The sequence below is a fragment of the Cervus elaphus genome, chromosome 11, assembly GCF_910594005.1.
Source record: "Cervus elaphus chromosome 11, mCerEla1.1, whole genome shotgun sequence".
Lineage (NCBI taxonomy): Eukaryota > Metazoa > Chordata > Mammalia > Artiodactyla > Cervidae > Cervus > Cervus elaphus.
This window is the reverse complement of record NC_057825.1, coordinates 54,899,591-55,135,902: the sequence shown is the minus strand read 5'-3', so window position 1 is coordinate 55,135,902 and position 236,312 is coordinate 54,899,591. Positions and strand designations below refer to the sequence as shown.

Sequence of the window (236,312 nt, the reverse complement as noted above, 5' to 3'; positions counted from 1 at the left end):
CTGCTCTTTTGATCCCCACGGAAACGGTGTCAAAGATCTTTTCTAAAAAGTTCATCCGTTTTCTGATCGTGTCAATTACTCATTCACGCTAGAAAATTCACCGAATGAGTACAAGTAGAAAACAGAATCTCTGCCCCACGCTTCCAGAGTAGTGACTATCAACGTTTTAGTGTATTTCTGTCTTGCAAGCAATATTTTTGATTAGGTAATATGATCTAACGGTTGAAAAATCAAAATGGGATTTATTTTTTGAAAAGTTCACATTAGACCTGTAAGATTTTAAAAGTCACCTTTTGCCCTGGCCAGTTTTCTCTCACCCTTCATTCTTCAACTTTCAAAATTACTTGTTTACTGTCAGCTGCTGTATTACTTCCATTATACGTAATCTGATGACTTGGTTGAGTGGGTTTCTCTCTCAGGTGCTTTTGAATTTGGTTTTTGTAACTTTAAAGACCACTTACCATTCCAGTATTAAAAAGTAGTAAATCCTATTCATACCTGAGATTAACAAACATAGCTTACTGTATTAAAATGATTAGTAAAAATCTATTCTGCCTAGATGGAAAAGCTTTCTTATATCCAGCAACTAAATATCCAGCAACTAAAAGAGTAGCCCAAGAAATCTGCATTTTGTTTAACAAACACCTCAGATAATTCTGGGGCAGACTGTCCTAGGACCAAACTTTGAGAAACAGTTGTGAGACTACAGAGTCCCACAGAACTTACTCATTTACCGACAGTGTCTATTGAATAGAGGCTAGATGTTTTATTAAAGGAATAATTTACACTGCTTTAGGGTTTGGCACCCTGATAGTTTTTCCTTTCCTGTACTATTATTACTTAAGGCTTTGAATCTCTGTCATTATCTGGTATTTGGTTTCCTAGTGTTTTTATTTTTTCCTCCTTTCCATAAGGTTTGTCTTTTTTTTTTGTCCCCATGCAAATTATTTTTCATTGTATGTATCAGACTTACAATCTTTTATTGTTGGATCTCAGTCACATTAAAAAAGTTTTCCTGTTCCCAGGTTAAGAAAGACATTTACTCATGGTTTCATTTCGTTTGACGTTTAAATTTCTGATTCATGTGGATTTTGTTTTATGGTGAAATATGAACACAATTTTTTACCTTTTCCCAAAGGACTGCCCATTAATTAAAAAGTCCATGTTTTCCACTACTGATTTGAAGTGCCACATTTTTCAATGTTGTATTTCCATATACACTTAAACTTATTTCTCAATTTTCTGTTCCCTCTGCTAGTTTATGTCTTTTTATGCCCCTCTATCGTTGTCTTTATAGGGACTTTAAGGGAGTTTCAAAACTTCCCTCATGGAGGTTTTCCATATTTCTTGATGCCTTGACCTTCTTTTTTCCTGGTAATACATATAAATAGAATCTTTGCGTCTCTTTTCTAATCGATTATCACTTGTATATATGAAGATTATTGATTTCTGTATTTTAATTACTAAACTGTTGTTTATACTATCTTCCAGATATATATATTCCGAAAACCAGGCTATCTTTCCTCCTCCTTTCTCTCCAATTCTTAGGCCTCTCACTGCTTTCTCTTATGTAACTGCATGGCTGCTACCTTATATTTAGTGTAAAATAGCAATGAGAATGGTGGATATCATTGTCTTGTTCCTGATTTTCATAGGAATGCCTCTGGCTTTACCCCATTAAGTAAGATGCTATGGAATAAGCTCGTTGTGTATGTTTAAAATCACATTAAAGTATTACCTATCAAAAAAAAAAAAAAGAAAAGTTCACATTAGAAAGTTACTGAAGCAATTATCTTTAAATTAAAAACCCTAAAAAGTTATTGTGGGATTTCTCTTGTGGTTCTCAGGTGGTTAAGAATCCACCTGCGGATGAAGAGGACGTGAGTTCTATCCTTGGTCCCATGGGGCAGCTAAGCCAGTGGGCCACAACTACTGAACCCAGTGACACAGAACCCAGCGCAGCAAGAGAAGTCGTGGCAATGAGAAGCCCCTGTTCTCTGCAACAAGAGGAAGCCTGAGCAGCGAATAATAAATAAATAATAAAAGAATGTTTTTGCTCTCTATCCCTCCTCCACAAGTTCCAATTCAGTGATTTTTAAAAACAAATACAAGTAGGATAAATATAAATATACTCCCGCCCCCTGCTTCTTAAGTAGTGTTTTCAGTCTTTTATTCTATAATTATTTTCACCCAAATTGCAATTATTGGATATATCATTTTGTATCGTGCTGTTTAAAATTTCTGTTGTGTTCATACAGATGATGGGAAGAAAATAGTGTGTTTAGGAGTTAAACATTTAGGAAGCTGTTGCAGTAGTCCTAGGAGGACTAGCATAGGTACAGTGAGAATGGAGGGAAGTGGTTGGACTCAATATAAATTTGGGAGGAAATACCAACAGGCCGTGGAGATAGATTGGCTATGGGAGGGAGGTGTGATGTGAGGAAGATGTGGAAAGCCAGATTTAATACGATTGGGGGACTAAAACTGAATTTATTCTTGCCTGTGAGACAGTCAAGTAGAAATAACAGAGAGGTAGCTGGAAACGTGAGCATCAAACGTGAGTAAAACGGCACTCTCCCCTAATTAATTTAAATATTGTCAAACATGACTGTTAATGGTTTCATAAAAACTTATATTTATCATTGATTTTGTGACAGTTTCCTTATTATTGGAGTTCTGAATTATTTTCCGTTTTCTTCTGTTAGTGATTACTGTTGATAATCAGGTACTGATTAGGTGCCTGAGACAGAACCTCAGAAAACTTAAGCAGCTTGTTTAAGTCATGCTATTATCTTACCCATCCTTGGTTAGTGACTATGCTTAATCTGCTAATTTGATAGGAGAAAAATAGTCCCGGTTATCTTTTTAAAATTAATTTTTAAAAAATTTTATTTATTTTCGGCTGTGCTGGGTCTTCACTGCCGCGCAGGCTTTTCTCTAGCTGCGGTGAGTGGCGACTACTCTTCGTTGCAGTGCATTGGCTTCTCAAAGTGGCAGTTTCTCTTGTCGCGGAGCACAGGCTTCTCGGGCAAGCAGGATTCGGTAGTTGAGGCGTGTGGGCTCAGTATTTGTGGTTTCCAGGTTCTAGAGCACAGGCTTAATGGTTGTGGTGAAGCCTTAGTTGCTCCAAGGCTAGTGGGGTCTTCCTGGACCAAGGACTGAATCCATGTCTCCTGCATTGGTAGGCAGATTCTTTACCACCGAACCACCAAGGAAACCCGTTATTCTTTAATGTTTATTGCATAAATAATTCACCTGACTTTGGGCAATTAATTGTTTTAGGTATCAATTTCTTCATTATGAAATGGGAATAAGTGTTGAGGGTGAGATAATTCATACAGCATATTTAACAGTATCTAGCATATAATTGGAGAAGGCAATCGCACCCTGTTCGTGTACTCTTGCCTGGAAAATCCCGTGGATGGAGGAGCCTGGTGGGCTGCAGTCTGTGGGGTCGCTAACAGTCCGACACGACTGAGCGACTTCACTTTGACTTTTCACTTTCATGCATTGGAGGAGGAAATGGCAGCCCACTCCAGTATTCTTGCCTGGAGAATCCCAGGGACGGGGAAGCCTGGTGGGCTTCTGTCTGTGAGGTCGCACAGAGTTGGACACTACTGAAGTGACTCAGTAGCAGCAATGGCAGCAGCAGCATATATAATTAAGGCTCCCCCAAATTGTTATAATTAATATGTTCACTATAGAAAAATTAAAAAAAAAAAGATAAACCAAAGTAAGAAAATAAAAAGGTCCTGTTCAGTTCAGTCGCTCAGTCGTGTCCTACTCTTTGTGACCCCATGAATCGCAGCACACCAGGCCTCCCTGTCCATCACCAACTCCTGGAGTTTATTCAAACTCATGTCCATGGAGTCAGTGATGCCACCCAGCCATCTCATCCTCTGTCGTCCCCTTCTCCTCCTGCCCCCAACCCCTCCCAGCATCAGGGTCTTTTCCAATGAGCCAACTCTTCTCATGAGGTGGCCAAAGTATTGGAGTTTCAGCTTCAGCATCAGTCCTTCCAGTGAACACCCAGGACTGATCTCCTTTAGGATGGACTGGTTGGATCTCCTTGCAGTCCAAGGGACTCTCAAGAGTCTTCTCTAACACCACAGTTCAAAAGCATCAATTCTTCGGTGCTCAGCGTTTTTTATAGTCCAACTCTCACATCCATACATGACCACAGGAAAAACCATAGCCTTGACTAGATGGACCTTTGTTGACAAAGTAATGTCACTGCTTTTTAATATACTGTCTAGGTTGGTCATAACTATCCTTCCAAGGAGTAAGCGTCTTTTAATTTCATGGCTGCAATCACCATCTGTAGTGATTTTGGAGCCCAAAAAAACAGTCAGCCAGTGTTTCCCCATCTATTTGCCATGAAGTGATGGGACCAGATGCCATGATCTTAGTTTTCTGAATGTAGAGCTTTAAGCCAACTTTTTCACTCTCCTCTTTCACTTTCATCAAGAGGCCCTTTAGTTCTTCTTCACTTTCTGCCATAAGGGTGGTGTCATCTGCATATCTGAGGTTATTGATATTTCTCCCAGCAATCTTGATTGCAGCTTGTGCTTCCTCCAGCCCAGCGTTTCTCATGATGTACTCTGCATATAAGTTAAATAAGCAGGGTGACAATATACAGCCTTGATGTACTCCTTTTCCTATTTGGAACCAGTCTGTTGTTCCATGTCCAGTTCTAACTGTTGCTTCCTGACCTGCATACAGGATTCTCAAGAGGCAGGTCAGGTGGTCTGGTATTCCCATCTCTTTCAGAATTTTCCGAGTTTATTGTGATCCACACAGTCAAAGGCTTTGACATGGTCAATAAAGCAGAAATAGATGTTTTTCTGGAACTCTCCTGTTTTTTTGATGATCCAGCGGATGTTGGCAATTTGATCTCTGGTTCCTCTGTCTTTTCTAAAACCAGCTTGAGCATCTGGAATTTCATGGTTCACGTATTGCTGAAGCCTGGCTTGGAGAATTTTGAGCATTGCTTTACTAGCGTGTGAGATGAGTGCAATTGTGCAGTATTTTGAGCATTCTTTGGGATTGCCTTTCTTAGGGATTGGAATGAAAACTGACCTTTTCCAGTCCTGTGGCCACTGCTGAGTTTTCCAAATTTGCTGGCATATTGAGTGCAGCACTTTCACAACATCATCTTTCAGGATTTGAAATAGCTCAATTGGAATTCCATCACCTCCACTAGCTTTGTTCGTGAAGATCTTTTTTTGTACAGTTCTTATGTGTATTTTTCCCACCTCTTAATATCTTCTGCTTCTGTTAGGTCCATACCATTTCTGTCCTTTATTGAGCCCATCTTTGCATGAAGTGTTCCCTTGGTATCTCTAATTTTCTTGAAGAGATCTCTAGTCTTTCCCATTCTATTGTTTTCCTCTATTCAAATGGGTATATCTTTCCTTTTCTGCCTTGCTTTTCACTTCTCTTCTTTTCACAGCTATTTGTAAGGCCTCATCAGATAGCCATTTTGCTTTTTTGCATTTCTTTTTCTTGGGGATGATCTTGATTCCTGTCTCCTGTACAATGTCACGAACCTCTGTCCATAGTTCATCAGGCACTCTGTCTATCAGATCTAGTCCCTTAAATCTATTTCTCACTTCCACTGTATAGTCATAAGGGATTTGATTTAGGTCATACCTGAATGGTCTAGTGGTTTTCCCCACTTTCTTCAATTTAAGTCTGAATTTGGCAATAAGGAGTTCACGATCTGAGCCACAGTCAGCTCCCGGTCTTGTTTTTGCTGACTGTATAGAGCTTCTCCATCTTTGGCTGCAAAGAATATAATCAATCTGATTTTGGTGTTGACCATCTGGTGATGTCCATGTGTAGAGTCTTCTCTTGTGTTGTTGGAAGAGGGTGTTTGCTATGACCAGTGTCTTCTCTTGGCAGAACTGTATTAGTCTTTGCCCTGATTCATTCTGTACTGCAAGGCCAAATTTGCCTGTTGCTCCAGGTGTTTCTTGACTTCCTACTTTTGCATTCAAGTCCCCTATAATGAAAAGGACATCTTTTTTGGATGTTAGTTTTAGAAGGTCTTGTAGGTCTTCATAGAACCATTCAACTTCAGCTTCTTCAGCGTCACTGGTTGGGGCATAGACTTGGATTACCGTGATATTGAATGGTTTGCCTTGGAAACGAACAGAGATCATTCTGTCATTTTTGAGATTGCATCCAAGTACTGCATTTCAGACTCTTTTGTTGACCATGATGGCTACTCCATTTCTTCTAAGGGATTCTTGCCCACAGTAGTAGATATACTGGTCATCTGAGCTAAATTCACCCATTCCAGTCCATCTTGGTTCGCTGATTCCTAGAATGTCGGTGTTCACTCTTGCTATCTCCTGTTTGACCACTTCCAATTTGCCTTGATTCATGGACCTAACATTCCAGGTTCCTATACAATATTGCTCTTTACAGCATCGAACCTTGTTTCTATCACCAGTCCCATCCACAACTGGGTGTTGTTTTTGCTTTGGCTCCATCCCTTCAATCTTTCTGGAGTTATTTCTCCACTGATCTCCAGTAGCATATTGGGCACTTACCGACCTGGGGAGTTCATTTTTCAGTGTCCCATCTTTTTGCCTTTTCATACTGTTCATGGGGTTCTCAATGCAAGAATACTGAAGTGGTTTGCCATTCCCTTCTCCAGTGGACCCGGAGTTATTAATAATACTTTCTTGGTTCTCCCTTTGTATAGGCAACTATGGGCATATGATCAATTATTAACTGGAAACAAAGCAAGTCACAGAACCACACATGCAATTCTCATCTTGGTTGTCTCATTGTCACTTCAGTGACAACTAGTCATGTCACCTCTTTTGGGACACTAACATCTCCTTATTTCCCAGTTTCTTTACTCAGCATCTCTTGAGGGCTCTCAATTGTCATAGAACTGTTTTCAGAAGGATAATGAAATTGACAGCACAGAGTTGAAGTAAGATAAGGAGTTATTAGGTATTTCAGTAGAGGGAGTGAAACCTGGTTGCAGTGGGATAAGTAGTGGATGGAAGGTAAGTAGAAACTACATTTTCCTGAAAGTTTGAATGTGAAACAGAGGGATTCTAATACGGAAGAGGACTGAGTGTTTTTACCTGACTGAGAGGAATAATTTATTAGACAGACCAAGATTACAAGACAGAGAGATATGATGACTGCTGAAAGGCCTGAGATTCAGGCGACAGTTCACCCTGAGTCGACCTTGAGACCTGTGGAAAAGCAGAATGGCTGGAGGATGGGTGAATTTTTTTTTTTTTTTAACCTTTTTTGGCTGTGTGGGATCTTATTTCCCCAACCAGGGATTGAACCTGTGCCCCCTGAATTGGAATCTTGTTGGAATTTTAACCAGTGGACCACCAGGAAAGTCCCCAGAATAGAACATTTTAGCTGGCCTCAATTTTCTTGGTATTCTAAGGGGCAACATAGTCTTTGAGAGAGAAAAGGTGGGGATTAACCTGAAGGCTTGAGGATGGTGGAGAGAAGAGTTGTTGAGCGGATTAATACAGGAAACTGACAAAGGGTAAGTGTAGTAACTGACAGCGGGGCTGACGGCCTAGCTTATGTCAGGCACACGTCTACTGTGGCACCTACTGCAGGTGTGTGGTTTTGCTCCAGGAAATGCTGCTAAAATAGGACTAGAGAAGGTAGATTTTAGAACTAACTTCTTACACCAATACTGGTTTAAAGGAATGATAGGGTCATAACTTGAAGAAATCTTAAATTTCCTGGCACTTCTATATATAAAAATACTCAACAAACTTGGAAAAGAAGGGACCTTCCTCGACCTGAAGAGGGCATGTACAAAAACCTTACTACTAACATAATGGTAATGGTAAAAGACTAGATGCTCTCTCTGAGATAAAGAACCATGCATGACTGTTCTTACCACTTTCATTCAACTTTGTATTGGAAGTAGCCGAGATAATTCAGCACAAAAAGAAAATAAGAGGCAGCCAGATTGAAAGGAAGAAGTAAAACTGTATCTATTTGTAGATAACATGATCTTGCCTAGAGAGAATCTTGAGGATTTTCTAAAAATTTATTAGGACAGGTTAAGCAAGGATGTAAGAAGTGAGATCAATATATAAAAATCAACAGCATTCCTATACACTTTCAATAGACAATCTAAAAATGAAATTAAGAAACAATTCCATCTATAATAGTATCAAAAATAATAAATCCCTCAGGAATAAATTTATCAAAAGAAATGCAAAATTATACTCTGAAAACTACAAATATTATTAAAAGAAACTCAAGAAGCCCTACATAAATGGAAAGGTATCGCATATTCATGAATTAGAAGATGTAATTGTTAGAATGGCTGTACTTCTCAAATTGATCTACCAGTATAATCCCTATTAAAATTCCTGGTGGCTTCCCTGCAGAAATTAATAAATTGATCCTAAAATTCATACAAAAATGCAAGAGACCCAGAATAGCTAAAACAGGTTTGAAAAAGAATGAAATTAGAGGACTCTCATTTCCCAATTTTAAAACTAATTACAACATTGATTAGGACAGTGTAGCAGAGGCATAAAGACATATGGCTAATGGAACAGAATTGAGAGTATGGAAATAAACCTATATATTTATGGTCAAATGATTTTTAACCACCGTGCTGACTGTTCAACGGGGGAAAGAATAGTCTTTCAACAAATGGTGTTGGGATAACTCACTAATGTATGGATGTTCACCATCATTAGTATTAGTTAGATAAATGCAAATCAAAATTACAATGAGACACCACTCCACACCTACTAGGATGGATGTAATTAAAAAAAAAAAATAGGAAAATGCACCAGGGAAATGCAAATAAAAAAACCACGATATCATCTGACACCTGCCATAGTGGCTGTCATCAAAAAGAACACAAATAGGACTTCCCTGGTGGCCGTCCCTGTGCCACAGCTGCTGAAGCCCGTGCACCTAGAGCGCATACTCCACAGCAGGAGAGGGCACTGCACCAGCAGGCTGGCACACCACAGCTAGAGACTAGCCCACACACAGTAACGAAGACCCAGCTCAGCCAAAAATAAATTAGATAAATAATTGTTTAAAACACAAGAAATATCCAGAGCAGACAAACGCAGAGACAGAAAGTAGACTCATGGTTGTGCAGGGCTGGAGGTGGTGGTGTGAGAAGGAGGAAGTGGAAGGTAAGTTCCAAAGAGTATGGGGTTTCTTTATGAGGTAATGAAAATGTTCTAATGTGATGATGGGTACACAACTTTGAACACAAAACCACTGAATGGTACACCTAAAATGGGTGAATTGTATGAATTATATACCTTAGTAAAGCTGTACAACAAAAATGAATTCCAGTGCTCTGTGTGTGCAAAGAAACCCAAGGATACCCCTCCCATCTTGGCAATTACAAGGAGACAAATGAAAATAAAAAGATTCATCCCTTTGGATCTCAGTTATCTATACTGACTGGTCTGTGCACATTCAAGGCTGAAAACGGGATTAGATTTTTCTAGTTCTGTCGGGCATGACTTACATCCCCTTCCAATAGAGGCATTCCTCCTTTGCATTCTGTAAAAATCTTACACAGCCTTTGGTGTGAAGAAAGGGGCTTGAGTCAACAAAGGACTAAAATACTCAGCTAAGTCTTGCAACTGCAATTTTATTTTCTTTTGTGAAAATAAACAACTGGGAGTTTAAATTGCTCCAAAAAACCCCATAAAAATGAAAAGAAATACACACAGAAGAAGCATGTGAGGTGATTGGGGAGGGAGGAGGGTCTCAGAGCTTTGGCAGATTGTGCTAGCACATTCCCGGGTGACAGGAGCCAGACCTGTCTGCCACTCCAGGGCTGTGAGGGGACATCTTGACTGGTAAGGGGGTGGAACACAGGCTTCTTCGCTGAGGAAGTGGCAGGCACCTTGAGTCCCTTTAAATGCAGGGGAGAACCATTTTAGAGGACCTCTTCCTCCACAGAAAGCTGGAGGCTGGGGGGGTCGGGGTGGTTTAGGGCCACTGAGGGAAAGGTGCGCTGGTGGAGACAACGGAGGCCAAGGTGTCTTCTCACGTGGTGACAGCCTTACACTGGGCAGAGGACTAAGATGAAGGCATGAACCCACAGGAGAAAAACGTGGGCCAAGTAAAAGGGAATGTCAAGGAATGGGTTGTAGATGAAGAGGCTAGAAATGGCAACAAGGGCCAACGTGTAAGCTGGATTGAAGGGAGCCAGGAAGCAGGGGGTGGGAGGTTGGATGTGCAAGGACGATGGGAAGAGGAGGGAGGGCAGAGAGTCCAGGAGGTAGAGAGAGGGGTGCCTTCTGCCCAGGTCCATCCACCGCTGCACATACAGGAAGAATAACACACTACTTTTCAGTTCTCGTTTTCGTTTTTTTTTTGTTTTTTTTTTTTTTAAGATTTTTGTTTGTTTGTTTTTTTAAAAAAAGCCTTAAGATCAGCTACTGGTTACATCTACAAAACGTAAAGTGCTGCTGTTACCAGTCACTTTACAGAACAGTCCAGAGTGGTCAAATATTGACCAATAAAGTTTCCTTTTTTTTTTCCTTCTGCATCCTTACTACTCGATGAGTCACTTGACAGCCTGCATAGGTCAAGGGGGGTAGCTTAGTGGGCAGACTTGGTGACCAAGGACAGAGGCTGGGCCTGGAGCACCGGGAGGGCCTGGTGGGCGTGGAGCGTGGCGGGGAAGGATGGGGGGGACGTCAGCAGAGCTGTGGGCACGGACCCCAAAGGGAGGGGCCGGGACAGGAGCGGGGGCTGGCTGCCCATCTGGCCAGAAGAGGTGGCGGCAGCCTTTGATGACAGGAAGGCAGCCGAGTGGAGAGCCAGCTGGGCCCGGGTCTCTGGCTTGGTGGTGAGGGAGAGGGGCTGGGCTTGCTCCGAGTGGGTGGCGGCCGGGGCGGCCGGCGAGGCCAAGGCCGCGGAGGGGGTAGCTGGGGAGTCCAGCATGCTGCCGTGGGAGGAAGCAGGGCTGTCACAGGGCTTCTCGGGGGGCAGGTACTGGACACATGGCTTCTTGCTTTTGGAGGCCAGAGCACCTGCGGGCGGGGCACGGGGGTGGGGAAACAAACAAGAAAGAGTCAGCCGCTAGGAACGCTGGGAAAGGCGGAAGTAGTATGTATGACCCGGGAAACAAGCATGCGTACAGGAGGGACGTGAGGCCCTGAAATGACGTCTAAGGCTTTCACGACACCTAGAGCATGGAGAAGGAAATGGCAACCCACTCCAGTGTTCTTGCCTGGAGAATCCCAGGGACGGGGGAGCCTGGTGGGCTGCCGTCTATGGGGTTGCACAGAGTCGGACACGACTGAAGTGACTTAGCAGCAGCAGCAGCAGAGCACAGAAAAGGGCCAGTGCCAAAATGCCAAAGACCCCGTTCAGTATCTGCCTGGAGGGAAAATAGCTGAGCTTATCAAATTATCATGCTGTGCTGTGCTCAGTGATGTCCGCCTCCTTGTGCCGCTATGGACTGTAGCCCGTCTGGCTTCTCTGTCCCTGGAATTCTCCCGGCAAGAATAATGGAGTGGGTTGCCATTTCCTTCTCTAGCAAATTATCATCTTCCTGCCTAAGTCTTATCATCTGGGGGATGGATCTCCATTCAGTTTGCTTTAAAGCAAACTTTGGTTTATGATCCTCTTAGAGATAGTACAGCGCCTGCCAAGCACCAATTCAACAGATTTTGCGTCTATACATAGTTAACTTATGTGTACTCCTATGGAGATGAATACACAAATTATAGAGATATTAGAAAGCTAGGAAAGGAAGTGAAAGGAAAGGCGATAAAAAGCAACTTAGTGTGTGTGTGCTAGCTGCTCAGTCACATCTCACTGTTCACAACCCTATGGACTGTAACTCACCAGGCTCTTCTGTCCACGGAATTCTCCAGGCAAGAATACTGGAGTGGGTTGCCATTCCCTTCTCCAGGGATCTTCCCTACCCAGGGATCAAACCCAGGTCTCCTGTGTTGCAGGAGGATTCTTTACCAGCTAAGCCACCTGCAAAGCCCTTTAGATGGAACTAAACTAGTTCTACCCTTGTCCTGGAATGAGCCTGAGATGGGACGTGTGACTGAAATACTGGCCAAGGTATGGGCTAGTTTGTGCTGGGTGAGATTCTGATGTAAAAAGATATTTGTGGCACAAAGGGGCCTTCCTAATTCAAGCAAATGATTATTTCTGATATTTGGCCAACCAAACACTGAAGGAAAACCTGAATCTACTGGATTCACTGTAAGGTGGTATGCTAGTGTCTAAGGGGCTGGGTTCCTAAGGGAATTTCAAGGCTCGTTTCAACAACATTCAGGTTTTACTTTTACTGCATTGATTTTAGAACCTAACCCTCAAATAAGACGCAAATCAACTGAATTGAAGAGCACCTTTCGAGTGACAAAGTGCTGACCAAATCCTCCCTCCATTTACCAAGCAGCATGACCAGGAAAGTCCTTTCACTTCTCTGAGCCTCTGAACTGATCATCTCCAAAAGAGGGGTAATAATAACACCCACCTGAGTATACCCAGGTGGTGCTACTGGTAAAGAACCCGCCTGCCAATGTATGTAGACATAAGAGACGCAGGTTCGATCCCTGGGTCAGGAAGAGCCCTTAGTGGACGGTATGACAACCCATTCCAGTATTCTTGCCTGGAGAATCCCCATGGACAGACGAGCCTGGTGGGATGCAGTCCATGGGGTCGCAAAGAGTTGGACACAATGGAAGTGACTTAGCATGCACGCACAAGTGTACATGAGGCAGAGTCCTTGAAAATGGCAGCTATTAATATTAAAACACAGCGTTGACACGGTGTCCATCAGAGATCAAAGCATAGGGTGCCAGCAGGTGTAGCTGGCACAGCGGGTAAAAGAAGTAAAGGCGAAGTTCCCTCCTGAAGACTCACCGTCTGCCTCTTGGACTTGCTGCTGCTGGGACTGCGTCTGGGACAGCTGCTTTTCTCGCTTCCTCTTCTTTTTCTTACCCTGAAAGATATGGCCAAAGGAAAAGGTAATAACCAGGGACAGAATAACGGCTTTTCTGATGGATTCAGTTATGAAGTGGGGAGGCAGGATATTTTCTGTACCAGGCGCCCAGGTCACATTCTGTGCAGCAGCCTCATGAGGAGGCACGGTGAGCCTTTCTGGGGGGCCGCCTCCCTCCCCTCAGCTCAGATAGGTCCTGACTTTCTTGGAAGGTCTCATTCTTTCCCTGCCCTGCAGGCTTAGTTTTCTATTTCTCTCTCTGGAACAGTGTCAGGTTCCTGATCTTTTTTGAGGCATCCCTGGTCTCACTGAAAATCTCATCCAGCTGGAATTCCCTGGCAATTCAGTGGTTAGGACTATATGCTTTCACTGTTGAAGGTGTGGGCTCAGTTGGCACCAAAGGGGGAAAAAAAAACTAACTCAGCTATGAAGATTTTTAGCAGAAAAAGAGCAAGTGAGAACATACATACAGGGACTTCCCTGGCAGTCTGGGGTTAAGAATCCACCTGCCAATGGGGTTCGATTCCTGGTCTGGGAAGATCACACATGCTGTGGGGCAACTAAGCTCGTGTGCCACAACCACTGAGCCTTCATACTCTAGAGCCTGTGCTTCACAAGAGAATCCACTGCAATGAGAAACCTTCCCACTGCAACTAGAGAGGAACCCCCTGCACATCACAACTAGAGAAAGCTCGTGCAGCCCCACCAAAAAATTTTTTTAAAATAAAATTAAAAAACCTGTCCAGTTCCAGGGAGGTATCAGAAATGTAGGCAGTAGCTCATGGCATTGTGAGCCTCAGGCTGGGAACCCTTTGCTAGAGACACTGATCACCAGAACTAGCATACAGCTGACACCACACCCTGAATTATGGAATTAAAGGCTGAGTCCACTTCCAATTCCAATTGGCTTCCCAGGTGGCGCTAGTGGTTAAGAACCTGCCCTCCAATGCAGGAGACTTAAGAAACACAGGTTTGATCCCTGGGTCCGGAAGATCCCCTGGAGGAGGAAATGGCAACCCACTCCAGTATTCTTGCCTGGAGAATCCCATGGACGGAGGAGCCTGGCGGGCTACAGATCACAGAATTGCAGAGTCAGACACAACTGAAGTGACTTAGCATGCATGCATGCCCCACTTGCAATGGGACAGGCACAAATTTAAGTCTGTCCTCAGGACACCAAAACCATGTCCTTGTGGCCCTCCTGAGAAATAAAGTGTCTTCCTCATTTCTAGAGAAATACAGACTTCTCCCTGGCCTTAAGGGTCCTCTATCACTGGAGTCAGCTTCCTTCTCCCCCAAATCCTCACTTGGAGGCTGTCCCTGGTGTCTGAGTGGGCACGTACGTAGTTGTCCCGGGCTGACCAGGTTGGGTAGAGCTGCGAGTGAAGCTGCCGCTCCTTCCGGGCCAATTCGTAGTACTTGGCCTGTTCTTCTCGGGACAGGTTGTGCCACTGTGGAGAGGACCAGCAAGGACAGAGTGGTGAGCGTGGGGCACGTGGAGCTGCACAGCCTGGAACACAGGGGCGGCCCTTACCTTCCTCCCCAGGATCTGGTTGATGGCTGCACTCTCCTTCAGGGTGCACTCGGCCACCACCTTGGCCCTCATCTCCTTCATATATAACATGAAGGCATTAAGAGGCTTCTTCACGTGGGGCTTCTTTTCTTCCTCTTTCTTCACTGTGACTGGTGATTTCCTGGGAAGTCACAAGGTTGTAGGTTAGCATTTGTCAGCTGTCATCTCTCAAGGAGGCTAAGGGCTGGCTGCCTCTGGGGAGTGGGGATGAGCAACTTGGCAGCTAATGAAAGTTGCCCAGGGCCGCTTTCAGCACCTGGGCACCCAGTTCCTAGTCTCTGACTGACCTCCAGCCATATTCTAGGAGAGGACAACTTCCTGACAAAGGAGCAGAGGGTGGTGGGGGGAGCTGAGATGGACTGGCCCCAGGTGAGAAAGAGGAGGGGGCAGAGCACTGGAGGCAGAAACAGAGCTGGGGCGGGTCTCCTTGGCCATGAGACTTTGACTTTCAGTGGACAAAGCATGGGCCATGGTGCTGGACTCAGCTCTGACCCAAGTCAACCATGTTGACTTGAGAAAATTCCCCTTGCAATTTTCAAGTGTTTGGGGGGACAGGGAAGGAAGCTAAAAGCTCTCTCAATTTCTCTTTCACTTTCAAAATCCTGATTGTAGGGCTTCCCCTACTGTGAGAAAAGATGTATGGTGTCTTTGAGAGGATGGGAATTCCAGGGGTCAAAGGGAACAGTTCGCAAGGAGGGGAGGATGTGGCCTAGGGAGCCACCGGCTGAAGGTCCTCAGGAGAAGAATCAATGGCACTTGCTGCTCAGAGACTGGCCACCCGCCACCAGGCTGCCCATTACTCACGCGCTCACAGCCGGGCTCAGGCTGGGGGGCGCTGGTTCCTGCTTGACGATGGGGGAGACAATGGCGGGGTGGGGGATCCCTGAGGTGGGCAGACCAGGATGGGCCGGAGCCACCATGTGAGGGGAGAACCGACTGGAAACCAGGCTGCATACCAGGAGAAAACAAAAACAACAGAGGGATTCAGGCTAAATGCTTGTCACTTGCAGAGGACCTGGTGGAACCCAGCCTTGATGGCAGAGGCATGTGAACATCTCTGCCATGGCAGAGTTGGAGCCAGAGAAGGCTATTGACTGACCTCGAAAGAACTCATTTTGGGAAACACCCAACAAACCTCCCTTCCTTCACAAACACACAGGGTTCCTATATCCGGTGCTGAAAGCAGGTGGGATGAAAAACAGAAGATGCAGGAGGTCGGAGGCCAGGTACACAGGGGAAAGGAAAGAAAGGCTTATGCTCTGGGTTGTATTTTTTTTTTTTTGTCATTGGTGGTACCATTGTCAGGTAGGTTGGCCCCTGAGACGGGACATCCTCTTTCATAGTTCCCTTCTCCTGACATCATTTCAGGAACAATTAATCTCCCAGCCTCTGGCTCCAGTCTGACATATTCAAAATGCTTCAACGCCACCAAGCCCTGCCCAGCCCATAGGGGAACATGCAGGAGGACTGAGTGCAAGGGCTTTAAAATTCTCCTCTTAGAGAGAGAGATGGGGCAAGAGTGAGCAGAGCCTGTTGTCTCCACCCCACAACTAATCAGACAGGCGGGGAGGAAAGGTGAGCACCTGCCTCTTTGCTTACTGCCAAGAGAAAACTGTGCAGGGGAGCCAGGAGACAAGCATTCCCTGTGCTGCCGCTTCCCCGCCCACAGCCCCAGGACTCACCTGGACATCGAGGCATTCATGGCGAGGGCAGGGTAGGGGTGCCTGAAGCCACCGGGAGGAAGGGAGTACATGGGCTGTCCTTGCCTATAAGGGCCAGGAGTAAGGAAATCTGGTCAGGAAACTGGCTGAAATGGGAACGTTCATAGGGCCGGAGAAGGGGTTGGGAAGACAGGATGATAAGTAAAAGGCAATAAGTAGGAAGTGGGAGTTGGGAAGATGCTGCCTGGGTAACTTGTTCTGATGCCCTGGGGAAGTTCTGGGCTTGGTGAGAGGGCTCCACTGTGGGGATGGGGATTGGGGGGGGCGGGGCATCTGTATTTGGACCCCAAAGACAGGCTGGAGGTACAGGAGACAGAGCTCAGTGTAAGGAAGGAGGGATAAGAAAGGTTGTAAGTTTCCTTACTGTGGGACGAGCCAGCTGAGGGGATGTGGGATTTGCCCAACAGCTCCAGGAGACAGTGGGTAATATGGAGACAGCTCGGATGGATGAGGGGGCCGAGGGATTCCTGCTTCCAAGGAGAAATGTGTCAGAAAGTTCCTTGACCCTACACCTTAAAGTCACATCAAACAGGAGGCTACGCTTTGTTCCCAGATGCTTTGCAGCTTGCAGTGCCCTTTCTTTCACTGTTTCTGCCCTCAGTCACCAGTAACTTCCAACTGCTCATATTGGAGGTGTCCAAAACACAGGCAGGAAATCTTGGACTGAGAAACCCAAGCTTATCTCCGGAGTCATCAGCTGGAAAAGCTGTTTCATTTGTGGAAAAATAAACTTCAGATTTCCGTGTAACAGGGAAGAACAGTAGCTGATTCCACGTTGGATCTGTTTTTCTTTGACTTTAACCTTTGATCTCCATGCTCTTGTTACTATAATTGTTGAAAAGATGCTGTATATAAGCTGCAAGCATACATAATGGCCTGTCTCAGGGAACCTCTGTTGGAAAGTTAGACTGTTCTGACCTGGCCTACCTGTGACTGGCTGCAAGAAAAAATTAACACATCCTTGTCCTGATGCAGGCCAAGCCAGGAGATATTCTGCAAGACTTATGGCCTTTTTATTTTACTTCCTCCCCCTCTCTGTTCTATAAAAGAAACTGGCATCCAGACTCTGATAAGATGGTTCTCTAGGACATTAGTCCGATACCTTCTTGGATACCCAGCTTTCTGAGTAAAGTTGTTATTCCTTGCCTCCCAATTACAGGCCTGTCATGTGGTGAGCAGACTGAGCTTGGACTCGATGACATCCGTTCCACATTTATCCTCCCTATTATCTGTAACTTGTAATAGCTGTCTAAAGAGGGACTCCAGAAATGCGCTGAGCCACAGCAACTCTATGGGAATTTTATGAAAACGATGGCTCTCTCTTGGATGAACAGTGCGGGTGAGCAAGTTGAGAAAAAAGTCAACTCAGTCTCTTGCCTTGTATTTATACTTATAAGTGTGTTAGGGGAAACACACTGACTGAAACTGCCCACCCTGGCCAGGTACCATAGAAACCATTTGTGGGAGTTATTTTACGACAGGAGGTCCTGGCAAGGAACATGGAACTAATAAGCCACCACCAACCGGAAGAGTTTGCGAAAGGTCAAAATGAGATACCATGTATCCTACGACCTCCCAGGATCCTTTCAGCTGGCATCCATCTTGGCTGAGCAATGTGTGCGCCACCAGGAAGGACCCTGAGTCAGAACAACTGGCTAAAGACAACTCAGCAACTAACCCCATCACCGTAAAACCTGAGTCTGTGAGCCACATGTCAGAGCCGTCCTCCTGGGCTCCCTTATCATACTGTTCTCCACGGGGGTGCCCCTTCCCAATAAAGACTCTTGCTTTGTCAGCACGTGTGACTCCTCAGACAATTCTCTTCTGAGTCACCTGGGCCAGCCTGAGCGGCAGCCAACTCACCTGTCTTTGGATCGATCTCTGGGGAGAGGTGTGTGGGAGGGGAGCCGGGGGAGAAGTGGTCGTTGCTGTAGGTGATGAGGGGCGTCAACGGATGCATGTGGTGCGGGTGCTGAACAACAGGAACTTTATTAGACTGAAAGACAGAGAGAAAGAGACTAGGGCCAGTTGCCAAGGAGATGGAGTACAGACGGGCCTCAGAGATACTGCAGGTTTGCTTCCAGACTGCTGCAGAAAAGTGAAAGACACAACGATTTTGGTTTCCCAGTGCATATAAAAGTTACACTTATACTATTCTATAATGTTAAGTATGGGGAAGCCATGGTGGCTCAGCAGTAAAGAATCTGCCTGCAATGCAGGAGATGCGAGTTTGATCCCTGGGTTGGGAAGATCCCCTGGAGGAGGGCATGGCAACCCACTCCAGTATTCTTGCCTGGGGAATCCCATGGACAGAAGAGCCTGGTGTTCTGCAGTCGATTGGGTTGCAGAGTTGGACACGACTGAGCACATGCAGTGTTAGGTGTGCAATGGCATTATGTCTAAAAAAAAAATACATTTGTTGTTGTTGTTCAGTCCCTCAGTCGTGTCTGACTCTTTGCAACCCCATGGACTGCAGCACCCCAGGCTTCCCTGTCCTTCATCATCTCCCGGAGTTTGCTGAAACTCATGTCCATTGAGTCGGTGATGCCATCTAACCATTTCATCCTGTGTCGTTTTATATATATATAAAATCCCCATATATACTCTAATCAAAAACACTTTGTTAAAAGGTGCTAATCATCAACTGAGCCATTAGTGAGTTGTAATCTTTTTGCTACAGTGACATCAAAGATGACTGATCACAAGCCACCACAACAAATATAATAATAAGGAAAAAGTTGGAAATATTGCAAAAATCACCAAAACGTGACAGAGATACAAAGTGAGCAAAGGTTGTTGGAAAAATGATGCTGATAGACTTGCTGGATAAACCTCTAATTCATAAAAAAATTGTAGTATCTGTGAAGCACAGGAAAGTAAAGTACAATAAAACGAGGTATGCCTGTAAAATCTATGGTTATTTACTGAGTTGACTATGTGCCAGGTATTTTCCATGCAGTATCGAATTCAGCCCTTGTAGAGAACTTAAGAGAAAGTAGCAGTCTATTTGCCCCTTGGAAGAAAAGCTATGACAAACCTAGAAAGTATATTAAAAAACAGAGACATCACTTTGCTGACAAAGGTCCGTCTAGTCAAAGCTATGGTTTTTCCAGTAGTCATATATGGATGTGAGAGTTGGAAGAGGGCTAAGCACTGAAGAATTGATGCTTTCGAACTGTCGTGCTTGAGAAGACCCTTGAGAGTCCCTTGGACTGCAAAGAGATCAAACCAGTCAGTCCTAAATTAAATGAGCTCTGAATATTTATTGGAAGGACTGAAGCTCTAATACTTTGGCCACCTGATATGAAGAGCCAACTTGTTGGAAAAGACCTTGATGTTGGGAAAGACTGAGGGCAGGAGGAGAAGGTGATGACAGAGGATGAGATAGTTGGAAGGCATCACCGACTCAATGTACATGGATTAGAGCAAACTCAGGGAGATAGTGAAGGACAGGGAAACCTGGAGTGTTGCAGTCCGTGGGGTCACAAAGAGTTGGATAAGACTTTATGACTGAACAACAAATACAGCAGAAAAAGAAACAATAGAATTAGGAGAGGGATTACACCCAGCCTCCTACATACCCTCTTCAAAACAGCCCACCATCACTCACTTCATGTATACTGTGTGCTAAATGGTACAGACTGCTGAATTATGAATCATGCTCTGCGTAATCTCAGTGAATTTTGAAAGGTTCAACACATGCTTGCCAAATAAACTTCTTAGAAATAGTAGCTCATGGGCTCAAGTCTGAGACTGGGAACAGAGCAGTGAGAGAACTGTCACCACCAGGCCACATATAACCACTTGTCATGTTCAAGGTTTACATTTACAGACACTACCAAGGGCACTTAGAACTGTTCTCTCTAGAGCGTATCAAACACCCTGCTGATCTAATTATCACATTTCATTTTAAACATCAGCAAATGTAAGGAGCACATTTTATATAACTGTTAAGAAAGCAAAAACAGGGACATCCCTGGTGGTCCAGTGGTTAAGACTCCACATTCCAATGCAGGAGGCCTGGGTTCGATCCCTGGTCAGGAAACTAGATCCTACATACCAGAACTAAAAGATCCTGCATGCCACAAGTGAGACATGGTGCAGCTAAGTAAATAAAATAAATAAACACTAAATTTTTTAAAAAAGAAAGTAAAAACTCAGGCATGTCACCAACACATCATGATTTCAGAAATTTAAAAAAGGGGGGGAAACCTGTGTGCCCTGGAATCAGTAAACTAAATTTTTAATTGTTTTAACCTAATCTCACTTAACAGTAAGGATTTTTATTACAAAAATGGCTAGCGTCCTTATTATAACCTACTAAAGGAGCTATGATTATCTTGGTTTGAGGAATAAGGAAACAGAGTATGGAAAGATGAAGTGATGTAGCCTGAGTCACAGAGGTAGTAAGTTACAAAACTGGATTCATATTAGCCCTTTACATGCTAACAAACCAGGGTGTCTCCTCTTGCATCACCTGCCAACCCAACAGCCCAATCAAAACATCTGTCAGAGAAAGGACATATACTCATCTTTTTGGATAATAAGGTAAATTAGTTCCAAGTGGAAGAGAGATGTCTTTAAAAAAAGAGATCTGTAAAAAGGATGATAATTTGATGGTATCTCAGGGGCCAGAATTCCAAACTTCTGTCTTTCCGGTTGAATGTTTCATTTCGTAGATTCCATGAGCGCTTTTGCCTTTTAGTTGGTGCCCCTTTGGTGCTCATCATGCAAGCTACGATGTGTACATCTCCTACGTATTCATGCACTGACAGTAGCCTTGCTCTGTTTTCAGTAGTCTAAGCCGAGATGAGAGGCAGAGTCCTGGGCCAAGGCTTGGAACCCAGAGCCCCAGCTCCTAGACCTGCAGAACCGAGACGGAGATTTCAGACGTTCGCAACCACAACCACTAGGTGGCGCTGGTACACGGCTGGGCTGCCGGTACCTCCTCTTGGTATCTTCCTTGGTATCTTCCTATCGCCTCCTTCGGTGGGCTCTTTTTGGCGTTGCATGTAGTTGCAGGTATATTCTAAAATTATTTTCTTCTTACTGTTTTGATCTGCTCCCTTACTGTCTTTTGAAGAGGTCTCCACGTACAAGAACACGTAACACAAATAAGGATATTAAAAGATTATTTTAAGGTCAGATTTCTATTAACAGGATCCTGATGCAATCAATGATGTATTCAGGTTTCATGGAAGCAGCTTTGTCTGAAGGGCGATTTTAATTTTATTTACTTATTATTAACTTTTTAAAAAGGTGTTTTTTTCCTTCCCAAGGCATAATTTAGCTTTGGGAGGTTCTTTTTAAAAAATGTTTATTTATTTGACTGTGTCAGGTCTTAGCTGTGGCATGCATGATCTTCAGTTGCGACATTCAAACTCTTACTAGAGGCACATGGGAACTAGCTCCCTGACCAGGGATCGAACCGGGGCCTTCTGCATTGGCAGCACAGGGTCTTAGCCCCTGGACCACCAGGGAAGTCAAGAAAGGGAGATTTTTATATTATAAAAACCAATAGAATTATTACTAAGAGTGATAGTAAATGATAAAAGAAATACACAGAATGAATGTGCAATTTAAAAATTACAGTTTTTTTTTAAACATGTAAATTTTATGATAAAAAAATTAAAAAGACTAGCGGGTATTGCCTGGTGGTCCAGTGGTTAGGACTCGGCACTTCACTGCCATGGCCTGGGTTCAATCCCTGGTTGGGGAACTAAGATCCTGCAAGCTGCACATCATGGCCAAAAAGAGAAAAGAAAAATAGAAGCATACCAAAATGTAAACAGTAAGTATATTTGAATGGTGGGAGTACAAATGATTTTGTTTTTCTTGTGTTTTCCAACTTTATTATCTATTAAAAATATACATATGACGAATGCAAATTTCCTAAGAAAAAAAATACAGGCTATATTATAAAACATTTAGAAACCACAATCACACACACAATAAACCCCAACAACCCCACCATGCCCACAGTCACACTAGCATAACCCAGTACCTATTATCATTTTGACAAATCTCCATTCACTTGGACTTCTTGTGCATCTGTTATTTACATCATTTATAGCCATCTTTTTTAAATTAAAATTTTCAGCTTTATTTAGATATAATTGACAAACAAGATTGTAATATATTTAATGTGTATTATGTGATAACTGAATATAGGTACACAGAGTCATCCTAAAATACTTAATGGTATTATGAAAGTAGGACTGACCATGTGCTGTCTTCATCAGAAACTGGTAAACAGCACTGAATGGGTGTCAGAGTTAAGCACAAAGCAGGGAAGCATGAGTTTACATTGGAAAATGCAGTCTCCTCACTTAAAACACTCTGTGAGTTATTACTGGTTCCCATTAGGTGGCATCATTGTCCAGAAAATGGATGGGAAGATGGTGAGTTCCCAGAAAGAAAAAGGAAGGTAGACTTTTCCTTATCAGGCTGGGAATATGCAGCCTCTGGAGATGATTAGCAAAACTCGGTCTCTTGGGCTTCTCTAGTGGTTCAGTGGTAAAGAGTCCATCTGCCAGTGCAGGAGACATGGGTTCGATCCCTGGTCCAGGAAGATTCCACATGTCTCTAGCACCACAATCAACTGAGCCTGCTTTCTGCAGCCCGAGCTTTGCAACCAAAAAAGCCACTGCAGCCAAGAAGCCTCCGCTTGCCCCAACTAGAGAAAGTCCGCATCGCAGTGAAAACCCAGTACAGCCAGAAATAAACAAACATACAAAATTATTTTATAAAAGATCAACTCCTTTAGGGCTGACTCAGGGAAAGCTCTCCTTGGAGGCTATCATCACAAGAAAAGTTTCCCACTGATTCTTCTTCTTTGCTGTCCTCCAGGGACATGATGTTTGCAGCACAAAGCCAGGTCAAGGATAGGGATGTGGAGAACCAGCGGACAGTCCCTGCTGTACAGTGCAGAGAGCACACACAAGCCAGGACACAGGTGCTCCCTGGGCAAGGGAACTAGGCAAGGCTAGTTTTACCCAAAGCAAAGCATCTCAGCCTACCTTGTGCTCCAATCCTTCCGTCCCATCACACAGACTCAACCCTTTTCCAGCGCAGGTATTCGTCTATTCCCTGTTTCTAGGGTAGCTGTTGTTCAGTCACTCAGTCGTGTCCAGCTGTTTGCGACCTCATGGGCTGTAGCCCTCCAGGCTCCTCTGTCCATGGGGTTTCCCGGGCAAGAATACTGCAGTGGGTTGCCATTTACTTCTCCAGGGCATCTTCTCAACCCAGGGATCGACCCTGTGTCTCTTGCACTGGCAGGCTGATTCTTTACTGCTGAGCCACCAGGGAAGCCCCTTTCTAGGGTTGGTCCAAGCCGAAGTTCTGGAAACTCCTGGTCCCTAGGAAGCAGTGTATCCTCCCTTCTACTGTTCATGACTTTACTCCAAGCTGTAAGTAAAGCCAATGCTCCACCACAGACGAACCAGCCACCTCTTCAAAAGTTGCTTCTTTCAGTAACTGCTTTGCATTCAGGCGTGTTCAGTTGCTCAGCCGTATCTGACTCTTTGCGACCCCATGGACTGTAGCCCACCAGGCTCCTTTGTCCATGTCATTCTCCAAGGAAGAATACCAGAGTGGGTTGCCATTTCCTCCTCCAGGGGATCTTCCCGATCCAGGGAAGATCCCCTGGATCTTGCATTGCAAGCAGATTCTTTACCACTCTTGCATTGCAAGCAGATTCTTTACCACTAAACCACTGGGGAAGCCAGTGGTTTGAGGCCTTTACAAAGCCTCCTGCCTCCTAGGCTTCATTCACTATCTCCTTTTCTTCCTGATCTGAAGTTCAGAGATCAGAAAGATAAGGCTTTCAGGTCAGGCAACGGGGAGCCTTAATTGTGGTATCCATGTCTCGCAAAGCAGACATAGACCAGTCAACAGGCTGCTCAGCAAAGATCCCCAGAGTTGCGCTGGGTCACTAACTGTAACTGATATTATATATTTAAGAAATATGCTTTATCCACAATCAATTGTCTGTTGACTGCTTGAGGGAGTCTTCTCTTAAAATTATTCTCAGGAGACTGCTTAAATGCAAGACTTCAGGGGAAAAGGAAGTTGGTTTGTTCCTAAAGCACCAGTCCAGGATTCTCCCGTGGTCCAGTAGTTAAGACTCCCAGCTTCCACTGCAGGGGGCATGGTTTCAATCCCTGGTCAAGGAATAGGATCCCACAAGCCACACAGCACAGCCAAAAAAAAAGTACCTATACACTCATAGTGGTGGATTAACATATAATAGAAGCAAAGGCAAATAGGAACCTAATGAAAATTGAGGGGGAAAACTATAATTCTAAGTAAACATACCCACCACTCTCTAACAAATACTGCTTAAAAGGAAAAATGTAAGTTCTTTGCTAATTCTGTCATCGTATCCTATTAAAGAAAGGAAATTTGCATGTATGTCTTCTATACAGAATTTTCCTGGCAATTCACACATTGATTTATTGGGTGATTGTCTGTGAAGACTGTCTACACAGCAGGCACTGAGTTGGGTAGCCAAAGGGCTGAAGGCCAACAGCAGAAATGGAAAGAACCTGGGTCTCCGATGGCATGGTTTGCTTGTTTGAACTAACTGGCCTGGCAGAAAACATGACTCACAACAAGAATTCATGCTGTATCTACTACGTGCCAGGCACTGTTCTAGGTCTTGTGAATGCATTAGAGAATCCGTCTATCTAGACAATAATCCAAACAAATAAATAAGATGTCGCATGCTACAATGAAGATGGAAGATCCTGTGTGCTGCAACTAAGACATGGAACAGCCAAAATAAGTATTTAAAAAAAAAAAAAAAGGTGAGGCAGATGTAGGTTATAAGTTACACAGGCCAACCAGGGAAAGCCTCAATGAGAAAATGACTTCTGTTTGATTTTTATTTATTTGACAGCACAGGGTCTCAGATGTGGCACGTGGGATCTTTGGCTGCAGCATGTGTGATCTAGTTATCTGACCAAGGGTCAAACTCAGGCCCCCTACCTTGGGAGCGAAGAGTCTTAGCCACTGGACCACCAGGGAAGTCCTCAGAAAATGACTCTTGAATGAATATATGAGGGCAGCGGAAGTGAGATGTGTGGGCAGGGGGAGGGAAGGGCGTTTGGGCAGAAGGCGCCCAGAGTGTAGTGGCTCCCAGGTAGACAGGAAGATAGGTGTGTTTGAGCAACTCCACGGAAGACAGTGGACGGAGCGCTGGGAAGAAAACAACGGGATGAAAGTCTGTCTTAATGTACGAACACATACATTTTGAGCTTCTCAAGTAGGTGGCAAGCAGTGCGCTGCAGGCTGGGAAAGATGTGAACATAAATCCAGGATCTCTGGAGGGCAGCAGCATAGAGAAAATGCTTCGGGGAATTAGAATGTGCTTCAGGCTTCCCTAATGGCTTAGACAGTAAAGCGTCTGCCCACAATGCAGGTAGACCGGGGTTCGATCCCTGGGTTGGGAAGATCCCCTGGAGAAAGAAATGGCAACCCACTCCAGTACCCTTGCCTGGAAAATCCCATGGATGGGGAAGCCTGGTAGGCCTACAGTCCACGGGGTCGCAAAGAGTCGGACACGACTGAGCGACTTCACTTTTCAGGTCCTTCTTGGAAACAGTGGCACATTTCTGAGGACTTTGCAAATTGGACTGGGCACAAAATTCTTGGGTTAAAAACTTTCCTTATCAAAACTTATCTATGGCTTGCTGGCATTAAAGGCAGCATACGAGAACCCTGCGTTTACCTTTATTTTTCTTCTTTGATACTGGCCTTTCCCCTGCTGCATAGATGAAAGTGAAAGTGTTAGTTGCTCAGTCATGTCTGACTCTATGTGACCCCGTGAACTATCGTCCTCCAGTCTCTGCTCATGGAATTCTCCAGGCAACAATACTGGAGTGGGTTACCATTTCCTTCTCTAGGGGATCTGCCCAACCCATGGATCGAACTCGGCTCTCCTGCATTTCAGGCAGATTCTTTACCATCTGAGCCACCAGGGAAGCCCTGCATAGATGCTTATAAGGGAAAAAAAAAAAATTAAACCCTTACAATTCTGATTGTTGCCAGGATGTGTCTAAGTTTATGTGAATTTTCATTTACTTCGTCAAATTCAGATGAGCACTTTCAAGCTATACACTTGAGTTTTTATTTATTTATTCTTAGGCTGTGTTGTGCAGCATCTTAGTTCCCCAACCAGGAATCGAACCCAGCCCCTTGCAATGGAATTGAGGAGTCTTAACCACTGGACTGCCAGGGAAGTCCCTAGTCTTTCGTTTTAAAGCCCCACGTTGCTTTCTTCTCTTATTGCCTGTTGTTTCCACTGGTTGTGGTCTCCTCTTAAGGAACACTATTTGTAGACTGTTTTTCAGTTGTCTTCTCTATCTTTTTCTTTTGTGTCATCAATGTACAGACTTGACTTGCCACAGTGTCCACTTTGCTCTACACTAAGAATTACGAACTGGGAAATATGAGTTGTTGTTTAGTTGCTAACTCATATCTGACTCTGTGACCCCCATGGACTATAACCTGCCAGGCTCCTCTGTCCATGGGATCTCCCAGACAAGAATACTGCAGTGGTTTGTCCTTTTCTTCTCTAGGGGATCTTCCCGACCCAGGGACTGAACCCGCATCTCCTGCATTGGCAGGTGGATTCTTTACTACCGAGCCACCAGGGAAGCCTGGGAGATATGAATAAGGTTTCCCCCAAGCTAAATCTCAGTGGCAAAAACTAATAAAGGAATGATGGCGGTAGATAATTACCAAGGCATGCCATGAATCGTGGGTGGAAATTTAATAAGAAATAGGACATTTATGCAGCTTCTAAGCCTCTGCCTACAGAGTGACTTATTAAGTACAAAAGGAAAGAATAACCTCAAAGAGAAAACACATGTCAAACATCACCTTAATTAAATGATTCAAGCCAACATCACTGACATTGGGACAAACAGACATCACAGACCTGCCTCCCGATGTGAGGCCCTGAGAGGGACACCTGAATGTGGTCGTGTTCTTGCCAAAACATACAACCGGAATCTAACCACGACGACATCTCAGATACACCCAGATGGAGGGATGTTCCACAAAATAGCTAGTCTGTACTTCTCCAAAGAGTCAAAGTCAGGAAAAACAAAGGCTAAGGAACTCTGGGAGGTTCAGTTCAGTCAGTTCAGTTGCTGAGTAGTGTCTGACTCGTTGTGACCCCATGGACTGTAGCACGCCAGGCTTCCCTGTCTATCACCAATCTTCTTTGTATAGTTCTTCTGTGTATTTTTGCCACTTCTTCTTAATATCTTGTGCTTCTGCTAGGTCCATACTGTTTCTGTCCTTTACTGTGCCCATCTTTGCATGAAATGTTTCCTTGGTATCTGATTTTCTTGAAGAGATCTCTAGTTTTCTCATTCTATTGTTTTTCTCTGTTTCTTTGCATTGATCACTTAGGAAGGCTTTCTTATCTGGGACATTAAAAGAGACTAAAAGACATGGCAATGAGATGTAATTTGTGATCCTGGGTTGAACTCTGGACCAAGAAAAACACACATCTCAACAGACATTACTGCGACATTTATGAAAATTTGAATATATACTGTGAATTAGATAATAATCCACAAAATATATTGTGTGTGTTACTTGCTCAGTCATGTCTGACTCCTCTATCCATGGAATACTCTAGGCAAGAATACTACAGTGGGTTGCTGTGCCCTCCTCCAGGGCATTTTCCCAAGGCCAGGGATCGAACTCAGGTCTCCTGCATTGCAGACAGCTTCTTTACCACTAGTATCACCCGGGAAGCCCCCTTTATACACACACATACATTACTTTTCTGGTTTCAAAATAATTTAATTAGGGACGTCTGTGGCGTTCCAGTACTTAGAACTGATGCCATGCTTCCAAGGCAGGGGCCGTGGGTTCTATCCCTGGTTGGGGAACTAAGATTCCATATGTCTCATGGAAAAATTTTTTGGCAGGGCCAAAAAATAAAAAAGATTTTTAAAAAATATTTACTTAAAATTCCTGAATGCGAAGAGAAACTGCACCCAGGGGCAGAGAGGGGTTCAGAGGCGGGCATCTACCTGTACCCAGATCACTGATTCTCAAACCATTCATAAATGCGTCCTGAGAACCTATTCTGCCAGGCATTATGACAGTTGCTGTGTAAACAAATATGAACAAAACAGAGTGAATTTTACCTTGAGTTGGTTATACTCTGGAAGCCAATTTATCTGCCTTGTATGGTTGGGCACCATGTTCCATGGAGAGAGTGGAGGGCCTGAGAAGGGGCCGGGTATGTGGGGCCACAGTGAGGGGTCAGGATAACAGTCCACATGCAATAATCAGACATTACTACTTAGTTATTAGAGCTTGTTTTGAAGGCACACAAATTCAAGTGGTAATAACACTTAACTCCATCCCCAGCCTGGCCTCGTCATGGCTTGTTTATATGCATTTCCCTGACAGGCAGCTTCAACATGACTCACTCCATCTCTCCAAGTATGCAGGCTGTTTCCTTCACTTGCCCTTTCCCCAGGGCCAAACTCATCTTAAAATATTTTGCTCATGATTCCAAAAGAAATTTCATAATCAAGTCTTTTCATTTGTCTAAGAAAAAAAAAGTGTCCAAACCTTACTTCCGGTAACCTGGTTACCTGCTGACACTTCCATCCTAGAAAACCTGGCCGACAGCAGATCGGAATGTTTTCCGGTCTCTGCTTCCCTTTTGCCTCTGTTTGCAGTGAGGGCAGTGATTCTCAGTTCTGGCTGCCACTGGGAATCTTCCAGAGAATCTTCTGGCTTGTGTGTGATAAACTATGGTACTAGCCACCACCCCAGACCAGTTTAATCATATTCTTGGGAGCACTGATGCTAAATTCTGTAGGTTTATTATCTCTATTATCTGTGTAATGTGTCTGTTTGGTCTGGCATCTAATTTCAAAATTCATCACCTCCTAGTCTGCTAAATAAACTGTATTTTTATTTTTAATTTTTAAAATTCTTATTTATTTATTTGCCTGCATCAGGTCTTAGTTGAGGCACAAGGAATCTTCGCCGTGGCATGTGAGCTTAGTCATCCTGTATCTTTAGTTCCCTGACCAGGGATCAAACCTGCATCCCTTGCATTGGAAGGCGGATTCTAAATCACTGGACTGCCAGGGAAATCCCAACAATATTTTATTTAATTTCTTTCAGATTTTATTATTATTTTTAAAAAATATTTTTTAGTTATTTATTTGGCCGTGCCAGGTCTCAGCTGCTTCGTTGCAGCATGTGGGATCCAGTTCCCTGACCAGGGGTTGAACCCGGGCCCCCTGCATTGGGAACATGGAGTCTTAGCCATTGAACCACAGGGGAAGTCCTTATTTTATTATTATTTTTTTAAAATTGAAGTATAATTGCTTTATAATGTTGTGTTAGTTTCTGCTGGGCAACAAAGTGAATCAGCTATATGTATACATATAACCCGTCTCCCCAAACACTCCTCCCATCTCACCACTCTAGGTCTTCACAGAGCATTGCGATGAGCTCCCTGTGCTCCATATAGCAGCTTCCCATAACAGTATTTTAATTGTTCTTTCCCTCTCTTATTAATAGCAGTGCTCGAGGTGGTGGGCAATCCCAAAGAATGGCAATGCCAAAGAATGTTCAAACTACTGCACAATTGCATGCCTCTCACACACTAGCAAAGTAATGCTCAAAATTCTCCAAGCCAGGCTCCAACACTACATGAACTGTGAACTTCCAGATGTTCAAGCTGGATTTAGAAAAGGCAGAGGAACCAGAGATCAAATTGCAAACATTGGTTGGATCATAGAAAAAGCAAGAGAATTCCAGAAAAGCATCTACTTCTGCTTTATTGACTACGCCAAAGTCTTTGACAGTGTAGATCACAACAAACTATGGAAGATTCTTCAAGAGATGGGAATACCAGACCACTTTACCTGCCTCCTGAGAAATCTGTATGCAGGTCAAGAAGCAATAGTTAGAACTGGATATGCAACAACAGACTGGTTCCAAATTGGGAAAGGAGTAGGTCAAGGCTGTAGGCTGTCACTCTGCTTATTTAACTTATATGCAGAGTACATCATGCAAAATGCCAGGCTGGATGAAACACAAGCCAGAATCAAGATTGATGAAAAAAAGAAAAAAAAAGATTGATGGGAGAAATATCAATAACCTCAGATACATAGATGACACCACCCTTATGGCAGAAAGTGAAGAGGAACAGAAGAGCCTCTTGATGAAAGTGAAAAAGGAGAGTGAAAAAGCTGGCTTAAAACCCAGCATTAAAAAAAAAGGAAGATAATGACATCTGGTCCTATCACTTCATGGCAAATATAGATGGGGAAACAATGGAAACAGTGACAGACTTTATTTTCTGGGGCTCTAAAATCACCACAGATGGTGACTGTATCCATGAAAAAAACTGGATGCTTGCTCCTTGGAAGAAAAGCTATGAGCAACCTAGACAATATATTAAAAAGCAGAGACATTACTTTGCCAACAAAGGTCTGTCTAGACAAAGCTATAGTTTTTCAAGTAGTCATGTATGGATGTGAGAGTTGGAGTATAAAGAAAGCTGAGCACCAAAGAATTGATGCTTTTGAACTGTGGTGTTGGAGGAAACTCTGGAGAGTCCCTTGGACAACAACGAGATCCAACCAGTCCATCCTAAAGGAAATCAGTCCTGAATATTCATGGGAAGGATGTTGAAGCTGAAACTCCAATACTTTAGCCACCTGATGTGAAGAACTGACTCACTGGAAAAGACCCTGATGCTGGGAAAGGTTGAAGGCAGGAAGAGAAGGGGATGACAGAGGATGAGATGGTTGGATGGCATCACCAACTCAATGGTATGAGTTTGAGCAAGCTCCAGGAGTTGGTGATGGACAGGGAAGCCTGGCGTGTTGCAGTTCATGGGGGTCGCAAGGAGCTCAGTTCAGTCACGACTGAGTAACTGAACTGAACTGAGAGGTGATGGTGGTGGTAATAGTAGCAAGCTAGCAGTTATTGAGGCTTATTTTGTGCAAGGCACAATTCTAAACTCATTACGATGCATGGGCTCCTTTTCACACAACTCTGAGGTCAACTCCTTTCCTAATACCTATTTTATAGACGAGGAAAACCAAAGCGAAGAGAGATGAGGTAATTTCCTGAAGCTTCGCAAGTAGGAAGAGGCAGAGCTGGGACTCAAACCCACTTTATTACACAATCTCCAAGACACATCGTCCTCCCTGGGCATTTCAGGTTTGGCTCCCATTCACACACACGTGTATCTCAGATAACAGAATGAGAAGCTCTGACTTGAAAATGGAAGATGGTGGTCTCCTTTCACTTTCTAGAATATCAAGTTCAGGTTTTCTCCTATGAAGTTCTCTTTAAGCGTTTGAGGCCTGTTTTTCTGCTTTTCTGTATGAGAGTACAGAGTGTGATAATACACAACTTCCTAGAAAAGTATCTATTTTTCTATCTACAATGTAATGTACCCACTATTCATGGTTTTCCACTCTCAGACATAACATGAGCCCCGGCTCCACCAGCTGTGCTGAGATGTCTCGCAGTGGCTGCAGGTTTGTCTGGCAGTGGATGCTATGGGTAGAGAACCTTGTGGAGAGTTTAGGGATTTCATGTATTTTTATGTCACTTACACTGAGATAATAAGTGAGGATGAGTAGTTGATTTATTTGAGGAAAAGGGTCTAAAAAAAATGGAATCACAGACAAGGCAAAAAAATTTGGTAATGTATATTAATACAGCAATAGTCTTTCCAATACTTGTGAATGGATGAGAGAGTTGGACCATAAAGAAGACTGAGTGCCGAAGAATTGACGTTTTCAAGCTGTGGTGCTGGAGAAGACTCTTCAGAGTCCCCTGGACTGTGAGATTAAACCAGTCAATCCTAAAGGGAAATCAATCCTGAATATTCACTGGAAGGACTGATGCTGAAGCTGAAGCTTCTATATTTGGCCACCTGATGCAAAGAGCTGGCTCACTGGAAAAGACCCTGATATTGGAAAAGACTGAAGGCAAGAGGAGAAGGGAGTAACAGTGGATGAGATGGTTGGATGGCATCACTGATTTCAATGGACATGAATTTGAGCAAACTCAGGGAGATAGTGATGGACAGAGAAGCCTGGTGCACTGCAGTTCATGGGGTCGCAAAGGGTTGGACACGACGTAGTGACTGAACAACAACAATCCATACAGTCTCCTGGGGCCAACAAAAGAATTATAGGAAGCAGAGGACTGAGAAAAGGTGGGCAAATGAGTGCTGTTAGGTATTAGATGGCAAACAGATCAGGGATGGAAGTGGAAGGTCTAGCTCTTGTGTGAAGTTGGGTGGTGAATACTAGAAGGGAAATATAGGAGGAAGAGGAGGGCTGATGGCAGGCTTTTTGTTTTATTTTTCAGAGCTGGATCACTCTGTGCAGCAGGAGGGATGGCAAACTCAGAGTCTATGTGCTTGTTTTAAAAATAATTCACCTCCTCTGAAGGCAGATGGAGATTTTTGAAGATAAGCAAACAACAGGATGTGAAGGATGCTGGATGGGGATGTGGCACAGGATGGGTGGGGGGCATGAGAGCAAGGATTTGAAACAGTTAAAGAGGGCTTCCCTGGTGGCTTAGTGCTCAAGAATCCACCAGCTAGTGCAGGAGACTTCAGTTCCGTCCCAGGTCCGGGAAGATTCCACATGCCTCGGAGCAACTAAGTCCGTGAGCCACAACTCCTAAGCCTACGCTCTAGAGCTCAGAAGCTACAACTACTGAAGCCCGAATGCTCTGAGAGTCTGTGCTCTGCAACGAGAGAAGCTACCGCCATGAGCTGAACACCACAGCTAAAGAGTAGCCCCTGCTCGTTGCAACTAGAGAAAAGCCTGTGCAGCAATGAAGACCCAACACAGACAAATAAATCGAAAAAAAAAAATTTTTTTTTTCGTTGGGATGCCCAGTCCTTGACTGACCACTAGTGGGCACTTGCACCTCGCACTTGGCCACCAACAGTTGTCTTGGAATCTAGAGGGTCACAGGCAACTTCCAGGCCTGCCCACCCCTGCCATGGGGCGTGTTCTTTAGGCTGCCCAGATCTTGGTGACAGGCCATAGGACCTCTCAGGGGAGCCTGTTCCGGATGGCTGTGACAGTCACCTGAGAACTACACCGGACATTGGTCAAGGGCTCAGACCCGGGAAGCTGGTCTCACGATTACTGGAAATCATACAAGCTCGCCGTGCCATGACTTATCTCTCTAGAGATACCTTCTTTCTCCTCAACTAAATTCTAAATTCTTTTTTAAGCTTTTTAAAAAATATTAATTTTTATTGATGTATACTCCATGGGTGTGCTGTGTGCTCAGTCGTGTCTGACTCTTTGAAACCCCATGGACTGTAGCCTGCCAGATTCCTCTGACCAAGGGATTTCCCAGGCAAGAATACTGGAGTGGGTTTGCCATTTCCTCCTCCAGGGGATCTTCCTGACCCAGGGATCAAACCCACATCTCTTGCATCTCCTGCACTGGATTCTAAGCTTTTAATGAAAAAAGACTGTCAGGAGATCTTAAAATAAGAGGAGATGAAATATGAATGAGATGAAATTCTACATCTGGGATTTGCTTGCAAACAACCCAGCATGGTGGAAGGGGGAGCGTGAGTGAGGAAAACCATTGAAATTTTACAGAGTTAAGTTTTAGAAGCATCATATATTCCCAGGTCTCCCTTCTACCTGTCTGCTCTGTGTTTCTGAGACTCATTGCACTTGAACAACATTAGTCAGCTTGTGGGGCACGTGGGTTGCCCCAAGCTCCTAAGAAAGCCCAGGAAAGAGGGATACAGGGTTCTAGCTGGGTGCATCTCCTAGCCTATCAATTTCAGTCTGTCGCAAGCCCTCAGGTGAGGAGACTGATCCCATTGCGCCTCCTCCCAGGACCCTCCACACCTTGTGACCGTGTTGCCTCGGACATTGATAGAAAGACCTCGACTGCCCCTGGGGATTTTTGTTTGCATATATTTTAAATTAATTCTTTCCTATAACATCTGGTACAGAACAGCCTCTTCAACTGTTGCTATGCAGCTCCGAAGAGGAAGTGAGGATTGTGAACCGAGCTCTAGTGGGAGAGAGAGAACTGGGCTGCCACGGTGGAGGGGCGGCAGAGGAGGACCAGGGTCACTAGCCAGGGGCAGGGCTGGCATTTCTGATCACATGACATCCCGCGTGGTGTGTGCGTGTGCCAAGGTGGTAGCGGTGGGGACAGGCAAAGGCAATACTCCTGACCGTCTGGCTCACACACTTAGGGCAGCGCTGCTAGAGCTTGGGGAAGGTGGAGGCAGAGATATGGGACAAGCTCAGTGACAGTGTCCTTTCTGCGCTTTAAGAAGAAACAGACTTACCAAGTGTGCTGGTGATGGTGACCTGGCGTCCTTGACTGTGGCGCTGGCGGGGACATCGAGGAGCGGCCATTTCATCTGCAGGTACTACACAGGGGACAAAAAACAACGTGGCTGGTGAGAGGGGGCCTCGCAAGAGCTCCAAGTGAGCCAGGGCCAGGGGTGGGGGGGGCAGACATCAAACTTCATTGACCTGCATGCTCCTGACTGGGTCAACGTCCAGAGAGTGGAACAGAGCAGAGCATACACCGACACCACTGCCAACACCAGCCCCTCCATCATTTCGGGGTAAACGCATGACAGCATAACTAACCAAAGTATAATATTCAAAGACCCTACTGGTGAGAGTCATTAGGTGTGAGACAAGCAAGACTCATCAAGGGACCCAGGGCTCCAAGATGGTGATCCTGCCTGTTCAGTTCCATCTCTCACAGCATCACACACAACACTTCCCAGGAAACAGCCTCTCCAGAGTAGTCTGGGGAATGAAGGAATACGAACCATCTGCCTGACACCTCCAGGGTCATGGGGAATATCTGTCCTTATTCAAGGATGTGGATCTTTACTTCGCTGTAGTATTTCTTGATCTTGAAAAGATTTTCCAGTATCTTGCCCTCTCCCATGCATCACTGCAAAAATGCCAACCAAACCATCCCTAATACACACACACACACACACACACACACACATACTTACACATACACTTTAAGTGAAAAGTGATCTCCTCAATGCCAGCCTAGTAGTCTTGGGCAAGACTCTGGGAGAGAGTGGGTAGAGAGGCAGTGAGGGGCTCTGGAGTTGGGTGTTCATGGGCTCAGGTTCTCACTCTGCTAATTATGCTGTGTAACCCTGGATAAGTGTCTTGACAACTCTGAACTTCAGTTTCTTCATCCATAGAGCAAGGCGATTATCACTAACTTGACAGGTTGTTGGAAGGATTAGGGACAGTGTCAAGTCTTGAACACAGTCCTGTGCCCATGGATCGCGTTTGATAAATGGCAGCTATTATTTTCATAAGCAAACCATTAATCTTTGCCGGGAGCAAAACACACATGCTGGCTTAGTGTCAACACTGATACGGTGCTTCTGGGCAGCAGACCAGCCACGCAGGCTCTTTGCAGAATTCTTGAGGTTGCTTTGAAAATTTGAGCTCTCATGGGAAGTGATGGCTCCAGGAAGTGTTCCCCCAGGGAGAGAGAAAGAAGTCTTTGAATTACCCCCTTGCTTCAATTTCAGGACTGGGGAATAAAATCGTGTTTTGGCTTGAGCTCTGAGCACAGGTCAGGAAAGGAGGATGGACAGTATCCCTTTGCTCTCCATCAAGCACAAAAATATGACTGAGAGGGCAGGGGCTGGACTTGCCACAAGGTGTCCACAGGCAGGAATCACAACCCAAGGACACATTAGCCAAGGCCCAGGAAGTGGACAGACAGCAGCTGGGGTGGGCCAAGTGGGCCCGGCCATGGGAGGTAGAAATGAATGGGGACCCCGTGAATAAGGACAGGTCCACTCTGAGCCCTCTGGTACCCTGCCTCTCCCCCAACTGAGAGTCATCTCTGTCCCTACCTCCTGCCGATCTTATCTGCTTCCTTCCTTCACACCCCCAACTCATCTATTTCCCTTCTCAGAGCCTACATTTTGTAGATGCACTAACTGCGATTTAAATGCCTTTGGCAAGTCAACAGCACTGGACAAATGTATCATTAGTAAAAACTCATTTCCTCAGTGAATAACAACATTTGTGACACCCTGACAGTTTTCACAGCAGACTTACACATGTAAACCAGTTTAATCTCCATGGCAACTCTACCATGACATGCTGGGGTGGCTGTCCTAATCTGCAAGACCAGCTAATGGAAGTAAATTCAGGGTAGATGACTTGCCCCCGTTATGAAGAGCTGGAGCTGAGGTCTCTGGACTTCAAATCCCACACTCTTCACCACAACATGAGTCATAAAGCTTTTCTTAACACCATCTTCTGGAACATTCCATTGCCCCCCAGAGCCTTTTCTTTGCTCTGATGGGTTTTCCTCTCTCCTTTTATGTCTTGAACAGGGCTGGCCACCCAGAAGTTGAATGAATACATACACGGCAATGTATTACTGTAGGAACTATTGAGGTGGCCGAAGCTTGCATGTGAGTACTAATTATCACACTTGTTTCTCTACAACCACAAATACCTGGTGAAGTGTTCCAAATTTACCCACCTCCACATGAAAACACCAGTGTTCCTAAAATCCATCAACTCTTCCAGCATCTGATTCCCTAACGACAGGCACAAGGGTCAACACTGAACACTCTTTATTCTTGTTGCTTTCCAGGGATGTTCTTAGACACGCATGTTGGGGTGGTCCAGAGGAATTGATCTAAATCCTGATTTGGGACAGTGCTGGAGTTTGGGCTCTTTAAGAATACTATCTGCTGACCTTATGGGCTGGTAGATATAGCAAGCTCGTAGGATTCTTGCAGTTTCTCAACTGCTACACCATTGACATTTGGGGCTACAGAGGTCTTTGTTGTGGGGGCTGTCCTGTGCATTTGAAGATGTTTAGCAGCATCCCTGGCTTCTACCTACTGAATACCAGTAGCACTCACTCTTCTGCCTGGTTATAATAACCGAAAATGCCTCCAGACTTTGCCAAATTTCCAGACTTCACTAGTATCTCTGGGAGGGGCAAAACTGCCTATCTGTGTGTTTGTGTGTGTGTGTGTGTATACATTCTTTTTCATTATAGGTTATTGTACGATATTGAATACAATTCCCTGTGCTATACAGTAGGACTCTGTCTATTTTATACATGGCAGTCTGTATCAGCTACTCCCAAATTCCTAATTTAGCCCTCTCCTACCCCTTTTCACCTTTGGTGACCATAAGTTTATTTTCTAAGTCTGTGAGTCTGTTTAGTTTTGTAAGTAAGTTCATTTGTATCATATTTTAGATTTCCACAAAAGTGATATCATATAGTATTTGTCTTTGTCTGAGTTACTTCACTTACTATGATAATATCTAGGTCCATCTATATTGATGCAAATAGCATTATTTTACTATTTTTTATGGCTGAGTAATATTTCATCATGGGCTTCTTAGGTGGCTCAGGTAAAGAATCTGCCTGCCAAGAAGGAAGAGCATGTTTGACCCTGGGTTGGAAAGATCCCCCAGAGAAGGAAATGGCAACTCACTCCAGTATTCTTGCCTAGAAAATCCCATGGACAGAGGAGCCTGGTGGGCTACAGTCCATGGGGCCGAAAAGAGTCAGACACGACTTAGCAACTAAACAACAACAACAACATTCCACAGTGTATAGGTACCACATCCTCTTTATCCATTTATCTGTCAACGGATGTTGAGGTTGCTTCCGTGTCTTGGCTACTGTAAATAGTGCTACTATGTACGTGGGGGTGCAAGTATCTTTTCAAATTACAGTTTTCTCCAGATATATGCCTAGGAGTGGGATTGCTGGATCATAAGGTAACTCCGTTTTTAGTTATTCCAGAGTGGCTGCTCCAACTTACATTCCCACCAACAGTGTAGGAGGGATCCCTTTCCCGCACACAGGGTCCATTCTCACTAATTATAGCTGAAACCTGGAAGCTTGGAGGGTGGCTAAAAGATCTTTAGCCTGGTCCACTGCTGAAGTCTGGCTCCTCACAGATACAGCAGGCAGGCGTGGAGAGGGGGTTCAGGGGAGAGTATGCATCTTCCCAGGACCCTTCCAGCTCCAGCCGATCACGGAGGTTGAGGGTGTGGCACACGGTGGGCCTGGGTTCAGAAACAGTTCATTCCAAAAGGTAGGGAAATGGAGGGCTGTCATTTCCCTCCTTCTTCTCTTTGGCTGTTTTTCTTAGTTTTTTTTTTTTTTTTAAGATTTTGAAACCAGTGGTGGGGGTAAGGAGTGGGGAGAGACCTGTAAGGGTTGGAGCCCCTGCAGCTTGCTGTCATGGAATATCTCTACATCATAATTCCGAGGAAAGGAGCCTTCTAAAGGGACAGCTGAGCTTCCCAGCACCACAGGCTGGGACAGAAGGAGCCAGCAACACCCCCCTGTAAGCCTTCCCAACTGCATCCCCAGACCTTTGGAGGTGCCTGTGCACTCCTGAATTCCTAAGCCAGGCTCAGCCCGATGTTCAGCGGAAATAAATCTCTCTTGGCTGTAATTCTCATGTGCAAGCGGCCAGCCCCATGGGGCTCATCACTCATTGGTGGAGAACATGTTCTTGGGGATTAAGAGATGTGTGGCTGAGCCTAGATGCTCTGCATAGTGATGGCATGTGGGCAAAGGAAAACTGCTGGTTTCTCCAAGCCCAGCCTAGGCTCCATCCAACTGGCCACAGCTGGCTCCTGACCAGTGTATCATGGTCGGACTTCAGCACCTCCCTACTAGGGGATGCTCAGTGGGATGGAACACAAGGGACCTGGGGGGCCTCAATGCACCGATGGCCAAGCAATAACAAGAGTCACCGATTATGGGATAAGCACTCTCTTTTGACTCTCAAAAAAACAGAAAGAATGGTGAAGACCCAAATGGTGAGGACTGCTAACCCTCGACTTACAAATGCTACTTAACATGCTGTTGTGTGCAATGACTTTCTGAGACAGGCCGGGTAGGCAGCTTCCCAATCTTATTGAATCTGGGAAACTCTTCTCCGGGTGTGAGGGTTCCATGGAACACACTTGAGGTTTTTTAAGTGTTTTTTTAAAAAATCTTCTTTTCTTTTGGCCAGGTCGTGCAGCACGTAGGATCTTAGTTCCCTAACTAGGGATCAAACCAGTGCCCCCGGCATTGGAAACGTGGAGTCTTCGCCACTGGACCACCAGGGAAGTTTCCTGCCTCTACTTTTTTATAGTTGATTTACACTGTTGTGTCAGTTTCAGGCGTATAGCACAGTGATTCAGTTATATACATACATACATATACATACATACGTATATAGGAAGATCTGGTATTGTGGTTCAGTTAAGTAGAGTGAGGCTGTGGTTTAGAACATGTCTTTACCTTGTTAAGGAAGGATGATTCTATTCCTATTTTCAAATATCTTTCACTGGGACAATTGTTGACTTCTCTTAGGATCCACCGAAAAGGTGGTTTCTCTTATTTGACTCAGACCGGAGATTATACCTAGAAACAGATTTCCTTACATTGAAGCACCCTCGCATTCTCCAGGTAAATCCTATTCTATCACTGTGGCTTGTTTGTACTTGTATGTATTGTACAATGGTAAACATGAATATTTTCAGATTTTTACTTCTATATTCTTAAGTGAGACTGAACAGTTTTCCTTCCTTCCTCCCTTGCTTTCTTCCTTCCTTGCTGATGTCTTTATCCAATGTTGCTATCAGCAATGCCTGCCTGTGGGCTTGGTCACATCTGACTCTCTGCAACCCCATGGGCTGTAGCCTGCCTGGTTCCTCTGTCCATGGAATTCTCCAGGCAAGAGTACTGGAGTGGTTTACCATGCCCTTCTCCAGGGGGCCTTCCTGACCAGGGATTGAACCTGTGTCTCTTACATCATTGGCAGGCAGGTTCTTTACCACTAGTGCCAGCTGGGAAGCCCCACTATCAGTGTTATTTTGGCCTTATTATTTGTAAGGGGTGCTCCTGCTCTTTTTCTGAATGTTCTGGATCCTTTCAGCATCTTGGGCCCCTCCCCAGCCCCCTCTGTGGGGATAGCCCTTGGCCAGGTGGGAAGGGGCTTCCTTCGTGGCTCAGACAGTAAAGAATCCACCTGCAATGTAGGAGACCTGAGTTCAAACCCTGGGTTGGGAAGATTCCCTGGAGGAGGGCATGTCAACCCACTCCAATATTCTTTCCTAGGAAATCCTAGGGACAGAGGAGCCTGGCGGGCTACGGTCCATGAGGTCACAAAGAGTCAGTCACAACCGAGCGACTAAGAACAGCACAGGTGGGCAGTTTCCGCTCAGGTCCAGCCTGGGGAAGGGTCCCTGGGTAGGGTCTCTCACTGGAGAACCGGAGCCCTCCTCCTGGAGGGAGGTAGAGCGCTGGGCCCGTAGAACCGTGTTTCGCCTGGAGACTGTGCAGCAGATTAATTGCAGCTGTGCCCTGGAATTTCCCCAGCACACAAATCTTCATGATGTAAAACAGCTGGGAGGAAATCCCAGCATGCCCTGTCCAGAGGCAGAACTGCCAATGAGCTCTGGAGATTAACCCTCTGCCTCCCAGAAGGTAGGGACAGCCCCTTCCCTAGCCAGGCCCCCCAGTTCCAAACTTGCTGTGATGGAGACAGGACACTCCAGGACTCTTGGCAATGCCCACATTCTCCCCCATCTAAGTGTTCTCACAGAAAACCCTGTAAGCATGGCCAGGCAAGAGAGGAAGCAAAGCCTCATGGTAAAGATGCAACATCAGTGTTCCCAGTTAGGGGCTCCTTACAGCCGGAAGCCAGAAGGCAAGTCAGCTCCACTCCACAGAATCCCTCTTCTTCTCCTTGCGGGGAGGGGCAGACCTGGCATAGAAAGAAAGGGCCCCTGTCTCTACCTTTCCTGTCTCATGGTTTTCATGTGTTGGAGCAGCTCACCAGCTTAGGTGACCAGTCTTTCCTGCCTCTCTGGTCCCTCATGGTGAATGAAGATTCTGGGACACTAGAATTGGGCTCCTTTTAATACAGAAAAGACCTTCCCAAGCCTCCCTCCCAGATCATATGGTGGGCCAGCCACCCAGGAACACAGGCCAGAGACCCACCCCCAAAGGCAGATGACCATGCACCCTACAGCGACAAGGACACCATGCAAAACACTCTCCAATTCCTTTTAAAGGCGATTTTTAACATCAATAATTGTACCATAGGGATTTCCCTGGTGGTCCAGTGGCTAAGATGCTGCACTCCCAAAGCAGGATGCCTGGGTTTGATCTCTGGTCAGGGAACTAAATCCCACACACTACAACTAAGAGTTCGCATGCTGTAACAAAAAAAAAATACAAGCTGGATTTAGAGAAGGCAGAGGAATCAGAGATCAAATTGTCAACATCCGCTGGATCATAGAAAAAGCAAGAGAATGCCATAGAAACATCTACTTCTGCTTCAATGACTACGCTAAAGCCTTTGACTGTATGGATGACAGTGACTGTGTAAAAATCCTTAAAGAGAGGCGAATACCAGACCACCTTACCAGCCTTCTGAGAAACCTGTATGCAGGTCAAGAAGCAACAGTTAGAACAAGACACGGAACAATGGACTGGTTCCAAATTGGGAAAGGAGTACATTCAGGCTATAGTTGAACTTACATGAGGAGTACATCATGCGAAATGCTGGGCTGGATGAAGCACAAGCTGGAATCAAGATTGGAGGGGGAAATATCAATAACCTCAGATATGCAGATGACACCACCCTAATGGCAGAAAGCAGAGAAGAACTAAAGAGCCTCTTGATGAAGGTGAATGAGAAGAGTGAAAAAGCTGGCTTAAAACCCAACATTGAAAAAACAAAGATTATGGCATCCAGTCCCATCCTATTTTATGGCAAATAGATGGGGAAAAAAATGGAAACAGTGACAGACTTAATTTTCTTGGGTTCCAAAATCAGTGCGGATGGTGACTGCACCCAAAAGACATTTGCTCCTTGGAAGAAAAGCTATGACAAACCTAGACAGTGTATTAAAAAGTAGAGACATCACTTTGCCAACAAAAGCCCATTTATCAAACCTATGGTTTTTCCAGTAATCATGTATGGATGTGAGAGCTGGACCATAAAGAAGGCTGAGTGCTGAAGAATTGATGGTTTCAAATTGTGGCACTGCAAAAGACTTTTGAGAGTCCCTTGGACTGCAAGGAGATCAAACCAGTCAATTCTAAATGAAATCAACCCTGAATATTCACTGGAAGGACTGATGCTGAAGCTGAAGCTCCAGTATTCTGGCCACCTTATGAAGAGCCAATTCATTGGAAATGACCCTGATGCTGGGAAAGATTGAGGGCAGGAGGAGAAGTGGGTGACAGAGGATGATATGGTTGAGTGGCATCACTGACTCAATGGACATGAGTTTGAGCACACTCCAGGAGATAGTGAAGGGAAGCCTGGCATGCTGCAGTTCATAGGGTCGCAAGGAGTCAGACATGATTGAGAGACTGAACAACAACAAAACTAAGAAGATCCCACACGCCACAATGGAAGATAAAAGATCCCGAATACTGCAACTAAGACCTGGCACAGCTGAATTAAAAAAAAAAGTCGCTGAAAAAGATAAAATGAAAGTAGCCCAGGTTGGATGCATGAGACAAGTGCTCGGGGCTGGTGCACTGGGAAGAGCCAGAGGGATCGGGTGGAGACGGAAGTGGGACGGGGGATCGGGATGGGGAACACATGTAAATCCATGGCTGATTCATGTCAATGTATGGCAAAAACCACTACAATATTGTAAAGTGATTAGCCTCCAACTAATAAAAATAAATGGGGAAAAAAAAAAAGAAAGTAGTAGAAGAACTGGCTTCCCCAGTGGCTCAGTGGTAAAGAATATGCCTGCAATGGAGGAGACACCGGAGACCCAGGTTTGATTGTTGGGCTGTAAGATCCCCTGGAGGAGGAAATGGCAACCCACTCCAATATTCTTGCCTGGAATGTCCCATGGACAGAGGATCATACTCCATGGGGTTGCAAAGAGTCGGAGACGATTGAGTGACTGAGCATGCATTAGAAGAACTGGTTCCCAAACTTGATGGATTAGACACAGTTACAGGAGCAAAAGTATAAAAAACAAGGTTTACACTCTTATCCCTTATTTCCTTTATCTATAGATGAGTAGTTTTTGCATCTGCTTAATTTTCTGAATACCACTAAACCCCCAATACAATCACCTTTTTTGGTTTTGCTCAAGTGTAGATGGCCGTGTTCCTTCTTGAAGTTTTGTTGATAGGTGAGTTGTTACAAATAAATCCAATTAATAAACCTATAAAGCCCTATGATAAGCGACTTTTCAATTTAATACGACAGACCCAATTTTCCTTGGAAAAGTTATTCAGAACCACATTTGGCTAGTGTTTTAAGCCAGGGAAGGGAATTTTGTCTCTCCAGCACCTGTCACAGCAACTTAGTCAATAAATATTTTTGGAGCCCCTCTGTGCGCTGGCATCAGAGGGGCTCCAAGAACATTCCATGACTGTAGAGTAAACGCAAAAACAAGAGTGGGCTGGCTGGGTTTCACTTTCCCCATAAATACCCATTTCCTGCCCTTTCCCCCAGTAATTCCCCTTCTTTCCTGGATGGCCTCAAACTATTCTCTTCCCCTCCCAATTCAGAGAATCTGGCCATTTTGCCTACCAGATTGTTTTCCCCCTTTTTTTGACCACACCTTGTAGCTTGTGTGATCTTAGTTCCCCAACCAGGGATCAAACCAGTGCCTCCTATATTGGAAGCACAGATTCTTAACCACTGGACCGCCAGGGAACTCCAAAGTGACAGATTTTATTTTCTTAGGCTGAAAAACCACTGCGGACGGTGACTGTAGCCACAAAATAAAAAGATGCTTGCTTCTTGGAAGAAAGGCTTTGACAACCCTAGACAGCGTATTAAAAAGCAGAGACATCACTTTGCCAACAAAGCTTCATATAGTCAAAGCTATATTTTTTCCAGTAGTCATGTACAGATATGAGAGTTGGACCATAAAGAAGGCTGAGCGCTAAAGAATTGATGCTTTCGAACTGTGGTTCTAGAGAAGACTTTTGAGAGTCCCTTGGACAGCAAGGAGATCAAACCAGTCAGTACTAAAGGAAATCAACCCTGAATATTCATTGGAAGGACTGATGCTGAAGCTCTAATACTCTGGCTACTTGATTCGAAGAGCTGACTTACTGGAAAAGACTCTGATGCTGGGAAAGATTGAGGGCAGGAGGATAAGGGGGTGACAGAGGATGAGATGGTTAGATAGTATCACTGACTCAATGGACATTGAGCAAACTCCAGGTGATAGTGGAGGACAGAGGAGTCTGGCGTGTTGCAGTCCATGGGGTTGCAAAGAGGCGGACAGGACCTAGCAACTGAACAACACCAGAGCTGAAGAAAGAGTTGTTTTAAAAAATATCTCCACCAGAGGCCAATTTCTAGTGGTGAAAGGACAGACCACAAAAGGTGAGAGAGCTGGGTTCCAGGCTCTCTCTAACCTCTCTGAACTAGGTCATCTCACCTTTTAAAATGAGACTGTTTCACTTCATCAGCCTGAAGCTTGGGACCTGAACCAGATGGCCTTCAATGGAAGAGAAATCAAATGCTTGTCTAAAGTGCAGGGGCTGCCCGGGAGTAGAGCCTGAGTTGAGGGGCTCAATGGATGCAGAACTTGGGGAATCTGACCCCTCACTTCCGAGCTGTGCTCCTGAGGACATTTCTTGACCTTGAATAACCTCTGCTTTCTCTCCAGTAAAATGGGAATAAAGGGGTTTTATTTACAGGACTGGTCATCCAGGAGAGGACCAAGGTCGGGCACATGACAAGCTCTCAGGAAATATGTGTTTAGTCACTAAAACGTAGTAATTTTTGTGCAATGAGCCTCTTACCTGCACTTTTCCCAGGGGCAGGGAAGAGCTAATTAATAGGGTTCAGCCCCTCACTCATCTCCGGGTGCTCTGCGGAGAGAGATCCTGTACAGGTAAACATTTAACAACTGGCTGTCTAAGTGAAAACAGAAAGATGAAGCCTGCTTTGCAGCACTTGCTGGCATTCATGGTAAAAATCTTCCCACTGTGGCTGACTGTGAGCTCCCACGGTGAGTCGCCGACCGCAGTGTGGAGAAGAGATGCTTATGACTGGCTGGGGCAACACCAGGGCCTGCGGGCAGGAGAAGCTGAGGGAGTCTCAGGTCTGCCCCAACTGGCTGGGGCTGCTGGCTGTGTCCACAGGTGGTGGGAAGGCTGCCAGGCGTGGTCCTCAGCTGAAGTGGTCTTGAGGGAGAGCAGGACACCCGACCAGGCACGTCTTCCTGACTGCAGTGTCCTCCTCCTGGAGGGAGCAGGGGAACTCTGTCCCCGGAGCTGTGGGTGCTCCCACTCTGTGGTAAAAGGGCCTCTGGGACGGAGACCTGGGCTTTCCAGAAAAGTCAGAGTCAAACTGCTTTTGGGTCCTCATTTCCAAGTCTGGAGTTACGCGCCTCCTGTGTCCTATGTACCCTCTTGCAGTGGCTTTGACCTTGGGCCTGCTGGGCCCAGGAGCTTCCCCAGTGGCTCAGCAGCAAAGAATCCACCTGCAACGCAGGAGCCACAGGAGATGTGGGTTCAACCCCTGGGTCGGGAAGATACCCTGGAGGAGGGCATGACTACCCACTCCAGTATTCTTGCCTGGAGAATCCCATGGACAGAGGAGCCTGGCAGGCTACGGTCCATGGGGTCGCAAAGAGCCTGACACAACTGAAGCAACTTAGCATGCATGCACGCTGCTGGGCCCAGGCAGTTTCTGTGCTCACTGCCTGACAACGGACATATCACAGAGAAAGAAGCTTCTTCACAGGGACTTGTGTTGAAGACCTGGCCATCTGTTCCCTGGGCGGACCCCTGCCTGACCCCTTCTCCTCTCCCTTCTAGCTCTGGTCTTGCTGTGGCCACGTCTGGTATATACTGACAGCACACCCCCGCCTCCAGGTACAATCATCTGCCACGGCCCTGCTATGGCCTCGGCCCTTGTACCACCATCATGCGCACCTGGGGCTGATCACACATCGGCACACGCAGAGCTGCCTCATTCTGGTAACGGCCCATGTTGTCCACAGCATGAAGGTAACACAACCTTCTAACCAGCTGTATAGTCACAGACATACAGGTGCTTCCCAGTCTTTTGCCACCATGAATAACCTCATCACATTCCTCATGTCTGAGTACAGTTGTAGTACCTATTTCCAGTTGCGAGGGAACTGCTAGGTCAAAGGTATGCACCTTTGGCTTTTTAAAAAAATATTTATTTTATTTGGCTACTCCGTATCTTAGTTGCAGCACATAGGATCTCTTAATTGTGGCATGTGGGATCTAGTTCCTGGACCAGGGATCAAAAGCCGGTCCCCTGAATTGGCAGCACAGAGTCTTAGCCACTGGACCAGCAGGGAAGTCCCTGGACTCCTGGCTTTTGGAGAGTATTACCAAAGACCTCCCTGTCTACACCCTTACCAGCAATGCACAAGGGAGCTCATCTCCCCAAGCCCCTGCCCACAGAGTGTTATTCAATGCAATGATCTTTGCCAGGTGGGCAGGTGAAAAACAGGAGCTCACCATAGTTTTACATTTGCATTTCTCTTATAAGTGAGGCTGGGAATTGTCATATGGACAGGTACTGATTTGAAAGACAGAAAAAACATGTGCAGCCAAAAAGGGCTTTACAGTGGGGGTGGGGCAGGGGCAGAGAAAGGCTGAGAGCGAGAAACGAGCAGGTGTAGAGGCAGGTGGGAGGAAGCCTAGGAGAGGGGTCTCCGGGGTTCCTCGTAATTCCAGAGAACTGTGCAGTCTTTGTCGTATTCAACTTTCACTAGGAAGGGAGGCAGGCAGGTCTGATGGGAGCTCAGGACGCGTGGTCTATGGGGTGTGGACATGTGCAAAGGCAGCAGGCAGCCCAGAAGCCACTCCACTTCCACTTCCCACCCATCTCGTTACTACCAGGCCCCTGATGACCTGAGAAAGAAAATAAAGGCAACTGGCTTTTTATCTGCCAAATCCTATGGACATCTCTGGGGAAACACATTTCCTGCCCGTAAGCCCTCCCCCATTGTGGCTCCTGTGGCTCTCAGCTCTGTGTGCCCCCTCGTTGTTCTACGCTTACTGACCTATGTAAGTGTCTTGGGCAAACTGTTCAGAGAGAAAGGCCAGCTGTGGGACCCAGAAGGAGAGTCACCAAAAAGTTCTCACTGGGTTTTGGCATTTCGGGCAATTTTACTTTCTTTGTTGTGCCTTTCTTACTCATTTGACATTTCCACACAGCCTGGCAGGTGTGGTCCATGGGGTCGCAAAGAGTCAGACATGACTGAGCAACTAAGCATAGTGCAGCACGCAGCATAAAGTATACTATTAAAATCGTAAGCAAAGCTATGAAAATAATAGCAGCTCTTGATTATTTTCACCCCCCAAACTGCACCTTCAGTTTCCCCAACTAGAAACCCCCAAATCCACCACCTTAATGCCTTCAGCCACCCCGCCATCTCCTGTTGACCACCAAGTTCCATGGATCCTGAGCATCTTTTTAGATTCTAGGGTTCAGGTCCTCCCTATTTCACAGCTAGGCCACTGCAGGATCTGCATCTGGTCTCCTGGCTCCTGTTCAGTGTTTGCTCGACTATCCAGGAGGCGAGCCTTCTCAGGTGGCCTAGTGGTAAAAAACCCGGCTGCCGATGCAGAAGACCCAGGTTCGATCCCTGGGTCAGGAAGATTCACTGGAGGAAGAAATGGCAACCCTCTCCAATATTCTTGCCAGGATAATTGCATGGACAGAGAAAGGGGTGAGGTGTGGGCTGCAGGTCATTTGGCCCCAGACTGACAAAAATGTCTGTTGTCCACATCAAAGAACAGGTTGTTGGATGGAGATTATGGGGTCCCAGTCCTCTTCCACAATGCCACCAATGCATCTGTCTCTCTATCCATCTCTTCCAGCTCACCCTTCATTGGCCCTCCGGAAATATCTTTCTAAAACATTTTCAGTGCCCATAAATGCGTGCTTAGTTGTGTCCGACTCTTTGTGAACCCATGGGCTGTAGCCCACCAGCTTCCTCTATCTATGGGATTTCCCAGGCAAGAATACTGGAATGGGTTGCCATTCCCTCACTTCTCCAGGGGATCTTTCTGACCCAGGGATAGAACCCAGGTCTCCTGCACTGCAGGCAGTTTCTTTACTGTCTGAGCCACCAGGGAAACCTTCTAAAACATAAAACTATGCTATTTAAAACTACCAGGTGTCTTCTCATTCTCACAGAACTGCCTACTTGTACTTATAAAACTGACCAAAAGGCAGCAAAAGCTCTGTGCAAAACACTCCATAAATGTTTAATGGGTACCTCCTCTATCAGGTGGTGGTTTATGTGCATGATATGTCACAGGGGAGATTTTTTTTAAAGGCGTATAAACAACTGGAATATAAGCAGCAGATGACAGGTTCAGAGAAGAGGATTGCAGTGGGCAGGATCCTCATGGAAACACTGAAGACTTCACACAGGAGACGGCATCTGAGCTGGGGCATGCAGGCAGAATACACTTCGGCAGTCACTTACTTGTGAAAGCACTTTAGTTAACTCATTTGATCTTGCTGACCCCTGGATAAGGATAAAGCAGATACTATCATTCTCATTTTAAAGATGGAGAGGGACATTCCTGGCGATCCAGTGGTTAAGACTCTGAGCTCTCAATGCAGAGGGTGAGGGTTCAATCCCTCGTTGGGGAACTAAGATCTTGCATGCTATGTGGTACTGCCAAATTTTTTTTTTCTGCCACTTTATTTTTTAATTGAAGGATAATTACTTTCTAGAATTTTTCTGTTTTCTGTCAAACATCAAAAAGAATCAGCCATAGGTACACCCATGTCCTCCCCTCCCTGCAGAGCCTCCCTCCCCATCCCACCCCTCTAGATTTTCACAGAGCTCCTGTTTGAGTTCCCTGAGTCGTATAGCAAATTCCCGTTGGCTAGCTCTTTTACATATGGTATTGTAAACTTCCACGTTACTCTCTCCATACCTCTCACCCTTTCCCTCCTCCCCCCCGCTGTGTCCATAGGTCTGTTCTTTCCATTGCTGCCCTAAAAATAAATTCATCAGTGCCATCTTCCTAGATGCTGTATATATGTGTCAGCATACGGTATTTATATTTCTCCTTCTGACTTACTTCACTCTGTATAATAGGTTCTAGACTCAAATGTATTCCTTTTTTATGGCTGAGCAGTATTCCATTTTATATATGTACCACTGCTTCTTTATCCATTCATCTGTCGATGGACATCTAGGTTGCTTCCATGTTCTAGCTATTGTAAATAGTGCTGCAATGAACAATGGGATACATGTGTCTTTTTCAATTTTGGTTTCCTCAGGGTAGATGCCTAGGAGTGGGATTGCTGGGTCATATGGTGGTTTTATTCCTAGTTTGTTTTTTGTTGTTGTTTTTTTTTTAAAGGAATCTCCATACCATCTTCCATAAAGACTGTGCCAACTTACATTCCCACCAGCAATGCAAGAGGGTCCCTTTTCTCCACACCCTCTCCAGTATTTATTATTTGTAGACTTTTTGATGGCGGTCATTCTGACTGGTATGAGCTTGTATCTCACTGTAGTTTTTTTTTTTTTTTCCTGGGTGGGGGGTGGGGGGCAGAAAAAAAAAAATCTGCTTTTCAGATAAATAAACCAGTCATTGATTCCCCTCTTTTTCTTGTTTAGAAATTCTCATGATCCCTCAGACAGTTCCCTCTGGAACGAGCTTTCCTCTTCTCCCCCAGCCAGCCCCAGTGGGTTCACCTTTACAGGCTCTGGGACTAGGACAGGAAGTAAGACTTGTGAATATTTCTTCACTGGGACTCACTGTAGTTTTAATATGCATTTCTCTAATGATGATCGATGTTGAGCATGTTTTCATGTGTTTGTTAGTCATCTGGATGTTTTCTTTGGAGAAATGTCTGTTTAGGTCTTTTTCCCACTTAATGATTGGGTTGTTTGTTTTTCTGGTATTGAGTTGTACAAGCTGCTTGTATATTTTGAAAATTAATTCTTTGTCAGTTGTTTCATTTGCTATTATTTTCTCCCATTCTGTGGGTTGTCTTTTCATTTTTTTCTTTGTAGTTTCCTTTGCTCAGCAAAAGCTTTTTTTTTTTTTCCTGCAAAAGCTTTTAAGTTTAATTAGGTCCCACTTGTTTATTTTGCCTAAAAAAATTAAAAAAAAAAAAAAAAAAAAAAAAAAGAACCTTCCTTCCTAGGACTTCCCTGGTAATCCAGTGGTTAAGACTTAGCCTTCCATGGACTCTGTGTCAACCTAGAGGGGTGGGATGGGGAAGGAGGTTCAAGAGGGAGGGGATGTATGTATACCCATGGCTGATTCATTGTTGAGGTTTGACAAAAAACAACAAAATTCTGTAAAGCAATTATCCTTCAATTAAAAAATAAATTAAAAAACAAACAAACAAAAACCTACGCTTCCAGTGCAGGGGGTGCGAGTTTGATCTCTGATCTGGCAGTTAAGACCCCACATGTCTTCTGGCCAAAACATCTAAAGGTAAGACAGAAGTAACACTGTAATAAATTCAATAAAGACTTTAAAAATGGTCCACATTAAAAAAAAATATTAAAAAAATAAAGATGAGGACACTGAGCCTGCTGAACGCTCTTGGATTTACTCAAGGTCATAAACTAGTTGATGGTCCAGCTGGCATGGGAAATATGGGGCTTTGGACTTTTATGATATGACTCCGAGAGTACAGGGAATGCTCTCTGTCCTCTAGAGGCTTCCACTTCATCTTGGAATCTAGGGATTCCCAAGTGGCTCAATGGTAAAGAATCCACCTACCAATGCAGGAGACACAGGTTCCATCCCTGGGTTGGGAAGATTCCCTGGAGAAGGAAATAGCATTGTACTCCATTATTCTTGCCTGGGAAATCCCATGGATGGAGGAGCCTGGTGGGCTACAGTCCACAGGGTCTCAAAGAGTCTACACAACTTAGCGACTAAACAACAACAATCTTGGGATAGCAAATATGGACATGGGTACTGCCACACACCCCTCGTGGACCCACTGCAGACACTGTTAATAGATCATATCACTCTTCCCAAATAATGTTGGGTAAGACCCTCAGAATCTTCAACCCCGTACACCAGGCAGCCCCTAACTATGGTTAAAATCGATCTGTGAGGTACAGTCTCCTTATTCTGATCTAAGCCTGAAGGTAGATATGGACATTCTGGCTGGCAAGAGGGAGAGGTGGGATCAGGCCTCATGAACATTGCCCTCCTGGCCAGCACAATGAGAAACCAAGTTCCTAGACAGAGGGGAAGGAGCCACAGACAATATGACTGGACAGCAAGACCAGTAATGACTGCAAAGCCCATTGACCAAAAGCAGGCCTGGGAATTCTGAAGTTTATGGATTTTCCCTGTGGGAGGAGAAGCTGGAAGGCATCCCAGGTATTGAGGAGACAGGAAGCAGGATCTGCGGATAATCAATGGGGAACAGGAAGTGCTTATCTGGGGCCAATAAAGCACACAACACAAAGGAACAGCCAGGCGGGTCCGAGCTGCCTCCCAGAGCCCGAGCTCCAAGGGCCTCTCTCCAGAAGTCCTCTCCCTGGCTCCCGCAAGCCCAGCAGCTGGCCAAAATCAACAACTCCTGGGCACCAGGAACTGGGAAACGTCTGCGGAGGTCCCTAAATAGGTAGGCAGCTCTGGGAGAGACCTCAGACCCCACAAGCAAGAGAGGATGCTGAGAATAATAAGGCCACACCAGCCACCTCTACCCAGTGACTCCTGATAAAGGACCCAGGAGGCCGGCTCATGCATCTGACTCTGCTGTGTGTTCTCGAGTGGGTTAGTCACGTAGAGGGAACCAAAAATGATTTCATATTCATATGGAAGCAAAGGTGGAGGAAATTAGAACAGGATAGTGGGAGGGCTAAGAAAGTAATGTTTCTGGTGGGTATACTGTATTTTGATACTTTATATACATTATCACAGGGCTTCCCAGGTGGCTCGGTGGTAAAAAATTCACCAGCCAGTGCAGGAGAGATGCATTTGATCCCTGGATTCGGAAGATTCCCTGGAGGAAGAAATGGCAACCCACTCCAGTATTCTTGCCTGGAGAATCCACGGACAGACCAGCCTGCTGGGTCACAGTCCACGGGGCTGCACAGAGTCGGACTCGACTGAGCAACTAAGCAGGCACACGGTATCGCGATACCCACTCATGCCTCCTCCTCCTCACTTCATGAAAGACTATAGCACCTCATTCCCAATTCCCATCTCAATTCTATTAAAAAACGTCGCTAATTTTTTAAATTATTATTTTTTAAAACCTAGACAGTTTTAAAAAGCAAAGACATAACTTTGCCAACAAAGGTCTGTATAGTCAAAGCTATGGTAGTCATGTATGGATGTGAGAGTTGGACCATAAAGAAGGCTGAGCACTGAAGAATTAACGCTTTCAAACTGTGGTGTTGGAGAAGACTCTTGAGAGTCCCTTGAAAGGAAGATCAAACCAGTCAATCCTAAAGGAAATCAACCCTGAATATTCATTGGAAGGACTGTTGCTGAAGCTGAAACTCCCAATACTTTGGCCACCTTATGTGAAGAGCCAATTCATTGGAAAAGACCCTGATGCTCGGAAAGATTGAGGGCAGGAGGAGAAGGGGGAAACAGAGGATGAGATGGTTGGATGGCATCACTGACTCAATGGACATGAGTTTGAGGAAATCAGGGAGATAGTGATGGACAGAGAAGCCTGGTGTGCTGCAGTTCATGGGGTCGCAAAGAGTAAGACACGACTGAGCGACTGAACAACAACATTTTTTTTCCTATTTTTTGGCTCCATGCAGCATGTGGGATGTTAGTTCCTAAACCAGGGGTCTAGCACCCAACAGTGGAATCACAGTGTCTTAATCACTGGACCACCAGGGAAGTTCCAACCTCTCCTATTTTTATTATTAAAATGAATAGTTTAATAGACATTAAGATATTAGAATACATATATGTGTGTGTGTGTGTGTGTGTGTGTGTGTGTGTGTGTGTATTTGTTGGGTTGGCCAAAAAGTTCGTTTGGGTTTTTTTTGTTAAGATGTTATGGAAAAACCTGAATGGAACTTTTGGCCAGCCCAATATACAGATGTGGAAAACTGGTTTCTTGGACATGGTTGCTTTCAACAAAGTTCCATTTTAAAAAGTACAGATAAAGTGAGTCAGTTCAAAGAAAAATATTAAGTAAATGCCATAGGTGCTATGTGGTAATGATTATGCACATAAGGGACATTTGAGGAACACAGGGACATTCATGTGTTTATGGGCATCCAGAGGGTATACCAAGTTTCAAGCAGCCACCTTAGGAACTGGGAGAGGTCTGCACACAAACCCTGGAGTCAACATGGCCCAAGATACACCACTATTTTATTCCCAAATGCTTCTCACCCAGGCCCACCATCCTCTTGTGCTCTCCCGGGCCAAACCTCAGAAATCTTTCCCTCCACCCTTTTCCTCACTGTTTGCTGGCTAAGCCCTGTCCATGGGCCACCTCAGTATTTTTCCCATCTCTATCATCCCAGGCCTTGCAATGGCTTCCAAGCCCCTCTTGCAAGTCATGTGCATACCTTGTCACCCTCACTGACTTCCCTGCTCATAGCAAGGCTCCTGGATGCTCCCTCATCTCCCCTGAAGCTTCTAGGGCTCAGAAACTAAAACTTGTTTGTGCCCTGGGTGGCCACAGTCCTTGGCACAGCACGTCATTTGAGAGGTGCTTGATGGTTATTGCAGGGTGTTTCAGAGTTAACAGAATCAGACACATAAGTGCTTCTACCCTCTAAGTGTTGCTCCCCAAGTTCTAGGTGCAAACTGAAGACCCTACTCTTGCTGGCCTAGGACAAGAGCAAGGATAACCACAGCCTTTTGGGAAGACAGTGGATAGAGCCAGCGGGTCCATCTGCTGGCAGTGGGTGGTCCTGGGCTCAATCATGTCTGACTCTTTGTGACCCCATGGACTGTAGCCCACCAGGCTCCTCTGTCCATGGAATTTCCCAGACAAGAATATTGGAGCGGGTTGCCATTTCCTTCTCCAGGGGATCTTCCCAACTGAGGGGTCGAAGCTGAGTCTCCTGCCTCTCCTGCATTGGCAGGTGTATTCTTTACTACTGAGCCTCCTGGGTCTACCAGTTGATAAAGACTCCATTTTCTTAATACAATAAGAGTGATCAAATAAAAAAAACTCACTGATATCACATCTGCTTCCAAATATTTTAACACTTCCCTCTAGAGTTTATACACTGATCACCAAAAATAACCTGGTATATAGCTTAGTTCTTCTGTAGGGGAGGATGATGCAGGGTTTTCCTGCCCAGCGTTGCAGTGCAGTGCAGCATTTCTGGAATTCATATTCTCTCTGATACTACCATTCACATAAGCGGGCAAGTAGGTGCAAAAGCCTATGGGCAGCAGACTCCACGGAAGAGCAAAGAGTTGTCTTTAGACATAATATTACCTTGTACCAGGCACTGTAACAAGCTTTCTTCCACGTGTTATTTCATTTAACCCTTATAGCCTTATAAGTTGGTACTATTATTATCCCCACAGAACAAAGACTTTAAGTAACTTGCCTAAGTCCTAATTCTCAAAGGCCATATTCTTAACCCTTTCATTAAACTAATGTTGGAAGAGAAATAAAACACACTGCTTTAACATACTATCCTGGCATTTCTCAGATAAGTGCCCTGTAAGAGCTGGGATTAGAACCCCGGCATCCTGACCCCTAGATGCAGACGAGCTGATATGGATCAGGTTATTTTTTTTTTCAACCAACATATAACCCAATAGAGGAAAATGTAAAAATAATCAGAAGGGGATGAAGTATTATGCAGAAAAAATAAATATTATGAATGCCAATCAGCAGAAGTGATATAACACATAACAAAGGAATAATTGTATTATTCAAGATTGTGTTTTGGCCAATCCAGACATTCCTCGTGTGGCGGTAGCTCCCCACTGCCCCCTGGCGGTTCCCAGGCACTCCCTGGGAGCAGGCCAGGACAAGGAGGAGCCTGAAAAAAAGGCTCTGATGAGGACCTATGTTGTAAGCACTGAAAACTGCATCAGGAAAAAGCCTCGGAAATCCCAAAGGCAGTAAAGCTCCTTTGGGCTATGTACTTACCCAAACTAACCCAAAGTTAAAAGGAAATCTCTGGGTTCCACTTCCATTTGTATGCAGAATTTGAGATGAAGAAGTTATGAACTCAGTAATGAGTTAAATACTCTCTGTGAAATTGGCTAAGGCTCTTTCTCTCTTTAATTACCATGGGCACCTTTTCATACCCTGTTGATGGGAGAGTAAATTAGTAAAGCTTTCTTGTGCAATTTGGAGGTATGTACCCAGCTTTCCAAAGGCTTACCACCCTTTAGAAATGACTCCTAAGGAAATAATTAAGGATGTGAGCAAATATAGTTCAAGAATGTGCACCGAAGAGTTATTTATAATAGCTGAAAGATATTCAGTACTTTACGCTACAAATATGATATCCAAGCTTATGAAGTAGGTGAATATTTACAGACGTGGACAAGCGTATGTGCTGTTAAAATGAAAAAGCAGGCTCCAAAAAAAAAAAAAAAAGAAAGAAAGAAAAAGCAGGCTCCAAAACAGGTACAGCATCCTAGTTTTGAACAAAGTACATATGTGCTGAAGAGAGGTCTGGAAGGTTATCTATACAACAGGAGGTGAGCTGAGCTGAGCTCTGGATGACGAGATTATAGGTGTCGTAAGTTTATTCTTTTGGTTACACATACATTGCTTTTAAAATGTAAAAACAACTAGAGGCAAAGGGAATTGCTTTTTAATTAGAAATTTTAAATACAAATAAAATTGATGCCCCCCCCCCCCCCCCAAAAATCAGTAAAGTCTACATTCAAATCTCCAGTCTCTCATTTCCGAATTCCTAAAGGCTGTTTTTCCTTCAGCCGGATCCTGTCCCTGACAACTCTCCCCCACCATCCCCACTGGGGTATAAAAGCGGTGATCTCAGCCCCTTGAGAATCTCCACTTGTCTCTGAGCAAGATGTGCCGGGCCAGTGGTGACCGCCAGCTGCACACTCCGTCCCACTCCACAGGCCCTGCCCCTTGACACGTCCTCCAGCTGTTTTCCTTCCCCGACTGAACAGATGGGTGCCCCAGAGGGGTCAAGTTTAGGTTCTATTTCACCAGAGGGGCAGGGCTTTGGAGACACCCAAGTCTACTGGAAATCAGACCTCCTGGGACCTGCCTGGGGGAACTTGAAAACACTGATTTCTGTTCCCCTATCCCATCTATTCTAGGGTAGAGCTTCAGCACCCCCTTCCCTTTTTTTTAAGCTGCCCAGGTGCTGCTACACTTGATCTTAGCCAAAAGGCTGAGAAGCGATTCCAGGTGCTGCTAAAGTGAGCTCAAAGTAATCCTCAGATGCTAACGACCCCTTCCCCCTAAGAACTTCCTGCAGTTTCTACTCACTGAGCTTCTTGTTAAAAGATGACTTTCCTGGTGGTCCAGTGGCCAAGACTCCATACTCCCAATGCAGTGAGCCTGGGGTTTGATCCTTGGTCAGGGAACTAGATCCCACATGCTGCAGCTAAAGCGTCCTCATGCTGCAACTAAGACTGAACACAGCTAAAGAAATAAATAAGTAAATGAATCCTTATTTATTAAAAAAAAAAAAAAAAAGATGACCCCTGAGGATCTGATCCTGTTCGTTTGACACTCTTCTTACCCCCAGAGCCAGCATTCACCCACTCACCTTTTAAACACTTCTTTCATGCTTCTTACAAGATGATGCTGTGAAAGTACTGCATTCAATATGTCAGCAAATTTGGAAAACTGAGCAGTGGCCACAGGACTGGAAAAGGTCAGTTTTCATTCCAGTCCCAAAGAAAGGCAATGCTAAAGAATGCTCAAACTACTGCACAATTGCACTCATCTCACATGCTAGTAAAGTAATGCTCAAAATCCTCCAAGCCAGGCTTCAGCAATACATGAACCATGAACTTCCAGATGTTCAAGCTGGTTTTAGAAAAGGCAGAGGAACCAGAGATCAAATTGCCAATATCTGCTGGATCATTGAAAAAGCAAGAGAGTTCCAGAAAAACATCTATTTCTGCTTTCCTGACTATGTCAAAGCCCAACTGTGTGGATCACAATAAACTCGGAAAATTCTGAAGGAGAAAGGAATACCAGACCACCTGACCTGCCTCTTAAGAAACCTGTATGCAGGTCAGGAAGCAACAGTTAGAACTGGACATGGAACAACAGACTGGTTCCAAACAGGAAAAGGAGTATGTCAAGGCTGTATATTGTCACCTTGCTTATTTAACTTATATGCAGAGTACATAATGAGAAATGCTGGGCTGGAGGAAGCACAAGCTGGAATCAAGATTGCCGGGAGAAATATCAATAACCTCAGATATGCAGATGACACCACCCTTATGGCAGAAAGTGAAGAAGAACTAAAGAGCCTCTTGATGAAAGTGAAAGAGGAGAGTGAAAAAGTTGGCTTAAAGCTCAACATTCAGAAAACTAAGATCATGGCATCCGGTTCCATCAATTCATGGCAAATAGATGTGGAAACAGTGGCTGACTTTATTTTTCTGGGCTCCAAAATCACTGTAGATGGTCATTGAAGCCATGAAATTAAAAGACGCTTACTCCTTGGAAGGAAAGTTATGGCCAACCTAGACAGCATATTAAAAAGCAGAGACATTACTTTGCCAACAAAGGTCTGCCTAGTCAAGGCTATGGTTTTTCTAGTAGTCATGTATGGATGTGAGAGTTGGACTATAAAGAAAGCTGAGCACCGAAGATTTGATGCTTTTGAACTGTGGTGTTGGAAAAGACTCTCGAGAGTCCCTTGGACTGCAAGGAGATCCAACTAGTCCATCCTAGGGGAGATCAGTCCTGGGTGTTCATTGGAAGGACTGATGTTGAAGCTTAAACTCCAATACTTTGGCCACCTGATGTGAAAAACTGACTCATTGAAAAAGACCCTGATGCTGGGAAAGATCGAAGACAGGAGGAGAAGGGGATGACAGAGGATGACATGGTTGGTTGGCATCATCGACTCGATGGATATGAGACTGAGCAGGCTCTGGGAGTTGGTGATGGACAGGGAGGCCTGGTGTGCTGCGGTCCATGGGGTCACAAAGAGTCAAACATGTCTGAGAGGCTGAACTGAACAGAACTGTAGGCCAGGTACCATGTCTGGACTCTGCCTACATCCTTACCCAGAACATATCTTTACTACAGAGAAACCATTATATGGATAAAGCTTAAAGAGGAAGTTTCTGGAAAATATGGAGACTCCTTAACCTGAAAGCATCCACTACAGAGTCTAACAAATTAACCATCAGGAGTTTAGACAGGAGACACCCACACTGTGATTCCGGCTGATGTCACTGGGCAAATTCACTGTCACAGCCAGCATCCTTTAACATTCTTCCTGGCCTCAGCACTAGATGTGCCTTAGTGCTCTGATGGGAGAGCGGCTGCAGCACTTTCCCCGACCACTCCAACCAAATCGAGAACTTGGTCTTTATGGAATTTCAAGCATCTGGGCTAGGCGAGTTGGGTTGGGGCAGGGGGATACATTTCAGCACACAGAAGCCCTAAAAACATATCTCGAATCACACGTCATTTCCCAAGTGACCCGGTAGCACACCAGCTCTAGGCGTAGCCTGTGCGTGAGGCTGCTTACAGCTGTTTAGGGAGTGGGGCTGGGAGGCGATCAGGCTTCGTTCAGGGTCTGCATCTGATGACCCCAAGATTCCACATTTCTGCCACTTCCTTCCTGAGGCCCTGGTTCCCCTCCACGGACTCTGAAAGGCCATCACTCAACTGAGTGACAGCGCCATCTCCTTGTCCCAGGATCTGTGATGCACACAGAGCCAGACTGGCTAAATTCAGCTCTTCTGAACGATTTTGGCAAGTTGCTGGCCAAATTTTCTATTTGATCCACCTTTATTTTCTGTGTTACATTCCTAAATGCCCCACACTACTTATCAGTTCCTTGAGGTCTGGGTACTTAAACACCAGCTGAATGAAATTCCAAGAAATGGCTTAAATGGGTCATTAACTTCTTCTCCATTTCCATTTTTCTCCCCAAAGCAGCAAAATCAGTGCAGTTGGCCAGCGTCCCACAGTTGGGTAAGTCCCTGTGGGGCTACCATTCCTCCCTTATTGTCTTTTTTGGGGAACTTCTCTGGTGGTGCAGCGGTTGAGAATCTGCCTGCCAATGCAGAGGACACAGGTTCGACCCCTGGTCGTGGAACTAAGACCCCACATGCCTCAGGGCAACTAAGTCGGTGCCCTGCAACTACGAGCCACAGCTCTAGAGCCTGCGAGCCTCAAATACTGAAGCTGATGTGTCCTAGAGCCCACGCACAGCAACTAGAGAGTAGCCCCTGCTGCACCAGGCTCATCAGAGGCTCCAGGGACAGGGAGATCATCTCCCGAGAGAAAGCCCTGAGCTCACAGCATAGCTTTGAAAAAGCCGGCTTCAACTCACCCTGATCGCTCAGGCTGGCTTTGGTCACAACTAAACCATCTCGCCCTTTCCTTATAAATTCTGGCAAGACATTTGGGTGCTGGTGGAATCATATATGGCTCCGGCTTTTCAATATCCTCTCCACACTGTCAGGTGGATGGCCGTGGGCCCAACCTCAAATGCTTCATAATCTCAAACCCACTGAAAATGCCCCTTCCTTAAATGCCTGCATAGAGTGGCCACATGGAGAAGGGAATGGCAACCCACTCCAGTATTCTTGCCTGGAGAATTCCATGGACGGAGGAGCCTGGAGGGCTACAGTCTATGGGGTTTCAAAGAGTTTGCACACGACTGAGCTCCTAACACACACAAATACAGGGTGGCCACAGGAGTGGAAATCCAGAGGACTGGGCTTTGTGAAACATCTCAGTAGAAATCAAACCGCCTTCATATATAGGCATTATAGTTAATATCATGGTTAGGTATTATAGTTAACTTTTATGGTGGGTTTGAGGGGACAAAATAATTCTACTGATATTATTATAATTATTTAATTATTTATTTATTTTGTATGTTCTGGGTGTTTGTTGCTGTGAGGGCTTTTCTCTAGTTGCAGAGTGGGGGCTACTCTCTAGTTGCATTGCATGGACTTCTCTTGTTGTGGAACATAGGCTCTAGGGTTCTCGGGCTTCAGTAGTTGTGACTCCTGGGCTCTAGAGAAGAGGTCAATAGTTGTGGCCCATAGGCTTGGTTGCTTTGCAGAATGTGGGAATCTTCCCGGATCAGGGATCAAACCCAAGTCCCCTGCACTGGCAGGCGAATTCTTTACCACTGAGCCACCAGGCTCTTCTGTCCATGGGGATTTTCCAGGCAAGAATACTAGAGTGGGTTGCCATGCCCTCCTTCAGGGGATCTTCCTAAGCCAGGGATTGAACCCAGGCCTCCCACATTGCAGGTGGATTCTTTACCACTGAGCTATCAGGGAAGCCCATACTGATATTATTATCAGTACATATTATAGCTTTGGCTTTGGAATACACTCCCTCACATAAATACACACACACCAGCAGTAATTCCATAGGTAGTTAAGAACTCTAACGATGCTCTTGAGTATACATTCAAGTACTATACAGTAACTATAAACCACAAAGGTACTAATTAGAAATGGGAGAAAGGTTACGGGCAAGAAGGAGCTCAGAAGATGTGAACAGGGCCTGTCACGAGAAGACAGGATACCTGAGAGTGAGCAAATGCTTAGCGATTATAATGAAATCTCCAAATCCCAACAGAGCTACTTCTACATCCTGGAGTTGAGGACCGCTCTTTTGGGGTTTCACTACTTGGATGTACCTGTATCTGTGGTACAGGTCACAGCATGATATTCAACACATCTTTACCAAACAACGGCTGAAACATCTTTCAAACAGGTGCTGACAATGGCCACGCCCATCACACCATCTTTACATGATGAATCAGAAGCATGGACCTCTTTTCTTCAGTTTAAATTCCAGCCTCCCTACCTGTAAAACAAGGGTGGCAACACTGCCTACTGCACACGGTTATACTGAGGATTAAATGAGGAAAGGCACGTCAAGTGCTGGCTCCTTGTAAATGTTCGACAGCCATTAAACCAGCATCATCTTCTTTTTTATTAGTTAAAATTTTTTTTAATTTTTTCACCACCCGGAGAGGCATGTGCAACCCTAGTTCTCCAATCGGGGATTGAACCCTTCTTAACCATTGGACCTCCAGGGAACCACCAGGGAAGTCCCAGTATCATTTCTTCTTGTTGATGTTACTATAGCACTGTGGACAGAGCAGGGTTTGCCTTAATATATAATGGCTGAATCTGCAAGGCTTGTCCCAGGGGATTTTTTTTTCCCTGCCTTTTTGACCACATAGCATGAGGGATCTTAGTTCCCTGACCAGGGATTGAACCTGGGCCCTTGGCAGTGAGAGCTTGGAGTCCTAACCACTCACTGGCTGCTGCTGCTGCTAAGTCACTTCAGTCGTGTCCGACTGTGTGACCCCAGAGACGGCAGCCCACCAGGCTCCTCCGTCCCTGGGATTCTCCAGGCGAGAACACTGGAGTGGGTTGCCATTTCCTTCTCCAATGCATGAAAGTGAAAAGTGAAAGTGAAGTCGCTCAGTCGTGTCCAACTTTTAGCGACCCCATGGACTGCAGCCTACCAGGCTCCACCATTCTTGGGATTTTCCAGGCAAGAGTACTGCAGTGGGTTGCCATTGCATTCTCCGCCTAACCACTGTACAGCCAAGGAATTTCTGTGGACGACTTAGTTCCAGGTGCTTCAATGTATAGTCCAGGAAATGGAGAAACCAGATAATCCTGCAGTTTGGGGCAGGCACTGGGGGTCTGCTGGGGGTGCACTGTCCCTTCCTGAGGCCCCTCCCTCACACGTCTGGTGACCCAGTCTGTGCCCAGGAACACCCAGCCTCCTTTCTCTTCCCGGCATTTTACGCCTCTCCACCAGCATTTATTGTCCATTGTTCAGAAAAAAATGAATCAAGCCAGGACTTGAGGCTTGAGTTCAACTTAAAAAAATTGTGCGGTTCTAAAGATCTCCATCCAAGTTTTTCCCAAAAGATTATTCTCTAACAGGAAAAAAAAAAGAGAACAAAATGGATACATCTCAAAAATTTTCAGTCTGTATGATCCCACAGCTCTCTTTAACCCCCTTGAGACACAATTTTCAATAGTAAACTGGGCTGAAGTTGGAAGGCAAGGCCTAGAGAAGCCGTTTAATTCCTACCACTAAAGACTAACTTGGGCTCTTTCACAATTCTCCCTCAGGCTGGCCCTCCACTTTATAGGGCCAAACCACTGACAGAATAAATGAATGCAAAAAATTTGCCTCCCAGCAGCGAACGCTAAGATTTTTGACAGATACAAATTCCCAAGCAAACCCACCCCAAAGATAATAAAAACGAGGGTTGGGTTTGATTGGGCTTGTTAGAGGCTGGGTGCCTGATTTTCTTTAGGGTCTGAATATGTTGACAGGGGGCGGGGGGAGCTTACTGACACAGCAGTTTGAGAAAAATCAACACAGGCCCACAGAACACTAATTAGTCTGCAGGCAGCTCACCTCTCATTCCACAAATACTTGCAGTGCACCTACCGTGCTCACGCACTGCGTGTGGGGACATGGGGGCAGAAAGACAACGAGGCTTGGGATGGAGTCAGCCCAATAGAGAAGACAGGACTTGTGCCCCGAGTGCTAAATGTGACAGGGTAATGCGGGCAAAGAGGTGGGACTTGACCTAGACTTTGAACATGGAGAGCACACATTGCCACTTGGACAATTTACACAGAGCAGGACTCTATTCTAGACCTAGAGTCTTTAAAAATATGCAAACCTTCTGAATGGGAAGGATCTTGGACAAATGTCTTTTTCAAGACAGCTATGGAGGGGGTCTCAGAGGTCACTAGCTGTGACCGCAGAAGAGGGGGCACACAGGCAGGCCCAGCTCTAAGATCTTGGGGCTCATTACTAGAAAGCCCATGCAAAGGAAAACCCATGTGTAACATTTAAAACTGAAAATTCAGGCTAACAAACTGTTAAATATATTTCATCCTTCTGCCTTGACAAACATGCCTTCCTAATGTTATGAAAAGTATGGTGTTAGTCACTCAGTCATGTCCACCTCTTTGCGACCCCATGGGTTGTAGCCCGTCAGGCTCCTCTGTCCTTGAGATTTCTCAGGCAAGAATTCTGGAGCAGGGTGCCATTTCCTTCTCCAAATGTTATAAAAGGATGGGCTAAAATTTAGACCTCCTAGACTTCTGAGTTCTGGACCAGAATGTGGTGGAGGGGGGCCTAACCCAAGACCCCTCTTCTTTCTTCCATTTCCCAGTTCCAACCTGTAACATGAGACCTCAGTACCACACATGGCAACACCTCCAGACATCTCAGCCTCAGGCAAGTCAGGAAAACCCTGACCCCCTCAACCCAGGGGTGTACACACCATGTTCAGGGCACACGCAGGAGGAGGGACCTAAGCAAGAGACCGGAATTGGTCCTGGACTTGGAACTCCCCTGGCTCCTCGGGAGCCATGGCAGGGGTCCCTTCTGGCCAGCCTAACAGTGACAATGGGTACATGGAAGAATTCAGTTTGCTGGATGATGAGACATAGTGTCCTGTGGTTATGACAATGCTAGAGGTTAACCTTCATCCCTAGATAATGATTACAATATCGTGTGTGCGTGCCAAATCCCTTCAGTCATATCCAACTCTTTGCGACCCCATAGACTGTAGCCCGCCAGGCTCCTCTGTCCATAGGATTCTCCACACAAGAATACTGGAGCGTGTTGCCATGCCCTTCTCCTGATGATCTTCCCGACCCAGAGATCGAACCTATCCCAGGCAGGCAAGGCCTTGCAGGTCAGGAAGGAAGATTTTTCTCTTTTTTTTCAAAATTGATTTTTTAAAACTTTTAAAACTAAGGTATACATTTTATGGCTTCTCCAATGGCTCAGCAGGAAAGAAGCCACCTGCAATGCAGGAGACCCAGGAGATGCTGGTTCGAGCCCCTGGAGAGAAGGAAATGGCAACCCACTCCAGTATTCTTCCCTGGGAAATCCCATGGACAGAGGAGCTTGGAGGGCTTCAGTCTGGGTGGGGTTGCAAAGAGTCGGACAGGACTGAGCACGCATGTACACGCACACATACATCTTATATGGGGGATGTGCCCAAAACCTGTGTGTAGCTCAATGAATTTTTAATAGGTATAATATTATGTAACCACCACCCAGACCGAGATAATGTTTTAAAAATTGCTTGTAAATTGCAGAAGTAACACATGAACGAATTCTCCTTGTAAAGCATTCACACAGGACATGTAAGCTGACCCCCTTTGACCCCCCTCTCCCAGCATCCCCCTCCACACACAAGGCCCCACTGTTATAATTCAGTGTGTCCGGAAGCGGGGGGCTCCCCCCTCAGCCTTCCCAGGCCTTCAGGCTGCAAAGCAGCCTGACCAAACAGGTTTGGGGTCTTTCTGCTAGAACATTCTCTCCTGCGCACCCCACCCCCCATCCAATTCCTGCAAGGGACAGAGAGCCTGTGATTCCTCCATGGAGGACTCCCTGAGGAGTAGGGGGCTGAGAGGGCTGCGGGGACCTCTCCCCATCCTCAGGTCTTAAAGCAGCCTCACCCGGACCCCTCTGAAGCTTGGCTGCTGCAAACAAAGAGAGGCCCCTGGGTGCCCCTGGGTCTACACAAGGTGGAGGGAACGACTGCGCGCGGGAGAGGGGGGCGCCAGCCCTGAGGTGGGGGCACGCCTAAGCCAGAAACCGCCCGAACTGGTTACATTCCAGCCAGATTAGCACAAGGCCCAGGCCTGCTCCTGAGCCCACCCCTCCCTTCTCCCCGGACCGTGAATAGGAGATTTAACTATTTCCCTCCCACTTGCTGTCCAGCTTCACAAGCTGACAACGTTCCCTGCTGTTTGCACATTAACCTTCCATTTGCCAGGCAGCTTCTCAGGGACTGTGGATTAACACCCTCCACTAACCCAGACAATGGGCTCCAGGGAGGGAGGCAAGGGGCTCAGGCAAGGGCCCAGACAAAGGCTTGGGCCCCAGGCCCAGTCAATCACTGCCCAGTAACCACTGCCCACATAGGGTGGGGCTCCCAGACAGGCCCCACTCAGAGCTTGTGCCTCAGAAGCTGGAGCAAAGGCCTAAGAAGCTGGAGAAGACTCTTGAGAGTCCCTTCGACTGCAAGGAGATCAAACCAGTCAATCCTCAAGGAAATCAACCTTGACTATTCACTGGAACGATTGATGCTGAAGCTGAAGTTGAAGCTCTGATACTTTGGCCACCTGATGCTAACAGCAGACTCACTGGAAAAGACCCGGATCCTGGGAAAGATTGAGGGCAAAAGAAGAAGGGGATGACAGAGGATGAGATGGCTGGAGAGCATCACAGACTCAATGGACATGAGTTTGAGCAAACTCCGGGAGATGCTGAATGACAGGGAAGCCCATGGGGTCTCAAAGAGTCAGGCACAACTTAACGAGTAAACAACAAAGAAGCTGGGAAGTACCCTCATCCAATCCTATCAGGATGCGCTGGCCTTGTGATGACTGAGTTGAAGTCTGAAAGGAACCCCCTGCTTCTAGGAGAGGCCTGCAGCGACCAGGGATAGGGAGCCCTCTGGCAGGCCTGGCTCTCCAGCTCACGAGGTTTAGCTTTTCTCCTGGCAAAATTGGTTTCTCAGGAGATGCAGCAGCAGGAAGCAGACGACTTTGGCCCCTGCCCTAAGGCTCCCAAGGAAGGTTGCCTGTCCTCTCCTTAAGCCCTGACAGAGGCGACTAGTAGACACTGTCACGTCAAAGCCATCTTCCGATGGTCACGTGCAGACGCACCTGCATGAACACGGAAGAGAAGCAGAAGGGGAGGGAAGGGGTAGGGGAGAGAACAAGAGTATTAGGTGTGGAAAAGCGAAAACGTTATTCGCTCAGTCATGTCAGACTCTTTGCGGCCCCATGGACTGCAGCCCACAAGGCTCCCCTGTCCATGGATTTCTTCAGGCAGGAATACTGGAGTGAGTAGCCATTCCCTTCTCCAGGGGATCTTCCCAACCTAGAGAACGAACTTGGGTCTCCCTCTTTGCAGGCAGATTCTTAACCATCTGAGCCACCAGGGAATCCCCATTAGCTGTGGAAATGGTTCTTAAATTTGTTGCTCCTCAGCTCAGGCTACAAGATAAAGGCCTGGCCTCAGGATGCAAAAATTCTACTCCAGGTGATTCTAACGTGACTGTGTCCTGAAAAGCCGCGCTTCTGTTCATATGTGTCATCCTGGGATCTCATTAAATGCAGATTCTGGGTCAGTAGGTCGGGGGTGGGGCCTGAGACACTCCATTTCTAAGGAGCTCCTCGGAAATGCTTGTCCAAGGCACTAACACTGCCATATCCACCAGGAAGTTGATTCTTCTCCAAACCCTGAGCAGTTAGTTGCCTGGCTTTAGTTTAAGTGGGATCTTAGCTCCCCGACCAGGAATCAAACCCGTGGACCCTGCAATGGAAGTATGGAGTCCTCACCACTGGACCGTCAGGGAAGTCCCCAGTTTGAGCCATCCCAGTCCTTCCTTACATGGAGATGATACTGTGACAATCCAGTCCCTCTTCTCTTGACTTGGAAGTTTCTGGGCTTCTTGAGAAAACCGTTTGGCTTCCATTCCTATTTTCCCTGCAGGCCCTTGGCTCCTAGTCCTGGCCAGCAAGACCATTTTTCTGACCTTCATTCTGTTCATAGTACTAATACCAGACAGAGGGTGGGTGGGGGCGGGGTACAGATTGGTGAGACTTTTGGGGACTGGAGTGGGAACAGAGACCCCATCGGAAACAGAAACCAGAGTTCCAGCCCTGGGGCAGATCACACACAAGAAATTTAAGGACAATTAAAAAGCAACAGACACAATTAACAGGGTTTACACAGGCAAAAACTCATTAGTGTGGGTCAAGGTGTTGCAGTTTACCTTCACTGGGCAAACCCTTTCTTTACAGATAGTATAAATTAACTGCAAACAAGCCTGCAATGGGGGATATTTAAAAGGCTGTGAAACAACTTTTGTGCTCCCCAGATGCAGGCAGAAGAACCGCTGACCTGCAACAGACACACACAGATCCTTGCTTGGGGGAGCCTTTGCCAGCCTGGCTCAAATTCCTAGTGAAGTTCAGATGCAATAAACCTGTGCTCCATTGGAGAGGTTTTCTAATCACCGTGCTCAGTCACTCAGTTGTGTCTGACTCTTTGCAACCCCACGAACTGTAGCCCACCAGGCTCCTCTGTCCATGGGATTTTCCAGGCAAGAATACTGGAGTGGGTTGCTATTCCATTCTTCGGGGAATCTACCCGACCCAGAGATTGAACCCATGTCTCCTCTCACCACTGAGCCATCTTGGAAGAACTTTATAATTCAGGAAGACTCCCTAATTCACACCGACCTCCACCCTGAGACCGAACCAACTATGTTTCCAGGCAGTGCCACCCTGGCCCCTGGGTACTGCTAATCCCTTAGCAGTACCTTAGTCACCTCATGGCCATTGCTGCAGAGGAGATTTGAGCAGGGCTTATGATTTGCAGTGGCAGCAAGTCTACAAATGATTATCCCAAACAAGATGATGTTAAAAGCAACCTCAAATAAAGCGCTCATCCGGCCGCCCTTGTGCTCCACACCACTTTCTGCCCTTCCACCTGCTCCAACCCACGAGCCCTCTTCCAGGCTCCCAACAGCAAGAGGCTGTTCTAAAGGTTAAAATGTCCCAAAGACCCCAGGGCTCCTGCAGACACCCCCTGCCCCCTTAAAGGTCATAGACCACAGTATGGTCTGACTGCGATAAAAATGCATCCTGCTTGCATCCCTTATGAACTGTATTGTTGTTGTTATTTTAGTTGCTAAGTCGTGTCCGACTCTTTGTGACCCCATGGAATGTAGCCCACCAGGATCTTCTATCCATGGGATTTCCCAGGCAAGAATACTGTAGTGGGTTACTATTTCCTTCTCCAGGGGATCTTCCTGACCCAGGGATCGAACCCACATCTTCTGCACTCGCAGGCAGATTCTTTACTGTTGAGCCACCAGGGAAGCCATCAGCCTTGGTCTAAAATTACCCTTTCTGAGCTTTGGTTCCCACTTGTTAAAAAGATATCACTATAACTCAGTTCATGAGGTTGTGTTGAGGTTTTTTCGTTTTTTATTTATTTTTAATCGATGGATAATTGCTTTACACTATTGCACTGATTTCTACCAAACATCAACATGAATCAGTCATAGGTTTACCCACATCCCCTCCCACTTGAACATCCCTCCCACCTCTCTCCCCATTCCATCCCTCTAGGCTGTTATCGAGCCCTGGTTTTAGTTCCCTGAGTCATGTTTGTTTGTTTTTCATTATTTATTTGGCTGCACCAGGTGTTAGTAGCAGCATGTGGAATCTTTTTAGTTGTGGCACGAGAAGTCTTATTACTTGTGGCATGTGAGCTCTAGCTCCCTGGTCAGGGACTGAACCCCGGCTTCCTGAATCTCGCTCCCTGGGAGCGTGGAGTCTTGGCCACTGGACCCACCAGGGAAGTCTCTGTGTTGAAGTATAACTGAGTTAAAGTTTGGCAAGCATAGGCTCTGGCTCCTATAATGATATGAAAAAATGGTGGGAGTCTGGTCTCACACCCTTTCTTCTTTGAGACTCAAAAGACATCATTCTTCACTTGAGATACTGACCTTTCCCTGCCTTTAGGTCAGTTCAGCTACTAGTCTTGTTTCCCTGAGAGTTAGGCAGGTAGGAAGTTTAAGGTCACAGTCCTCCTCATCTTTGGACTCCCTGCGATGCTCCACCCAATGCTTGCAGGCAGTACGAAGCTGCTGGGTACTTGTGGCTGATTTTCCAGCAAGAGTGAGCCAACACAGGGCGAAGTATGGACCCCATAACCAGGTGGGCCTCGTGGCAGCGCAGATCAGACCTCCCTCCCACTGTAAGCAGGTGCTAGTTCTGTCCTTAAAAACACCTGTCAAAGAGGAATTGCATTTCTGATCTGGTGCCAAACTCTTCATGCATATGACCGCCAACACTGTATTTTAAAATCAAACACAAAAGAGCGACTTCCCTGGCAGTCCGGGGGCTAAGACTCCAAGCTCCCTATGCAGGGGGTCCAGGTTCAACTCCTGGTCAGGGAACAAGATCCCACATGCCATAACTAAAAAGATTCTGTATGTGGCAGCTAAGACATGGTGCAGCCATAAATAAATAAATAAACATATTTTTAAAAAATCAAACACTAAGTGATATGTCAGTCACACAATGAGTAATTTTAAATCTCTGTAGTTTCAGAGGCCTTCTGATTCTTCTTCAGAAGTATGAACCCTGAATGTTTATGTTTAATGTGACACAGAATGCAACATTTAATAGTCTTCTTGCACTGTCCCTGTATTACTTTGTTCTTACAGAAATGGGTCATAAGGTAAGGGGCCACCTTCTCCTAGGCTGTGACAGACTTTGACAGGATGATCTCTTCTGGGGTGGCGTTGGTCTAATTTTAGGCCTCCTGAGAAACTGGTGTGTTATCTTCCCCAGGCTTAACTTCCTTGAGTAGGCAACAAAGATGAAGTTTTTAGATTTTCTGAGGTTTTAAAATCAGTAAGCACTTCTGTCGGTTTGTGCTGCGTGCGTGCTCAGTCGTGTCCAACTATTTGCAATCCCATGGACTGTAGCCCGCCAGGCTCTGCTGTCCATGGGGTTTCCCAGGCAAGAATACTGGAGTGGGTTGCCATTTTCTCCTCCAGGGGATCTTCCTGACCCAGGGATCGAACCCATGTCTTCTGCGTTGGTTTGAGCTGTCATCTACTGGGCCCTGGAAGTTTCAGCCTGCCCTTCTGGGCACCAAGAGGGGCAGGACTAGCACTAGGAAAGCTTCCCATGGAGCTGGATACCAGTGGCTGAGCAGGTAGGGCAGGACTGGGCAGGCAGATGCCCACAGTTCTGGGGGAGCTTGTGGGGCAGGCGGCTCAGGAACCACATGCTCATTCAGGTGACACTGTGTGTAGACACTTCTGGAACTCTGGTCAGGGGGACCAGTAGCTCCATTACAACACTCTCTCATGGCCATTTTCCCTCCCCTCTTGTCTCCGATCCACCACTCCCTCCCTGGAGCCAGGGACTCCCCAGATCTGCAGGCAAGAGCAGTGCTGGGTGGAGACTTCTTTTGGAGGAGTCCTGCCAAGGGGTCCCCCTGAGGCTTGGTTTAGGTGACATAGCAAGGAGACGGGCAGTGCACACTTGCTTTGGGGGCCTGCCTGGAGAGCTGTCTGCATGTTATAACAAGGATGTGTCTGTGACCATGTCTGTGAATTCTCTAGAAGTCCTGCAACTGTACAGGGGTCAGATCCTGTGGCTGCCAATTCACACGCATGGCTATGGCTTCAGTAGAAGGGAGAGAATGTTTCTTAGCTGAGAACCACTGAATACCAGAGGCACAGGTGAACCGGTGTGTGTGTGTGTGTGTGTGTGTGTGTGTGTACACGAACCGGTGTGTGTGTGTGTGTGTGTACGAACCGGTGTGTGTGTGTGTGTGTGTGTGTGTGTGTGTGTGTGTACGAACCTGGGGCTTCCTGTTCCTGCAAATGTCAATCACTTTTATTCCTTTCTGTTATACTATCTCCTTCCTGCCGACACACACACACACACACACACACACAGAGCATCTCCAGTAGGGAAACTTCCAGAATTTCTCTTAATTGCAGTCTGAACTAGAATGGGAAACTGTCTGATAGCTTAAGGGGCCAGCAGACATAGATGCCAGTCACAGGGAACAATCTAGAAGCAGAGACCTGCCATAGTGATTCTAGAGATGGAGGGCAGGCATCCAATACGCAACTATTGTCTGGTCCTCTCCTCCACTGCCTCTTAGGTCCACCTGGTCCCTTATGAGGCACTGAGAGAAGTAAATAGCATCAGGCCGGGGCCAGAGACTCAGGTTTGGTCAACTCTGCCCCACTAGCAGTGTGACTTCAGGCGGGTCCCACCCCTCGCTGAGCACAGCTGTTAGAAAAAGCCTTAATTGAGACAAACATGTATTAAGCACCCACTGTTTACACTATATGCTGTGTGCACAATAAAAGGCGGAGCCTTTTTATTTCTTCCCGGTAAGCCTGCTCTTTGTGTGTGGTGAGAACGAAGGCTGGTCATCACTCCAGACAATAATCCCATCCAGATATGGGTCATTAAGCCGGGCCATGACCTACCCACTTGTTACACTAACCTATTCTTGGTTATTCCAAAACATTATTCAGACAGCAAGAAGAAATTGCTTCATTTTTCTTTCCACTCCTAGATTGTTCAATTAGACCCAAGCCCCCAAAACAAACAAACCGAGCAAAACTCCTAAATACAAAGTAGGACCTGGGTATTAACATCTGTTTCACTCCCACAAGGGGCAGGGAGGTGCAGTGCAGTGTGGGGAAAGTGGGGGCTGGTGGTCCCCCCTCCCTCCCTCCCCCTGTGGTGGCCTCAGGCCATGCTCTCCCGCCTTTGGCCCCTAACTCTCAGCTGCTATTTAGGAACGTGCTAATCACTCCTTTACCACCTTTTTGCTGCTCAGGCTGAACACTGTACCCTCCAGGGCCTCTTCTTTCTGCTTTCCCTTTTCTTTTTTTTTTTTTGTTTCTTTTTTTTTGCTTTCCCTTTTCTAAGTCGCTCAGAAAGGTCTCTCAAAGGTTACTTATCTGTCCCCTAGACTGCTGAATTCCGTGCGTGTAGGGCTTCCTTTGGGAGACCACGGCACAACCTGGGGGTTTTGGACTTAACACAGGGTAATATGAAGTTGCACAGGCTTATTAGAAATCCCACTTTAGGGCTCCCCTAGAGGCTTAGTAGTAAACAATCAGCCTGCCAATGCAGGAGACCTGAGTTCGATTCCTGGTCTGGGAAGACTCTACATGCTGCAGGGCAACTAAGCCTGTGCGTGACAACTACTGAGCCTGTGCTCTGGAGCCACACCACTGAAGCATGAACAACCTACAGCCCGTGCTCTGCAACAAGAGAAGCCCCTGAAGTGAGAAGCCTCTCACTGCATCTGGAGAGTAGCCCCTGCTCAGCACAACTAGAGAAAAGCCCCTTGCAGCAACAAAGACCCAGCACAGCTTCTCTGGTGGTTCAGCGGTTGAGAGTCCAATGCCAGTGCAGGAGATGCAGGTTGGATCCCTGAGTCAGGAAGATCCCCTGGAGGAGGAAATGGCAGCGCGCTCCAGTGTTGTGGCTGGGAAATCCCACGGACAAAGGAGCCTGGCAGGCTACAATCCATGGGGTCACAAAGAGATAGACATAACTGAGCATGAGCACAAATAAATAAAAAAATATTGTTTTTAAATCTCAATTTAAACTGTGGTTTTAAGATCTCATCACTGAGTACTTTCTAAAAAGGCCAAATTCCCATCTCCTGTATGTGGTAGAGAGAAGAGGCCAGGGGCCCCTGCAGCCTTGTGGTTTCTGTCTGTCACAGACAGCTCCCAGCAGTGCAGGACCATCAGCTGGTCCGGGGTTATTAGCATCTCTTCCGAACCCAGGGTTCACTGTTGCCACACGGGGAGCTTGCAATCAGTGGTGGTGGGAGTTTTAACACCATGGAAAATGACAGACACTACAAATCAGGGCTCCCTTCACTCCCAGGGCAGGTTGTTAACATCTACCAGCCCATCATGCTTGTAACCCACCCCTCCCATCATTAATTTCAATGAAGTATTTATTGAGCATTCAATCCACTACATTAGACTCTGGAACCCAGAGGAGTGGAATAAGCTCATAATACAGAAAAAAAAATAACACTGCTAATGCCACACAAAACCCACAGTGTGTGTTGTATGTGTGTGCTCAGTCGTGTCCTACTCTTACAACCCCATGGACCATAGCCCACCAGGCTCCTCTGTCCACGGGATTTCCCAAGCAAGAATACTGGAGCGGGTTGTCATTTCCTTCTTCAGCGTATCTTCCCAATCCAGGGATGGAACTGGAGTCTCTTAAATCTCGGGCATTGGCAGGTGGATTCTTTACCACTGAGCCACCTGGGAAGCCCTAAAACCCACAATAATAACAGTTAACTTATTGCATCCAGTGCTGCCCTAAGTCTTTGCATATGCAAACTCACTTAATCCTTAAGACAACAGTGTGAGTCAAGAACTACTATCTTCTTATCTTCTCCTTTTTCTCAGAGCAGGAAACTGAGCTCTCTTCCTTCCTCTACTGGAGCCCAGGGGTTTTCTATTGTCCCAGGAAAAGGCCTAAGTGTCCCTCAAGTGCAAAAAAAAAAAAAAAAAAAACACCTCAGAGAAAGGCTCCAGCAGAGTTCAGACTCAAAAGCAAATCATTTTATGGAGGCCTCTGTTTCAGGAAGGGTTCTTGGAAGTGACAAAAATTATGTAAGCTCTGAGGAAGGTTCCAGAGACCCCAGGGAAGTCAGTGGAGTGGCAGTTTGGGCCAGCTTGAGAAGAGGGGTGTCTGCAATACAACAGGCCCCTTGTCACAAAGCCCCCTTCTCCTGGCTCACTTTGTCAAGCCAGGGAAACCCCTTCCAAGTCTGGAAGAGAAAAAAGGAAGAGGGCACTGTGTGCGATTATGAGAGAACAAACACATCCTTAGATTCTCACAGCCGAACAGCCAGGGAAAAGTCCAAGCCTTAAAGCGTCCAGAACCTGGGAGGCGCCAGAGCAAACACACACCTTCAGGTCTCTGTTCATCCTCGCAGGGGTGACTGCAAGAAACAGGGCCCACATCATCACGGGACAGTAAGGGGCCCTATTTTCCAAGCAGTGGTGGTGATGGTGGCAGTGGGTTTTCCTGCTGGGTTCCCAGTTGAAAATTCTGGAGAGAACCACTTTCTGCCTTTAAGCATCCAAAGAAAGAAACTGCAATTGGTGAATAACAGAAATTACATTTCTTAACGCTATTTCAGAAGATGAAAATAGCCATATCCTGCAAACAATCAGACAGTGGGCTGGGCCTTTCCTTAGGATATTTAGGAAAGACAGAAAACCAAGTCCACTCCCCTTTTCTCGACTTCCTCCTGGCTTTTTTTTTTTTTTTTTTTTGCCCAGGGAATGAGTCAAGTCAGTCAACAACTATTTATGGAGCGACCACAGGATTGCAGGGTCTGGGAGGAGACTTGGGTTGCTGGAAGAAGCCCAGGATAGCTCTCACTTGAGACAGTAAAAGGAAATGTCAATCCTCAGGCCAGGTCTAAACAGAGCAATGAAGAACTGACTGCCACCCTGGGTGGGTTTATTCTGGACCAATCACTCCCTTCTGGCTGAGCGGCCTGTGTTATCATAAGGCCAAAATGGGTGGGTCCGCCCTGATCATGCACATTTTTGGAAGAATACAGGCACAATGCGCACAATCTTGATGACTTTGGGGAGGGGACTGGCGGCTGATTGGGATGCTCTCCTTTCCCTCAACTCCCAAAGGGCCCCACAACAATCAAAATTAAACAAATGTTGTCAGATGTTCACCATTTTATCCTCTGCAAAAGTCAATGTGTACGCGCCAGAGGGGAGAGGCTAGGAAAATCTAGGGCCGATGGAAACAGTCTTCTGGGGACCTGATCCTCTTGAGTTTGGAAACTGGGTTGCGTTTACTTGGCTCTTGCGGCTTTCTGGGTGGCTCAGACGGTAAAGAATCTGCCTGCAATGCAGGAGACCTGAGTTCGATTCCTGGGTTGGGAAGATCTCCTGGAGGAGGGCATGGCAACCCACTCCGGTATTCTTGCCTGGAGAATCCCATGGACAGTGGAGCATGGTGGGCTACAGTCTATAGGATTACAAAGAGGCTGAGACAAAGTGACTGAGCACGCTCGCACGCACAGAGCCCTGCTACTCAAAGTGAGCTCCACGGACTAGCAGCATCATCACCACCTGGAATTATGTTAGAGATTCAGAGTGTCAGGTACCACCCTAGACCCATAGAAGCAGAACCTGCATGAAATCAACAAGCTCCTCAGGAGATCCCCATGCGCATGCAAGTTTGAAAAGCACCAACCAGATAACCACACGCGCACAAGTGCTAAGTTGCCTCTGTCTTGTCTGACTCTGCAACCTTATGAACTGTAGCCCACCAGGCTCCTCTGTCCATGAAATTCTATAGGAAAGAAAACTGAAGTGGGTTGCCATGCCCTCCTGCAGGCAGTCTTCCAGACCCAGGAATCAAACCTGCGTCTCCTGCATTGGCAGGCAGCTTCTTTACCACAGCCCCACCTGGGAAGCCCATGCAGTTGTCATTAAACCCTGAAGACTCCCCCTAAACTCACATTTGGGGAACACTTGTCTTCCATACTGCAGGGGGCCAGTGAGCAGGCTCCTTAGATTTTTTTGTTCACAAAAAAGCAAGTATGAGGAAAGCCTAAAGATCTGTAAAGATATTATAACTCCTGACTTATAAATAAGTCACCTGGTGGACTTTCCTGGTTGGTCCAGTGGGTAAGACTGTGCTTCCAATGCAGGGGGTGCGGGTTCATTCCCTGGTTAAGGAACTAAGATCCTGCATGCCACTGGGTATGGCAAAAAAGAAAAAAGTCACCCGGGACAATCCAGGTCGATTACATATTTGTTTAATCAACATTGGAAGATACCTTCTTGGAGATAAGCGGAACTCATCAGAGCTCACAAGACACTCTCACTTCTGCATTACTCTCCTCTAAAAGCACATGCCAGCCTAGATTCTCTTTGGTTTTAAATAGCCAAGTATGTCTGAATAACCTGTATGGTTACAATTAGGGTCAGTACATCTGGGGAGGTCACCACAAACCCCCACACATAAATATGGTGATTTTAATAACAAATAACATGTTTGGAGACTGGAATATAAGAATGCAGGCAGAGGGAGCCACCGAAGAGTGTTAATTTGCATGTTCACAAAGGAATAGAATCCGGCTACAACATTTAATGCTGCATTCTACAGAGCCAAGTGAAGTGGAATGAAGTGAAGTCGCTCAGTCGTATCCGACTCTTTGCTACCCCATGGACTGTAGCCTACCAGGCTCCTCTGTTCATGGGATTTTCCAGGCAAGAGTACTGGAGTGGGTTGCCATTTCCTTCTCCAGGGGATCTTCCCAACCCAGGGATCGAACCTGGGTCTCCAGCATTGCAGGCAGACACCTTACTGTCTGAGCCACTAGGGAAGCCCAGGGACTTGCAAACAAGCTCACCATGGGCAAACTCTAAACTTAAGGTCAATTTTCAACCCCTCATGATTTTGTCTAAAACTCAAATTTAGCTGCTTGAGAAGGAGACTGGATTTTATTTGATTTACTGTGAATCCTGAAACACTGCCAATAGGGGGGAAAAAATCCATTTTTTCAAGTTCTGTAAGTTAAAAACAAAGATTGGAATAGATTTGATGCAGGGTCTCCAAATATTTGCCTTGTGTGTTAAGTCTCTTCAGTCATATCCGACTCTTTGCAATCCCATGGACTGTAGCCCTCCAGGTTCCTCTGCCCATGAGATTCTCCAGGCAAGAATACTGGAGTGGGTTGCTGTGCCCTCCTCCAGAGGATCTTCCTGACCCAGGGATCAAACCTGGGTATTCCACATTGCTACCAGGGAAGCCAAACCCTGTTTGGCAAACAGAATTGGTAACAGCAAATCAATTAATTGTCTCAGTTATGGGCACAGACATAGAATCTAGAAAAATGGTACTAGTGAACCTGTATGTAGGGCAGGAATAGACGTGCAGATGTAAAGACCAGACTTGTGGACACAGGGGTGGAGAGGAGGGGAGAGTGGGATGAACTGAGTGAGTAGCATGGACTACCACATGTAAAACAGCTAGCTGGGGGAAGCTGCTGTATACAGCACGGGGAGCTCAGCTTGGTGCTCTGTGATGACCTAGATGGTTTGGATGGGGGTAGGGGGTAGGAGGGAGGGGGCGTATTTATATTTGTATTTCAGTTAAGTTCAGTCGCTCAGTCGTGTCCGACTCTTTGTGACCCCATGGACGGGAGCACGCCAGGCCTCCCTGTCCATCACTGACTCCCAAAGCTTGCTCAAACTCATGTCAAACTCATGTCCATCGAGTCGGTGATGCCATCCAACCATCTCATCCTCTGTCGTCCCCTTCCCCTTCTGCCTTCAATCTTTCCCAGCATCAGGGTCTTTTCCAAAGAGTCAGTTTTTCGCATCAAGTGGCCAAAGTATTGGAGCTTCAGCTCCAGATTATATTTGTATTTATATGTATACAAACAGCAGATTCACTTCACTGTACAGCAGAAACTAACACTAGATTGTAAAGCAATGTCAGTTGAGTTTAAAAAACTGTCTCAGTTATGAAGGAAATAGCTAAGAAACCCTCCCACTCAAATGGCATATATCTCATTGAAAGCTACTGGCATTCACTCTTTACAGAGAATGGTGGGTGGTCAGGGTCTATGGTGACAACAGCCACAGGGCAACCATCCCCTCCTACACATGACCAAGAAGGAAGGAAGGTTGCTTTTCATCCCCATCCACCAAGTAGATATGGGTCAAATCCTATGTGCTTGGGGTGCATGTATCAGATTATGACTAGGATGGCATGATTTCATGAGTTAAAAAAAAAATCTTGAGACTTAAATGCTGAGGAGTCCTTAGCTTGCAACTCTGCTGAAGCCTTGCCCCATCTGTTCTTAATAAATGCCGGTGGCAATATCCGTGAATACACTTGTCAGAGGGGCTACTTCCTTTCCCCTTCCTCATCCGTCCTTTCCCACCAGATGTGGAAATCAGGAGACCCCGGGTGGAGGGCCCCTGCCAGGGGCAAATTCGTCAGCTGGATAAGCCTCAGCTCATGCCTATTCAACAGGAGTGATTATACCAGCTTTGATTAATTCTTAGAACTATTTGGAGAATCAAATGAGATAATGGATGTGAGTCCTTGGGTAAGTCAGTTAGCCAGGAACCCAAGCACCTTGGAGGTAATCTGGTACCTCCATGGGTGAGGCTGGGTGTGTTGCGGGTGTTTCCTTCTTCCATGTCAGAAAAGACTCCTCAAAGTACTTCCCCCTCCCAAGCCCCCAGACAGATTTGCCTTTACATTTAACATATTTAGGATCCATTAAGTAACTAAATCCAGTTTTGATCTAATTGAGTTTCCTCCGAGGGCAGCTTAAGGTTTCTCTAAGCCTGTGAAGCTTATGAGTAATTGGAAGCTGGAACTCCACCCCACTCACTTGTGTTGAGAAGCTCATCATCAATTTTCTTCCAAGCATGACTTAGGCTCTCTGCACAGCTTTGTTACATCTGGAGGCCAGAGCCAAGCCAGCCTCATTCACTAGCGGCAGCACGTGCTAAGTCGCTTCAGTTGTGTCCGACTCTTTGTGACCCGGTGGACTGTAGCCCTCCAGGCTCCTTTGCCCATGGGATCCTCCAGGGAAGAATATTGAAGTGGGTTGCCATGCCTTCCTCCAGGGGATCTTCCTGACCCAGGGATTGAACCTGCATCTCTTATGTTTCCTGCAGGTGAGTTCTTTACCACAAGCGCCACCTCAGATAATACTATTACATCGACTCAGCAGTATGGATGGTCCTGCCTAAGCCTCTGGTCAGAAAGAATGCCTGGCTATCTCTCAGATGGAGACGTTTCTAGGGGAAGGACAGCTGGGCTGGCTAGTCGCTCAAGAACCAAGGCCAGCACTGCTCTGCCCATGAGGGGCATGGCTGTCCTCCAACAGAATCCATCTGACAAATCCCTTTCAGTGTATTACAGTCGCTGGTTTGTTTTAAAGAGGCCACCTTGGGCCTGATCCTAGAGCTCAAAGATTTCTCACTGTGGTTCCTAGTTTCCTATCTGGGGCTCCTTGTTTGTGCTGTGTCCAGACAGGAGCCTCTTTAGCCATTCACTCCATCGAAGACTGCACGGGGAGTGATGACTGACCCTCCAAGCCGTCCGCCAGATCCGAGGCTCCTCAGTCAGTCCTGGACCACATGTAAGCATGCTAAGTCACCTCAGTCGTGTCTGACTCTTTTCAACCCTGTAGACTGTAGCCCGCCAGGCTCCTCTGTCCATGGGATTCTCCAGGCAAGAATACTGGAGTGGGTTGCCATGCCCTCCTCCAGGGGATCTTACTGACCCAGGGATGGAAGTCATGTCTATATAAGTCTCCTGCATTGGCAGGCGGGTTCTTCACCATTGCACCAGTTGGGACAAGAAGCTTCAGTCCTCTCCACTGTGGGAGTGCAACACTGACCCAATGATGACACCAATCTCCCCAGATCAGGGAGTCCAGTGCAGATTCCAGGGTCTCTCCTGAGGCTCCTCAGTGGCCAGTCAGGCTTGGGATTTGGGGGAAGAGCCTCTTTTGCCCAGTGTCTACCTGGATGTCCCACTCTAGAGTCTGTCTTGCTTTCCAGCAGGGTGCTACGTTCATCTTGTGAACTCCATGGCAACCAGGCTCCTGAGGACCTCCATCAGCTCAAGCTCTATCCTACTTGGCCTGTAAGTGGCACCTGAGTGATCCCTCCCTCTTTGTCCACACACTCTTCCCTTGGTTCAGGGACCCCAGACTCTCCAGGCTCTCCTCCTAGCTCTTTGGCTGCTCCCCTCAGTCTCCCTGGTTAATTCTTGCTCGTCTCTCCAATTTGTGACAGCTGAAGTGCCAGGGCTCAGTCCTTTGTCTGTCTTTTCCTCAGCCCTCACATCCCAGAGGCCTCCTGTCTGGGTACCACTGTTATGACTGTGAACGTCTCTCTCTCTTTAACCCAGGCCTCCTCCCTGAAGGGCTTCCCAGGTTCTATCGGTAAAGAACCCGCTTGCCAATGCAAGAGGCATGAGAGACACAGGTTGATTTCTAGGTGGGGAAGATCCCCTGGAGGAGGGCATGGCAACCCTCTCCAGTATTCTTGCCTGGAGAATCCCCTGGACAGAGGAGCCTGGTGGGCTACAAAGAGTCCATGGGGTCGCAAGGAATTGGACATGACCCAAGCGATTTAGTACACACGCAGGCACTCCACCCTGAAATCAGGTATGCTACTGCCCATCACTGTTCCACTAAGTCAAAGTTGCTCAGTTGTGTCTGACTCTTTGCAACCCCATTGACTGTACAGTCCATGGAATTCTCCAGGCCAGGATGTTGGAGTGGGTAGACTTTTCCTTCTCCAGGGGATCTTCCAAATCCAGGGATCGAACCCAGGTCTCCCGAATTGCGGGCAGATTCTTTACCAGCTGAGTCACAAGGGAAGCCCAAGAATACTGGAGTGGGTAGCCTGACCCTTCTCCAGTGGATCTTCCTGACCCAGGAATTGAACCAGGGTCTCCTGCACTGCAGGCAGATTCTTTACCAAATGAGCTAAGAGGGAAGCCCACTGGCTGTCCCCCCAAAGCAGTTCAAATACAACGTTTCCTAAACAGAGCTCCTGGTGATTTCCTCTCCATATCTGCTCATCCCACAGTCTTTTCCATTTTGGTTAATGGCATTTCCATCCTTCCTGTCACTCAGGAGATATCCCTGACTCTTTTCCTCTTCTCATACCCTACCAGCAAATTCGACATTTCCCCTTAAAAACAGATCCAGAATGCGACAGCTTGTCCCACCCCCATTTCTACCCCCATCATCCAAACCACACTGACCCCCTATCTTGTCTCCAGTTTTCCACCTTGTCCCTCTTCAGTTTTTTTTATCACAGCAGCTCTAGAGCTCTGCTGAAACCTAGATCAGATCATGTCACCCCTCTGCTCAAACCCTTCAGCACTCCTTATCTCAGAGTAAAAAGACCCCAGTCTTTGCCACTTTCTACAAAGCCTCCATGACTGGCTCCCCATGGGTTTTTATTTGTCTATTTTTGGTTGCGCTCAGTCTTCGTTGCTGTTTGCAGGCTTTCTCTAGCTGTGGAGAGCGGGGGCTACTCTCTAGATGTGGTGCATGGGCTTCTCAAGGCAGTGGCTTCTCTTGTTGGGGAGCACGGGCTTAGTTGCTCTGCAGCATGTGCGATCTTCCCAGACCAGGGATCGAACTCGGGTCCCCTGTGTTGGCAGATGCAATCACTGGACCACCAGAGAAGTCCCCCTGCTGCCTTTCTGACTGCACCCACTTGACCCTGTCCTCACTGCTCCAGTCACACTGGTTCCCTTGCGTCTTCAAACAAGTCATCCAGGTTCTGCCTGAGGACTTCTGCATTTGCTGTGCCCTCTGCCTGGAAGACCCTTCTCTCCATGTGGCTAGACACTTGGCTCCCTTCAGTCTTTACTGAAAAACCACCCCCCAGTATGGCTTCAAAGGAGAAACGGGTTGTCTTTCTATTCAAACACCTGGGTCCCCTGTGAAGAGCCTGTGAGCACAGCTTCCCAGCATAGAGGCCCTTCGCTCACCTCTATTGCCTTATCCTAAACATCCGCAGAGGTGGGTGCTCTGTCACAATTACCTCCTTGTGAGTAAGGTACAAACTGACACGTGACGATCTCAAAATGAAGCAGGGCAACCCCATCTGAGCTATTGAGAAGTTTCCACTTGGCAACACCATTCCTGGCAATAAGCTACAAACACTCAATCTTCTTTACTCACCTCTGGGTGACCTCTGGGCTCAATATCCCCTCCATCAAAACACGAAGAGACAGTAAGGGGATCTCTAGTACCTCATGACCCCAAGGAATAACCATTATGCTTTCCAGAATCAGGTCTTTTGCAATAATATGCCAAACGATTATGAATCAACTTTGAAAAAAGCTGAGGGTAGAAAACCTGGAACTGAATGCATAACAGTCTTGCCCTGTTAACCAAGACCCATGAAGTTCAGCTGCAGGCCAACTCAAGCTACATGCTTTTATGTGTGCTTGCCCAGTCTCTCAGCTGTGTCTGACTCTTTGTGACCCCATGGACTGTGGCCCCCACCAGGCTTCTCTGTCCGTGGGATTTTCCAGGCAAGAATACTGGAGTGGGTTGCCATTTCCTTCTCCAAGGCATCTTCCCAACTCAGGGATCGAACCCAAGTCTCCCGAGTCTCTGTCATTGGTAGGTGGATTTTTTACTGCTGTGTGACCTGGGAAGCCCCAGCTTACTGATGAATGACTACTGTGTGCTGATATCTGGCCACACTGAAGTCTGTATGGCTTCTAGGAGGCTTTACCTGGAGAAGTTCGTCATGTAAATGAAGAAAGAAAAACATGCACTTTCATTCAAGAGCTTTTAAAAAAATGCAACAGCAGACCAGGAAAGTCTGAGGCAAAATAGCCACTTCTAACAATAGGGAGGTTAAGAAAGAGGGAGAGAGAGGTGTTGGGGAAATTTCTTGCAGGAGACAGAGAACCAGAGATTTGCAAAGAGAAGAAATGGCAAGAAGTAAACATCCCACATGGAAGAGGGGCTGCAAGCAGGGGGCTCAAGGGGAATGTCTCCAAGAAACATGAGTCTAGGGACAAGGCTTCATGCTTGCCACCTACAAGCTACAACACAGAGCCCATTTAAGGAGAAGGACACAGAATCGAGTGCACCTTCTGAGGTCCTGAGACCTGGGGTTTGGGTTCTTTTTGGGGGGGGCGGTTGGGTTCTTATTGTTATAATGGCATGGTCGGGTTTGGAGAAGAAAGTTAAGCTGACAAATCTTCAAGGCAGTGTAGGACCGTTCTTTCTGTTCTTTGAGGCATTCCGCAGAAACAGAAGGGAAAGAAATTCTTATGTGCGTGTGTTCAGACACGGACTAGTGTGGATTTGGACAGTTGTTGGCATTGTACTGGGCTTGTGCTTTAGGTGACATGGGTTCTGTGTTTGCATTTGGCAGCCCAGGGGTAGAAGGAATGCTCTGGAGAAGCCAGTAGCCATAAGGTTGTCAAATCTTATGGTATCTGTGAGAGCCTAAGTGTCAGAGATGGAGAAGACCTACTGGGAGACATCTAAGTCTCCCTCCCTCTGGAGCCTGTAGGTAAATGTTTGCTTTGATTTGAAGCGATTCAAATAGTGAAGTGATTCAAATTAAAAGATGCTTACTCCTTGGAAGAAAAGCTATGACCAACCTAGATAATATATTAAAAAGCAGAGACATTACTTGGCCAACAAAGGTCTGTCTGGTCAAAGCTGTGGTTTTAGTCATGTATGGATGTGAGAGTTGTACCATAAAGAAAACTGAGTGCTGAAGACTTGATGTTTTTGAACTTTGGTGTTGGATTAGACTCTTGAGAGTCCCTTGAACTGCAATGAGATCAAACCAGTCAAGCCTAAAGGAAATCAGTCCTGAATATTCACTGGAAGGACTGATGCTAGAAGCTGAAGCTCCAATACTTTGGCCACTTGATACGAAGAAATGACTCACTGGGAAAGACCCTGATGCTGGGAAAGACTGAAGGCAGGAGGAGAAAACAGAGGATGAGATGGTTGGATGGGATCACTGACTCAATGGACATGAGTTTGAGCAAACTCCAGGAGTTGGTGATGGACAGGGAAGCCTAGCGTGCTGCAGTCCACGGGTTCTCAAAGAGTTGGACGCGACTGAGCGACTGAACTGAACTGAACTGAAATAGTGGAGGATTTCTCTTCATTTTCTTAAAAGATAAATGTTTTTAGACTCTGGGTGATTCAAAATCTTCCCTGGCCATAAAAAAGATACAAAGCAAAAAGAAACCTGAGAGGAATATTTATGGAGAAATAGAAGCAAACTATTCCTTGTGCTTGTGTGCTAAGTCACTTCAGCCATGTCTGATTCTTTGCAACCCCACGCCATGGCAGCACGCCAGTCTGCTCCCAGGCTCCTCTGTCCATGGGGATTCTCCTGGCAGGAATACTGGAGTGGGTTGCCATGCCCTCCTCCAGGGGATCTTCCCCACCCATGGATCGAACCCGCAGGCTCTTGTGTCTCCTGCATTGGCAGGAGGATTCTTTACTGCTAGTGCCATCCTGGGAAGCCCAAAACTATTCCTAGACTCATGTAGTTATCCAGCTCCTAAAGCTTAGGAGAGGTTAGTTAAAATACTAAAATATGAAATACTAAAATACTAAAAACAGTGACTGTATTTAACTTTTTAAAAAAAAAGTTTATAAAGGAACCAATAAAATAAAAATACACCTGGAACCTGAATTATCTCCTATGAACAGGGACTACTTATAAACACATCCAGTCCTCTGGGCCAAAGAAGGAGAAGCGCACCCTCCCCAGTGCTCCCGGCCCTTGAGGGCTGGTCTGTGAGTCTTTCAACACACTTCTGCTGAGAGTTACCAAGTAGGAGGCATGGTGGACAGGGCACTGGCAGTCAAGTGAGAAAACCCTAGGGTTCCAACTTCTGTTCCCACACTACCAAAGAAAGAATAATAACAACAAAAAAATGCTGAGCTCCAAAAGACACACTGTGAAAAATGTTGAAAAGGAAGACAAACCCTTTAGAGGGGTGACCTTGGGTGTGCCCTTCCCAATCAAGTTAAATGTCGCTGCCCTGAGAATTTGTACTTTCTGATTTCCTGATCCTGCAGAATGCAAAGCTAGCATAACGAATTTAAAGCTCCCAGCTTCCTTCCTTTCTCCATTTCCTTAAAAACAAAAACAAAAGCCACAGGTTTAATATTTCCATTAAAATACAACCTAACAAAAAGCGTCACACACACTGTTTGTTATCGTGGTGTAGGGGAAAAAAACACACCTTTTTTTCTTTGGCAGAAAGACTACTTTTTCAGATCTTAGTGAGAAGCTAAATTCTGTCTCCTGAGTAATTTTAGTCCTTAAGTATATGTGCTATTTTAGGCGATTTATGGTTTTAATCATCCGTGCATGTTTCTGTTATTTCTCACTACTAACACGGTGACTGTTAGAACCAGGAGGGAGAGTCCCACATTGGCCCTCTCACTCCTATTCTGGCTTTCCCATCCACACCTTTATAAGATCCTAAATCTCCATCGCAGTCCTCGGGCAGTCCGCAGTCCTCGGGCTTCCTCCGCTTTGTGTTCACAACAGCCTCCTGAGGGAGGGACTCATCTCCATTGTGTAGAAGAGGAAAGGGAGGCTTCCAGAGCCACGAGGCCACTCCCACATGTGGCTTCTGAGCACCTGAAATGATGGTGCTCATGGAAAACACATGTTAAAAACTCAGTGTGACGTACAGCTGAGTCGCTCTGCTATGCACCAGAACCTATCACAACATTGTTAATTGTCTATGTGTGTGTGACTGCGTGCAAAGTCGCTTCAGTCGTGTCTGACACTTTGCGATCCAATGGACTGCCTCCCGCCAGGCTCTGGCCATGGGATTCTCCAGGCAAGAACACTGGAGTGGGTTGCCATGCCCTCCCCTCCAGGGAATCTTCCCGACACAGGAATTGAATTCCAGTCTCCTGCGTCTCCTGCATTAGCAGGTAGGTTCTTTACCACTAGTGCTATTTGTGAAACCCTAATTGGCTACACCCTGACATAAAATAAAAAAACTTAAACACACACACACACACACAAACTCAATATGGAAGAAGAATATAAAGTACCTTGGGAATAACTTTTTATACTGAGTATGTGTTGAAATGATAATATGTGTGCTCAGTCATTAAGTCATTTCAGACTCTTTGTGACCCTGCCAACTGTAGCCCTCCAGGCTCCTGTGTCAGTGGAATTTCCCATGCAAGAATACTGGAGTGGATTGCTATTCACCTCTCCAGGGGATCTTCCCCACCCAGGGATCGAACCGGCATCTCCTGAATCACCTGCAGTGGCAGGTGAATTTTTTACCACTGAACCACAGTGGAAGCCCTTGAATGATAATATTGTTGATAAACTGGGTTAAATATAATACATGATTCAAGTTCATTTACTTGTTTCCTTTTAATTCTTGTTTAATGTGGTTACTGGAAAATTTTTAATTACCTCTAGAGCTCACTTGTATTTTTATTGGGCAGCTTTGCCTTAAGAGAGCTCCATGCAAAGTCATCCACTGGAACAACGGCAGGCCTCCTACTGCCTTTGGAAGGCCCAGAGTTTCCTAAGGCTTCAGGAATTGGGGAGAGCTTTGCACATAGATAGGCTTCCCTGGTGGCTCAGACGGTAAAGAATGTGCCTACAATGCAAGACACCGGAGTTCGATCCGTGGGCCAGGAAGAGCTCCCAGAGAAGGAAATGGCAACCCACTCCAGTATTCTTGCCTAGAGAATCCCATGCACAGAGGAGCCTGTTGGGCTACAGTCCATGGGGTCGCAAAGAGCAGGACACGACTGAGTGACTAACACGTGTTCCCACATAGATGGGAGATGGTCTGCACTGTGCCCAGGAAGGAAGGGAAGGATGCCCTTTGTCTGTGTGCATCGTAGGCACAGGGAGAAAACGATACAAGGGCCCTGGAGGGGCAGGGGCTGACTGCCTTCTTGGGTCGGAGCCTGCACAGGGGTGACAAGGGGACATCAGCCTGGATCCAATGAAGGAGATGGGGCACATGCACCTCCAAAATAGGCACCTCTAAAGGACCCAACTCCTGTTCCTTCCTTCTAGACCCTTTTGACTCAGTAGCTGCAGAACTGTTTTGAAATTTATATTGATGATGAAGTCACACCTTACTACTTCAAATCCTCCAACCCATTTCTCTGCACACAGAATAAAATCCAAACTCAACAGTTTGATCTGACATCCACCTTCCTCTCTGATTCTGCCTCCTACATCCCACTGCATGGCCTCCCATGGCCTTTTTAATTGTTCCCTCCACCAGAGACACTCTTACCTGGATGTCTGGGACAATCCATCATCTCATCATCTCAACTTTGGTGTCTCAACAACCTTCCTCCTTCCAATCTAGAGTCGTTCCTCAAACACGACGTGCTCCCCTGTTTTATTCTCTGCCCAGCACGTCATTACTGACGGGTGGTGCTTTATCTGCGTTGCCCCCCACCCTCATCCACTCCGAATGTGATGTCTCTAAGGGCACCCTGGGAGCTGCCATCATCTGCATTTCAGAGGACATGCAAGAGTTCAGATCGGACAGTGCCTAGTGAGACATGCATGCTAAGTCGCTTCAGCTGTGTCTGACTCTTTGTGAAACCATGGACTGTAGCTCACCAGGCTCCTCTGTCCATGGGATTCTCCAGGCAAGAATACTGGAGCCTGCTGCCATTTCCAGGGGCTCTTCCCAACAGAGGAGTCGAACCCGGGCCTCCTGTGGCTCCTGCACTGCAGGTGGATTCTTTACCACTGAGCCAGGTTTAAATCCAGACCTGACTCTAAACACCCTGTTCCTCCCAGCACGGCCACTGTTTCTTGCCTTTTTGCTCCAGCTCTTCCTCCCATACCTGGAAGAGAGGCCCCAGCAAGGCACTAAGCCTCCCCGCCCCTCCCCTCCAGCTCCCTGAAGCCTCTGCTCCCTCCTTCTCCCCGACACCCCCTCCCAGGACACAAAAGGCCAGGAGGGGAGTCATTTGTGTGCTGGCTTTTCTTCCCTACCAGCTAATGGACTCTCTGTGAATAGAGCCCAAGTCCTACAAAGGAGTCTCCACCCCCTGCCCGCTGCCACTGCACAGAACTGTCCTGAGAACTGTTCTCGGTATACAGCAGGAACCTAATAATCACTGGCTGCTGGAGCAAACAACCCGGTGGAGGAGAGCCCTTCCAGACGCTGACACCAGGGGCAGGGCCTGTCATCTGCCCCTCCCCCTCCCCATCACCATTCCCATTCACTTTCCTTTCCTTCCTTTTCCTTCAAGGAGGCCCAGACCACTTGGGCTTTTCATGACTTCTCATCACCCCTACTTGTGTCCTCCACATGAGAAAAAGCCCAGAGCTCACGTATACCCCACTACAGTCTTACCCGCCCCCTCCCCCACCTGGCTCAGAGTCCTCCCAGGGCCCCCAGGGAGGCCCCTCGATGGGGCACCCTCCCTCCTCCCCCGTTATCCTCGGCTCCCCCTCTCCCCCTGGACTGTTTACACAGCTGCGGAACGAAGGGACGCTCATTTCTCAGCTCCCCAAGCCCAGGGTTAATATATATAGATTTCCGGCTCCCCACAACCTGGGGCAATGGAACTGCTACCCCAACCCAGGCTCCTGTAAATAGTCAGTCTGCTGATGACGGCACCTTCGAGGGATTGGAAACAAACGAGGAACCGCTTACAGTGAATGAGCTCGCAGATGCCAGCCCACTCAGGTTGCTTTTCCACCGCCCGTCTCGACCGCAGCAGCTGTTCCGCACCACCTGAGCCCCGTGAAATAAGCGATGGAAAGGCAGGCACACCGTAGACCTCCAGGTGACCTGGGGTCCAGCCAGGGACAACTGCAATGGCATCCTTGTTTGAGTATCGTAGGACCCAAGGCTTGACCAAGCTGTGGGCAAGTTGAAGGGGAAAAAAAAAAAAAACAACCCACTAGACAAACTGTCCAAATATGTTAGAACTAAACTAACTAACTGGGCTTCCCTGGTGGCTCAGTGGTAAAGAACCCTCTTGCCAATGCAGGAGACACGAGGGTTCGATCCCTGGGTCAGGAAGATCCCCTGGAGATGGAAATGGCAACCTGGTCTAGTATTCTTGCCTGGGAAATCTCATGGACAGAGGAGTCCGGCGGGCTGCAGTCCATGAGGTGGCAAGAGTCAGATACAACTGAGCGACTAAACAACACAAACTAACCGAATAAATAAATGCCTGTAAAGTACTTTGGACCTCTCCAGTCCTAAGAGGTGCCTCCAAATGATTGCCTCCTTGACCATGCTCTAAGTCAGATGGGAAAATCAAATTAGAAACATCTTGAAAGCACCCCCCTCATTAGTCTCTGTAGTAATGGAGGTATTCCAGACCAGTGTGGATTACACAAGATCAAAGCACAAATAAAAGAGTTCAAGATAGTGACTTGAGGTCTGAAGAATACAATTCCTGTAATTCCTGGAAAGCCAGGAAACTTCTGTCTCTGACAAAGGATTATTACTTCGCATTCTGACTAACTTTCTCCAAGGAACTGGTCTGTAGCTCTTGTTACCTCCTGTGTTTCCACTCCTATCCAGGGTAACACATTCTCAGAGGGATAAACATACACAACCTCCCCCACCCCGAATTCACCTCATGCCGGATCTTAGTACTGCAGGAATCAAGGGTCGCTTTCCTTTTCCACTTATGGAATAAAAAGATTCTTTTTCAAGGGATGACCTAACTTGTCTGATGGGGGCAGCCCTAGCCAGGAACCTGATAAGTCAGCTTTTTCTTGAAATATTCACTTTTACACTCCGGTCTCCAGGGACAAAGTAGCATGTTTATACTGTCCCATTTTAGAAGCCTCCGCCACACACCTAGGAGAGGAGCTCTGGGGGTCTGATCCCATCCAGGGCACTCCCTATAGGGAAACCTGTGGATGCCAAGCCTGATTCTGTCTGTGATGTCTTCATGGGCAACTGTGGGCAACTATGACAACCCAAGTCAGCTCAGAGCAGAAGATGGAGGGTGAAAAACAAACCTGCTTGTACTCAGAATGCCACGGGAACTAAAGTGTTTACCATTACAGACAGAGCATGAGGCGAAGAATCACTGTAGTGCTGCGAAGTCCATCTTGGCCCATCTGCAGGGTTGGCATGTAGCCAAAAAGGTGCATGGTTTACCCTTGTGCTTGAGATCCTAATGCCTGAGCTTGTGGAGAGGCTATCTGAGCTTCACACAGTCCTGGGTGTGAGTTCTGTTGTACAGATGAGGGACTATGCCCATGGTCCCACCAAAGTGGCTCCCAGCACTGGGGCCTTTCCCTTAGGAACTGTACTCTGGGGCAACTCCCCAAGCAGGGATGACAAACCAATTCTACCAGTGGGGCTGTTTTACATCACAGGATAAGGAAAAGGCTAAGCGGAGGGCAAGGGAAGGACGGACAGAATCTGTCATTAAATCAATCTCCTAACATCCAAGAGTTCTGAGTTAATATTGGTGTGTTATGTCAACTTAGTGTGGACCCAGGACCCAAACCAAGGGAAAACGAAAACAACTTTGACAGCCATTTCCTTGCTTTCTTTCTCCACCCAAGAGGCACCAGTAGTTAACAGTATGGTGGCAACAAGTGGGTCAAAGGTCAGCCCCTCAGCCTGAGCCGGTTTCCATGGAGATGGGGCCTATTCATCCAGCACACAGAGCCTCTTCATAGCCACTTACACACAATTGAGCTATTACTGAGAGCCCAGGAGAGCTCTGTCTGGAGCACAGTGCACTAGACAGGGCAGGGTTTAATGGAGCTGATTAAATGGTATTGGGGAATTATCCCAGAGCAGGATTTGGGGATGCCCTTCAGAGGCAAGTTAAATCTCCAAGCCTCATCGCAATCCCCCCCACACCTCTCCCTTGTACTAGGATAATGCCAGCGTCCACACACTCCTGTTCACCTCACTTTTCTTCCTATGTGTCCAAAGCTGAGGACAAACCCTCAATCTGAGATTCCCAGAATTTGAGTATCTCTATCATTTGCTCAGCATTGCTACATTTTTGTGATTTAGAAACATATCAACCCAAAGGCAAAGAATGGATCACTTGGAGCATAAAATAAATTCCAGTGGATGGAGAATGTGGTTCAAAACCAGTACGTCCTAGAGGCGAGAAATTCTTCAGCATTTGTTTGGGAATTCTTGAAATCCTGTTGTGTTTTTTTCTTTTTTTTTCCTTTTCCCAAAAGAATGGGAGCACATTCCTTTACAAAATGTAGTGCCATCTGCAATTTATCAGACATACATTCTACCAAAACTCCCACAGTCTTTCAGTCAGAGTGGAACAATAGAACTGAAAAGTAAAATGACTAAATGACTAAAAAGTCCTATGAAAAGGGGTATTCTCTCACACAAACTTTAGGTGAATGTTTAATACATAACCACCCAAATCTGGAAATAATCAAAATATCCTTTGATAAGTACATGGATCAGCAAATACAGGCTCATCCATACAGTGGAATACTATGCAGTCATGAAAAGGAAATGGTGATACAGACAGTGACAAGAACAACTCCCAAATGCAATCTGCTAAGTGAACGAAGGAAACCACTTATACATCATTCTGGAAGAGGGAAAACTACAGGGATAGAGAACAGATCAATGGTTCCCACGATTTGCGACTGATTACAGGGCAGGGGTTGACTACAAGGGGATGCCCATGGGGAATCTGGTGGTGAATGAACTTGTTCTATTCTGTTACTTAGTGGTACAATTTGTCAAAACCCATAGAACTGTACTCCACAAAGAGTGAATTTTATAGTATGTTTAAAAGAAACAAACTCGGGGCTTCTCTGGTGGTTCGGTGGTAAAGAATCCACCTACCAATGCAGGAGACCCTGATTCAGGAAGATCCAACATTCTTCCAAGCAACTAAGCACAACTATTGAGCCTGTGTCCTAGAGCATGGGAGATGCAACTACTGAGCCCGTGTGCCGAAGCTACTAAAGCCCACACACCCGAGAGCGCGAGTTCTGAAGCCACGGCAATGAGACGCCCGCACACCACAATTAGAGAGTAGCCCCTGCTCATTGCAACTAGAGAGAAGTCCTTGCAGTGACAAAGATGCAGCACAGGCAAAAGTAAAATAAATGAATAAACAAAATTATACAAAAAAAATCTGAATTAAGTCTTTTAGAGAACAAGTAAGGAAACAGTATACTGACTCTCCAGGTCAGGATAAAACAATAAAGAATCTGCTCTGTTCTAAGTAAGACCTGCCAAGCTCTAAGTGCAGTCCACTCTTTATAATCCCAGTTGCTGTTATCGCTAACCGGGTGAAAGTAAAGAGGAATATATTCAGGAACTGAAGCATGTCTCGTTTTTTGTTGGTTTTTTGGCCATATCACATGGTATGTGGGATCTTTCCCGACCAGGGATCAAACCTGTGCTGACTGCATTGGGAGAGTGGATTCTTGTTTCTGTTTTTTGAGGCCTTCTCTTCCTGAGTATGATTTGGGAAGAAGAAAATAATAGCGGAAGAAACAGGGCTTAGTAAGTAGGAGAGAAAATAGTGGAAAGAGGATGAAAAGAAAATACTTATGGTCTCAAGTGGGTTAGTGTCTGTAAGCGGAACAAGGAAGAACAAATTCAAAGTCTTTGCACAGAGGGCCCCTGAGAGCTCACAGAAGTCGCTCAGCATTAGATCAGACATACAGATGTCTCTCCTGATCCCTGGAACGGCAGTGTCACCACCACGCAGAGCACCGTAGCGGCCCCGGTGGCCAGGACAAGATGGCGCCCACGTGCATATGACAGTATCACAGTCAGTACTGTTGAGTGATGAATACGTGTGAGGTAGGAACTCACAGGCTCCCCAGGCCAACCTGAAGGAACATAGTGAAGATCTCAAAGCATCTCAACAGGTCAAATATTTCCATTGTCTCACAACATCCAGGCACTGTTTACTATACCAAATTCACTTTATCTTCATGACAATCATCTGTGGTGGAAAGTGTTAGTCCCATTTTATAGGTGAGAAAACCGAGGCACCAGGAAGCTATCAACTAGCCGAGGGTGGGATCTGAAACCTATCCTGACCCAAAAGTCTGCATGCATAGCCCCTACACTATTGGAAAAAATGAGATAAACCCATGAAGACAAAGGTTCACAGAGATAAAGCCCTATTCTCATAGATATCCCAAGGCAAAAGGTAGGAAGAGCATGGAAGTGGGTCAATTCTTCCTCATGGTGCTCGAGAAAGGAAGCTGCTTCAGTGTTTGAGAGTCCTCTCCAGCGCCCAGAAAATTCAAAATTTTGTTGTCTGGAAAACGGTCGAGGTGAAGGGAAGACAACACAGGCAGGCTGTCTTCTGAAAGTGACAGGCTGTCGTGTGGACAAGCAGGAACTTCGTTTGCTCTGCACTGCCCTCATCGCTGCAGGTGTCCAGGCAGAAGCCGGACAAGTGGTCAGACCAGACCGCTTTCTGCTCTCAGCCGATGAGGAATTATTCTCAGATGTGAAATGATTCTTCAGTCTCTGAGAGCAAGTGGAGAATGGAAAAGCCCACTTCTACCTCAAAGAAGAAATGCAAACCAGACTGCTAGGAGGCGGTGGCAGACAGCTGGGGAGAGGTGTCCCGTGGGCCTGAGTCGGCAATGCAATTCCTCAGAGAACCCAGACAGACCCCACATTTCCCATGGGTGGGCAACTGGCAGGGGCTGTTCCATCTGGCTGCCTCAGTCATCTGGTCCATTGGAAAGATTTCTGCCAATGTTTCAAAGAATTTTCAGTATACCTTATAATGGGTCAGCATTAATCCCCAAGATTTCAAAAGTCAAACTAAGACTAAAGTTTGGAAAGTTTAAGACATTTGTTCCTTTATGACAAACTAACAGTGAAATAGGGCTTTCCACGTGGCGCTAGTGGTTAAGAACCCGCCTGCCAATGCAGGAGGCGAAAGGGACATGCATTTGATCCCTGGGTTGGGAAGCTCCCCTGGAGGAGGGCATGGCAATCCACTCCAGTATTCTTGCCTGGGAAATCCCATGGACACAGGAGCCTGGCGAGCTGCAGTCCATGGGGTCACAAAGAGTCAGACACAACTGAAGCGACTTAGCACGCATGCAACAGCAAATTAAAAGGTGATGTCCAGGGACTTTCCTGGTGGTCCAGTGGTTAAGAATCTGCCTGCCAATACAGAGGATATGGGTTTGATTCCTGGTCCTGGAAGATTACACATGTCTCGGAGCAACTAAGCCCATGAGCCGCAACTACTGAAGCCGGTGCTCTAGCATGTGCTCCACAACTAGAGAGGAGTCTTCGCTGGCCACAACTAGAGAAAGCCCTCTGGCAGCAACAAAGACTTAGTGCAGCCAAAAATAAATAACCGAAAACAATTTTAAAGAGTGGTATCCACCCACCTCTCAGGCTTTTCCTCGGGCAATACAATCAAGTTGACTGTATAGGGTGGATGGCCTGGGAAAACTAGTAAAAACAGACAACTTGAAGCTTTTTTTTTTTAAGACTTTGTAATCCTACTGATTCTGTTCCAAAGAACTGGCGTGCCATGCAAGGGTGAGGGAGAAATAAGGCAGCTCCAGGTATAAACTGGTTCAGTCCACTGTAAGAAACTTTGGCAACATGACGAAGAACTTTGAAATGTGTTCTAAACTTCTACTCCCTGATTCCACATCTGGGAATCTAGGGTAATAATCCTAAATTTATAAAAATCTTCACACACAAAAGACCTGCACTGGACTACGGTTTGTTTATAAAACACCAGAAAACCCTGAGTTTCTAAAAATGGGGGAATGCTTAAGTGTTATCAGCTGGAGACAAAGCCTATGACTAAATACTACGTGAAAAAAGCAAGACACCAAAATCTACCTCAGTATGGAGACACGGATGTTTGAAAAGAGAAGCAAGTACATAATTTACGCACCAGAAGAAAGGTCCAGCAGAAATTGGACCAATATATTTAAATGGTTATACTTGGGTGACAGGATTAAGGGGGCATTTAAAAAAAAATCTTTTCCCAAGTTCCGTATTTTCTTTCATAAACATGCTTCTCTCTTCCTTTCTCTTTTTTAGAGTAACACAACTAAAACAAGGAAATATTCTCTTTCTACATGCTTCCCCATCATCTGGTGTCAATCTTTTCCATCTCCTTTCAAGAATGTACAGTCAGGGACTTCCCACCTTCCAACGCAGGGGACGTGGGTTCGAAACCTGGTGGAGGAACTAAGATCCCACATGCTTTTGGGCAACTAAGCCCGAGAGCCACAGTGCTGAGTCCATACCACCACAACTAGAGAGAGGCCCCACTGCCACCACTAGGACATGAGGAAGCCAAATAAGTAAATAAATATTTTAAAAAGGATGCACAGCCATAAACAAACAAGCGCAAGTTCACATCTTTCTGACTCTTCCCTCCTCCTCTTCCCCTTCTTCCTTTTTTATTCCTTTTGGAAATATAAATTTTTATCTATTAACAAAGGTCTTTTCTAACAGCTTAGTTACATTCTAGCAAACGTTATTAATAGAATCAGTTGGCATGTGTAAATATAATTCAACTAAATGTAGTTAAAAGGGTTACTTTTGGCTTTAATTTTTTAAAAAAAAACATATAATTAACTTACTTTAGAAAAAAAGTCAAAGAGCCAACAAATACTAATTCAGTAAATCAAGTGTAAGTGTCCTTGTCCTGGGTCATGTGGGACACTCTTCATAGTTGACTGGTTTAGCTGTCTAATAAATATCTTTTTTTTTAACTTTATATTTTATATTGGAGTATAGTTCATTAACAATATTGTATCAGTTTCACATTATGTATACACATGTATCTATTCTTCTCCAAATTCTTTGACCACTTAGGTTGTTAAAGAATACGGAGCAGAGTTCCCTGTGTGCTACAGTAGGTCTTTGTTGGTTATCCATTTTAAATAAGGCAGTGTATACATGTCACTCATGACTCCTCCTTTTTCTTCTTCTTTTTAAAAATTTAAACAAACGTGGGATTATATCACATTTTCCCATTTGTCCCTCAGCTTCCTTTAAAATAAGGTCTTCATTTCCAAGATCTCTGTGACCTTGGCAGCCCATTTCAACCTCTCCTTCCTTACTTGCTCTCACTAAATTCAAACCATCCTGCAGTTCTCAGGAGCCTCAAGTCAAGATGTGAAGCTTGAAGGGGGTCCCGACCCACTTCCTCCCAACCTTCTTCCTTCAAGTTCCCCTAGAAGGCAGGAAGGATTCATTACTCACGTGGGCTGCCCTTCTCCAGCATGAAGTCCTTACATATAAATGGACACTGACACGGACCACTTGCTCCCTTGAAACGCAGTATTTCCAAGTCTGGGACACTATCTTTTTTTAGAAAATATCTCAGTCCCTAAGACATTGCTAGACTACAAGGAGCTGCTCAACGATTACCTATTGAATGAAAAACAAATGCCCAGATACCATCGAACTATTTATGACTGATTTTAAAGCCAATCAAGTATCAAATGTTGAATGAATAAGTTCTCAATAAAGACAGAGTCCAAGAACCCAAAGAGCTTGTAATGAAAATGGGAAATAAGACACATGTGCTTTCAAAGGCATGGCACACATCAGTGGTTCCTGTCAAAGTGGTAGGAAAAAAAGGACTGAGAGAAGTTAAATGTATACAATTTAAAGGACTGTCCTTTAGTCTGGGGTAAGTTTATTCTCTCTTTTGGTTATTGTTATTAAACTGTTCCTTTTGAAATGAGATTACAGAGATAGTAGGGGATAGCTCTTTCTTTTAATACCCTTACTTGGTAAAAATGCAAACTGATGTTGTTCTGCCAACGCCTTCCCCTAACCCAAGTTTTCTGGAATCTGACTGTTTTGCAAACCCAGGAGTGGGATCCAAGTGGTAAAGATTCTAATACTTTGTGGGAGGAACGAATCCCCCAGCCTGAGTGGGATGCTTTTTTAGTTGATCTCTGAGGATGAGTTTGATTTTTGAAAGCAGAGAGATCAAGCCAGTGATGAGAGCTGAAAGTTCTAAAGGATGCAGATAAGAGAAGTCCAAAGATATTCAGTAGGTAATTTTTTGTAGAGAGCTGTCATAAGATGGTGGCTCAGATGGTAAAGAATCCACCTGCAATGCAGGAGATGCAGGTTCATTCCCTGGGTAGAGAAGACCTCCTGGAGAAGGGAATGGCTACCCACTCCAGTATTCTTGCCTGGACAATTTCATGGACAGAGGAACCTGATGGGCTATGGTCCATGGGGTCGCAGAGTTGGACATGACTGAACAACTAACACTTTAAATCATAAGGTGCTGGAAAAACAGCAAAAGAGCTTAGGAGTGAAGACTTCAGTATTCATTCACTCTGGAGACCAAAAGCATATACTGTCCGAGGCACTTGATGTTTGTATTTTTTTGCAAGTTTGATCATCTCGAAGCCCCCATTTTGCAGAGAAGATACCACAGATAAGTTTCAGGGTAAAAAGTGCCAGAGATGCTATTCAAATCAAGGTCCACCTCCATCACCTTTGTACTCACTGTCCTGACAACAAGCCCCTACACTCAATGTATGGTCAATGAGGATGCTCTGAAGGTTTGTGAGCAGGACAATGATGTAAAGAATGTGGTACCCATCAGAGGTTTTTTAAAAATGGCAATAAACAGGAGGCAAGAGCTGAAGTCAGGACACCACTGCAGTGAGCCAGGCCTGATGTCCACACCATGTCCTCTGGGGGTATCTCTGGGGCTGGAGGATAGTTTCACTGAATCAACAGGACCTGGAGACTGAATAGTGTTTATGGAACTTGAGGGAAAGAGGATCCGAAGACAGACAGCTTGGGTGATGGGGAGAATGGGAACTATGGGAGAATAGAGAAGCTGGGACGGGAAACATTTACTGTCATAGATTTCGCCAAAACACTACAGTGGCACTGACCGAACAAGTGCAGCAGAGCACAACGGTTAAGAGCCCAGGTTCCAGGTTTTTCAGGCTCAATTCCTGCCTTGACAGGCACGGGTCACCTTAGGCAAGTAATTTATCTATGACTGTTTCATCAAGCTTAAAACAGGAATGAAGAATCAATTTCCCGGGACTTCCCAGGTGGTCCAGTGGTTAAGAATCTGCCTTCCAATGTAGGGGACGTGGGTTTGATCCCTGGTCAGGGAACTAAGATCCCACATGCTGCAGAGGAACTAAGCCTGCACGCCTCATTACCGAGCCCACGTGCCACAATAAAGACCCAGTGCAGCCAGAAAAAAAGAAAAAGAAAAAGAATCACTTTTCTGTACAGCAGAAATAAACACAACGTTGTAAACCAACCACATGTCAATAAAAAATAAATGAAATCTATCATTAAAAAAAAGAATATCATGCTCCTCACAAGGGGGTTGGCTTTAAGGATTAAAGGACTTATTACTTGCAGTGCTGTGTGAAATTGCACAGCCTCCCATATTTGGCAGTCTCTTGCGCACTTTCCCCCGAGCTTTTGCTTCCCTTTTTTCTTACCCCTCCTTCTCATTCTTGGCACACCCAAATCCAGTCCTCCTGGGGAAGTCCACCTCCTTGCATGGCTTCTTGGAGACGCTTCTCCTGCAGGTCTCCTTCTCTTCCCTCCCTCATTTTTACTGGTCCTGCTCAAGCATTCAACTGTCTGGCAAGCACTCCAACTCTTATCCTGGATTCTTCCAGGTGAATAAAAATAAACTATATAACGCTTTTTATTTTGAAAAATGTCAAACATATACAAAAGTAGAGAGAATAATACAATGAAGCTGGTCAAGTCCTCACTCATGTTCCATGACTAGCCCATGGTCCATCTTGGCTTGGCTCATCTATCCCCATCCACTCCAGGGCCAACCCAACTTGAGCCAAATTACTGTGAAGCAGAGCCCAAATAACACAACATTTCGTCCGTATTACACTGAGTATCTCAAGAAGACTGACATGATATGCAGATGATACCACTCTAACGGCAAAAAGTGAAGAGGAAGTAAAAAGCGTCTTGATGAGGGAGAAAGAGGAGAGTGAAAAGGCTAGCTTAAAACCTAATATTCAGAAAACTAAGATAAAGGCATCAAGTCCCATCACTTCTTGGCAAATAGATGGGGAAAAAGTGGAAACAGTAGCAGATTATATTTTCTTGGGCTCCAAAATCACTGTAGATGGTGATGCAGAAATGAAATTAAAAGATGCCTGCTCCTTGGAACAAACCTAGATAGCATGTTAAAAAGCACAGACAACATTTTGCTGACAAAGGTCCATACATCAAAGCTACAATTTTCTCAGTAGTCATGTATGGATGTGAGAGTCAAACCATAAAAAAAGCTGAGTGCTGAAGAATTGATGCTTTTGAATTGTGGTGCTGGAAAAGACTCTTGAGAGTCCCTTGGACAGCAAGGAGAACAAACCAGTCAATCCCAAAGAAAATCAACCCTGAAAATTCATTGGAAAGACCGATTCTAAAGCTGAAGTTCCAATACTTTGGCCACCTGGTGTGAAGAGCTGACTCACTGGAAAAGATTCTGACGCTGGGTAAGATTGAGGGCAGGAGGAGAAGGGAGTGACGGAGGATGAAATGGTTGGATGGCATCACCGACTCCATGCACAAGAGTCTGCACAAGCTCCAAGAGATGGTCATGGATAGGGAAGCCTGGTGTGCTGCAGTCCAGGGGGTCTCAGAGTCGCATATGACTGAGCGATTGAACAACAATCCTTAGGATGTCATTTACCACGTCCTCTGAACCATGTACTTCTTGTAAACTAATAATGAGATCTAGAGGCTTCATCAAATTGAGGTTTAATATTATTTTATCTTAGGGAGAGGAAACAAAATTACTTCTTCTTCCCTTAGTAGCTGGGATACCTCTATAAAGATAAATCTTCCTCACTACTATCGGGTGGGCCAGTGCCCACGGCACAGGTGGGACAAAAGTCCAATCTTTTCCTTTTATATATCGGGCTTGAAATATTGACTATGGCTCCTTTTTATCCTCCACAGGAGACCAGAGTTTTTTGTTTAGTTTCAAGTCATTAATTTAAAGCTTTAAATAAATATGTTATTGATGTTCACACTATTTCATCTTTTCTCTCTTGTTTAGAATGACTCCTGAGCCTTTTTGACCTAGTGGCCCTAGTACCCGAGTCTCTTGTAGGAGACTATTAGTATTTCAGTGGGAAATAGTATTAAGTGGTCACAGTCTGAGCACTAGCGAGTCATTGCTACTCAAATGATGATTATTTCTAGGACTTTTCAGTTAGGACTTTTCCTTTTCAGGTTAGGAAAGAAATTTTCTCTTAATCTAATGAAAATAGATGATGAGTTTATAACTAGTCCTTCCAGTTTGCATTCAGAACTATAATTTTTTTCTCAGCCTTCTTGATCTTCCATTTGTACCTCTTTTAAGCACACTGAAAATTCTTTTCTCAGTGACACCAACATGATTACTCATTTACTCCCTTCATAAGACATACACAACAGACTCGGAATAACAACACTAATACCACTGCATCAACCTGGTTAATGAAAACAGTTCAGGACTTTTTTCGGGGGGGTTGGAGTATATACCTTCTTCTTTAGCTCCTCAGGCTATATCCTTTCCCTGGTGGTTTAGTGGTTAGGATTTGGTGTTCTCAGGTTATATCCCACTATGGGAGACCTGGGTTCAATCCCTGGGTTGGTTAGATCCCCTGGAGAAGGGTATGGCTACCCACTCCTGTATTCTTGCCTGGAAAAATCCCATGGACAAAGGAGCCTGGCAGGATACAGTATATGGGATCGCCAAGAGTTGGACACGACTGAGCGACTAACACTTTCACACACAGGGATATATAAATAATTGTGTTTGCACCAATGGGTTCTGCCGAGATCTCCTGATTTCCAGTCTGGTTCTGTCCCTTGGACTTAAGCTTGTCCAGCCTTTAGCTGGAGGCATGACATCCTGTCTACTCTTGGGCAGTTCCAACCCTGAGTTGGACCAAAGCAAATCAGAAAGGTAGCATCATCCACAGCAGATACCTGACCTCAGACTTGGCTCGTCCAGAAATTCTGCGTGCTCAGACATGCTTAGGTCTGGGATGGGATGGAGACTGAGCGTGCCTTGCCCTTTGGGCAGTGATCTGGGTAGAGGACTATTCCCAAGGGGGCCAGGCCTAAAGCTGACTGGGCTTTTCCTGCGGTCATGTCCATGGCCCACCTTGCTCTGGCAACTTTTGAAATTCCTATGTGCCGTGAGGTGATGCCGAGGCAGATGCTCGACAGGCGTCTATCAGGGAGAAGGAGGTATTCCACAGTCCTTTAAGCAACAAAACACTTTCTTACAAAAATTTTTCATTAAAGATAAAACTATATCATTTACCTAGGTCTCTGCAAAAAAACATTACTATTTAGTAATGGAACTATCTATAGATGATATTTTTTTTAATCGAGAAAATAACTGGAAACATCAATGGACTCATTACCCATACTGAATAATTTAACAGTTTCTCATGATGATCTCAGAGTTCTCCTGACATTTTTTTCTAAAGAAATAGAGTGTCACTGATACCCAGCTAAAGTACCCAATCTCAACCATCCATTTCCCCACCTTCTCAGAAGTAATTATTGTCCCAATGTGTTATTTATCATGCCTCTTCATGTTTCTGTACTCATTACATATAAACTGTTATTATCCACAATTTATAGACTCAATTTGAGTGTTTTCTCCAACTTTTTATTATTTAGAAAAACTCCAAATTTACAAGAGAATAGTAGAAGAAGAATGAAAATCCATTCCTCCTTCAACCAGGTTAATCATCATTACCATGTTTTCAAATTTTGCTTTATGTTTACCTTCCTCTGAATATATGTGGGTGTGAGGATATCATGACACCTTATCCTCTGTTGGCAAAGTGATGTCTCTGTTTTATGGTTCTACAATACCATGAAAGCCAGTGAAAAATTCATTTTATGTTGGTCCTAGTCAAAACTAAGATTTGTAGAACTGATCCTGAGTCATCAGAAACAAAATGAAACAAAAAAGATTCTGTCTTCACTATTTAAGAAGTTAGAGGAGTGTAGGATGCCTTTTAGAAAATTGCCATCAAAAATTGGCTAAAGCTAATATTATTGTCTTGAAAAATAAGCATTTATTGTCTAGAAAACCAAATTCCTTAAGGAATAAAAGACATATATACGTGAATTTTTTTACCTCACAAATACACAGTGAACACCTCTCGGGTACACTTCTAGGCATGGGGAGAGAAGAACGCCATTTCTGATAGGAAGGCATTAATGATCTGATGAAGGAGACAAATAAGAAAACAATGATTTTAATATAAACTGACTGGTGCTATTTGATGCTAGTATAGGCAATGGTGGAGAGGGGTACAGAAGTCAATAACCATCAAGAATAGGAAATTCATTATGCTTGCCAGTGGAAGGGATGGGGCGGAGGGTGGGAAGGGATAGTTAGGGAGTTTGGGATGGACATGTACACTCTGCTATATTTAAAATGAATAACCAACAAAGACCAACTGTATAGCACAGGGAACTCTGTTCAATGTTATGTGGTGGCCTGGATGGGAGGCCAGTTTAGGGGAGAATGGATACATGTATATGTATGGCTGAGTCCCTTCGCTATTCATCTGAAACTATCCTAACATCACAACATTGTTCATCAGCTGTACCCAATACAAAATAAAAACTTAAAAAAAAAAAAAGAATAGGAAGTTCACTGGCTTAGCTGGCCCTGTCATTTATGAACATTTATTGCTGAGTGAATATGCCCCTAATGCATCAGCTTGTTCTAAGATAATGTCAAGTGTCTGGAAGTAGTTAGGGAAGAAGGTGTCTACATGAGTCACAAGATTCACCTTCTGAATGAAAACGGTTAGCCTCTGAAAACGGCTGGTGAATCCCCAGCATTCTCTAGGGACAACAGGGCCACTAAGAAGGCAGGTCTCTCCCCTCCCCTCCCCAGGGTGTTCCTGTCATTGGAATGGCAGCAAGCTCAGGGGACCTTGGTTATAACTAGAACTGATACTTAGTATTCTCCTGCAGGGCTCGGCTCACACACCTCCTTATCAGGGCCCCCTTCACCCCTCCAAGCCTGAGCCGCTCCTATTACACATATTCCAGGTGATGTTTCACTCTGCTTTATGGTAAGGACTAGTCTTCCTGTTTGTCCCCCCTGCCTTTCAAGGTCCCATGGGCTGGGACCCTATCAGATTCTACTTGGTAACCCCAGAAGGTGTTCTGTAATTGTTAGATGGATGCATGGATGCACGCACACCAGGCATTCTTCCAAGGCAGGCGGGGAGCAAGGGGGCTGATAATGTTGGCCTGATTAATTTCACCACATGTACACGTTCTAGAAGCAGAAGAAAGCATGGAAAATGTTTGTGGGCTGGTATGTTTGTTTTGATTTGTTTTATTCTCTGAGGCAGAGTGAAGAGGGTAAAAACGCAGAGTTAACATCACTAACCACTCACTGGAAGTCGTTTGGAATCCATCATTTCCGAAAACTCAAAGCACAGCAGGACGCGAGGTTCCCAGATGGCAAGTGGGCTGGCGGGTCTTCACGGGCAACGGAAACGGGCAAATTGCATTTTGCACAGTCACATACCTTCCCAACGGATCCCCACTAGGATTTCCGCACCAGTCAAGTAATCCAAGGGCGGGAGCAGGGTGGTGGCGGGTGGAGGGAGGGGTGAGAGGAGTTGGGGTGGATGCGGGTGGTGGCAGGAGATAAAGGTGCCTGGAGACCTGTGTGAGGGGAAGGCTGGGCAGAGAGGGCTCCAACTTGTCCATACTTTTTAGTTTCCTTTCATCCCTGTTTGAATAAAGTCTGCATTCCTTTTCTCCGAGGACAGCCCCACTCCCCATCCAGCACAGCCCTGAATATGATGGAGCCCCTCAGGCCAAGCCCGGCAAGGAAGCTGAACCCCGGCCAGCGTGAACACAAGAAAAAGAAAGGCAGATTGTCCCCCTGGCCTGGCTCAAGCGGTCCATTCTCTTCCTAGGCCTCCAAACCCTAATTTGACCACAAAAACCTGGCCTCTGGTGTTTCTGTTATGAGTATCGAATTCCTTCGGCTGAACTTGGCTGTTCACTGCCTGAACAAATTACATTAACAATACAGAGAAATGTATACAGGGCCTTAAAAACACTGCTGAGCAGGGACCAAAACAAAGACGGCGGTGTCCTAGCAACAAACTTCACCCCCCCCTGCCAGGGACTGTGGGCCCTGGAACTCCGCTCTTCTCTGCAAACAATTAGGGACAGAGAAGTCACAATTACAGATGGGATTTACAGCCAGGGGAGCAATCTATAAATCACCAGGCTCCCACCCCCAGCCATTCCCAGCCAGATAATCAGAGCCAGATGTTCGCCACAGCTGCTTCAACGTGGGTACAAGGCTGTCCAACTTGAGCACGCTCCTCCTCTGAGAACCGGCAGAGGCTCCAGCCAGAGAATCCAGCCAAGCCAGAGGGGGCCTTCGCGCCCTGGAGCCAGCCCAACTGTATGAAAAGCTGGGTCGTGTGGGAACTGTCTGTTAGGAGCCGCTGCAGAGGTGCCCGGTGCTCTCGCTGGTGAGCCTGTGGCTTCCTGAGTTCTCCAGAACTTTGCACAGTTTGGTGACAGTGGCGACGAAAACAATCATCACCAGCAGCATTAACATTCATTATCACTTGTGAAGTACTGAGCACCCGGTGGGTCCTTTATAGGTCCTCCCTCACTGAAGAACGCTCTTAGATCAGCAGAGACCAAGAAACTGAGCCTCAGAGAGGGGACAACGATTTTCTAGAAGGTTCCAGGGCTGGTAAGAGGCAAAATAGCAACTCCACAGCTGAGTCAGCTTGAAACCGACGCCCCAACCATCTCATTAAATTGTGCAGTGATGGAGACTCTGATTCAGGAGGAGGGGCTGGTAGTTTTCAAATTATTCTCTCGACTATCAACATAGAAGAGACTTGTCATGATTTTATTCCTCCAAAGTGGCTGGCGTTTTAAAATTTCTAGATTGAACCAAGTCAAACTATGAAGACTCGGGGCCATGGAACAACAAACTCCAAGTGTGGTAAAAGCTAGGCTATTCAAATGTTGCCAAGGTACTTTTCTCTATAGCCCTCCTTTTTAATGCATGTCTAAATTTTTTAAAACTTATTTATTGAGATAACATGCATGCAGTTATATGATATGCACACATCTTAAATGTACAGCTCAATTAATTTTTACATCTGTATAAACCCGTGTCACCGCCACCAGATCAAATTATGGAACATTCTAGAACCCATTCTGGAAGGTTCTCACATGTCCCCTCCCAGCCAATATTCCTCTGCCCCCAAGATAGCAAGTGTTCTAATCTTTATCACTATAGAGTTTTGCTTGATTTTGAGTATACGGATTCACATAGTATGTCTTTGATGTAAAGACATGTCTTCTGTGCAGTTTTAGTTATTCTCTGGGTCAAACCCAGGTTCCCAATTCAAAACTATCAATAGTCAAAATCTGAGGTTACATGATGAGTGCTCTCCACTATACCAGCTGTGCAAGCCAATTCCATGACACTTGAAATTCCTCTTTCTACTGCCCTGTTGGTGGTGTCTAAGATGCCCTGTCCTCAAGGGGTGGACCAGCCCCTGGCCATTTGTCTTCGGGCACTGCTGGTAACTGAATCTGGTAGTTAACAGGCTGTGTTTACTCCACTTGTCACCCTTCATCCTTCACCCGGTGACAGCCAACATCTTTCACCCCTCAGGAAATGCAGGAGGAAAGGGAGGATGTGGCTGGGGGCTCTCAAGGCGAGGAGCAGGATTACCCAGTCGGAATGTCTGGGCTCTGAGTGCCCTCCACTTTGAGCTGTTCCTCACTCTGTCACTAGTCCAGAAGGTCCTGGATTGGTGGAGGGAGGGGGAGGGACAGAGGGGGGCAGTTTCCCACCTGGGCAGGAGGAGGTGCCCATTCACCAACCATGCACATGGGCCCCATGCAGGTGTGGGCCTCCCACTTAGAACCTGGGCAGGAAAGCTAGGCAGGGTGAGCGTGGGGGTGGAGGTGATGCAACAAATGCCAGCGCAACCGGAAGGTGCCCTGAACACAGTGCTGAGGGGCAGGATTTTCTTCTGCTGGCATTCTCCCCAGAGTCTTGACCTTGGCCCAAAGCACAGGGGTCCTCACCTTAACTCCTTGGCACTGCTCCAATTTCACTTCCCAGGGTGCTTATTTTTAGCTACTCGGAGCACCTGTTTATTTCCATGACTGCTTTAAAACTCTAAATCTGTGGGCATATTATGACACAGGACACTTCCAAAGGAGCTCGTGCTACCAGCCGGAAGTGGCAGATCCTCAGGAATTCATACTCTCATCCGAGTGTTTATGGCTGACACATAAAGACAGTGGCCTAACTTCCAAATAGAACTGTGGAGCACAGAATGCCACGAAGGATATTTTGGGGTATGACTTCTACATGCAACAAATAATTGAAGAGATGGAAATAGCCAAATTATAGCACTCCTTTTTTTTTTTTTTTTGGTGGCACCAGGCAGTTTGTTGGGATCTTAGTTCCCCAACCAGGGATGGAACCTGGGCCCCTAACAGTGGAAACATGGACCCCTAAACAATGGACTGCCAGGGAATTCCCTTATAGTATATTCTTGACTTGTAGGCTTATATCTGATTATCTGTGATGAGGACTGCTAGGGAATGTCAGAATTTTAAACTGTCACAAACACAGGCCACTCCCAAGTTCAGCATTTTGAATGCAGTGGAAACAGCAACCCATTCCAGTACCCTTGCCTAGAAAAATCCCATGGACAGAGGAACCTGGTGCAGGCTACTGTCCATGGGGTCGCAAAGAGTCGGACACAACTTAGCGACTTCACCTTCTTTCTTCTGTGACAGCACTCTGGTCCTAAAAGGAGCAGGGGCCCATTGCCACACCCTGTCCTAAAAGCCCTCCCTGGCCCCTGGCACGTAGAAAAACTGGAAGTTTCCCATTTGAGGCATTTCCTGAGCTCCCCAGTCTCAGCCTATACAACTACATTCTGCCTCACCACCTACTCCACCCCACCAATTGCCAGAACTCCTCCTGGAATCAAACAGATTCTCAGGCTGGTAGATGAGATTTGTCCTGTTCTAGTTCTGGGGTTTCCTAAAGGTTTTCTATTTCCTAATCCGGTAACTGACACGGGTGTGAGACTTGGACCAGAAAGAAAGCTGAGCACCGAAAAATTGATGTTTTCAAACTGTGGTGCTGGAGAAGACTCTTGAGGGTCCCTTGGACTGCAAGGAGATCAAACCAGTCCATCCTAAAGGAAATCAGTCCTGAATATTCATTGGAAGGACTGATGCTGAAGCTTAAGCTCCCATACTTTGGCCACCTTATGAAAAGACCCTGATGCTGAGAAAGATTGAGGGCAGCAAGAGAACAGGGCAACAGGATGAAATGGTTGAATGGCATCATCAGCTCAATGGAGATGAGTTTGAGCAAACTCAGGGAGATAGTGAAGGACAGCGAAGCCTGCTGTACTGCAGCCCATGGGGTCGCAAAGTTAGACATGACCGAGCAACTGACAAAAACAACTGAAATGATTCTTCCCACACCTCTCTTGGGACCCCAACAGTAAACCCGAGCACAACCTGCTGAGGGTGGTGTTGTCGTCCAGAGGGGGAGTGTCTGTGGCCAACCTGTGACTGAGCATATCATTCTCCAGGACCTGAGGGTACAGAGGTGCATCTGGCCCCAAACCTTGAACAAGGCACATGGAAGAAGGTGAGAAAACTCAGCAGATGGAAGGAAGGCTGAATGGTGGCTAAGTGGTAGAGAATATGCCTGCTAAGCAGGAGATTCGGGTTAGATTCCTGGGTCGGGAAGATCTCCTGGAGGAGGGCATGGCAACCCACTCCATGATTCTTGCCTGGAGAATCTCATGGACAGAGGAGCTTGGCGGGCCACAGTCTATAGAATCAGATAGGACTTAGCGACTGAACAACAACAGCAAAGCAATATGCACCTTCCTACCTCCAAGCTTTTACCCTTGCTGTTCCCCTGTCTGCTATCCTCTCCTCACTCTCCAAGCTCAGACTTGACTCAAAAGACAACTCAAAAAAAAAAAAAAAAAAGAAATCAAAACCCCAGACTGTGATGAGCTTTCCTTCCTTGGAACCACGGGTCAAACACATCAATGATTCCTAAGACCAGGCACAGGGTAGTCCTGATAATAACAAAAGCCACAATAATCACAGTCTGGTGTTTCCTGTGAGGTGGGCCCTGAGCCCAGGCCTTTCACATGAACTAAGCATTGAAGCCCACAGCAATCCTAGGTGATGACATCCGACTGCCACTGCCCAGACATTGAGAGGTCAGGTAAGCTGCTCACGGTCATGCCAGTGCTAAGTGATGGTATTGTGCATGCTAAGTTGCCTCAGTCATGTCTGACTCTTTGCAACACCATGGACTGTAGCCCACCATGCTCCTCTGTCCATGGGACTCTCCAGGCAAGAATACTGTAGTGGGTTGCCGTGCCCTCCTCCAGGGGATCTTCCCGACCCAGGGATCAAACCCACGTCTTTTATGTCTTCTGCATTGGCAGGTGGGTTCTTTATCCCTAGTGCCACCTGGACAGCCCAAGCTAAGTGGTGGGGTCAGCGCTGAATCTGGCCTTGCTCTTGAAGCCCCAACACAACAAGGCTCTGCTGGAGGAGTAGGCATGGACCATTGGAGGGGGGCCGCCACCTGTTACCCTGCAGGAATCCGAGGCCAGCCCTGCTATGCCATGGATTTTTCAAAAAATTTTACATATTTTCAAACTTTGTAAAATCTCTGTTCTAGCCCCAAATTGTGTCTGAGATGGAATTGGGCCAGTGGGCAGAGGCCACGCCCACTGAGAACAACGCATCCTGCACCTGACCAGGCACAGCCCTGTGGCGTCTCGCCTTCTAGGCCTGAAATCCTCATTTCTGTGACTGTGGTTTCAGTTGGCACTTCCCTAATTTACAAGCTCAGTGAGGACAGAGAGCTGGGCTTAGAATTCATCATGTTTTGTGAAATCCTCCATAGCCTCTTGCCCTCTTGGGAAGAACAGGGGAGAGACTTGCCCTTACAGAAATCCTGCTAGGTGTCAAAGCTGTTCTAGAACTTTCCATGTAGCAGCTCATGTAGTCCTCACTTGTTGGGGTGGTACTATTGACCTAGCTTTTTTATTGTTTTTAAACAGAGGCAGATGGTGAATGGTTGAGGCGTTTGGTCTCTCACCTAAAGGCACAGGCATTAGAGACAGCCCCTTGCATGCTTCCCTCCAGCTCAGGGAACACTTGTAAATGACTGTTGATGTGTTCTATCTCCATGGTTCCGGCAAGGAAATCAATTCTTTTCTTTTTGACTGAGCTGTGCACAGCTGGTGGGATCCTAGTTCCCCAATCAGGGATGAAACCCACGCCCTTGGCAGTGAAAGCTCAGAGCCCTAACCACTGGACTGCCAAGGTTGTTGTCGTACAATCGCTAAGTTGTATCTGACTCTTTGTGACTCCATGGAATGCAGCACGCCAGGCTTCCCTGTCCTTCACTATCTCCCAGAGTTGGCTCAAACTTATGTCCATTGAGTCGGTGATGACATCCGACCATCTCATCCTCTATTGCCCTCTTCTCCTCTTGCCCTCAGTCTCTCCCAGAATCAGGGTCTTTTCCAATGAGTTGGCTCTTTAAGTCAGGTGACCAGGGTATTGGACTGCCAGGGAATTCCCATCAATTTTTTTTTTAATACTACAACTAATTTTTTTTTCCATTTATTTTTATTAGTTGGAGGCTAATTACTTTAAATATTGTAGTGGTTTTTGCCATACATTGACATGAATCAGCCATGGATTTACATGTGTTCCCCATCCCAATCCCCTCTCCCACCTCCCTCCCCACTCCATCCCTCTGGGTCTTCCCAGTGCACTTGTCTCATGCATCCAACCTGGGCTGGTGATCTGTTTCACCCTCGATAATATACATGTTTCGATGCTGTTTTCTCTAAACATCCCACCCTCGCCTTCTCCCACAGAGTCCAAAAAAAATATGGAACGCTTCACGAATTTGTGTGTCATCCTTGCACAGGGGCCATGCTAATCTTCTCTGTATCATTCCAATTTTAGTATATGTGCTGCCGAAGCGAGCATCCCATCAATTCTTAAATTAATTACTGAGGGGGCTGTTTATGTTCAAAAGGCTCGCAGTAAGAAATAAAGTACTCAGACTCCTGGATACCTAAATTCTCAGAGTTTGGGGGGCCATCCTGTCTGCCTTGAAGACTGAACACTGCTCTAGAGATAAAGGTTTATTCAGCAATATTACTCAGTAGTGTTTGCTAAACCCCTTGGTGGGTGGGGGTGAGGGGTCCCAAAGTGGAAAAGCAAGGTGTCTCAGGGGATAGACCCCTCACACTGTGTGGCCAGAGGCAGCCCAGAGCAGACAGAGCGTGGATCCTGGGTTCCATAGCTCATGCACCATGCAATCTGGGCCAGTCTCTGCCTCCTCCACGTTTCATTTTCCCACCTACAACAAAGGGATGATGAGGCTGGAATTAATAGTGCTCACTAACTCACGGCTGCTCTGAGGGTTAAATTAGTTGAAATCTGTGTTTATAGCCATAACTGACATGTGGCAAACCTCCAAAGTGGTGTTAGTATTTAGAATCCCACATGAAGACCACTGGTGGTCCAGTGGTCAAGAATCTGCTTTGCAACACAGGGGAATCGGGTTCAACACCTGGTCTCAGAAGATTCCACATGATGCAAGACAACTAAGCCCATGCGCCACAACTATTGAGCCCTAGAGCCCATAAGCTGCAACTACTGAGTCTGTGCTCTGCAACAAGAGACGCCACACCAATGAGAAGCCAGTGCACTGCAACTAGAGAGCAGTCTCTGCTCACTGCAACAAGAGAAAGCCTTCAGGCAACAGCAAAGACCAAGCATAGCCAAAAATAAATAAATACTTAAATATAAATGTATACAGAACCCTATCAAGGCACCTCTGCCATCCTCCATGGAAGGGACAGGTCCTAACAGACTCGGTCAGAGTCAGGAAGAGCCTGGGTCAACCCAGCCCTTCCGCACTGCCGTTAGATGCTCCCTTGGGCAGTCTAGAGAGAACTTTCTCCTCTGGATGGGTCTCAGCTGGGTCTCATTGTTTATAGCAGGTTTTGCTTCAATCTTCTTAGGTTTTCCAGGTAGATGATTTGCAAACAGGGATCGTTTTACCTACCATCTTTATTGTCATGGCTACTCTGTCAATGCAACCCCTCTCCATTCCTAGCTCTTCACATTTGTCATTTATTCAAAGGACAAAGCCCTACTTAGCAATGACCTGGAGTCACTGCTAGAGATGATTGCCAAGGGCAGAAATTGGAGGGCTCAGTAAGGGGCTGGCTGCAGCTGCGCTAGGTCGAAGGTTGCCCCAGCAGGGTGGGCAGCTCCTGAGAGAAGTAGGAATTCAACCCCTGAATGAGGACACTCAGGGCTTGTGGAGTAGGGGATAGGCAGGAAGGGAACCTCTCAGGGGGCAGAGGAGAGCCAGAGCTGCGGTCACCATAGGACCCAATAATGGTCCTGTGGCTGGGAGTGTCCCCTACCGGACCGGACAAAGGGCTAGGACCCAAAGCGCTGCTGAATCAGCACTGACCTGTGAAGGTTACACCCTGTCCCCACAGACATCACCTAGGAAAAGGTCTTCTAGATGATCTCTCCCTCCAGGATTTTAGGTATATGGAGATGGAAATGCCTTTAAAAAAAAAAGAAAGAGACACCCATGTCTCAAGTGGGAGATCTCATTAAAGAAGGTAAACAAAAAACCCGAAACAAACAAACAAAAAAAAGAAAGTAAACAGTTTCCTAACTCTCTAACAATCTTACTGGGACTGTCCAGGTGGTCCAGTGGTAAGACTTTGTGCTTCCACTGCAGGGGGCGTGGGTTCGATCCCTGGTTGGGGAACTAAGATCCTGCAAGCTGAATAATGTGACCAAAACAAAAACAAACACACATACACCCACACACACATACAAAACCCCCAAAACCAATCTCACTGATTTCCATGTCTAGGCCCACCCCAGGTTTACTAACCTTCCAGGACTGGACATATCGGTCATATATGTGACGGGAATCGTCTCATAATTTGGAAACGGAACAGTTGCAGCAGAAGGTTTCTGTGCAAAGGTGTTCTTCGCATCACTGAGACCCTGTGTCAGCCCTGGAGATGGCCCTTCCATCTCAGTGCTATATCTTCTACTTCTTGGGATGGCCCAGGAATCTGCATTTCAACAAACACCCAGGGTGCTTCTGGAGCAAAGGTCAGGACCACACTATGAGAATCACTGTTCTGGGAGTTCTGCAGGCTCAGAGCCCCTGACCAAGTACATCCCTACTCCCTCCTCTGACCCAGGGGGCCCTCCCAGACATTCAACTGTGAGCAGCTCCCTTTGGAGCTCCCAGTCAGTGGACACACCACAGGAAAAGAAGCAGGCTGACCAGTGACTCCAGACATTGCATCTCCCATCCCCAATTTTGGAGGATGGATAGGGCTACAGAACATCCAACGAAGCTCTCCCAGCTCATTCAAGTGCCAACTAGTTTCACGTGCACCTGTGGTCACGGCCTCAAGCAAAGGAAGGAGATGTCCCATGGGTTTCTGTGCCTTTGTGGGTCCTACACTGGGGTCCCCAAATCACCATGCTCCTCTGGGTTGCTGCCTGGGGACTGACTTCCTTATTCACCCTCAGGCCCTTCCCAGGGGCCTTGGATGTACATATTCCTCTGTCCCACTTGGAGAAAACTCTCCTAACCAGAGCACCCTCTTCACCTGTTCACCCTGTGGCACCTTTTAGATGAAGAGAAATATTTAACCCTGTTTTTCAATGACTCCTGTAAAACCTATGACAGATGTGGATGAAAAAGAAATCGATGACATACAAATGGGGTTGAACCTGCCAAGCTCAGAATATTTTGAAAAGAATAATCTTTAGCAATCTCTTATTAATTTCATATTGACTCCCACGGGGAAGAAAAAAATTCATTTTTTAAATAATCTATCACTTCCTCAAGATAATAAAAAATGAACTGAAGATAGCAAAAATGTAGCCTATAAACATTTTTTTTTCTTCCTGGAATTGTCCCTTACACACACAAAAAAGGGAGTTCCAAGCATTCCAGAATCTTTCCCTCTGTATTAGCAGGGGATTGGTTCATGATCCACATCCGTGGATGGTTGAGTCCTTTATAAGAAACAGCGTTGAATTTGCAGATAACCTAGGCACATCCTACTGTATCCTTTAGACCATGCCTAGATTACTTATAATACCCAATACAAGGTAAATGCTATATACAAAGCTGTCACTGTGTGATAAATTCAAGTTTTCCTTGTTAGGGCTTTCTGGAATTTTTTCCCTGAATATTTTAACCTGCAGTTGGTCAAACTGGTGATTTGAAAGCCGCAGATATGGAAGGCAAACTATTTGGCCCCAGATATGTGGGAAAACTAAGACTGCATGTGTGACAGATAAATGCATATCTAGAAATCACTCTGAAAACATGCTATGGTAAGAATTTAGCTTTTCAACCACTAAAGAGATATGGCTCACCCCCTCACTTCCTTCGGCCATCCCTGCTATCTCAAACAGTAAAGAATCTGCCTGCAATGCAGGAGATTTGGATTCAATCCCTGAGTCAGGAAGTCCCTGGAGAAGGGAATGGGTATGCATTCTAGTATTCTTGCCTGGAGAATTCCATGGACAGAGAAGCCTGGCAGGCTACAGTCCGTGGGGTGGCAAAGAATCAGACATGACTGAGCGAATAACACACTTTCACCTCCTCCAGGTCTCTGCTTAAAAGTCACGTCTGTGAGGCATTTCCTAGCATCATACAACAGCATCCCAACCTTTACTCTCAGTTTCTTGCTCTCTTCTCTTTTCCTCATCAATACCTAACACACTGTTTATTTATTCAGTCTCTCTTTCAACCAGAAGGTAAGCAACTTAAAAGCTGACAGTTTCTTCCCTGCTATATACCCAGTACCTTGAAAGTGCCTGACAGGTCAATGTACCCAGTGAAGGACCCCGTCCATCTGCCCATCCGTCCATATGAGTGTGTATATGCATGCAGATAAGTGACTTCAGTCGTGTTTGACTCTTTGCGACCCCAGGAACTGTAGCCTGCCAGGCTTATCTGTCCATGGGATTCTCCAGGCAAGAATACGGGAGTGGATTGCCATGCCCTCCTCCAGGGGATCTTCCCACCCCACGGATTGAACCGGAGTCTCTTATGTCTCCCACATAGCACCATCTGGGAAGCCCATAAATGAGTACTAAAATTCATTATCAAAATATGGGCTGAAATCCCCATTTGTTTCTATATCAGTGAAGGTGCTTCTGAAATGTTTGAGAAAAACTTGGAATGAGGAGTAATGTAGCTAAACTTTTTTTGGTGATAGATTACCACCCTTTACACCATCGTTCAGAATGATGTTTCTGGCTGGAGAGTCAAGTCCACATTCCGCTTTGAGGGACTGGATTTCAAGTGCTCAGACTTAAAGACTGGATTTTCTTTGTTACTAGGGCAAAATATCTTGTATTGTTGTTGTTTCCTGGGATTTATTTTCTCCTCCTAAAATTACAATACAATTTTCTGTTGCATAAGATGAACGAGAATCTCCTTATTAAACTATTAGCTCCTTGAAGGGAGGTATTAACTGTAGATTCACAGCACCAAGAAGAGCGGCTGGCCCAGAAAAGAGCCTTAAAGCAAGTTTAATGAGATCAAAGAACCTCAGTTTAAAGACTCTGCCTGGTCTGGTTTAGCACAAATCCTGTTCTCAATTCGGCGTCTGCCTCATGCTGTAGGATTTCAGGCTCTGGAACTGATTTTCCAGAAAATTAAATGAAATGATAACTTACAAACAGCATCCATTTTGAAGCCTGGGGTTAGCTTGGCAGTCAATCGGTAAGTGGCAGGGGTGACTGTTTTGTCCCTAAAATGCAGACAGAACCATGATTGTTCATGTAGCTTTTGCATTATCATTTTAAGTGTCCACCAGAATCTTGACTTGGCACACAACCCTAAACCCCACTAACACATTCTGTGGTCACATAGCCCCATAGGGTCAGGGAGGAATGCAGTCAGTCTGGTCAAAAACTAATGCAAAAGGTCTCAGTGATAAAAGGGCCACCAACAAGGCGAGTCAGTTTGGCGTGGGTGGGAGAAAGGGCACCAACGTTCCCACAAGCTGGAGGTAATCCCAACAGAGAGGTCACCCTCAGGCCATACACTCCCGTTTTACTACCATGGCCCTAGCCCCAGGACTCCCCGGCCAGAGTACCTGAGCCCAGCAGGAGGGATTTAATGCCCCTAGGGCTTTACCTTCAGTTGGAAATGTCCTTCTCTGTCAATGATAGAAGGTCAGTTGCAGACAGCATACTAAGAAAAGAAAGCCTCTAAGTAGGTGATTGGAAAAGGAAATGGCAACCCACTCCAGTACTCTTGCCTGGAAAATCCCATGGACAGAGGAGCCTGGTGGGCTATAATCCACAGGATCGCAGAGAGTCGGACATGACTTAGTGACTAAACAACAACATCAAAGTAGGTGATAGTCCTTATCGATGACTTATCAATCCCAGGATCCAACTAAAGTGCTAACATTTAATTTTTACATAATGTCCACTGTTTGATTCATGGATTGATTGACTGGGGCTTCCCAGGTGGTTCAGTGGTAAAGAATCCATGTGCCAATGCAGGAGACACGGGTTCTATCCCTGAGTCAGGAAGATCCCCGGGAGAAAGAAAAGGCAACCCACTCCAGTATTCTTGCTGGGAAATCCCATGGACAAGAAGCCTGGCAGGCCACAGTCCATGAGGTCACAAAAGAGTCAGACACAACATTTATTTATTGGCCGAACCACAAGGCGTTTGGGATCTTAGCTCCCCAACCAGTGATTGAACCTGTGCCCCCTGCCTTGGAAGCGGGGTCTTAACGCTGAATCATGAAGGAAGTGCCTCCACTGTTCTTAAAATCCGTTAGAGTTGGGAAGTCATTATACGAAAAATATCAAATAAAGGATGGGAGTTGACAAGCACTCCTGTCTGCTGCCCCCAAAGTCTTCTATCAATATATCCATCGCCCCTGAGTGCAGAGGCTCATGACAATTTATCTGGACAGGAATCTATCACTTCAAGACTAGAAATACTCAACCTTTGGTTGACAATCAGTTCTACAGATGTGTGGTATCTTTGCTGACAGAAAACAAAGACTGTCAATACACACCTTTCCCGCTGCCCTCAGCTCCAAGGCCAGCACTGTACTGAGAGGGAAATGGGCAGTAACCTTTCTGTAAGGGCCGGGGACCATTGTCAGATATTGTTTTTAAAAACATCTTTCTTGTTTTTTTCAATTTACAAAAGCAATATATATATTATTATTATTTTAAAACAACCTGAAACATGACTCAAATTTAGAAAATGAAAAGTTCTCCAAACCCCATGAATTTCCAGGTAGTTTTCTATGCACAGATTAAAGAAGAAACCTAAAACATACTTTTAACAAAGATATTTTTTCTTTGTTATAAAGAAAACCAAAAAATGAGGTACGAATTCTGCCCATTGACTTAGTTTAAATTTAAAAAGTTGTTGAGAGTATGGGAAGTCATTGCCATGCTGTGAACAGAAGTATAATTTCTATTCACATGTCTATTTACAGAAAGTCTTTTTAGATGTCATTTTGGCCAAATTTATTAAAATTTAAAATGCACACATACCATTAGACCCAGTAAATTTGCTATCAGGAATCTGTTCTAGAGAAAGACTAACTTATGGGCACAAAGAGACATGTACAAGAGGTTTTTTCTTTCTTTTTTTTTTTGAATGTTTATCAAAATGGGAATGGTTCCAAGGTAATCTTTACTGCGGAATGTAACACAGCAGCTAAGAAGAATGAGGTTGACCCATATGTACTGATCTGGAAAGGTCTCTGAGATACACTAAGTGGAACCACACACACACATGTTACTGAGTATGAATAATATGACTCTGTGTTAAAAAAAATTTATGAAATAATCATAGCAGCTACGTACAACTGGCCTTCCATATCCTCGAGTTTCATATCTCAGGAATTAGCCAATTGCAAAACAAAAATATCCCGAGGAAAAAATAAATTCCTGAAAGTTCCAGAAAGCAAACCTTGAATTTGCCATGCACCAGCCAATGTTATTTACACAGCATTAAAAAAAATTTTTTTTTTCTTCACCAAGCCACTCGGCATGCAGAATTTTAGTTCCCCGGTCAGGGACTGAACCCTTGCCCCCAGCAGTGGAAACATGGAGTTTCAACCACTGGCCAGGGAAGTCCCATACATAGTATTTACATTGTAGTAAGTATTATAAGTAATCTAGAAAGTATAAGTAATCTTTAAAGTATAAGGGAGGATGCACATGGGTTATACACAAATATTACAGGCATACCTTCAGAGATATTAAGGGTTCAGTTTGAGACCACTCAATAAATAAAGCAGATGATATAATAAAGCAAGTCACATGGATTTTTTGGTTTCCCAGTTCATAAAAGGTCCAGTTAAGTGTACAATAGCATTTTATCTATAAAAAAGTGTACATACCTAATTAAAAACCACTTTATTTGGCTTCCCTGGTGGTTCAGTGGTAAAGAATCCACCTGCCAATGCAGGAGACTCAGGTTCAATCCCTCGTCTAAAAAGATCCCATGGGCCTCAGAGCAACTAAGCCAGTGCATCACAACTATTGAGCCTGTGCCCCGGAGCCCAGGAGCTGCAACTACTGAGCCTACGCAGAGGCTGTGCTTTGCAAGAAGAGCAACAACTGGAGAGTGGCCCTGCTCTCTGCAACTAGAGAGAAGTCCGACAGCACCGAAGACCCAGCACAGCCGAAAAGACAACAACAACAAAATTTTATTGCTCATCATCTGAACCTCCAGGTTATAATCTTTTTGCAACAATAATATCAAAGAGCACTGATCACAGACCACCAAAACAAATATGCGAAAGTTCGAAATGCTGCTAGAATTACCAAAACATGACAGAGACATGAAGTGAACAAACGCTGTTGGAAAAAGGTCACCTGAAGACTTGCTTAATGCAGGGTTGCCACACACCTTCCATTTGCAAAAAACGAAATTTGTGAAAATTCTGCCAAGTGCAATAGATCAAAGCACAATAAAACAAGGTACGCCTGTATGCCATTTTATGTAAGGGACTCGTGCATCCTCCAAGTTTGTGATCCACAGTAGGAGATCCTGGAACAAACCTACCACAGATAACAGAGGAACAACTGTATGTATGTGTTCAAATCAGCCTGGAAGCCCAGAGTGTGGAGTAAAATGAAGCTAGAAAGAGAGAGAAAGGAAGAAGAGGTCAAGACATAATTTTATTTCCCTTGTATTGTTTGAATGTTTTACTACAATTAGCATGCACGACCCTCATGAGTGTAAAAACGAATGATGAGAACACTCCTGGTGGTCCAGTAGCTAAGACTCCATGCTCCCAAATGCAGAGGGCTCGGGTTTGATCCCAGGTCAGGGAACTAGATCCCACATGCTACAACTAAGATTCTGCATCCCAAAAATAAGACCTGGTACAGCCAAATAAATAAATAAATATTTTTACAAAAATCTATAAAAAATGATGAAACAAAATCTTTAATCCAGTTGATATACTTGATTTTAGCATGACGTAGGGATTTAGCTCCCCCTTCGAAGTCATCCTTTTCTATGTGCTTGAGCCTGTTTGAGTTCTTTAGTCCATTATCACATCATTATCACTTGCTGTGGTTTTACAGGACACTTCAACATCCTGTACAATACTTTAAAAAGTACCTTTTAATTTCTTTTAAATTTCTAACATTTTAATCCATTTGGAATTTTCTTTCATGAAATAATTTCCTATTTAGTCTTGAGTCTGATCTATCCGTAATATGCACTTGCATTTCAGTGACTCTGGGCTGTCTAGCTACTCAAGAATTAATATCTTCATTTCTTAAATGCTATTTATTTATTTTTATTTTTGGCTGCACTAGGTCCTCACTGCTTTGCTCAGGCTTTCTCTAGTTGCAGCGAGCAGGGGCTCTCTAGTTGCAATGAGCTGCTTTCTTATTGAAGTGGCTTCTCTTGTTGCAGGGCTTCCCTTGTGGCTCAACTAGTAAAGAATCCACCTGCAATTCGAGAGACCTGGGTTCGATCCCTGGGTTGGGAAGATCCCCTTAAGAAGGGAAAGGCTACCCATTCCAGTATTCTGGCCTGGAGAATTCCATGGACTGTATGGTCCATGGGGTCGCAAAGAGTCGGACATGGCTAAGAGACTTTCACTTACACTTTCTCTTGTTTCAGATCATGTGCTCTTAGGGTGTGTGGGCTCAGTAGTTCAGGTGCATGGGCTTAGCTGCTCCAAGGCATGTGGGATCTTCCTGGACCAGGGATCAAACCCATGTCCCCTGCAATGGCAGGTGTATTCTTAACCACTGAACCACCAGGGAAGTCCCAGAATCAGTATCTTTAAACACATGATACTGAGTTAGTATCTCATCTGTGGTAGAGTGACTTGTAGTATTCTGGTCATTTTAGTTAATCTGATGTTAAGATGGACACAGTACCTGAGGCAGAGTGCTAGGTTTCAAATGTGAGAAATGCTATTGAAACTCACAGATCTTGGAGAATACACACTAACCTTTCATAAGAGTAAGGAAGGATTTTAGCTTTCTATAATATCCTAGGGTCCGTATTTGCCTCTCCGTTAAAATAACTCAGTATCTCAAGTTTCTTGCCACTACAGTAGGAGGCTGGAGCCCTCATGTCCTTTAGCCTGCTCTACTGTTCTAAGATTATCAAACTGCCTTGCACAGAGGGAAGCTGGAGCCCTAACTTTTGGGGATGATAAAAAACCTGCCTGTCTGCCTGCTAAGTCGCTTCAGTCGTGTCCAACTGTTTTTGACCCCCACAGACAGTAGCCTGTCAGGCTTCTCTGTCCATGGGATTCTCCAGACAAGAATACTGGAGTGGGTTGCCATGCCCTTCTCCATGGGATAAAAATCTACCCCTTACATTAACCAAAGACCTCAAATGTAAGAGCTAAAACAGTAAAACTCTTAGAGCATAGACATAACTTTTCATGACAGGATTAAATGATGGTTGTTTAGATATTACATACAAAGCACAAATGACAAAAGAAAAAAATAAATTATTGATGTTTAAAACTTCTGTTCCTCAAAGAATACTATCGAGAAAATGAAAAGACAACGCACAGAATGGGAAAAAAATATTTTCAACTCACAAGTCTAATGAGGATCTATTGTTTACAGTACATGGGCTTCCCAGGTGGTGCTAGTGATAAAGAATCCGCATGCCAATGTAGGGTACACAGGAGACACAGGTTCGATCCCTGATTTGGGAAATGGCATCCACTTCAGTATACTTGCCAGGAGACTCCTAAGAACAGAGGAGCCTGGCAGGCTACAGATCATGGGGTGGCAAAAAGTCAGACACGACTGAGAATCTGAGCCCATTTAGAATACATAAGAACTCTTATAACTCAATAATAAAAAGACAAATAATCCAATTTTAAAAGATCAAAGATTTGAACAGATATTTTTCTAAAGAAGACATGCCAGTGGCCAAGCAGCACATAAAAAGATGCTGAACAGCACTGGCCACAAGGAAAATATAAATCAAAACTATAATGAGATATCCACCCACACCCACTAAGGTGGCCATAATCAAAGGGACAGGCAGCAACAAGTGTTGGTGAGAATGCAGAGTCCTGGGATTCTTATACACTGCTGATGGCAATGTAAAATGGTAGACCCACTCTGGAAAACAGACTGGCATTTCCTCAAATTTTAAACAGAGAGCTGTCGTATGGCCCAGCAATTCCACTCCTAGGCACTGATACATACCCAAGATAATTAAAAACACACAAAACTTTATACACAAATATAACCCCAATGGAGTGGGTTGCCATGTCTTCCTCCAGGGGATCTTCCCAACCCAGGGATTGAATTCGAGTCTCCTTTGTCTCCTGCATTGCAGGTGGATTCTTACCCACTGAGCCATCAGGGAAGCCCTGCACAAATATAAGTATTCATAATTGTTGCTGTTCAGTCGCTAAGTTGTATCCGACTCTTTGACACCATGGACTACAGCACACCAGGCTTCCCTATCCCTCATGTCTCCCAGAGTTTGTTCAGATTCATGTCCAATGAGTTGGTAATACTATCTAACCATCAAGTCCTTTGCTGCCCTCTTCTCCTTTTGCCTTCAATCCCTCCAAGCATCAGGGTCTTTTCCAATGAGTTGACTGTTCACATTAGGTAACCAAAGTATTGGAGCCTCAGCTTCAGCATCAGTCCTTCCAATGAATGTTCAAAGTATTCATAATACTATTCAAAGTACAAAAACGTGGAAATAATCTAAATGTTCACCAACTGATGAATGGATAAACAAAATGGGGTATATTCCTCCAAAGGAATATTATTCGGCCATAAAAAAGGGAATGTACACTGATTTACATTGTAATATGAATAAACCTTGAAAACATTATGCTAAGTGGAAGAAGTCAGTTACAAAAGGTCACATGTTGTATGATTCCATTTATGCAAAATGTCCAGAATAGGCAGCTCCATACAAAGCAGATGAGTGGTTGCCAGAGGTTTGAGGGAGGAGAAAAGGGAGTGTTCACCCAGTTGAGTCCGATTCTTTGCGACCCCACAGACTGTAGCCAACCAGGCTTCTCTGTCCAAAGAATTCTCCAGGCAAGAATACTGGAGTGGATTGCCATTTCCTTCTCCCTCTCTGCCTTTGAGGGAGGAGACAAGGGAGAGTGACTACTAACGGGTTAGGTTTCTTTTTGGAGGGATGAAGATGGTCTGGAATTAGATAGCGGTGATGGTTGCACAACTCTGTGAACATACTAAAACCACAAAATTTTTCACTTTAATAAAAGGGTGACTGGTATGGTATGTAAATTATATCTCAATAAAGTAAATAAATAGGATTTTCAAGTCATTAAAGGAATGAGAGAAAATATCTTGTACAATATTTCTGGAAATAAGCCTGAATCTTTACATCCAACTGTCATACCCCAAACAATGCTCCTCAATCTTGGCCACCCATGAGAATCACCCAGGGAACTTTTAAAAACACACCGATGCTTGGACCTTCTTCCCAGAGGTGGCGATTTAATTAGTCTGGGGTGGGGCCTAGGGACTGTTGGTTCTCAAAAGCTCCCCAGTTGATTCTAATGCGCAGACAGAACTCAGAACTGGCTGCCCTAGAATTTGAGCTTTCAAGAGTCCCTGGTGTTGGTTTAGATATCTGTTATTTAATCCTTTCTCATAAACATGAGACAAACAAAAAATTTAAATGGTTCACAGTTTCTGGCTTGTTAGAGCTGGGATTTTATTGTCTCTTCTACATTAAAAAAAAAAAAAAAAAAGATCAGTAGGTTGCCATTTTACAGCCAGAATCTGAAGTACAATATGGCTAAGACACACACCGACGTCACCACAGTGAGCTGGGGTGGAGACTGAATTACAGCCGAGTCCCTGGGAACCTAACTTACTTCTTTTAGTAACTTGGATGGAACATACACTCGGCACCGGTATTGCTGGCCCAGGAGGATGGAGGATGGATGGATCCTCAGTCTGAGAAAACTGCAAATGCTCAAGTCCACCAACCGGACCTTCGGATTTGGTTAAATGGAGCCACTCCTCTGCCTCCCCCGACAACAAAGCCTTTTTCTTAAAAGGCTGGGAAGATGAGGCTATTTCACTTCCTCATCTCAGGTAAGCCACCTCTCAAGTGCTCATCTACCTAGAACACTGCTTGTCTGATTTTCATTTTTTCCCTAAGCTGGTGAAACCCACGTCAGGTCTGCTTTAGGCTGTTTAGAAACCCCAAAGCTGTTTCCAATTGGCAACGTCACGGCCAGTGTGTGCTGTTCATTAGTCTATTTGTGTGAGGCTATCCGGGACCCTATCCAGCCCCCACCTGTGGGAAATTCTTCCCTGATTCGAGAACCCACCAGGCACCCCTGAGACCAGGAACGAGGCGGCCGCCTCCACCTCCCCTATGCTCTAAACCGACACACACACAGTGGCTGTCTGGGTTCTGATCTTGCTGAGGAAGCTCTCGATGATTCTCTGGGCCTTCTTTCTCTCTCACTGAGCTGTTTTATAAGTTGAATGCTAATCTGGGTTTCTTCACAATGTCGCCTTTGACGAAAAGCTAATAAAACCCCAAACGGGAAATCCAGGAGTCATGGAGATGCCACGTGACTGTAACCTAAGGTTGCTGGTCAACTTGATTGGGTTTTTGAGCTTGTACACCATCTGGGGGCCTCAGTTCCCCCATCCACCTTTGTTCAAATAAAGAAGATCTTTGTCTTTCCTTGCAGCAAATAAGGGGCCTGAACCTTTCTGAGGAGTCCTGCAGATCCAGGACCACTGCACGCCCCTCTCTAGACCTGTGACCCCGCCAGGGCTCTGGGCAGAGGTCCCCAGCTCTGCCCACCTGAGCAGCCGCGTCCACAAGAGCCAGAGGGACCCCCTGCCCCAAAGCTGGCCACTCCACACAACCATGAAGCTGCCAAACATGCAGGGAAGGAAACCTTTTGGTTAAGGAATGCAAATCCTCTACATGAAAACCAGATGAGTCAGTGAGAAGGATAAGTGTGTTTTTCTGTGTCCTGACATCCATGGTTATAAGGTTGGGCACTGTCTTCTATCAGTCACATCACCTAGTAATTTATTTCTTGTTTTTAATGGAAGAGTGTTGAGAAAAACCTTGATTTTCACAGATAAGTGGTAGCAAATGCTAATAGGCTTTTAGGAGACTGCTCTCGGACCTTAAAAAGGTCTTTACTTAAACCAGTGTTTCTCAGCCTTTCTTTCATTATTGCCCACCCCCCTAAGGAGCTGTGGTGGACATTTCTGTCTCACTGTGCCCTTCCCTCTTCCATGAAACACTGGGCATCTGTTTACATGCAGTGACCCTTTGGAGGGCCATGCGCCATTGCCATCGCTAAATTTTCTTCATCTCCTCGGGGATAATACCTTTCTGGTTGAGAAGGCATGAGTTCAATGGATCCAAGTCTCTTTTTAAAAAAAAAAAAACATATTTATTCATTCTTTCATTTATTTTATTATTTATTTGGCTGTGGCAGGTCCTAGTTGGGGCACATGGACTCTCTAGTTGTGGTGTGTGGTCTCCAGAGCACATGGGCAAGCGAGAGAGCTTAGCTCCTTCGCAGTCTGTGGGATCTTAGTTCCCTGACCCGGGATCGAACATGCATCCCCTGCATTGCAAGGCAGATTCTTGACTACAGAACTACCAGAGAAGTCCCTGGATCCAAATCTTGAAATAATGATAGAAAGTTTTTGTTCCAAAGAGTCATTAAAGCAATAATATTAGAAACAACAATGGAAAATTCTCATGTGGTATTTATTATTTGTCAGATGCTGTTCTAAGTGCATATATGTATATAAACTTGTTTAAAAGCCTTGTGATATCATTACTATCACCCTTATATTTTGGTGGTGCAGCTTATGGGACCTTATCTCCCTGACCAGGAGCCCGGGCAGCAAGAGCACTGACTCCCATCCACTGGCCCACCAGGGATGTCCCTCCTCATTTTAATTTTACTTATTTTTTTAGTTCTACCACTTTATTGCTACCAACCCATCTCCCTCCACCCTCATGCACACATGCTCAGTCATGTAATCCCATGGACTTCAGCCCGCCAGTCTCCTCTGTCCATGGACTTTTCCAGGCAAGAATACTGGAATAGGTTGCCATTTCCTTCTCCACCCTCCTCATTTTAAAAGATGAAGAAATTATGGCACAGAGAGGTTAGGTGACCTGCCCAAGACCACACAAGTGGTACACGGATTCATGCCCAGCCTCCACACCCTGAACCATTAGGCAATGCTGGCCTCCCGTGCTACTGCAACAACTGCTTATTTCCTCATCAGACATACAAAAGTCAAATAAGATGCACCCCAAACTTCCCACAAGCCTGAAACCATCCATCAGGGGACAATTACACAAGGCAACATACCACACTTAGCAGACTGGCCACTGAACCATGAAGATGCACAAGCCAACCTCACCAATGGCAGGTGTGAGCATCTAGATGACGGCCAGAGAGCAAACTGCGCATGCCTGAACGCTGAACGAAACTGGGGCTGGGCTACAAGCGTCCTAACCAACACCACATGTACAAGGAATTCCAATACTGACAGAAAGTGGCAGGGGCCTCCCCCACCCTGATGTGAGCCTCCCCGGCAGCTTCATCAGTGCACTGGTGGTCTCTAGTACGTTGAAATGTGGAATATTTAATCACACATGTTTTACTTTGATTACTTGGTAAAAAGAGAAAAAAAAAATCAAGTCCAATGTTTGAGCAACTCTCAAAACACCAGACCCACAGAGAAGAATCTGAACCATGAGATGACCCTGCAAGCTCTTGGTCTCAAAATCCAGCCTCGCACAAGGTCCCAGCCCCCAGGTCCTGATACGGATTCCCAACTCTGGCCCCTCTGATCTTCCAGTCATGTCTCTCAGCCTCATCTCCCACCAAAGACCTGATTCAATCTGAGTTGGGGGGCAGGGACCCACCATCACTGGCCCCTAAGCTCCCCATGCACGCATGCTTAGTTGCTCAGTCGTGTCTAACTCTTTGCGACCCCCTGGATTGTAGCCCACCAGGCTCCTCTGTCCATGAGATTCTCCAAGCAAGAGTACTGGAGTGGGTTGCCATTTCCTCCTCCAGGGAATCATACCCACCACTCATGCATTTCCTGCATTGGCAGGCAGATTCTTTACTACTGAGCCACCTGAGAAGCCCCCCTATGCTCCCCAGGTGATTCCAACGTGTGGTGGGCTTGAGACCCACAGTTCTAGTCCTGTTTGTCTCGTTTTCAGTAGTTAACCCAACTGTGAGCCGGATCACGCTCAGCTGGTCCAGTCCCTCAAGTATACCTGAAAATACACCACTCGAACGTCTGTTCTTACTCCTCACCACCGTCAGAGGAGCGGACGAGCTCTCTTGACTTTCCACCTGAGAGTGTGCTCCCACTCATCACTGCTTTCTCTCCATTCATCTATTAGTTATTGAATGTCTACTTAGTGTCAGCAGCTGGGAAATCAAAACATGTGCACATATTCATGTGTTGCTTCCAGTGTTACAAAGAAAAAAGACAGTAAGGAGATCAAACCAGTCAATCCTAGAGGAAATCAACTCTGAATATTCATTGGAAGGACTATGCTGAAGCCGAAGCTCCAATACTTTGGCCACCTGATGTGAAGATCTGACTCACTGGAAAAGACCCAGATGCTGGGAAAGTTTGAGGACAGAAGAAGAGGGTGACAGAGAATGAGATAGTTGGATGGCAGCACTGACTCAATGGACATGAGTTTGAGCAAACTTTGAGAGATAGTGAAGGACAGGGAAGCCTTGCGTGCTGCAGTCTATGGGGTCACAAAGAGGTGGACATGAATGAGAGACTGAACAACCAAAGAAAAAAGAACAGGGTGGGGGGCGGGTAAGTGGGGATTAGTTATCTAAGTGAGAAGTGAGGGTAATAACCTTTTAGGCAAAGCAAATCCCAAGCTTGAGTCCCAGGAACAGAGGGGTTTGGACAATCTGAAACCAGGCTAATGAGGCTGGGAGCATGAAGGGCTGAGGATGAGGCGGGGGTTCCTCTGTGGAGGGGCTTGCTCCCCACACCCCCCACCATGACCATCCAGGAAGGCAGCAGTGAAATCACTGCACTGGGGTATGTGCTGGGTGGTAAGAAGGCCTAACTCACTGTGGCTTGGCTTCCTGTCTGTCAGTTAAGAATAATCACAATGCCGATTCCAGGTGGGGGTGGTGATGAACTGCCATCTAGAAGCAGTAGTTCTTGACTTTGCCTACATGCTGGAATCACCTGGAGTCTTTTCAAGTCCTGGTGCTTGGGTCCCACCACCAGGTGACGGATTGTCAAAGCTCCCAGCTGATTCTAACCCACAGCTGGACTGAGAACCACTGCCTGCAGACCACTGGAAGAATGCCAGGCGCAAGGGATGTGCTCGAAAAATACAAGCTGTTACCAATGGTGTCTCTAGTCCTTCCTCCTACCTGCCTTTAAAAATGTTCAAGCTCCCAATCAGAAATATCTCTTAGCCTCCCTGTGCAGATGACTTCTGTGATAAAACTTTGAAAACTGTTTAGCAGCCAGATTCATAGAGACACAAGGTAGGTGGGGAGTTGCCTTGGGGAGTTATTATTTAATAGGTGTGGAATTTCAGTGCGGAAAGATAAAATCCTGGAGATGTATGGTGATGACGGTCAAATAACACTATGAATATACTTAACTGTACTAACTTATGTGCACTTAAGAATGGTTAAGATAAAAAAAAAAAAAAAGAATGGTTAAGATGGTAAATTTTATGCGATGGGTGTTTTACCATAATTTTTAAAAACCTGCTTAAAATATTGTTCATTGGAAGTCCCTAGCAGTCCAGTGGTTAAGAATCCGTCTGCCAATGCAAGGGATCCATGGGTTCGATCACTGCCTGGGAAGATTCCACGTGCCTCGGAGCAACTAAAGCCTGCGTGAGGCAATTACTGAGCCTGTGCATAGAGCCTGTGCTCCCCAACAAGAGAAGCCACAGCAACGAGAAGCCCATGCACCACAACTAGAAAAAGCTCATGTGCAGCAACGAAGACCCAGCACAGTAATAAAAAATTAATTAACTAAAAAATAAAATATTGTTTATTTATATTCACAATGTCTTTCAGTGCCCACAGGATATAAGAAATGTTAACTTGAAAAACAATGAGAAGAATACATTTATCCTTTTTAAGAATTTGTCTGACAGAAATGTCACATTTGTATCAAGACACAAATATGCTCAGCGAGGCATGTTGCAATAGGGCAAAAAAGCATAAACAACCTAGAAGTTTGTCACGAGGGGAATGGTCCAATGAATCAACGACCATCTTGGGAATATTATGCAACCATGAAAAAGAAAGAGATGAGCTGTCTCTGGGGGTGCTGACATGCATGAATAGTACTATTCAGGGAGAGATCTGGCCCCCTGGCATCTAAACTCCCTTCCCACGTTTAGGAATCCCTGCCGCCTTTATAAGTCCTGGTGGGAGGCAGGATCCACCTCTCACCCTGAAGGCTGCAAATAGCGGCAGTGTCCTCACCATTCCGGTTCTGTGGCATATTTGTGGCCACTGCCTGGGCTGCTGTCTAGTTTCCACAGTTTGAGTCCACAGCCTTCCTAGCAAGTCTGGGAACCACCCTGGGGTCCCTTAAAGAAATGCCTCTTCTGCTGATATCAGTCAGTTGATATCTACTGCTTGCAACTAAGAACCCTATAAAAATATTCAGAGTAAGACTCTGCTCCCTCCTATTTTGGTGGAAAGAGCCCATGTTCAATGACCATTTCTCTCTCAGTTTATTCACCCTCTTCTCCTCTCATTACTCAGATAGTCTTCATCTCCCCACTCCTAAAGGCCATGGTTCTGGGCCCTCTATCCATGCACATGCCTACCCTCACCCCCACCAAACACAGGGCAAAGGTTTCTAGAAACAGTGAGCCTATTCTGCAATAACTCTGACACCCAAGTGCTACTATTTCACATGAGCCCTAATCACATGAGGGTTATTTTTAACTTACAATTTTGAAATAATTTCAGACCTACAGAAAAGTTGCAAGAATAGTAAAATAAACTCCCTCCCCCTAAATACCCCAAATATTAACATTTCATTTATCCTCCTCTCTCTCTCCATAGAGCTTTTTTCCCTCGGAAACACTTTAGTCTAAGTTGCACAGAAGATACCCTTTTGCCTCCAAATACTTCAGCGTGCATTTCCTTAAAAAGACATTTTCTTATGTTACCAGGTTAATTATTTAGTCAGGAAATTAACACTGATACAATGCTATCATCCAATCTGCAGACTTCATTCAAATGTTGCCAATTGTCCCAATAATGTCCTTTAAAGCAAGAATAAAAGGGAGAGAGAGAAAGGAATAGAACAAACCCATGGTCCAGGATCCAATCCAAACTGAACAATGCTCAGACTGGACTTGCCAGCTTCTAGACATGTCCATCCAGATTGGATAAGCCCTTTCCTCTCTGGGCTCCACCCTTCCTCACCCATGAGAATAAAAGGTCAAAGAAGCCACGGGAACTTTAGTGACTTCTCTGTATGTTAAAGGCAATCAGCCAGTGAGGTCACCGCCTCCCCAGGCAAGGACATGATTCAACCAATTGAAAAAAGAGAAGCTAATTTTACTGAGTGAGTACTAGGTGTCAGTGCTGTATTCGTCAAGTGCATCATCTCACCTAAACCCCCTTCTGGCCCATTTCCACTGTTATCCCCTTTTGCAGATAAAGAAACTGAGTTGGTAAGCATTAATCTACTCAAGGTCTTTCAATACTTAAACTCAGAAATGAGGTGGGAAGAAAACACACCTTGTCATTCCCATTCTGACTAATCTACTCTAGACTGAAATAAGTGCCCTAGATTGCATGCTCAGTCACTTCAGTCCGAGTCTTTGCAACCCCACACACTGTAGTCCTCCAGGAGCCTCTGTCCATAAGATTCTCCAGGCAAGAATACTGGAGTGGGTTGCCATGCCCTCTTCCTCCAGGGGATCTTCCCAACCAGGGGATTGAACCTGCATCTCCTGTGTTGCAGACGGATTCTTTACCCACTGACCCACCAGGGAAACCTGCCCTAGATTATCAGGGAGCCAAATCTCCAAGGCTGCAGCAGCCTTGGATACAGCACAGAATCCCCTAGGAAGAGGGGACCTCAGTGGAAACAAAATTGTACCAAGGGGACTTCCCTGGTGGTTCCGTGGTTAAGGATCCGTCTTGCAACACAGGGGATGTGGGTTTGACCCCTGGTTGGGGAACTAAGGTCCCATATGCCATGGAGCAACTAAACCTTCACACCACAACTACAGAGTCCATGTGTTACAATGAAAGATCTTGAGTGCTGCAACTAAGACCCAACACAATCAAATACATTAATTAACTTTAAAAATATGTCAAAATATATACGTAAAAAATATATATATACCAAGTTCCATGCTGCAATATGATTTCTCTTGGTGGCCTGGGGCTGAATGTTTGTCCCCTTGTCAAGAAGAGCTTTTCCCTGTGGAGCTGAATGTAAAGTCTTGTCCCTTCCTGAGACACAGCTAATAAAGAAAGGACTTTCTAAGACACTAAATGCTTCCCAGGTGGTGCTAGTGGTAAAGAATCTGCCTGCCAGTGCAGGAGATATTAAGAAACATGACAGATGCAGTTTTGATTCCTAGGTTGGGAAGATCCCCTGGAGGAGGGCAGGGCAACCCACTCCAGTATTCTTGCCTGGAGAATTGCATGGACAGAGGAGCCTGGCAGGCTCCAATCCATGGGGTGGCAAAGAGTCGGACATGACTGAATGACTTAGCATGCACAAAAGGCACTAAATATTAGAGAATTGACCACAGACTCTGACTCCACTGCTGACCGTAGGAGGGATCCCATTTCACAGCCAGGTTCCACAGAACCCACCCCAGGCTGAGCTGATCTTGGACCCAGGTCTGGGAACCCTCACGGAGTGCCTGCACCTTCCAGAACAAGCTGTAGGAGCCAGATGTTCTGAAGCTGGCATCATGGTAAGCAGATAGTCATGGAGCAAATCTTCTTCCCCAGCAGGAAAAGACCATGCATTTGTCCTAGTGGGTTCTCGACCAGCTCCCAAGGTTATGTGACACGTGTCCCTTCATGTCCTTGGCACAGATGCAGCTGCCACCCAAGCTACTGGCAATTTGGAAAGTATTTCTGTTTGTGTATTGCATTTCTCCAACTAAATCTCAAGACTTCTTAGTGTTAGTCGCTCAGTCGTGTCCAACTCTTGGAGTAGCCTGCCAGACTCCTCTGTCCATGGGATTTTTTAAGGTGTCTACTTTTTGAATATCATGGTCCTAATCAAAGTACGTTCTTTTCTTTTCTTCCTTTTAGATTAACACTTAAAAGAGAGGTGAAAACTATGATGATAACTTGGTTCACTGCACCACAGTAACGCTTGCAGCAGCCATTCCCTTCACTATACTGAGCTCTTGTTTTCACTGAAGTTCTGCTGCTCACCTTGGGTAGTCAATATTTTTGAGCCTCACTTATTCCAGCTGTAAACGGGAATAATAACCTTAAAGTACTTAAAATGAACACAATGTATACATTTTACAAATGGGTGGGTCCATACACAACAGCATAACAGCTTAAGTCAAATGAAGTATTATATACAAAGTACTTAGCCCAGTGAATTCCCAGTACATAGAAGATTGTACCACTTTGCCTACTACTGCCACTGTCTGCAGTTTATACTGGACAGCTTTGTAAAGTTGGAGGGCACTAAGCCTCCTTGGCATTTTGGCTGGTCATTTTCATTCCCTGAATGTTTTCAGCATTGTCCTAGGATGCCTGAGCCTCAGCGAGGGCACAAGCCAGAACTCAGAGCAAGTCTCTGAAGGTATTGGCTCCCACATAGCACAAGCTGTTGCTTCAGTTGTGTCTGACTCTGTTCAACCCCATGGACTGTAGCCCACCAGGCTCCTCTGCCCATGGGATTCTCCAAGCAAGAATACGGGAGTGGGTTGCCATGCCCTCCTCCAGGGGATCTTTCCCACCTAGGAATCGAACCAAGGGCAGGTTCTTTACCACTAGCGCCACTCAAAAAGCCCAGTACAAGCAACAGAGAATCAATTAAGTCCAAGCTCACAAATTCACATCTACTCTATCTGGTTCCAAACCAGCCCAAGGAATGGCCCCTTCCTGCAAAGGGCCTGAGGCTGATGTCTGCAGGGGCCTCAGGCGCTCCTTACACAACCTTTCCAATTCCAGATGCAGGTATCTGGCAGCCACAGGGCCCTTTGCTGTGGCCATATCCCACCTTGAAAATGTCCTATGTCCTTTCAGGGTCTCATATCTACTGTCCTTCCAAACATGAGGTGAGCCCAGTTTTTCCAGTAGGCTGCCCGCACCCCAGGGCAGAAGACTCTGCAGCACTGCATGCCCTGCGCCAAAATGGAAGTTTAATCTTCAACAAGCATTTATTGTCTCGGGTATGTTGCGTCCCAGATGGCTCAGTGGTAAAGCATTTGCCTGGCCATGCAGGAGATGCAGGAGATGCGGGTTCAATCCTTGGATGGAGAAGATTCCCTGAGAAGGAAATGGTAACCCACTCCAGTATTCTTGCCTGGAAAATTCGATGGACAGAGGAGCCTGCAGGTCTACAGTCCACAGGGTCACAGAGTCAGATACAACTGATCACGCATGTACCTTAATACCCTCGGGTATGCAGGGCTATGATGGTTAAAAAGACAAGGTCTCCATTCTTAAGTAGGGGATCAGACAGGTGGTACACAGATAAAGGCCGTAGGTCAGAGCCAGAGATAAGCTCGAGCCAGCCTGAACTTGCACATTCCTCCTTCGTGGCAAGGTGTTCCTTCCCCTTGCTTCTCCAGCCCCCAACTGCACCAAATGAATGAGCCCCAAATGGCTGCCCAGCATCACCCCTCTGGGCTCACTCCTGGGCCCCGGGCTCGGGGAAACAATCGGGGGCTCCTGGAGGCAGGCTGAGCCGGCTCGTTCTCATGTGCGGGGCCCGCGGCGCCCTTCTCAGCTGATTGTGTCCAGGCGGCCGGGGTCTCCGAGGCGCATGAATGCCCTTGAATGGGCCCATTCAGGCTGATGGACAGGAGCTGAAAGCTGCACACACACAAAAGCCATTGGGCAGCCGGGAGGGCTCCAGCCCCGAGGGTTTGCCCACGGGAAGGGAGGCCGTCCCACCACAAAGAGCAGTGTGAAGACATCTCTGTGTTTTCAATGGCATCCTCTGGGTGTCAAGGGCCAAGCATCGCCCCCGCCCCCTCCAGCCAAGACCTTGAAGGCAGCAGAGGATGGCACTTGGTGGAGAAGGCTGTGAGGGGTACAGGCCGAAATGGAAATCCAACAAACAAATTAACAGAGTCTGTTTCTCTGGACAAGCAAGACGGGGCTCTGGGCCAAGGGTGCTGTAGAGGGTGCCTCCACGAGCCTGTCGTGTACATCGGTTAGCACTGCATTCCTGACACCCACGGTGACCTTCAAGAACTCTGGCTGACCTGAGATTGCTGAACATGTCACCAAGAAAAATTGCCTCCAAAGGACACGGACAACATTTAAACGAGGACTGGAGAAAACTGGTCCCCGTTCTTGTGTCACTTGGTTGGTGTTTTCCAGGAACGGGAAAAAAAAAAAAATCTCTGAAATGACACTGGATTTTTAAATAGGGCAGGAATGGGGAGCCACCCACCTGGAATTCTTTTAACTGCTTCAAGGGGAGGGCAGGCTCTGACAGCGGCGGAGGTGGGGGTGGGGGTGGGAGGCAGAGAAGTCTATTTACATTGTTGTGCACAAATATTTTAAGCCCATTGTCAGATGGCCACTTAGGAAAGGGTGATTCTCAGCTCCCCACATCAGCTTACTTGAGAAACAAGCACCCAAAAAGATAATTAAAGATAGTTTCCTCCTCATGATACAATTCTATAATGAGCAATTAAAATTAAATTAGCTTGTCATAATAAAAAAGATGAATTGCATTCTTAGGTTTTCTGACCCAGAGTTACTAATCCATGGGAAGAAGCGATATATCTGTGACTGAGTAGTTTTACTAAGGAAGTAGTAAATGTGAAGACCGATTCAGTGAAAAGATCAAGATAACATGGGCATAGATATGCACCCTTGGCATAATTACTAGTTTTGCTGGTGGCTCAGAGGGTAAAGAATCTGCCTGCCATGTAAGAGACTCGGTTCGATCCCTGAGTCAGGAAGAAGGTCAAGAGATGGAAATGGCAACCCACTCCAATGCTCTTGCCTGCGAAATCCCGTAGGCAGAGGATCCTGAGGGACTACAGTCCATGGGGTCACAAAAGGGTCAGACACAACTCAATGACAACAAGAAAACAACAACAACACAATCAGAACTAGGATACCAACATGGACACAACCCAGAGAATTCATTCAGATTTTACTAGTTTTACAAGCACTCGTGTGTGTGTGTTTGTGTGTGTGTGTGCACGTGCGCGCATGCAACTTTGTGTAACCAATCAAGATACTACACCATGTGCTCGCTTCGGCAGCACATATACTAAAATTGGAATGATACAGAGAAGATTAGCATGGCCCCTGCGCAAGGATGATACGCAAATTCGTGAAGCGTTCCGTATTTTTCAGTATTTTAATAAAGTAAAAAAAAAAAGATACTACACCATACCATCAGAAGACTCCCTCAGGCTATTTCTTATTAGGGACACCAATCACTCACTCCCATCATTAACCTCTGACAACCACTAAGCTGTTCTCTATGTCCAATTTTATTATTTCAAGACCTATATAAACAAACTATTATAGTATGCAGCCTTTGGAGACTGATTTTTTTTTTTTCACACAGCATAATTTCCTTGAGGTTCATCCACATTGTTGCATGTATTGATCATCTGTCCCTTTTTACAGCTGAATAGTAGTCCACATACATGTAGATATACCATGGTTTGTTCAACCACTGACGAATATCTGGGTAGCTTCCATTTTGTGCTTGTTTTGAATAATGGTACTATGATCTTTCATGTACAAATTTCTTTGTAAAAATAAGTGAAAAGCCCTAAAAGAGACCAAATAATTTTGAAAGTTATCCCTTTTTTCTCCAACTACAGTAATTGTGACAGCATGGTATTGGTTGAAGGCTAGACTCATAGATTAACAAAATAGAGAACTCACAGTTGGCCCCACACAAATACACCCAGGTGATATTTTATACTGTGCAATGAATTCAATGACAAAGATGGCTTTTTCAACAAATGATGCTAGAGCAACTGGACACCCATATGAAAATTCCATACCGATAGAAAAAGACACTCAAAGTGGATGATGGACTTAAAACATAAACTATTAAACTTTTAGAAAAAAGTAGGAAACGTGGAGATATCTGAGCTCAGCTATTCACACAACACCAGGAAGTACCTCTCACTACATCTTCTCCTCTGGTCTCTTCCAAATGACTGAAATTCCACTATTAGACAGTCATACCTTTGGCTTAGAGGCTCATCCACAAAATTCCTTTGGGAGATAAGACGTGAGCTTTAAATCTTGGGGTGAATCAGTATCTCCACTGAGAGCTGAGAGGGGGCTCTGAAAGGATGTAAAATGAAAAAACACTAAGCACCTGGGGAATAGAGGAGGGTGAAACAAAGTCAGAGGAAAAAAGACAGAATCCTGACAAGTTCCACCTGCTTGATAATGCCAAGGTCATTTCTTCCAAAATCTATCTGGTTTGACCTAACTAGCAACAGTGGTGGTGATCATGGGTTTTCGCCAAATTACACCTACCCAACATGAGCAGACACCCATCCAAGATATCAACCAACTTATATGCAAAGACAAGAAGAGTGTGTATATAGGTATCAGGGGATTGTGGGAGGGGGTTGATATTCCCTCATTAATATAAGCACAACTCTAAGGCAAAACAAAGAATTTATATTCCAATCAAGGTAACAGTAAGGAAGATGTATTTATTTCCTATCTAGTATTATCCTTCCTGAGTTTCTTATTTCTTTACGTAGCTATTTAATGGAACTACTTAGGCAAATGCCCTTTGAGGGACTTGTTCTTGGAGAACTCTCATTACAGATACAGTGGGTATTCCACCAACTTCGAAAGAATCAATCAAGTGCTTTTAACCCTAAAACTTTGTAGAAACAAAATTTTTACCTATGCTAATTCAGAAGGCACCATAAAAGCCATAGGGTCATGTAATCAAACCATAAATCTATCTCATATAACCTGAGTAACATTCATATAAAAACAACAGTTATGAAAAATCCAGGATGTTCGGTCCATGCGAGCTATAGCTGCCACTTGCTTGCCATCCCATGGACCTGGGAACAATGTTCAGACAGAAGGCAGCAGGTCTCGATGGTGCCCCCTGAAGGCAAGGAGGAGCCACAGTTGCTTAGAGCCAGGCTCCCCAACCCCTGGACCAAGGGCAGGTACTGGTCCATGGCCTGTTAGGAACCAGGCCGCACAGCAGGAGGTGAGAGGACATAAGCAACACACTTCAGGTGTCACTGTTTCCCATCACCCCCAAATAGGACCATGGAGTTGCAGGAAAACAAGTTCAGGGCTTCCATTGATTCTGCATTATGGTGAGTCGTATAATTATCTCATTGTATATCACAATGTAAGAATAATACAGGAGAAGGAGGGGACAACAGAGGATGAGATGGTTGGATGGCATCACTGAATCAATGGACAAGAGTTGGAGCCAACTCCGGGAGATGGTGAAGGATAGGGAAGCCTGGCATGCTGCAGTCCATGGGGTCACAGAGTCAGACACGACTTGGCGACTGAACAACAGCAAAGAATAATAAAGTACACAATAAAAGTAATGCACTTGAATCACCCCAAAACCATCCTCCCCACCCAAATCTGTAAAAAAAACTGTCTTCCCCAAAGCTGGTCCCTGGTGCCAAAAAGGTTGGGGACCACTGGCTTAGAGCAAGCCCTAGGTTTTAACCTGCCACTCTGAATGGACCCTGAAGCCATTTCCCCTGTGTTCTCTCCTGATTGGCAGGTAGATACTTATCTCCTCAGAAGATATGATCCTCAAGTTAAAATGAGCAAAGAGCGACTTCCCTGTGGTCCAAGGGCCAAGACTCTGTGCTCCCAAGGCAGGGGACCCCAGGTTGGATCCCTGGTCAAGGAACAAGATCCCACCTGCCACAACTGATATCCAAGGCAACCCAATAAGTAAATACAATAAATATATACATTTTTAAATGAAGCAATAGAACACAAAAACAAACAAGGAGTCAGGGCCCCCAACCAACGTGGGCCACAGGCACCATGAGGGCTCTCCCAGTCTGGTTCTCTTTCTTTCCACCAGCAAGTCACAAACACCTACCTTCCACCAGGTCATGAGCTGCCACACCTTAATGCAGGTGGCACCTCAGGCTGAGACACAGTCATTCTCTCCCTCAAGGCAGGCTCCAGAGAAAACTCACAAGCACAGACACGCCAACGCCCTCCAGAGCTGAGGCTGTCCTAAGCCCAGCAAGCTAACTGGTGAGGGCCCTGGATGGCCTGAGGTTAAGTGCAAGGCTCCTGCGGGTCTGGCTCCTGCTTGGGGCCAGGCAACCCACCCAGCCCTTCTGAACCTCAGCTGCCTCCTCTGTAAAATACTGTAATGCGAACTCACAAGTCAATATGCAGGCCTAGGCCCTTGTGTTGTTGCTGTTTAGTTGCTAGGTTGTGTCAGACTCTTTGTGACTCCACGGACTGCAGCACGCCAGGCTCCCCTGCCCTCTACCATCTCCCTGAGTTTGCTCAAACTCATGTCCATTGAGTCAGTGATGCCATCCAACCATCTCATCCTCTGTAGCAACCTTCTCCTCCTGCCCTCTTTCCCAGTATCAGGATCTTTTCCAATGAGTTGGCTCTTTGCACCAGGTGGCCAAAGTTTTGGAGCTCCAGCTTTACCATCAGTCCTTCCAATGAATATTCAGGGTTGATTTCCTTTATGATTGACTGGTTCCATCTCCTTGGAACCAGTTCCATCTCCAAAGGACTCTCAGGAGCCTTCTCCAGCACCACAGTTCGAAAGCATCAGTTCTTCAGTGCTCAGCATTCTTCATGGTCCAACTCTCACATCTGTACATGACTACTGGAAAAACCACAGCTTTGACTATAGGGATCTTTGTCGGCAAAATGATGGCCCTTGGTACAAGCCGGTGATAGTGACTTCACTTCCCACCTTCATGCATACTTGGCTAAAGCTGATTTCCCAGGCATCTCCTAGTCCCTGCTATGGCAGCTGCATTCTTAAGGAACGTGAAATTCTTCATCCAGGGCTGTGAAAGATGCTGAACCCTGGGATGAACTCCAGATGTGAGGTCAGAAAACCGAGACACAGGCAGACCTGTCATTCAACTGCACTGTGACACTTGGGGGCAGGCCCTTGACCTCTCTGAGATGCTGAGGGGATCAGAAGGAAGACTCACGTGACAGCCCTCACCCCTGGCCATAGCAGAGCTCCTGGGCTGAATCAGAGGGCAACAGCTCAGCTTCCTGACACAGGCAGGCTCACGTAGGAGAGCTCACATAGGAGAGCTGGGTGCTTACATAGCAGAACACAGCCTCTGAGAGCCCGTCTTGCCCTGCCCCACATCCCCTGGAACAGAAACATCAATGCGACCGCCCTCTCAGTCCAAGCCCAGAGAAAGAGTTCAAGTGTTGCAGGCTTGTCCTCACATGTGGCCAGGACAGGCCAAGAAAGGGATGTGCTGATGGGATCACTTATACCAGGCTCTCTAGGTAAGGGACCTCAGCCTTCACAGAACTGAAGACAGTTAGGGCCTTGATCTTGATAAGGCCTTGGCTTAAAGGAACATTGTGGCTGGTTTGATCTTCTTTGCAGACCACTAAAACTTTCCTCGTATCAGCTTTGAGGCTGCTTCACTCCCTTGTCATTCATATGTTGACTGGAGTAGCAGTTTTAATTTCCTTCAAGAACCTTTCCTTTGAGTCCACAACTTTGCTAACTGTTTGGACCAAGAGGCCTACTTTTAGCCTCCCTCAGCTTCGGACATGCCTTCTTCACTGAGCTTCGTCATTTCTAGCTTTTGATTTAACATGAGAGACTTGTAACTCCTTTTTTCATTTGAACACTTAAGGGCCAGTATAGGGTCATTAACTGGCCTAATTTCAGTATTGTTATGTCTCAGGGAACAGGAAGGTCCAAGCAGAGGGACAAAGATGAGGGAGCAACCAGGGAGTGGAGCAGTCAGAACACAGACATTTGTAGATTAACTTTGCCATCATATGAGCACAGTTCCTGGTACCCCCAGATGACTACAACAGCAGCATCAAAGATCACAGATCACAGAACACCATAACAATAATGAAAAAGTCTGAAATATTGTGAGAATGACCAAAATGTTTCACGGAGACCCAGAGTAAGCAAACGTCATTGGAAAAATGACACCCCAGACTTGCTTGACAAAGGGTGGCCACAAATTTTCCATGTGTAAAAAAAAACAAAACACAGTATCTGCAAAGTGCAATAAAATGAGGAATGCCTGTATTTGTATTGCTCTGGGCTCTACAAAGAGATAAGGCCATCGAGGATGGCCTGGAGCATGTTCTCTTGAATCCTCCAGCACAGACAGGTATGTAACACCTGCTGATTCACTCACTTTGATTTTATCCCAAATCGGGCCTGAACTACGTAACATGCCTATTCACCATGGCTAAATTCTAATTACAAAACACTTGCTGGGGCCTCCACGGTGGTTTGGTGGTAAAGAAACAACCTGCCAATTCAGGAGACATGGGTTCCATCCCTCTGCTGTGGAGCAACTATGCCCATGCGCCACAACTCTTGAGCCCAAGAGCCATAAAGCGAGCCTGTGCTCCACGAAGAAGTCACCACAATGAGAAGCCTGAGCACCGAAACTACTGGAGAGGAGCCCCCACTCGCTGCAACTAAAGTCCACGTGCAACAAGGAAGACCCAGCACAACCATTAAAAAAAAAAAACAAAACTAAGCATACATCTTTGTATACAAAAAACCCCAACACCTTCTGCCCTATACAAGCCAGCAGGGTTATCGGCTCTGAGACTCATGAGGCAATAAAAATGAAGCTAGACATTGAGCAGTAACTGGTAAGATGCAAAAAAAAGTCCACCATGTACAAGCTGGCTCCTGTTTGTAGCTTGCTTCCACAGGCCTAAGCTATAAAGGCTGGACTGGGGATGCCAAGGACCATCCAACACAGGAACCAGAGTCTTAAATGACTCACACGGTGGAACCAGTTAAGACATTCGATAATGAGCTCCTTGAAGGTTCGGCCTTTTTGAAAGGCCCTGGTGCCACGGAGGTGGTAGCTATTTAGTCACTCAGTCATGTCCGACTCTTGCGACCCCATGGACTGTAGCCCACCAGGCTCCTCTGTCCATGGGATTTTCCAGGCAAGAATACTGGAGTGGGTTGCTATTTCCTTCTCCAGCCTGGTGCCATGATTAACTGCAAATCTTAGTTGACCTTCTCCATGCATCTGAAAAGCATTTTGAAATCTACTGTTCTAAGCAGAGACCAATGAGGTCAGAATCTGTGTTGCCCTTTTAGATGGTGGCAGAGACAATGCCATCTTACCTTTCTCCTGGGCCCACGGGATGACTCTGTTTCTCGGGCTCTCTTGGAGTTCAGTGCAGCCACAGTGACTGAATTCTGCTCCCTCTCATCCATCCCTCAGCTCCTGGCTGGATGCAGAAGCTTCAGTGGAGAACTACGAAGCCCTAGAATGGTGGTTTGCAAAGTGTGGTCCATGGACCAACAGCAGTGGGAACTTGTTCGAAATGCAAATTCTCAGGCCCCCCACTGTGGTAGTGGGGCTCAGCAATCTGGCTTCCCAGGTGGCACGGTGGTAGAATCTGCCTGCCAATGCAGGAGACAGGACACAAGGTGATCCCAGATTCTGAAGATCCCCTGTAGAAGGAAATGGCAACCCACTCCAGTATTCTTGCCTGGGAAATCCCATGGATTGAGGAGCCTGGCAGGCCACAGTCCATGGAGCCGCAAAGAGTCAGACATGACTGAACACACACACATGGGACTTAGATATACACTCAAAGTGGGAAATAGTTCCAGAAGATGGCTGAGCTCTTAGATGGGAAGCCCTGGGCTTGTGCTGGAGATAGGAATAAACCTTAACACCAATGTTGTGTTAAGCAATTTGGGAAGTTATTTTGCAAAGTAGATTTTCTGTCCCAATTAAAACAATTATAATCCCCAGGCTGCGAGTCCATCCACTCCTTAGGGCCATGTCCCACCTGGGGTTTTCCAATCCCAAAGGCTGGCAGGCCAGCAGGCGGAGGCTATTTTACGTCGGCTGTGAGAGCCTGCACTGGAACCCTTTCCACCCACTCATTCATTCATTCACAGTCTGGCTGGTATGTTAACAATGGGGGAAGCGGAAGTCGCTGCTGCCGCTGCCACAACCGGTCCAGGATCAGATAGCAGCCATCCGCTGGAGTTAACACATTCCTGCTGCCCTGCAGTCCTCCTGACTGCCACAGGCTGCCTGGCAACCAGGCCAGCACCCACCTGCTCATCCGTTAAGGGGGGTTCAGACCCCACATCTGTGCCCAGGAGGCGTTAGTGGTATAGAACCCACCTAACACAGGAGACATGAGATGCGAGTTCAATCCCTGGGTCGGGAAGATCCCCTGGAGGAGGGTATGGCAATCCACTCCAGTATTCTTGCCTGGGGAATCTCATGGACAGAGGAGCCCAGCATCTCAAAGACAATCCACGGGGTCACAAAGAATTGAACATGACTGAAGCGATTTGGCACACACACACACTGACACTGTGCCTGTGGCCCCTGCAAGGCCAGCAGCTATGGCTGGAGAACAAATCGGGTCCCAGGCTGTCTTCAGAGGCTTGGATGGCCGTCTTTGCATCCAGGACACACGAGAGCTGGTCTCTCCTCGCCATCTTCCCCTTTCATCTCCAGGAGAACCCCACTTATTCTTCAAGGTCTCCCCCACATCCTGCTTTGTCCACAAATCAGCTGGCTTTCCCTCCTCCTGTGTCCTTAGACCCTCTATGTCTGACACTCATTGTGGCCCTTGATCTCACTGAGCCCACCCGTGTCGTTTTTACTGCTTTATACCAAGTTCTGTGTCTTCCCATTAAAACTCAGTTCTTGGAGAGGGGGATCACGTTTGCATGCCTCCCACGCACCCCTGGACTTGGCACTGGACACAGAGCTCTCGTCACACTTTCCTGACTGATGGGTAAGATTTGGGGAGAATGGCCATGCCAGGGGAACCCCATGATGATATATATATACCCGCAGGATCAATGAACCTAGATGTATGATACACAGACACAGACAGACGAGGCTTCTTTCCTGGGGGCACACACACTGTGGCTCTGGACTTTCTCTTCCAGTCGGCCTCTATGTTCCTCTACGATTATTCAATCCCATAAAAGAATGGGACCTGTTTGAGGTTTCCCTGCTGTACTGAAAACTCTCTCTGCCAAAGTCTTTTTCTACGAGCTATTAATTTCTCAGGCCCAGAGCAGAAGCACACATACCTCTGCGAGCCTCCTATCCATCCTCTACCTTCCAAAGCAGGGCCTTTCCCTGGGCAATTTGAAAGGATGTGGCTTCCTTCCTTACACTTGGGTTTTTGGCCACCCACCAAACTGGACAAGGAATGCGCTCCATCCAACCTCCCCCACCCGCATTTCTGCTGGCTGCTCCTGTTAGGCAGGTCTGCTCACCGGGTGATCCAGGTCTCTCTCAGGGGCCCCCCTGCTCACAGTACCTCTCTCTTTTGCAAGTCTCCTCCTCAACCCTCCCCACCCCCCGCCACCCCCCAAAGAAGCCCAGAGCCAAGCCCGTTGGCCTCAGGGCAGGCTGCTTGGAAATTTATGAAACTTGAAACCACCAGCCTCCTCTTCTCATTTTCCGTCAGGAGAAAACAGTTGACTGCCCCAGTTGAGCAGCCACATGCAGGCAGAAGTGGAAGGGTGGCGAGGCGCACTCAGCAAGCTGGGTGTGGGATACACTTGTTTCAGACTTGCAGGAGAACGGGCGGTCTAGCTGCTTTTTATCTGCTGGCTGCAAGCGTTGAACAAATCCCAAAGAATCCCTCAGTTTCCCAGCTGTAATACTAACCTCCTAGGGCTGCTCCAGAGATTACAAGAGGGAATTAACACAGACACCTGGACCAGCACCTGGTGCACAGAAAGTGCTCCCAGAGCATAGAAAGTGCTCCTCAGGGGCCACTCTTACTCTTATTATGGTTATTACTATTTCATCAAGCCTCACTTCAGGAGGTCACTAACCTCTAAAAATGCACAAGGCAAGGAGCAGAGACCACTGTGAGCTAGAAGATAAAGGCGAAGGGGGAGCTCACGACCACATAACCTTCTAGAACTCCTGACCTCCATGGAAGAGCATCTGGTGAACTCCACAAGAAAGATGCTGGGTGAAGCTCAATCCTTTTGATCCCACACCGAGGAGTTAAGTCAAGTAACAACTGACCAAGCTGGCAAGGATGATCTTACATTTGTTGTTGTTCAATTGCTAAGTTTTCTTCAGCTCTTTGCGACCCTGCAGGCTGTAGCATGCCAGGCTCCTCTATCTCCTGGATGCTCACACTTATGTCCATTAAGTTAGTAATGCTATCTAACAATTTCATCATCTGCTGTCCCCTCCTCCTGCCTTCAGTCTTTCCCAGCATCAGGGTCTTTTCCAATGAGCCGGCTCTTCACATCAGGTGACCAAAATATTGGAGCTTTAGCATCAGTCTTTCCAACGAATATTCAGGGTTGATTTCCTTTAGGATTGACTGGTTTGATCTCCCTGCAGTTCAAGGGACTCACAAGAGTCTTCTTTAGCACCATAATTTGAAAAGCATTAAGTCTTTGGCACTCAGCTTTCTTTATGATCCAACTCTCACATTCATACATGACTACTGGAAAAACCACAGCTCTGACTATACAGATCTTTGTCCACAAAGTGATGTCTCTGCTTTTTAATACGCTATCAAGGGTTGTCATAGCTTTCCTTCCAAGGAGCAAACGTCTTTTATTTCTTGGCTGCAGTCACTATCCACAGTGATTTTGGAGCCCCCCAAAATAAAATCTGTCACTGTTTCCACTTTTCCCCCTTCTATTTGCCCTGAAGTGATGAGACCAGATGCAATGATCTTATTTATTTAATGTTGAATTTCAAGCCAGCTTTTTCACTCTCCTCTTTCATCCTGATCAAGAGGCTCTTTAGTTTCTCTTCACTTTCTGCCATTAGACTGGTATCAACTGTATATCTGAGGTTGTTGATATTTCTCCAGGTAATCTTGGTTCCAGCTTGTGATTCATCTACCCTAGTAATCTGCATGATGCACTCTGAATAGACGTTAAATAAGCAAGGTGAAACTATACAGTCTTGTAGTACTTTTTTCCCAATTTGGAACCAGTCAGTTGTTCCACGTCCAGTTCTAACTGTTGCTTCTTGAGCAGCATACAGGTTTCTCAGGAGACAGGTAAAGTGGTCTGGTACTCCTGTCTCTTTAAGAATTTTCCACAGTTTGTTATGATCCACACAGTCAAAGGTTTTAACATAGTCAATGAAGACTTTACATTTAGAAGTAATTTAATTAAACATTAGATTTAATTCAACACATTTCAATTTTGCAGATTTCTTTATTTGGGAAAAAGTACACATGTGTATATAGTCATATAGATTTTTTTTTTAAGTTTGCAAATATTCTTCACATATAAGTATGAGGGAAGGCTCCTAGATGCTCAAGAATGTTACAGTCTAAGAGAAGCCCAATAGACCTCTCTCCTATAAGGGGACTCAGTTTTGCCAAGAGAATGCACTGGTCATAGCAAACACCCTCTTCCAACAACACAAGAGAAGACTCTGCACATGGACATCAACAGATGGTCAATACCGAAATCAAATTGATTATACTCTTTGCAGCCAAAGATGAAGAAGTTCTATACAGTCAGCAAAAACGAGACCGGGAGCTGACTGTGGTACAGACCATGAACTCCTTATCGCTAAATTCAGACTTAAATTGAAGAAAGTAGGGAAAACCACTAGACCATTCAGGTACGACCGAAATCAAATCCATTATGATTATACAGTGGAAGGCCTTACAAATAGCTGTGAATAAAAGAGAAACGAAAGGCCTTACAAATAGCTGTGAATAAAAAAGAAGCGAAAGGCAAAGGAGAAAAGGAAAGATATACCCATTTGAATGCAGAGTTCCAAAGAATAGCAAGGAAAGATAAGAAAGGCTTCCTAGTAAAAAAAAAAAAAAAAGAAAGGCTTCCTTTCTTATCTAAAGGAAAGACTAGAGATCTCTTCAAGAAAGATACCAAGGGAATATTTCAAGCAAAGATGGGCACAATAAAGGACAGAAATGGTATGGACCTAACAGAAGCAGAAGATATTAAGAGGTGGCAAGAATACACAGAAGAACGGTACAAAAAACATCTTCGTGACCCAGATAATCACAATGGTGTGATCACTCACCTAGAATGTGAAGACAAGTGGGCCTTAGAAAGCATCACTACGAACAAAGCTAGTGAAGGTGATGGAATTCCAGTTGAGCTATTTCAAATCCTGAAAGATGATGCTGTGAAAGTGCTGCACTCAATATGCCAGAAAATTTGGAAAACTCAGCAGTGGCCACAGGACTGGAAAAGGTCAGTTTTCATTCCAATCCCAAAGAAAGGCAATGCCAAAGAATGCTCCAATTACCACATAATTGCACTCATCCCACACGCTAGCAAAATAATGCTCAAAATTCTCCAAGCCAGGCTTCAACAGTACGTGAACTGTGAACTTCCAGATGTTCAAGCTGGATTTAGAAAAGGCAGAGGAACCAGAGATCAAATTGCCAACATCTGCTGGATCATCGAAAGAGCAAGAGAGTTCCAGAAAAACATCTACTTCTGCTTTATTGACTATGCCAAACCCTTTGACTGTGTGGACCACAAGAAACTGTGGAAAATTCTTAGAGTTGGGAATACCAGACCATCTGACCTGCCTCTTGAGAAATCTGTATGAAGATTAGGAAGCAACAGTTAGAACTGGACATGGAACAACAGACTAGCTTCAAATCAGGAAAGGAGTACATCAAGGCTATATACTGTCACCCTGCTTATTTAACTTATATTCAGAGTACATCATGAGAAACACTGGGCTGGATGAAGTACAAGCTAGAATCAAGACTGCCGGGAGAAATACCAATAACTTCAGATATGCAGATGACACCACCCTTATGGCAGAAAGTGAAGAGGAACAAAAAAGCCTCTTGATGAAAGTGAAAGAGGAGAGTGAAAAATTTGGCTTGAAACTCAACATTCAGAAAACTAACATCATGTCATCCGGTCCCATCACTTCATGGCAAATAGATGGGGAAACAGTGGAAACAGTGGCTGACTTTATTTTGGGGGGCTCCAAAATCACTGCAGATGATGACTGCAGCCATGAAATTAAAAGACGCTTGCTCCTTGGAAGAAAAGCCATGACAAACCTAGACAGCATATTAAAAAGCAGAGACGTTACTTTGCCAACAAAGGTCCATCTAGTCAAAGCCATGGTTTTTCCAGTAGTCATGTATAGATGAGAGATTTGGTCTATAAAGAAAGCTGAGCGCCTAAGAATTAATGCCTTTGAACTGTGGTGTTGGAGTAGACTCTTGAGAGTCTCTTGGACTTCAAGGAGATCCAACCAGTCCATCCTAAAGGAAATCAGTCCTGAATATTCATTGGAAGGACTGATGCTGAAGCGGAACCTGATGGGAAGAACTGACTCATTGGAAAAGACCCTGATGCTGGGAAAGACAGAAGGCAGGAGACAAAGGCGATCACAGAGGATGAGATGGTTGGATGGCACCACCGACTCACTGGACAAGAGTTTGAGTAAATTCTGGGAGTTGGTGATGGACAGGGAGGCCTGGCGTGCTGCAGTCCATGGGGTTGCAAAGAGTCTGACACAACTGAGCAACTCAACTGAACTGAACTGAAGGGAGGTTTCAAGGAAGACTCATGAAAGAGCAAGTACATGTGGTGGGCTGGCTAGAAGGCTTAGTGGCACCTAGGATAGCACATGGGGCTACCCTGTTTGCTTCAGATAGTTAAGAATCTGCCTGCAATATGCGAGACCCAGGTCAAGAAGATCCCATGGAGAAGGGAATGGCTACCCACTCCAGTATTCTTGCCTGGAGAATCCCATGGACAGAGGAGCCTGGTGGGCTATAGTCCATGGGATCACAGAGTCAGACATGACTGAGCAACCAAGACATACACACACCGCATAGCGCATGCACCAAAGACTTGCGGCTTCTGTAGCCAAATAAGCAGACGAGTGATCCAGACTGAGAACATAGGGTGAGCAAAGGCTGGGCAGAGTGGACGTGTGTGGTGTGTTTGTTCAAAGAGCAGAAAGGAGTCTGGGGCAGACACACTGTAGATGACATGGTGAAAAGGCAGTTGGAGAGATCAGGGCAATTACATCAACTAGTGTCAGCACATGGACTCAGCAAACATTTGTTTCGCTCCTGCTGTGGGGCAGGCACTGGGGACTCCGTGATGGACATGACAGGCAGGGGTCCCCGCCATGTGCAGTGGACATTCTCTGAGGAATGCCGGGCACACTGGCTGCCTGAGCCCAGTATAGATTCCTGGGTCCCTCCCTGAAAGATGCAGACCCAACAGGTCTGAGCGAGTCCCGGGATCCAGAATCTTTTCAAAGCATCCCACATAATTTTCTTCCTTTCTTGAGGTGTAGTCGCAGTACAATATTTTGCAAGTTTCAAGTATACAACATAGACATTCACAATTTTTTAAAGTTACACCTCATTTATAGTTATTACAAAATATTGACTATATTCCCTGTACTGTATAATATATCCTTGTAGCTTGTTTACTTCAGACATGATAGTTTGTATCTCTTAATCCCCCAGCCCTATCTGGCGCCTCCTCCTTCCCTCTCACCACTGGTAAACACTAGACTGTTCTCTGTATCTGTAAGCACCCCACATAGTTCTGATGCACATGTGGAAAACATCCATCTGGAGGCACCTAACTCTCAGAAGGGCCTGAATGTGCTCAACAACATCCCTTCCTGAACTTGAATCCTTCCAGAGAAGAAGGGCTTGCTGCCTCTCATGCAAACACTTTGCAACTGTAAAATATCCCACAAGAAACAAGGTGCTATTATTATTGATACTGGGCTATTAGTCTACCTTTGGACAGTCTGATCTTTGGATGATTGGTCATCCTTATAAAAAGCCAGATTTGCACATTGCAACATCCTTCAACCTCAACACTCAGTTGTGGTCCCCTCTCTCTCTTCCTTCCCTCCAGAACTCAGCAAAGCATCTTCTCCTCTGGTAAGGATTTAGACCCATGGCATCCTGACCACCCCTCCATAGGCAACCTCCAGTTGTCTAGGACCCTTTTAAAGTCTGAGTCATGACCTTGACTCAGTATTCTTCCAGGTGATTCAATGGGGCAAGTGCTTTGGGGGTCCCTCCAAAAGTCTTCCCAGACCCAGACCCGGACCCGGACCCTCTGTGTTGGTTTCAGGATTGTTATTTACAAAAGTGAAATAGACGGGGAGAAGCTCCTATGTTCTCTATCAAAGTGACATAATGGGACTTCCTTGGTGGTCCAGTGGTTAAGAATTTGCCTTCCAACACAGGGGACAACAGGTTCGATCCCTGGTCCAGGAAGATTCCATATGCCGCAGGGCTACTAAATCCATGCACCACAACTATTGAGCCCACCCTCTAGAGCCTGAACTCCACAACAAGGGAAGTGCACTGCAACTAGAGAGTAGCCCCCACTCGCCACAATTACAGAAATCCCGTGTTTGCACAGCAACAGAGACCCAGCACAGCCAAAAATAAAATAAAATAAATAAATAACATAATGGATCCCAAGCATAAGAAACATTGAGAGTCTACTTACTCAAAAGTGAAAGTGAAAGTCGCTCAGTCACGTCCGACTCTTTGTGACCCCATGGACTGTAGCCTGCCAGGCTCCTCTGTCCACAGAATTCTCCAGGCAAGAATACTGGAGAGGGTTGCCATTCCCTTCTCCAGGGAATCTTCCGACCCAGGGATGAAACCCAGGTCTCCTCCACTGCAGGAGGATTCTTTTACCATCTGAGCCAAAACAAAACTAAAAAGCCCATTTATTGTCTTCAGCAAAGCTTTTCAGGTCTCAACTCACTTGGGAACCTCAGCCAGTGGAGGTGGCCATCAGCAGTCTGGACCTGGCCTTATAAGGAGGACTAACAGAACCAGGTCTCTTCAGCAGTCTTGCCAATGCCCACGGTCTAGAATGGGGCCTTTCTTAGCCAGACTCAGGGAAATCTCTTCTTTGTGACTGGGCCCTTCTCCTTGGCTTTCTCTATCGCTCCGTAACACTGCCTCTCCCTCCCACTTCACCGGTATCCTCCTCCTCCTTCAAACTTAAGTCAGCAAATCTTCTTGCTGGTGGCTGTCCTCTGATAACCATCAACTTGGCAAACATACTCTTTTCAGCAGCTGGAATACCCAGAAGCAATCAGGACTGTCAAGACCCTCAGCAGCATCCACGCTGTTACTCTGGCCAGACAGGACGGACCCAGATAGGAAAGCTAAGATGCGAAGGCCATCAGAATTTTCTCGTGGGCCATGGGGAGCCATCAAAGGTTTTGCACTCCCCAGGGAAGTGGGGAGCAGCCTGAGCCCAGAAGGTGCTAGGATGGCAATACAGTGGTGGGAAGGGCAGGGAGGGAGGGAGAGAAACAGGAGACTGGCTGCAAACTACTATAATTATCCAGGCAAGACACAAGAGCAACCTAAGGAGGTGGCAGAGGCATGAATACAAACCTACCTGGGGTGTTCTAGGGAGACTGCTACTGCTAAGTCACTTCAGTCATGTCCAACTCTGTGCGACCCCATCTCTGGGATTCTCCAGGCAAGAACACTGGAGTGGGTTGCCATTTCCTTCTCCAATGCACAAAAGTGAAAAGTGAAAGTGAAGTCGCTCAGTCACGTCTGACTCTTCGCGACCCCATGGACTGCAGCCTGCCAGGCTCCTCTACCTACCAGGCCCGGACGGAGGTCTCCTGACCGTCTCCCCAGTGCATCCTGACCAGCGACGTCCTTCACAGGAGAGCGGGCCTCCCTCTACACACACACACATACACACACACACTCAAGGCCTTTAAAAATTAACTCACGAGATCTTCTGAGAGCAAAAGAAAGTCAGAGAAAATTGCTTAGAAGAACAGAGCGTTAACTGTCTTCTCTCATTCAGCATCTAACAATAGTTATGACTCAAAAGAAATGTCATATTTCTTTCTTTCCAAAAAGGATAAGAAATCTTTTTTATGCACTTACCATGGGAAACGCTTAGATCATCAGATTTCACGTGCTAAGGGAAGCTATGGTCACAGGGAGCTTTTCTGCACCGGCTCACTCAGCCCTCTTCTAACCTTTACTGGAGGGGCTCAGCGTCAGGGGAGGGACAGGCTGGGGTGCGGGCAACTCAGCCAGTCTCTTGGCTACTCTATGCTGCAAGAAAATAAATTCTTGTTTAGACCATGGCTCTCTACCACACTGACTGTGTTGGATTTTGGGTGTGAAGATGGGAGCAAGGGACTTACCCAATGGCTCAGCAGGTAAATAATCCACCTGCAATGCAGGAGACGCAGCTTCAATCCCTGGGTCGGGAAGATCCTCTGGAGCAGGAGGTGGCAACCCACTCCAGTATTTTTGCCTGGGAAATCCCATGAACAGAAAAGCCTGGCAGGCTACAGTCCATGACATCACAAAAAGTCGGACACGACTGAGCAGGCACAGAATCAACTTACTCCTCTTTTTGCTGTTACAGAGCAAAAGAAGACAACGTCTGCAGAACACGGATGGTTTTGGAGGGAAGGCAGCTCAACGTGTCTGACCAATAACAGTTCAGCCTGCCAGGATCCTTTTCTTCCCCAGGAGGGCCTCTGAAAGGCCTCATCCTATGGGTGGCCACTTTCTCTCATCTTGGGTTAACTGGCCCCTATCTATTCCTATCTGCTTTCTTCTGGTTTTTTTTTTTTTTTAAGCTTTTTCTTCTTCCTCTTCTCTTTTTTTTTTTTTGATGTGGACCATTTTTAAAGTCTTTGTTGAACTTATTACAATATTGTTTCTGTTTTATGTTTTAGTGTTTTGGCCAGAAGGCAGGTGGGATCTTATGTCCCACACCAGAGATTGAACCTGTGCCCCCTGCATTGGAAGGTGAAGTCTAACCAACAGACCACCAGGGAAGTCTCTCCACCCTCTTTTTGACTGTATCCTCTACCCAAGCCCAACTCACCCACAACAGACCCCAGCAGAGCTGGCTGAACCTCCACAGTGACCCCTTCCTCAGCCCACACCATCTGTCTCTGGGGCTTTCAGAGCTTGGACAGAAGGGCTGGCAGCCACAGCTGAGCCAAGGCTCTAGCGAGGCCATGCCAACCTCTGATTCTAGTGAGTAACTCGGTCTTGATTTCCCTATCTATAAAATGGAAAAAGTACTGTCTAGGAAGAGCTCATTATATGACAGCATTCAGGCCCTGGAGAGAGCAGCCCTCTGGGAGGGTGGGAGGAGCACCTAGGATTCCAGCACCCACTGCCCTCCTACAAGGCTGCCCCCTGTCCCTCAACACCCCCCATCACAGCCCCTTCTGGAACCTTAAGTGCACAGTGGGAATTCTATAAATTAAGGGGAGAGAGATGGAAGCAAACAGCCTTGTGATTATATATGACTCAGGCAAACAGAATTGATCAGGAACGGTACTTGAAGGGAAAAGAAATTGCTAACAAAACAGACAGTGCTTACTATCATGGAAAGAAGCCAAAACAGTAACCAGCTAACATGAAACACAGGAAATTCCAAAAAGTATGTAAAAAGGGCACTGGTTTTTTTTCCCCTCTTCTAAAAGGTTAAAATGATTCCCAAACATGCTCCTTTCCCTACATGTGGTGATGCTCCTGAGAGCCAGGAAAGTAGCCCTACCTCATACCGATTCTTCCTCTGCCTCCAAGGTCCCTATTTCCTCCCAGGTACGGGGACCCCAACTTCACTGTTCTCTAGGCAGTGTCACAATTCTGAGTCTGTTCCTCTGAATGAGGTGCACCCATCTCAATGCTCATTGCAGCTGCAAAACATTTGTTTCCTTAAGTCTTGGTCTTATGATGCCTAGAACTGTGGGGGAAATTATTATACAGTGAATGAAGAAATTGCCAAAGCTGGGTTACCAAACTGATTTGTTGTTGTTTTTCAGTTGCTCAGTTGTGTCCAGCTCTTTGCGAGCCCATTGACTGAAGCATGCTAGGCTTCCCTGTCTTTCGTTATCTCCCAGAGCTTGCTCAAACTCATGTCCATTGAGTTGGTGATGCCATCCAACTGTCTCATCCTTTGTTGTCTCCTTCTCCTTCTGCCTTCAATCTCTCCCAGCATCAGGGTCTTTTCAAATGAGTCAGTTCTTCGCATCAGGTGGCCAAAGAATTGGAGTTTCAGCTTCAGCATCAGTCCTTCCAATGAATATTCAGGATTGATTTCCTTTAGGATGGACTGGTTTGATCTTCTTGCAGCCCCAGGGACTCTCAAGAGTCTTCTCCAACACCACAGTTCAAAAGCATCAATTCTTTGGTGCTCAGTCTTTTTTATGGTCCAACTCTCACATCCATATATGACTACTGGAAAAACCATGACTTTGACTAGATGGACCTTTGTTGGCAAAGTAATATCTCTGTTTTTTAATATGCTGTCTAGGTTTGTCATGGCTTTTCTTCCAAGGAGCAAGCATCTTTAAATTTCATGGCTGCAGTCACCATCTGCAGAGATTTTTTGATTCATCAGACTAAAGACAAAGGAAATACTCAAATGAAAACTGGTTGGTTTAGCTGATAGAATTATCATCCTTTTTTTCTACAGTGTGATAGATATTGACCCCATGCTTAAAATATACAGATACGTGTGTGTGTGTGTGTGTGTGTGTGTGTGTGTGTGTTAGTTGCTCAGTCGTGTCCAACTCTTTGCGAGGCCATGGACTACAGCCCGCCAGGCTCCTCTGTCCATGGTGTTTCCCAGGCAAGAATACTGGAGTGGGTTGTCAAGCTCTTCTCCAAGGGATCATCCTGACCCAGGGATCGAACTTGGGTCTCCTCCATTGCAGGCAGATTCTTTACCATCTGGGCCACCAGGGAAGTCCATATATATACATATTTCTATTTTAATGTTCCTATATATGTTCCTATTTTAATTCTCTTCTTTCTCTGTTCACTACTATCTCAGTAGACAATGATATACCATATACATACATGACATATCAGGCTTCCAGGATCCACTGATCTTCCTTTGTTAACAGGTGACTTGCAGAAAACTGTATTTGACAGAATGGTGTGGGAATGAGAAGGGTACAGCCCACTCAAGTCACCCTGAGACACCACGGTCTGATATGTGGGGATAAGGAGGAAGGTGAGATCTACACTGGGGGGCTCCAGAGTGAGACGATAACAGCTAAACACAGGGAAGAAACTCCCCCAGAAATGGAGCCGTCCAACAGCGGAAGTTACCGCCAAACCCTAGTCTCCTGACCATGCAGATGTGTGGGGAGGAAGGCATTGAACAATCATCTCCCTGTGGGAACTGGTGGGCTCAGGTGCCTCCAGACCTCGGTTCTTACCACTGTCTGCTTCTAGGTAAACACGTGGTCAGAGGAGGATCAGAGCCCCAAACCAGATCTCACAAGGGCCTGGACCAACACACCAGAGCTTCCAGCCAGTTGGTGCCTGTTGGCCTCACAGTGGGCTAGGGTACACTTGAGGCAATTGAGCCTCTGGGGTTGGCTGGCTGCAGCCTTTTTGTTCACCCCAGTACACCCTACAGATATCATCATGTTATACCCTTCCCAAGAGAGGGAAAGGTTGAGAGTGCCTCTCACTAGAGGCAAAGAGGAAGAGATGGTTTCCTACAAAAGCTGGTCAATATTTCATAAGAATGAAATCTGTTTTCTTTGGAACTGCCTCATCTAGCTGTCCAGTCTCTAACTCTGATTTTAAGTGATCCATCTCATCTTCCCTTTTCTTCAAGAACAGCAGCTCCCCACCTCCCCCACCCTCTGCCCTCCAAAAGAGCTGACCTAAACAGGCCTGGTAACAGAGAGGAAAGAAGCCAACCAGAATGAAAGTGCAGGGGGCCTGTGCCCGGACAGTCAGAACAGAAGTGGCTTCTGTTACAGCCAACGTTTGTGTACCGGGCCTACAGATTCTCTTCCTGCTCTTCCCAGCTTCCTAATTTGATGTTGTTCTTATTCTGTTCACTATTATCTCAGCGGACAATGAAATCAGACAACAGAGGAACAGAGAGGCAGTGAAAAAACCAAGTTACCTGCTAATGTGGATTACCTGAGCCATGTGGAAAACAGAGAACGGGAATGGACAAAGAGCAGGCCGACCTCGTTGTTATGGCTGCAGTTATCTCAAGTCACCCACTGACCCCCAAGCCTAACCAAATGCTCACATCTGTGGCCAATAGGGAAGGGAACAGGAGTTATCAAAGGTCCCACTAAATGGTGCCCAGGTAGTGGCTGCAGTTTTGCAGAATTTATGCAGATGGGCAGGGTTACCAAGAAAAGTACTGACAAAAATCCAGGTTACTTTTTAGCGAGTTCAGCCACACATTTTCAGGAATCAACAATGGCAGGTTAAAGCAGGATTCGAAATTATTTAAACCTGATTCCCCCTCCTCCAAAGACCATTGTACAGCGGAGCAGGTGCCTCCATTCACCCTTCCAGCCTCTCCAGTTACATGGCAAAGGGCTTGAAACTCTCAGACACCCAAGCAGCCGGCATTCAGAGAACCCACTGTGAGCTGTGCCTAGAGGATGCTGGGGACAAGGCTGCTAGGAGACACTGTCTGGCCATGTAGCAGTTATGGTTTAGTGGAAGCCAGGATGCAAGACAACAACACCCATGGGGGAAAAAAAATACACAGTAACAAGAAAACACATTTAAACACAGGTAAGAGTTTGAGGTCGGTTTCTCTGGTGGTTCAGACAGAAAGAATCTGCCTGCAATATGGGAGACCTGGGTTTGATCCTTGGGTCAGGAAAATCCCCTGGACGAGGGAATGACTGCCCACTCCAGTATTCTTACCTGGGGAATTCCATGGACAGAGAAGCCTGGCAGGCTACAGTCCATGGTGTTGTAAAGAGTCGGACACAACTGACTGACTACTACTACTAATAATAATAATAACAGTTTGAGGTAGTAATGTCAAAAAGATCTGTGATGGCTGTAGAAGTGGACCAGGATGCCTGGCAGGGGAGGGCACAGCTGGGGAGCGCTGAAGGCCCTTGGAGCTGACTGTAGAGAACCAAGTGGGTAGGAGTGGAGACTGGAGGGTAGGGAGTGGAGTCCAAATTTGACTCACAGGTCAAAGAAGAGCAACACTGTGATAATCACACACATCACACACCAGCACAGAAAATCCACAGAAGTGGGAAAGGTCCACTTTCAGAGTGGACAACAACCTAGCTAGATGAGATGTCTACACCTTTGCAGATCCTCACACCCACCTGGGAGGTGGGCCACATCCCTCCAATGTAGGAGCAAGGAGCCCCTTCAGCATCAAGCCTTTCATGACATTTCAACACGGCTCAGTGGCAGCCAAAAAGTAGGAAGATTGCAAATGCTCACCAATGAATGAATGGATAGACCAAATGCGGTATGTCCATACAATGGAATATTATTCAGCTGTAAAAAGGAATAGAGTGCAGTTACATGCTACAACAAAGATGAACCTTAAGAACATCAGCCTAAATTAAAGCCAGCAAGATACAGGAGATCAAATGCTGCATGATTCCATTTATATGCAACATCCAGAACACAAAAAAAGATAAGGTTGGGTAGAAGGGAGAATGAAGAATGACTGCTTATGGGGTGATGAAAAAGGTCCTAAACTTAGGTTGTGGTGATGGCTGCACAATTCTGTGAATATACTAAAAAAACCCCCACTGAATTGTACCCTTCAAAAGGATGAATTTTAGGACATGGGAATTCGGTCTCAGTAAAACGCTTGCTTTAAAAACTGGCTTGACAGGAGTTTTTCTCTCTGTATTTGCTATCCCTGTACCTTCATATCCAGGGTGTATTTGATTCAACTTAATCCTTACTAATAAGGCCACTGTTTCAATGATCAGTCAATGAGCACCATATGCCACAATTAAAATAATGTGCCCCCCACTGAGGTGCTTCTCAACATCCCCGCATGGTGCCCTTTTGGGTTTCTGCCTTGGGCCCCCAGGGCTCACTGTCTGGCTGACAGACAACACCTGATGAGTCAGGATGGCTCATCCCCCTGCATCTCAGCATCTCAGCGCTGGTCCCTGCTTGTGCGGATGCTCAGAGCGAACCATCTCAATCAGGCCCCTGGGTGAGCTCCCTCTGAGCAGAAAAAGGTGGGAAGAAGATCATTTTGTCGTCTTCATTTTCCTTTAGAAGGAAAAACTTACCAGAGGAGTTTAATTTTTCTCTGGAACCAAGGTTTTTGTGGTAAAGGAAGGCAAATTTGGATTTCTTAAAATATTGCTGCCACTTGTTCACTTATTAAAAACTGTTTATTAGGCACCTACTGTGTGCTCAATGCTGCTGACAAGCCGGTGGTGGCAAGTGCTGTGGAGTGGCATAAACCCAGGGAGGGGGAGAAAGAGGGCTGCAGTTTGAAATCGCATGTCCAGAAAACCGAGGAGGTGATAGTTAAACCACAAAAGTGGGAGAGTGAGCCACGCAGTCATCAGGAAGAATGTTCTAGTGGAAGCAGGCACACAGCAAGTAAAAAGAGCCTGAGACAAGAAGGAGTTCAGGGGGAACGGGAAGCATGGGTGGAACAAGGTATGTGAGGGGGTGGAGCCAGGGGGTCACGGGAGGTCAGCTCAGGTAGAGAGAACACTGGCTTCTACCTGGAGTGAGAGAAGGACTATCACCTCGTTATTACCTCAACATCACTCACCACCCAAACGTCACTTCCTGGTACCTTTCATACTGCCCTGTTGGGTACACCAAGTTGGACATACAGCTGAGCATGGCATGAGGCAGGAAGCCCCCTGAGGAGCAGAGGTGGGGCTTGTGGTGGAGACAAGACTGGAACCTGCCTTCTGAAGGCAACATCAGGAGACATTTCCATGGCCCACCTTGTTGGATAACCCAGGGGAATACACGGGGCTGTAGAGACTGACCACTGGTCTCCCCAAGGTACCACTGGGACCTAAGCACAGGCCATGCCTCAGAGTGAGGAGTAGGTGAAGTTATCCTGAGGATAAAAGCAGAGCAACTGCTTACAGAGGCCCTCAACATGCACGCATGATCTCCACACCTTACAAGCCCCATCTTACAGGTGACAAGACAGATGCTCAAAGGCCAAATGACCTGGCCAAAGCTAGGAGGCTGGGAGAAGGGGGATGCTTGGCTCCAAGCCCAGGCGGTCCTCCTTTTGGGGCCTTTCTCTCAGTCCAGCCACAGGGAATTGTTGATCAGCAACTATTTTTGAATTATAAGAGAGGCAGTTTCATATGGAGAGGCCTGGCACTCCATAACAGAAATGCTGAAGGTTCTTGAAGGAGACAACACTTCTCATTCAAGTCTACTGTCAGGCTCTGTGAGTTGGGAGCACACACCACAAGGTTTCAGGAGGAAGGACTAATGCTGAAGCTGAAGCTCCAATATTCTGGCCGCCTGATATGAAGCGAAGAGCCCACTTATTGGAAAAGACCCTGATGCTGGGAAAGATTAAGGGCAGGAGGAGAAGGGGGTAACAGAGGATGAGATGGCTGGATGGCATCACTGACTCAATGGACATGAGTTTGAGCAAACTCCGGGAGAAGGTGAAGGACAGGGAAGCATTTGTGATGCAGTCCATGGGGTCACAAAGAGTCGGACATGATTGAGCATCTGAACAACAACAACTGTCATCACAGTCACCCTAGGAGTCCTCCAGACGCCCAGCCCAGGCCTACCTGAATCAACACCCTGGAGTCAAGTCCAGGCAGCTGCTTCCCATCACCCTGACACAATTCTTCCCCCCAAGACTGAAAACCCAACTGCCTCACTATTCTTTTGGCATATGGAAATGAAACTAACTTCAAGGTGTGCCTTTTCCAAAGAGTTCCTACACAGGAAAACCCAAGGGAATTCTCTGTCCAGAGGCTACCAGAACGTCCTCCAGTTGAGGGTCTCATCAGGGAGTGAGACCTTCACACCTTCTGGCTTCCTGGGCAGACGGGAAAAACTAATTTTCAGCACTCCACTCTGGGTGCGTTTCCCGGGCACCATGTTGCTTTCTTGAGATGTTCAGTACTAAGCTCTGTCTGCTCCAGTTAACAGACAGACAGGTAGAAAGAATCAGATAGAACTCCTTCCACTCACTATAAGGAAACTCTGGACAGCAGCAGAAAGATGGTGGCAAAAGTGACAAAAAAGAAACTACTGGCTATAACTGGAAATTCTGAAGTGTTTTTTACTTATTAAAATTTCATTAATTATTTTTAGTTATTTATTTTTTAGCTGTGCTGAGCGGCTTGTGGGATCTTACATCCCCAACCAGGGATGGAACCCACGACCCTACAGAGGAAGCCCAGAGTCCTAACCACCGGGTAACCAGGGAGGTCGCCTGGTGGGTTTTAGAACAGAGTGTGATGGTGACTGGAACAACCCATGATGAGGCACTCCAAACCAGAAGCAGAGTTATTTGCTTCTCATTTTTTTTTTAACATTTCAATTTTCTCTATGGCTCAAATTTCCTTCTGATGAATATGTATGACTTTCTCTCCACAAACTGACTTAATTCTACAGTCAGATATGGCTCACTTTGTTCAAAATGCTAGACTTGATGCTTCTGAAAATAAGGCCCGTGTACAGAACACATGGTCTCCGCCCCAACCGTAAGATGACACGGCATAATGAAGTCAGCTCATCTCTCCACACTGATGGGAAGGTGATGTGGACATCGCCACTCACTGAGCTGAGGGAGCCTTCAGGAGAGTCAGCAAATATTTGACCCTTGGGATTTCATCTCTCACCCTCTGAAATTCTTATCCCCCAAGTCTACTTGCCCTAGATTTGAGTTTGCAGAAATCAGGTTTCAGCTATATCAACTTTCAATTCCAAGAAAATATTTTCTTTTCAATTCTGATCTTTCAATTATCTCCAAAAGACTTCAGCTGACTATCTCATACTCAAACAAAACCTAACCATTCCCTAAAATATCCTGATTGCCAGCTCCTTGCATTCCAGGCTAATGACTACTAAGTAGACAGCCAGCAGTTATAAATTCCAGTTTGCTTTGTTAGAGCCTGCAGGATAAGGACCCAGACCAGAGCTGTCAGGCACTTCATGAAGGGGGCTGGCTGCACCCAAGGTGAACAAAATATACTGCACAGGCTCCCTGGCCTCCCCCTACTTAGGGAGACATGGCCTACATAGCCAAGAATTAGGGAAGAACACAGTATGCTTTGTCTTACTCACTGATCATATAGACATAAGTAACATACAGAAGCTATGAAAATAAAATTACCATGATATCACAAACCAAGTGTGTTTGATTGTGAAATACACAAGAAAAAATGTGGCACTGGGCTAATCTGGAGTTCAGTTCATCAAAGTCAGGGTTAGAAAAGGGACAGGATGTGATGGGATGAAATCTGGAAAGGAAGCAGAGACACTTTAAGTGTGGGGAAGGGGCGGGGCTCAGAGACTGATGAATGACAGGTTGAGGACTTCCCTGGTGGTCCATGCATGCTTCATGCATGCTTAGTTGCTAGTTGTGTCTGACTCTTTGTGACCCCATGGGCTGTAGCCCGCCAGGCTCCACTATCCTTGGGCTTTCCCAGGCAAGAATACTGGAGTGGGTTGCCATTTCCTTCTCCAGGAGATATTCCTGACCCAGGGATCAAACCCAGGTCTCCTGCATTGCAGGTGGATTCCGTACCATCTGAGCCACTAAGGAATCCTTGGTAGTCCAGGATTAAGAATCCTCCTGCCAATGCAAGGGATACAAGTTTGGTCCCTGCTCCAGAAGATTCCATATGCCAAGAGGCAACTAACCCCTTGAGCTGAGCCCTCCTGCCCTAGAGGCCGTGCTCTGCAACACAAGAAGCCACCTCAGTGAGAAGCCTTCACATTGCAGTGAAGAGTAGCCACTGCTCTCAGCAACTAGAGAAAGCCCAATGCAACCAAACAAAAAGAAGTAAGATTGACCTGATGGGGTGAGGTCAGTGTGCAAGGGAAAGGAAGCAACTGCTGCTTTCCTGGAAGTGAAGGTATGTGAGATGAGATGACGGTGTTTAGGAAGATGGATCTGACAGTATAGGGCAGGTGAGTTGAATGAAAGGTATAGAGGCAGGACATCTCCATCAGATTTCCTTCCTGGGATGGTAGGGACCTTGGTCTTCTGCCAAATTTGGTTTCAAAAATTATATTTACAAAAACATTTGAGGCCCTCCTCTGACAACCTGCATGTGGCTGCAGCACCCACGTTCCGTCTAAACCCCAGCTTTGCCAATCAGTAGCTGGCGCTTATGCTGGCAGCCATGTAGCCTCCCCCGGTTCCCTGGCACTGAGCTACCCTCTTCCTTTGGGCGTTGGCACCACCTCTGCCTGGGCTCCTGGAGCCTCTCAGGGTCTGTGTGGGGCTTGCCTGTCTGAATCAGCCTGCCCTCTCTTCCCTTCTCCAAATCTTTTTCCATCTAGCATCCCAGCACTCACTCTCAGGAGCTGGTCGTGCACTGTGTACTAGCTCTTACCCCCCAGGCAGCTCCATGTTGCTAGAATCATCCTGCAGAGGATGTGGCTGCAGGGTTAGAGAAGGCTATCATCTCTGACTATAATCTTTAAGTTACTGTTGTTGTTTAGTTGCTAAGTCATGTCCGACTCTTTGGCGACCCCGGTGGACTGTAGCCCGCCAGGGTCCTCTGTCTATGTGTCTCCAGGCAGGAATACTGGAGTGGGTTGCCATGCCCTCCTCCAGGGGATCTTCCCAACCCAGGGATAGAACCCGCATCTCTTGCATCTACTGCATTGGCAGGCAGTAGTATTATCACTAGTACCACCTGGGAAGCCCACAGACCCAGTAAGCACTGTTGTCCTGTAATGGTTGGAGAATGGAGTGTTCCGCTTAATCAGCTGTCCTGTAACTGGGAAATGCCGGAGTTACAATAAACACATGATTGGCTTTGGGGAAAAAGTTACCATCTTTGTTTTCAGTGTACTCTGGAATTTGTATCAACTATCTTTTCTTCTACCATGACATCACAATAGCACCCGCAGCAAAGGGACTAACATTCCCATCCTGCCTCCAGAAGCCATGCCCAGCAGAGCAGGAGCTCAGTACAGTCAGGTGAGGGGCACAGGGAAGGATGAGCAGGGCCCCTGGGTACCCCCCACACATCAAGCTATGGCTTTTCCCCACAACCTGCACCATGTCTTCCCAGGCATCTGCCTAGTCCCTACCTGGCTCCTCATCCCCCAGGAGGCCTGGCGCCTTTCTCCAAACTCCAGGGAGCTGGCTGCCCTATTATCCTGACTCTCTCTCTTGCTTTACTCCCTTCTCCCCAGCCCAGAGAAACACTCTGATCCCCAGGACACAGGGAGCTGTGTCTACATAGTGCAAGCAACTTCGCCAGGACTCCAGCTGTGGGGCTCCAGGCCCAGATTGGGCCTTGTAAATGGTAACCACACCTAGCATTGGAGTCCAAATGCTCCAAAGGTCTCTGGACAAGTCAAATTACTACCTCCAGCCCCAAGGCTGATAGTGCTCTGATTAATGGAACAACTGATAATAATTCACTATGTGCCACACAACCAAGTTCAAGCACATGCTTCGTAAACTGTTCTGTATCATGACTGTTGGGGTAGTTACATAAATCTGTAAAACCTCGTAGAACTGTATAGACACATACACACACGTACCATAAAGGTGTGTTATAAGTGGTGCGAACTGAACAAGGTCTGTAATCTAGTTAAGAGTAATGTGCCTACAATGCAGGAAACTCAGGTTTGATCCCCGGGTCAGGACAATCCCCTGGAGAAGGAAATGGCAACCCACTCCAGTATTCTTGCCTGGAGAATTCCATGAACAGAGGAACCTGATGGGCTACAGTCCACGGGGCTGCAAAGAGTCAGATGACTGAGCGACTTAACACACCCCAAAATCAATATCCTGATTTTGATATTGAACTTGAGCTATGTAAGATGTTGTGCATGCGTGCTAAGTCACTTCAGTCATGTCCAACTTGTTGCAACTCCATGGAATGTAGCCCAAAAGGCTCCTTTGTCCATGGGGTTCTCCAGGCAAGAATACTCAAGTGGGTTGCTATGCCCTCTTCCAGGGGAGCTCCCCAACCCTGGGGATCCCGACCCCTGCATCACCTGTGTCTCCTGCATTGGCAGGTGGATTCTTTACTACTGTGCCATCTGGGAAGCCCTTATAAGATGTTATCCAGGGACAAACTGTTGGAAGAGTTCCCAGGACCCTTATACACTTTTTCTGCAACTACCTGTGAGTCTAATTATTTTGAAAGAAAAGTAAAAAGTGAAAAAATCCCCCTAGAACCCCATAACTCTAATCACCTTCGATCAAATCATTTTCACACCCCCGGGGTCTGTGAGCTGGCACCATGTTGTTTTTCCAGGTGACCTGGAACGGGTCCTCCGAGGCCAGCTCTCTTCTCCAACAAGGGCAGCTCAGGCACAAATGCAAAGCTTGTGCATTTCCAGAGTGACCAAGAAGAACACGCCCCTGTGTATTTAGCTCTGGGAAGAGTACATGGTTATTTCGCCAAAAGCCACTCTCAGTCCCACTCCCATGAGACAGGGACCGGCTTCCCTAAGCAGGACCCAACAGGACTAAAGGGCAAACTTAAGGCTGGACTTGTTCTAAAATGTCTTCCTAATCCTTGATGTCTTTGAAAGGAAAATGGGTCCAAGTCCATGTGAGCGCATGTGTATACACAGCTTAGCCCAAGGAGCCAAAAATAAAAGTTTACAAATATTAACTAAGTCAGTGATTGTCAAGACTGTAGCTACAACTATTTCCATTTATAGGATTTACCAACCCACTGGGGACCATGAGGGGTTATGACAAACACAAACCAAGGTTTCTAAACCTCTTCAGTGCCACAGACTCCCACCCTAGCCGGCAGCCTGGAGAAGCCTGTGGACCCTCCTCAGAATAAGTACACAAATTAAATGCATGGCATTATCCAGGAAACCGATAATAGAAACACGAGCTATCAAAATATTTCAAAATTGTGCTATGGTAATTAACACATTAAATAAGACCTAGTGGTAAGGGATTTCCCTGGTGGACCAGTGGCTAAGACTCTCCCAATGCAGGGGGCCCACGGTCAATTCCTGGCCAGGGTACCGGATCCCACATGCTGCAACAAAAATATCTAGCATGCCCTTGTTGTTGTTGTTTAGTCGCTAAGTCGTGTCTGACTCTTTGTGACCCCATGGACTGTAGCCCGACCTCTGTCTATGGGATTTTCCAGGCAAGAATACTGGAGTGGATTGCCATTCTTCTTCTCCAGGGGATCTTTGGGACCCAGGGACCGAACCCAAGCCTCCTGCACTGGCAGGAGGATTCTCTACCATCTGAGTCACCAGGGAAGCCCCTCCACATGCTGTCATGAAGATCAAAGATCCAAGTGCCAAAACTAAGACCCAGGGCAGCCAAATAAATATTAAAAAATAAATATGTGGTGAGTACCACAGCCACCTTAATTTTGAAGTACCAATGAGGATAATGATACATCAAGAGATTCAAAGTATCTGAAGTATCTCAAACTTTAAAACAAAATCTCAGCAGTTCCTACTAGTGGCAATCATGGTACCGCTAACATGACCAAGGTTTGCTGTCTACATTCCCAATCAAAGGAAATGCAAACTTTCAGGTAGTGAAAATAAAATGTAACTTTTTTCCATCAAAGTTTTTGGAGCCACCCTTGAATTTTGTCCATGGGTAGCCTCATGTTAAGAACCTCAGGGATACAAAATGAAAAGATAACCTACAGAATAAGAGAAAATATTTGCAAACAACACAACTGAAAAGATAGTAATCTCCCAAATGTATAAATAGTTTATAGGGCTTAATATTAAAAAAAAAAATTAAAAAATAGGCAGAACAGCTAAACAGACTTTTCTCCAAAGAAGACAATACAGATGGTCATACAGATGGAAAGATGCTCAACATTACAAATTATTAGAGAAATACAAATCAAAAACTACAATGAAGTATCACCTCACACTGGTCAGAATGGCCATGATTAAAGTCGACAACTAATAAGTGCAAAAGAGGGTGTGGAGAAAAGGGAACCCACCTATACTGTTGGTGGGAAGGTAAACTGATACGGCCACTTTGGAGAACAGTATGGAGGCTCCTTAAAAAACGAGAGTTAGCATGATCCTGCAATCCCACTCCTAGGCATATATCCCGAGAAAATCATGGATACATGCACCCCAATATTCATTGCAGCACTGTTTGCAGTAGCCAAGACATGGAAGCAACCTCAGTGTCCATCAACAGATAAATAGATAAAGAAGATGGGATACATAAACACAATGAAATATTACTCAGCCATAAAAAGAATGAAAGAATGTCACTTGCAGTGACATGGATGGACCTAGAGATTATCATACCACATGAAGTCAGGCAGAGAAAGACAAATATCATATGACATCACTTACATATGGAATCTTTAAAATGGTACAAATGAACTTATTTAAAAAAACAGAAAAAGATCCACATACATAGAAAACAGGCTTATGGTTACCAAAGGGGAAAGGAGTGGGGAGAGAGATAAATTAATAGGAGTTGGGGATTAACAGAAACACAGTACTGTATATAAAATAGATTAACCACAGGACCTACTGTAGAACACAAGAAACTATATTCAATATCTTAAAATAACCTATAATAGAAAAGAACCTGGAAAAGAATACATATACACATATACATACATATGTATATAACTGAATTATACTGAAAATCAACTATACATCAAAAAAATTCTTTAATTAAAAAATTTAAAATCCAAAAAGAAAAAGACAGAAAAAGAACCTCAGGAGTGAGCAGCTGATATATGACTTGCAGGGCCATGAAACACATTTCCTATCCACACCCCCATCATTCCCTCACCATTTACCACTTAGATACATTACACATGATAACATATGTACATTCCAAAGACATCCCACCACCAACACAGAGCCTCCATCCAATGAATTTTCACACATCCACTCAAACCGATGTTTAACACCAGCACCTGACTCCAGCTTTTACCTGGGGCAAGCCACCCACACCACATAGCTCACCTTTTCATCTAGCTTCTCACCAGCTCCTGCCATTGTGAGGAAATACACCATCTCTGGGGGAGCCTGAACATAAACCATCATATTCCAAGTGTAACCAGAACCAAGGGACCAGATGTCAGAACCCTGGCAAGTTAGTGCTAGATGCTGAGAAATCACCAGCCCTGGGGTTCATGCTCTGTGTGATTTGACAGTGGGAATAGATATAAAGAAAAACTATACTATGGGCTTTACAGATTAAAGGCTGCAGCTAAGAGACTTCCTTGGTGGTCCCTTTCCTTATGGTTAGCAATCCACCTTCCAATGCGGGGACAGGGGTTTAATCGCTGGTCACAGAACTAAGATCCCACCTGCCTCGGGGCAACTAAGTCTGTGTGCCACAAATACTGAGCCCTCGCCCCACAACTAGAGAGAAGCCCTCGCTCTTCAATGAAAGATCCCACATGCTGCAGCTAAGACGCAGTCAAAACTTAATAAATATTCAAATAAAAATTTAAAAAACAGCTGCAGCTAAGGTGGAAAGCTTGGAGAAGAGTAGTTCAAGGTTGAAGAGGTGTGTTCAGTTATTAAGTCCGATTCTTTATGACCCCACGGACTGCATCATGCCAGGCTTCCCTGTCCTTCATTATGTCCCAGAGTTTGCTCAAACTCATGTTGCTTGAGTCAGCTGAAGAGGCATGCATGCTAAGTCACTCAGTCGTGTCCGACTCTTTGCGATCCCACAGACTGTAGCCCGCCAGGCTCCTCCGTCCATGGCATTCTCCAGGCAAGAATACTGCAGTGGGTTGCCATGCCCTCCTCCAGGGAATATCCCCAACCCTGGGATCGAACCCATGGCAGATTCTTTAAAACCAGTGGCACCTCAGAGTATGACTTTGTCTAGAGACAGGGTCTTTCCAGAGGGAATCAAGTTAACAGGAGGTCATTGGAATGGGTCCTAATCCAGTAAGTCTGGTATCCTTCTAAAGGGGGAGTATTTAGACACGGACGCATATCTAGGGAAGCTGTGAAGACACAGGGAGAAGATGACATCTGGAAGCCAAGGAGAGAGGCCAGGGAGATGCTACCTCACAGCCTCAGAAGGAACCAGCTTTGTTAACACTTTGGTTTCAGATTTCTAGTCCCGAAAACTGTGACACAATAAATTTCTGTTGTTCAAGCCAACCAGTGTGTGGCACTTTGTCACAGCTGCTCTGGCAAGTTAATAACATTCAAAGTCACATATATGGCTTGAAAACAGGAAGGCCTTCGCTCAGAGCCCACCTAACTCTGTTTCTTATGTGCCACTCACCAGTCTGAAATTACATTCTGATCAGGAGTTGGTTTCTGGTCCCTGGGCAGGAAAGATGATCGAGGCCAATGGAGGAGCTCAGGGAATCCAGGGGTCACTGTTGGTGAACCTACCTCCAGCCCACGGGCTTTGGAGGAGCCATCAACTCACCAGGCAGAGATTGCTTTAATCCTTTGATTCAAATATTCAGTGAGGATCTCTGGCCTAGAGCAGTGGTTCACAAACTTGGCTGTACAACGGAAGCCCCTGTGGAGCTAAGAAAATTCCACCCAAACCCGAGCCCCACCCCAGACCAGCCGAATCAAAATCTTGGGAGTTGGGGCTGGGTCAGAGCAATTTCTAAAAGCTCCCCAGATGATTCTAATGTGTAGCCTGGGTTGAGAGCCTCTGGACCCTATGACCTTTGAAGGCCTTTCCTTCTCAGAATTCGGTGAGAGTGCACTCCATGTTTATTTTAGTGGTTCTCAGGAGCGTGCTGGGGGTTGCCTGGGGCTGGTTTCTTGGTCCAGACCATAGCCTCCTTTACTGGGTTTGGGTGAATGAGTAATTCTCATGAACCATGGGCCGGTGACAAAGAGGGGAGGAAATTTAAAAAGACTTTTGCCTTTTCATTAAAACATTAATTCAATGAGCTTTGGTTATGAAGCTCCTGAATATTCACTGGAAGGACTGATGTTGAAGCTGAAGCTCCAATACTTTGACCACCTGATGTGAAGAACTCATTTATTAGAAAAGACCTGAGGCTGGGAAAAATTGAGGACAAGAGGAGAAAGGGGCAACTGAGGATAAGATGATTGGATGGCATCATCAACTCAATGGACATGAGTTTGAGCAAACTCCGAGAGATAGTGAAGGACAGGGAAGTATGGCATGCTGTGGTTCATGGGGTCGCAAAAAGTCAGATACGACTTAACAACAATAAAAGAAGCTCCTACATGCCAGGAACTCAAAGATGAACCAGAGACCAGTATCTAGACCTCCAGAAGCCTAGCCTCATTCCAGAAATAAACAGACAGCTGTTAAAGTGGGAATACCCCAACTGAGGTGTATATGAGAGCAAGGGGTCAAGACACCACCCCTAAAGCAACAGAAGGTGACCCCAGAGATGATCTTAAAGGAGAAACAAGAGTGTCTTCCATGAGGACAAAAGAGCATGGAAAGGCTTGATCTGTGCTAGGCTGAAATGATTTTGTTCAACTAGAAACAGAGGAAATAACACATCTGCAGAGACCGAGAAAATGTGAGACCACTGCTCTGTGAATCAGGGATTTAAGAAGGGGTGGCCTGGTTTGGGTAAGGCACTGTCCCACCTCCTCGTTCACTCACTGTCCACCTGGGCCCAGCTCTCTCTGGACCCACAGAGCAGCCTCCAGATCCCACGTCTGCCCGAGGCAGGGGGGTCTCTATGTGATCTACGCACCAACATTTTAAAGGGAGCTCTTCATAAGTACATGTTTCAGAGCTCCACAAGCTAGAGATTCTGGGCACCTGTATTAGGCATGTGAACTTACCACGGGTTCCCTGGAATTCTGACGGGTAACTCTTTTTTGTTTTGTTTTCAACTTTTTATTTTGTATTGGAGTGTAGTTGATCAACAATATTGTGACAGTTTCAGGTGTAGAGCAAAGTGATTCAGTTATACACATACATGTGTCTATTCTTTTACAAATTATTTTCCCATTTAGGTTGTCACATAACATTGAGCAGAGTTCCCTGTGCTATAGAGTAGGTCCTTGTTGGTTATCCATTTTAAATATAGCAGTGTTGTACATGTCCATCCCAGACTCCCTAAGAACTTTTCTTTTAATAAACACCTAGGAGTAGAGGATAAGCTTGATTCTGGACCAGCAGTTCTATAAACTTAGCATCTCTGATGGGTAATTCTTAACTTCAGGGGCACTCCTGGCTCTGAGCTCCCAACCTGTTTCTGTCTGCCAGGCCTGTGGTCCACCACTGGTTTGCCTTGCTGGGCCTGCCTACTTACACCCTCGGCCTCTGTCTCCCACAAGGGGTGCTCACCTGGCTCCCACCCAGAAGGTTGATCCAGGAGCTGGAGTTCTCCCTGAAGGACCCCACCAGGCCCAGGCCCCCTCCAGGTCTCGTTCCTGCTCTCAGGCCAGAGTCTGGCACCAACCTAGCCACGGGGCTGCCCCAGAGGGCAGGCCCTCTGGCCAAGTCCATCACCACAAACCCTCAGCCCGCAGTGTGGAACTTCATCCTCAGCCTTTCACATAAGCTGCATCTGCACAAGTGCAGAAGCCCCGGGTTCGCGCCCTGGGTCAGGAAGATCTCCTGAAGGAGGAAAAGGCTACCCACTCCAGTATTCTTGCCTGGAGAATCCCATAGACAGAGGAGCCTGGCGGGCTACAGTCCATGGGGTCACAAACAGTCAGGACTGAAGCGACTGGACATGCATGCACACACGAGGGTACAAATGGGGACTTGTTGTATGTCCTGTGTGCGTCAGGTGTTAACAGGGCTCCCCACAAAGACTAGGATAACAGGGGTATAGGGTTCTTCGCACAAGGAAGTCACTCCTTCCCTGGCGGTCAACCATCCCATTCCAGAAGGCAGACATCCCAGGAGGTGGGCAAGTCCTGGGCTGGAGGGAGGGCCTGGAGCACAGGGAACCAGCCCCACCCACCTGGGCGCACCTCCCTTCACTACAGCTCAGAACCGGACTTAGAGAAGACCACAGCCTTCAGACTGTCTTCTGTTCCTGTCTCACAAGGGCCAATCACTTCAAGTCCTGGCACCGAAAACCAAGCACCCAAATCACATTTTATAGACTTTATTTACCCTAAAATATACCCTGCTTCCAAACCACCAAGGAACCTGGAAATTTACCAGGAAATTGGGTAACTGTAACTTCTCCTGGAGACTCTGGAATCAACACTTCATTAAATGAGAAAAATTTCTGCGAGTCAAAGCTGTCACAGTACTCAGAAGGATGCGGGCAGGGGAAGTGGGTGTTTTTTCTGAGGGCAAGGTGGTTGGCAAATCCTTAGCTAGAAGGATGCTGGCATGTTCCCCAAAGTCAGCCCAGTAAAGGCATTCATATGTCTGCGAGCTGATGGAACACGTCTGTGGCACTAATTCTTCCACACGGGCTTGGGAAGCCCAGACAGCCCTCGACAACCACACCCTGTCTTACTCCAATTAAACAGGAATGATTTGTGGGTTCTCAATACAAATCACTAGCAAACAATCTTCTGGAATAAAATTAAGCCTCTTAACTTAAAACAAACAAACAAAATGCACCAAGACGTCAAAAAGATGAGCTCAAGTCCACTGTCAAGAGTTTCCTGAGGACTTTTTTTTTCAACTTGTCTTTCTCCCTTGGGCGATCTCCGGCCTAAGGTCATTGTTACACACAACATTCTTTTCAACTTAGACTTCATCTATTTCTTCCTACAACACATAATTTTGAAGCACTGGGCTAAGGGAGGCATTTTTACGATGAGCAGGAAAACAGGGTTGCAATAGATAAAAAATGTTGATGCACAGAGGCAGCTGAGAATGGGGAGGAAGAAGGCTAGGTTAATGCTGACTTGGAGAAGTGCTCAGGGCTCAGCTCAATCATAATAAAGTACAAAGGAAGGTAGAGGCTTTGAGTAGACTTCATTGTCATGCTTTTCTCTCGTACCAGTTAAAGTTATTGTTGTTGTTTAGTTGCTAAGTCACGTCTGACCCTTTGAGACCCCATGGACTGTAGCCCACCAGGTTCCTCTGTCCATGGGACTTCCCAGGCAAAAATACTGGAGTGGGTTGTCATTTCTTTCTCCAGGGGATCTTCCCTGACCAAGGATTGAACCAACGTTTCCAGTTGGTACACACTGGCAGGCAGATTCTTTACCACAGAGCCACTTGGGAAGCCCATGACATTTATGGGAAGATGCAGTGGATGTGGACCACAGATCTTTATGGAGCATGTTGGAGGAGAGAGTAATGGTGGCTGGGGAAAAAGGTGGGTGGGAGAGCATGACTACAAAGTGGTTGCAGCACAGAGATTTTAGAGGTTTGGAACTAGCGGTAGAATTACAGGAGTCTATTTACATGAGTCTATATGTGTTCAAATGGGTAAAACTGTTATTATTACTATGTTTTAGTATGAAAAAGAAAAAAAATCAACAACACCACCTCTAGATAGGGGAGAGAAGGGTAACACACTTCCCCCGTCATGTGAGGGGGTCCCCGGATCCCTCTGAGCATGTGTGGATACTCAGCAAAGCTCTCGTCAGGGTAGCGGGCAGGCTTGGAAACCCAGCAACCCAGTGACCATCACCCAGAGCGCCGAGACCCCAGGGAAGCAGCAGAGATGCTGCGGGAGGAAGCTGGTCCCCTCAGTGGCAGACGGAGAGAGGGAGCAGAGAAGGACTTGGAGGGGCAGAAGGAAACTGGCCGACGTGGCGGGAGGACGCTGCCAGGGCAGCAGGGCCAGGGGGATGCCTGGTCCCGGCCCAGGCCTGCTGTGAGGGGTCCTGGAGAGGAGCCAGATGTCCCACTTCTCCCCAGGCATCCCTTTCATCAGGGCTTCCATGGGCCGTGGGCCAAGAAAGCCTGAATAAGACCTTTAATTTTCTCAGGGCTTCTCCCTTCTCAGATGGCAAAAGGCCCAGCCCCCAAACCAGTCAAGAGGGCAGGCCCCGATACGGAAGGTGGTACAATGGCCAAACCTGCCTCCCTTCCCACCCTATGAGATCTCCAAAATGCAGGCAGCTACCGGTGCCCATCTCAGCCTCCAGGGTTCTTTCCGCAGAGGACCTCACTGGGCATGCGCACAATGACCCACGCATAAAGTGTGAGGAAAAGCTGAAGCTTTTCCTGGTTCCTTAGGAAACCTGAGCAGCCCAGAGTGAACCTGAGGGGCAAGGCACATCTCTCTGGATCACAAAAAGGGTGCAGACCGGGGTCTTGAGGGTCAGTAGTTGGTCCAGGAGCTCCAGGAGTCCAGAGTGGTTCCAAGAGAACGGGCTCCAGGGCTTCCCATTGACCATTTGAAAGGCTCCTGAGGGCGGAAGAGGCTGCAGAAGCTGCAGAAGAAACACCAGAGTTTCTGGTCTCCGGCACAAGCCTCTCTCCGGTTCCAGGAATCCCCTTGGCCTTATGCGGGCGCCTCCTGCTATTTATTTACACAAGGCTGAATCCCACCTTCTAGGGCCTGCAGAGCCCTCCTCCAACACAAAGCCCGATTGTGCCTCCACCTCCTCACAGCCAACTCGGAGACAGAAACTCGCCAGAGGGAAGACAATTTGTCCCAGAGATGGAGACGCAGGCAGATTTAAGGGCACGGTCCTTCAATAATGGCGATCTTTCTTAGGGTGGAAAACCACCTTCAGAGGACAGACAGGAAGGTGTGGCGGGGGTTTCTGGTGCTAGGAGGCTCTCCTGCAGGTGAGCTCAGGCTGTTCGGTTTTGGACCATCTCCAAAGAGCCAGGCCTCACGGCAGAGAGAGAAATTAGCATGCTGCTCTACTCAATTATCCACTTACAGAGAGGCATGACAACATTTCATTAGAGCAGGACATGCAAATCCAAGATGCATCAAGAGTAGAAAACCCCAGTGTTGTGGGGTTTTTTTTCCCCCCCAAAAGGAGACAGGAAACTTTATCATCTCCCAAAACTACGCTAGCCTAACCTAGAGTGATTTTGGCAATTCAGACACAATGATTTTTCTCAGGACTTGCAAGGTGGCGCTTTCTCTCTGTACCCAAACCTCTCTCAGCACAGGATTTGGATAACATTATATTTATTTCTTTAATTTTATCTGTTAATGTAGTTTTGGATGCACTGGATCTTTGTTGCTGCGCGTGGGCGTTCTCCAGTTGCAGCAAGTTGGGACCAGTCTTTGTTGCGGCGCGTGGGCTTCACAGTGGTGGCTTCTCTTACTGTCGAGCGCAGGCTCAGGAGTTATGGCACACGGGCTTAGCTGCCCTGGGGCATGTGGGATCTTCCTGAACCAGGGATCAAGTCCATGTCTTCTGCAGTGACATACGGATTCTTAACCACTAGACCAACAGGAAAGTCCCAGACTTTATTTTAAAACAGGTTCTTATCTTCCCACAGCAAAATACACTTGAAAAGTGCTGAAACAGCCCTCAGGAAAGCTGGACCCCAGACCTCTGGGTGGGTTTCAGCTTCCCACGGAGTCTGCAGATGGTCTTCGGGTACCAAACCCAGAAAGGCAGAGAGGTCCCAGACAGACAGCAATGGGCGCCTATATTCTAAAGCACCCATGCCAGAGGGGACAAGGCAGCAAAATGCAGCCTGTTCATTGCTCAGCTCCTGGGGTTCTGAGGCCAGGTTAAGGGAACCTCTGGGCTGATGTTGTGGCCGCCAGCTTTCCAGCTGCTGCCCATGAAGCAGGCACTTAAACAGCAGTGTGGCTGGTTCCTTGTTTATACTTTGGATTGTTATTGTTCTTGCTCAGTGGCTAAGTCGCATCCGACCCTTTGTGACCGCATGGACTATGGGATGCCAGGCTTTCCTATCCCTCAGTATCTCCCGGAGTCTGCCCAAATTTGTGTCCATTAAATCAGTGATGCCATCCAACCATCTCATCCTCTGTCACCCGCTTCTCCTCCTGTCCTCAATCTTTCCCAGCATCAGGGTCTTTTCCTATCAGTCAGCTGCTCACATCAGGTGGCCAAAGTACTGGAGCTTCATTCCATCCAATGAATCAGGGTTGATTTCCTTTAGGATTGACTGGTTTGATCTCCTTGCTGTTTAAGAGTCTTCTCCAGCACCACAGTTTAAAAGCATCAATTCTTAGGCACTCAGCCTTCCTTATGGTCCTACTCTCACAACAGTACATGACTACTGTATACTTTGGATACTAGCCCCCCCTCCCCTAGGAGGCTACTCTGTACCTTCCTTACTTCCTGCAGAATGCTCACTTTCCTCTAACACTTTGTTTTAAGTTTACTTATTTATTTTTGTCTGTGCTGTGTCTTCATTGCTATGTGCAATCTTTCCCTAGTTTTGGAGAGCCAGGGCTACTCTCCAGATGCGGAGCACTGACTTCTGTTGTTGCGGCTCCTGGGCTCTAGAGCAAGGGCTCAGCAGTTGTGGCCCATGGGCTTAGCTGCCTCTGGGCATGTGGACTCTTCCCAGATCAGGGGTCAAACCCACATCCCCTGCATTGGCAGGCGGATTCTTAACCACTGAGCCACCAGGGAAGTCTCACATTCTCTCACATTCTGACCGAGTTCCCCAGCTTTTCAGCCATCCCTGGAGGCACCAGGCCACACCCACTGTCTGTGCACACGGTGAGTAATTACCACTAACTGCCCCCCACCCCCAGCCCCGTCACCTCCTATGAAGCCGCAGGCATCCCCTGAGCAGGAAAGAAGGGAGAAAGGAGAGAAAGGCAGGAAAACCAGCAGGGTCTCTCCTGTCCTGCCCCATCCAGCTCCCCAGGTCCAGGCAGGCTGACTTGCCACCATCCCTCCTACTCTCCCTTGTCCCCCGCAGAAGCCTCCAAGTCAGTGCTATGGACCCAGCAGGGGGCTGTGGGTCCAAAAAACCCTACAGGTTTCATAGCATCTCAGGTTCATAGGTTCAGGGCTTCTCAGAGACAATGCTCAGGCACTATTGACCATTTCCAAACTGCAGCCTCAGAATGCAACCATTGGAAGGAGCCCCACAGGCCACCCCGCTCAGCGTCTCCACTGTACAGGCCATGTCCAGGCCACATCCCCCAAACTCACAAAGCCCCTTCCACCACCACATGGCCTAGTGGGAGGTGGTGCCCTGTGGGAGGAGCCAGCAAAAGTGGGTTCTAAATCAATCCTCGCCCCTGGAAGGTTGAGTGGCCTCAGACAAAGATCTTGACCTCTCTGAGCCCTGATTTCCTCCAGAGCAAAGCAGGAATCACAGTGCCCACCTGTAGGGTCATTCTGAGGATTAAGTGAGTTAATATATGCAATACTCCTCTGGGACACTGAACACCCTCAAGAAAGAGACTGTTATTTCTGCAAAAAAGTACTGCTCAGAAAGAAGAGAAATTCAGGTACAAGTCTTGCTATGTTTCCCTTTTTTTTTGGCCATGCCATGCAGCATGTATATGCCTTGTGTGTGTGCGTGCTCAGTCACTTCAGTTGTGTCCAACTGTTTGCAACCCCATAGACTATAGTCCATCAGGCTCCTCTGTCCATGGAATTCTCCAGGCAAGAATACTGGAGTGGGTTACCACGCCCTCCTCCAGGGGATCTTCCCAACCCAGGGATCGAACCCTTGGCTCATGCATTGGCAGGCGGATTCTTGACCCACTAAGCCACCAGGGAAGCCCTTGTATATGCATATACACATATAATGACATATGCACATGCACACAGCCACATGTTTATGAGCATACACACATATGCATATGGTTTTATTCGTGTATGATACACTATGTTGTCTGTATACCAGGGTTTTGCAGCCTCAGCACTATGAACATTTGAGGCAAGATAATTTTTTGCTGTGAGGAACTATCCTGTACCTTTTAGGATGTTAAGCAGCATTCTTGGCCTCCACCCACAAGATGCTAGTAGTCACTTCCCACTGCCCCCACCACCAAGTCATAACAAACCAAAAATGTCTCTAGACATTGCCAACTGTCCCCTGGGGGACAAAACTGCCCCCACTGGAGAATTAACCGTGTACACACACACACACACACACATTCATATGACACGTGCTTTGACAGAGTAACGAGGGAAGCAAGGTAAGAACAGTAGAACTAAATTTCCGTGGACAGAGCCCTTGCAGTGCGCTCATGGAAACTTTACAGGGACTGCGACTACAAACATACACAGTACTTTTGAGCTTCTTTACATCTGTAAAAACGGTTACTGTGCTCGTAAAGACTGCCCGCAGACTTAATTTGGCTCAGACATACAGAGTCCCATTTAGTGCGTAAAATCACTGGGCCCCAAGGCTCCCCAGCTCCAGTCAAGAATATGCTTAGGAACTCAGCCTGGGGGGGAGAACACAGGGGGATCCTGTGTACTCTCGCCTCCCGTGCTGGCCTTGAGCTCCCTTGAGCAGGCCACTGGGGGCCTTGCCCAAGGAAGGGGGCATTTTGTCAAATGTGCAATACCCTTTTTAGTTGATGCGATAGTAGACTGAACTAAATGTCCTCCTGCCGGGTGAACCAACTTGAGTACACTGACATGAGACCATATGTACACACCTACCTGCCTGGCTAACGGAAGTAAGAGTGAACAGTAATCATAATGATGGGCAGAGAGGTAAAGTGGAAGAGGGGAGGTGAATGTCTGCTTTAGAGAGGGGTCTGTTTACCCCAGTGTTGAAAAACAAGAATCCTGAACTCCATCTACCTCATTATGACTTCTTTAACATTTGTTTTTAATTTACCTGAGATCATAATCTCCACTGAGGACCACATGTGAGCCAAACTTGAACTTGAAAACCAAGCTGGGCCTTTTGTTCTGCCTGCGTTAATGCGTACACAAAGGGGCATCTGATTTCTCCCTCCCCCATGGCCTGAACACCAGCTCTCATTTATGTAACTAATAATGTGAGAGGGGGCTGCAGACTGTCTGGGGGTAATGGGCCCAGGGACAGGTATCAGGAAATGAAGGTTCCAATCCCAGCTGATTCACTATGTGCCGCTGAGGCAAGAGATTTCAAAGACTGAGCCTCATCTTTAAAAATATTGACAGTTTTCCTTGCTAGGTGGATGCACTGAGGACATTCAGTAGCATTATGAAGGTCTACCAGAATTCCAGTTATTCACACTGAAAGTGAAGACCAAGCCATGGTTCCCAAAGTGGGTTTGCTAGAGCTCTGGTCCTGTGAGATGCTATTCAGAACGAAGGGATCGACAGACCCTTCACTCATCCAACAAATATTTGTGAAGAGCCTTCTAAACGCCTGGTGCTGGGCTTCCCTGGTGGCACAGTGGCAAAGAATCCGCCTGCCAAAGCAGGAGACATGAATTCGATCCTTGGTCAGGGAAGACCCCACAGGCTGAAGAGAAACTAAGCCCACACACCACAACGATTGAGCCCATGCTCTCGAGCTTGTGTGTTTGTGTGTGTGTTAGACATTCAGTCCTGTCTGACTCTGCGATCCCCCGGACTGTAGCCCACCAGCTTCTTCTGTCCATGGAATTCTCCAGGCAAGAATACTGGAGTGGGTTGCCATTCCCTTCACCAGGGGATCTTCCCAAACCAGGGATCGAACCCGGGTCTCCTGCATTGTAGGCAGATTCTTTGCCATCTGAGCTACCAGGGAAGCACTGGTCTAGAGCTTGGAAATCGCAACTACTTAAGCCCGCACACTCTAGAGCCCGTGATCTGCAACAAAAAGAAGCCACTGCAGTGATAAGCCTGAGCTCCGCAACTAGCGTAGCCCCCACTCACCAAAAATAGAGACAAGCCTGTGTAGTAAACAAAGATCCAGCACAGCCAAAAATAAACAAATGAAAAACTGTAAATGCCTGGTGCTAAAATCCCACAGAAAACAGGCCCCTTCCCCAAGTTCTTCAGTGAGGTTAGGCTCCAGAGAAGACAAGCGCCTATATGGTCATTGTTAAGTCACATATTCACCAGTAGAGCAATGTGCTCAAGTATAGGGAGCTCAGCATTTGCATCAGGGACCACATCTAAGGCTGGGAGCCAGGGACTATGAAGTGAAATGTGTGCATTGGGTGAGGGACACTGGGTAGATGGTAGTATTTCAAACACAAGGAAAGCCTTGGTCAAATAAGCCAGAGGACTCTTGCATAGCACACTTCCCTCTAAGAGACCACACCGGCATGTTAAAGTCTTGCAGAAATGAAGCAATAGTACTACCTCTTAACATCCCTAGGATGTTACTCTGGGAAATGCTGATAGAGGCTCTATTGTTCCCATAGCCTGTAAGAAACTTCAGCATAAAACAAAAGCTCTTGTTTGTATAATTGGAAAACTACCATGTGTCCTCTCAGAACAGCCAAAATACCTTGGAGTTGCTAATGTAATTCTAAAGTATTTTCCTTGGCAAAGGCCTATGAAAACATATGGCTTCTACAACTGCTAACATACCCCCAGTATTACAGATGAAGGAATGTCCACAGCTACATACCAGTGGGAACTCTGTCTCCAGCACAGACATCTGCTTCATTTTTAAAAGAATGTACAGCCTTAAACTGGGATGAACTGAAGAAATCTTCATAAAAAGTAACATTCAGGGACTTCCCTGGTGGTCCAGTGGCTAACACTCCATGCTCCCAATGCAGTGGGCTGGGGTTCAATCCCTGGTCAGGGAACTACTTCCCACATGCCGCAACTAAAGATCCTGAGTGCCACAATGAAGATCCCAGCACAGCCAAACAATTTTATTATTTTTTTTTTAAGGAAAATTAAAAGGATCAACCACCAGTGATCAACTTCTCAAAGATCATACCCAGAACTCCCCTGGTGGTTCAGTGGTTAAGAAGCCATCTTCCAAAGCTGTTGATGCGGGGTTGATCCCTGGTCAGGGAACTAAGCTCTCACATGCCACAGGTAACTAAGTCTGCAAGCCACAACTAGAGAGAGCCCTTGTGCTCTAGGACGGCAGTCCCCAACCTTTTTGGCCTCGGGGACCAGTTTCATGGGAGACAATTTTTCCACTCATCCTGAATGGAGTAGGATTCGTGCTCCTATGAGAATCTAATGCCACTATTGATCTGACGGGAGGCGGAGCTCAGGTGAAAATCCTAGGGATGGGGAGCAGCTATAAATGAAGCTTCACGCAATCACCTGCTGCTCACCTGCTGTGCAGTCCAGTTCCTAATGGGCCCCACATCGGTACCATGGCCCGAGGATAGGGGACCCCTGCTCTAGAGCCCACGCACTACAACTAGAGAGCCCTCATGGCTCAAATCCTGAGCCCCCACGCCACAACTAGAAAAGCCCAAATGCTGCAACTAAGACCTGACATAATCAAATAAATAAATATAAATAAATAATTAAAAAAAAAAACAAAGATCACACTTGAGCTCTTATTGTGCCTAGCACAGCCATGGCTCAGGGTCCCAAGAAGCACCTGAAACTCGTAGCAGCTCCAAAACGTTGGATGCTGGATAAATTGACTGGTGTGTTTGCCCCTCATCCATCTGCCGGCCCCCACAGCTGAGGGAATGTCTCCCCCTAATCATTTTCCTAAGGAACAGACTTAAGTATGCCCTAACAGGAGATGAAGTAAAGAAGATTTGCATGCAGTGACTCATTCAGATCGATGGCAAAGTCCGCACAGATATAACCTACCCTGCTGATTTTATGGACATCATCAGCATTGACAAGACTGGAGAGAATTTTTGTTTGATCTATGACACCAAGGGTCGCTTTGCTATTTATCATATTACACCTGAGGAGGCCAAGTATAAATTGTGCAAAAAAAGATGTCTGTGGGGACAAAAGGAATCCCTCATCTGGTAACCCAGGATGCTCGTACCATCCGTTACCCCGATCCCCTCATCAAGGTGAATGACACCATTCAGATTGACATGGATATTGGCAAGATTACTGATTTCATCAGATTTGACACTGGTAACCTGTGCATAGTGACTGGAGGTGCTAACCTGGGAAGAATTGGTGTGATTACAAACCGGGAGAGACATCCAGGCTCTTTTGATGTAGTTCATATGAAAGATGAGAAGGGCAACAGCTTTGCCACACGGCTCTCGAACATTTTCGTTATTGGCAGAGGCAACAAACCGTGGATCGCTCTTCCCTGTGGAAAGGGTATTCACCTTACCATTGCTGAGGAGAGAGACAAGAGACTGACAGCGAAACAGAGCAGTGGATAAAATGATCTCTACGTGATGTGTCTGGAAAAGTCTTTGTACTTAATTAAAGATAATACCAAATGGTTAATAAAAACAAAAAGATCACACCTGAAAGTTCTCAAAAGTGAATGATAAATTTCTCTTGTCAGCCTAACAATGTTCAGGAGGAAGCCAGATTTTTGCTGTTTATTATATATGATGTGTTAAAATGAGGGAAGTGTAATTATACAAATAACCATATAGTACAGATTTTGTGTACAAGGCACTGTGCTGGGGCAACAGTGATCAAAAGGGAAATATGACAGCCAGGATTGCTAAGAATATGGGTTCTAGAAAACCAGCAATCCAAAACACAAGTTCATACAAGGAATGGTACAATACAGAGACTAAATTTCATAGGGGCTAGGGAGACCTAAAAAGCCGAGGCCACCAAAGTTGATAACGAGGTTACATTAACAAAGTCCTTACTACGTACTCAGTATCGTTCTACATGCTCCTGAAAAACTTTTATTTAATCTCTGCAACCATGAGGTAGGTCCTAGGAATATATAAAAATATGGCCTCGGCCTCGGCATTCAGTGTAAATCTGTTGTTCAGTTTCAGCTCCAGTCTTCAGAAGACCTGTACTTCTGCCTGATGGATGAGCATGTGGTCACAGAGGTGACCAATATATCTAATTAGTGTCACAATGTGAGAAACAGAGAAATGAAGCATGTTTGGATTTGCTGTCATTATCTGAACAAACCCTTTCAAAAACAGGGAAGCATTCCACATGCAATCTGAGTGGAAATCTCCTTGTGAGCTTTATCCAGTGAAATACTAACAGTTGGCAGAAATAGATAAGCATATATTTTATGGAAAGAATATAAGCATGAAAGAAAACAATTCTAATGTACAACTACAATTACTAAATAGGAGGATTAATTAACAACATTATTAACAGGGCATTAAAAATGGAGAACATTAGGACTTTCCTGGTGGTCCAGTGGTAAAGAATCCACCTTCCAATACAGAGGATGTAGGTTCGATCCCTGCAGAGGGGAACTAAGATCCAACATGATAAGGTGCAACTAAACCTGCAAGCCAACACTAGAGTGCCTGCCTGCCACAGCCACTGAGCAGGCGTCACAACTACAGACTCCGTGTGCCGCATGGGAAGATCCTGCATGATGCAACGAGGAAGACCCCGCATGCCACGACTAAGACTCCACGTAGCCAAATAAATAAATAAAAATAGGGAACATTACATACTTTTAGAACAAAAGAAGTGATTGTGTGTTTTAAAATCACAGCTATTACGTTCTACTTTCAAATTCTACGGATTAGTTAATGCACTCATAACATTAAACAGAACACCCTTTGGGAGTTTTATATATGTACCCTTAGCATTCAGACTATGGTCTCTAAATAACACCTTTCACTGAAAGGAAGCAGAGAGCCTAGAAATATCTGGCCCCAGGTCTACGGCAGGAAATCCACAAGATGAACCTGGAACACCATACCAGTAATCCCGGAAGCATCAAAGACCGCTAAGATTGTATACACAAAAACTCAGGAACCAACTTGAAAAGGCTCCCGCTGGCTAAAGATGTGGCAATTTGAGTTTTAATAAAGATAATAATTGTAAATCAGTTGAACTATACCAAATAGGTTTACATCCATGAATCTGTAACAATATTTAAAAAAAAAAAAAACTTCAGTGATCACCTTTGCAGGATAATAGGACAACTGAAAACTGGAGAAAGGATCAAACATTTAAATTGTTTTTTCCATATAATCTAGAGCAGGGGTCAGCAAACTGTCTCTGTCAAGGGCCAGATCTTTTCAGCAATGTGAGCCACTTATGGGGCTTCCCAAGTGGTGCAGTGGTAAAGAATGTGCCTGACAAGCAGGATCAAACTTGTGCCTGACAAGTTTGATCCTTGGGTCAGGAAGATCCTCTGGAGAAGGAAATGGCAATTCACTTCAGTATTCTCACCTGGAAAATCCCATGGACAGAGGAGTCTGGCAGGCTACAGTCTATAGGGTCACAAGGACCCGAATACCGACTTGGCGACTGAGTGAGCATACATGCACACATGGGCCACTTATGGCCCCAACGGCAACTGCTCAACCCAGCCGTTGCTGTGCAAAAGCAGCCATAGACAATATGCAAATGAATGCGCATGGCTGTTTCAATGAAACTTTAATTACAAAAATAAACATTGGGTTGGATTTAGCCTGTGGACCTTAGTTTGCAGATCTCTGATCTAAGGTAACTTAGTAATTGATGAAAGGTAGTTTCTCTTTTTGAAAATGTTACAGCTGATAGATGGAGAAGCAATGATACAGACAGACTATGGCCAGTTTGAAACTGCTCACAGGTGATGTGGGTGATGATTATCAGCGGTTGCTAATACCACAAAGAGACAGGCAGACCTTCAGTGCCTCTCCGTGAAAGGCCATTTATGAAAGAGTCATGCAAAAATAAAGTAAGAAGTAAAAGAAAATCTATGAAAGTCAATTTACAGAACCCAAAAAGTTAAAAAATAAAAAAAATTTTAAAAGGAGAGAGAGAACCTTGGAGCCTGATCAAGAATCTAAATCTAGCTAACTATTTTCAAGAAATACAGGAGGCAGAAAAACAGGTTTAAAGACCCCTGGGGTTGCATTTGAGAAAATCTAGACAGACTATGAGAAACTCCAGTCATCAGATAAGAACCTAAAAATCCCAATTAGGAACTTCTTTACATTCTATGAAGAATGAAGTACAAAATGTCAGCTCTGCTACCTCAATATTTCACAAGATCTCAAAATCATGAGTCGTTAAGTTCTTGGTAAATCACTGATTTATCATTGATGTTGGCATAATAAAGATCATAAAAACTATGAAGAACAAACTATTATTTTTTAAAAAGGACCAAAGTCATCTTGTTCCTTCATCTTAGTATTCGCAAATATGATAAACAATTCAACAACTTACAGAGCTGAGAAATTGTTCCTGAGTTAAAATAACAAACGTTAAAAATCCAACCACCATACAATTTTCATCAAAAATACAAAAATAAATAAATAAAACAAAAAATTTGGCCACTACCCCAGTGATAACTGTTTCTGGTAAGAAACATCAGTGGATACTAAAACCAGTAGTTGAAAGTGATGAACAATGCTATACTTACATAGTCCCAAAGAATCTCCTCATAAGATACTCATAATCACAAACAGTAAAAATAGTAACTTTCACATTGTAAAGAAACTATCATCCAATTAAAAATAAATTTAAAACACACATATACACATACAAAGAAGAAACATTAAAAAACAGTAACTTTCTTGGATAAATCTTGTTCAGTTCAATTCAGTCCAGTCGCTCAGTCGTGTTTGACTCTTTGGGACCCCATGAATTTTAACCAAATGATCAAAATTAACCACCACCTATGAATGGGAAAAACAGATGGTACCTCTTAGGAGAAGCATTGAGAAGGACATCAATTTTGCAGTATTCTTGCCCAAAATCTACTTGAAGAAACATTAGGGGAAAAAAAAAAGTTCAAGGTCCTACAAAATAAATGGCTTGTATTCTTAAAAAGTCAATACAAGACACAGTTCAAAAATCTGTCCTAGAGCTTTCCCTGGTGGCTTAGTGGTAAGGAATTTGCCTGCCAGTGCAAGAGACAGGGGTCTGGGAGGATCCCACGTGCTGTGGAATGACTAAGCCTGTACACCACAACTACAGAGCCTGTGCTTTAGAGCCCCAGAGCTACTGAAGCCCACATGTCCTAGAGCCCGTGTTCTGCAACAAGGGAAGCCACCACAATGAGATGCCCAAGCACCACAACCAAGAGCAACGCCCCCCAATCGCTGCAACCGGAGAAAAGCCTGTGCAGTAACAAAGACCCAGCATGGCCATAAATAAATAAAACTATTTTTTTTTAAACTTTTCTAGTCTGAGGGAGACTAAAAATAAAATTATTAAAAAAAAAAAAACTATTTTAGACTGAGGGAGACTAAAAATATCTGACAACTAAGTATAGCACATGGTCTTAGGCCCCTTCTGGACACCTCCCATCCCCACCAAAAATTTTTAACATTTTCTTTTATGACAAAAGCCATTAGGAAGACAATCAGCCAACAACTGAATAAGGTCTGTAGTTGAGACAGCAGGGCTGTCTTGATGTTAATTTCCTGATTTGGATAATTATATCATGGTAAATGTCCTTGGTTTTAGGACAAACACACAAAGCTATCTAGTGGGTCACTTCCTCTCAAATGATTCAGAAAAAAAGTTATAGAAAGAAAGATTTTTAAAATGTAATAAATGTTAACATTTGGAGAAATCTGGAGGAAAGTATATAGAAATTCTCTGTATGAGTCTGCATCCTTTCCTATGCCTAAAATTATTCCAAAATAAAAAGTTAAAACTTGTGTGTGTGTATGAATTAATTGTATGAACATCATCCTATTGATAGATGATCTCACACAAACCACTAATCTGTTTTGTTGCTTTTTTGATACAGATCACTTTTAAAGTCTTGACTTAATTTGTTACAATATTGTTTCTATTTTACTTTTTGGGTTTTGGGCCACAAGGCATAGCTCCCCAACCAGGAACTGAACCACACCCCCTACACTGAAATCAGGGGAAGCTTTAACTTCAGATTTCAAAAGAAGTCCCCAAACCCATAATCCTTTGAAAGTCATATATAAGTCTTTTCAAAGGGAACTGATAACCATGTAAACTTCAAAACCACGCACCAAGTACTGAAGTTGATGTACTAACTAATTGTTTAAGCATTTCTGGTTCTCCCCTGATGATACCATTCCATCGTTTCCTAAAATGTATTTTAAAATACTGCAAGAAAGTATCCATGTATTAAAATATTAGTTAAAATTTTTGGTCACTAAACATATTAATAAAATTGTAATAATACTGACATTTCTTCTTATATCCCAGAGACTCATTCTATGATGTTGCTATTTAATTTAAGCCTTGAACAAATCCTGGTTTTAAAACGTAGTCCATTCAGCCAAAATGTTAATTCAGTGACTCTCAAATACTACCACTATCCCTATTTTGCCTAAGAGGGCCCTGGGGCACAGGGGCACAGAGCCAGACCATGGCTGGGCTAGGGTCCAAGGTCTGACTGCAGCCAAGCCCCAGTCGCAGACCCCTTAGCCACAGACACCGCCGGTCACTGGAGGATGCTTTTCTACCCTTCAGTCCTTGGGCTTCTCTCCACTGGTCCTCTCTCTTTTCAGTGCAAAGTGAAAGGAACACTTATTAAGGGACTCTGGCTAACTCTAGGCTCTCTTACCCTCTCCACTCCTTCCTGTATTAACTCTGCTTAGGAGGGCCTGGGAACACATGGGTGAAGATCTCTTTCCCACTTCAAAGCTTCAGACCAATGTCTCTCCCCCTGACAAGCATTTTATTAACAGAAACGTTTGTGCTGTAAGTTAAATATGATGTGTTTTCATCTCACATATCCCTAAGACTCCCACTATACCTCTCCTTTATGCAACCTACCTAGAAATGTTTAGATAGATGATATGATTAATAAGTAATGGCTGTATCTAATTTGCATACAAATACTCACACATGTACAAGCAAGGGGGGCTGGTCAGGAGTGGCAGTAGGCAGTAGACCGAGTCACCAGATGTACTGACCAATACTGCATATTGCAGTATCTAAGGACCCAAGTTTACCTCCTCAAGATGTCAAAGCAAAACGCAAGGGAAACTGAAGGGGGAAAAAAACAGATCACGTGGAGCTGCACAGCAAAGACAAGCAAAGAAAGATTAAGATTGCAATGAATACTGTCTCTGAAACTATAAAGACACCCACCATTAAGCCTCTGTCTCTACCCCAGGCAGAAGCAGTGATTACAGTTCCTCCTCTTAAAGGGCTGGGGATGCCACTGAAAAGAATGAATGTAGAGACGTTGCTTATTACTCATTTTTTCACTTGTGCGCCATTTCTTTGTATCTTGCTCCAAATGGCACTTTTACATTAATTTGGCCTGTCCACTTCCAGGAGAGGGGAAATGGCAGCACTGTCCCTGGAATGATGGCTTCACAACTTTCAGGATAGGTGACTCTGGGCTCTTCCACTTACTCAGTCTCAGCATCCTTGTGGATAAAACAGAGATTGTACCATCAGACGTGGTACCAGTTGTAAATGGTATAACAGAGCACCCTGCAACACTACAGGTGCCTACAGGCTGCTTTTTAAAAATATTGAGGTTTAAATATTCATGCAGTCAACATTCAACACATGTCTATGAATCATTCATCATGGGTCAGGTGTTCGAGTTTAACAAAGAAATATTTCGAGGTGCATTTCCTCCATAGCATTGCTTTCTGCCAGAGTTGCTGTGGATCTCCCTGCGGGGGGGGGGGGGGGGGGTGGGGGGGAGGGTAGAACTCCAGGGGATACAGCTGAGCTCCCATCCTGTTTTCATCGCTCATAACCTCATAACCGTCTGATCTTGGGCAAGCACCCCATCTCACTAAGCTTGTGCTGCTTATCACCGGGAGAGCTGGATGGTCCTTCCCGGCTCAGAGGGCTGCAGGATACCCAAGCAGAGTCCTTGCACAAGAATCTCAGAGAGGAACACCCAGTGCACTCCTAGAAGGTATGCGCTGTAAATCCATCTGATTCTAGTGACTCTGGTATACCCTTTTTGGAATTTACAGAGAAGAGTATAGTCCCAAACATCAGAAATCACTACTGCCAACAAATCTGGATTCATAAATTGATCAGCTTTTCTTTTCCCCTTTCTCTCCCTTGTTGGTTATTTATTTTAAATACAGCAGTGTGAAATTGAACTTTTCATACCGCAGTTCCTATTTCTTTTTTCTTCCTTATCATTAGATCCATCTATTTCTTAATCACAGTTACTATCTCATATTTACATCTCTGCTCTTCCACACAACATACTTTCTATAGACATTCCTACAAATAACGGCCCTGTTTACTTTACAAAGTATGTAAGACAATTACCTCACTAAGATTAGTGCCTTGTAATATGCAAATTCCCAGGAGGGCTTAGCTAGGACTTCCGGAGCCTCCCCAACTTCTATTAACCATACTTCTGCAGTTAGCACTCAGTCATGTCCGACTCTTTGCAACCCATGGAAGCCCCTTATAATTCTTTCCGCCATGCTACTGTTTTCAGAAAGAGACCACCTAGAAGGTAAATTTGGGAAGTGAATGAAAATGTATCAGATTACCTGATTCCTAATTTTAAACCATCTTACACACACGCGTGCACACACACACACACACAGAAAAGGGATGGTGATGGGGACTAACACATTGTCTGCAAATCTCTGTGTAAATATTTAGCATTTACTTCTTTCACAGTCAATTTACTCCAAGAATTACAAGTGATTGGGGGGGATTTTTAATTTCTAAAGAACTTGTTTAAAAGCAACCAATTTATAAAATATTTTACAAAATGCACAATAAGAAAATAATATTTGCATACTTGGTTCACCAGAGCTCGGTTTGTTAACCAAACTATGTTGTAATCCAAATCGCAGGGGTAGGAGCCAGCCTGCTCCTCCCGCCTCGTTCCTTGCAAGACACACTTGTGTATTCTTCCAAGCCTCACTGATTTCAACCAGGAAAGACAGTCCCTCAACCCTGTTTAGAAAAGTTCATGTCTATGTTAGCAGATAACCACTGTTTTCTCTGAAGGCAACAAGCTAGTGAAGCTCCTGGGGTTGCCCTCTAAAGGTTGCTTAACACCTGTGGAGCATAGACAGTATACTAGAGGAAGAATTTGAACCACAGCTGCTCACTCACTTATACAACTATTTATTTGGGAAGCTACCTTCTCAGGTCCAAGTTGGAACAAACCTACCCGCCCTTCACTCAAACTGATAACTCACAGATTCCTGAACAGAAAGACAAAGGTCACCTGCCCTTCTTCCAAGAGGAGGAGGAGCTAGAGGCATCAGGCATGCGTAGAGAGTCACAAGGGTGGAATGGGAAGACCCAGACTTTGCACTCACAACGAATTTCAAATCTTTGTGCTGTTAATGACCAGTTGTGTGACCTTAGAGAGACACTTGACGTCTACAAGTCTGTCTGCCCAGCAGCAAAATGGGAATAGCAAGTATTTATTTCTTAGCAGGTCAGAAGCAGTGACAAGTGTTCAAGTTTTAGGAACCATTGCCAAGTTCTTTCCTGGTGGGTGGGCTGTCAACAGCCTTCAAGAACAGCAACTAAGAACACCCACTTCACCACACATTTGCCATTTAACGGTCTTAGTAAGACAAAACCTTTGTTAACCTGATGGCCAAAAAATGGTGGTTGTTTTTAACTATTCACATATTTAGTAGACATTCAACGTTTCTTCGTCTCTGAATTTTTTGTTTACACTTATTTTATACTTATTTTCTTCAACTGGGATGAAAACTTAGAGCTTTGTTCCTCCTTTTGAATGAAACACGGGGTTGACCAAAAAGTTTGTTTGGCTTTTTCTGTACAATATTACGGAAAAACCCAAACGGCTTTTTTGGACAACCCAACAGATTTCTAAGGGGCTTCCCTGGAAGCTCAGTTGGTAAAGAATCCACCTGCAATGCAGGAGACACCAGTTCGATCCCTGGATTGGGAAGATCCCCTGGAGAAGGGACCAGCTACCCGTTTCAGTATTCTGGCCTGGAGAATTCCATGGACTGTATAATCCATGGGGCTGCAAAGAGTCGGAGCAACTTTCACTTCCAATAGATTTCTAAACTGCTGGCATGGTTTGAAAGTGTGCCTGTGACTTCATTTCCTGTCCTGAGGACTCCAGGTGACTGGGTCTCATCCCTTACTACTTCCACAAAAACTCATGAAAAGAGCCATGTTCAGGGAAACATTTTTATGATTTAATTTTCAAATTTTGAAGTGTATTTCTAAACTAAAAGGTCATTTTTCCCCTGAAAATCTGTAGGCTATACAAGGAGATTCAACCAGTCCATCCTAAAGGAAATCAACCCAGAATATTCATTGCAAGGACTGATGCTGAAGCTGAAGCTCCAATACTTTGGCCACCTGATGCGAAGAACTGACTCATTGGAAAAGACACTGATGCTGGGAAAGATTGAAGGCAGAAGAAGGTGATCACAGAGGATGAGACGGTTGGATGGCATCACTGACTCAATGGACATGAGTCTGAGCAAACTCAGGGAGACAGTAGAGGACAGGAAAGTCTGGTGTACTGTAGTCCATAGGGTCACAAGAACTCTTAGTGACTGAGTGACTTAGTGACTGAACAATACACATAATGAAAAGAAAAGAATTAGGATTCTGAACCTAAAGCCTTTAGAACCTTAAAGGTGTCTGAAAAATTGAGGGAAAACTCGGAGCATGTCAGAAAGAAGTTGCCCGGTACCCCAGAGACATTCCCTGGGCAGCACACACAGTATAGAGGAAAAGGCAAGCCCCCCTTACCTCCCCCATGTTCCCTCATTCCCAAATGCCAAGGTTTTGGAAACTGCAATTATTTCATTGCTCCCTTAATCCAATCCAGTTTAGGAGAAGACAATAAAACATAGAACATATAAAAACCGCCTCTAAAAATACATTATTAGATTAGCCAACATGGGGCAATTTTCTACCAGCTTTTATGTGGTCAGTCCTTTCCCATCCCTAATTACTTATCACGTCCCAACATCTGGCCCTGACTGCAAATGAGTTGGGTTTTGGTCCCCCACCTCTATCCCCCATCAAAGTCAGCCAGCTCCAGACAATAAAAAGAGGAAAAATTTCCCAAGTGTGTGTCATATCTTTCAATCAATGCACAAACATTTCATTATTAACATGTAGCTAAAAGGTTCCCAACAAGTTTGGCTTTATAACTGGGTACAGAGAAAGGGCCTGTAGTTTGCTCACTGCCAACAAAAACCCCAGCCAACCTACCCTTGGTTTTTCTGAGAATCTCAAAGCCATCTAGCCAACCAATGCACTCCGCTCTCAATTTCTGCAACTCCACCTCTGCATTTTTCTACATCCTCTTCAATTCTTGGGCTCGCCTGCAAAGTCAGGAGGACAACACCTACTGTTTGGTAGATGGAGCTGCACAGTATCCTCCATCTATAAGGGAAGAAGACTGCCTTCTTCTCAAAGTTCTCAGTCTCATCTTTTCCTCCCTCTGTCTCCCATTCACCCTCCACCCTACCCTGTACAAACAAGCTCCCTCTCCAGCATCCTGCAAGGAATCTCCACAGCCTGCAGCTCTTCCCCTCCATCTGCCACAGCACATCTGTCCAGGGTCTGGTTTTCCAACACCTTCCAGGTTATGGTAGACCGGAAGTGAAGTGTATAGGATACAAGGCTGCTCGTGTGTATGTGTGTGTGTGTGTGTGTGTGTGTGTGTGTGTGTGTGTGTGTGTGTGTGTGTGTGTGTGTGTGTGTGTGTGTGTGTGTGTGTGTGTGTGTGTGTGTGTGTGTTCCGACCACCTTCCAGGTTATGGTAGACCGGAAGTGAAGTGTATAGGATACAAGGCTGCTCGTGTGTGTGTGTGTGTGTGTGTGTGTAGAGTCTGGTGAGGTTATGGTAGACCGGAAGTGAAGTGTATAGGATACAAGGCTGCTCGTGTGTATATGTATATGTATGTGTGTGTGTGTGTGTGTGTGTGTGTGTGTGTGTGTGTGTGTGTGTGTGTGTGTGTGTGTGTGTGTAGAGTCTGGTGAGGTTATGGTAGACCGGAAGTGAAGTGTATAGGATACAAGGCTGCTCGTGTGTATATGTATGTGTGTGTGTGTGTGTGTGTGTGTGTGTGTGTGTGTGTGGAGTCTGGTGAGGTTATGGTAGACCGGAAGTGAAGTGTATAGGATACAAGGCTGCTCGTGTGTGTGTGTGTGTGTGTGTGTGTGTGTGTGTGTGTAGAGTCTGGTGAGGTTATGGTAGACCGGAAGTGAAGTGTATAGGATACAAGGCTGCTCGTGTGTGTGTGTGTGTGTGTGTGTGTGTATAGAGTCTGGTGTGGGTTCTGGCTGAGGAATGAGCGACGGGCCACACTGCAGGACCAGTCAAGGAAGTGAAGTGTATAGGATACAAGGCTGCTCGTGTGTGTGTGTGTGTGTGTGTGTGTGTGTGTGTGTGTGTGTGTGTGTGTGTGTGTGTGTGTGAAGTGTATAGGATACAAGGCTGCTCGTGTGTGTGTGTCTGTGTGTGTGTGTGTGTGTGTGTGTGTGTGTGTAGAGTCTGGTGTGGGTTCTGGCTGAGGAGTGTGTGTGTGTGTGTGTGTAGAGTCTGGTGTGGGTTCTGGCTGAGGAGTGTGTGTGTGTGTGTGTGTGTGTGTGTGTGTGTGTCTGGCTGAGGAGTGTGTGTGTGTGTGTGTGTGTGTGTGTGTGTGTGTGTGTGTGTGTGTGTGTGTAGAGTCTGGTGTGGGTTCTGGCTGAGGAATGAGCGACGGGCCACACTGCAGGACCAGTCCTGGAGATAGCACCTGAACGCCTGACTGAGAAGCCTGAAGCTAGTATCTATCCCTGACTACCTACCTTTTTTTTTTTTAACTTCTCTCCTTTTGGCTGCGCTGGGTCTTCCTTGCTGCACTTGGGCTTTCTCTGGTTTCACCAAGCGGGGGCTACTCTCCAGTTGTGGTGCACAGGCTTCTCACTGAAGTGGCCTCTCTTGCTATGGAGCACAGGCTCTAGGTGTATGGGCTTCAGTAGCTGTGGCATATGGGCTTAGTTGTTCCTTGGTATGTGGAATCTCTCCTGGACTAGGGATCGAACCCATGTCCCTTGCATTGGCAGGCGGATTCTTAGCCACTGGACCCTGGAAGTCCCCTACCTACCTTTCTCATCACCACACACCTGAATGCTGCTCTCTGTGGGCACCAGTTACTTCCCGATTAGTGACTTCCTAGAGCTCCTTTTGACTTCTCAGTCCTCTTATTGCCTCTCTCTGTGGCATCTGACCCTGAGGACACCCCCCTCCCCTCTCTCTTCCCTCCAGCTTCTGTGCCATCACCATACCTAAGGTCTCCTCCCTCCTTAGCAAGTGTTCCTTTCCATCCTCCCTCAGTGATTTCTCTGCTCTGATATTCCCCCTCCTTTCTTCTCCCACTCCTTGCATCATCCTATTGCTTCAGTTTCAACTATTCCCTTAATATCCTCTCAAACTCAAGGTGCCACCAATGAGACTCAGCAGTTCCTCCAAGTGAGAGCCTCTGATAAACTTGTGTGGGCTTTCATTACTCAAACAGTTCACGATAAGCATCCGTCCAGCACTGGGGAGGCAAAGATGGCAGAGCACGGCCCCATCTGCTCCAAGTCACCCCTCAGGTCATCCAGGCTGACATTAGCAGTTACCTGTGACATCAGCCACCCCCTCCCTCCCTCCCTCCCTTTCTCCCTTCTTCCCTCCCTCCTTTCCATCCTTCCATCTACCATCTCTCCAAACACAAATTCAAGCAACCATGCCAGTCTCCCACATCCTACTCTTCCTTCCCATTCAAATATTCTAAGCCCCTTTCACCTCACCCCTGGACTCCCCTGAGTGTCCCAAGCATTCTAGCTCCTCCCAGGTCCTCTCTCCACAATCACTATTATCCTTCTAAGCACAAGTACAAGTCACATTGCCTCCCAGCAGAACTTTGGATGGTTCTCTGCTGCCTCTTAAATAAGACCAGATTCCTTCACTGGCTTTCAAGGTCTGGCCCTTTATCTTTCCAGACCAATGGAAGAACTTTCATTGCCCAAACGGCCCTGACCTTTCCCTTCCTCCATGCCTATGCTCTCCCTCTGCTGCCTTCTACCTCAAGACATGGGTGCAGAACTTCCACTTTTCATTCTAACCACCTTACTACTTTTAAGTTTTTTATTGTCAACAAGAATTACTTTGTTACAATATTGCTTGTTTTATCTTTTGGGGGTTTTTGGCCAGGAGGCATACGGGATCTTAGCTTCCTAACCAGGGATCAAACCCATGACCTCTGCACTGGAAGGTGAAGTCTTAACCACTGGATTACCAGGGAAGTCCCTCAACAAGAAGTACTTTGAACTAAAGAATGGTGAGTGACAGGGACCAATTTAAAACAGTTTCCTTTACCTGCTTTCCTTGACCATGCCAGCCCCAAACAATTTTTCTACTCTTTATTCTTCAAATTTTCCTCTGAACTAGCTTGACTCTTAACAAGAGCCTTCCTAATGGTCTGTACTAACATTACTTCTTCCTAACTCACTTTTTAAGTCCTTCAGGGCAAAGTTGGTTCTAATTCATCCTAACTCTCACAGCCCCTTAGTCATTGGCCATGATAAGTCCTCAATAAACATCAGATGAAGTCAAGGAGTTACGACCTTATCTTAAGGATGCCAATCTGAATTTCCTCAGCTTAGCCAGTAAAAAAGGACTCTAACTTGGAATATAAGTAGGATCTTTGCATAATGCATTTTCCAGTGAGATAATCATTTAAATTCCTTTTTTATGCCACAATTTTTGGGGTAACTCTGCACATCACTGTAAAGCCTGGGACACTCTGCGTTGTAGGTTAGATGTGTGTGTATACAGGCACTAACCTACTTTCTCCTCAAGATTCCCTAGAAGTGAGATCAATGAAGAATGAAACCAACCCAAAACTTTCCAAAACTATAACAGAGCAAGCAGGTATTCCCTGCCGGATCCACCCACTCAAAGAAAAGGGACTCTGCAGAGTCTGTCACTAACTGTCACCCCAGCAACCTAAGTGCCAAAACTTCAGCAACGCAGACAGGGTACTCGTAAATGCTCAATCCATGTGAAAAGACCTCATTAAACCCTGAGTTATATTTAGAAAAAAATGGAACAGAAGTTATATTTAGATGAAATGGCTTAAAAGAACTTTCCCAAAAGCAGCATGTTTATACTGATCTTTTACACTGATCTTCCAAAAGAAAAAGTTTGACTGGGCTTTTACATACAACTCCAAAAAAACCCCAGAAAACTTCTCTAATACATACACAAAGATTTCTGCTTGGGTTCCTCTGTATCAGATATCAGCAAGACTGCCCATGGGATGCAATGGGATGCCAAGGACTTAAAAAATGGGCCCACGTTTAGAAGACAGAGGAACTGCATACAGAAATTTGAGTTGTGATGGCCTGAGAAATGTATGAATGAATAACTTGGAGCTTGAGCAGCACAACAGTAATTCTAAAATTTATAAATAGGAGCCCAAACTATCGATTTCCTCAGTGACTCTACCTGCAACCGTTCTTTTCCAAAATGTCATTAGCACTCACACTACAGTCACACTCAAAACTCCTATCACTTTGTAGCTCGCTCGCTGAACCACACTCCGCGTTTTCTCTTTGGTTCTGACTCGTCAGGCTATTTTTGACATCTGCTTTCTTCTGCGTTGACTTACATTTTCCTAACAAAATTCTAGTCAACAGCACTGAGGTGGTTTAGTAAACTGGTGAAGTCTTTTCATGAATGAATGTATAATTTTGGGTGACTCTTGGAAGGAGTGAAAGGTGGTTTGCGGCAGTTAGTCCTCTCTTCACAGGCCACAGGGTCCCCCCGGGCTCTAGAGGAGAATGAATCACGGTTCAGAGGCTTGGCACACGCCCCAGGTTAAGGGGACCTCTTCTCTAAAGAGGCTCAGGAAGAGGCCACTTCCCAGCCAAGCCAGATTGGAGGGCAAAGGACACAACGCGTGGGGAGGAAACAGCCAGACTGGAGGACTGGCTGGCCCCCAGTTGTCCCAGAAGGAATTTTGCCAGTGGGCGAGGGTGCTGCAGCCCTGTTGTTCGCTATTCCTAGGGTCAATTAATACTCTGAAAACACTCCAGCCAAATCTCATTTTTGCCTCTGGTTTGATATTTCCAAGCAGAAGAGAACTGAGGTTGCCTGGTTTTATACCACTTATAGACCTCAGAGCAGCCAGTCCAGGCTTGTGAAACTTGGAGGTGAAACCAAAAAAGACCAAGGCTGCTAAACCAGAGAACAGGTCATACATTCCAGGCACCACTCCCCTCACCCTTCAGCCACCTTCCTCCCTCTTCTTTCCTCCCAATATCCACGTAAAACATTTTACCAGGCAGGGATCCCCACAAAGGGCCACTTTGTCTGCACCTATAGTTTACCTTCAGTGAGAATCACATTAATTTCACTAATATAATCATTTAGCAGAAAAGCATCATCTCAATCTGAGAGTTCAGACAATCAAGTGCTTAACTAACAGTCACTGATGCCCAAACACAGGATCAAATTAGCAGGTTCTACTGAGCTGATATAAATGCAGGAAACATCAATGAACTCCGTAACCAGGCAGGTCAAAACCCAATGACAGACACATAAGTGGCACAGAATCCATGGAGGCACTGAACTTACTTCTGCAAGGGCAATTCACCGGGGAGGCAAGATAGAAACAAAAGAGTGAGATGAGACATACCAAGTCTCCTATGAAGGGTAACAGGGAGAGGGTGAGTGTTCTTGGAGGCTGAAAAAGCAGGATGGCAACATGGGCTCAGGCAAGGAACAGCTGAAGGGATGAGCAGGAAAAAGTCAAAAGCATGCAGAGGGGAAAGCTCAGCTTCCACCAAGGAGGACTCCAAAAGTCCCATGCAGGTCTGGATATAGTAATCAGGAAGCCCCAGGCCCAAAAAGAAGCAGCCTTTCGGAGCTCTTAGTAAAAGAAGATGTAAAATGGTAAAAAGAAAGAAGGGTGGTAAAAGATGGTAGCAGGAAGGAGGGGACTGACACAAACAAAATCTGTCCCATTTCAGGGCTCTTGAGGGGGAGGGGACGAACAGCATAGGAAGACAGGGAGCTGTCACCATTCTGTCACCAGAAACCCACTCCCGTATTCTTGCCTGGAAAATCCCACGGACAGAGGAGACTGTCGGGCTACAGTCCATGGCAAAGAGTCAGACACGAATGAAGCTACTTAGCATGCAGTGAGAAACGGGAAAGAGAGAGCCAGATCCAGGCAAATAACTGGTGATATTTGGAACACTTCTGGTGACTTTATCTGCATCAGGACACGGATCTAGATCGGTGCTGAGTCACAGAAATGCCAAACTCCTTTTCCCAGACATCTAAAGGTAAAAGGGAGAAAAGGGACTGCGGTAGTGTGACCTCACACACAATTACAGAAACCCTACTAAAACCTTCGGAACTGAATTACATCTGTGGACACCTACGAGAATCTGTGAAAACCTAAACAAAGGCTTGTTTTGCTCAACTTTTACTGACACCTTCTTTCTTTTTATATGAATGAGAAAAAGCAACCGCCAGATGTCCCATTTCAGCTTATATTTCATTTCATTTCATTTCAGGATTTATATTCATTTATATATATTATATATTATATTCATTTATATTTCACTTCAGGACTTATATTCGGGAGGCCCCAGGATGCTCCAAGGCAGGGCCAAGGATGCAGGGTCTTCCCTGCTTGAAAGGGAAAGCTGTGTGGCCCCACTCAGCTCTAGGTTGGTCAGAGTCCTCAGCCTCCACTTGCACGCCCCAGGGGCCTGCCGAGCGACCCCTCTGAACCTCCGCACACGTCTCCGCTCTCCACGGACCGCTGGACCATGACAGCAGGGACGGTCCATTCAGCACCAGCGTTTCCCAGGCAGCCCTTTAATTGTGATCGTCATTGAAGGGCAGCTTGAGCATAAAGTGAGTTTGTCCGGCCAGCTCTTAAGGAGCCAAACACCTCCCACCCCGAATCAAACACGAACTGGCAGGCGCTGGGAAACTGGGCAGGAAGCAAAGAGAACCACTGTGCTGTGCGAGGCGCCCAAGCAGCGCGCAAGAGCCTGGCACGTAGTAGGTAGGCGTTCACCCAAGATCTGCCAGCGGACCTAGCACCCGGGCTGGGGGCCCTCGGGTGGGGTGGCAGCTCAGGGCACACACACACACACAAAACCCGGCCAGCCCAAAGGGCTGCAGCCCTCGCGACGCGGGGGGCGGGAGTTAGAGCCTGGGAGGGGGCGAAGGAATCCGCCCTCATTTGCACGTCGTCTGGGGCCCGGTCAATTTGCTTAATCACCGCTCTAAATGCCAGCGCGCAGCACACAATGCGCGCCCATTAACAGGTTTAAAGTGTCGCAGCGCTCGCTTTAAATGAGAAAAGCCGGCAACAAAGGGAGAAAAAGCCAAGTTCCTCAACTTGAAGAATGCCTCGATTCGCCCTCGAAATCATCTCGGCGAGTTTAAAATCCCGAGCTCTACAGAAAAGTTGAGGCCCCAGCGCAAGGGATGGGGGTGGGGAGGGGGTGTGTGTATGTGTGTGTGTGTGTGTGTGTGTGAATAACCCGCCACGAATACTGGGTTTCTTAGGAACCGACTCTTAGCAGCCCCGCGAAGCTAGAGTCGCGGGGCAGCGTCGCCAACCCACCTCCCCCGGCCCCACTGCCCAACTGCCAGGGAAAGCGGACCGATTTCCAGGAAGAAAGCAAGACCACCTCCCCCCTCCACGCCCCGCTCAACACACACTCCCGCCCAACCGGCACAAATCCAAGTTTTTCTTTAGCGCGAGCAAAGAATTCTGGACACTAAGGAGAACGCCAGAAGTGGACCCCGAAGCGGCTCCCCAGCCAAAGGGGAGAATGTAAGGGAATGTTCCAGGCACTCCCAGCGCAGCCTAACCCTCGACTGCCGGAGTGGTTCATCTCCGTAAGCAAGTTCTGCCCGGGATCTTCCCGGGACGGCCCCATCCCCCACCCCGTCGCCGAGCCCGGGGGCGCATCTCTCGGGCCCCGACCGCCCGCGCGCCGGGGCGCGGCGGGACGGGCACTCACCGTGCGCGCTCCTCCGGGAGACAGGGGTCCGTTGGGAAGGTACGGGCTGCTCAGGTCCGGGATCATCAGGAACGGGTAGCCAGGGTAGGGGGGCCCCTTAAAGAACGCGCCGTCCTGGGGCCTTCTCACTGCCGGTAAAACCAAGGCGGGGGTGAGGCCGGGGCCCTCCGGACAGCGCCTCGGTAAGGGGTCCCGGGGCGGGGACCGGGAATCCAAGCGCCCCCCACGCGCGCCCCAGGACGGCTGAGGCCGACGGGGGCGAAGAGCAGGGGCACGGCCACCGGGGCGAGGGGGACCGAGGGCGACCCGAGCCGAGGCGCCAAGCGCAGCGGGGCCAGGAGCGGGGGACAGCCCGGACCCGCACGTACCTTCGGCGAAATAGTCCCGTGGCTTCTGGAAAGCGTCCCGGGCGGGCTGCGGGCGCCTCTCCGCCTGCGAAGGAGACACAAAGGCGAGGGCGGGTGAGCGGGCGCCGGGCCGGGGTCCCGGGGGTCGGCCGCGGGGGCTTCCTCACCTCCGAGTCCGAGCTGCTGCTCTGGTTCTCCGACTCGTTGACCAGGGACGACTTGACTTCGTCCAGGTCCCGCTGCGCCGACGCGCTGTCGCTGCTCGGCTCCTGCTCCTCGCCTCCCTCGTCCTGGAAGGGGATCAGCTCGTCGTTGGCCCCGAGGTCGTCCCCTCCGCCGGCTGCCCCGGCGCCCGAGCCGCCGCTGCCGCCTCCCGAGCCGCCGCCGCCGCCGCCGCCGAGCTGGGGCATGGTGGGGCCGCGGGCCGGGGCCGCCGCTCTCCGAGCCCCTCGCCGCCCGCGCCCGGCCCGGCCCGGCGCCCGCCCCTCCCTCCCTCCCTCCCGTTCGCCGGCCTGCTCCGCTCGCCGCCCCGGCGGCTGCAGCAACAAAGTTTTGACAGGGCGTGGCCCGGAGGGAAGCGGGGCCGGCGCGACCGGACGGGGGCGGGGGCGGCTCGGCTCCGGCCCCTAGGGCAGCGCGGAGCCCGGGGCTCCCCAACTCGCTGCTGCCGCCGCCGCCTGCTCCACCGGGGCGTCCCAGCGCCTGGCCCGCCGGGGAGGGGCGAGCGGGGAAGGAAGGAGGGACCGGCGCGCGGGGCAGGGGGGCCGGAGGGAGGAGCCCCGGCTGCAAGCTGACACCCGCGCGCCTCGCGGAACGCGGAGAGCCCCGGCGCGCACACACTCGCCCTCACACTCGCACGCCGCTCGCTCACACCTTCCCAGGCTGCGCCTCCCCGCAGTGCGCGCACGGCCTGGCCCCCAGACTCACCCGGACCCCTTCCCCGAGCCCCATCCCGCACTCCCGCGGGCCTGCCCCCCGCCCGGCTCTGGGCCGACCGCTCGGGTCCCGCCCCCACCCCTAGGCATCCCCTAACTTTCTTCCCGAGAACCCCGAGAACTCCGCAGCAGCTCCACACCCCCTCCCACCGGATCCGCGCGCTAGCGGGCGGCACTGCCCCCTGCGGGAAAGCTCCGGACCTGCCCGGACCTTCGGTGCCTGGAGTCCTCGAAGCGCTGGATCCCGCCCGGCTTGATCGCTTTTGCCTGCCTAGGGCACCCGGAATATGCCCGGCGGCCTCCCGCTCCTCTCTTTCCTGTGGGGTTCCAACGCTCCCCCCGCCCCAGTTCAGGTTTTCAGCTTTGTTCAGCTGTCCAGAGTCACCCAGGCTGAAATCCCCCAAATCACCTTCGCCCCATAGTTCCAGACCGGGTGCTTAATCGAGTAACTTGCGGTGCAGGGTTCAGAAAGAATTCGGATTTGATTCGTTGTGAAGGAAAATGACCCAGTGACCTCTGAAGCGTTCACGAGGCTGCCTTGGGAGCCAGTGATCATATGAAAAATGCCCAGCCGGCCGCTTGCTTAAAGAAATGCCAGATGCCTCCTGTGATAACATTCAAATATCGTCTCTCCACCCAGTTCGGCAAAATTTGAAAAAGTGAATCTTGTGTCTTTCGCAGTAGGGAACTATTGGTGAGAGCATCTGTTTTAAAAGGCAGAATGGGAATACTTAAAACAATTTTAAAGACGACTGAGAGAGGCGTTTTCTCCAGTGACGTGTACACATATGGTCAAAGTCACAGATACAAGAAAGTTCCAAGCAGCCTCTGTGTGTGTTTGTGTGTGTGTGTTTAATCGCTCAATCCTGTCCCACTCTTTGCGACCCCAAGGACAGTAGGTTCCTCTGTCCGTGGGATTTCCCAGACAAGAATCCTGGAGTGGGTTGCCATTTCCTACCCCAGGGGATCTTCCTGACCGAGGGATCCAACCCGCCTCTCCTGTATCTCCTGCGTTAGCAGGTGGATTCTTTACCACTGTACCACCTGGGAAGTTGAAACCATCAGGGAGGTTTATAAAGAGTTCTGAGTCTTATTACAGTGAAAGTCCGTGGAACAACCCACTGGGGAGAATGAAGCAGGTAAGGATGCAGGAATGATTGTGAAGAAACACCCTTGAGTAGAAATGTATATGGTACCCACTCTTCATTTTTGTTCTTGAAAAATGGCATACTGGCATTTGTTTATTCATAGAAAAAAGTGTGAGAAGATGCGCACCAAATTATTATTATCAATAAATATTTCTGGGAAAGGGGATAAGTGAGAGGAGAGGGACAGTTTTGTTTTCTGCTTTCTACATATTTTATTATATACAGCAAGCAGATATGACTTACCTATATTTTCACACAATTATAGTCTGATTGTCACACACATAAATATAGTCTGATAAAGCTTCTTCAAACAATAGAGCCACATCTATGAGCAGTGTCTTGAGTAAAAAGTAAGACTTCACTTACTTAAAAAGTAAGACTACCGCTTCCCTGGTGGTCCAGTATTTAAGAGTCCCACTGCTAATGAGGGGGTATGGGTTTGATCCCTGTTTGGGGAAGATCTCACATGCTGAGGAGCAACGAAGCCGGTGGGCCACAACTACTGAGCTGGAGCTCTAGAACCCAAGAGCCATAACTGCTGAAGCCAGTGGGCCTGGAGCCTGTGCTCTGCAACAAGAGAAACCACCACAGTGAGAAGCCCACACACCTCAGCTAGAGAGTACCCTCTGCTCATTGCAACTACAGAAAACCCTTGAGCCACAACCACTGAAGTTCACCCACCTAGAGCCTGTGCTTCAAAACAAGAGAAGCCACTCAAGTAAGAAGCCCAAGCACCTCAATGAAGAGTAGCCTGCGTTCGCTGCAACTAGAGAAAAGCGTGAGCAGCAATGAAGACCCAGCGCAGCCAAAACTAAATAAATAACATTTAAAAAATTTTTTTAAGTTAAAATTACTCTTTCCCTCCTTCCCACACCTCCCTGCAGTTAATCATTGTTACTAGTTTGGTGTATATTCTCCCAGATAGTTTCTTAAGCAGTTATGTACACATGCAAACACATATACAAACATACTGTATATGTTTACTCTCATGGAAATAGAATTATGCAGTTCATATTACTGCATGACATTTCATTTTTACAAGCTTTTAAAAGTCAGAAGGTTTTTCATGTGGTCCAGAAATATGTGAAAAATCCATTGCATCAGTTTCTCATGGTTGCTATAGCAAGTCATTGCAAACTTGGTGGCTTAAAACACCAGAAATGTATTTTCTCACTGTTCTCCAGGCCGGAAGTCCAAAATGAGTTGCACTAAATCAAAATCATGGTGTTGGCAGGATCACATTCCCTCTGAAGCTCCAGGAACAAGGTACTCCTTGCCTCTTCCAACTTCTGGTAGCTGCCGGCGCTCTTGCCATCTCATCACTCTAGTTTCTGCCTCTGTGGTCACGTTGCCTTCTCATTTGTCATTGTCAAATCTCATTCTCTGCTTCCTTCTTATGAGAAAGGACACTGTGATGTCATTTAGGGCCCACCCAGATCATCTTGATTAATCTCCCCATCAAGATCCTTAACTTAAAAAAAAACCCTTAACTTAATCACACCTGCAAAGACCCCATTTCCTTATAAGGTCACATTCACAGGTTACAGGGATTAGTACCTAGACATATCTTTGGGAGTGAGCCATCATCAACCTACCACACCCATCAACCTCGAAGAAATGCAAATTGAGACAGCAGAGAGAGACCATTTATCATCTATCAGTTGGCAAAGGTAGAAAAGAAGAACAACATCCAGCTTTGGCCCCAGTGCTGAGAAACATATAGCTGCTGGGCATGCCCTTGTGTAATATTTCTGAAGAGAAGTGTGGCAATACCTGTGAAAAAAGTCTTTAAAAGTGTAAACGCTTTGACTCAACTCTGTGTTTTCTAGGATTTTATACTTAGGAAATAACCAGGTACACGAGGAAACCCGTAGAACTGTCATTATCACAGTGAACAGCTAGAAACAACCCCGAGGTCCCCAAATAGGGAAATGTTAAATAAAATCCTCTTAACCTGATTTTTATTTCTTATTTAACATGGTGTGGAGGCTGGTAGGTCTTCCTGGGATTAACAATTGAACTGTATGTGGAAGAGGAAGATAAGAATGAGGGTCATCTCACAAAAAACAAACTTGTGGTTCCCAAAGAGGAAGAGGGGAGGGATAAATTTGGAGTTTGGGATTAAGAGGTACACACCACTGTATGTAAGATAGACAAATAGGGACTTCCCTGATGATCCACTAGTAAAGAATCTGCCTGCCAATGCAGGGGACATGGGTTCAATCCCTGGTCCTGGAAGATCCCACATACCGAGGGGCCACTAAGCCCGTATGCCGCAACTACTGAGCCTGTGCTCTAGAGCCCATGCTCTATGACAGGAAAAGCTACCGCAATAAGAGGCCTGTGCACCACAACTAGAGAGTAGCCTCTACTATTAGAGGGACTAGGCAACTAGAGGGTAGCCCCCACCCCAACTAGAGAAGGCTCACGAGCAAAAACAAAGATCCAGCACAGCCAAAAATGATTAAAACTGAATAAATAAATACAAGGAAACCAGGAGGGACTTTGGGGTTATAGGTGAAGAAGGAAGATCTTTTATTAAGTAATTTTTTCTTTATTTTTAAAATTGATTTATTTTTAACTGGAGGATAATTGCTTTACAATATTGTGCTGGTTTCTGCCAAACATCAACATGAGACAGCCATAGGTATTCATCTGCCCCCTCCCTCTTGAACCTCCCTCCCACCTCCCACCCTTCTAGGTTGTCACAGGGCAATGGTTTGAGCTCCCTTCATTTAACAACATGTCAAACATGCGTACACAAAACTGCAAAACAGTGTAAGTGCACAGTTAAATGAATTCTCACCAATGGAACATGTCGGTGTCCACCAAGATGAAGATTAACAACAAACTTCATGCTTTTCTCATCTTTAGTTAGTTAGTTCCGTCACTCAGTTGTGTCCGACTCTTTGCGACCCCATGAATCTCAGCACGCCAGGCCTCCCTGTCCATCACAAACTCCTTATCTTTACCTTTCCCCAAAAGTAGTCCATATCCTGACGCTTATAAGAGATTAGTTTTGCCTGTTTTTGAGCTACATATAAGTGGAATCATACAGTATTTTTCATCCTCTTTTGGGTAATATTATTTCTAGGTGAGTGATCACACCATCATGATTATCTGGGTCATGAAGATTGTTTTAGATAGGTCTTGCCACCTCTTCTTAATATCTTCTATTTCTGTTAGGTCCATGCCATTTCTGTCCTTTTTTGTACCCATCTTTGCATGAAATGTTCCCTTGGTATCTCTAATTTTCTTGAAGACATCTCTAGTCTTTCCCATTCTATTGTTTTCCTCTATTTCTTTGCACTGATCACTGAGGAAGGCTTTCTTATCTCTCCTTGCTCTTCTTTGGAACTCTGCATTCAAATGGGTATATCTTTCCTTTTCTCCTTTACCTTTCACTTCTCTTCTTTTCTCAGCTATTTGTAAGTCCTCCTCAGACAACCATTTTGCCTCTTTGAATTCTTTTTTTCTTGAGAATGGTCTTGATCACTGCCTCCTATACAGTGTCAAGAACTTCTGTCCATAGTTCTTCAGGCACTCTGTCTGTCAGATCTAATCCCTTGAATCTATTTGTCACTTCTACTCTACAATTGTAAGGGATTTGATTTCGGTCATACCTGAATGGTCTAGTGGTTTTCCATACTTTCTTCAATTTAAGTCTGAATTTGGCAAGAAGGAGTTCATGATCTGAGCCACAGTCAGCTCCTGATCTTATTTTTGCTGACTGTATAGAGCTCTATTTTTGGCTACAAAGAATATAATCAATCTAATTTCATTATTGACCATCTGGTGATGTCCATGTTTGAGTAGTTTCACATTTTTGGGCTAATACAAATGATGTTGCTAGGAACATTGTTTTCTACCTCATTGGATATTCACTTCTCTTGAGTCCTAGAAGTGTAATTACTGGGTTATGGAATATGCATTTGTTCAGCTTTATTAGATATTGCAGTGAGTTTTACAAAATGATCATATATCAATTTACAATCCCACTAATAGTATACAATAGTTCTATCACTCTACATTCTCTTCCATATCTGTACTGTCAATATATTTATTTATTAGGTTTAGCCATTCTGGTGGGTGCATATTAGAAACTTATTATGGTTTTAATTCATATTTCCCCAATGACTAATCTTTTTTTTTTTTTTTTTTTTCCCAATGACTAATCTTGTTGACTACTTTTTCACATGCTTCATGGCTATTTGGATATTTTCTTTTATGAAGTACTTGTTCAAGTCTTTTATCTACTTTTCTCTTGAATTGTTTAATTTTTTTCTTACAGATTATTTGTATGAGTTCTTTGTATATTCTTGGAGAAGGAAATGGCAACCCATTCCAGTATTCTTGCCTGGGAAATCCCATGGACAGAAGAACCTGGCAGACCTCAGTCCATGGGGTCGCACAGAGTCAAACATGACTGAGCGACTAACTCTTTTTGTATATTCTGGATATGAAGATCTTGTCAGACATATCTAATACAAATATTTTCTTCAGGTTTGTGGCTTGCCATTTTACTTTACAAATGATGTCACATGAATAAAAATCTTAATTTTAATGTAGTCTACTTTATCATTCTTTCTCTTTATTGTTAGTGCTTTGGATCCTATTTAAGAAATCTTTGCTCACACCAAAATCATAAAAATATTATCTATTATGTCCTAGAAACTTTGTTGTTTTACTTTAAGTTTAGATCTACAATCCATCTGAAATACATCTTTGTGTACGGCTTGAATGAGAAGTCAAGGTCCTCTCCTCCATATGTATGGTTGCCAATGCCATCCTTTCCCCTCCCATTGCCATGGCGCCTTTATCATAAATCTTAAGTGTAAATGTGGGTCCGTCTTTAGACTTTTTCCTTAGTTCATCTGCCTAAATTAGCACCAATGACAGATTATAGATATGTAAAAAGTCTTGAAATCTGTCAGTATAAGTCCTTTGACTGTTCTTCTAGATCATATATGTTATTTTTGGGCTTTTAAAGACCATGTTGGTTTTTTGTTTTGTTTTGTTTTGGCCATATAGCACAACATGCAGAATCTTAGTTCTCAGACCAGGGATCAAACCCATGCCCCCCTGCAGTGGGAGAGCGGAATCTTAACCACTGGACTGCCAGGGAAGTCCCACCATATTGTTTCAAAACGTAGGTTTTATTATTATTGATGTACCCTGGAGAAGGGCATGGCAGCCCACTCAAGTATTCTCGACTGGAGAATTCCATGAACAGAGGAACCTGGCGAGCTACAGTCCGGGGGGTGGCAAAGAGTCAGACAGGACTGATGGACTTTCACTTTACACAGTGAGACCAACAGACCAGGAGATGATTTTCTTTGAAAAGACAGTTTGTTACTCACAGTTCCAAGGGGGCGGGGCAGGCAAGGCCATGCAGGGCCACATGAAGAAGCACCAGGGTTGATTAGGAGGCAGAAGGAACAAGGAGAAAGCACGGGCAGGAAGATTTATTGTGGTTTTTCAGGGAAAAAATGGCTGAGACAGGGTAAGCAAGCTAAGCAGGTTTGGGATTGGCTTGTTTGAATAAGTTCAGCAAGCTCTGGAATATATAATCTGTCTTGAGCTATCTGGTTCCTGGCTCTGGGATGATTAAAGGCGAAGAATTACCGTCTAGAGTTTAAGAGCCCAGTGAAAGTCACTCAGTCATGTCCAGCTCTTTGCAACTCCATGAACTGTAGCCTGTCAGGCTCCTCTTTCCATGGAATTCTCCAGTCCAGAATACTAGAGTGGATAGCCATTCCCTTCTCTGGGGCCCAGTGAGAGCCTAGTAAAGATGGTAGTTGGGGAAGGGAGAGGGGGCTTTGGATTGGTTGATTTGCATGTGAAAGGCTCCTCCACGGGGATGGTCATTTGCTATCTCTAGAAATTAGCTTGCCTTGGGAGGGGCAGTCTCTCCTTGGGGATCAGCAAGGCCCCCAAGATATGAAAGCATCATAAAATTCAGAAAATAAAAAACATGATTAGTATACATGTAAATTTTAGAGTCAGCATGTTAAGTTCTACAAAAAACTTCTTCTGGAATTTTTTATTAGCTTTGTATACTGAATCTATAGATCAATTTGAAAAGAATTAATATTTTTACAATATTAAGTTTTCCCATGGATGAAACCAGAATATTTTCACTTTTTTTTTAGGTTTATTTTTTTGAAATTATTTTTCCATGTCCTGGGTCTTTGTTGCTGTGCACAGGCTTTCTCTAGTTGCAGCGTTTAGGCTTCTCATTGTGGTGCCTTCTCTTGTTGTAGAGTACAGGTTCTAGGGCACACAGGCTTCAGCAGTTGTGGCTCAAGAGCTCTAGAACACAGTCTCAGTAATTGTGGCACATGTTGGCTTAGCTGCCCTGGGGCATAGAGAATCTTCCTGGATTAGGAATCAAACCCATATCCCTTATTTTGGCAGGCAGAGTCTTAAACACTGGATCATCAAGGAAGTCTAATTTTTTAGTCTTCTATGTAGAGATTTGCATATCTTTTGTTCAACTGTTTTCTAGGTGTTTGATATATTTTAATGCTTTCTAAATTGTATATTTTATTTTCTCATTATGTATTGCTAGTATGTAGAAATACAATTGATTTTTCTTACTTTGAGCTTGTGCTATCACGTGAGTTGGTAATTATTCCTGTTTTTTTTTCTATTTTTTGGAAGAGTTTATATACAACTGTGCATCAGTTCAGTTCAGTTCAGTCACTCAGTCATGTCCAACTCTGCGACCCCATGGACTGCAGCATGCCAGGCCTCCCTGTCCATCACCAACTCCCGGAGTTTACCCAAATTCATGTCCACTGACTTGGTGATGCCATTCAACCATCTCATCCTCTGTCATCCCCTTCTCATCCTGCCCTCAATCTTTCCCAGCATCAGGGTCTTTTCCAATGAGTCAGCTTTTCGAATCAGGTGGCCAAAGTATTCGAGTTTCAGCTTCAGCATCAATCCTTCCAAGGAACACCCAGGACTGATCTCCTTTAGGATGGACTGGTTGGATTTCCTTGCAGTCCAAGGGACTCTCAAGAGTCTTCTTCAACACCACAGTTCAAAAACATCAATTCTTCAGCGCTCAGCTTTCTTTATAGTCCAACTCTCACATCCATACATGACTACTGGAAAAAACATAGCCTTGACTAGGCAGACCTTTGTTGACAAAGTAATGTCTCTGCTTTTTAATATGCTGTCTAGGTTGGCCATAACTTCCCTTCCAAGGAGTAAGCGTCTTTTAATTTCATGGCTGCAATAGCCATCTGCAGTGATTTTGGAGCCCAGAAAAACAAAGTCAGCCACTGTTTTCACTGTTGCCCCATCTATTTGCCATGAAGTGATGGGACCAGATGCCACGATCTTAATTTTTTGAATGTTGAGTTTCAAGCCAAATTTTTCACTCTCCTCTTTCACTTTCATTAAGAAGCTCTTTAGTTCTTCTTTGCTTTCTGCCATAAGGGTGGTGTCATCAGCATGTCTGAGGTTATTGATATTTCTCCCAGCAATCTTGATTCCAGCTTGTGCTTCCTCTAGCCCAGCATTTCTCATGATGTACTCTGCATGTAAGTTAAATAAGCAGGGTGACAATATACAGCCTTGACATACTCCTTTTCCTGTTTGGAACCAGTCTGTTGTTCCATGTCCAGTTCTAACTGTTGCTTCCTGACCTGCATACAGATTTCTCAAGAGGCAGGTCAGGTGGTCTGGTATTCCCATCTCTTTCAGAATTTTCCACAGTTTGTTGTGATCCAGAGTCAAAGGCTTTGGCATAGTCAATAAAGCAGAAATAGATGTTCTTCTGGAACTCTCTTGCTGTTTTGATGATCCAACAGATGTTGGCAATTTGATCTCTGGTTGCTCTGCCTTTTCTAAATCCAGCTTGAACATCTGGAAGTTCACGGTTCACATACAGTTAAAGCCTGACTGGGAGAATTTTGAGCATTACTTTGCTAGCGTGTGAGATGAGTGCAATTGTGCAGCAGTTTGGCATTTCCTTTCTTTGGGATTGGAATGAAAACTGACCTTTTCCAGTCCTGTGGCCACTGTTGAGTTTTCCAAATTTTCTGGCATATTGAGTGCAGCACTTTCACAGCATCGTCTTTTAGGATTTGAAATAGCTAAACTGGAATTCTGTCACCTCCACTAGCTTTGTTTGTAGGGATGCTTCCTAAGGCCCACTTGACTTCGCATTCCAGGATGTCTGGCTATAAGTGAGTGATCACACCATCATGATTATCTGGGTCGTGAAGATTTTTTTTTTTTTGTGAAGATCTTTTTTGTACAGTTCTTCTGTGTATTCTTCCCACCTCTTCTTAATATCTTCTGCTTCTGTATGCTTACACTAAGTTGTTTCAGTTGTGTCTGACTCTGTGCGACCCTATGGACTGTAGCCCACCGGGCTCCTCTGTCCATGGGATTCTCCAGGCAAGAATACTAGAGTGGGTTGCCATGCCCTCCTCCAGGAGATCTTCCTGATCCAGGGATCGAACCCGAGGCGTTTCTTACATCTTCTGCATCACAGGCAAATTCTTTACTGTTAAGCCACCAGGGAAGCCCTTCTAATGTTCGTATAGAGGAATCATCTTTTTTTAGTGTTTTCACCTTTATCTTCTTTCATCCTTTAACTTTCAATTCCCTGTACCCTCAGATTACAAGTATAGGTATTTTAAGTAACGTGTAGTTGCCTTTTAAAAATATGATCTAAGAATTTTATCTTTAAATTTGGAGTATTTGAATAATTTACATTAAATTTTTATTTATTTATTTATTTTTGGCTATGCTGGGTCTTTGTTGCTGTGCAGGCTTTTCTTTAATTGTGGCGAGCGGGACCACTCTTTAGTTGTCCGACTTCTCAATTCAGTGGTTTCTCTTGTTGAGGTTCTAGAGCTCTAGGGCACAGGTTCAGTAGTTGTAGCACATGGGTTTAGTTGCTTCACACCCTGTGGGATCTTCCCAGACCAGGGATTGAACCCATGTCTCATGCCTTGGCAGGCAGGCTCTCTCCCACTGAGCCACTAGGGAAGCCCAATAATTCACATTTAATAGAGGTACCAATACATTTAATTTTGATTTACCATCTTCATGCTTTTATTTTCCCATTTGTTCTTTAATATTTTTCCTCTTTATTGCTCATCACTTTGTTAGTAACATGTTCTTTAATGATTCTGTGAGTGTTATCCTAAAGAAGATAATATGTATCCTTGAACTACTAGAGTAAACCTTAATACTTTTACAATATCTCAGCTAACCTTGGTACAGTTATTTTTTGAGGGTGGGGGCTACTGAGCTGTAACACAAAAGGGATCTAACCTTTGCCCCCTGGAGTGAAAGTACAGAGTCTTAACCACTAGACGTCTCATCAGGGAAGTCCGAATCCTAGTACAGTTTAAATCCATTATCTGCTCTCTGTCTTTTGTGCTATCATTGTCATGTGTTTTAATTCTACATGTACTTCAAACCACACAAAATATTAGGTTATTGTTCCAAACAATCAGTAGTCATTTGTATTTACTTGCTCATATCCTTATCTATGCTGATGCTTTTCATTACTTCCTGTTTCACCATGCTCTTACTTGGGATCCTTCTTATTCTTCCTGAAGAAACTTGCTTTAGCGGTTCTTCCAGGAAAGGTCTGATGGCAATAAATTCTCACTGTTTTTGGTTTTCTGTAGTTTCCTTAATTTTGCCTTCATCTTCATTTCAGTTCCAAAGTGGACATGTCCATTTGTCAAAGCGCAACTTGTATATTCTGTATCATAGCTGTAAGGGAGACTGGGAGAGTGAAAGCAACAAGAGCAGTCTTAGGTTACGCTCTCAGGAAACAGATTCTGAGAAGGTGATTTGTGTGCAGGTTCATTGGGCAATAATCTCAGGGGCAACATCTGTAAGTTAGGGAAGGAGGCAGAGTTGAGTCAGATGGAAAAATTGAACTGCAAAGCAGTTGCAACAGAGGGCTCCGTTGATCTCTAGATCTGGAGCCCTAGAGCTGGAATATTCCTTTAGACTTGCCCCCAAATGAGGTAAGAGGCCAGGCTTTGTACTCTCATACTGACTCGTCATTGAATGTGTTGTGTTGTGCATAGTCGCTCAGTCGTGTCCGACTCTTTATGACCCTATGGACTGTACCCACCAGGTTCTTCTGTCCATAGGATTCTCCAGGCAAGAATACTGGAGTCGGTAGCCATTTCCTTCTCCATGGGACCTTCCCCATCCAGAGATCAAACCTGGGTCTCCTTCATTGCAGGTAGATTCTTTACCATCTGAGCCACCAGGGAAGCTGCAGTGAAGTCATTGAATATGGACCGCCAAAAGAGTAGGGGCACAATCTTGGGCAAGATATCTCTTTTGCCCAGAGAAGTTTCTTGAGAAAGAGTCAGCTGTGAGCCACTGGCAGCCAATACTTCTAGCAGCTGAGGAAAAGAGCATTTCGGTCCTAAAGGGGAAATTTTGTGTGAGACACCACAGATCCACTATAGTCTATACCTTGCACCACTTGTATTTGCTTCTGCTTTATAGTCAGTTTGCTTCATCTGCAAACAGCTCCAGGGTTCTGCATTATCTTCTTTCCTGGGGAAACCTTTGAGAGAGAGGTTAGTGGGATGAAATACACCCCTCACTGCTTCAGCTATTTCAAGCCATAATCTCTAGTCTAGCCACATTCTGGTCTCAAATTCCAGCTTTCTGTCATCTTCAGTCTAGATAGCTTATCTGATGGGTGGCCCAGAGCCTCATTACGGGTGGTTTAAGCCCACAGTTACCATACTTTTCTTAGACTTTGGCAGCATCCCTGCCCATTTACCATAAATACTGGGCAAGGAGTACCAAAAGATTTCTCGTCAATCACTTGGGTGCAAAATGTATTCCTCCCCACCTCCGTTGAGTAACAGTAACCCCATCTCCTTCTGATGATCACAAACATTTAATTACTCCTGACAGTATGGTTATTTCTTTCCTTTCTTGCTAGTTTCTTGGCATGAGGAACCCAAGATGATGGACAGTAGTGTAGGGAACTCTTATCAAGTCCTCTGGTGGAAGCAATCCCCCCTGGAAACTAGATCTCGGACTGAAAATTGAGGGGATGTGGGGCTTCCCTGGTGGCTTAATGGTAAAGAATCTGCTTGCCAATGCAGGAAGCAAGGGTTCAATCCTTGGTCTGGGAAGATCCCACATGCCACAGAGTAACTAAGCCCATGAGCGACAGCTATTGAGCCTGTGCTAAAAATCCTGGGAGCTACAACTGCTGAAGACTGCAAGCTCTAGAGCTCATCCTCTGCAACAAGAGAGGCCACTGCAATGAGAAGCCTGCACACCAGAACTGAAGAGTACTCCCTGCTCTCTGCAGCTAGGAAAAAGCCCATGCGGCAACAAAGACCCAACACAGCTAATAATAAATGAAATTTTTTTTTACAATTGAGGGGGTGGGAAACTTAAATTCCCTAAATGGACCAGTGGGAGTGATGCTAGGTGAGACCACTGCTACTTACATCTCTTGGTTTCCAAACTCCTGTAGTCTGTCTATTGCGGACACAGTACCATGTAATGAACATTGATTTAGGGTATATACTGCATCCTGGAAAACAATGCCACATTCCTGTTGGGTATCATCTCTAAGCTAGTACCTCAGCTGTACCTTCAAAATGCTATTCTATCACTTTAAGGGTCCAGAAACTTCTGAGTGCTATAGTATGTGTTATATGAGATTAGTGGGTCCCCTTGTCACATAGTGATTTCCACACCTCCCTTGCTATAAGTTAGGTTTCTTGGTCAGAGGTGAAGAGGGGATGTTATGCAGAATTGCCTACTGGCAGGTCACTCTTAAGTCATCAGATAGGGTGCTTCTGAAGGCACTGCAGGCAGAAAAGCAAGACTGTAATCTGGAACAAATGTTAATTCCTGTCAAGATGAAGCAATGTACCTTCCAGAGGGGTTCAATGGTCAGCTTGGGTCCAAGTGGCTGGTTGGTCTCCTTGAGGAATGGTGCTGTCTCAGGGACCTGGCATAGGCCTTTGCTGCTGGTAGACGGGGCATTGCGTAGGAGTAATGCTATGGTGGATGCAAACTCATGCTTTTAGGCTCATTCATAGCCACCAACCCTTCCACAATGACTATTCCAACACTGTGCTGATTGTGCCAGCACTGGAATGGGTAAAAACAGAGGTTCACTGACGTCCACTGATTGAAGTGTTCTGTCTGATGGCTCTTCTGGGGGTAGATACTGAAATGTGGTACAAAGATGTTCACATTCTTTGCCCCCTTCCTTAGGCTCATCAGTACCAGGAGCTGGCAAACTAAAGCCCACAGACCAAAGCCACACACTGCCTGTTTTGTAAATAAAGGTTTATGAGGGGATTTACCTGGTGGTTCAGTGGCTAAGACTCTGCACCCCCAATGCAGGTGGCCCAGGTTTGATTCCTGGTCAGGGAACTAGATTCCACATGCCGCAACTAAGAATTTGCATGCTCAACTTAAAAAAAAAAAAATCCTGCATGCCGAAACTAAGACCTGATGCAACCAAATAAATTAATATATTTTTAAAAAAGGTATATGGGAACAAAACCATGCTCATGTATTTACATATCATCCCTATGGCTGCTTTTGTACAACAGCAGAGTGAATAGTGGCAACAGTGACCATATGGCCAGTAAGTCTAAAATACTTCCTTTAACCATTTACAGAAAAAGTTACCATGCTGTTGATCTACATACCTCCATATATATCCTGTCCACAATCTTCCAATCTTCTTCCCTTCAGGTCCTTGATCTAATGTGCCACTGCCTTTAAATCTGTATGCATTTTCATCTTGGGCCATTTGTCTTTCCACACAAAGTAGAAGACCAGATGTACCACCCAAAACTCTGACCCTTGGGAGGGTTTCCCTTCAATCCTCTTTGAGGATCACCCCTGAGTGAGAGTGTACGGTATCAGCAGCCCACTCTTGGCTTGCACCGGGATATCCAGACAGTTCACCCCAGAGTCAGTCCTGGACTTTTGTCTCAACCACCCTGCAAACAAACTCAGGAAGAGGCCTGAGTGCAGCAGTGGACGATGACATAGTGTTCTAGACCACTTGCATGTGCAGATTACTTTGTCTTTGGCCCTCCATGCTATGCTATACTTCAATTTTTAAAAGCATTAATTATTTATTTTTGGTTGTTTCGGGTCTTACCTGCGGCTCGTGCGATCTTCGTTGCAGCCCACAGGCTTCTCTCTAAGCTGTGGCATGCGGGCTGAGTAGTTGCAGTGCATGAGCTTGGTTTCCCCTTGGCATGTGGAATCTCAGTTCCCTGACCAGGGATCAAACCTGTGTCCCCTGCATTGGAAGGTGGATTCTTAACCACTGGACCACCAGGGAAGTCCCAATAGTTCAGTTTTATAAAGGATTGCTGCTGGGCTCACTCAACCTTGTAACTTCGTAAGTCTTCTAGAAACCAAGCTCACAGTAGTCCACTTGGCCACGTGACGTCACACAGTCACATGTTGCATCTCTATGGTGACACAGGAACATGCCAGGAGCTGTTTATTCAGTGGCACATAGTTGTCTTGGGTTTGCCATATTATACCCTTTATAGATCGTTTTTTCACTATAGAAATCTCTACTTTCACAATCTTCTTTATTACATGGCTCACAAGGCAGAGTCGCTTGTAATGTCACGTGAACCAGTTAGTTGCAGAGCCCTTTCTTGCTCTGGGCCCCACTCAAATTTGTCAGTCCTCCATGTGATCAAATAAACAGGTCAGAGCAGGTTTCCCCAGGATGAGACATACTATCTCCAGAACCCAAAGGAGCTGCCAAGTATTGTGCTACCTTCTCAAACAGATCACTAAACACTTTATTGATGTGATGGCCCCCCAGAATCTTCCTAGGATTTATCTCCCGTTCTCTGGAGAGCGTGTCTTTATCAAGGCACCAACATACTTGCCACTTCATCCAATAAATATGATGTTATTGATATGATGGACCAATGTGGTGCACTTCAGGATGTTCAGATAATCTTAATCTTTTTATTTTGCAACTAACCAGGTCTTAGTTGCAATAATACAGGTCTTTTGTTGCAGCATTCAAACTCTTAGTTGCAGTATGTGGGATCTAACTTTCTGGCCAGAGATTGAACTGTCTCTGACCCCCAACTCCTCCTACCCCCCAGCCCCCACATTGGAGCTCAGAGTCTTAGTCACTGAACCACCAGGGAAGTCCCCAGATAGTCCTAATCTAACTGGCCTATATTATGATGGTGTGTGGACTTTAAAATATATCCACAGATTTGTTCATATTTTTGATTTAGGAGGTGGAGCTTAATTTTTCTCCCCTTGTGGATCACTTGTTCTCAGGGAAGTTAGTGGCATGTGCAGACTTTAAAATATGTCCTCAGATTCATTCATATTTTTGCTTCAGGAGGTGGAGCTTAATTTTTCTCCCCTTGTGGATCACTTGTTCTCAGGGAAGTTAGTGGCCATCTTGTGAGCAGACACATAAACAACCGATGGAGAGGCACATGTGATAAGGAACTGAGGCTTCCTGTCAACAGCCATGAATGAGTCATCTTGAAAGTGAATCTTCCAACCCTCATTAAGACTTCAAGTGATTGCAGGGTCTGTGGATATCCTGACTAAAACCTTGCGAGAGATACTGAACCGGAACGACCCAGCTAAATTACTGCTGCTCCCTGACCCACAGAAATTGTGAGATAATAAATATTACTGTCTGCTACAGAGTTTTTGTGACATAATGCCATGGGATACCTGCAGAAACCTTCTCAGCACTCATGTATGTGCAGGCCTGAAGTGTGAGGTATCTTGGTCAATGGGGGATAAGAGCCAGTGGATAAAAGCGTCTCTCTTTCTTTACCTGGTAAATGGTTCTGAAGCACATTTCATATGGCTTCTCAGATGGTCTCACAGAATCAAGCATTAGTTACCTATGAGAGTAGGTGAAAATATTAGTCACTCAGTTGTGTCCGACTCTTTGCTACCCCATGGACCGTCACCTGCCAGGCTCCTCTGTTCATGGGATTTTCCAGGCAAGCATACTGGAAGGGGTAGCCATTCCCTTTTCCAGGGGATAATGGTGACCAATTTGTTAATGCATTCGTGTACTAGCTGTCCCTCTTTCTCTGTTTCACTTACTCTTTTTTAAAAAATTATTTTTTTCCCTGGAAAAGGAAATGGCAACCCCACTGCAGTATTCTTACCTGGGAAATCCATGGAGGGGCCTGGCAGGCTACATCCATCGCAGAGTTGGACATGACTTAGCACCTAAATAACAAACAGCAATGGCAGTTCTAGCTAATATGTGAGAACAAAAATTTGTAAGGAGTTGGGGGTTGAGGTTGAAACAAAATCCTATTGTTACAGTATATTAACGCATATATATGGAATTTAGAAAGATGGTAATGATGACCCTATATGCGAGACAGCAAAAGAGACACAGATGTAAAGAATAGACTTTTAGACTCTGTGGGAGAAGGTGAGGGTGGGATGATTTGAGATAATAGCATTGAAACATGTATATTATCATATGTGAAATAGATCGCCAGTCCAGGTTCAATGCATGAGACAGGGTGCTCAGGTCTGGTGCTCTGGGATGACCCTGAGGGATGGGATGGGGAGGGAGGTGGGAGGGAGGGTCAGGATGGGGAACATATGTACACCCATGGCTGATTCATGTGAATGTATGGAAAAAACCACCACAATATTGTAAAATAATTAGCCTTCAATTAAAATTTTAAAAAAATTTGTTTTAAATCCTATTGTTTATGGATGAGATTGTCTATTTAGAAAACCAAAATAAACTACAGGTGAATATTTAAACTCAAAAGTATTTATTTATTTTTGGCTGTTCTGGGTCTTTGTTGCTGCATGAGGGCTTTCTCTAGTTACAGTGAGCAGGGGTTACCCTGTGTTGCAGAGTAGCTTTTCATTGTGGTGGCTTCTCTTCTTGCAGAGCTTGGGTTCTAGAGAGTGGGGTCTTCAGTAGTCATGACTCACAGGCTTAGTTATCTGGGGGCATATGGAATCTTCTCGGGCCAGGGATCAGACCTATGTCTCCTGAACTTGCAGGCAGGTTCTTAACCACTGGACAACCAAGGAAGTCCATCTGTTTTACTTACTCTTATTCCTCACTCTCTTCCCCTGGGATTGCCCTCCCTAAAAGCTATTTGCACAGACTCCTTTGTCTGTTTTCAGGGGAACCCACAAGATAATGTAAAAAAGGCACTTGACACAATTCAAACTTGATTTTAAATACAACTACCCAGTATTTAGCATCTTATCTTATTAATGTGGAAATATTGAAATTAGAATAGAAAGAGTGTTACTATGTCCATTATGGTTTAACATCATTTTGGCTATATTAGCCAACACATATTATATGAGGGCAAGCATATTAGATAAGAAATATAATGTTGAAAAGAAAGAGATAAAATGATCTCTATTTAGCAGCGTGCCCAGTGGTCCCGTCAATCTGTCTTTTGTTTCAACAGTGTTTGGAGGGAACAGACCTAGGGCCCCATACTCTGACCACCCTCCAACCTCCTCTCCAGCCACAAGTCCAAGACCATCTTCTTGGTCATTCCCCTCTGGAACCAACCAACCCTGATGTTAGCCCTTTATTGCCCACCAACCAGGACTTCCAAGCTTCATCAAGATTATTCCACTGAGATGGAAGCCATTGTCAATGGCCTGGTCAACCTGCATCTGCTGGCCTCTTATACCCACTTCTTTCTGGACTTCTATTCTGACCACAAGGATGTGGCTCTAGAAGGTAGAAGATCCTTCTTCCGAGTGTTGACCATAAGAAGCACCAGCGTACCTCATGCCTCTAGAAGAGGGAAAATCAGCACAATGACTACACCCTCTTCAGGACCTGCAAAAGCTGTCTCAAGATGAAAAGTGTAAAACCCTGGACACCACGGAAGACTCTATGGCCCTGGAGAAGAGCTTGAACTAGGCTTGTGGGGATTTGCACACCTTGGGCTTGGTCCACCCAACCCCCATCCCATCTCTGTGACTTCCTGGAGAACCACTTCCTGGATGAACAAGTGAAACTCACATGTTGGAAGAAGTTGGACCACGACCTGACTAATTTCTGCAGGCTGTCCAGCCCTAGTCTGGGCTGGGAGAGTATCTCTTGAAAAGTGTTACCTTCCAGAAGGACCAGGAGTCACCGGAGCCCAGCAGCCTTTGAGGAGTCTCTCTGCTCCCCACCTGATGTCAGAGCTTCAGCCTGATCCTATATCCATAGGCACTAGGCAGCTCTTTAACCACCGTGGAATCTTCTCTCAAGCCTTAGACCAAATGGAAACATTAATGTTTTGCAGCAACAAAACAAACAAAAGCCCTATCTCTCTTTGTAGACAATTGTTTAGTTGGAACACCCGAAAGGATTGAAGGAAAAACTATCACAAACAATAAAAAAATTTAGTAAAGTAACGATATAAAATTAACATGTAGAAATCAGTAGCCTTCATGTATATACTAAGCAATCAGAAGATATAATGAAAGAGAAGATACATTTAAAATAGCAAAAGTAAAATAAAATATCTACTGTAGATCTAAAAGACATGTGCAAAACCTCTATGAGTAAAATCGATGAAACACACATGAAAGACACAAAAGTGGACTGGAACAAATTGATCCATCTCACTTTCGGATTGGAAGATTCAGTTTGTAAAGTTGCCAATTCTCTGTCAGCTAAGTGATGTACTTACTAGTCATGATCTCGGTGGAAATTATCATTGGGTTTTGATTGTTTATTTTGTAGGGTTGAACGAATTTATTATACAAAGTTTATTCTTCCAAAAGGAAAGAATAAACAAGCAAGAATTGCTAGTAAAATTCCTTAAGAGAAAAGTAGAGTCTAGCCCTCAAAGACATTAAAATTTTATAGCTAAATGTTATAATTAAAACAGCACAGAAGTGACACATGAACAGACAGACCACTGGAATTGAATACAAATCCAGAAATAGGTCTAGGTGCAAAAGGAAATTTGGCATACAAGAAAAGGTTGTATTTCAAATCAGTGGGGAAAAAACTTTTAACAAATGGTATCGAGACCATATGGAAAAAAGTAACATGAGATTCATTCTTTTGCTAAGCTGGAGTAAATGGTAAATGAATAAGAGATCTAAGTATGAAAAATGAAAACACATAAATACTAGAAGAAAATCTGAGCGCGTTTCTTTATAGCCTGGGAGTGGGGTAAACATTCATAATTTCACAAATCAGAAGAAGTTGAAGGAAAAAATTGATAACTTTCACTGAAAAGACATAAACATGCTTTATGGGAGATAAATTAGAGAGATAAAGAGACAGACAGAGAGAGAGAGAACCATAAATTTTCAAAAGACAAATTGACAAATAGGGAAAAGGTATTACAGCTTGCATCACAGAAGGCTAATACTTCTAATATATGAAGTGTTCCTGATTTTCAAAACAAGAAAAATACACAAACATAGTAGAAAAAGAAATGCAAATGGCAAAGATGCTAAGCCTATTTCATAAGATTGAAGGAAATGCTTGTTAATAAGGGAAGTGCTTGTTAAAATTACCCTGAGATAGTATTTCTCCCCTATCAGATTGGCAAAATCCAGAAGTTGACAGCATACTTTGATGGTGAGATAAAGGAAGTGAGGCTTGCCCATTACTCACGAAAAGCAAAGTGATATAATCTTAATGGGTGGCAACTTGGCAATATCTAGCAAATTAAATATGCATTCACTCTTAGATTTAGCAATCCTAGGAATCTATCACAGAGTGCATGCTTGCTAAGTTGCTTCAGTTGTATCCAGCTCTTTGCGATCCTATAGACTGTAGCTAGACAGGCTTCTCTGTCCGTGGGATTCTCAGGCAAGAATACTGGAGTCAGTTGCTGTGCCCTCCTCCAGGGGATCTTTCTGACACAGGGATCGAACCTGTGTCTCTTATGTCTCCTGCATTGGCAGGTGGGTTCTTTACAACTAGTGCCACCTGGAGTCACAGGTAAAACTATGAAATGACATACAAACATGGAGTTTATTGCAGCACTATCTGTAAACAATGCAAATATCTATCAATAAGGACAGGTTGAATATTGCCTCTATGAAAATGGAGTACTATACAGTTGTAAAAAGCAATGAGAACAATCTCCACTGCTATGATCTAAATTGTGTTCCTTCCCTCAAAATTCTTATGTTGAAGCCCTACCCCCAATGTGATAATATTAATATTTGGAGATGGAGCCTTTTGGTAATTAAGTTTAAATGAGGTCATCAGGGTGTGGCCCTCATTATGGGATTAGTGCCCTTATGAGAAGAGATACTGAAGGGCTTACTCTCCCTGCCATGTGACACAGTGATCAGGCAGCCTTCTGTTAGCCAGGAAGAAAGCTCTTACCAGAAACTCATCATGCTAGTGTCTTGATCTTGAACTCCCAGCCTTTAGAACTGTGAGAAAATTAATTTCTGTTGTATAAGCCACCCAGTCTACAGTATTTTAAAAATATTTATTTATTTATTTATTTGGCTGCACTGGGTCTTAGCTGCAGCACACAGGATCTTCGATCTTCTTTGCAGCATGCAGAATCTTTAGTTGCCGCAAGTGAACTCTTAGTTGTGGCATGTGGGGTCTAGTTCCCTGACCAGAGATCAAACTCAGGCGCCCTGCAGTGGGAGCATGGCATCTTAGCCACTGGACTACCAGGGAAGTGCCTTTGTTGTGACAGTCCAAGCTGTTTAAGATACCTACCTACCTCTATGCAGTGATCCCAGGATATACTGCTCAATGAGAAAAAAAAAAAGGTACAGGTTGGTGCACAGAATGCTGTCCTTTGGGTAAGAAAAATATGGAAATATGAATATGCAAATGTATTTGGTGATATTTTTGTAAAGAAAAAATGAAAGCATAAATTGTTACTACAGAGCAATCTTTTCCAGTCTTTTTATTCCAAAGGAACTCTTACAATTATTTTTATTTTTATTTTTTACAATTATTTTTAGATCGCAGGGGACCTTGCATAAAAATTATACCTACAGCTCATGGTACATTAGCTTGCTTGTAAAATGTACATATAATCACCCAATAATAATTGACAGTGCTCTTTTGAGTAGAGAATGCTATTTTCCCCCGCCCTGGGAGAGTGCATTTTGCTTAACTTATTAACACAATCTTTTTCTGTGGTTTCTCCAGTCACAAAGAATATTAACTCGAGTGCATATCACTGGTGTAGGTGAGGAAAGTTTTAACCTTCCTTAAAAAAAGTTTCCTACATTTAAGTATTTAACATTATCCAAAAAGATCTTCCCAGATGGCACTAGTGGTAGAGAACCCGCCTGCCAATGCAGGAGATCTGAGAGACTCGAGTTCGATCCTTCATTGGGAAAATCCCCTTGGGAGGGAATAGCAACCCAACCCCCTATTCTTGCCTGGAGAATCCCATGAACAGAGGAGCCTGGCGAGCTAAGGTTCATTGGGTCACAAAGAGTTAGACATGACTGTAGTGACTTAGCACACAACACAAAAAGATCTGAAGTTTTACTACAAATTTCTACTCTACTAGATGTTAACGAGGTGTGATATGTGTATGTGTTTTTTTCCCCCACTGAAAAGTAAAAATTACTTTATAGTCAAACATTCTTTTTTAAAAAGTGTTTATTTATTTATATATCTATTTCTTTGGCTGCGCTGGGCCTTAGTTGTACCACTCGGGATCTTCATTGAGGCCTGTGGAATCTCTTAGTTGTGGCATGCGAGATCTAGTTCTCTGATCAGGGATCAAACCCAGGCCTTGGGATCTCGGAATCTTAGCCACTGGACCACCAGGGAACGCCTCAAACATTCTTGAAAAAAAAACAATAAGGTAAGCTTAGCTAACCTTTTTTGAAATTAACTGGTTTCTTCCCTTTGCACAAAATTTTAAAGTTTTTTTGAGATATGATTCATATACCATGTGCTACATCCATTGCAAGTGTACAATTCAGTGATTGTCAGTATATTGACAAGTGTATGCAACTATCATCATAGTCAATTTTAGAAAGTTTTCATCATCTCAGGAAGAAATCCAGTACTCTTTAGCTATAACCACCACCCCACTCCTGCCCCCCACCATCCACCCCAGCCCAAGGTAACTACTAATTTATTTTTTAAAAAATTTTTATTTATTAATTTTTTATTTTTGGCTATGCTGGATCTTCGTTGCTATGTGGGCTTTTCTCTGGTTGCAGAGAGTGGGGGCTACTCTTCATTGCAGTGGGCAGGCTTCTCATTGTTATGACTTTTGCTGCAAATCTCAGGCTCTAGGGCTCGAGGGCTTCAGTATTTGCAACTCCTGGGCTCTAGAGCACTCAATAGCTCAATAGCTGTGGCACATGGGCTTAGTTGCTCTTTCGCATATGGGATCTTCTTGGATCAGGGATCAAACCCGTGTCTCCTGCACTGGCAGGTGGATTCTTTACCACTGAACCACCAGGGAAGACCTATTTGAAGGTTCTAGAAGCCATGTACAGTAATTAGCCCCTTTACTTGTCAAATAGCTGTTGTTTGTACATCAGTCAGTTCAGTTGTTCCGTCATGTCCAACTCTTTGTGACCCCATGGACTGCAGCACACCAGGCCTCCCTGTCCATCACCAACTCCCGGAGTTTACTCAAACTCATGTCCATCAAGTCGGTGATGCCATCCAACCATCTCATCCTCTGCTGTCCCCTTCTCCTGCCTTCAATCTTTCCCAGCATCAGGGTCTTTTCAAATGAGTCAGTTCTTCACATCAGGTAGCCAAAGGAATGGAGTTTCAGCTTCAGCCTCAGTCCTTCCAATGAATATTCAGGACTGGTTTCCTTTAGGATGGACTGGTTGGATCTCTTTGCTGTCCAAGGGACTCTTAAGAGTCTTTTCCAACACCACAGTTCAAAAACATCAATTCTTGAGCATTCAGCTTTCTTTATACTCCAACTCTTACATCCATACATGACTACTGGAAAAGCCATAGCTTTGACTAGATGGACCTTTGTTGGCAAAGTAAAGTCTCTGTTTTTTAATATACTGTCTAGGTTGGTCATAACTTTTCTTCCAAGGAGTAAGTGTCTTTTAATTTCATGGCTGAAGTCACCATCTGCAGTGATTTTGGAGCCCCCCAAAATAAAATCTGTCACTGTTTTTCCATTGTTTCCCCATCCATTTGCCGTGAAGTGATGGGACCAGATGACATGATCTTAGTTTTCTGAATGTTGAGTTTCAAGCCAAATTTTTCACTCTCCTCTTTCACTTTCATCAAGAGGCTCTTTAGTTCTTCTTTGCTTTCTGCCATAAGGGTGGTGTCATCTGCGTATCTGAGGTTATTGATATTTCTCCTGGCAATCTTGATTCTAGCTGTGCTTCTTCCAGCCCAGCATTTCTCATGATGTACTCTGAATGTAAGTTAAATAAGCAGGGTGACAATATATAGCCTTGACGTACTCCTTTCCCAATTTGGAACCAGTCTGTTGTTCCATGTCCAGTTATAACTGTTGCTTCCTGACCCGCATACACATTTCTCATATTTCCCATCTCTTTCAGAATTTTCCACAGTTTGTTGTGATCCACACAGTCAAAGGCTGTGGCATAGTCAATAAAGCAGAAGTAGATGTTTTTCTGGAATTCTCTTGCTTTTTCATTGATCAAACGGATGTTGACAATTTGATCTCTGGTTCCTCTGCCTTTTCTAAATCCAGCTTGAACATCTGGAAGTTCACGGTTCACATACTGTTGAAGTCTGGCTTGGAGAATTTTGAGCATTACTTTGCTAGCGTGTGATGACTGCAATTGTGCAGCAGTTTGGCATTTCCTTTCTTTGGGATTGGAATGAAAACTGACCTTTTCCAGTCCTGTGGTCATTGCTGAGTTTTCAAAATTTGCTGGTATATTGAGTGCAGGACTTTCACAGCATCATCGACATGTTTGTAGCTAAGTGTCTTTAAATTTTGGAGTCAGCTAGACTAAATGTGTTCCTTAACAATTCATGCATTAAATCCTAATGCCCAATGTAATGGCATTTGACTGTGGGGCCTTTGGGAGGTGATTAGGTCACAGAGGTGGGGTCCTCATGAATGAGTACTGCTTTTATAAAAGAGATCCTTCCCCTGCCCCTTCACTTCCACACAGTGAAAACACAGCTCTATGAACCAGGAAGTGGGTCTCACTGAATCTGCTAGTGCCTTGATCTCGAAATTACCGGTCTTCAGAACTATAAGAAGTAAATTTCTGCTGTTTGTAAGCCACTTGATCTACGATAGTCAATCGTTGTTATTGTTTAGTCACTAAGTTGTGTCCAACTTTGCGACCCCATGGACTGTAGCTTGATAGGCTCCTCTGTCCATGGGATTCTCCAGGCAAGAAGACTGGAGTGGGTTGCCATTTCCTTCTCCAGGGGATCTTCCCATACGGGATCGGACCCACATCTCCTGCATTGGCAGATAGGTTCTTTACCACTGAGCCACCAGGGAAGCCTCTGATAGTTGATTATAGTAGCCCAAATGGACTAAGAGCCATTGCTGAATGTGTCAGTTCAGCGCAGACAGCGCACAAAGGAACAGAACACCTCAAATTACCAGTCCATGTAAAACCCATTCATAAATGTTTCTCGTCACAAAAATATACTTTTTTTTTATGTCTATTTTCCCCTGCTGCATTGAGAAAGCCCACATGCAGCAATGAAGACTCAGGGCAGCCAAACATAAATAAATAAACAAAAGGGCATGCATACAGAAATGAAAGGAATTTATGACCATTTTTAAGTCTACCATAAGTGGGGACACCTTCTGTCAGAAAGCACAGAAGCTGTCAAAGACTCATGGAGCCATTTTAAAAGGGCACAGGAGACAATCTTTCGGCGCTTCCACTGGCCTAAGATAGAACAATGGAATTTGCTTTAGAATACTCCAGAAACAAAATTCCCTGGTTGTCCAGTGGTTAAGACACTGCACTTTCATTGCTGTGGTCCTGGTTCAATCCCTGGTTGGGGAACTAAGATCGCTCAAGCCATGCAGCACGGCCAAAAAATAAAAATTCCTCTAGAAAAAACAAAGTTGGGATGTGAATAGATGAAATGTTTGGCCGAATGATGAATATAGTAGAAGCTGAGTGATAGACACACAAAAATTCACGTTAGTAGTTTCTTTGCTTTTGGTATATTCGAAATTTTCCTTAAGAAGAATTTTTTAAGTAATACTTATTCAGGATAAAAAAAATGTAGAAAATACAGAAATAGCCAAAATATAAAATTATTAGTTAATCCCACCACTCAGAGATACAGTTAATAACAGTGAACCATTCTTCTGGGCTGTTCCTATTCATGTTTGCAAACCCTGACCCGTCCGGCATTCCTCGGGTGTCGTTAGCCATCATTACATAAACACAGCCTTCTGCTACTCTCTGGGGAGCTGAACCTCATGGTTATCTATGAGAGAAGCAACTTGCTTGCAAATTGGCATCTACAACATGGAGGCTCTGTCCTTGGCACTGTGGCTTTGGGGCACATGTCCGAAACCAGTTTTTTTGCCCTGACTCAGGATTTTACCTGGGCAGGTCCCTTCTGGCTCTCATACAGGTCTCCCCTCCAACTCGTCTAGCTGTCTGTCTCTGCTCAGACTGTCAGTTCCTCACACCCACAAAGGGAATTGTGAGTATGCCATGATCTTACATCTGAATTCAGTTCATCTTAAACATACCCTAAACATTTGAAGAGACTCTGCACCCCCCCTACCCTTTTAATTTGGGGGAGTGGGGTAACAAGATGACTGAACTTTTGCTTAATTCATATGGATTCATTTTGCAAACTTAGAGCTTCAGTGTTAAAAGAATCTGCCTGCCAATGCAGGAAATGCAGGAGACGTGGGTTGTATGCCTGGAGTGGGTAGATCCTCTGGAGGAGGAAATGGCAACCCACTCTTGTATTCTTGCCTGGGGAAGCCCGTGGAAAAAGGAGTCTGGCAGGCTACAGTCCAGGAAGTCTCAAAGAGTCAGACACGAGTTAACAACTAACCACTCCAGTGTTCTTGCCTGGAGAATCCCAGGGACGGGGGAGCCTGGTGGGCTGCCGTCTATGAGGTCTCACAGAGTCAGACACAACTGAAGCGACTTAGCAGCAGCAGCAAAACATGCATTTTGCAAACTTAACAAATTTGGATCATATCCCCCCGCCTTTTTTGCTTTATATTTCCTGGAAATAATTTCACGTGCCAGTGAATACACTTTCTAACATGATTTTTAGTGGTAGCGTAATTTTCTGAAAGAAGAGTCTACATAGTATACATTCAAATAATTTTCCGTAGCCTTTTAAAAAATTTTTATTTATTTGGCTGCATTGAGTCTTAGTTGTGGGCACATGGGATCTTTCATTGTGGCATTCTGGCTTAGTGGCTCCGCAGCATGTGGGAGCTTAGTTCCCTGACCAGGGATCGAACCCAAGTCTCCTGCATTGCAGGGCAGATTCTTAACCGCTGGATCACCAGGGAAGTCCCCGCAACCTTTTTCACAGCTCTAAATAATGCCGCACTGAAAGTAACAAAACCTTCCACTGCATCTCCATTTCCCTGGGATAGGTTTCTAGAAATGAGATTACTGAATCAAGGCATTTGAACATATTCATGTGTGTGATACATCAAAAAGTTGTCAGTGTTCTATGTGAAAACGGTATTTTCCTTTGATTTGCTTTTTTTTTTTTTGCTTGTACATCTAATCTTTTTTATTTTTAATATAATTGCTTTATAATACTGTGCTAGTTTCTGATTCACAGAGTGAATCACTATATGTATATATATATCCCCTCTCTCTCAGCCCTCCCTCCCATCCCTTTTGTTCATCACAGAGCACTGAGCTGTTCTCCCTGTGCTCTATAGCATCTTCCCACTAGCTATTTAGTGGTTGCTCAGTCGTGTCCAGCTCTTTGTGACCCCACGGAATGTAGCCCCGCCAGGCTCCTCTGTCCATGAAATTCTCCAGTCAAGAATACTGGAGTGGGTTGCTCTCCTCCAGGGGATCTTCCTGACCCAGGGATTGAACCCAGGTCTCCTGCATTGCAGGCAGATTCTTTACTGTCTGAGCCACCAAGAAAGCCATTTTACACATAATGGTAATGCGTATATGTGTATCCTAATCCCCCAGTTCATCCCACCCTCCCCTGCTTTTCTTTGGTTATTGGTGAACAAAAGAAGCATTTCAATGATTTGGGGGGAAATGTCAGGAGATATTAAGGGAAAAAAGGACACAAAGCTTTCTCTTTTGAAGGATACCTTTATTGGGCACTGCATCTGCTTTAGTGATTGGGAGGAGTGAGCAGTAGTGTTGGCGCTCCTAGGCAGGTGTCTTAGCCATTTCTCTATCTGTGAGAACAGAGTCACAGGAGTACTGACCCCGTGTCCTGTTCTGATATCATGAGATAATCCACACGAGGCCCAGCTTTCTCCTATTGTAATGTAAACACATCAGTGTCAGGGTCATGACATGAACCGATATTTGGAAATATTCCAAAATGTTAACAGAGTTTATTGCCAGATGATAGCATTACATGTGATTTTGAGTTTTTCTTTTATCCCTACCTTGTTATATATTTTTGAAGTTTTCTTTTCTTTTTTTTTTAAGATGATGATCAAGTGCTATTTTAATGAAACAACAAGACTTCTAAAACAGTTTGTAAAAATGAAGCAGTCCCCAGCTGGAAGCCCTCATTACCCAAGATTGGCAAACTATTCAGCACCACAAGCTGGCCCCTCCAGACACCTGACACCCTCACCCCGCGCCCCCAGAGCTACCTGCCCCTCCCCCCAGAGACTGCATGGGATTGTGTCTCAGGGCCAACTGCCCAGTGCACAACTGTGACCCCTTACACCCTAAGCTGCTCTCGCCATGGCAAACTGATGGGCTGGCTGGTGGGGAAGAGGGTTGTACTGGAGTTGAGCAGGGATGGGGAAGCTGAGGACTGCAGCAGAGCCCCAGTCCATCTTGTACTTCCATCTGCTTCTCTGGCTTGGCAAGCCCCAGACGGCCCTGGATCATTTTTAGAATTGACAGAGGCCGTTAAGATCACTTAGCCTGTGGTCCAGCCTAGGCTTTGCGTGATAATCAGGCAGCAAGTTTCTTAAAACACACGGATGCTCTGGCCTCACTCCAGACCTATTAGATCAGAACTCCGGAGGTGGCCCCTGTCATCGGCAGGTGAGTCTGTTGGTCAGACATGGTTGAGAACCACTCGGTCCAAGCCCTACGTCTTCTTATCTGAGATGCTCTGCCATGCGGTATCACACGGCCTGTGATAGGACTTGAACACACACCGCCACTGGTTATGCAGCTTGACTCATCACTGTCTTTCCTTATATCTTGAGGGTGCCTGGTTGTTTACCAAGATTTTCTGAGCTATCATCTCTATTGGTCTACATAGCATAGGATGAGGAAGGCAGGCAGACATTATTATCTCTGGTCTGAAGACCAGGAAACAGGCCCACAAGGGTGAAGTGAATCGCAGGTCTGAGATAGAGCCAGAATTGTAATCTGACTTCATTTCCAAGACACCCAGTGGCAGGACCCCTTCCAAGGGGAGTCACTCAGATATGAATGCCTTGAGAGTCTGCATTTCTGAGCCCTGCCCCAGACCCACTGTATTAGCACCCCTGGGTGTGGGAGGGAGTGAATGCAGTTTTTAGAAACTCCTGAGGGATTGTGATGGACACTGAAGTTTGAGGATCATTTCAAGCGCCTCCATGGTGGTTAACTGAAGCTACATAATAACATACATGCCTGCGTGCATGTTCAGTTGCTTCAGTAGTGTCCAACTCTTTGTGACCCTATGGACTACAGTCTGCCAGGCTCCTCTGTCCATGGGGTTTCTCCAGGCACGAATACTGGAGTGGTTTGCCATGCCCTCCTTTAGGGGATCTTCCCGACCAAGGGATTGAATCCTCCTTCTTTAATTTCTTTTAATGTTATATCATACAGTGTATATTCTTTGTGAATAAACTTTTTCTACTCAGCATAATTCTCTGGAGATTCACCCCTTTATTTTTCTGAGTATTTTTTTTAAAAAAATCATGAATGGGTGTTGAATTTTTTACATGTTTTTTCTGCATCAATTGATCTGATCACGTGATATTTCTTTTTTAGTCTGTTTACATGGTAGATCACATTGATTGATTTTTGAATATTGAACTAGCCTTGCATTCCCGGAACTCCACTTGGTCATGGGACATCATTCTTTTTACATATTGCTGAATTCTATTTGCTAATATTTGTTAAGGATTTTACATTTGCATTCATGGGGGATATTGGTCTACCTATTGAGTGTTTATGCTTCAAAATTTTTAAATTTTATGTTGGAGTATAGTTGATTTACAGTGTTGCTAGTTTGAGGTGTACAGCAAAGTGGTTTAGTTACACACATACATATATCTATTCTTTTTCAGATCGTTTTCCCATTCAGATTATCACAGAGTATTGAGTTCCCTGTGCTCCACAGCAGGTCCTTGTTGGTTATCTATTTTATATATAGTAGTGTATATGTGTTAATCCCAAACTCCTAATTTATCCCTCCCCTGATTATATTTTGAATTTCCAAACACTCTACTTAATTTGCTTCAGAAACTGCCATGTAACTGACAATCTCCTGTTGCTCTCTCATTTTTGTGTTTCTGTAGTGATAAGAGATTGTGAGCTCATATTTGACTTATCTTGATCTGGGGGAAATCCCAAGGGTTTACACTGGGGAAGATTTCCTCCAAGTAGAATTGCATTTCTTTGTGCTGGGGGGTGGGTCAGACAACCAGTCTCCTGGGTCCCCTTCAGCCCCCTTTGTACCCTCCCATCAGAGTTTCAGGCCCAGCTCCCCACCCAGCCCTTTTGTTGATGGTCTGATCTCCCAATTGCAGGGCTGTCAGCATTTACTGTCCAGGCAACTCTGCTTTTCAGGAATTTTCCCCTTGAAGATTTCTCTCTGCTTCTTGCAAACCCAGAAAAACAATACAAACAATGATTTTTATATTTGTTTGAGGTCATCTAAGAATTTCTAGTCCACTACAGTGCTGGCAGCAGAATTAGATTTCAATTTCACACCTATCAGAGTGGCAAACACTTCAAAACCTGATATTTCATGTGTTGAGGACATGAGCAAGTTAAACCCTTACACATTAGTGGTTGGAGCATAAATCGGGACAGCCACTTCAGAGAGCTAGTCATTATCTAGAAAACTTCAGCTGCACATATCTCACATTCTACTCCTGGTATATACTCTAGAGAAACTCTTCCACACATGTCCTAATAGACAAGTATAAGAACATCCACCATGCTTTGTTTATAAGAGAACTCATTGGAAACAATGTTCATTCAAAAGCATACACTATGGTATATGTATACAATGGAATACTAGGAAGCAATGGAAATGAACAAACTAGAGCTACATGTATTAATAGGGATAAATCTCACAAATATAATGTGAGCAAAAAAAGTGACTTGCAGAAAAATACACATAATATGATTACATTTGCATAAAGACTAAAGCATGCAGAACAACAGCAAGTATGACTTAGGAATGCATAAATAAGTAGGAGTATGAAGAAGCACATAATACATAATACAACACCAAACTGAGAACAGCAGTTGCTTCTAAGAGGTAGGTTGAAGGGACTTCCCTGGTGGTCCAGTGGCTAAGACTTTGAGCTCCCAATACAGGGGGCTTGAGTTTGATCCCTGGTCAGGAAACTAGGTCCCACATGCCACAACTAAAAGAAAAGATCCTGCATGCTACAGTGAAAATTGAAGATCTTGCATGCCTCAGCTAAGACCTGGCACATAAAATAAATAAGTACAATAGAAAGAAGGATAGGGATATAAATGGGGGAGGGGGACCCAGGAGCTTCAACTGAATTCACATTTTTAAAATAATTTTATTTATTTATCTATTTTTGGCTGTGCTGGGTCTTGGTTGCTGTGTGGGCTTTTCTCTAGTTGTGGAGAGTAAGCGAGGTGGGGACAGGAGCCTACTCTTCACTGCAGTATGCAGGCTTCTCACTGCGGTGGTTTCCCTTGTTGCAAAGCACAGGTTCTAGGGTTAGCAGGCTTCAGCAGTTGCAGTTCCTGGGCTTTGGGGCACTGGCTCAACAGTTTGTGGCAGATGGGATTAGTTGAGCTTCCCTGGTGGCTCAGTCGGTAAAGAATCTCCGTGCAATGTAGGAAACCCAGGTCCGATCCCTGTATGGGAAGATCCCCTGGAGAAGGGAATGGCAACCCACTCCAGTGTTCTTGCCTGGAGAATTCCATGGACAGAGGAGCCTGGTGGACTATAGTCCATGGGGTCACAAAGAGTCAGACACAACTGAGCAACTAACACACACGCGTGGGCTTAGTTGATCCGTGGCATGTGGGATCCTACCGGACCAGGAATCGAACCCTGCATTGGCAGTGGATTCTTTACCACTAAGTCATCAGGGAAGTCCTGGATTAATATTGTTTCATTTCTTAAACTAGGTGATGAATACATGACTATTCACTCTATTATTCTTTGTATTTTTTTTTAAGTCTCATCTTGTCATTGAGCCACCTTGCTACCTCTGAGTACTTCTAATGGAGTGAACCCCAGAGTCTGCAGTGGTAAGGAGATTGTTGAGTTCAGTCAGGAAAAAGGTGTGGTGTGAGAACAGAAGACAGCTGAGGTCCACCAACATCTCTGAAGGCTGCAAGGGGGAGGAGTTAGCAAGTGTGGTGTTTACAAACCCTCAGAAGAAGAGAATTTTGAGAATGCTTGCTTGGTAGGCAGCTTCCGAAATGGCTCCCAATTGATCCCCCTACTGTATTTATATATTTGGGTAATAACTTCCCATGGAATATGGGCTAGACACAGTCCCTTGATTCTAACAGGTGTTAGTCACTCAGTCATGTCTGACTCTTTGCCACCCCATAGACTGTAGCCCACTGGGGTCCTCTGTCCATGGAATTGTACAGGCAAGAATACTAGAGTGGGTTGCCATTACCTTCTCCAGGGGATCGAACCCAAGACTCTTGCATTGCAGGAAGATTCTTTGCTCTCTGAGCCACCAGGAAAGCCCCTGATTCTAACAAAGAAGTGGGCAAATGCAATGGATGTCTCTTTCCAGCTTAGCCTAAAAAAGAATGTGACTTCCATCTTGCTTGAATTGATCTAAGGAGAGACACACTTGACATGGAGCTGGGGGTGACTGTCAGTCAACAGCCAGAGATGAACTCAGTCCAACCAACCCTGAGGAACTGAATCCTATCAGTAGCCACATGAAAGCTTGGAACAGACACTTTCTATAGGTAAGCTTTTAAATGAGACCATAACCTTACTCACATTCTGACTGGAGTCTGTGATGGACCCTGATCCACAGAACTCAGCTAAGGCCTGCTTAGGTTTCTGTGGGCTTAGATCCCTAACTCAACAAAACTATGCTCCGTGTCTCCTCCAGCCTCTCTGCTGATGGCTTTACTCCTCCTCCCAGGTTCTCTTTGCTCGTTCTGTAAGAGCAATACCTGATCTGAATTAGGCCCCCAAGCTTTACTCTCTCCCCCAGAAACCTGACACTCAGCAGGAATATGGAAGAGGAAAGCAGTCTATGCTTTCTTGGACATTAAAAAAAAAATTTTTTTTTTTTTAATTTTTTGGCCTTACCATGGGATCTTAGTTCCCCAACCAAGGATCAAACCCAATGCCTCTTGCATTGGAAGCACAGAGTTTTAACCACTGGGCCACCAGGGAAGTTCCAAGGCCTTGAAAATTCAAAGGAAAGAAAATAGTCTGATTGTTCAGGGACCCTAACTGTCCTAGGATCTTCATCCTCTCAGTGAGAGGAGGCACTGGGTCCTCTACAATGTTGTTAATCTTTAGTCACCCCCTCCTGGCCAGACCTGCTGCTCAGCATCTCTGCTCATTAGTCTCTTCCCTAAGATAAAGGTTGGGCTGGGAGCCAGTATGATTGACAGCTGGAGCTCCTATGGGGCTCATTAAGAGAATTGGATGAGGGAATCCAATAGAGTTTGCCCTCTCTTGCCAACCCCAGACCCATCAGCAGTGTGGGAGCATGGAGAAGAGTTCTCCTGGGCTAGATGCTGTCTGCATCCTGCCAGCTCAAATCCACTGCCAAGGGCGGCTCTGCTCTTGCCCAGCAGCTGGCCTGGAATATTCCTAAGTACCAAAGCTTCCCATCCCTGGGACCAGGGGTCTCCTCAGACCCCCTGGCACATGCCCCTCTCTGCTTTCCATTCTAGGGACCCCATGAGCTACTCTGGACCACTCCCAACCCTTCTTCCTCCCCATCCAAGTGCTTTCCTTCCCTGATTTCCCAGTCTCATGACATCCTGAGCTGGGCTATCATGTTTCTGACTGGCTAATTTCATTTCCAAAGACCTGCTTATGATACAGAGTGTTTAAAACTAGCTGTAGACTTCATGCCCACATAACTATGTCCAAACCTGGCCTAATTTTCCTTTTCTGTTTATACTCTGCGTTGTTCTAATAATTTTATGGCTCCTTTGTTACTTGCGACCTCTGGCAGAACAAGAGATATGTCCAGTTTGGAAGGTCATTATTTTCTTTCCAGGTGATCAAGAGCAAGGACTCTAGAGGCTGCAGTATTTGAATTCCTCACCTGGGTGAATTTGGGCAAAATACTTCATCTCTCTGTGCTTTAGAATTCTCACCTGTGAAGCAGAATCAATAACCATTCCTTCGGCAGAGGATTGTGGTGAAGATTAAACGAGTTAATGGGTATAAAGTTCTGACTGATATACACTACATCTTATAAAGGGATTTTTTAAACAATATTTTTATTTGGCTGTGTAGGGTCTTAGTTGTGGCACATAGGATCTTCTGTCTTGATGTGGAGTGGGGGATCTTTAGTTGAAGCATGTGAACTCTTAGTTGTGGCATGTGGGATCTAGTTCCCTGACCAGGGATTGAACTGGGCCCCCCTGAATTGGGAGCAAGGAGTCTTAGCCACTATCCCACCAGGGGAATCCCCACAGTATATTCTAAATAAATATTTTTTAAATAAAAATTTGAAATTCAGCTCAGCTGTCAGTGAAAGCAGGTGAGTCATGGGGTCCAATGGCTCCCGTCTCAGCCCCTGCTTCTGTCTCTCCCAGCCCACTTGGGGCCCCATCTCCCCAGGCCCAGGTGTCAGAACTGGGGCTAGTTTCGGTTATGACTCCAAACTATTGGCTCAGGACGTGGCCTACCACTCAGGCCCCGCAGGTCCTGTGCAGCTTTCACCACCTTTATCCTTTGCCCATGAGCACTGCGCTGCAGACCTTCAGGGCCTGTGCACAGGCCATCCTCCCCCACCTGACTTTAGGGTCACTGAATTCCCCTCCCTGTCCCTCTGGGGCCACTGTGGGACTGTCCTGACCCCAGAGCTTGACTGCAACTCCTGGTCCTCCAACAGCATCATGCCAGGTCTTTAGCTCAACCAGCGTGCTGACCCCTGACTATGGGGCATGGTTGAGGATCAAGTCCCAACCAAGTCCCAGTCCCCCTGCCTTGCTTGGTGTGGAGACCACTCCTTCTTACAGTGAAGCCCACAGTTCTCTCCTGAGGGCCCGACTCTGTCATTATCCTCTCTCAGCCCTGCCCTGCTGCTGTTGAGATGGAGATGAACTCGAGGATTCATTCATTACTTGGCTATGGCTGAACTATCTGCTTCAAACTCTCTCAAGCAGTTGTTTCCAGGCTGTTGTCCTGCAGGTCTCAGGTCTCTGTTGGCTGTTGGCTAGAGGTCATGTAATTCTTTGCCATGGAGACCTCTCCACAGGGCAGCTCACAACATGGCATCTGGCTTTCCCTAGAAGAAACAAGTGAGAGAGCCAGGGGGTGCCTGCAAGGTGGAAGTCAGAGCTGCATGTAACCAACAAGAAATATGCATTGGGTCTTTGGTTCCTGACACAGAGCTCCCAGATTCCAGGGAATTTCCTGGTAGGAGAGACAGCAATCTTTTGTTCTTTCAAGGCAACTCTTGGCAGCACCTAGATAGCTTCAGGGTGGATGTTGGTCACAGGAAGACAGAGGCATAATTAGAGGATCGGGACTCTCAGCTCTATCCTCCCAGTCTCTGGGGAAGAAGAAGAGGCTGGAGACTGAGCTAATCATGATAGCCAATGATTCAGTTAATCATGCCTACATAATGAAACCTCAGCTGGACTTCACTGGTGGTCCAGTGATTAAGAATCCACCTTTCAACGCAGGTTCTAGGGGACGCAGGTTCATTTCCTGGTCGGGAAGCTAAGATCCCACACATTCATTGTTCAGTTGCTAAGTCATGTCTGACTCTTTGCAACCCCGTGAAATGAAGCACACCAGGCTTTCCTGTCCTTCACTATCTCCTTGAATTTGCTCAAACTCATTTCCATTGAGTCAATGATGCCATCCAACCATCTTGTCCTCTGTTGCACTGTTTTCCTCTTGCCCTCAATCTTTCCCAGCATCAGGGTCTTTTCCAGTGAGTTAGCTCTTCATATCAAGTGGCCAAAGCATTGGAGGTTCAGTATCAATCCTTCCAATGAAAATTCAGGGTTGATTTCCTTGTGATCTCCTTGCTGTCCAAGGGACTCACAAGAGTCTTCTGCCCCATCGTGGGGCAACTAAACCCACACACAACAACTAGAGAGCCTGTGTACCACAACTACTGAGCTTGTGCCCTCTCGAGCCCATGCTCTGCAACAAGAGACGCTCATGTGTGCCACAATTTGAGAAAGCCCATGCAGTGCAATGAACAGCCTGTGCACCACAAGGAAGAGCCAGCACAGTGCAAAAAAAAAGAGAAAACTCCGTAAAACCATAAAATCATGGCTTTCCAGGTTGATGAAAATATGGAGGTGCTGGGAAGGTGGTGCACTTGGGGAAGGTACGGAAGCTCTGAGATCTTCCACCATCTCTCACCCTGTGCATCTCTTCCACTTGACTGTTCCTGGGTTGTATCCTTTATAATAAATTCATAATAATAAGTGCAGTATTTTCCTGAGTTCTGTGAGCCATTCTAGCAAACCGTGAACCTGATAAGGGGGCCATGGAAACCCATGATTTATAGCTGGTTTGTCAGAAGTACAGGTAACAATGCTGGGACTTGTGAGGGGCAAGGAGGACAGTCTTGTGGGACTGAGCCCTTAACCTGTGGGGTCTGTGCTAATTTAGATAGTGTCAGAACTGAATTGAATTGTAGGATACCCAGTTGGTGTGAGAGCTGGTTGTTGATGTGGAAAAATGCACAAATTTTGTGTTAGAGATGTTATGAATGGAAATAGCTTTAAAAGGACATAAAAGGCATCAACTGGAAAAAAAAAAAGAAATAAAGCTTTCTATGATCAGATGATGTGATTGTCTACATAGAAAATCTCAGGGTTTCCACAGAAGAAACTCCTTGAACTAATAAGTGAATTTAGCAAAGTCACAGGATACAAAGACAACACACATACAAAAATCTATATTTTTATTTGTTACCAATGTGCAAGTGGAAACTCAAATTTTAAAAAAGATCAATACCGGGACTTGCCTGGTGGTCCAGTGGTTAAGAATCTGACTTTCAGTGCAGGAGATGCAGGTCCTTGGTCAGGAAACTAAGATCCCTCATGTCCTGCCTGATGTAAAAAAGATTCTACATGCCACAACTAAATCCAAACGCAAATAAATAAATATTTTAAAAAATCAATACCATTTTAAATATTAAAAATATAAAATACTTAGGCATAATCTAATATATGTACAGGATTGGTATGTTGAAAACTATAACACTCTAATGAAAGTCATCAAAGAAGACCTAAATAGAAAGGCATACCATGTTCATGAGTTGGCAGATAATAATTCTCCCTAAATTCTTTAAGCCTTTGACTGTGTGGATCATAATAAACTGTGAAAAGCTTTTTTTTTTAAATTTTTTAATTTTTTTTATTAGTTGGAGGCTAATTACTTCACAACATTTCAGTGGGTTTTGTCATACATTGATATGAATCAGCCATAGATTTACACGTATTCCCCATCCCGATCCCCCTCCCACCCTTTTAAAGAGATGGGAATACCAGACCATCTACCTGCCTCCTGAGAAACATGTATGCGGGTCAGGAGCTACAGTTAGAACCCTGTATGGAACAACTGATTGGTTCAAGATTGAGAAAGGAGTACAACAGGGCTGTCTGCTGTTTGTTTAATCTATACACGGAGTACATCATGCGAAATGCCAGGCTGGATGAGTTGCAAGCTGGAATCAAGACAGGCGAGAGAAACATCAACAACCTCAGATATGCAAATGATATTACTCTAATGGCAGAAAGTAAAGAGGAACTAAAGAGCCTCTTGATGAGGGTGAAGGAGGAGAGTGAAAGAGCCAGCTTAAAACTAAACATTATAAAAATTAATATCATGGCATCCGGTCCCATACTTCATGGCACATAGGAGGGGAAAAGGTGAAAGTAGTGACAGATTTCCTCTTCTTGGCCTCTAAAATTACTGTGGATGGTGACTGCAGCCTGAAATCAGAAGATGATTGCTTCTTGGCAAGAAAGCTATGACAAACCTAGACAGTGTGTTGAAAAGCAGAGACATTACTCTGCTGACAAAGGTGCATATAGTCAAGGCTATGGTCTTCCCAGTGGTCACGTAGGGTCACGTATGGACCATAAAAAAGGCAGAGTGCCTAAGAATTGATGCCTTCTAACTGTGATGCTGGAGAAGACTCCTCAGAGTCCCTTGGACAGTAAGGAGATCAAACCAGTCAATCTTCAAATCAACCCTGAACACTTGTTGGAAGGACTGATGCTGAAGCTGAAACTTCAGTATGTTGGTCACCTGATGCAAAAAGCTGGCTCATTGGAAAAGTCCCTGATGCTGGGAAAGATTGAAGGCAGAAGAAGAGGGTGTCAGAGGATAAGACGACTGGATGGCATCACCGATACAATGGACATGAACTTGGGAAAACTTTGGGAGATGGTAAGGGAGAGAGAGACCTGGCATGCTGCAGTCCAGGGGGTTGGAACCCAACTGGGTGACTGAACAACAACAACAAATTCATTAAAACTCAATTCAACAAAAAACCCCTGCAAAATTTCTATAGATATAGACATGATATTTTAAAGTTAATAAATAAAGGCAAAAAATAGCTAGCACAATGTTGAAAAACAAGAATGAAATGGAAAGAATTACAGTACCCATTTTAAAGCTTAAAATAGGGACTTCCCTGGTGCTTCACTGGTTAAGACTCTGCAATTTTTCAATGCAGGGGGCGTGCATGCATTTGATCCCTGGTCAGAGAAGTAAGATCCCACATGCTCTGTGTGAAGACAAAAAAACAAAACAAAAAAAAGCTAAAATAACCCAGTGAAAATGAAAAGTGAAAGTCTCTCATTCGCGTCCGACTCTTTGCGACCCCATGGACTATACAGTCCATGGAATTCTCTAGGCCAGAATACTGGAATGGGTAGCCTTTCCCTTCTCCAGGTGATCTTCCCAACCCAGGGATTGAAGCCAGGTCTTCTGCATTGCAGGTGGATTCTTTACGAGCTGAGCCACAAGGGAAGCCCTAAATAACCTAGACAATGTGCTATTGGTGAACATTTAGATACACAGATCA

At 45.6% G+C, this 236,312-nt stretch overlaps 1 protein-coding gene, 3 non-coding genes and 1 pseudogene across 6 annotated transcripts; 2 read left to right on the top strand and 3 right to left on the bottom strand.

The window, feature by feature from the left end:
- Positions 1–9,621: 9,621 nt before the first annotated feature.
- Positions 9,622–197,204, bottom strand: TCF7L1 (transcription factor 7 like 1). Of its 2 annotated transcripts, none has more exons than XM_043917765.1 (12): positions 196,850–197,204; positions 196,704–196,767; positions 196,336–196,463; positions 34,617–34,700; positions 18,122–18,254; positions 16,623–16,725; positions 16,220–16,303; positions 15,342–15,485; positions 14,499–14,658; positions 14,272–14,415; positions 12,886–12,964; positions 9,622–11,030 (listed from the first exon to the last, which is right to left on the bottom strand). In XM_043917765.1, exons 1-12 carry the CDS (start codon positions 197,090–197,092, stop codon positions 10,597–10,599), a joined length of 1,800 nt encoding a protein of 599 aa, XP_043773700.1. In that variant the 5' UTR covers positions 197,093–197,204; the 3' UTR covers positions 9,622–10,596. The 2 variants fall into 2 exon arrangements, with proteins under 2 accessions (XP_043773700.1, XP_043773701.1); XM_043917766.1 differs by having other exon boundaries at positions 14,308–14,415; positions 196,850–197,094.
- LOC122704142 lies at positions 49,956–50,081 on the bottom strand. The gene has a single exon (XR_006343764.1). It is a non-coding gene; the product is annotated as a small nucleolar RNA SNORD22 (small nucleolar RNA).
- Positions 109,572–109,678, bottom strand: LOC122704096. The gene has a single exon (XR_006343727.1). It is a non-coding gene; the product is annotated as a U6 spliceosomal RNA (small nuclear RNA).
- LOC122704090 lies at positions 133,718–133,824 on the top strand. The gene has a single exon (XR_006343722.1). It is a non-coding gene; the product is annotated as a U6 spliceosomal RNA (small nuclear RNA).
- LOC122703481 lies at positions 177,826–178,705 on the top strand (annotated as a pseudogene). The gene has a single exon (XR_006343502.1). The product of XR_006343502.1 is annotated as a 40S ribosomal protein S4, X isoform-like (transcript).
- Positions 197,205–236,312: the final 39,108 nt, after the last annotated feature.

Bases quoted from the DNA above. Each gene is read 5' to 3' on its own strand.
- TCF7L1 (XM_043917765.1), bottom strand. From the start codon at position 197,092: ATGCCCCAGCTCGGCGGCGGCGGCGGCGGCGGCTCGGGAGGCGGCAGC. The intron at 196,768-196,849 runs GTGAGGAAGCCC...TCTCCTTCGCAG, and splicing joins GCAGCAGCTCGGACTCGGAG to GCGGAGAGGCGCCCGCAGCC. The intron at 16,304-16,622 runs GTAAGGAAACTT...TGGCCCTTATAG, and splicing joins CTCAGCTGGCTCGTCCCACA to GCAAGGACAGCCCATGTACT.